At 49.6% G+C, this 275,264-nt stretch overlaps 16 protein-coding genes and 1 non-coding gene across 54 annotated transcripts in view; 6 read left to right on the top strand and 11 right to left on the bottom strand.

The window, feature by feature from the left end:
* Nucleotides 1-5,502, bottom strand: part of CNTROB (centrobin, centriole duplication and spindle assembly protein) — a 15,157-nt gene extending 9,655 nt beyond the window's left edge. For 3 of the 4 annotated variants that reach the window (XM_027974936.2, XM_027974937.2, XM_060395416.1), the window contains exons 1-7: nucleotides 4,244-5,502; nucleotides 3,381-3,465; nucleotides 3,046-3,127; nucleotides 2,412-2,568; nucleotides 1,406-1,522; nucleotides 1,073-1,189; nucleotides 662-760 (exon numbers count right to left, since the gene is read on the bottom strand). In XM_027974936.2, coding sequence (XP_027830737.1) covers nucleotides 662-760; nucleotides 1,073-1,189; nucleotides 1,406-1,522; nucleotides 2,412-2,568; nucleotides 3,046-3,127; nucleotides 3,381-3,465; nucleotides 4,244-4,516 — 930 coding nt within the window. In that variant the 5' untranslated portion in view covers nucleotides 4,517-5,502. Of the gene's footprint in view, nucleotides 1-661; nucleotides 761-1,072; nucleotides 1,190-1,405; nucleotides 1,523-2,411; nucleotides 2,569-3,045; nucleotides 3,128-3,376; nucleotides 3,466-4,243 lie in introns of those variants that run through there. The other variant, XM_027974938.2, reaches the window with a different exon arrangement.
* Nucleotides 5,503-5,594: 92 nt separating this feature from the next.
* Nucleotides 5,595-7,177, top strand: TRAPPC1 (trafficking protein particle complex subunit 1). The gene is made up of 5 exons (XM_004012677.5): nucleotides 5,595-5,639; nucleotides 5,750-5,848; nucleotides 6,000-6,070; nucleotides 6,382-6,520; nucleotides 6,773-7,177. Exons 2-5 carry the CDS (start codon nucleotides 5,750-5,752, stop codon nucleotides 6,899-6,901), a joined length of 438 nt encoding a protein of 145 aa, XP_004012726.1. The 5' UTR covers nucleotides 5,595-5,639; the 3' UTR covers nucleotides 6,902-7,177.
* An 809-nt stretch (nucleotides 7,178-7,986) lies between these two features.
* On the top strand, nucleotides 7,987-14,893 carry KCNAB3 (potassium voltage-gated channel subfamily A regulatory beta subunit 3). 3 transcript variants are annotated; one of them, XM_015098628.3, is made up of 14 exons: nucleotides 7,987-8,650; nucleotides 9,965-10,008; nucleotides 10,110-10,147; nucleotides 10,394-10,473; nucleotides 11,684-11,728; nucleotides 11,822-11,866; nucleotides 12,075-12,118; nucleotides 12,311-12,397; nucleotides 12,664-12,749; nucleotides 12,875-12,995; nucleotides 13,080-13,174; nucleotides 13,251-13,371; nucleotides 13,542-13,630; nucleotides 13,883-14,893. In XM_015098628.3, exons 1-14 carry the CDS (start codon nucleotides 8,409-8,411, stop codon nucleotides 13,958-13,960), a joined length of 1,215 nt encoding a protein of 404 aa, XP_014954114.3. In that variant the 5' UTR covers nucleotides 7,987-8,408; the 3' UTR covers nucleotides 13,961-14,893. The 3 variants fall into 3 exon arrangements, with proteins under 3 accessions (XP_014954114.3, XP_042112588.1, XP_042112589.1); XM_042256654.1 differs by having other exon boundaries at nucleotides 12,875-13,174; XM_042256655.1 differs by lacking the exon at nucleotides 11,822-11,866 and having other exon boundaries at nucleotides 12,875-13,174.
* Nucleotides 14,894-19,904: 5,011 nt separating this feature from the next.
* RNF227 (ring finger protein 227) lies at nucleotides 19,905-21,864 on the top strand. Its single transcript, XM_012185682.4, has 2 exons — nucleotides 19,905-20,471; nucleotides 20,570-21,864. Exons 1-2 carry the CDS (start codon nucleotides 19,976-19,978, stop codon nucleotides 20,623-20,625), a joined length of 552 nt encoding a protein of 183 aa, XP_012041072.1. The 5' UTR covers nucleotides 19,905-19,975; the 3' UTR covers nucleotides 20,626-21,864.
* Nucleotides 21,865-22,581: 717 nt separating this feature from the next.
* CHD3 (chromodomain helicase DNA binding protein 3) lies at nucleotides 22,582-47,709 on the bottom strand. Of its 9 annotated transcripts, none has more exons than XM_027974939.2 (40): nucleotides 47,422-47,709; nucleotides 42,725-42,837; nucleotides 42,066-42,236; nucleotides 41,684-41,808; nucleotides 40,035-40,318; nucleotides 39,673-39,803; nucleotides 39,365-39,515; nucleotides 39,004-39,197; nucleotides 38,452-38,685; nucleotides 38,052-38,255; nucleotides 37,307-37,518; nucleotides 36,457-36,588; nucleotides 36,001-36,100; nucleotides 35,418-35,609; nucleotides 35,063-35,263; nucleotides 34,556-34,693; nucleotides 34,176-34,297; nucleotides 33,845-34,018; nucleotides 33,570-33,711; nucleotides 33,209-33,340; nucleotides 32,483-32,600; nucleotides 31,846-31,970; nucleotides 31,434-31,665; nucleotides 30,980-31,146; nucleotides 30,333-30,510; nucleotides 29,827-29,892; nucleotides 29,291-29,376; nucleotides 29,029-29,162; nucleotides 28,331-28,475; nucleotides 28,033-28,195; nucleotides 27,797-27,918; nucleotides 27,563-27,698; nucleotides 27,349-27,450; nucleotides 27,042-27,173; nucleotides 26,725-26,833; nucleotides 26,399-26,531; nucleotides 25,897-26,138; nucleotides 24,678-24,841; nucleotides 24,333-24,459; nucleotides 22,582-23,849 (listed from the first exon to the last, which is right to left on the bottom strand). In XM_027974939.2, exons 1-40 carry the CDS (start codon nucleotides 47,696-47,698, stop codon nucleotides 23,609-23,611), a joined length of 6,351 nt encoding a protein of 2,116 aa, XP_027830740.1. In that variant the 5' UTR covers nucleotides 47,699-47,709; the 3' UTR covers nucleotides 22,582-23,608. The 9 variants fall into 9 exon arrangements, with proteins under 9 accessions (XP_027830740.1, XP_027830746.1, XP_027830741.1 ...); XM_027974945.2 differs by having other exon boundaries at nucleotides 25,943-26,138; XM_027974940.2 differs by having other exon boundaries at nucleotides 27,042-27,170.
* Nucleotides 28,760-28,899, bottom strand: LOC114117094 (small Cajal body-specific RNA 21). The gene has a single exon (XR_003590885.1). It is a non-coding gene; the product is annotated as a small Cajal body-specific RNA 21 (non-coding RNA).
* Nucleotides 47,710-65,539: 17,830 nt separating the features above from the next.
* Nucleotides 65,540-69,703, bottom strand: LOC101105010 (cytochrome b5 domain-containing protein 1). The gene is made up of 4 exons (XM_004012675.6): nucleotides 69,414-69,703; nucleotides 69,247-69,323; nucleotides 68,910-69,128; nucleotides 65,540-68,362 (listed from the first exon to the last, which is right to left on the bottom strand). The coding sequence occupies exons 1-4, from the start codon at nucleotides 69,571-69,573 to the stop codon at nucleotides 68,132-68,134; spliced, it is 687 nt and encodes a 228-aa protein (XP_004012724.1). The 5' UTR covers nucleotides 69,574-69,703; the 3' UTR covers nucleotides 65,540-68,131.
* A 368-nt stretch (nucleotides 69,704-70,071) lies between these two features.
* On the top strand, nucleotides 70,072-71,012 carry NAA38 (N-alpha-acetyltransferase 38, NatC auxiliary subunit). Of its 2 annotated transcripts, XM_004012674.5 has the most exons (3): nucleotides 70,072-70,287; nucleotides 70,472-70,658; nucleotides 70,849-71,012. In XM_004012674.5, exons 1-3 carry the CDS (start codon nucleotides 70,207-70,209, stop codon nucleotides 70,959-70,961), a joined length of 381 nt encoding a protein of 126 aa, XP_004012723.1. In that variant the 5' UTR covers nucleotides 70,072-70,206; the 3' UTR covers nucleotides 70,962-71,012. The 2 variants fall into 2 exon arrangements, with proteins under 2 accessions (XP_004012723.1, XP_012041069.1); XM_012185679.4 differs by having other exon boundaries at nucleotides 70,072-70,658.
* Nucleotides 71,013-71,618: 606 nt separating this feature from the next.
* On the bottom strand, nucleotides 71,619-72,598 carry TMEM88 (transmembrane protein 88). The gene is made up of 2 exons (XM_004023292.5): nucleotides 72,380-72,598; nucleotides 71,619-72,268 (listed from the first exon to the last, which is right to left on the bottom strand). The coding sequence occupies exons 1-2, from the start codon at nucleotides 72,587-72,589 to the stop codon at nucleotides 71,999-72,001; spliced, it is 480 nt and encodes a 159-aa protein (XP_004023341.4). The 5' UTR covers nucleotides 72,590-72,598; the 3' UTR covers nucleotides 71,619-71,998.
* Nucleotides 72,599-72,925: 327 nt separating this feature from the next.
* On the bottom strand, nucleotides 72,926-94,573 carry KDM6B (lysine demethylase 6B). 16 transcript variants are annotated; one of them, XM_027974949.3, is made up of 24 exons: nucleotides 94,439-94,573; nucleotides 87,587-87,703; nucleotides 82,611-82,734; nucleotides 82,231-82,373; nucleotides 81,997-82,138; nucleotides 81,670-81,768; nucleotides 81,358-81,577; nucleotides 81,157-81,249; nucleotides 80,911-81,072; nucleotides 80,625-80,828; nucleotides 80,196-80,537; nucleotides 77,911-80,114; nucleotides 77,666-77,792; nucleotides 77,432-77,537; nucleotides 76,392-76,597; nucleotides 76,203-76,267; nucleotides 76,050-76,121; nucleotides 75,805-75,953; nucleotides 75,566-75,680; nucleotides 75,273-75,460; nucleotides 74,990-75,131; nucleotides 74,595-74,721; nucleotides 74,338-74,508; nucleotides 72,926-74,223 (listed from the first exon to the last, which is right to left on the bottom strand). In XM_027974949.3, the coding sequence occupies exons 5-24, from the start codon at nucleotides 82,131-82,133 to the stop codon at nucleotides 74,200-74,202; spliced, it is 4,953 nt and encodes a 1,650-aa protein (XP_027830750.1). In that variant the 5' UTR covers nucleotides 82,134-82,138; nucleotides 82,231-82,373; nucleotides 82,611-82,734; nucleotides 87,587-87,703; nucleotides 94,439-94,573; the 3' UTR covers nucleotides 72,926-74,199. The 16 variants fall into 16 exon arrangements, with proteins under 16 accessions (XP_027830750.1, XP_042112585.1, XP_042112587.1 ...); XM_042256651.2 differs by having other exon boundaries at nucleotides 76,050-76,118; XM_042256653.2 differs by having other exon boundaries at nucleotides 80,625-80,708.
* Nucleotides 94,574-95,051: 478 nt separating this feature from the next.
* DNAH2 (dynein axonemal heavy chain 2) lies at nucleotides 95,052-199,387 on the bottom strand. The gene is made up of 88 exons (XM_060395415.1): nucleotides 199,340-199,387; nucleotides 197,574-197,744; nucleotides 192,511-192,572; nucleotides 189,020-189,190; nucleotides 181,219-181,447; nucleotides 180,558-180,668; nucleotides 180,145-180,383; nucleotides 178,210-178,401; nucleotides 177,404-177,561; nucleotides 176,684-176,771; nucleotides 173,666-173,871; nucleotides 173,109-173,238; nucleotides 172,641-172,823; nucleotides 171,430-171,644; nucleotides 159,536-159,682; nucleotides 158,593-158,749; nucleotides 158,103-158,342; nucleotides 157,620-157,808; nucleotides 157,276-157,423; nucleotides 156,445-156,637; nucleotides 153,569-153,769; nucleotides 153,304-153,460; nucleotides 152,822-152,996; nucleotides 152,273-152,436; nucleotides 150,813-150,974; nucleotides 150,608-150,711; nucleotides 149,463-149,619; nucleotides 149,240-149,322; nucleotides 148,970-149,150; nucleotides 148,180-148,318; nucleotides 145,417-145,634; nucleotides 145,098-145,199; nucleotides 144,647-144,772; nucleotides 144,233-144,343; nucleotides 143,744-143,932; nucleotides 143,170-143,273; nucleotides 142,881-143,070; nucleotides 142,167-142,347; nucleotides 141,083-141,210; nucleotides 140,589-140,741; nucleotides 139,834-139,959; nucleotides 131,925-132,143; nucleotides 131,601-131,718; nucleotides 131,254-131,390; nucleotides 130,594-130,731; nucleotides 130,345-130,503; nucleotides 128,200-128,352; nucleotides 127,933-128,024; nucleotides 127,460-127,658; nucleotides 127,083-127,307; nucleotides 125,889-125,993; nucleotides 125,029-125,217; nucleotides 124,746-124,831; nucleotides 124,480-124,610; nucleotides 124,176-124,325; nucleotides 123,659-123,826; nucleotides 123,311-123,471; nucleotides 122,924-123,063; nucleotides 121,532-121,664; nucleotides 121,283-121,422; nucleotides 118,595-118,805; nucleotides 118,258-118,374; nucleotides 117,948-118,089; nucleotides 116,997-117,166; nucleotides 116,766-116,882; nucleotides 110,310-110,474; nucleotides 109,300-109,425; nucleotides 109,013-109,161; nucleotides 108,873-108,939; nucleotides 108,578-108,728; nucleotides 108,209-108,357; nucleotides 107,891-108,024; nucleotides 107,588-107,732; nucleotides 107,311-107,510; nucleotides 105,733-105,859; nucleotides 104,190-104,376; nucleotides 103,842-103,990; nucleotides 103,536-103,719; nucleotides 103,114-103,304; nucleotides 97,962-98,153; nucleotides 97,622-97,806; nucleotides 97,208-97,436; nucleotides 96,979-97,130; nucleotides 96,737-96,851; nucleotides 96,079-96,255; nucleotides 95,899-95,973; nucleotides 95,564-95,714; nucleotides 95,052-95,431 (listed from the first exon to the last, which is right to left on the bottom strand). The coding sequence occupies exons 2-88, from the start codon at nucleotides 197,728-197,730 to the stop codon at nucleotides 95,277-95,279; spliced, it is 13,521 nt and encodes a 4,506-aa protein (XP_060251398.1). The 5' UTR covers nucleotides 197,731-197,744; nucleotides 199,340-199,387; the 3' UTR covers nucleotides 95,052-95,276.
* Nucleotides 199,388-205,358: 5,971 nt separating this feature from the next.
* On the bottom strand, nucleotides 205,359-211,416 carry EFNB3 (ephrin B3). The gene is made up of 5 exons (XM_004012672.6): nucleotides 210,928-211,416; nucleotides 208,483-208,775; nucleotides 208,226-208,318; nucleotides 208,011-208,115; nucleotides 205,359-207,578 (listed from the first exon to the last, which is right to left on the bottom strand). The coding sequence occupies exons 1-5, from the start codon at nucleotides 211,047-211,049 to the stop codon at nucleotides 207,169-207,171; spliced, it is 1,023 nt and encodes a 340-aa protein (XP_004012721.1). The 5' UTR covers nucleotides 211,050-211,416; the 3' UTR covers nucleotides 205,359-207,168.
* A 1,750-nt stretch (nucleotides 211,417-213,166) lies between these two features.
* Nucleotides 213,167-224,826, bottom strand: WRAP53 (WD repeat containing antisense to TP53). Of its 2 annotated transcripts, XM_004012671.6 has the most exons (10): nucleotides 224,237-224,826; nucleotides 223,987-224,085; nucleotides 223,657-223,768; nucleotides 215,623-215,711; nucleotides 215,331-215,421; nucleotides 215,091-215,223; nucleotides 214,121-214,329; nucleotides 213,820-213,923; nucleotides 213,541-213,675; nucleotides 213,167-213,428 (listed from the first exon to the last, which is right to left on the bottom strand). In XM_004012671.6, the coding sequence occupies exons 1-10, from the start codon at nucleotides 224,638-224,640 to the stop codon at nucleotides 213,182-213,184; spliced, it is 1,623 nt and encodes a 540-aa protein (XP_004012720.4). In that variant the 5' UTR covers nucleotides 224,641-224,826; the 3' UTR covers nucleotides 213,167-213,181. The 2 variants fall into 2 exon arrangements, with proteins under 2 accessions (XP_004012720.4, XP_042112568.1); XM_042256634.2 differs by lacking the exon at nucleotides 223,987-224,085.
* A 1,310-nt stretch (nucleotides 224,827-226,136) lies between these two features.
* TP53 (tumor protein p53) lies at nucleotides 226,137-243,578 on the top strand. 2 transcript variants are annotated; one of them, XM_042255225.2, is made up of 11 exons: nucleotides 226,137-226,248; nucleotides 234,341-234,442; nucleotides 234,578-234,599; nucleotides 234,684-234,926; nucleotides 235,363-235,549; nucleotides 235,630-235,742; nucleotides 235,965-236,074; nucleotides 236,401-236,537; nucleotides 236,622-236,695; nucleotides 237,420-237,526; nucleotides 242,331-243,578. In XM_042255225.2, exons 2-11 carry the CDS (start codon nucleotides 234,369-234,371, stop codon nucleotides 242,410-242,412), a joined length of 1,149 nt encoding a protein of 382 aa, XP_042111159.1. In that variant the 5' UTR covers nucleotides 226,137-226,248; nucleotides 234,341-234,368; the 3' UTR covers nucleotides 242,413-243,578.
* A 646-nt stretch (nucleotides 243,579-244,224) lies between these two features.
* On the bottom strand, nucleotides 244,225-250,910 carry ATP1B2 (ATPase Na+/K+ transporting subunit beta 2). The gene is made up of 7 exons (XM_004012670.4): nucleotides 250,201-250,910; nucleotides 248,257-248,385; nucleotides 247,805-247,909; nucleotides 247,498-247,703; nucleotides 247,210-247,266; nucleotides 246,315-246,413; nucleotides 244,225-246,207 (listed from the first exon to the last, which is right to left on the bottom strand). Exons 1-7 carry the CDS (start codon nucleotides 250,310-250,312, stop codon nucleotides 246,043-246,045), a joined length of 873 nt encoding a protein of 290 aa, XP_004012719.1. The 5' UTR covers nucleotides 250,313-250,910; the 3' UTR covers nucleotides 244,225-246,042.
* A 10,272-nt stretch (nucleotides 250,911-261,182) lies between these two features.
* On the bottom strand, nucleotides 261,183-269,021 carry SHBG (sex hormone binding globulin). 7 transcript variants are annotated; one of them, XM_060395407.1, is made up of 10 exons: nucleotides 268,257-268,745; nucleotides 268,069-268,154; nucleotides 267,693-267,897; nucleotides 267,440-267,531; nucleotides 266,455-266,644; nucleotides 265,829-265,990; nucleotides 265,432-265,591; nucleotides 265,179-265,315; nucleotides 264,592-264,799; nucleotides 261,183-264,332 (listed from the first exon to the last, which is right to left on the bottom strand). In XM_060395407.1, exons 3-10 carry the CDS (start codon nucleotides 267,870-267,872, stop codon nucleotides 264,184-264,186), a joined length of 1,278 nt encoding a protein of 425 aa, XP_060251390.1. In that variant the 5' UTR covers nucleotides 267,873-267,897; nucleotides 268,069-268,154; nucleotides 268,257-268,745; the 3' UTR covers nucleotides 261,183-264,183. The 7 variants fall into 7 exon arrangements, with proteins under 7 accessions (XP_060251390.1, XP_027830758.1, XP_042112564.1 ...); XM_027974957.3 differs by having other exon boundaries at nucleotides 268,069-268,229; nucleotides 268,578-268,745; XM_042256630.2 differs by having other exon boundaries at nucleotides 268,578-268,745.
* On the top strand, nucleotides 268,877-270,482 carry SAT2 (spermidine/spermine N1-acetyltransferase family member 2). Its single transcript, XM_004012669.5, has 6 exons — nucleotides 268,877-269,169; nucleotides 269,340-269,391; nucleotides 269,510-269,593; nucleotides 269,694-269,795; nucleotides 269,930-269,970; nucleotides 270,105-270,482. The coding sequence occupies exons 1-6, from the start codon at nucleotides 269,104-269,106 to the stop codon at nucleotides 270,270-270,272; spliced, it is 513 nt and encodes a 170-aa protein (XP_004012718.1). The 5' UTR covers nucleotides 268,877-269,103; the 3' UTR covers nucleotides 270,273-270,482.
* Nucleotides 270,483-275,264: the final 4,782 nt, after the last annotated feature.

Raw genomic sequence — 275,264 nt, 5'->3', positions numbered from 1 at the left:
ATTCCACAAAGACTAGAAAATTCAGCCTTACAAACATGTACTAGCCAACCAGCAGCTGCCACCAGCACTCTTGGACTGTTAGGAATGTCAGTACCAGCATGCATGTACCAAGCGTGCGTCATGCATGCAGGAAATTCTAAACCTGGCTACTAATTCATGTGGGTAATCATTTTACCATTTCAGCAGTGAGAAACCTAAGTCTCACCCCTACAACTTTCTGAAAATATTTAGGTTCCCCAACCCCTTATACATCAAAACCTCAGGGAAAGGACCCAAGAAATCTATATTTAAAAATAATTCCCAAATGATTCTAATGAGGATTCAATTTGCAGAGACTCTCAAACTGGCTTGATGGCAGAGCTCACTTTTTGTAGAGTACCTAGCAGAACTAGTGTTTTGAAGAACACACTTTGCTCTGGTGCAACTCAAATGGTGAACTCCCACAATCCACCAAAAGGCCGTATCCCCAGACTTCCCTGGCAGTCCAGTGGTTCAGGCTCCTTGCTCCCAACTTGGGGGGGAGGGGTGGTGTGCTGGGTTCAATCCCTGGTAGAGGAACTAAGATCTTGCGTGCCATGGGTGCAAACAAACTAAAAAATCCATATCCCTCTAGAAGTAATGACCAGCCTTTATTGGAATTAACCCAGGCGAGCATTCTCACCAGTGTCTCTTTTTCCCGTTGCTGCAGTCGGGCACCTTCCTGCTCACGACTCAGGGCCTCCATGGCCTCAGAAAGGCTTTGCTCCAGGCGGGTTACTGTCTTTCAGGGAGAGAACATAGGATGGAGGAACTGAGGAGAATCCCTGCATGCTACCCTTCGAAAATCATTAACAACATAAACTTTAAAAGCAAGGGTCAACTAAATGACTTGGGGGCCAGAGGGATGAGGAGAGCTGAGCAGACATCAAACATGCAAGTTTGGCAGCAGAAACACTGAAGGAAGAGGACACAGGAGAATAATTGTCAGGCTAGGTATGGCAAGCTGGAGGTCAACCTTCGAGAAGCCCTGGTTCCTCCCCCATCCAGCCATTGGTGACCCAGGTTCTAATGCTTCGTGATCCTGGTTGCCCACCTCCTGCTGCTTGCTTCTAGTGAGTTCCGCTGCCTGCCGTTCCTCCTGGAGTCCCCGAAGCACCTCTGTCCGCTCAGCTTCATGCCGGTTCCAGCCCTCCACCACGCGGGCCAGGGTCTCAGGAAAGGAAGGAGGTCACATAGAATTTAAAACAATTTTTCTTCCCTCTTTGTGTCCACAGGAGAAGGGGCAACAGCCACCTTCTTCCAGTGGTCAGCAGACCCAGCACTTACCCGCCCCCAACTCCTAATGTGAACAAACAAATGTTGGCCTCCCCCTGTATTCCTTGGTGCCCCCATAGAGAGACCCACCCACATTCTGCTCCCCTGGCACCTTGTCCAGTTGTTCAATCATGATATCTTTCTTTCGGTCAGCAGTCACGGCCACGGCTAACTGTTGCTGAAGCTCAAGGACACGGGTCTGCAGATTCTGAATATGGCGCTCACAATGCTGGGAAGAAGGGTGAAGGGGTCTGGGTGTTGCCACCCTTAGTTTGACCAAAGCTCCAAACTTTCCAGCTTCTCTATGGGGGAAATGGGCTGGAGACAGGGAGCGTGGGTTCCAAGAACAGAACAGGTTTGAAGAAGGAGAGTCAGGAATTCCGGAGCCTGAGGTCTCCAACGCCTTCCTCTACCACCTCAGGAGGCAGGGGTTTGGTTTCCAGCCTCTTCCCTCTCCTAGATCTCCTGAGAAAAATTTTCATGAACCTTTCGGCAGGGGTGCAGTAGTCCACGCTGCAAAGAGTGGGAAGTTACTCCTGCCTTAAGAAGCATACTGGACACGACTATTCAGTGTGGCAAGGGGAAAGCCTTTCATTCACGTCCAGGCAGTTTAAAATAGAGGAAGAGAAGGTTCCAAAAATGACAACACGACCAATAATTCCGACTTTTCCTCTGTTTCATCCTGCTCTCTGCCCTCTTCAGATAGGCTGAAGAGGGTTCCAGAAACAAAGCTCAATATATCACCAGTAGCTCTGCACAAGCCAAAAATGTGTTGTTCATTCACCAAACATGTACCAAGTGTTTGTGCTGGGTATGTTCTAGACTTTAGGAAGACACTGCTGAACAAGATAAGGTATGACCCATGTGCAGCTTAGGTTTTAAAGACGGGAAACAAACAAGACATACCAGACTTTGATAAACTATGTGAAGGAAATAACAGAATGATCTGAAGGAATGCCTGGAGGGGAGGTGTGCCATCCTAGACAGGATGATCAAAGAAGGCTTTCCTCACAGGAGAGCCATTTGAGTAAAATCCTAGCTTGCAGGACCGTAATCTTTTAGCACTTGGCCCTATTTCTAATCTTTGCTTCTGTCAAAAGGAAGCCTTTATATCTCACCTTGCGACGAGTATGCTCTGAATCCAGTGCATCTCTCAGTCCCTGAAAATCTGGGGGGTTGAGTGAGGGCCCTGGCCGAAGGCTGGTGTAGCGGGGGAACAACTCCTCAAAGGCCTGGGCTGAGCTGGATGGAGACAAGCCTTGCAGCGGTCGGGTGCTGAACATATCAGGAAGAGAACAGTAGGGATGGGAAAGCTTTAGAGACCCAGAGTCCCATTTCCAGACATTTTACAAATAAGGAAACTACAACTCAGGGCACGAGCCATGCCCAAAGTCACAAAGTTACATAGAGAAATGACAGAGCCCTAGAGAGCACATAGGCTTTTTGAGTCACTCTATAGTACTCCTTTCTCTACTCCATGCTTTCTGCAGCACGAGTCACTGCAGAAAAGAGCTAATTCTTCTGGAGGAGGAAGGACCTAGAAAGCCAGGTACTAAGCAGTGGATGCCTATGTTCCCAAAGGAGTAAGTAGCATAGAAGAAAGGCAAGAAAGGGTAAAAACTGAAAGCTAAGTGACAAGCATCTTAGGTCCTTAAGAGGTATAAAAGCAGCAAAGGGAGAACTAAGCGATAGAACACTTGGCTTTCCAAGAAAGAGGGGAAGGCAGCTAGGAGAACCCCAAGGAGAACTCACTTAAGCAAGGTGGCTGTGCTGTCACTGTCAAAGGAGTCCTCTTCCCGTCTCTCAGAGTCGGCACCTGGAATCGGGGGATCCCCTGCAGGCAGCCAGAGGGACCCACAGCCAGGGTCAGGTAAGGATGGGAACAGGGATCACTTGAAGGAGAAGAAAGGAGTGGTCCTTCCTTTCTACTTCACCCACTCCTCCTGCCTCTCTCCCTAAGAAAGGGAGCCTTTTCTCCTGAAATCTCTTATCTCTGAGTCTAGGTCTCCAGCCCATACATATTCTGCAACTTTCTCCACTTTTCCCACCCCTTAAATCTAGGTTCTCTTTTATAGAAAATCACTCACGATAAGCCGCATCACGTGAGGTTTGGAGCATGCTCTGGAGTTGACCCCGAACACTCTCCATCTCAAAGATATGCTTGGAACCATCCTAGAAAAAAGCAATGCAGAAATCAGATGCAATAATCCATACTGCATCCAGGGTAGATGGCATCGAGTGGCCTCTAAGGCCGAAGAATTTTTACTCTCACACCTTGGAAAGCAAGAAAAATAGAACTGACTCAATAAGAAACTCAATTGTCTATGGAAGCCAGAGAGGTAATGTAAATGAATTAACTGGGCATCTTAAGGTAAGAGTGGTGAGGATTCCTTCTAACTAGAGAGCAAATATCCTGTGTAAAGACTCTGCTGTCCACAGCTATCAGTTTTTCAAACTCTGGGAGGCCTAGCCAGTCTGCAGATCGTTTATGATATGTGTTCTATCTGACACTATCTTCTCTGTAACACGTATAAGTGATTAAACCATGTTTTAATGATTTACATGCCAAATTTTGAACCATACAATCAAAACAGTTTCAAGATTAAAGGGTCTTAGAATATTTTCCTTAAATCCCTAGTTTCCTCTTGGGATGAAGAACCCTTATTCTCATTTCCAGCACCCACATCCCAGTTAAAGCACAGCAACCTACCCCATGGGTGTCTCTGAAGAAAAAAAAAACAGTTAGGAAGTCTCACAATTTTCCAACTTATGAAGAGTGGCTCAGGACTCTCATCAACATTTGCTCACAGAACAAACATGGCTGACTGTGTAGTTAAAAGAAATTATGGAATCCAAGAACAGGAGCTCAAATCTCAGTAAAGCTCTTTTTTTTTTTTTAACCACCCCCAATCCCAAGACCCTAGAGGTGTCCAAGACAGACCTCCCTCACCTTTTTCTTCACGTTGTTCTCCAATCCCAGTGACAAGCTGTGACTCAGTTCTTGGGCCAAGCCATCCAACACCTCATGGGGAGGTGGGGAGGCGGCAGGTAAATACAGCTGGGCTCGGGCTGTGCTCTCTGCCTGACGACTCAGGTGCAAAGAAGTATACAGCTGGGAGGTCACCTCAGAGGACACTTGGTTCAGCCCAGGGGCTTCTGATGACTCACTCAGGAGGTCCTTGGCCCGTAGGGGTGAACTGGGGCTGGCAGCTGATGCTGCCATGAGTACAGGGAAGAGACAACTGGAGACAGCAGAGGTGGGAACTCCTGGTTCTGCTTTAGGAGAGCCCAGGGGAGTAAGAACCAGGAGAAGGAAGATTTGGGAGAAAAGAGGAAGACTCCGAGCGAGGGATTCTTGAATGAGGGTATGGAGCCTTTCTGGTTAAAGGAAAGGTTTCCAACAGTTCCAGAGGCCATGGGAGAGGACAAAAGGATTTCTTTCCACAGCTCCTGGGAACAGTGGAAAAGGCGGGTGCAGAGAGGAGAGGGTGGGGATGGAAGACCTACTGCGGGGCAGGCGCACCACTGCAGTTCCTCTGGAGAGCTGAAAGCTGCAGTTCAACTTCTGGGCCAAGCTCTCATAGTCCACTGAGCTCTTAAGTTCTCACACTCAGAATGTGCAAACTGAAACGGACCCAAATCCAATAGGGGCCTAATTTCCGCCCAGCTGTCTTATGTGCCCCTCAACTGGCTCCGGTCTCAGCGAGACAGGAACCTCACGCTCCCCACGTCTCCTCTTCGCCCATGCACCCGTTCCATCCAGGATCAACTCTCTAGTATGTCCCCTCCGATCCCTCCGGGCAAGAAAGCCATAGCACGGCTCCCTAGAATCCCTCCCTCCCTACTACCCAAAAGAACTTTTGTGAACACTCAAGTCACGCCCACTGATGGCCCTAAAAAATACGCTCAGGCGCTCCAGTCTAGCCTGAGATCCCCTACCTCGATCACCCCGTTCCGACTACTCCCTACACCTCTAGTCCTCAGCCCCGCAGTTTGCCAAGGTGGGAACTAGGGATTGCCCCCTCCCCCAGAGAGCCGGTAGGCCCACACCCAAAAGACCCCTCTTCTCGCGCCCTTCCCAACACTCAAAACCGTTGGCAGGCTCCCGCCCACCTTCAGCAGCTCCGCCTCGCTCGCTTCGATGACGTCACCAGCCCAGGATACAGCGCTTTCAGCTGCTCCTAGCTTCAGGAGCGGAGAGCCTTAGACGCGCATGCCCAGACCCGGCGCCACGGATTGGCTGAAGTAGATATGGGGCGGAGTTATTGCTGAGACGCTTTGACCCGATGGGGCGGGGCTCCGCGAAAACCGGAAGTGTCGAGTGACGGGCACGCAGAGCAGTTCCGGTGAGTCCGGGGGAGGGGTCCCCGTCTGGTTGGAGGGATCCGGGACTGAGAACTGGAGCCCGCGCAGTGTGGGCGGTCCCGGAGAGAGGCTCACATTCTCTGCCTTGCAGATGACTGTCCACAACCTGTACCTGTTTGACCGAAATGGAGTGTGTCTGCATTACAGCGAGTGGCACCGCAAGAAGCAAGCGGGGATCCCTAAGGAGGAGGTGACGAGAGGGCCCCGCGCCACTTGGGTGACCTCGCATCTCCAAATGCACATAGTCCCAGTCCAGCCCCTTTTCTCCAAACCCTGGCTCATTCCCACCCCTACCCCGTCTCCTTTACAACAGAAAGCTGATTCTGCCCCTCTCCCTCCAGGAGTACAAGCTGATGTACGGGATGCTCTTCTCTATCCGCTCTTTTGTCAGCAAGATGTCCCCGCTGGACATGTACGCGGAATCGGAGGGGTTGTTGAGGGAAGGAGGGAACAGATGGGGAGGGGGTACTTTCTGGAGTGGGAGGGGCTTTGGTCCCCAGAGAGGGTAAGGAGACAGAAAGAAAGGCTGAGTCAGGATCGAGAATGCAGGAGATGGCAGAAGCCGCGGTGGGGAAGAGAAGGTTAGAGAGGTTGGGCACGGGGACTACAGTGAAAGATGAAGCTGCGAGGTGTCTAAGAGGGAGTCTATCTAACGGGGATCAGAAGTATCTCTTTGGGAGAGATTCCGCTCCCATTCCTTAACATTCCTCCCCATCCTTGCAGGAAGGACGGCTTCCTGGCCTTCCAAACTAGCCGGTACAAACTCCATTACTACGAGACGCCCACTGGGATCAAGGTTGTCATGAATACAGACTTGGGCGTGGGGCCCATCCGAGATGTGCTGCATCACATCTACAGTGCGGTCAGTGCCAGTCCCTCAGACCCTGCTCCCAAAGCCTCAACAGCCATGGTCACTTAGAGCCCCAAGACTCCATCCCTGCCCTAATCCTACTGTACTGTACAGTACAGTAGACACCCTGGGTTTTCTCAGGAACTCCACGACCAGTTTCTCCTCAAAGAGTTTGCCTCCAGCCCTTGATCCCTGTGCATTCACACACCTGTGAGGTTGAAAAGAAGTGTTCAAAGCCTGGCTCTACACCCTCCCTCTTCACAGCTGTATGTGGAGCTGGTGGTGAAGAATCCCCTGTGCCCGCTTGGCCAGACTGTGCAAAGTGAGCTCTTCCGTTCCCGACTGGACTCCTACGTCCGCTCTCTGCCCTTCTTCTCCGCCCGGGCTGGCTGAAGGAAGCACTCTACCTCACCCCTCAGAAGAATCGCTGTCTGCCTGGGGCCCAACCTAACCTGTATCACCCGAGGGCTCCTGCTGCAAGCCCTACCACCCCAGTCCCCCAGCTTCATCAAGCCCCTTGGTAGCCCTCCTAGGGGAACAGCCTAAAGCCCTTCACAGGAAGGCAGCCTACTGGAGTTCCTACACCTCCAAACCAGGTCCTCTCTCCAGTTTGATCCCCTACCTGACTCTGTGAGAAGTACAGAATAAACTTTTTATCACCCTCTGGGACCTGAGCGTGTCAGTTTGAGTGGTTGATCGGCACCTGCCCCTCTCATGGAGGCGTGAACCAGGGTGTCTGCATCCTTTGAGCCAAAAAAGAGGCTTTGTCCATGGGTTTGTTAACAGCAACACGACTGATGTTTGGGGCTGGGTAATACCTTGATTGAGAGGAGGGTGGGAGGGCTGCCAGGTACTCTGTTCTGCCTGTGAAAGTGTTAGTCGCTCAGTCTTGTCTGACTCTTTGCAACACCATGGACTGTAGCCCACCAAGCTCCTCTGTCCATGGGATTTCCCAGGCAAGAATACCAGAGTGGATTGCCATTTCCTTCACTGCCACTCACTAAATGCTGGTAGCACGCCCGCGTCCAAGTCGTGACAGTCAGAAAATGTCTCCAGGCTTTGCCAAATGTCCCCCCAGGTCCTGACAGTCAAAAAATGTCTCCAGGGATTTCCCTGGTGGTCCAGTGGTTAAGACTACATGCTTCCGATGCAGGGGGTATGGGTTCAATCCCCGGTCAGGGAACTAAGATCCAACATGCATCAAGGCAAAAAAAAAAAAAAAAAGTCTCCAAACCTTGCCAAATGTCCCCCAGGGGACAAAATAGCTCCCGGATTGAAAACCACTGGGATGGTGGAAGACAGATCAGCCTCGGGGTCCAGCGAGTAGAACCACCCTCTGGGTGCTGCTCTCTGGTTGCTATGAGCCCACGAAACACTCAAGCTGCAGCGCTCCGGAAGGTGGGGCTTATGCAGATAAGCTGTAGGTTTGGGCTGGGAGGCGGGCGGCTTTATGCAGATAAGGGGGGCGGTGCCTGCATGTAGATTAGCTGGGCCGGCTGCCGACGCGGCTGGGAGCCTAGCGGGTCCCGCTGCGTTTTGGGCAGAGGTGGCGTCTTTCTTCCGCCCCCTCCTTGTCCCTAAGTTCCTACCCTCCGAGAATTGCCCTCGACCTTCACCCTCGTCCATTTCTCCCTCTCCTCTCCGCGCCAGTGCCCCCGAATCCTAACCGCTCCACTCGTGGCGCCCCCCGCGTTTCTCCTCTCCGCCGCAAACCCCGCGACCTCCAGCAGCCTGCCCGCGCGGGCCCGATCCTGCCTGGCGGCTCCCGCCGCAACCTCCTCAGCCTTCCCGCTCTCCCAGGGCTCGCGCCACTACACCCTCGGGTGTCTCCCCTCGAGCTTCCCGGTTCCCTCTTCCTCCCGCCCCCTAGGAGCCCCCTCCCCCGCCTTGGCCGGCCGGCATGCAGGTGTCTATCGCATGTACTGAGCAGAACCTTCGCAGCCGGAGCAGTGAGGACCGTCTGTGTGGACCCCGGCCGGGCCCCGGGGGCGGTAACGGCGGGCTGGTCGGCGTGGGGCATGGGAACCCTCCAGGGGGAGGAGGGTCGGGCCCCAAGGCCCGGGCCGCCGTGGTCCCCCGACCCCCGGGGCCCGCTGGGGCCCTCCGAGAGAGCACCGGCCGAGGCACTGGCATGAAATACAGGTATGGGGGTGGCCTGGCCGCCCGCCACATCTGCTTCCCTTTCCTGACCCTTGAGGCTTCCTAAGATGCTGCCAGGACCCCCCTCAAACTTCACTAAGAAGGTCCCGGCTCATTCCATCTCTTCTTCCCATCGCTGGCACTCCCTTACACGGTCCTTTTTTTTTTTTTCTCTCTGTCCATTCCCCTGCCTAGTAGAAAATCAAGTTTACTGAGGTTGACCAGGCCTGTCAGACCCAAGGGATGCTCCTCCTTACCCCCAGGAAGGCCAGGGAAACGCAGATCTCCAGGCTGCACACCACCCCACCCAGCTTGGATGGAGTGTCCTTGGGTCGTGTCCTGGGAAGAGGGGGGAAGGAAACGGCTTCTCACTCTGGCCTGCTCAGGGTGCCTGACCCAGATACCACCCCCACATGCCCCAAGGTCTCCTGCACCCTTTCTTGGTGGGGAGGGAAGTGGGGCCCTCCGAAGGATGCACCACATCTCTCAAGCTCATGCCGAGGGCCAGGAACCAGGTGGGGAAGGTGGAATGAAATGTAACCGACTTGATCTCTGAGCTCTCAGGACTACCAGTAGGGGAGAAGGGAGGGGCTCCTGCTCAGGAGTGAGCAAAGGTCACTGATCTGAAGTGGCTTTGTCACTTGAGGAATTTGATCCCTTGCATATGGCAGCCCTGATTGGGAAGCTGAGTGGAGTACCTGGATGGGGGGCAGGGAGGAGGGGGCTCTCTGGTTTGAAGACAGACTTCACAAGCCAACAGGAGCAGATCAAGTAGAAAGAAGGGGGAGAACTGGTCTTTCCTCTCAAAGTCCCCACCCAGGTGTCCTACCTGCCTTTGTTGGAGGCCCGTCTGCCTAGCCTATTCAAGGACTGAATGCCTGAACTTGACTTGGTTTACCCTCTTCTACCCCAGTGTCTGCCCTTTAGCACAGCACTCTCTTGAGAATCTGTTTTCACAAACTCATCACCATTAGCCAGTCCCATTCCACCCAGCCACCCTCTACCCCAACTCCACACATCCTAGAGATGACTCAAATGAACCCAGGACACACCAGAAGCAGCGTTAAGCAGGCAGCACATCTTCAGTGTGATAGGAGGGAACAGAGGCACAGGACCATGGCTCCAGAGGAACACTTATTATTTGTTCACTTATTCTATGGCCGTGGCACTGCCCGATTCAGTGGGCCCACTGAGTCTAGTTTCTTTGGACTGAGACACCCTGAGGGCATCTCAGTCTGAAATGAGAGGAGCTGGAGGCTGATAATCTAAGTCCCTAATGGAGGCTCCACCCCTTCCTGCTGCTTCTGTGTCCTGCAGGAACCTAGGAAAGTCTGGTCTTCGGGTATCCTGCCTTGGCCTAGGTGAGTTAGAAAGAAGAGGAATTAAGGGAAGGGGCAGGCATTCTTTCATGGCTACCCCCTCCCTTGGCCCTGGTCTCATTTGCGTGGCTTCTCTCTTGCAGGTACCTGGGTCACATTTGGTTCTCAGATCTCAGATGAGGTATTGATATAAGTGATGGGACGTAGAAGCAGGGGGAGGGGGTATGAGGGAACCTAAAAGGGGGGAAAATGGACTTGGCTAGGGGGTTAGACAACAAGCATGGAGAATGGTGCACTTGAGGCTGGAGAGTGGGGAAAGGGAAGTGAATGTGGTAACCAAGGTTGAGGTGTGATGGGTTAGAGTGCAGTGAGGAAGGTGACCGAGAGGCTGGTGGTTGATCTTCGACTCTTTCTCTTACCATCCTAGACAGCAGAGGATGTGCTGACAGTAGCCTATGAGCACGGTGTAAACCTGTTTGATACCGCCGAAGTGTATGCAGCAGGAAAGTAAGGACTGGGGTGAAAGAGCTAAGTTATACTTGGAAGTCTGAGAGAACATCAGGGCTTTTCCGTTTTCCCCCTAAAGAACTCTGGGAATTAAAGCATCACTAAGTTCCAGCCTTTCAGCCAATGGGCCCCCAAAGCATGTTGGGAACTATAGTCCCAACATCTGTCTTCCAGCCTTTCAGCCAATGGGCCCCCAAAGCATGTTGGGAGCTATAGTCCCAACATCTCTCTCTCTAGTTTTGAGGGCAACAGGGCATACTGTGCAGTCAAAATAAAACCAAATATTTCTTGGACATCAGTTATGTGCAACTATGTGAGGATGACAAAGCTAAATTTTCAAACCACAACCGCAGCACATATGGCTTCACACTGGGAATAATAAAAACTTTGGATGACCTACCCCTCTCTCTTCTTCTGGCAAACTCTTCTGCTTATCATTAAGACCTGTCCCAGATGTCAGCTTTCCCAAGAACCCTTTGCCCAACTCCCCAAAGTTGGTCACCACCCTCCTCAGCTCCCAAAGCACTTTACACTGCCCTCTGACACACAGTTCATCAATCACTGGTTTACAAGGCCATATCTGCTGCTCAACGGAGAGGGTCCTCCCTCCATAGAACTTGTCTTGTTCTTTCCCATGTCACCTAAGTACCTACACGGGCTTCCATGGTAGCTCAGCTGGTAAAGAATCTAGCTGCAATGCAAGAGACCCCGATTTGATTCCTGGGTCGGGAAGATCCCCTGGAGAAGGGATAGGCTACCTACTCCAGTATTCTTGGGCTTCCCTGGTGGTTCAGTTGGTGAAGGATCCACCTGCAATGCGGGAGAAGACCTGGGTGGGACTTTGCAGAGACTAAAAGAAGGGAGAAGGCAACACAGATGGTTGGAAACAGATGAGACAGTATCCTCCCCAGCATCACTGTAGTTGGTCCCTCTTCTCTCATCCTTTTCTATCCCTTCAGCACCCAGAACAGAGCTTGGTTCACTGTTGCACAACTGGTATTTGTTCAATGAATGAATGAAAACGTACGACTGTAACCCTACTTCCAGGAGCCCCTTTTATTTAGTTTAGAATGGGACTGATGGCCCAATGGGCTTCTCATTTATGTTCCATTTTACAAGGGAGAAATCAGTTGAAGGGAAAGGTGGGAGGAGGGAAAGAAACTGATCCATCTTGGAGGAGTCAGTGCTTCTTGCCTTGTTTTCCTTCCAGGGCTGAAAGAACCCTAGGGAACATCCTCAAGAGCAAAGGTTGGAGGTAAGACATGTTTGGGGGTGTGGGGAGTTTCTGGGGACACGATCATCCCCACATCCTTTTCTGGCTGGGTCTCCCATTTCTCTTTTTCTCTAGGAGATCAAGCTATGTCATCACCACCAAGATTTTTGGGGGAGGACAGTAAGTGGCTGCCTCACTATAGTTAGGGAGATCTGCAGACTGTGTGAAGGTGCATGGGATGGGCTGGGGAACGCAGACCAGGCACCTGCTCCCCCAGGTCTGCCTCCTGCCTGTGAGGACCCCTACCACCTCGGTTTCTCATGACTCCAGGCCAGCCCTGGTCCCTTATCTTTGACGCACCTCATCTTTGACTTATCTTTTCCTACAGGGCAGAAACCGAGCGAGGCTTGAGCCGCAAACACATCATTGAAGGTGAGAGGGACTGGGAACCTGAGCTGGCTGAGGACGGAAGCTAGAGAAGTTGGGAATATTCTCTGAAGCTCCAAGTCTGAAGCTCTGAATAGGGAAGCTGGGATTTAGGTGTCCTTGGCAGAGGGGTAAGGTCTGAATTCTTAGGCAGCTAAAGCTGGAGAGCTTACCTTCCTCTCCCTGTGCTTACCCCAGGCTTGCGAGGATCCCTGGAACGCCTCCAGTTGGGATATGTGGACATCGTCTTTGCCAATCGTTCGGATCCCAACAGTCCCATGGAGGGTAAAGCAGCACCTCAACCCTGACAGCCCTTCAAAACTGAGCACTTCTTAAACCTTCAGCAGAAGCCAGGCCCTGCTCAGGAGGTCTCCCAAGTTCCACAGTGGAGGCTCAGACCCCAGGACTTGGACAGGGAGGGAAGTGAAGAGCAGATGCCAACCTCTCACAGGGATGAGTGGGGTCTTGGTGGGGCAGGTGGAGGTCTGTAGATCCGGAACCCAGGATGCCAGGGGTCTGAGAGTGAAGCTTTCCTTCTCCTATGTGCCTAGAGATTGTGCGAGCCATGACCTACGTCATCAACCAGGGCCTGGCCCTATACTGGGGGACATCCCGATGGGGGGCTGCAGAAATCATGGTGAGTGTGCCACCTACTGCCCCCGGCTCACAACTTGTTACCCAACCCCACTCTGCTGGAGGAGGGGGGAGTGGAAGACAATGGAAGGAGTACTCTGACACCCATCTTTCCCCGCCCCAACCCAGGAGGCCTACTCCATGGCCAGACAGTTCAATCTGATCCCTCCAGTGTGTGAACAAGCTGAGCACCATCTGTTTCAGAGAGAGAAGGTGGAGATGCAGCTCCCAGAGCTCTACCACAAGATTGGTTCGCAGTCCCCTCATCCCTGCCTTTCCCTCGGCCTCACCATCACTGAGATCCCCTTCCCACATCCCGTCCTCTCCGTCTTAGGTGTTGGTTCAGTCACCTGGTCCCCTCTGGCCTGTGGCCTCATCACTAGCAAGTATGATGGGCGAGTCCCAGATACCTGCAGGGTCACCATCAAGGTGAGATCTGGGGCTTGGGATGGCAGGAGTGGACTGAGTGAAAAATGGTCTTTTGAGGAATCTCCTTGGCCTCCAGGGCTACCAGTGGCACAAAGACAAAGTGCAAAGTGAGGATGGCAAGAAACAACAAGCCAAAGTCATGGACCTTCTCCCCATCGCTCACCAGCTGGGCTGCACTGTGGCACAGCTTGCTATTGGTGAGACACTGCCAGCCCTGGACCCTGCAGGGTCCTTGTCTCTGCCTAAGAGCTACCACACCACAGACTGGTTTGCTCCTGGGGCGGTCCTTCTTCCTCAGAGACCCCTCTGAAGTCTGGGTGTTCATTGTTTCCCACCAGTTCTCTCTCTTTTTCCTTCTCGGGCCCAGCGTGGTGTCTCCGCAGTGAGGGGGTCAGCTCGGTCTTGCTGGGGGTGTCCAGTGCGGAGCAGCTGGTGGAGCACCTGGGCGCCCTGCAGGTGAGCGAGGGAGTCAGAGCCAGAGCTCATCTCTGTCCCCTTCCCCAGCAGTCAAGACCTTGATGGCCAACCCAGAATGGGCCTAAGGTGAGGCACTTCACTTTGCAAATGAGCGGTCCCAGGGTTAGAAGGTAAAGCAGAAGCACAGCTGTGAGTTCACCTCGCTGTGAGGCTCCCCGGGTCCTCGAACCTCCTGCCCTCTTTCAAGGACCCTGCATGTACCATTCTCTCCATCACCCCATTCAATTCCAGGTGCTGAATCAGCTGACCCCGCAGACGGTGATGGAGATAGACGGGCTCCTGGGCAACAAGCCGCATCCCAAGAAATAGTCCACCGGGGACGCAGGAACCCGAATCCGGAGCCGCTGCAACCCCCCAGAAACGCGTCCCCGCCTCTGCCTCCCTCCCGCTCCGGATCCCTCCACGCAGCGGCTGAGACAGGGCGACCCCGCCCACTAACGAGTTCCAGCTTCGAGTAGCGATAGCATGAACAAAGCCATATCCTCCCGCAGTGGGGCTTGAGAGGGAAAGTAGTCCGCCGCCCCCTGCTACGTCCACCTAGGCCTTCCTGCTAATCCTGGGCATGAGCTACTGGGCCGTCCCCTCTCTGCCACTTGGTCTCGCTCCTTCTCTCTTCCCCTAATCGCCGAGGTCCAGAGAAAAACAAAAAGGCATATACAAGACCCACGCAGAGTACCTCGAAAGTGGCCCTTGAAATGTCATCAAGGAGTTGTGAGTTCTAATAAGAAGTGAGTTGTGGTGTCACCTGGAAAAAAGGAAATGGGACTCTTAAAATCGTTACAAAGGAAGCCAGGCTGGTCCTGGCAGGAAGTAAATGATGACTTTTGGGAAACCGGGGACCCTGCCTCAGCCAGGAGGTGGAGAAAGGCATAAAACTAGAATTCGTATTGATGCTTTGTTCTTGTGGAGAGGGGTAGAGTGGGGAGTGCAGTAGCAAAGCACCGGTGAGGGAAATTTGATGGCCAGTGTATAGAGTGTCCTGGTGGAAGTGGCCAGGGAAGACCTTGGAAAGCACACTGGGCCTCACTTTGCAGAAAACAGTGACAGCCTTTAGGTCAAAGCAGGGAAATGGGGCTAACATAAAAGATCTGGGGATAAACCTTTGAGCCTTGAGCAGGACTTCCTACCTGGCAGGGGAGGACTGTGGTCTTCCTCCTGGCAATAATCTTAAAGCAATAATGATGGCCTCTCTTGTGCAAGACTTCCCAGGGAACTGTAAATAAAATCTCAGCTTGATCATTACTTACTGCGCCTGAAGTTGCTGGGGGTTGAGCGTTAGGCTCTCAGTCTTACCTGTTTGACTCCCTAGCCCCCTGCCAGTAGAAAACTCCAGGACTCTTCCTCTCCACTGCTCATGTACCTTAGTGACCCAGGCATCTTGCGCCTAGTCACTGATCTCATCAAAGACCAGGTTTTCCTCTTTCAGTCACCACATGCCTTGGAACCCAGAGGTCTGGCTTCATAGCTGTGTTTCTCCTCCCTCTGACACTCTTACTCTTGTTTTGTTTTGAAAAGTTACATTAGCCATGGGTCTTATTTTCCTCTTTCCTGATACCCAGTGCATGCCAAGTTGCTTCAGCCATGGTTGACTCTTTGGAACCCTCTGGATCATAGCCTGCCAGGCTCCTCTGTCCATGGGGTTCTCAAGGCAAAATAATGAAGTGGATTGCCATTTCCTCCTCCAGGGGTTCTTCCTGACCCAGGGATCGAACCTGTGTTTCTAACATCTCCTACACTGGCAGGCAGGTTCTTTACCACTGGTGCCACCTGGGAAGCCTTATACCCACACTATCCAAAAAACTGTCTGGGTGGTTTTCTTGTGGCTGAGTGGGAGGCACTATTCTCAGATGGAGGACTTGGGGAAGGAGAGGTAAAATGAAAACTGGTCTATGGTTAAAATGGTGCAGGGAGAGAGAAGAGAGCTGTTATAAAAAGAAAACAAGTGAAAGATCAGGTGTGAGAGTGGCAGAAAAGCAGAATCAAATGGGATTATGTCAGATACTTACCCTTATTCTTCCCTAAAGAACTCTGATTTCCCTGGGACAGAAGGTGGGTGGAAAGTTACAACCTTTAAGGATCACAAGGCAGGGGAGGATGAGCTCTGCCTTCCTTAAAATATAACCTTACCATCTCCCTTCTTCCCATCCTCACCCTTCCTTGATCCTGAAGCTCGAAGAGCAGAGTAAAACCAATTTCCAAAGGAGAGAAGTCAGCAGCATGCCATTTACTGGATTAGCAACCAACCGGATCAACTAATGAACACTTACATCCACTCCTATCATCTCCCACTCATTTGGGAAGACTGTGGAGGAAACAAAGAGGTAAAACGTATGACTAAACTAAGCTTAGTTATTCTGTAACAAACATAGGAGAATTTATAAATTTAAAATGGTACTCTCCTTAAATAGTTACCTTGGAGGGTCATGAACCTCCTTCATTTAATGCCTCCTTCATTGCTCAAAACATTTTTTAAAAGTCCTCTTAAAATTACCTTCAGAGGCAGTTAGAAACCCCTTATAAGAAACCTTCCTTTATTGTCACACCTTGTTAAATATATAGGCCATGCTGCTCCTCTTGTTCCAGTACTCTTGCCTGGAAACTCCCATGGACGGAGGAGCCTGGTGGGCTGCAGTCCATGGGGTCGCTAAGAGTCAAACTCGACTGAGCGACTTCACTTTCACTTTTCACTTTCATGCATTGGGGAAGGAAATGGCAACCCACTCCAGTGTTCTTACCTGGAGAATTCCAGGGACAGCGGAGCCCAGTGGGCTGCTGTCTGTGGGGTCGCACAGAGTTGGACACGACTGAAGTGACTTAGCAGCAGCAGCTCCTCTTGTGGGATTTTAGTTCCCTGAGCGGGGCCCCCCTGGGCAGAGAAAGCACCTAGTCCTAGCCACTGGACCACTGGCAAATTCCCTCACATACCGTATTTATCATTCACTTCATTCATTAATTGAATGAGAACTTATCTATCGGGTCCTACTATGGTACAGCACAGGGACACAGTGGTGAACAAAACCTGGCTCAGCAACCTTTGTGGAGTTTACAGATGGGGAAGGCAAAGTAACCCCCAAACACACACACAAACTTAGTCCAGAGGAAAGCACTGGTGTTACCAGACTGTACATTGAGTATCTGACATGGTGAGGCTGCAAAGAGAGCTGAAGGATGAGTGGGTGTTGCTAATGTGAAAGCAAGATCAGGGGAACAGCACACGGGAAAACCTTGTGGGGGAAATAGACAAGTCAGAGGTCTCCAAAGGCTGAATGTCTAAAGAAGAGAGGCAAGCAGAATGTGAGACTTGGTGGTTTCAGAGCATGTTTGGCCTTGTAGGGCACTTCAGCATATTATCTTTATCCTAAGGACAGCAGGGAACCCTCAAAATCCATTATCTTGATACACAACAGATCATCCCCCAAATTTAGTGGCTAAAAGAAACATTTTAAAACTATTTTCACTCCATGATTCTGTGGATTGGCTGGGAGTGTCTTCTGCTGTTTTCACCTGGGCTCGTTCATGTGGCTGCATTCAGCTCACAGAGCAGCTGAACAGGAAAATCCAGTGACCTCACTGGTACACCTGGCCGTTAGTGCTGGCTGTTGACTGGGGCTCCTCCCTTCTCCAGGTGGCTTCATCCACCAGCAAACTTCCTTACATGGTGGTCTCAGGGCAGTGTTCCAAAGGCAGAAGCCATAAGGTCTCTGAAGGAATGAGGCTCCAGAACTCACACATCATCATTCCTGCCACATTTTATTAGTCAAAGCAAGTCATGAGGTGAGCCCAGGTTCAAGGGAGAGGGAACAGATCCCAATTCTTGATGGGAGAAGCAGCAAAGTCATATATCTTAGGAATTTGGGGGTATTAAACCATGACTGCTTTAAAAGTCTGTTGTTTAAAAAATGTTTATATATTTATTTCGCTGCACCAGGTCTTAGTTGAGGCATGCATGAACTTTAGTTGCACAAAGATCTTTCTTTAGTTATGGCATGTGGGGTCTAATTCCCTGACCAGGGATTGAACCCAGGCCCTCTGCACTGGGAGCTCAGAGTCATAGCCACTGGACCACCTGCTGTAAAAGTTTTTGTTTTTAACAGGAATGCAAGGGAAATGTCGTGGTGGTGGTTTAGTTGCTAAGTCGTGTCTGACTCTTATGACCCCATGAACTATAGCCTGCCAGGCTCTTCTGTCCATGGGATTCTCCCATGGGAGGCAAGAATAATGGAGGGGGTTGCCATTTCCTTCTCCAGGGATCTTCCCGACCCAGGAATCGAAGCCGGGTCTCCTGCATTGCAGGCAGATTTTAACAGGAATGGAAGGGATATACGGTAGGACATAATTAGGCTTGAATTTTGGAAAGATTACTGTAAGCAATGTGGAGAGAAGTCTGCAGAAGGCCAGAATAACTGTGGACAGACTGGTGAAGAGGCTTCTGTTTACAGAAGAGATGATGGCAGCTTGAACCAGGGTGGTATACCGGAGGTAGAGAAAAGCAGATGAATTAGTTTTAGGAGGCAAAATGTACCAGGCCTAGTGATAAGGGAGGTAAAGGAATGTGAACTCAAGGAAGGGATCTAGGTTTGACTCCTAGGTTTCTGGTGTTGGGTAAAGAGATAAGAAAATTGGAAGTGATGCTGCTTTAGATGGGGAGATCATCATTTTGGATTCTTGATAAACAAGAAAGGAAGCTGAGCAGGTGACTGGATAGCCCAGGTCTAGAGCTAGAAGGCTTTGGCTGTCTACCACTTTAGGAGCATTTATATAGTCAACTTTACCTTAAAAGACTTAATCACCAACCGAAGATATTAAAAGATGTGAGATCTCTAAGCACTATTACAAAGAGAAGTTCCCCCCCAAATGTGAGATGACATCATCATTGGAATAGCTTCCTTTGGAGGAAGGTTACCTGGGTAACCGTAAGACAATAAAACTTAGTTCTGAAAAGATATAAAATAATCAAAAATAATGATATATCTTCTCACAAAAGATTACCCTCTAAGGTTTAAAGAATCTAGTTTTTAAAAACCAGCTTTACATTGCCTGTTACCAGTAAATGCCATGAGTGTGGAGAATCCCATCTTGTGTTCACCAAAAGAAATAGGGGTTGAGAATATTGTGCCTGGACTGTCAGTGGTTAAGCCATGCACTTCCACTGAATGGGGTGAGGATTCGATCCCTGGTTGGGGACTGTAAAATCCTGAATGCCCCCACGGTTATGCCAAAAAAAAGGAAAAGAAAAGAATATGTTGGGTGCCATGAAGTTAAAGTGAACACAATATAGGAGAGGGCGTAAAATAATAATAGCAGCTAATATGTGTTTACTGTGTGCCAGGCTTCATTCTAATCACCTTACATATGTAAGCTGATTCAATCCTATTATCATCCATATTTTATAGATGAGAAAGCCAAGGCCCAGCGGAGTTAGGTAACTTGCTCAAAGTGTCACAACTGGTAAACTGGGTCTAGGCTCTGTCCTATGAACCTCCACAACAGTGCCTAGACTGTAGGTCCAGGAGAGGCGGGTGAGGAGAGAGCTGGGGGTGGGTGCGGCACCAAGAGGGAACGTGGGCTGTGAATACTATGTCCTGTTTACCCGTGGCGGAAGTCGGACCCCTGAGTCACAGCTTAGGCTGGGCTGCTTTGCTGGAGCCATCATGGTTCGTGGGTGTCCAGGCCTGGCTATTCAGGAAGAAGATTCCCAGCATTCCTGGGCCTGGTATCTAGGGCCCTCCTTAGGTTGAGATGTCGGCTGGGAATTCAACAGTTTGAGGAGAATAAAATTTGGGAAGCCAGCCTTACAGGAACAGAGGGAGGTTTAATATGATAAGGGCAATGGAGCGCAGCGTCTGCTAAAACGCCCGGGGGCCTTCTAAAGAGTGGGCAGAACGGGCAGTGTCACTGGCTTAAGAAGTATGTTGTGAAAGAGCCTGAGAAACCCGTGTCAGTGATTGAGGGCTCAGGCTCAGTAACTAGGGGTTGGCACACAGTACAGTTAAGGAGCGCTGGCGCTGCGTGGGGGCATTAAGGAAGGCGAGCCTGGTGTTGGAGGTGCCGCACCTCTCCGTCCCCAGTCCAAGCACCACCTGGGCGGCCTCCCCGCCCCCCGCCCCAGCTTCGCCGAGGCAGGCATACCAGACCTCGCACCTCCGCCACCCCCACTCGTGCCACCGCGGGGAGGAGCCTGACTGCGACGTGACGTCGCGAAGGGGCGGGGTCTCGTTATTTAAAAGAGGCCAGAGGCCGCGGGGCGGGCCCCAGCACGGGCCCGCTAGGTCGGTCCACGGAGCTGGTCTCGTGAGTGACGCCCTCGAGTCCGCGGCGGGCAAGATGCAGCTCCTGGTGAGGATACCGTCTCTTCCAGAGCGCGGAGAGCTGGACTGTAACATCTGCTACCGGCCTTTCAACCTCGGGGACCGCGCGCCCCGCCGCCTGCCCGGGACGGCGCGCACCCGCTGCGGCCACACACTCTGTACCGCGTGCCTGCGCGAGCTGGCGGCGCGCGGCGACGGTGGCGGGGCGGCGGCGCGCGTGGTGCGCCTGCGCCGCCTCGTCACGTGCCCCTTCTGTCGCGCGCCCACCCCGCTGCCGCGCGGCGGGGTCGTGGCGATCTCTGTCGACTCGGACTTATGGTCGCGTTTGGAGGCGAAAGTCAGGCGCGAATCCTATGAGGCGGGTGGCGACGCGAACCGAGAGGCCGATGACGAGGAAAAGGAGAGCGAGAAAGGGGCGGGGCCTAGGAGCGCAGGGTGGCGCGCGCTCCGGCGGCTCTGGGCCCGGGTGCTGGTGCCCGCGCGCGGGTGGCGGCGCCCGCTGCCTAGCAACGGTGAGGGGCCACCCGAGAGGCCGTGGAGGGAGAGCAGCGGGGAACGCCGGGTTCGGCTGCGTCTTTCCACTGACCTTAACCCTCCTCCTTTCCCCCAGTGTTGTACTGTCCAGAGGTCAAGGACTTGGCCCACATGACCCGCTGCACGCAGTAACCGGGGAACTCTGAAGCTATGGCAGAAGAAAGGTGGGAGCTGTGTTCTCGGGGGCGCGCTGTAGTACAGTGGTCTGATGCCAAGACTACCACCCGTCACATCCTGGATTGGCATGGATGAGGGAGGTGAGCCAAGGGCAGGAGGGAACACCCTGGGAGGTGTTAATACTGCGCTGCAGAGGCTTCCAGGCGAATCGCCCCCGTCTACTGACTGTGCCAGCCTTGCGTATTCAGGATGGAGTGGCTTAGGGATGATGGAAACAGTCTCCGTTCTCGGGGGAAGAAGACAGACTGTTTCCCTAGCTGTGACTTTGGCTTTTCTCCAGGGCAGCTCTGGTGTGTGGGAGCAACAGGTCCCATTTTAGCAATTCTGTGTCAATGATTTTAAAGATGGAACAGGAGAGAAGAGGCCGATTTTCATGTCGTGTTAATCTCACTTCTCTAGCACTTAAGAGAAGTGAGAAAAATACACTGTACCCACCCTACCCTCCTCCACTGGTATGCCTACTGTTTCCCCATCCCCAGTACTGTTTCTAAAATTATCAAGATGCATCCCTACCTATGAGGTTAGGAGCCTTGCTTCATTTCAGAATCTCCCTTTAACCAGTTAGGTCAGGCATGAGAAGGTCCAAAGGGCATTTATCTGAGTCAGCTCATAAGTGCTTATCAAGGAGAGGCTCGAGTGCCATCTGGCAAAGGCATTGAATAGTAAACCTTTGATACTATCTGTGTTATCTTTACAGTCCCAAGGAAAGAGTCACTACTGAAAAAAGATGCTCATAATACAGTTTTAAACTTGTGTCCCATAATTGGACTTAACCAAATTTTAGGGTGTGAGTTTTAGTTAAAAATCCTGTTAATCTCTCATGACAGTATAGTTAGAGTCAAGGACCAACAGCATCAGCATCACTGGGAGCTTGTGGGAAGTACCGAATCTCAGGATTTCAGTTTAGACTGACTGACTCGGACTCTGCATTTTACCAGGAATCCCAGGTGATCCATTTAAATAAAAATTTAAGAAGCACTGGTCCAGGTTCTAGACTATCTAGGATATCACCATCTGTGGTTGGAATATTTAAAACCCAACTGATATAAATGATATAGTTTTATTCAAGGTTCCTAAAGTGACACTCTTATTAACTGAAGAAATTTAAATTTTGTGTGCATAGTTTACTGTGTTGACTTTTCCTCAGTTTTAAGAATGTGAACTTATTAATAAACCTCAATTATTCTAATCCTATTTTTGCCTTTTTCCTGTCCTTAAGTCTGCTGTCTCAGTTTAAATTTTCCCTCTTTGGGGAGCCCTTTCTCAGCCTTCAGCCTGCTGTTTTCTGATTGCTTGTTAGAATTACAGTTTTTAATCTAATAGCCTCAAAAATTTAAGTGTCTGGTCTCAGCTTCTAAGAAGCTCTGGTAGTGAACAACACATGTCAAGGTGCAGTGTCTAGCAGTTCACATCTCTCGCAAGCTATGCAGGTCTGACCACACCCCCCCCCCCCCCCAATTCCTTTAAAATAAATAAGTGTGCTTCTGCAAACTGGGAACTGAACCTGTGAAGCTGTAGTGACCTCTACTGACTCTCGGCAGAACTAAACAACCTGAAGGTGGAAAGGATGCTCCAAAGGATGACTGAAGGCAGCCGTGGACCTTGTCAGGCACCCCTCCCATTCCTCTTCTGTCCAGTGAACCCTGCCTCGCTGGTCCCACCCTGGGGCCTGTGAGCTATACTGCTGTCAACCTCCACACTGAGCTCATCACCTCAGGGTTAGGGTTGGAAAAGGGTCCTTGGAATTTTAGTTGATGATCCAAGAAATAAAAACAAGAAAAGGGAAAGTCAACAAGATTTTTAAAGAGAGAAATGAATAGAAAATGGCAGAAATCAACACCCTTTCTTTTCCTATCCCTCCCCCTCTCCACAACGAAAGAACTCCCCCACTCAAAAATAACAGAGCACACAGAAAGGAAAGTATAATTTATATGTACAACCAATAAACCTGATACAGAAGAGGGGACTGGGACAGGCCCGGAGTGGGTGTGAAGAGACTGGGAGAGGGGCAGCCAGAAAGTGAAGGGGAGCAAAGAGGAAGTGGGGGGTTCGCCATGCAAACTGCCACTCTCCCCAGCCCCTCCTGGGGAGGAGGGTGTGCCCATGTCTCCCCAGCCTGCCCTCTGCTATTCTGCTCTGGTCTTGAAGGCAAGGTAGTTTCCTGACTAAGCCCCCTGCCTGACCCACTCTAGTCCACATCCAGGTCTTCAGGAGGGAAGGTAGAAATCCTCTAAGAACCTGAGCCCCAAAACTGGGGGCTCCCCCCATGTCTGGCCCATTGTGTTCTCTGCCACCCTTTCTAGGTTACTTGGGTCCCTAGAACAGATTGGGGAGCTCCTCTTTGGCTTAAGGGAGTATCACCCAAATGTTACTCTTTGCAGAGGTGGTCACTGGTCCCTAGGGAGGGGGGAAGATTGCCAACACAAGATGCCGGTACGCAGGAGGTAACTGAGCCAGTGAACGGCGCCTTTATTCTGAGGCTGAACAGCAATGGACTCCCTCCCTGGTAACTGCTCCACCCTCCATCTGCAGGGAGGGAGGGGAAGGAAACATGGATCCGCCCCTCCTCTTCTCTTCCACCTTCCCAGGGCTCATTGTCACCCCCCTCTAAAGTCACCTGCCTCTCTTCAAAGCTCTTCCCCACCAAAGTTCCTACAGGCTAGGCAAAGCTAACCCCCCACTTCTGCAAGAGATGGAGTTGATGTTGCAGGAGTAAAACCCGGGGAGGCTCCACCTCTCTCCTCCCCACAACCATTTTATTGGGAAGCTGTGTATGTTTGGCAGTGGGGGATAAAGGTACTCGGAAGACCCTGCTCACCACCTTCCACCCAGACCCCTTCTCACCAGCAGTCTTCAAAGTGTGGTGGGAAAGGTGCATGGGGTGGAGAATAACAAGGGCCCTTCTTGAAGAGAACTGTAGAGAGGGGCAGAGGGGCTCCTAGCCCAGTGGTGGCCCAAGGGGAGGGGAAGGTGGAGGATTGGCAGCAGGCCCCGGAGCCTGAGCTGGGGGTCGACCTCGAGGCCGGGACCTGGGTGAAGGGCAGGCCTGGGATCCGGTCAGTCGTCTATACAGATCACCTCCCCGGTTCGGGGCTCCTTCCGATCCAGCCCGTCTGCCACCAGTGCCCCCACCATTTCCTTCTCCTTCTTCACCAGCACTGGAGGGCCGTTGGTGGCGGCTGTTTGGGAAGGGGGTAAGGAAGGGTCAATCCCTACTTCTCTACCCGTCGTCCACTGCTTCCTGACCACAGTTATGTTCTTCAAGGTCACCTCACGCCAGGTCCAATTTTCTAGGGTGTGCAGGGAAGAGCAGGGCAGACCCCTCTCCTGAGACGTCCCACTGTGTATGTGATGGGACCCGCGCTCCAGCTTTCACTATAACCCCCTTCTAATTTCACACTCTTTCTCTGAAGTAACCCAGGAGGAGGCGGCTCAAGTACTAGTCCACAGAACCAGTGAAGCCCTGGATGAGGTTTCTGACGATGGGGATGGAAGAGAAGTTAGGGATGGGAAAAATAAAGTCTAGAAGCACTCCATTCCATGAAACCCTGGGCACATCCAAGGAAGTGAGATGGGCTGGACAAGTAAAGGGCAGCTGAGCAGGGGTGAAGCTTGGGAAAGGAAGAGGGTAACGAGGAGGAGGCGGGAAGTCAGCAGCTGACCTGTGATGAAGGACCCTGCTGGCATCTGGCTGTAATTGGCGCCTGCGGCGGCCAGGGCCCCGACGGGTGCGGCGCTGAAGGCCGCCCCGTACCCCGGAGGTGTAGCGTATGGACCCGGGGGGAAGGCCTGGAAGAGAGAGCGAGCCCAAGTTAGAGGGGCCACAGCCTGAGAGGGAGAAGCTGTAGGGGAGAAATCCAGAGCTACTGGGGGGTATGGCAGAGGCAGGAGGACTCCACACTGAGGAGTGTCTGCGGGCGTTTTCCACACTGTATAGGATTCTGAAGGAAGTGTCTGTCTGTGTGCAGGAGTACCAACAGGGAAAGTGGAGTCGGGGGAAGGGTTACCGGTGTGGGGTGAGGCTCCGTGCCCTTGCTGGCCAGCCGGCTGAGGATGCTGCGCTCGGACATCTGAAGGCGGGCTGCGATGGGGGGTATTCGGGACAGCGTGGCTGGCAGGCGGGTCACGTCCGCCTTCATGTCGCTCAGCAACTCCTCCAGCTGGTTCAGAACTGGGGCCCGGGCCACGGAGAAAGAAGGGCGAGAGAAAGACAGGGAAAGAGAGAGATGGAGCCAGGAAAAGAGATGTGGAGTCAGGCGGACAGATATAGCCAGAGAAAGAGAGAGAGAAGACACAGATGCCGAAGAATCAGAGACCAAGAAAATGACAGAAGTAGACAGAAAAAGAGAGCAGCTCGGGGAAAAAGAAGTGTCAGGTAAAGAAGCAGAGAGACCAGATCACCACAAAGGACAGATGGAGAGAGAGAAGGAAGGAAAAGGGAATATGGAGAAAAGGGAGACAGGGAGGACATTGGAAAACATGGGGCGGGGAGTTGTCAGAACATCCCATATTGGAAGAGGGAAGTTTGGGGGTTGGGGATGATGGGGAGGAAATAGTCAGGAGGCGTGGGAGGTGGTAAATGGTGTCAAAGACTTAAGGAATCAAGGTTTTAATATGTCGGGCGGGGGTGGGGGAAGTTAGAGGGTCAGCATTACAAGTTCAAGGAATTAGAACAGGAGTCTAAGGGGCCAGGAGTCAGTCAGGATTAGATGGTTAGAGGGCTTTGGAACTTAATCTACTATTATCAAGGCATGAGGGTTTGGGAGGAAGGGTTGAAGATCAAAGGGAAATTTCATGGGGTAGGGTCAGAGGGTGGGATGGTAGTGGTTTCCGCCTCATGGGGTGAACGAGATGTGAGGAATGGGATTTGTGGGACCCCCCACAAAGAACTTTTGTGGACTATATACAAGCCAAGGCCCCAGACAGGGTGCTATGAGCAGTATGGCAGGTGTGTGGGTCAGTGAAGAAGTTCCGCCCCATGGAGGGAATGTGGCACAGTCTCATGGAGATGGGGGAGGTCAAGGGGTTGGGGGATCCCACTCTTGGGCACTGATGTGAACTCTATTAGGCATGGATAAGGGCTGGCCGCACAATGTCTAGAGGCTAAAAACCGAGGGGGTAACCAGGTGGGTCGGGGTGGGGTTAGAGGTCAGAGGGGGGGTGGTTCAGAGGGTAAAGGGGTCGGAGGGGTGGGGAGATATTGAGGGGTGCGGGGTGAAGACTTACGCAGCGCTGTGGGCCCTCCCCCGCGCGGGGCCGCCGCGGCCCTTACCCTTGTGCAGGACGGCGTTGGCCGGCTTGTTCCCCGCCAGCGACTCCTTGGAGAGGTGCTGGTGGCTCTCGGCCAGGCACTCGGCCTCGGCGAAGCGGGCGTGGAGGGCCATGGCGGGGTGCGCCGGCTCCTGTGATAGGTTCAGGTAGGCCGCCCGCCGCAGCTGCTCCTCAATCACCAGCGCCTGCTCCAGGAGCTGAGGCCCAAGCAGGGGCTGAGTACTGGGGGCAGAGACCCACACTGCCCCCCCTCCCGCCCCCTCGCTGGTCCAGAGCAACCCCAGCTCCACCCTGATCCAGACCATGGGCCCAAACACAAGGCGACACTCGGGTGTCTTGGCCTCAAGCATTGTCTCGGCTCTCAAAGGGTCAACCTTGCCTACATTCCAACCAGATCTGGTCCTACCTCTGACTCAAACCCCTCTTCAACACTGTTCCTTTCCTCCCTCATCCTCACCTTGAATCTCCGGGCCAGGAATTTATTTTTCATCTCCAGAAAGTTCCCCTTATTGGCTTCAGTTTTAAATGGCTCATTGATAATGGCAAACTGAGCATCATTCTGGATGTCCTGCCACCGTGCATATCCATGGCTGCCGACGAAGGAAGGGGACCATCAAGGAACTTAACAGGGCTGGTGGGGCTATGCACACACCTTCCGTTTGGCCTGACTGCCCCGAAGTGTGGCATGAGGCCCCCCTCCCCAGAGATGGACTCCTCTTCTCTGTAGTTCTTCTTGCTCCAGGGAGAAAACATCTCTTTCCTTGTATCTGTATCAAAGGATACAGGACAATCCCAGCCAGGAGCCAATAGTCGTGTCTTCGGTGCCAGATCTCGTTGAGTTTCCCGGAGGAAATAGCCGCCCGCTCCTCATTCTGCCACAGCGTGTGAAGCTCTGCAGAGAGGAGAGCAGACAGACATGGCATCAGGGGTTTGAGAACCATGCCCAGCCCCACAGACAGGTACAGAGGAGGGACAGGTGACAGGTGAACAGGTGACAGGACCACTGGCTCTTCAAGAGGAAGGTTAAGAGAGGGGTCAGGAACAAAATTAATTACAAACAAGGTTCAAGTCAGGATTGGGAGACAATGAGAGCCCCTCACCTGTGAAGCCACCATCTGCAATGTTGAACATGAACCGCGGTTTCTCTGCCTTCTCCTCACGTCGCCCATTGGACCGTGGCTCATCTCGAGGAGGCCCAGACCGAAGCTCCCGCTCCCCTTTCACATCTTCTGCTGTGGCAGACGGGGCAGAGCTCACATCTCGGGGGACAGTCTCCACCCGGGTCCCAGGACTCCTCTCTGTACTGTACGGGCCCTTGAAGAGCTACCCACCCAGGCGTTTGGTTCCCCAGATTCCACCTCCCCTGATCCCTCAAGGACCCAGGGGTCCCATTCTTCCACCCATTACCTCTCTTGCCCAAATCCCCTGTCTCCCCCTCCGGCCTCTCCCTGTGTTCCTGTCCATCCATCGGCTTCTCCTCCCCCCTCTCTCCTGGCGTCGACTCTGTGGCTGTGGGAGGGGGCAGGGGACAGGAAGGAAGGATGTCACCCTCATCCCCTGACCCCAGAAGAGGGAGCCCCCAAATTCTAAGCCCCAATCACACTTAAGGCCATGCACCCACCTGACTTCTCTCTGTCCCCCCGGTACCCAGGTTCAGGCTCCATCTCTCCAGGTACCCCTGGCACCTCATCCTCTAGAGGCATCTTCCTTGGCTCTAGCCGCTCTCCCAGGGATGGGGATGGGCTGGGGGTATCAGCCTGGAAGAAGACAGTGGAGTCAGGATGACCTGGAGGGCTCTAGGCTCCCACCTCCAAGGCACTGCCACTGCCTCCAAAGCAGCCAGGCAGCCACACACCTCTGTCTCCATCTTCTCCCCAATCCTGCTATTCTTTTCTGGCTTCTCCTCCTGGTTTTCTGCTTCATCCTTCTCCAGAGGTGTCCTTATGCCATCTCCTTTCTCACTGGGAGCTGGAGTAGCTGCAGGGGTAAGGCAGAGTGAAGAAGGCAGGAACTCCCCACCCCAGTTCCACGCCCTCTGCATCTGATGGAAACTGGCCCCGTCGGTCTCTCCTGTCATCCTGAGCTGATTACCAGGTTTCGAGGTGCAAGGGCTGTTTGCAGCCGAGGCCTCAGGAGTGGTAGGAGATGTTTTGGTAGGAGAGGAGGCTCTGGAGGAGCGCTTGGAGTCAGCACTGGGGTCAGGCATCAGCTCTGGCATAGACCAGCGCCCATTGATGTGCTCGAACTCCTGTACCTACAGGGTGCAGGGGGTTGCAGAACAGGGATCAGTTCCAGTCTGGCTCCCGGAGCCAGGGATAGAAGGCTGAGGACGCATGGGGCCTAGGCAGCCCCTCTGACCTGACTCTTTGGGTGAGGGGAAGACCAATACCTTTTTCTTGACGAGAGACATGACTCCAATGCGGGTCAACACTTGCTGGCGACTCAGCCCCTCCCGAGGGACTCCGTCAGCAAAGGTTTCAGAGCCGTCTGCCCCAGGCTCACAGAGATGGCGCATGAACAAAGACACATAGGCCCTAAGGAGCATGCGGGGGAGGTGGGTCAGGAGAACCTTAGGAGGGGAAAGGACAGTGAAGGGGGTACAGGGATGACTGAACCCTGAACCTGAGCTCCCCAGTACCTCCAGGGCTCGTCTCTGGGTCTTTCAATTTCACCATCATGGGCTCCCCCAAATCCTAACTCCCCCGCCTGCCCCCCCCCACATTTCCATGGCCCCCGGCCCTGGTCCTTCACTCTTAGGCCCCATCAGTCTGCTTTTCATCCTTCCCACCAGCTCCCCTGCTGGGTTATCGTGGCCAAAGCATGTGAGGCAAGGACAGTCCAGGAGAGGCTCCTGTCTCACTTGCCTCTCCCACAGCAGGGATTGCCTGGCCTCTCTGCTCTAGGCTCAGCTGAGGGGAGGTGGCAGAGGCTGAGCCCACCCCCTAGGAAACCGAGCCAGGCAACATCTGGCAGGGAGCATGGTGATCAGGTGAGTAAGGTCACATCATATGGCGGCCGAAAGGAAGAAAATAACACCCAAAGCTCCTGCCCTTCCCCCCAGCTCAGCCCCAGGTCACCCACACTCACTTGAACTCTTTCTCAGTCTTGCCTCTGAGGTCCCGCACCAGCCACTGGGTGGTGAAGGCGTCCTGCGGGGGCATGCCCCAGCGCATCACCGCATTGAGGAAGGCCTTCCGCTGACGGGTGTTGAATCCCAGTACCTGAGGATGGGGGCAAGGAGGGAGTGGATGATGAATGTCCAGGGCCTCATTTCTTGGTCTGTTCTGCCCTCAGTGACTCAGCCTCAACTCCCCTCATTCTCTCCGCTGGGGCCTAGGCCAGCTCTCACCTCGATGTTGCCCCCAACTCGAGCCAGCAGTGGAGGCAGTGGCTTATCCTTTTCATTCCGAAGCTGCCTCTTTGACTGTCGACGCCCTGGTGGGGAGATGGTGACCCTCGTTAGTAGACCAGCATGTCCTCCACCCCTCAGTCTTTCCTAGCTCTCCATGTCCATAGGACATGCAACACAAGGAATGCCTGTCATGTCTGAGGCACTTCTAATTTTCTTCCCAGAACTACCAACCCCATAGGTCCAAAAGAATCAAGTCATTCTAAACAATCAGTAGCAACTATTTGATGCAAGCCAAGATTACTGCTGGAGTGTAAAATGATGTAACCTTTCTTGATCTCTCATCTAGGTGTCAAAGCCTACAAGGTAATATATTTCAAATTTTAGCAGTAACGAAATTATAGATATTTTCTCCTCTCTGCTTATCTGCAATCTTTACTTTTCCTACAAGTGAGCACTCTATAAAAACAGTAGGCTTCAAAGACAATGGGAAGTGAAATGGGAAGAGGTGTGGGAAAAAGGAAAACAGATGCCACCTTCAGGACGCTCATCAAAGTCTTCATCCTCCTCTTCTGATCCCACTGAGTATTCTGACTGATTATCTGTGAGGAGAAAGGCTCAGTGGTCAGTGATGGCTCCCTGGATAAGCCCACATGGGGCCCTTTCTGCTTGGACACCTCCCCTCAGAGACTTTTGCACCTTCACTCCAGCTTTGGCCCTCCTAGAGATGCTGGAGGGCTGCCCACAATCTGGGCTACATAGCAGGTCCACTCACCCCCACTGCCTGACACCTGCATAACCCACTCTAAACAAAGGCCCTTGGGTGTCCATCAATGCCCTCTGCGACTGCAAGAGCGTTCAAGTCACCTCAAATCCACCTGGCCTCCAGGGAGCCCCTGGTGACCCCTCCTAGGGTCTTAATCTCTTTCCCCTAAGAAGGGAAGGCCCTGACTGCTCAGCCACTCATTTCCTCTCAATGCCCCCAGCCTCCAAGCCCCTTCTCAGCACGCTCCCCTTCTCCCCTGTCGGGCACAGTCCTCACCTTGGTCCTCCTGAGCAGCGTCATTGTAGTTGACCTGCTTGCGGACCCGCTTGCCCTTGCCGAGGTTCCGCGCCAGGTCTTCCTGCTGTTGCTCATAGTGGTGCCGCAGCAGCTTCTCCCAGTAGTCGGGGTCGACGTTCTCTTCCTGCTTGATGATCTCTCGTTCAATTTCCTCAATCTGAAGGGCAGCAGGACCCACACTGAAGACCTTGCCCCTTTACCCAGCCCCACCACCACCACGAACCCGCTTTCCTTCTGCAGCCCAGCCCCAGACCTCGTCACTCTAGACACATAAATCCTCCAGACGCGGCACGCTATCCTCACCTCTTACCTACAACTTGCTTCTCCTCCCATTACTTCTCTTTTCTAAGCCTCTCCTCCAGTTTTCTATGCCTCCCTCCTACTCTACTCAGAAGGCAGCCTTCCAAATTGATCACTACATTCTGTGCCTATGTTTTCTCCAGTGTCCAGTCTCATCCTTCAGACCAAGTTGTCTGAGGTCCCACAACTGGCTGCTCTTTGCTAGACACTGGAGTGAGAGATCAGATAAAAAAACAAGAGCAAAGGGGGATCCTCCTACTTGGACACTGGCTACCACCCTTCAGAGATGGACCTGGGTGGCCAGTGTCTGGCCCCAAGCCACTCACCTTGTCTTCTTCCCGCACCACATACTGGGCCACCTTGAAGGAGCTGAGATACTCGTTCATGTTCTGTACGTCAGTGTCCTCAGTTGCATCCTGGTTCCGGTCCAAGAGCCGAGCAATGGCCTCGTTGTCATAGTGAATCACACTGCTGTCCTCCTCCTTGTTCTCACCTGGTGGAATCAGGGAACCAGAGTGGACTCTGAGCTCCAACCAGAACCTCAGGAGGAACTTTACAAAGCTCAGGGAAAGCCATTCCCTCTGCCTCCTTCCCATGGAGCTCTGGAGGAGGACCCTTCCCTGGGCATCCACAGAGATGTGTGTTATGTCAACCTTAAAGGTAAGGAAAGGAGCCAGCCATCCTCCAAGGATGCAGAGGAGAGGTTTTGTTTGGGAGGTTTCAGCAGTGCTCACAGATAGCAGAGACCTGCTTTCAGGGAGCTGCAGAAAAGGCTCTCACCCTCATTTTCATCCTTAAATAGCTCCTCAGTACCAAATTTGAGGATGTCGTCCAGCTCCTGCTTGGACATGGAGCCCGCCTTGGAGCCCAGCCCGGGCCGCACCACCAGATGTGTCAGCATCATCTTTCTCTTGGCCACCTGTGTGATTCGCTCTTCCACAGAGGCACGAGTCACAAACCGGTAAATCATCACTTTGTTGGCCTGGCCGATCCGATGAGCGCGGCTGAAGGCCTACAGGGGCCGAAAAGTAGGGATGGGCCAGGGGAGGGGTTGGGGAGAGCCCCACTACATGCTCTGGAAAAGAGGCTGACAAGAAAGGGCCTTCTCCCCCGCTCAAGAGGTTTATTTCTGACCCCAGCACAGACACCCATGTCTCCTTGCTCCAAGGGGCTCCAGAAGGGGAGTTCTCACCTGGATATCATTATGGGGGTTCCAGTCTGAATCGAAGATGATGACAGTGTCAGCAGTGGCCAGATTGATGCCCAGGCCCCCGGCCCGGGTGGACAGGAGGAAACAGAATTGTTGGGCCCCAGGAGCTGGGAGGCAAGAATTAGATCAGGCCTTTCTTGTATCCAGCAGTTCTGGCTACCTGCTCCCAGATATTCCCTGACTACAAACAACAATGCCTTCAACTCACAAGCCCAGATGAGGGCTTCCCTGGTGGCTCAGTGGTAAAAAATCTGCCTGCCAATGCTAGAGACACAGGTTCAATCCCTGGTCTGGGAAGACCCCCAACTACTGAGCCTATGCTCTAGGGCCCTAGAGTCGCAACTACTGAGCCCCCATGCTGCAGCTACTGAAGCCTGAGTGCCTCTAGCCTGTGCTCCACAACAAAAGAAGCCACCGCAATGGGAAGCCTGAGCACTGCAACCAGAGTAGCCCCCACTCGCCACAGCTAGAGAAAAAGCCAGCAGAGCAATGAAGACTCAGCACGGCCATAAAATAAATACTTTTAAAAAAGAAAAAGCCCAGGTAACTGACATCCTCCAGGGACCCAGGCACAGGTCTCTCAGGCTGTATACACCAAGCAGGACCAAGGCCCCCTCACCATTGAAGCGGTCAATGGCCTCCTGCCTCAGGGCACCAGTGATGCCGCCATCGATGCGCTCATACTTGTAGCCTTCATAGTCTAAGAAGTCCTCCAGTAAGTCTAACATTTTGGTCATCTAGAGAAAGAGAAGAGGCAGGAGTCTAGAACAATGAGGTGGTGGGGTGCACTCTGTTTGTCCTGGGTCTTTACTCTCCCTCAACCCCAGTCCTTACACCTGTACCCCTGCCCTGTCATATGTACCCTTAGCTCCTCCTGGAATAGCCTGTCATTTTCTCTCAATTTCAGACCATTTCTCCTACAGCAGAGGTTCTCCTCTGACACCCATGTCAAGGTTGCAGAAGAAATCTATGAACCCCCTGAAAATCTATACAAGATTGTCTCATCATGTGTGCAGTTTTCTGGAGAGCAGACCCACAGCTTTCATCAGATTTCCAAAAGGTCTGCACTCTCTTCCTTCCCTAGGAAGATTAAGAAATAGTCCCAGCCCCAGAAACTCCCTTAGGAGGCAGATGGCTCACCCTTCCCCTTCTCCCCATTTGGCTTTAAAGAAACGACTACAGCTTCCAATGGCTTGAATTAAGAACACGCATCAGAGGCCAAGATGAACAGAGCTGTTCCAGAAACCCTTAAGGGTGTGGCTGCCTAACCTCTCATCCCGGGGCAACCACAGGAACGAGGGAAGGGAGTATCTGATGGTGAGGAGGAACTACCGGCATGGGTCACCTGCGAGAAGATGAGCACTCTGTGTCCTTGCTCCTTCAGCTTTCGCAGCATCTTCTGCAGCAGCATGAGCTTCCCAGATGCCTTAATAAGTGCCCCACCCTCATAAGCCCCACTGGGAAGTTTGGGGGACTCCTGAAAAACAGGCAGGGAAAAAGGAGCAGGAGAGGATCAGGAAACACACCCCCATATTCTGATGACATCTAGAAAGCTGGAAGCCCAAATCCAGGCTCCACACCTCTGCAATTACTACTCCTCTCAGAAACCTAGTCTCTGGCCTCCCAGCTTAGCTCAAGCCCTGCACTCTTGGCTGCTCCTGTTTCCAGACAACCAGGCATTTCACCATCCCAGCTCCCGTATCTACCATAGCAGCCACAGGAAAGAGGTACGGATGGTTGCAGCACTTCTTAAGATCCATCATGATGTTCAGCAGCGACACCTGGTTCCCACCACCTCGTGAATTCAAGGCCTCAAAATTTCGGGTCAGGATGTATTTGTAGTATTTCCTAAAGCCCAGGGTAGGTGCACAGAAGAGACACAATAATGGAAGCAATTGTGAGGTTACATTTGGTCACCAACCCTTGCAAAGTTGTTACCACATCTTCAACCCTGGTTCAGGGAACCCGCTTGGCATCTCACTTCTGCATGGGGCTCAGCTCCACGCGAACGATGAGCTCTGTTTTGGCTGGCATGTTCTTAAAGACATCTGCCTTGAGCCTCCGCAGCATGTGTGGCCCCAGCAAGTCATGAAGTTTCTTAATTTGGTCTTCTTTGGATATGTCAGCAAACTCCTCCAGGAAGCCCTCCAGGTTGCTAGTAGCCAGAAGGAAATTAAACCACGAACGGGCATTAGGTTCTTTGCCCCTGACCTCAGGCTCTAGTCTTCACTTAAGATGACTCCTCACCCACTCCTTTTCTCAGCTCCTCCACCTCTCCTCTCTGCAGACCACCCTCCTGAGCCACCACTTACTTAAACCTCTCTGGGGTGAGGAAGTTCAGTAGATGGAAGAGCTCCTCCAGATTATTCTGCAATGGAGTCCCTGTCAGCAGCAACTTATGATCTATCTTGTAGCCATTGAGGACCCTGAAAAACTAGAAAATGGGGCAAGGAAAAGCAGGAGAAAGGGTCCATCAGTGGCAAGCAGCTGGCCCTTGGCTCTTCCTGCCTCCAGCTCCTACTTCCTTCAGGATCAGAGGCCCTCAGACCCCTAATTCTGTCCTGCTTCCAAGCTGGACTTCTCCCTGCACTGCCTCCGGGGCTGCTCAAAGTCCCCCAAGCTTTGTCTTTTAGGATGGGGGCAAGTAGAAGTCCAGAGCCTCAAGTTTCTGAGGCCTGGGTACCTCACTCACCTTGGACTGGTTGTTCTTGAGCCGATGGGCCTCATCCACCACGAGACAGGCCCAGCGGATGGAGCCGAGAGCTGCCTGATCAATGGTGATCAGCTCATATGATGTCAGGAGAACATGGAACTTCACCTGTGCCTCCCTCTGTTGACACAACCATGGTCCCTGTGGCTGCCAGCCTGCACCCGAGCATCTAGACCCCCACCCCTGTTCTCTACCCAGACACCCTGTCCTGAGACTCCCAAAGGCAGTTGGTAGTCCAGGCCTCCAACCTTGACTCCATTCAGGGACTACAGGATGTGGCCCTCAAGCTTCCCCCACCTGTCCAGTTTGAAGAGATCCATGAGTGCCCCAGGGAATAACCTGCTACATCTCCAGTACTGGAGAGCAGAGGCATGAGGGAAGGTGGGGGAAGGAGGGAGAAAGCTGAATGGGGAATATAAGAAAGTTCTGGTTGGGCCAATGAAATGACAGATCTGAGGACTTCAGAGGGCATGAGGTGGGGAGTCTGACCTTCATCTTAAAAGCTTTCTTGCCACCTTTGATGGCGTTGTCTTCAAAGGAAAACTCATTCTCACGAATGATGGCTCGGCTGTCCTTGTCACCCGTGTATGTTACTACATAGAACTTGGGTGCCCACATCTGGAACTCCCGCTCCCAGTTGATGATGGTGGACAGCGGGGCACTCACCAGGAAGGGACCCTTTGTGTGGCCCTGGGAGTGGGAGGTGGGGAGAGGGAGCCCCATTAGTTGAGGCTTGCAGTTGTACACCCCACTCCACTGCCTGCCATGCCCCTCCCCTAGTCCTCTGCCCTCACCCTCCACTCCCACCTTCCCCAGTCCAGGCTAGGGCCCTAGGAGCCAGCACCTCCTTATAGAGTGAGTAGAGGAAGACGATGGTTTGTATGGTCTTGCCCAGCCCCATTTCATCAGCCAGAATGGTATCAGTGCCCTGGGCCCATGAGAAGCGTAGCCAGTTCAATCCCTCCAGCTGATACATGTGTAGTGTGCCTCCTGTGGCTGTGATGAAGCGTGGCTGAGTCTCATATTTCACTGTAGGCTGTAGAATCAAATCAGAAAGCTCAGGGGAACCAGCAGCCACTCATCTGGTCCTGGTCTCCTCCCCGTCCCTGGCATTGGTATCAAGTGGGATTGTGAGTCCCTCTCCTCTGGCCTGAGCTTATGAAAGTTCTAGTCTGCAGTGCCTCCCCCTCATTCTTTGAATCAAGACCTGGGAGTACTGCAGGGAAGGAAATGGCAAAAGAGGCCTGTGTACAGCTGTCTCTGGAGACTCTCATTCCTGTGCGCAAGTCCCCAGTAAACCTAGGGCAAAGCTAACTGAAGGAAGAGCTCAAAGAAGCTGTGGAATCTCTGGGATCTGTCAGAAGCTCCCAGGAAGTTTTCAACCCTGAGGCTCCAGAAATGACAGATAGGCCAAGTGGAGGACTTACATCGTTAGTAGGAGAACTGGGAGGCCCATCACCCTGCAGCTCCTTCTTCTTCTTCTTATACTTGCGGGGCTGAGCAGGATCCTCCCCCATAATTAGTTCTCTGGGAAAAGAGTGGGTCTGAGTGAGACTGATGCCTTGGGACCCCTGTCTTCTGAAGCAATTCCAGACCTACTTCCCACTTTCCATAATCTGGATTTTCATACATTTCCTTGCTCCCAGGTTCTTTAGCCTCACCCTTGGATTTCAGCTCTAGAGACCATCCTCCCCACTCCTCAGCATCCTCTTCCCCATGAGTCAGGCTAGATCTTATCTCTGTTCCTCACACTGCCTCTTTATGGACCCCACTGCAAACAACCCAGCCCCAGATCCCATTACTCTAAATTCTAGACTGAGTCTGCACCTCATTTAATGCCCCCACCGTCAGACGCCCTCTAACTCACGATCTGCTTCACTCACCGGTGTCTCCAGTAGCTCTGCTTGTGGTCTTCATATTCAGGGATGTTCATTTCATCTTCCTCCCATGTGGACTGGTCATAGGGTAAGTCCCTCCATTTCACTAGATAGTGGTAATTCCCCTTTTTATCCACACTGTGAAGAGGGAAGCCAGAAGAGGAGGCAGGAGGAGAAAAATAATATGTGTCACAAGTAGAAAAGAGTCATAACAAACACAATTATCAGTTAACACACAGAATTTGTCACCTAATCCTCAATGGTGGGCCTCTGAAAGCGAGTTTAGAAGGCTGAAGGACTACCCTAACTTTTTCCAGATGACTTCCTAAAAATCAACTATCACAAAACATCCCCAACTTTAACGTCATTTGTTCATCCAATCAATATTTACTAAGCATCTACTACATGCCAGGCATGGTTCCAGGCATAGGTGATTCAGCAGAACTAGGCAGACAAATGACTGATTTCCATGGAGCTCACATGCTACCAGAGAAGACCATGATGAAACAGAAAAATAAAAAGACAGTAAAACATTGGTAATGATAAGTACTATGAAGACAGAAGTACTAGAAACATTGGTCTGTATAAGTCATGTTTTGCTTTTATCACATCCAAATCCCCAGATTCCTGTGTCATTTCTTAAGCTGTTCGAGATTAGAGGAAGCAAGGACAAAGGTGTCCGTGCTGGGCTGGACTTTTCTCCTGGTTTCTCCCACCTCCATAGAGGAAACAAAGCCAGAGAGGCTGGGGCTGTGGTGGGAATTACCCAGTTAGATCAATTATCTAACGTGGGGCCATCATGCAACAAGAACAGTGACAAAACCCAGGTCGGCCTTCCCGTGGACCAAGGGCTCACCTGTGGTTGATGATCCGGTGGACGGTCATCCACTCTGGCTTGATGCCAAAACGATAGTACTTCTCCTCCATCTCGGCATAGTGCGGGTCCTTCACCTTGCGCTTGTCACTCTTGCCGTCGTCCTCACCAGAGCCATAGTCCAGGGGTGGGGGCTCATCCATGTCATTCTTCCGTTGGTAGTTTCGGTACATCACCAAGTGGAAGATTTCCAGCTGGCGGGGCACAGAGGAGGGAAGAGATAGTCCCGACATTCTGAGGGGACACAAGGAGCCGGGGCAGTGGCCGGCAGGGGTAATGGTATGGGAAAATGAGCCATGGGAGCGGTGGGATGAAGGACACAGAGAGTTAAAGTCAAAGCAAGAAAATGAGTAACATGCAAGAGAACGGAGTCCGAGACAGGACCTGAGTGGGGAGGTAATAAGTAAAATGAGGAAGGAACAGGTTATTAAGACTGGGGATGTCGGTAAAACATGGTTAAGATAGATAAAGGGAAGAGATGGGAATTAAGGCAGGCTAAGGAAGGCTCCATTACGCCTCAGGGGAGGAATCTAACAGAGACTGAGGGAATGACAACTGGAGACCAGGAGACCCAAGTACGGAAGCTAAGAGAGCTGGTAGGGTCTTGGGGCCAGAGACCTAATATGAGGGAAAGCAAAGGGGACAGAAGACAGGAGAAGAGGTGCTTGAGAGAGGGAGAGCAGCAGTGAACGGGGCCACAGGAGACGGGACAGAGACACCCTTGTACCTGCAGCTCCTTGGCCCAGGAGCAGTGCCAGTAGGACAGGCCCACCCATTTGACAAAGAACTCTCGCTCGGATCTGCCTTGAAGAGGTCGTGGAGGTGGGGCATCCGGATTCCCGTCTGCCTGCTGGGGGGCTGGCACGGCCACGGGTGGCTCCCCCCACCGCCAGTGCAGGATCTTCTGCACACGGCCTTTCAGCACAGGACACTTCGGGGTGGATACAAACAGGAAAGAAAGAGGCAGAAAGAGCCCCTCGTTAGCGTAGGAGGGTGGGGGAGTCACCCAAGAGAATCAAAGGTCTGGTGGTGGGGAGAGAAGAGAAAGAAAGAGCCGGACGTTTGGGCCCCAGAGATGGAGGAGGAGTTGGGGCTGAGAAGACACCCTGAGAGACAGGTCCACTCACGGTGCATCGGGGACACAGCCATTCGCCGTTGGGGATGTCGGGCAGCGGGGGGTTCAGACAGTGGATGTGGTAGGAGGAGATGCAGGCGTCGCAGCACAGCAGCTCCCCGCCATCCTTGCACACGCGGCAATACTCCATGTGGTCATCTTCTTCCTCCTTCTCCCCTTCCTCCTCCCCGTCCTCTTCATAGTCTTCCTCCTCCTCCTTGGCTTCCCACTGGACCCCCTCCTTCTCCTGGGAAGCCAAGGACAGACACAGACACAAAAAAGAAGAAGTAAGAATGGAAGACAGAGACCAACCAGGAGACCTAGATCCTAGAAGTACAGAGAAGATTGGTGGGAACGAACAAACAGGACACCTCAGTTTTCAAAAATGCTGATTTGGCGGGGCCGAGGGGATGAGGGAGAGGAACACACGAGGATCCTGGACCCTTAAACATTTGTTGCTGAGAGGCCCAGGCAGCTGGGGGTAGGAAGATGACAAGTGATATCACAGATGAAAGAGATGGGGGAGGCGGTTGCTGAGGGACGAAGAGGTGGCTCCAGTACTCACACAGTGAGGGCAGCTCCACTTGCCCTCAGGAGCCCGGTCAAGCTCAGGATCAAGGCAGACGAGGTGGTAGGCACGAGGGCAGGTGTCACACAGAATGATCTCCCCACCCTGCTGGCACACCTCACAGTAATCCTGGTGATCTGTCTCGTAGCCGTCAATCTCCTCCTCCCCAGCCACAGCGGGACAGCCCAGAACTGTCATACACCCGAGTGGAGGCCAAGGGAGCCAAGAGAAATGAATGGGGGAGGGGAGAGAAAGAGAAAAGGGTTGAGTAAAGAAGTCACAACTGAAAATAAGGAGGACAGCAAAGGAACCAGAGGAAGGCTGACTGTCAGAGCCACACACAGCTGACGCCCCTCACCCTTCTTCTTCTTCCTTCCTGGCCGGCCTCGTTTTAGTTTCTTGGTGCGGATGGGGCCATCAGGGCGGCCTGAGGCACTGTGGACACTGCCGCTGTCCAGGTCTGATTCCTCGGCCTCCGGTTCGGGGCCCTCGTCACTCTGCAAAACATACTGCCCATAGCCCCGTGGCTGTCAGGGGAGCCGGCTGGATTCCACTCCCCTCCCCAGGCCTTGGGTTCCCGTTCCAGCTGTCCTCACAGACCCGTGTGTCTGGACCCCAGGTCCCTGACCAACCCCAGGAGTTTAACAAACGGGAGGGGCCTCTCACCGAGCCGCCCTTCTTTCTCTTGCCACCCAGCAGCCCTAGCTTGATTTTGAGTGGTGCCATCTTCTTTCCCCTAAGCTTCTTGCGTCCGTCAGGCACTCGGGGGCTCTTACTCCGCCGCTTGTGGCCTGGACCTGAGTGAGGAACACAGATGAGGGAGAAAAGCCCAAGGTCACCATATCCTGGAATAAGGGAGGCCATGAAGGTCTCTGGGCCTCTTAATGGGCTATGGTCTTACTGAGACCCTTCCTGGGAAGCACTTTTCCAACCATCAGGGCCAAGGAGACAAGCATTCTGGACTACAATTTGAGAACATGCAGTCTGGAGGGTGGGGTGACAGCTGTTCGACCTAGAAGGTTTCTTACCTTTGCCCTCTTTGGTTTTGGCTCTTCGGATGGGTGGGGGCTGGATATCAGCAGCAGGGGGTGGTGGAAGGGCAGGGGGTCCGGAAGGTGCTATGGGGGTGGCCGAGGAGACAGCGGCTGACACCTGCTCAGCTACAGCTGCCGCCGCGGCTGCCGCTGCTGCTGCCACAGCAGCCGCCGACCCCTTGAAGGGGTTGTTGGCGCTGAACTCTCTCCACTTGGCCCCGAGAATGGTCATCATCTTAGACATTGGGATCTTAGGATTCTTCTTAGCAATCAGGGGCCTGTAAATACAGAGGCAGGAGACTCGGACCCTTCACAGATGGTCAGGGAATACTGCCATTTCCCTCAGCAATAAAGTCAATGTACGAGCTAGGGTTCCTGGGTAGTGTGAACATGTTCTCTCATGAGTAACATCAATTTTAAAGTAAACAAATAATAAGTTTTTAAAAGTTTAACAAAACAAGAAAAACGTACGAAAGAACAAAAAAGAAATAGGCAAAATAAAATTTAAATGCAGATTAAATAGTATGAAACCAAAAGATACAAGATTACCAAAAATGCCATACTTCTGACAACTACTTTACAGTTCCTAAAACGCTTTCACACACGATATCTTATTCCATCCTTACAATACTACTCGGAGCTGTTACGGAGAATGTGTTTTTCTCATGAGTTCCACAGGCCCTGGTAGAACCTAATGAGGGGTCCCACTAGGTGGAGCCTGAGGGGCCATACTGGTTCTGCTCTGAGGTGGGTATTAAGCTGTTGTGAGGACACAGGTGACTGTGGTGCTGAAAGAAGCACTGTCTTTAGTAGAGAAGCAGTGAGACACCAGGACTAATGACCGCTACCAGGGACTGAACTCTGCCTGGCCCCACAATATGGAATGGGCTGAGCTTTCCATCTACCACCCCATCAAAACCCAACCAAAGTACATACTTAGTCACCTCAGTCATGTCTTAACTCTTTGTGACCCCTTGGACTATAGCCCCCCAGGCTCCTCTGTCCACGGGATTCTCCAGGAAAGAATACTGGAGTGGGTTGCCAGTCCCTCCTCAAGGTACCTACTATTTGCCTATTTCACAGATGCAGAAACTGAAGATCAAAGTGAGCTGCCCAAGAAGCACCAGGACCTGAATTTTAGCAGGCTGTCTCCAGAGGGCTGAAGGGCTCTGCTAAAGTGCCTGCTTCCCCCAAAGGCATCTCTATTGTTCTCTCCTCTACTTTAGAAGCTATTGACTTGCAGGTGCCACTCTCAGCCTGCACTACTACTGCTGTCTAAGGGAAGGGCAGAAGACTCGATAACCGAGCAAAGGAAACTGGGAAACACTGATGCCACCTCTCCACTCCAGTCTGATGAAAAGTCAGGCAGGGTAAACTGGAACTGTTAAGAGCAGAGAGGGCCATCGGTCACCAGAGTTTTCTAACCTAGCCGTGGAACTCTGATCCCCAGTGAAAAGTTCCTGACTAGAGTGCTTGGATCCTGGAATCCAGGAATTCTCTGATATTACATGGGAGTTAGGTGTGTCTGTGCTGTGAATTTCTCTGGACAGCCATTTTTTAGCTTTCATCAGATTCCAGAGAGGTCCAGGGCCTCCCTCAAATTAAAAGCATCGGCTAGTGAGGGTTCCCCAGCCCTACCGTACCTCATGAATTGGCTGAAGGCTTTGTAGTTGGTGAGTGTGTGGTAATCTTCCTCGGAGAACACATGTTCCACGTCCTCCAGGCCCCAGGTCAGAAGTAGGGTTGCTGATGACTTCTGTTCCACTTGCTAGGATACCAGGCTTCTGTTAGCCAGGTGCTCTCCTAACTCCAGTCCTGGGCTCCCCCCACCCCCTGACATGCCTCCCTGCCCACTCACCAGCTTCTCTGGGCTTCCAGTTTTCTGTTCCATTCCCAGCCCAATCCCACTCCTCATAAACCACAGCCTCTCCATTTGTCACCCTGCTTGCCCAGGGCTCTCCCTCCCCTACTCTTCAGGCTTGTCATTGATACAGATTTCTTCCCTCACTCCCCAAATCTACTCACCTTTTGCCCCCCCTCTCCCTCCCCTTTTTTCCGCCGCTTTGTCTTCTTCTCCTTTTTTTCTCGGTGCTTCCGTCTCCGTTTCCGACCTGGTCCGGTTCCATATTCACTGCCTCCACTCTCTGACTTCTCCCGGTACTCATCTCGCTCAGAGCCAAATTCCTCCTCGCTGTCCTAAGGAAGAGAAATAAAAACACTATTTTTTGAGCCCTAGCGTGTGCCAGGAACTCCTCTTAGCACAAAATATCATCGTCTCTTTTAAACTTCACAACAATCCTATGAGACAGCAACTAATCTATTTTTATCCATTTTTTTTTTTTTGTAGAGGAAACTGAGGCACGGAGAGCTAAGTAAGCTGCCCAAGAAGATAGAGGACTGCTGGGCTGTGAATTCATGCAGTCTACCTGCAGTGCTTCCAACAGCTTCTCTGTGTTGCAGGGCAAGTAAAGTCGACAAAAGGGCTCTTCACTAGGATGTAGTGAGTAAGGTTAGGGTCCCAGACCTGGGAGATACAGGCTAGCAGGAGTGGGGCTAGGGGCAGGCAGAGGGAGTCAGGTCTCCCTGACTTCAGGGTCCCCATGGCAATCAGGCCCAGAGAAATCATAGGTCTCTGGGATGGGTCTCCAAGCCTCACTGTAGAGACAGGCATGCGTAACACTTACAAGCTTCTTGCGTTTCCGGGGCTTTCCTGGCTTGTTCTCCTTCTGTTTCTTAGGTCCTCGCTTCCTCTTCTTCACGCCCAATGTTGAAGGCAGCAGTCGAATGTCATCCTTATCTTTGGAGCAGACAGCACCGGAAAACCTAAGCCTCTAGGCTCCCAGCCTCTGCAGCCCTTTTCCTCCCTCACCTCCTTGGTTCCTGCTCTCTAGGAAATCCAGCATTAACTCTTCCAAACCTTGCCTCCCTTTGCTGGACGCAAACAGAGAGTGTTTCGAGTACTCTGGGATGCCTGGGTTGTGAATGGGAGGTCAGGGGTCAGAAGAGGAGAGCAGCCAAACCACTCCTGTCTCTCCCCTCCTACTAACAAGGGACCAGGCTCTAGGCCATGGGCTCTGACTGTGGCAGGTCCTTTTAGTCGCCGCCAGGGCTCCTCCTGCCTTCCCCCTCACTTAGCCAGCTGGCATCCTGCCCAGGAACTGGGGAAGCCATGCCCAGCTGCTGGCCTGGCCTGACCCCAGCACTTGGAGTGGGGAGACACAAGCTGGCAGCTCCCTAAGCCAGATGCTGAGAAGGCAGAGCCAAAGGTGGACACCTGGGCTCTCACACTAACACCCTGGGGCCCTGACATCCTTTCTGTGAGGAGTGAGGCCTCTATTTACACTTCCTCAGATAATCACCCAGACTCCTGTCACCCCAGCATAGCCCTGGAGGAAAAGAAACCCTCAGTCAGCCATGTTCACTTCTGGCCCACAGGATCTTGGTGTCTGGCTCCTTTGTCACTCCCTAGCCCCACAGGAGAAGGTCTCCACAATTACCTATACATTCTTCCTCCTCCTCCCAAGCAGCCTCAATTGTGCCTTCAAATCTACATCCACATCCCTGTTCCCTTTGAGAACTCAGGCGCCCTACCCGTTGTCCCTGGTCTCACCCCTTGCCTCCAAATGTAGTCTCAAGCATTCTAACCCATTCATATCTAAGCAGTATGGGAGACCCACACAAAGACACTGGACAGGCATAGACACACCCCTCAAATGCATTCTCAAATGCACAAGCATCACATACTCATGAGCACAAACCCAGAGGACAATTTGTACATGCTTTTAGCAGGGCTAGGTCCCTGGCTTTCTCTCCAGATGTCCCTGTCAGACAATCTGGGGCTGGTTCTTCCCAGATGTCCCCCTCTCCCCATTCTCCATGACCCCTGCCACACTGTGGAGGCTTAGGGTTCAGAGAATAACTACTTCAGGAGGAAGACACAGCCGATGCCACACAGAAGTGAGGCCCCGGTGTGAGGCCTCCCTCCCCCAGCAAGCACTAGACTAACCAGCCAGACCTGTCCTGCTCAGGTAGAGGCAGCAGCGCTGGAGGGAAAAGCCTGGGCCGGCCCAGCCCCTTGCTCTAGGACACACAATCCTTCTCCCCACAACAGCCAAGGGAAAATTAGCCACAATTTACACCGGAGGCCTCGGGTTTCCAGCGCCTCAGAATCGCGGCGCCTCCTTCCTTCAGTGCTACTTCTCACAGCTCCGGCATCCTGTGCCCTCTCGCGCGGGACGGCACTCTAAAATTGGGGGGCTGTGGCGCGGGGGGGGGGGGGGGGGGGAAGTGCCTGCAGGCAGCCCGGGGTGTGAAAACAGAGTGGGTACCGTAATAGGAAGTCAGTAAGACGCCGTGCCCCGCAGCCAGCGCTCTCTCACCCCAGGGACTCCGCTAATACGAACATGGAAACGGAGGCTGCCGGGGCAGTAGCAAGGGCAGGCCAACTGGCTGAGGATCAGGGAAATGGCCTCGGTCTCCGCCAGCTGGGGGTGGGGTGGTGGGGGGACACCAGCCCTGGGACCTCGCAGCCAGTTAACTCCACTCTCCACCCCAGCGGGAGGTTCCCCAACTTGGGAAGACGGCGGTAGTGCGGGGACGCAAAGTAGACGGCTAGGAAAGGAGAGGGAGGGCAGGAAAGCAAATCTAAGTCCCAACCTCTGCCTCACCAGCCACTCAATGCTGGCCGCGCGCCCAGACTCTCCCACATCCCGGCTCAGATCTCGGAAGACGGCGAGGGAGGAGCGCGGCGAGGGGGCCGGGCGGGGCCTGGCGAACCGGAGAGAGGGAGGGGCCTCGCCGAGAGCCTCGCCTCCCGCCCCTCTCTTCTTCTAATCTCACCATCAATCTCTCACACATATATTTATTTTTTCTCAAATTCCCCTCCCTCCCCCACAACGAACCACCATAATAGGTCTGCTGCACATGCGTATTGCATGCAGGGGGTGGGTTTGTATTTTCAGACCTTTTGCAAAGAAACTACCAGAATTTTCCGCACCACCCACAATCATTCCCCACCCCCACCCCTAAGGAATCACATCTATATATTATGTTATATTATTTCTCTAGACTTGCCAGAAGAGGGAGGGCGAAGAAATGAGTTTTGGGCTTCCTGCTCCCTTCCCCCATCAGCACGAGTGCTATTATTTTAAACGTTTAACAATGTAAGGAGACTGGAGAGGGGGGAAGGGAAAAAATTGGTCTTGGGTAAGAATGTAAAACAAAATGGTGAGAATCAAAGACGTCAGAATGAAAAACAATAGGAACCTCTAACGCCTATCAGTTCATCTTACAGAGAAAGAGGTGGGGGGCAGCCCAAACAAATTGCCTCAGAGGAGGATTATTTTGCCCACACTTATGTAGACAGAAATAATGGGCAGACTAAAAATATTTTGCCAAAGTTTTACCTCAGAAAGTCATTTGAGGGGGTGTATCTGGGTCACTCCTTTGACTTGGAGGACTAACAGGGAGATAAAACTGCCCTGCCAGAGAGAGGAGGTGGGTTATCATTTCAGATATACAATTTTTAAAACATTTGACGATGCTGAGAAAGCATAGGGAAAAGGGGAGGGAGTACTGACACAAAGACCCATCTCGACCTCAGATTCTTTCATGCACTCCCCTTTACAGACCCAAATCCGGGATCAAAAGCCCCCAAATACCCCATTCTAAGTTCGGAATACACATATGGGAGAACTGTTCCTGCCCTAACTTAACCTGACATCCTTGCTTTCTCTTTAGCACCTCTGCTGTCTTCCAGCTAACCCCCTCCCCGCAGTTCTTTATTCCTTTTCCCTTCTGCAAAATCAGTGGGCTCTCTCGGCATAACTTTTTAAAAACTTTTGCCGTTTTCGGACAAGCCCGGGAGGGGGGAAGTGGACTTTATCCTGTTTCCATTAGACACCCCTCCCCCCCTCCGCCCCAAGAAAGTCGCCCCCCCCCCCCGCCGCCCCGCGCTTCAGTCCCTCAAAGGCTGTCTCCAATAGACAGGAACATTTCCCACAGAAGCCACACAGATCAATATGACAGTTTTACAAAGTATGATGTTAGACGTTTTGAAGTTTGGTGCATTTGTGCTGCAAGGCATCCAGAGGCCTGGGGGTGTGACCACCTGAAAGATGCTCTATCCTGAAAAACACTAGCAGAACACGCTAGAGGATGGCCAGAGGGGGGCCACTATTGGGCCTCCGACCCGAGGCAGTGGTCAGGCCCGTTCACCGCGGGGCAGAACTGCCTAGACAGTGCGGATGACTGGTCATCCCCGGGGAGGGGTGCTGAGTGACGGTCAAGCTGCAGAACAGCTGGGTGGGCAGTTCACGCCCCCCAACGTTGTCAGGGTGTGGGTGGTTTCAGCGGCAGAGTGAGTGACAGTGAATGGCAGCCACGTGAGAGTTACAGCTGGGCAGCTCGGCCACCCCAGACTGACGGGGTCATGGTGGGGGGCGGGGGGTAGCGCACTTGACACAAAAGAGCCCAGAGCAGAAGAGAGATAAAGGGGGTGGGGGTGGGGGCATCTGGTGTCCCACTCTCTCGCTCCCCAATTTCCAGTGGCTGCGCTCCCTAGTACGAGCAGGGGAGAGGGGGCCGGGGCCAGCCTCATTCCAGGAAGTGGTCTGCATGGAGTGTGGCCACCACCTGCCCCTAGTCGTCAGCCGCCCTCAAACATTCACACGACCCCTCCCCCACGTGCCACCGCACGCTCCAGAGTTGGCGGGCATCGAAGTCCCCGCAGGTGGGGGGGTCCGATGGACACCCGCCACCGCCCCCCCAGCCTTCCCAACTCCTGACGGGGGGTGGTGAGGGCTGTGGTCCGTTCTTCGCAGGCAAACCCCACTTCCCCACGGTCCAACCCCACCGGGGCCAGAGCCCCAGGGGCGCCCGCGCGGCCGCCCCTCCCCCACGCGCCCCTCCCCCACGCCGCCGTCCGGCCGCCAGGGTCTCCGCGGTCCCTCGCGCGGCCAGGGAGGGGGCCCTGGCTTCGCCTCGGCCGTTTCCTGCCTACCCCCTCCCCGCCGAGGGTAAAAAAAAAAAAAATCTCCTCCTCCTCCTCCCCCGAAAGCCGCGACCGAGTGGCCCGGTCCGCGCGCGCAGCTCGCGCCCAGCGCTCTCCAGCCCGGGCGGCGGCAGCAGCGGCGGCGGCGGCGGCTACGGCGGCGGGGGAGGGGTGCGGCGGGGGAGGGGAGGAGGCCTGGCCGGGCGGCCGCTGCCGCCCGCCCGGACCGCTCGGACCGCCCGGACCGCCGCGGGGCGACGGGCCCGAGACGGCGCCCCGCGCCCCGGATTCGTCTCGGCTCGGCCGCGCGGTGGGTGCCTCGCCCCCGCCCGGGCCTCGCGCGCCCGCGGCTCCGGCTCGGGCTGGGGGAGGGAGTCGGCGGCCGCTTACCTGGCGGCGGGGGCGGCGGCGGCGGGGGCAGTGGCGGCGGCGGCGGCGGCGGCGGCGGCGGGAAGAGGTGGCAGCCGGGGGGGCTGTGGCGGTCGCGGCCCCGGTCGTGGCCCGGCCCGCGCCCGAGTACTCCCTCGTCGTCGTCCTCCTCGTAGTCCTCGTCGGCCGCCTCCACCTCCTCCTCCTCCTCGTCGCCCTCTTCTTCCTCCTCGTCTTCCTCCTCCGACACCACCATCTCCTCCTCCTCCTCCTCCTCGTCCCTCAGAGGGGAAGCCATCCTGTGGCTCTGGCCCCCCCCCCCCCCCCCCACCCACCGCCCGCCCGCCTCCCCCACCGCTACCACCTCCTCCTCCTCCTCCTCCTCCTCGGCGGCGGCGTCCTCGTCCTCCTCCTCACCGCCTCCCCCAGCCCCCCAAACCCCCGGGCCACCCCCCTCCGAAACCCCCCCTCGGGGCCGCCGTCTGACGAGGGGGGCCAAACCACCCTAAAAATTTTTCTTGGAAAAAAATTGAGGACTTTTTTTTTTCCTTCTCTCTTCCTCCCGAGAGAACAAGAGAGCGGGATTAAAAATATATATATATATAAAAGTTTTCGACTTCTCTCTACCCCCCTCTTCGTGGCTTTAAATATATTTAAATTCTGAGGGGGGCGCTCAGAAATATTTCTCAGAGCTGAGGCACTAAGATGGCCGCCTGGAAATTATTTTTAAAACAACCCCCCCTCCAGCACCGCCACCCCCTCCATGAAGAAAGGGAGAGGGGGGAAAAATCCCCTTTTAAAACAAAATGGCTGGCTTAATATTTCATTTTTCACCCCCCCCATTCTCCTCCCTGTTATACCCCCATCTCCAAGCCTCTACCCAGAAACCCACAAATTTCTCCCTTTTTTCATAACTGATTAGTGCACAGATTAATAGAGATATTTTCCTTGTGTACTGAGTGTGTGTGAGTGAGTGAGTGTGTGTGCGTGTTGGGGGGGGCATGAAGGATTTCTGCATAAAACAAAAATGGCTGCTGTGACTAACTCCCCCCTTATAAAAAAATATTTGAGGGGGGGGCATTAATCAGTACTCATGCTCAGTCTGACATCAGCATAAATTGTTAAAGGTTAACTAGTTAGATACTAGTCCAACTAGATTTAATTTTTTTCTTTTCTTTACTAGTCTCTTCCTCCCCACCTCCCTTCTCTTAAAGAAAAGCTTTTTTTTTTTTTTTCTGAATACTTCAGAAGGGAGTGGTTTGATGTGAAGGTTTTTTTCCCCTTCAGGCATTGAAAAGGAAAAAGATGAAATATATGTTTATATATAACTCTGTTTCTACATACCTCATTAAAGTCAAAACGCATTTAATTGTGTAGGTATCTTTTAAGTGAGAAGCGGTACTGGATTTTGTTTTTTTTCTTTCTTTGAAAAAGTGATAGAAATCCTAGTGACTTTTGGGGGAGAGATATGAATAGATACGATGATTGAGTTTTTTTCAAAGGAGTCCATGTTTGATTCTCCCCTTTGCCCAGGCTTTTCAGTGATTTATAATTGTAAATTTTATCCTCACTCTTTTCTCCTTTACCTCGTCCTGCCCTCCCCCAATTACTTGAATATAAAATTCATCGGACTTGGGAAATTAATTTAGGAGTAAATAGAACAGATTTTTAGAATAAAGGAGAAAGAGTTAAGTCTGAAGGTTGTGAAATTATTTTCTCTTTTCTCCCATTTCAGTATATTTCCCTTCCTCCATGATCTCCAACACTGATAAAGTGGAAGAAACTGAGGTACCAAGAAACAGAAAAGTAACTGGGACTGAAAAAAAGAAAGAGGTAGGGGATTACATTGACATTTTTCATTTGACTTTCTGACCTACGGTTTCCCACTATACGCCAATGTTTATCTTTAAAATGATACCAGGAATCAAATGGAAGATTGAAAAGGAGTCCAAAAGTAGCTTTCTCATCCAGAGATTTGGTCATAGTAGTCATGAAATAAACGTTGCCAGTTGAACAGTGCTTGCAAAGGAGGGCAGATAGCTCAGTTCAATGCTGTTTCATTCTTGTCATCCTTTTTCTTACTACTCCAGTTTCCTCCCATATTTTTGATCTCACTTTGACCTTTCCCTTGCTTCCCAATATGTGCCTGTGGAATCATTTCTCTCCTGGGTTGTTTCTCTATCTCTTGAGTATAGCTGCCAGCCACTCAGCAGCCCCTGCAGGGTTTGGAAACACCTTAAGAGGAAGGGGTGGGTAGGCAGCAACCAGAAAATAATAGTGACAGGCATATTTTTACTTATGAGGCTTAAATATTCTTTATTGATGTGCCGGTCTTCAGTCCCAGCTAATGCACTTTATTGAGCACTGATTTCCACCTTCTTAACCTGAACTTTGGAATTCTCCTACCTCAGCTCCCACATTATTCCTGTACTGAGTGTAACTCTCTATTTTCTCTTCCATTTGATTTCATTAAGTCTCCTTTCTCAGATCCTCTGTACTAGTCCATCTGGGTATTCCCTCCTTTCTGTATATGGGCGTCCGTGTATGTGTGTCTTTCTTTTCACCGAGACTTTCTCATCTCTTGACGCTCAGGCCCTGTCACCTCTTAGTGACTTTCCATCTCTGTCTTCTTCCTGTTTATGTCTGTCTTCCTGGCTCTTGACTGCATATGCCTCTTCCTCATGTGTGCCTGACTCCCCCTCTTTCTGGCCCCTCTGCATGTGTCTGGGAAGAGTGTCCCCACGTGCATGTGGGCAGCCCTGCACATCATGGTGCGCCGCAGTCTCTCCGCCTGTGCGCCCTCTCCCTCTGTGCTGAGCGCCTCTGCCTGCCTGCCACATGAACCATGAGCTGCAGGTGTGGGTGGCTAAAGGTGGCCATGTGCATCCCTGTACACACATTCATCATTCTCTTGAGTGTGCTTTGCATATGGATCTGTTCATTTGCCTGATTCTCCCTCTTGTCCAACTCCTCCTCTGCCTGCCTGCATCTCCTGTTCTCTTTTCTCTCCCTACTGACCCTGTGATTTTTCTTTTCTCTCCTTGTTTCCCCCTGCCTCCCTACCTGCTTGCTCCTATTATGGTGTCTGCCTGCCTGCCTGTCTGCTCCTCCCTGACTGGCTGGCAGCCTCTTTCTCTCTCTGGTTGTCTGTCTGCTTCTCTGGCTGTTTGCCCACCACTCTCTCTCTAGCCATCTGTCTCTCCGCCTGCCTGTCTCTATCACTTTTTTAGTCTCCGTCTCTTGGTTTGTCTACCTTCCAGGCCCTACCATGGTTCCTTGTCTTGGTTTGCCTCTTATCTTGCCCTTCTACTTGTTCCTTCTCTTCTTTATGCCTATTTAGTTCACGCTTTCTCCTTGCCTCCCTTCATGTCTGTCTGCTTGCTTGTCTACCCCACTTGTTTGCTGCTCTCCCACTGTTTAATGCTTTTATCTTTTCAGTATGTCTATCAGCTTTTTCTCCCTAGGCTTCCCCTATCCCAACATCCCATCAATGTTTATGGTCTCACTACCACAGACCTATCAGTGACCCCCTTGCCCCCAAACTTGCCTTCTTGCCATATTCCTTACCCTGCCTTCTTTCACTGCTTGCTTCTGTTTCCGTTCTTTCTTTTTCTTTTTATATTTCTGGTTCCTCACATAGTCTGCCTGCCTCAATCTTTTTGCCATTTTCCCAGTATCTCCTTGTCTTTTTGTTTTTCTGTTTTCTATCTACTTAGCTGGCTCTCGTTGTCCACATCTCTGCTTGCTTTTTTTCCTTCTTTTTTTTTTCTACCAACTTTTAAATAGTGCATACAATAGGGCGTCCCAAGTGAAGCAGTGGTAAAGAATCGGCCTGCCGATGCGGGAGGTACAGGAGACCCGGGTTCGATCCCTGGGTGGGAAAGAGCCCCTGGAGTAGGTAATGGCAACCGACTCCAATATTCTTGCCTGGAAAATTCCATGAACAGAGGAACCTGGTGGGCTACAGTCTCTGGGGTCGCAAAGAGTCAGACACGACTGAGCACATGCGTGTACACATATGCACACACAGTACAAATTTTTTATAGAACTAAAAGTATTCTGTGTAACAGTAAGCATAAGCCTCCTTCCTATCCCCTTCTTCCTCTCCTCAGAGATAGTCAGTGTGCATTCCTTGGATCTTGTTTGAGAGAGGAATCTATACATATATGTCTGCTTGCTTTTTGCTGTACTCCTTCCTTATTCTCTCCCAGTTTTGCTGGTTGCTTCTTCCTGTCAGTCTGTCAGTACTACCTCCTACCTCACTGGGTTTGTCATTCTTTGCTTCTTATCTTTTTGATTCTGTTTTATGGCACTTGTCTTTTTGATTGACTGCTTGCTAGTTACATGCTTTTACTACCAAAACCTGAGGTGTGCTTAGGAAGGGCCTGCTGTTTCCTAATATCCTATTCTGCTCTACGTCGTGAGTTATCCTGATGACTGCACAGCATTGCTGGTGAAACCATTGGTGGTACTGAAAAATACCTTATAAATATAGGAACAGTTAAGAAGTACAGATGGTTTGTAAGCTGAGCTCACATGCACATGGAGTAGACAGGGTCCCATTCTCCTTTGCCCAAGCCTATATGAATTCTTTAAAGGAAGATAAGTCTAGATCCTTTTAGGCTCAGCAGCACTGTTAGGCTGTTGATCTAGACCTGTTCAAGAAGTTTGTCTTCCTCCTAGTCTAAAAGATTTTGCTTCTTGTTAAAACTTTCTCCCTTTTTCATCCTTGCTTCTGACTCCTCTCACATGTCACCTTAGAGGTGTTATAACTCCTTGGGGTAAGCAGAGACAACAGCCTGTATCCAGGTCTCTTAAGAAAAATGATGCTAAAACTTTTACACACAGTGCACTATTCTTTCATTTCTGCTTTTTCACTGCCTGTATTCCTGAATTTAACTGTTTCAGCCTCTGTTTCTCTCCTCTTTTTCCCTCTTTCTCTCTTACTTCTCTTTTGTTGGTTCTTTCCTCTTAACTGTCTTGGTCTCCATTCTAGCCTCTTTCTGATTGGCCACCTCCCTCTCTTCTGTCTGATTGGCTTGTATCCTTCCATCACCCCATCTGTCTGCTGGATTCTCCCTGTCTGCTTGCAGTAATGTATGTGATAGCACATTATAAAGCAATATGTAGTATAAAATGCTATTATCACTTTATCTCTTTTTTGTACTTACTGTTTTTCTTTCTCAGCCTATTTTCCTTCTTTCTCTCTCCCCCTTTATGTTTGTCTGTCTGCATCCCTCTTGGTGATTTTGCCTGCCTGTGTCAGTAATCCTTTCTCTCCTTGCCAGCCTGTCTGTTTTTTTTTTTTTTTTTTTTGGCCATCCTTCTCTGTCTGTTTGGTTCTTATATCTCTTCTGTGTTTACAGGTTCCTCTTCATTGTCTTTCAGCTGTCCATTCTGTCTGTCCTTAGTCCTTTTGTTTGTGCCTGTGTGTCTTGCTGTCTCTAGCTACTTGTCCCCCTGCCTGTCAGTTCCAGAGTGGGCACCACCTTCTGCCTTTTTCTATCTTTCTGTACTTAAAAAAATAAAAAGAAAATAAAAAATTAAAATACCATATGACTAATTGGTAGGACAGTTGTTTGTTTTTGTTTTTTTTTTTTTTTTTAATGAAAAGACCATTAAGGTGAGAATAAGAAACTTAGGAGTGCAGTTGTCAAATGCAAACCAGAAATTACATGCCCACCATTGGTGCAAAAAAAAGAAAGAACAAGAAAAAAATTGTAAGGGACTCTGAAGCCAATAATAAGATTAAAGCAAAAGCTAGAAACAGCCAGAGCTATAGTTGCTAACCTTTTTTATATCATAGAAAGTTATAAACCCTTTCCCCAGAAAAACAGTGTCTAGACAAAATACCACATATATGATCCTGAAACCTATGGAGCCCAGTTACAACTCTGATGTAGGAAACCAGTGAGAATGATTGATAGAGCAGAGGCATGAACTCACGCAGCAAGCAGATCAAAGGACTGAAAAAGCACTTTGCAGTCTTATGATTTTTCTACCAAACAAGATGTTAAAGCAATTCCTAGTTGTCTTTTGAAATATAAAAGTTAGTGATAATAATGAAAGGCATGTAAATGCTGAGGATTTTCTAGGCTTAACCATGGAATTGATAGAAGGTCATCCAAACCAGTGTTTCCCAAATGGCTGAGTAAGATTGCCACTGGTCCTTTCCTGGGAAGCCCTGTCCTTTGTTCTGCAATTATATATTTATTATATTTATATAAAATAGGTAATATGCTATATTTATATGTGACATCTATAATATATGTGTATATGTGTATACATTCTAATGTATTTAACTATATTTATTTAAAATGTCTTTTCTAAAAATGAGGTAGATCTGTGTGGAAGGATGTCCATGATAGATTTTACAGAGAGAGAAGAAGAGAAAGGAAATGAATTTTTATGCTTCCGTACAACTTGAAAATTTTTCAACATACAGGTACTGCTTTTATAGTTACAAAAGATTTTTAATATCTTTCTGTGAGATAATGGTGATGGATATATATGGATGGATAATGGTTTGGGTTTTGTTGCTCTTAATGTCATTATTTAGCGTAATAAAAAACAATTCCATGTTGATCACTAACTTTTTTTTTAATGTTTTACTGGTCACTGTAATCTAAAAGTCTGGGATCTACTGCTTTAATCTAACTTCTTGATTTTGTGAAGAAAGAAATCTCATTCCTTCATACATCACAGTCATGACTTGCCGTATTTACATGCTATCTATACTGTTATGTGCATACTGTTTTTCTTTAAGTCAATTCACTTTTCTTTAACTTAAATGGTCTTTGAAAAGTAAATTTTATATTAATAAATAATCCCATAAATCCTTGATTTGATGGGTTATTATAATTTTCTCAACTTATTTTAAAATATAAATAATCATTAAAAAGTCCATAAAAATAAAGGCAACCTGCATGCTACCAGTGGTATAAGTACTGTGTTTTACGAAACATCACTTGAATTTTGTAGGTACAGAAATGGGCCCAGGAAAGGATTGCCCAAGATCAAATTAGTTGTTAGGGACAGAAGCTGAACTTGAAGCTGTATCTTAAAATTTCTAGTCTGCTGTTCTTTTTTCTGTCTACTAAATGACTTCTAAGTCAATGGATATTTTAGGGTTTTTTTAAAGAAGTAATATGTAGAATTAATGGTCACAATTATTACCTTATTATCTGTTTAACAGCTCTACTACAGAACTGGCAATGGTCAGTTTAATTGTAAGTACATTACTAAACTTACATGTTTTCTGATACAGAGTTCCACCTCTTATCATCTAGAGAAGCAACCCTAGAGAAACAACCATTATTACACTTGTGCATGAGGTGAAATGTACAAAGATGTTCATTACAACACTGTTTGTAATAGCAAACAATTAGAAACACTCTAAATCTCCAACAGTAATGAATAACTACACAGCAATCAAGAAAAATGAGTTACATCTACATAGTAAGATTCCTTACTGTATTGTTGAATGGAAAACATGCTGTAAAACAATATAAACATTATGATATCATTTAATTTATATTCAGAGAAACTAAAAGCAATACTATATGTTTCAAGAGATACATTAACATGTATATAAATTCCTTTAAAAAATTCTGGACATGTACATACAAAATTGGTCTCAGTGGTTACTTTTAGGAAATAATAGTCAAGATATTTAGCTTTATTGATAATTTTGAATTTCTACAATGAGAACGTATCATTTGTTACTTGTGTAAACAAATTTATGTAGCCTAATGGGAACACACTCCAGTATTCTTGCCTGGAGAATTCTGTGGTAAAGGAGCTTGGTGGGCTACAGTCCATGGGATTGCAGAATCCTACATGACTAAGAGACTAACACTTTCACTTTCAGTGATTAACAAATGAAGCCAAATGGGACAGAAAGTAGTGTGATTTCTCTAAAGAAATCATTTCCCACTCATCTCTTTAAAGAGAAAAGTGTGGAAACAAATATAATCAGTGTGTAACGTAGTTAGACTTTTGAGAACAACAGTGAGGTTCTAGTTTAAAAACTAACTAAAATATTAAGGGTAGAAAAGAAAGTTATAGAAGAGCATATATAATATGGTACCATTGACGAAAAGGAAAAAAATGTGAATTTTCATAGAATATTCCTAGAGGAATACACAAGAAACTGTAGTCATTACCCCTGGGAAGGGAAACATTTTCTCATTGTGCATCTTTTAAAGCAACTTGAAAAATTTTAGTGACCAAGGGATTAGTAAGGAGGATGGAAGAGAAACATTTGAGGTCAGACATAAACACACAAAAACGTTAATTAAGGATATGTGGTAGTAAAAATAAAGTTCAGAGAAAAGAGCTCTTAGGGAGGGAAGGATTTTCAGATGTAGTTGTACTTGAAGTAGGCCCCAAAAGATAACTAAGATTTATATGGCAGAGAGGAGGAAGAGCAGTTTTAAGTTGAGTATGAAAGTATTTAGCAAGTAGTATGTGGACCTCATCTATCTAGAGTAGTAAGTTCATGATAGGTTTTTAATTTTAAAAATATATGTATTACTGAGAACTATTTCACAGGTTCAAAAGAGTATGTATCACATATATCAGCCACAGGGAATGTTAAAATGAACACATGTATCCAGTATTAGTTTAATAAATATAGCATTAGTAATGTCTTTATTTTTAAAATATTTGTGTATTTATTTATTTGGCTGTGTCAGGTCTTAGTTGTAGCATGTGGGATCTTTCACTGGGGAATGTGCTCAGTAGTTGAGGCTTACAGGTTTAGTTGCCCCACAGCATGTGCAGTTCTAAGTTCCCTGATCAAACCCAGGTCTCCTGCATTGGAAGGTGGATTTTTAACCACCAAAGCACCAGGGAAGTCCACGTTAGAAATATCTTCAGAGCCTCATAGCAGTCTTCCTTTCCTACCCTACCCTACCTACCAGGGTCCTGAATTTTATGTTATCATTCACTTGCTTTTTCTCTATGATTAGTTCCATTCCCAACTGTAACTTTTTTCTTATTAATTTAAGTATAGTTGATTTACAATGTTTCAGGTATACAGTAAGAACTTTGCTGGCAGTCCAGTAGTTAAGACTCCAAGTTTTCAATGTTGGGGGCTCCAGTTTGATCCTTGGATGGGGAACTAAGATCCCACAAAATATATAAACAAAAAGCCTAATACATTCAGGTGTACAGCAAAGTGATTCAGTTATAAATATATATATATTCTTTTTCAGATTATTTTCCATTATAGGTTATTATTATAAGACGTTGAATATAGTTCCCTGTGCTATATACAGTAGGTCCTTGTTGTTAATCTGTTTTATATATAGTACTGTGTATCTGTTAATCCCAAATTCCTAATTTATCCCTTCTCCCACCTGTAACTTCTTTTTTTTTTTAATTTTTTTAGTTTTTTATTTTTTAAATTTTAAAATCTTTAATTCACCTGTAACTTCTTAATTTTGAAAAACTTCAAACCAACAGAAAAGTTGGAGTACAATGAATATCCACTTACTTTTCACTAAGATTTACTAATTTTTAACCTTTTGCCACAATGACAGGATTACATGAGCAAATGCTTATGATCTAATGTTAATTGCATAAAACAATATAAAGTCATATATGTAGTATAGTCATGACTATGTAGGAAAATATTGGAAGGAAGTGGTTAAGATGTCAGTACTCGTTTCTGGTGAGTGATAGGAATAAGTGATTTTTGTTTTATATCTTTATGTTCGTCTACCTGGAATTTTCTGTAAACAACACATATTCTATATGCATTACAGAAAAAAAATTTTTAATTTGTTTTAAAATTTAATTTTAAAAATACATGGAAAGAGAATAGGAGATAGTATCAAACATTCGTTCATAAAGTTTGGTAGTCCTAAAAAGTTAGTTTAAAACACAGTAATATGGAAAATAAACCTGGGTTCAGAGGTTGTACATCACTGACTCAATGGACATGAGTTTGAGCAAACTCTAGGAGATAGTGAAGGACAGGGAAGCCTGGCTGCTGCAATCCTTGGGGTCACAGAGAGTTTGTCATGACTTAAGTGACTGAACAGCAACATAGATCTTGTATCTGAAGGAATCTAATTCTTTCTCTCCAAGGTTGTTTCCAGATTCACCCATCTTTTGTGCAAAGCCCCTATTTCTTTAAGGCTCCAGTAGTCTGACTGTTAGACCCCTCCACTTCTCTCCCTGGCTGTTATCTGCTTTCCTCTTTTATTGAAGACTGACCCCTGGCTCCATCCTGCCCTTGATATCCTATCTAGAGATCCTTCTTGCCATTCCACTTTTCTCTCCCACCTCTAGAAACTAGTAAATTCTTACCCCTTCTGAAAAAAATAGTACTTCTTCTGAAATATTAAATTCAAGCCTCTTACTTTGGCTGCAGCTTTCTATCCTTCCAGCTGTCTCTTCTATTCACTATTCTGGGACCCATGAGACCCTGTAACACCTGAATTCTTCCATTTTGTCCTAATCAGCTCCACCATATCCTCATATACTTCTGGGAGACAGATCATCAGATGAGAACTCCCTTGAAATACTGACACTAAAACTACTATTTAACTGTATTCATATTCGTCCTTTCCTCCTTCCTGTTCTGTCCAAAGCTAACACCTACACTTGGGCTCCCAGCCTTGCCGCCTTCCCAGCTGTAATGATTAACAGTGATCCCCTAACTCTCCTTTGTCTCCCATTCTACTTGCTCCTTGCCAACCATATTTATTTTCTTTCTCTTAACAATATAGGTTTTTAAAATATTTATTTATTTGGCCGCGCTGGGTCTCAGTTGTGGCATGTGGGATCTAGTTATCTGACCAGGGATTAAACCCAGCCCCCTGCATTGGGCATATGGAGGCTGGGCCACTGGGCCACCACAGAAGTTCCCCCCAACTACATTTAAATGTATTCAAGTCTCAACTAACTTTAAAAGAGACACTCTGGACCCTTTAGCTGCCACCCTACCTCACTACTATGCCCACTCATAGCCACACTTCCTGAAAGAATTCTCTACACTCAAATGGTCTACCTTACTTGCCTGCTCATTTTCCAATCCTCTGCCCAGCCGCTCTTTGAAAACTTGCTTTCATAAGATAACCAACAACCCAAATTAAGAGGAAAATTCTGAGTTCTTAACTTGAACACCTGCTTCTTGAAAGAGCTTTTGTGATCTGTGTGAGTCTGGAATCCCACATCTGCTCATCCTTCTATTGCTGCCTTTTACCTAAAACGTTTTCTTTGCTCTTCATTAAGCAACAGGGATACCTTGGAAGAAAAGGAAAGGACTTTCCTGGCAGTCCAGCGGTTGGGACTCTGCACTCCTGGCAGGAAAAAAAAAAAAAGGAAGATTTATCTCCAAACTTTTATGTTTGTCCTCTTCTGCCAGTTTCTGACCTTGCTGTGCCACTTGCAGGATCTTAGTCCCTCAAGGGATCAAACCTGCTCCCTTGGCAGTGAAAGCGCAGAGTTCCAACCACTGGACAGCTAGGGAATTCCCTTCCATTTTCTTTTAGACCTGCTTTGATTGATCACTCTGATGGAAACTGAATATAACAATTCTACACAAAATAGCAAAAACTAAACATCTTTTCCCCTTTGACAATGCTTTTTTAACAATTTCTTGATAGCTTCTTATTGACTGGCCAGCGAGGATGCCTCACTTTCCATCCGTTGTTAAGCCCTGGCTGTTTGAGCAGAACCGCCCTGACACCTTTCCTGCAGAGCCCCAAGCTGTCCTCCTGCTCCTTTGCCTGCTCATAGGCCCTTTCACCACCTAGCTCTCTGGATAGGAAGAGTAATTTTAATTTCAGAGTAAACTGGATGTGATTAATAAAATTAAATTTTTTAAAAATGCCATGTTCCAAAACCGTACAACTCCTAATAGGTGTTCCATAGCCAAGTAAGGAAGAGTTTGAGCTCTGGGTTCAGGTAGCATCTGAAATTAAATTCTGCCACTTACTAACAGTGACCCTGGGGAAGCAGCTTATCCCACCTGTCTCAGCTCCCTTATCTGTCAAGCAGGGATGTAAGTGCTTGCTTCACTGGGCTGCAGCGGAGATCAGTGAGTTAACTTACATAAGGCACTGGCTGTAAGGCACTTGGTAATAGGTAGCTAGTGTTCTAAACAATCACATGTACTATTAGCCATTTCTCACTTCAGAGAGATCCACTTAAGATGCTTGTAAGGTGTGAGGTTTCACGACCTGGGTTATGAGCAGCACCTTAAATTGAAGGAGCAAAGGGCTGACTTTAATTATTCCTGTTCCCAACAGTTGGCTCCATTTCCTCACTTTTCCTCTGCTTTATTTAAATAAGCTCAGTTCTGGTGTCATGTGAAACAAACCACATTTTACTATGCTCAGTTCTCCTCAGAGAAGGCAGTGGCACCCCACTCCAGTACTCTAGCGTGGAAAATCCCATGGACGGAGGAGCCTGGTAGGCTGCAGTCCATGGGGTCGCTAAGAGTCAGACACGACTGAGCGACTTCACTTTGACTTTTCACTTTCATGCATTGGAGAAGGAAATGGCAACCCACTCCAGTGTTCTTGCCTGGAGAATCCCAGGGACGGGGGAGCCTGGTGGGCTGCCGTCTATGGGGTCACACAGAGTCAGACACAACTGAAGCGACTTAGCAGCAGCAGCAGTTCTCCTAATGGAGGCACAAACACTGTTGTTAGGTTGGAAACCAGTTAGTCACAGACATGGTCTACTAATTTTCCAATCATGACAGATGTTACCTGGATGCTAAATAATGTCCAATCTCAGGAAATCCCAAGGAAAGCATTCATCAGTAAATAAGGAATGGATCACATAAGGAAAGGGAAAGAAAACGAAGAATCTTGAGTGTCCTTTTATAAAGGACCTTTTATACTGCTAGGCATTTCCCCATACCTTATCATATTTAATCTTCTCAACAACAGTATAAGGTAACTTCTTTTTAAGTGATTATAACCTGGTTTATGCCTGTTGTCCTTAGTGCATCTCTACTTCTTTTGTTCATGTTTTGTGATTGAAGAAATGGAACCTAAATGAAGGATATTGTGTGTAGTTAAGAAGCCGGAAAGCTCCTTCCTCTACAGCTGGAATTCTGTGAAGACCTCATTGATGCCTCATCCATCTATCATCTTCTCTAAGGCACCACTGTTTCGCTGTTGCTGAATCTGTGGACGCTCAAGTCCTCATCTTACTTGACTGTGTGACGTTTCACACTGTTGAGTGTTCTCTCTTCTCAAATACTCTCTTTGGCTTCACCAGCACCATTTTCCAGGGTCTCTTTTAACCACTTCGGCTCATCCTTCTGAGTTTCTTCTCGTCCTTGCCCTTAGATACTGTTTCTCCCAAGCCTTCCATGTAGATCACACTTTATTCTTTAAGTGATTTCATCTTTGACTTCGGTAATAGTTACTGCTGATAATTTAACTCTATTCAGGATCTCATACCACATACCTGGTAAGATCTGGATATCTGTTATTTCCATGCTCCAGAGTTACTTCAGACAGCTAACTAAAAACGCACCATCTTCCTTCCCATGAAACTCTCCTTCCAGTCATTTCCCTCATCTGTCATTGGACTCATATCCTTTTGGTCACCCAGGCCAGAAACTTGGGTGTCATCCTTGACTCCTCCCCCTGCCTCAGACCCCTCCCCATAAAATACTGGGTTGTGCAATTCTCTCGAGTTCATCTTCTCTGACCTCCACGGCCACGAACTTCATGCCAGCCACCTTCCCTCTCTTCCCTGGACTGCTGTAACAGCACTGTCTCCCTGTCTCCACTTTGTTCTTTTTCTCCCCTCCCATCCATTCTCCCTTGACATTGTAGTCAAGTCACCTTTTCAAAAATGCAATTCTGATCATGACAGTCTCCTTATAAAACCCTTAACTCCAACTTGTATGCTTGAAAGGGTGAATTTTATAGTATGTGAACCATATCTCAAGAAAAACAAAAACAAAGAATCTGGTTTACAGAGTCTCACAGGACCTGTTCTGTCTCAGTGCCTCTTCTTGCCCACCCTCTTGAGGCCTCCCGTCTCTTGTCGGTCTCCTCTTGGTTTACCATTCTGCACTTCCTTCTGCCTCTGAGCTCTCCACACAACCTCACCTCTAAACGACGCACTCTCTGCTGTCTATTCTTCCACCCTCTCACCTCTTCACTTGGCTACCTCCTCCTTGTCCTTCCAGTCTCAGCTGGAGATGATGCTTCTCCGAAAAGCCTTCCGTGATCTCCCCAGACTGGGATTAGATACTCCTAAAGCATTTCATACTTAGCCCTTTTGTAGTATTTGTAACATTATATGTGTTCACTTTATGAATGTTGGGTAACTGCTCTGGGTTGAGCATGGGGCTGGGTGCTGGATATTGATCATGTCTCTGTTTCCCTGGAGCTTATACTCTAAAAAGGGAGGAATATGGACATTAAAGAACAAATTACACTAAATACTTTTATTGTAATTATGATGTAATTACGATGTTTTATGGCAACCTGAGAGGGTGTGATGAAAGAGTTGATATAATTGAAGGGACCAGGGAAGACTTCTCTGAAAAAGTGACATTTAAGCAAAGACTTTAAAGGCAGCTGTTGGCCAAGTGATGAGTGGAGGGTGGTGTTCATGCAGAGAAACAGCATGTTAGAAGGCCCTGGCAGAAAGGAGCTTGGAGTGTCAGAAACTGATAGAGGAACCTGGGGGAGGTGGGGCAGGGGAGGGATGCAGATTAGCAGATGCAAACTATAATATATAGGATGGACAAAGAACAATGTCCTACTGTATAGTGCAGGGAACTATGTTCAGTATCCTGTAATAAACCATAATGGAAAAAAACGAAAAAGAATATACACACACATATATAGATATGTATATGGGGCTTCCCAAGTGGCACTAGTGGTAAAGAACCTGCTTGCCAGTGCAGGAGACATAAGAGACGTGGGTTCAGATCTTCAGGAAGATCTCCTGGAGGAGAGTATGGCAACCCACTCCAGTATTCTTGCCTAGAGAATCTCATGGACAGAGGAACCTGGGGGGCTACAGGCCATACGATCTCTGTGTGTATATAACTGAATCACTTGCTGTGTAGTAGAAATTAACACAATGTTGTAAATCAAGTATACTTCAATAAGATAGATGTAAAATTAAGAAGAGTCTGGAAGAGCCAGATCATGCAGGGCCTTGAGGACAACAGTAAGGGTGTCTGTCCTATATTTAAAGCCTTTGAAGACTTTAAACAGGGGAACTTTAAAAGCTTCCCCCTAAGGACCTACTGTGTAGCACAGGGAACTCTACTCAATATTCTGTAATGACCTCTATGGGAAAAGAATGTAAAGAGTGGATATATGTATATGTGTAACTCATCCACTTGGCTGTACACCTGAAACTGACACACATTTTATTCAGTTCAGTCACTCAGTTGTGTCTGACTCTTTGCGACCCCATGGACTGCAGTATGCAAGGCCTCCCTGTCCATCACCAACTCCCAGAGTTTACTCAAACTCGTGCCCATTGAGTCAGTGATGCCATCAACCATCTCATCCTCTGTTGTCCCCTTCTCCTCCCGCCTTCAATCTTTCCCAGCATCAGGGTCTTTTCAAATGAGTCAGCTCTTCACATATGGTGGCCAGAGTATTGGAGTTTCAGCTTCAACATCAGTCCTTCCAATGAATATTTAGAACTGATTTCCTTTAGGATGGACTGGTTGGATCTCCTTGCAGTCCAAGGGACTCTCAAGAGTCTTCTCCAACACCACAGTTCAAAAGCATCAATTATATGCCAGTAAAAAACAAACACAAACAAAATACTTCCCTTGGCTGCTTTGTACAAGTGGAAGCAAGATGACCGGTTAAGAGGTTCACAAACATCTATGAATCTCCCACTATCCTGTAAGCTCCTTGAGGGCAGAAGTTACGTCTTACTATTTAGTGTATTCACAGAGTCCAGTATTGTGCCTGATATTTTAGCAGATGTTCAGTATTGGGTTAATGGCAGCCCACTCCAGTACTCTTGCCTGGAAAATCCCATGGACTGAGGAGCCTGGTAGGCTGCAGTCCATGGGGTTGCTAAGAGTCGAACACGACTGAGTGACTTCACTTTGACTTTTCACTTTCATGCACTGGAGAAGGAAATGGCAACCCACTCCAGTATTCTTGCCTGGAGAATCCCAGGGATGGGGGAGCCTGGTGGGCTGCCATCTTTGGGGTCGCACAGAGTCGGACACGACTGAAGCGACTTAGCAGCAGCAGCAGCAGCAGCAGAAGTGGATGTTGGAACCAGGATTCCAACTTTGGTTTCAGAAAGACTCAACACCCCACTGCTACCCAAGACTGACTGGATGTCCCTCCTTTTGCCTCCAGGGCATCTGTGGTCAATTGTATTTTCCCAAAATGGTCACAATAATAACTCACATCCAACATGTTTTTACTACAGTGTGACTTTGACACGTCCCACTGAGAAGTGAGGCCTAGTTCCTTCCCCTTGAATTTGAGGTGAGGTTATAAAAAGTGCTTGAGCTTCCTCCTGGTTCTCTTGGGAGACTTGCTCTTGGAACTGAGCTACCAGGCCTTGAGGAAGCCCACCCAAGCTGAGAAGGGGCCCTCACGGAGAAGAGCCCATAGATAGCATCAACTTTCCAGCTGTTTGCAGGTGAGCCATTTTCAAAGTGAATTATCCAGCTTCCAGTAATCTACCCAGTTGACACCTTACGGAGTGAAAATGAGCTGTCCCCACTGAACCCTCCCCAAGTTACAGACTCAGCAAAATAAATGATGGTGGTTGTTTGAAGCCACTTAAGTTTGGGGATGGTTTTAAGCAACAGTAGGTGACTGGAACTGCGGCCTATGTTTGTCATGCAGGAAGGTGATGCCACTCAGCGTGGCCTATTACTATCTTATTTCAAAGACTGTCTTGTATCAGGTTGAAGTAGACCATTGAGGCAGGTGACAGGAATCCTGGGACCACATTGTATTGTCACCGTCAATATTTTACTTTTGGGGTCTTTATGATTGTGCTTATGTGTGTACTATTTCAGGGTCAGGGGCTGGGTCATTTTGAGACTCAGATGGAAATTACAACACTTTTCTCCAAAATAATACACATCCCCATCTCTGCGCATGCAGACATAAACACACACAATATTTAGAAATCATTTCTGTAGGCCCAGGCTAATGGTGATTTGCCATAATTTTGTCCTTTACCATTCATTTATCTTTTCATGTGTGCATGTTGTAGCCCACTGAGTGAGCAAACTTCCTGCAAAGGATATGTGCATCTAGTGATTGAGGCTTGTGGGAAATATTCACCAGGTGAATTCTTTGAAGGTGCAGTGATCTACTTAGGATAGGAAACTGTTCTTTCAGTATACCACCCCCACCCCACCTCCCTCCAAAACGAGAGACACCCCCCCCCCCACCCCACAGAAGGACCTGAAGCCTACATTCATGTTCTATTTAGAATCTAGGTTTTAGGAACAGGCATTATTTACATACTCTTCATGCAAATATCCAGTCTTGGATATCTAGAGAACCAAGGTAGTACCCAGTAGAAAGCTTTATACAAACAAAACAAAACCCACTAAGAATAAAAGAACATACTCTATTATCTGAAAAATTTGTGATCTTTATCCCTTCCATAGTTCTGTGTCTCACCCTGTACACACCCACTCCTGTAATCAGACCCCCTTCATGGCTTATCCCATGAGTTTTATTTCTCAAACTACACTCCTTTTCTGGCATGTGCTTATGAAAAAAATTAAAAGCAGGAACAAACCTAATGCTAACAGAATAGTGGCCATGTTGTTTTCTCTTTTTTTCTGATCCTTTCCTCCCACCTATGCATTTCCACGGGTCACCTTTAATCCTAACCTGTTCAGAAGTTGGAAGTGTTTTTCCTCATCCAGGCCCCTTCTCCCTTCACTCTATAGGTGACTACAGCCACCTGGTGGCCATATAGAGAAAAGACAGGTAGATTGCCCCCAAAAATCTCTGTGATGGGAAGAACTTCTATGGAGTAACTTTTGGTCTTGGATCTATGGCGAGCAAGGAAAGAAACCAGTGGATAGAGATTACAGTTCAGGACCCAGACATCCTATTTCTTGGTCCCATCTTGCCCCCCAGGACACAGCATCCATCCACTAGCTATTACAGGCAGAGGAAATCACTTAACATTTAAGTTCATTCATCAAAATTTATTGCGCAGAAACTGTGTGCCCAACACTAGGAATACAGCAGTGAACAAGACGGACGTGCTATCTGCCCTTGTGAGCTTACAATCTAGCAGCCAGCCAGCCAATTATGTCCTAATGTTAACATTACTATTGTAATAAGCACTCTGAAATAGGCCTGGTGCTAAGAGAAGATTTAACAGAAAGTCTTGACCTACATGGAGAAATCAGACAAGGTCACTGTGAGGAAGAAACACTTAGCAAGGTGGGAAATAGAAGAGTGTTGCAAGCAGGGAGAACAGCCTGTGTGCTGGCTCTGAGGCAGAAAGGTGTATAGTGAACAGAAAGCCAGCCAGTGTGACTGGGAGGTAGGGAATGAAGATGGGATGATGCCAGGTAGAGGCTGATTTATGCAAGGTCTTTGGATTTAGGATTTTATTCCAGAAGCAACTGGAAGCCCCTGAGATATCTGCAGGAGGAAAGTTAGATGTTTAGGTTTGTTTTTCAGAGCTCACTCTGCTCTGTGTGGAGGCTGTTGTTTAGTCATTAAGTCGTGTCTGACTCTTTGCGACCCCATGGACTGCAGCCTGTCAGGCTCCTCTGTCCATGGGATTCTCCAGGCAAGAATACTGGAGTGGGATGCTATTTTCTTCTTCAGAGGATCTTCCCAATCCAGGAATCGATCTGCGTCTCCTGCACTGGCAGGTGGATTCTTTACCACTGAGCCACCAGGGAGGACAGAAATGCATATGGGAGGACTGGTTAGGAAGCATTCCAGACCAGAAGTAATGACAGCTTTGAGAAAAGCAGATGGATCCCAGGGATATTCAGGTGATGTAATCTGCTTGGAGAGTGACTGTGTGTGAGGACGGGGATGTGTGTCTGGCAAAAGGTACTGAAGTAGGAAATTTGGGCAGAGGGGTAAGTTTGGGCAGATCCATAGGCACAGGCCCTAAGGCCGAGGCTAGAGCAACAGCATAGTTTTGGTTCTCAAATAGTTCGGGATTTAACAGAGCAAACAAGATATACATGAACAGCTGCAGAGCTGATGAAACGTCAAAATGATTCAGATAATTCATGGATTCTGTCATTACATGGGACTGAATGGAAGCTGTCTCACAGTGAATTCAGACACTGCTGAAGCCAAAGGGGGACACAGACAACCCCACCTCTATCCATGCCGTTCCTAATCAGCCCCTCAGCATGCTCCTGTGCAGCCCACCCACTCACTCCTAGGGGGCCACCTTCCAGGAAGATGCACTAACATCTCCCTGCTTCTTTTTTTGCCTGAAACTGTCAAGAAATTCACCTGTTATTCTCATTTCCCCTTCCCTGCTTAGGTCATAGGGGACTAAATCTGGCCACTGCCCTTCATGGTTGTTCTCTTTTGAGAACTTAGTTAGCTTAGTTGACTTAGTTAGCTTCTCTCTTTGCATCACCCCTGTCAAGCCCCTTCTTGCAGAGTCACCATCTGGCAAGGCCAACCCCGTCTTCCTCACCTTCCTGTCAGAGTCACAGGCCCTTCATGAATATACATGCTGATGCTTCCTTTTTGTACCCCATCCGAAGTGGCCTATCCAGTGGCCCTTTCCCACTCTCGTTTTTTGGAGTCAGTGTATACCCACCTCTGTGCCTCAGAAAAGTCAGAGGAAAGGTTTGCTGTGGGTTTAACCATGAAGTAGCCTCAACAGCTGTTATTTAGCTGACACTTAGCCTTCCCTGTGTCCTCTCTGCCACAGAAGAACTCTGCTAACTCCCTTCCAGAGGCAATAACTCCAACAAACAAAACCACACCATGGCTGACTACACAATAGGCCTATAGGTTCCCATTATGCAGTAAGCTGGGACATTGACATATTCTCTTCATACTGAAAAGAACACGGACTTTGGAATTGGGAAGACCTGCATTTACATTCTGGTTGCGAACTAGTGTACCTTCTGTGCAATTAAGCTTCTTGCTAAGCTTCAGAAGATTTATCTGTAGAATAGTGGGAATGATATGTGTTTTATGGGTAGTTATATTAAATGAGCATATATAGCATAATATTTGGCCTGAATTACCTGATGACCATTCACTTCCCCTCTTCCTCTTCAGTTTCAGCTGCCAAATACTATTCAGAAGAAAGACTAACCAGTTTTGTGTGGCCAGTGGCAGACATCTCCTCTTCCTGTCTTTGTAAATCCCATCTTCCTGCAGCCATGCCATTTCCATCATTGCCAGAAAAGTTCTTCTATCCCTGATCCCTATGTAGAACTTTTCTTTCTCTTACTATGGAAAAATTCTGCCTGAGCTCTATTTGACTATCCTCTTCTACATCTCCCTGATCTAAGATATTTTATTTTCTTGTATCATTCCTAAAAATGAATCCACTTCTAGCATTCTCCCTAGCTTTCTCAGAGTAAATGCTAATGAACCTGAGGAACAGGATGTTTACACTTCAGTAGGGCATGGGAACTTCATGCCAGCTCCCAGAGTGGAAAGAAGGTCTAGGTCCAAGCATCGCCCCTCCCCATCCCCACCTCTTTTCCTCCAGGGTACAGAAAGTGCTAAACTCCAAATGGGTCTTGAGTCTACAGGAGCATACACATCCCGTCCTATAGTTCTGTGAGGTCATCATTGAAGTACAGCAGTACTGCAGGTGTGTAAAGTGTACTGTCCATATTGAGATAATCAAATTCTTCCTGCTGATCCTGGATCCCATTCTCCTCCAGAGTATAATCCATGTTCAGGTTCTTGCCGTCATATTTCCACGTATAGCTGGCAGCATGTGCATTATAGGGGAGATAGCGGTGTAGTATTTCCCACATCGATTCCAGGGCCCCCACCTGGAGAACACAAAAGCACCCCACCCCAGAGTTCTGGGTGGAACACACACATACACACACACACGAAGCAAAGGCCAGAAGCCCAAAAGGCGACAGAGCCCGGGTTAGAGTGCTTCCCTTGGCAGATACAGCAGCTTAAGGCACTCCAGGGTCCCAGAAATAAACTTGAAACTCCAGCATGCAATGAATGGCCCCCAAGTCCTATCTGCCTTTGTGGCAGCCACTTCAAATAAACAGATGGCCCAAACGTCACTGCCCTGACCTCATCCCCACAATAAAGCAGACTAATAAAGAGTACACTTGCAACTGCTGTACAAAAACACAGCACGAAAGAGCTTCTGAGGACCACCATTACTAAGATGCACAAACTGTCGCCCTGGGCGCAAATTCCCAACCCCCAGGACCCAAGTAACCTTTCTTCGGTTTCCCCTAAAAGGGAAGAAAACAGCTTCCATTGGCTGTGGAGAGCTGCTGGCCTGCAGAGCTGTTTGGAGTTTTGCTGGGGTTCTTAGTTCCCTCTATCCTGCCCTCAGGCACCGGTTCTCACCTCCAGTGTGTGCTCTTGCGACGTGAGCGTGTTAATGATGCGGATATTCCGGGTCTTGGAGGACAGCCGCCCCACCTCATAACGCGACCCTTGCCACCAAGGTTTCCCGAAATCATTGGCCCAGTCCGAACGGGGTAGCTGAGGCGGCACGTGCAGAAAGCGGCCCCGGGGGGTGCGGTATCTCAGGGAACCGGTCAGCGGATCTATGTGCTTGCGAATCTTTAAAGCAGGGGAGGAGGGTGGGAGCAGTCACTATTTCGGGCTCTGGTTGGCCTCTATTTTTCCTCTTCAACCCTCCAGCGCCGCCTCCCCTCAACCCGTTTCCAGAATAACTCACGTCTCTGGTTTTCGGATCAAACCAGTGGCTGATATCCTGGCCCGCCACTTCCACGATGGGTTTCAACAGCAAGTCTCCTGGGAAGGAGCAGCCGCCGTCAGTGCTAGCCATCCAAGAACCAAACACCCCCACACACCCCCGACGCTGGCCCAAAGTGTGGCCCTTACCCTTGTACTCCTGTGCCAACGGGGTTAGGTTGTACACGTTTCCCAGGTAAGACACCCAGAGGTCTTCCGGCTGGTTATGTTGGGCCACCTCGGCCGGCGTGAAATAGCGACGTTGAAAATACTCAAAGTTTGGCCCGGCCACTAGGCCCCGGCTTGGCATAGCTCTTGCTCTACTGCTCACTGACTTTAGTTGCTTCCTCGCTTTTCAGCACGCACTCACTACTGCATCCTCCCTCGTCCGGTAGCTAAGGCAAGCGCGTTTATCCGCTGACATGGAAACCATTATTCCTTTCCGGCCACCGTCCACTGAGATTAAACGCGGTGCAGGCAAAGAGGGGCGTGGGCTGCGGGTACTCATGGGAAACGTAGTCCGATTCCGGCGTTCAAGTAATTGTGTCAAGACGTCCGAGGGAAAGAGAACACTCCGTTTTAATTCATTCAGTGGTCTGGGCTACAGGGACTCTAGGACAGACTATCTCGCGAGGCAAAAAAAAAAAAAAGAAGGGGAGGAGTGTCATTTTGAAATTGTCGCTAAATTCCAGTGAGACCTGTAAGAATCTAGAGAGTTGAAAAATTCTCGCGATATCTTAATACGTCTGGCGTAATTGGCCTCCTTGAGCTGCAGCATTGGTGTAGGAGAAGCTCGCGAGATCTCTGCAGTTGCCGAAGAGACGAAGAACTGGCGAGGTGATCTCGCGAAAGAAAATAGGTCGGGAGCACTCGCGAGATCTCAGACCACTGGACTCAAAAGGTTCTTAGGAAGTTGAAGGGCTTGGAGGAGGCCCGGGAACAAATGGCCGGAGCTGGACCAACGATGCTGCTACGAGAGGAAAATGGCTGTTGCAGCCGGCGTCAAAGCAGCTCCAGCGCCGGGGTTAGCTCGGGTTCTGGGATTGAGGGGCTGTCGGGGAGCAAGATGGGGGAACGGAAGGGGAACTGCAGGTCCCGGCAGCCTCTGGGCTTCGTGTGAGCGCCCCGCAGGCTGTCGGGAACTGTGGTTCCGCAGGCGGGCTGCAGCCGGGCAGCGCGGTCTGAGCGCATGTTCCGCCCCCGCACAGGACTCTGACGGGGAGCGTGAGGAGGACTCGCCGGCTGCGCGCGCTAGGCAGCAGCTGGAGGCGCTGCTCAACAAGACTATGCGCATTCGCATGACAGATGGACGGACCCTGGTCGGTTGCTTCCTTTGCACCGACCGTGACTGCAACGTTATCCTGGGCTCGGCGCAGGAGTTCCTCAAGCCATCGGGTTAGTGCTCAGGGAATGCACACCCACTCCGCCGCATTCCACTCAGGGAATGCGGCGGAGCTTCACGCAAGGCATTTCCCCTAAAGTGCCTGGCCGCACACCCTATTTTCTGGGGCTAGAAGTTGTGGCTCAGAGGGAGCGTGGCCGACCCTGTCCTGCCTCCCTAATGCTCTCTGACTCTTCTTTCCAGATTCCTTCTCTGCCGGGGAACCCCGTGTCTTGGGTCTGGCCATGGTACCTGGACACCACATCGTTTCTATTGAGGTGCAAAGAGAGAGCCTGGGGGGGCCTCCCTATCTCTGAGCCCTGTCGCACATGCCTTTCAGTCCTCATTAAACTTCTAACTGACCGTAACCTGTGTCTGTGTGTAGCCGGGATGCTGGGGCAGGGATTGCACATCTCATTTCTAGAGCAAGCTTATATGAGATCGGGAGCACTCAGCCCTCCTTTCACAACCTGAATGTCCAGAATTGCCAAAGGTTCTCTCACATTCGAGGTCAGGATGGGGGACAGGCTGAACTTCAGATCCACAGGCCCTAGGATGGGCCCCTCCGTCTTCCCTCCCACGCAGCTGCTCCAAAATTGTGGAAGGGAGGGGGGGTGTCATCCTGCTCCGGAAAGCCCATTGTTTCCCTCTCCGGCCTGGCAACACCGAGTTCCTCTTAAACTGGGGTCAGAGAAAAGACTTGGGTCCCCAAGGGGAGCAGGGCAGGCGACAGAGGCCGAGCCCCCTTCACTCTATTGGTGAGAAGGTGCCTTTGGGGTCAAGGACAGAGCTCTGGGGTCTGGCCAGGAAGAGCGGGCTAATGAGATAAGGGAAGGCCAGGAGACGAGGATGCTCTGGCCTGCGAACTAGAGCTACCCCCGCCCCCCACCCGTTTGCTGTTTCCTGCTCCGGGGCACGTTTCAGGAATGATAGTGTTTGTGCCGTCCCTCTGTTCACAGGATCCCAGGACTGCATTCAGTTCATTAATTCTTTATTGATGTGTGATGACTCCTTCCCCTCCAACCTCGCCACCCCTCCCCGCGACCCCCAGTCCGTAAATACTAGGAGCAGCACCGGAAAAGGAGAGCACCAGCGCACCAGCGAGGTCTATTCACAGGGGGCTGGGGGGATGCAGGGTCCAGCCCAGATGTTCAGGATTCAGATATGGGTAGTGAGACGAAAGTGGGTTTTCAGGGTGTGGTAAATTTTCACCAGAATTGGGTCCACAGTTGTTCAGTTCCCTAAGGGGATGCTGGACCCGGTTTAGGCACGAGTGAGGGCAGGGTAAGCTTCAAGTCCTTGGGCCGACCTGGAGGGAGGGCAGTCGTCAGGGTTGTTCTTGACTTGAGGGTCCTCAGACCCAGACCTTTCCTGAGGTTGGAGCAACCTGGGGCCCTGGAGAGGACCGGGCTGGCCGCGGCTGCGTGTTGCTCCGGCGCCGGTAGAGGGCTCGGCTGTAAGGCACGAGGCAATCGGCCAGGCGGAGGCGCAGGCAAAGGCGGCGGTAGCTGGCCAGGGCAAGCACGAGCAGCGGCACGAGGAGCAGGAATCCGGTGACCAGCAGGGCTGTGAAGCCCGGGTCCCGCAGGTGCGCGGTGCAAGGGGGTGCCTGGGAGCGAAGAAACTGTGGGAGGAGAAGCAGCATGAGGCCCAAGCCAAACAGCCCGGGCCCGGCGAGGTTGCAGCCCACAGACCCCACCGCCACCCTTCCCCGACAACGCGGGCTCATGCTCACCTGGGAGTGGCAGAGGAAGCCAAAGCCTAGCATGGTGACAGCAGGCAGCAGGATGGTCCCCAGCACCAGCGCCAACAGGAGAAGGTTGAAGGCGGCCACCAGGAGATTCTGGGCCGTGACCAGCACAGCGCAGGCCCAGCAGTCCAGGGGGTCCCGGGGCTCTGGGCCGCCGCCGGGAACCGGTCGCTGCGCCCCGGGGACATCCGCCATGGCCTGCCTGGCTCCCTCCCGCCTGGGCCGCGGCCCTTATAGCCCTCTTTCCTGCCCCTCCCCCGGCCCAGCCTCTCCCCACCCCACCCCCCCTTATCCTGGAATGCGACTCCAGGATTAGGCACCCCCCCCATGCCAAGGAGAGACCGGCGCTCTGGACATTCCACAGGCGCCTCCGGGGAGGGGCTCCCCTAGCCGGGGTCTGCGCAGTCCCTCCCCATCAATCACGGTTTCGCTGCCCTCCTCCCAGGGCTCTCCCTGCTACCACTAGCACGTTACCGAAACAGGATTTTTTTTTCTGATTTTATTTTTAATATTAATATTCTCACACAAAAATCACCGAAAATAAGGGTAGGGTTGGGAAGACCCCTCTGCCCCTGGGGCAGAAAGACAGTGCAGTGCGAGGGGGCGGGACTGTAAATCCCCCACCCCTCCGCAGCCCCAGCGTGGAGGAGAGAAAACAAAAAACAACCGACAAAACGAAAATAAAGCCCCAGAGAAACTCATCCCGGGGTGTCCCTGCCCCAGTGAGGCCCTGGCCTGGGCTGTTTCACGCTTAAAAAGAAAACAGGGGAGGATGGGGTGGTGAGGGGAAGGTCCATGTTTTTAAAATTGGCCGGGGCTGGGAAGGACGGGGTTCCTTTTCCTCATAGTTCTTTCTTTAAAACTTTAAAATTTTTTTCTTTTTTTTTTCTTTTTTTTGTACAAAATACCATTTCAGTTCCCACTTCTTCCCCTACAGTACAGGAGTCGCTCACCCTCAGGCGTGGTTAGGGTCGGGTCGGGAGTGGGGGACTGGTCCGAGAAAGTGCAGGACGCAGGGGGAGGGGAGCGGGTTTGAGCACCATGAGAACCCGGCTGGAGCCGCGAGCGGGCGGGCGGACGGGCGGAGACGGTCGGGCCGGGCCCGGACACACACTAGGGCCCAGGGAGAGCCCGGCAGCGGGCTGTCCCTGGAGGGGCTGGCGGGATGGCTTGGGGTGCGGGAGGTCGGGTTTTCCCAAAAATGAATAAATAGAGGTGAGTGGGACTGTTATAAATTAAAAACCAAAAAACAAAAACAAACAAAAAAACCCAGAAAATACAAATCATAACCAAGTGAATAAACAAGAGACACGTACAGGGGTCACAGCTAGCATTGGAAGTAAAAAAGGAGGTTCTGGGGGAAGGGTAAAGCCCATAGAAAGAATCTCATTAAAAACCTCGGCTGCCGTAACGTCTATGTACATACGCGAGCCGCGTGCGTCTGCGCCGGGCGGGCGGGCGGGCGGCTGGCAGGCGTGAGGGAACCCGTATGTGACCCCCGCCGCCGCCGGAGCCTGGTCCTTGTGTCTGTTGCTAGAAAGGCCAAAGTCGGTGAGGGGAGGCGCTGGTGGGCGAGGGGCTGCCAGCCCCCTCCCCCGTCTCCCATTTTTTTTCCTTTTTTTCCTCATATTTGTTTAAAAAAAATTATTTTTTCTTAATAAATTAAGTGAGGGGAGCTGCCAATGGGGTGGAAGGGCTAGGCCCGACCCCCTTCCCGGCCAGAGGCGGGACCTAGGTCCAGCCCAGGCGTGTGCTGGTGGCCCCGCGGCGCCCTGCGGGCGGGAGGGCGGGCGGGGCGTCCGGCCTCATCGCGACGTGCTGGCGGGGGCCTGCGGGAGAGAGCGGGCGGGGCTCAGGGGTGCGGTCGCCCACCCCCAGCCCGCCCTGGCGCCCCCCGCGGCCCCCGCCTGCCCGCCCTCCCGCCCGCAGCGCCGGGCCCTCACCAGCGTGAAGGCGTCATAGGCCTGCGCCAGCTCTTCGGTGCGGTACTGCTCCAGCACCACCACGCCCTGCAGGCCCGCGCTGCGGCGCCGCGCGCACGCCTCGCAGTGCACCAGGTACGTGTTGCGGCTGCCGTTCTCGCTCGTCACGAACAGGATGTTGAACACCTCCACCTGCGGCGGGGAGGGGGCGGCGGTCACAGGGATGCAGGCCCAAGGACAGCGCTGGCCCTCAGGGAAGCGGGGACGGGGGCACTCACGTCGCACTCGTTGCAGTAGTAGGCGGGCTCGTCCTTGACCCGGCCCTGGTAGGCAATTTTCTTCCCGGCCCGCACCAGGCTCTCCCGCTGCACCTGGCAGTGCTTCATGGACTGGAGGAGGCAGAACCTGCGGGCGGGGCGAGGGGATGGTGGGGCGGGCCGGGCCTCCCCGGTCACCGCCCGACACATCCCTGTCTCAAGAGAAAGTTCACGTACTCAGACTGCGAGAGAACAAAGCTTCTGGGGCAGGGGCCTTGTCAGCCGACCCAGCACAGCAGCCCCGCAAGACTGACCCAGCGGAGAGGTGGCTGGAGGAAGGGGGGTGGAACCAGGAATTGTTCTGCGGGCCAGGTCGGATGGGGATGGGCTCCCTCCCAAACAGGGCCCTCCCTTACTTGATCATCTTGAACAAGTCGGGGTCGCTGATTTTGACCGTGCGAGCCACGTTCCAGGACACGTGAATCATGGGCACAATGGATTTGACATTCTTCACCTCATTCCACTCATATCGTTCCAGGGCCAGCTGGTACTGATAGGCTGCAGGCCAGAGAGTATCACGACAGGTGACCACTTGGGCCGCAGCCCTGGCACCCTCCAAGCCCACCCCTCTACAGGGCTCACTCCCCAGGGACCCAGCCCCTCACCGCTGAGTGGCTCACCCTGGCCCCACTCTCTCACCGGTGAGGGGCCCCACGTTCCAGGCGATGTTGTTGCACCAGCCGGTGGCCTGCACCCAGTGCACGGTGCCCGCGTTAATCCACACCAGGTCTCCGGGGCGCTGCACGAAGCGGTACACAGGGATGTTGGAAGCATAGAGGTCATCCAGGATTGGCCACCAGGAACCCGTCAGGTAGTCCACGCCGTGCCTGGAGGAGAACCACAGGGTCAGATGGAAATATGGGGATCCAAGGACGGGACGTGGGGGCTTATCTAGTTGGGGAGAGGGGAGAAGGGCCGAAGGCGGCGCGCACCGATCGCAGAAGGCGCTGATGGTCTCCCAGTAGTGCTCGTGCACCGCGAACCACTCGCAGTCTCCTGGGCCAATGTTGATGTTGACCGAGCAGAAGTTGTTGTTCTCTTGATGGCCTGCAGGGGGCGACAGAGAACTGCACGGTCAGTGGGAGCCGAGCCTGCGCTGCGCGACGACCCCGCCCTTGGGCGCTCATTGGTTGACAGAGGAGCGCCGGCGGCAGCACTGCTAGGAGCGCACCTGGCGTTCGGCTGCCAGGCACCTTCATGTACAGCTGCACCGTGTTCATGCCCAGGATGGTGTGGCCCACGTGGCTCAGCATATTCCCCGTGGAGGTGACCCGCATGAAGGCGGGCAGCTTCAGCAGCTCCTGCAGCTGGGGCTTCCACCTGCAGGGGCGAGGGGGCAGCCAGGTGAGCAACTACCTGGACTTTGCCAACCCGTTGGCATTCCCGCCCCAGCTCCCTGGCCTCAGCCCCACTGACCGCTTAGCATCGGACAGGTCGATATTGGTGCCAAACTTGATGATGTGATGGTTCTTCGGGTCTGGTGCACTGCTGCAGGAGTGAAGCGCAAAGGTTGGTGGGGAAGTGAGGGGAAGGGAAGGAGTCATGAACACCAGGGCCAAAGCGTCCTACCTAGGAGGGGTTCCTGTGGTGCTGTCCGGCTCCTCTGACTCCTCGTCCTCACTCTCCTTCTCCTCCTGCTCGGCCACAGGGGTAGGCAGGCCTGGGTCAGCCACCTTCCTGAGGTCTGCCCACCACAACCAGGGCTCCAAGTCCCCTGCTCCCACACCCCCTGCCTCTGCCTGCATGGGCAGCTCTCACCTGCAGAGATTCCTGGAAGGATGAGGCCTGGTACTGCGCGTACTTGGCGATGGTGGTGTGAGAACGGGAGCTCTCGCAGGGCCAGATCTGCCGTGTGCCCGTCAGATCCCAGTTCTCATCCGAGGGCTGCTGCACCTGGGTGCGCACCTCCACTGTGTGCTCCCCGCTAGCCTCCACCAGAGTCTTGGTGGAGAAGAGGCCCAAGTCTGCAAGGGAGGGCCAAGCAAGGAGTGAGGCCCCAACTCACCCTGTCCCTCCTTGCTCCTTACACCTCTGACGGGGTGGACACAGGCTTCCCAGAGCTCGACCCAGCAAGCACAGGAGAAAACCCCAGCCCCTCATGAAGCTGGGAGGCCCTCCCTGACCTGGCCTTTACCTGGATCAGAGCCAACCCCCTTTCTCCCTCTGCTGCTCGAGTCCCAGCCCCTCCCCCAGAGTCCTCATGTATACATGAGGCCGCACATGCAGAACACTTGACGCACTATATGCTCAATGAAGAAGAGTTTCTTTACATTATCACAGGATCCAATGAAAGGTTTCTTTCTGTCAAGTGAAAGCCTAGAATGCGCTTCAAGTAAAAGTGAAGGAAGGGGAGGATATGTGGGTAACAGAAAGCTACAAGTACAGAAGAAACAAAACTGATTTTATAATTCTATATGGTTTCCCTTTGCGTTTGTTATCTGTTTGAAATTGTGCACAATAAAAAGCTGAAAAAGAAAGCCCTAAACCATGAGGCTTCTCAGGTTTTGCACCACCTGTATTCTTCACATCGTTCATCACCAAGAAAACCAGAAATGACTCTTAACCAGATCCTGAGATACATCCCCTTTCCACCTGCCTACTGCTGGGTTCCAACAGATGGAAGGGAAGCCTGAGGTCAGCTAACGCCCCGCTCAGAGCACTCGTCCAATACGGCTTACACATGACTAAGGAAAGCCCACTATAGCTGTGGTCCGGTCTTCCAGAGGAGGGACTCTCAGAGGTCCCCAAAGTCCCAAATCCTTGCAGCCCTCCCCACACCTTTCTGCCCACACACTCACTGAGCCGCAGGGAGCCTGCCAGGCCCCGGATCACGGTGATGGGATTTCGAGGGTCTGTACAGAACTGTAACAACACCGGCGAGAAGGCATCCCGTTTGCTTTCCAGCTGAGGGACAGCCAAGGAGACAGGGCTGGGATCAGAGCCCCGTCCTAGGCTCAGGGCACCCCAACAGCCCCAACCCTGTCCTAAAATCCACAGGCGGGGGCGGTTCTAAGCATACAGGGCACACATACATAGATGCTAGGTGTGGGTGGGTTGAGTTTTTCCCGTGGCAGCTTTTCCTCAGTGTTGATCTTCGGTTTCACAGACTGGGCAGGGGATAGGTAGGACTCACGAAACTTCCCTTTCACCTTGGCATTCCTGTGGAAAGACAGTGAAATGATTAAAACAGAAATATCAGTAGGCTGGGTAAGGGGCCCTCCTGCTGGGCCAGGCCAGGCCAGGCCAACAGCCTCCCAGGTGACAGCCCGCAACTCACTTGCTGGCACGCACAACGTCAGCGGCGCAGTGGCTTATGGTGAGGTCCGCCATCCGCAGCCTCCGCTCTTCCACCTCAGAGGCGATGAAGGTCTCCTTGTCACCGCTCTCTACCTTGATGAGCCGGATCTTCAGCTCCTTGGGGGGCCCTTCGCTGAGCGAGCGCAGCTTCAGCATGTCAGCCCGGCTGACCCCTGGTGGCCCTGGAGCTTCCTCTCGAGCCTTCTTCCCAGGGGCAGGGGCTGCCGGCGGTATGGGCTGGGCAGAGGGGGCAGGAGCCGGTGGAGGGCCTGGAGCTGTGGGTGGCTTGGCCTTGGAGGCCCCACCAAGATCCGGCCGGGCTTTCTCACGACCCTGGATCTCCTCGCTCTGCAGGTCCAGGTTCCCCAGCACCCTGCGGCTCTTTTCTTTGGGGGCCTTGGCCTTGGTCTTGGCCCTGCCCTCACGGGGCCGCCGCCCCACACTGTCCTTGCAGGCCCGCCTGTGGCGCCGGTGCTCTTTCTGGTGCTCCTTCTGCCGCCGCTTGCTGCTCCCCGGTCCTGCCGCAGCTGCCACCCCAACGCTCTCCTCCTTGGCTGGAGCTGGAGGCAGCAATCGCTCAACTCCACTGTCCGCTGCATCTGCTGTGTCCACTAGGTCTGCCGGGTCTGTGGTGCTCCGGCCTACCCGCTCCACAAGGGTCTCACAAGCCCGACTGATCTCTTCTAGCACCTCAGACTCAGAGCGAGCAGGGGGCAGAGGCAGGGGTGGGGGCGGCGGGGCGGGGGCCATGGGGCCTGGGGCTGGCTCTTCGTTGGCCCTGCGCTCCCGGGCCCAGGGCCCGCCTGAGGTAGAGAACTGAGATGACGAGGAAGCAGAGGGCTGCGGGGAGCCCTGGGCGCTCAGGGCCGCTGAGGTGGGTGGTGGGGCGGTAGCACCTGATGAGGGACCAGGGGAATACTGAGTGGCGGGCAAGGACCCAGGCCGGGTGGGAACAGCGGCTCCAGTCCCTCGGTAACAGTACTTTTGTCCCTCCAGCACGGAGGCCAAGGACTTGAGCAGGCTGGCCGGGCTGGCTGGTGGGGGGAGCGGGGGTGGCGGCTGCTGTGGCTGGGGTGGGGGGGGGAACTTGGCTAGAGGCGGTGGCGGCGGCAGGGCTGGTGGCTTCTTCTCCTCTTCCTGGGTGGCCGTGGTGGTGGTGGTGGTGGTGGTGGTGGTGGTGGTGGTGGTGGCGGCGGCGGCGGCAGCGGCAGCAGTGGTGGCTGGGGCTGTGTCAGTGGAGAACGGAGGCTGCAGAGATGCAAAGGGCTCCTTCAGAGGAGGCGGGGGGACGGGGACCGCGCCTGCCTCCTGTTGTTGCTGCTCCTCCTCCTTGCGAATGGATTCATCCAGCATCTTCATGATATTAGCCAGCCCATCAGGTAGGATCTTGAATTCAGCTGGCTCCTCAAACTGGTCCTCCAGAGGGGTAGGAGGGAAATCAAAAAGTCGAGGGCCTCGGGCAGGCAGCTCCCCCACCCTGGGCGGCACAGGCTGGGGGGTTTTATTCAGGGGGCCTGGGGATGGCCCCGGCCCCACCTCGGGGGTCTTTGGGAAGGAGACCCTGGGCCGAGGGCTCTCCGGGCGCCTGAAGCTTCCTGAGGTATTTTGGTGGCAAGAGGAGGGAGGGGCTGAAGGCAGGGCAAGAGTCAGGGGTGCAAGGGGTGGGTCCTGGGGGCTCAGTGTCGGGGTGGGGGGCCGGGGAAGGGGGTCCATACTTCTGGCCAGATAAGGAGGTGGGGGAAAGGACACAGGCCCAGTAGGGCTGCTGCTGTGGCTGCCATTGTTGCTGCTGCTGCTGCTGGTGGTTGGGGGAGTGGGAGGGGTGTGCGAATCCTGAGTGCCCACAGAAAAGCGGGGGGCCTGAGGCCCCAAGAAGCCCTCGCGGTGGGGAAGTGGGGGAGGGGGAGGACGGGGGCGTCCCTCAGCCCCGAAGAAGAGCTCCTCTAAGATCTCTCCATCTTCACGAGCTGCCCGGCAGGCTGGGCCCTTCAGCCAGGCAGGGGGTGGTGGGGGGCGTAAGAGGCGGGGACAAGAGGGTGGAGGAGGTGAGGGTGGCAGGGACAGGTGAGGAGTGGGAGCGGGAGCCGCCAGGAAGGGTTTCCGACTACTGTGTGCCGAGGGCCCCAGGCGGCCTTGGTGAGAGGAGACCTCCAGCGCAGGCGTTTGGTAATGGTCAGCGCCGGGCTGCAAGAGGAGCAGGGCCGTGGTCAGAGGGCTGCTCCAGGCACAACGCTCTGCCCCCCGCCACCTGCGGCTGTCACTCACAATGCCTGGGCTCGGCTCCACGCCACGGGGACCAGTGTTGCTGCTGCTGCTGCTGCTGCTGGTGGTGCTAGGGAGGCCGGGGGGCCGGGAAGGGGCGTAAGGCACGCAGGCGGTGGTTGCTGCTGGTGAAACGCTGGAGTCCATCCGCGACCTCTGAACTCTGCTCTCTCTAAGGTCACTTCCGGGGGGACGGGTGGCAGGCGGGCAGCCATGGCTCTCTGCTCCTGGGGGGCGGGGGCCGGGGCCTGGGGGAGCAGCCGGGACCAGCCGGTGGCCAGGGGGGTGAGCAGGGTAAGCTGGAGCCGGGTATGGATATGGGTGAGGCAGTGAGTGCCGCTGCTCCTGTCAGTGAGAAATGAGGATACAGCGTGAGAAATGGAGGACACAGGGACCGAGCTGAGAGGCAAGCGGCCACAGAGGGGAGCTCACCTGGCGCTCTGGGGGTGCTAAACCCTTGCGCTCGGGGCCCCAGGCATCTCCATGAAGGGTACTCCACAGCCCTGGCTTGGTCAGCTGAAATGGAGGGCTGGTGGCTAGGCCAGGCAGAGGTGGGGGAGGGGGTGGTGGTGGGGGCGGTGGTGGAGGTGGTGGCAATGGTGGTGGAGGCAGTGGCAGCCCTGGGGGAAGGCCCGTCTGGAAGAAAAGAGAGTGTGAGAGTCCCACTCCTCACCCCAGCTCTGCCTGCTCACTGCTGACCACCCAGGTGCCATCATACCTGCTCAGAGCTGCAGCCTCTCCTGCGCTTGCCGCCAGGGCTGAGCCCCTCCTCCCCTGAGGGGCCTGAGAGTGCTGCGGGAGGCACAGGCTGCACCACTGGGGGTTCAGCGGCTCGTTTCACTGGGGGACCCCCCCGCTTGGCCCCGTAGTTCCGTTTGTGCTAAGGACAGAAAGGAAAGAGAGAATGACACAGGTGCAGACCTGGCCAGGCCCCCGGCCCTAGCCCACCCAGCCCCAGCCTCACCTCAAGGTGCAGCAAGTTCCACACTTGCTCCAATGGGGGCAGGACCTTGGGTCGGTGCTGGCAGGACCCAGCGTGAAAGTTCCAGAGCTGGGCCTGAGAAGATGGGGGGACAGTGCAGAGGACAGGGCAGAAGCAGATGGAAGATGAGAACACTGAGTCAGAACTCACAACCCCAGGTCCCTGTGTCCTGCCTCATCCCACCTGCTGGAGTCGGCCGACCCGGGGGCCCAGCTCAGCCAAGCTTCCTCCGTATCGAAGGGCGCTGTGGTAGCAGCGAATAGCCTCCTCACTGTCATGCTCTGACTCGTACAGCTGCCCAAGCTGCTCCCACAACCCTGGCTGGGCTGGCTCCCGGAGCAATGCCTGCACACAGCCATGCAGGGACTCCAGCTTCCCATGGAGGGGTCTTGGGGTGGGTGTCCTACAGAGCAGAAAGGGAGGGGAGGTGGTAAGGCTTAAGGAACAAGACCCAGCGTTACTTCCCATCCCCAGCACCTTTCAATCCTCACTCACCCTGGAGCATAATATGGTTTGTTGGGGTGCCCAGAGCTACTGCCGTGTGAAGGGGGTAGGGGAGCAGAGAGTGGGGGCTGCCCGAGGCTGGCAGAGCACCTGGAGAGAGAAGGACTCTGTTAATCTATAGCAAGGTGAAACAGCCCTGTCTCTCTCTACCTAAGGAAGAGGAAATCTGTGAGGAAAACAGAGAAAGCAGCTGAGGGCTACACTGAGGCCCACCAGATGGACAGCAGAAGAGAGGGATGGCACCAGGTGGATGACGAGGCTGAGGAGCAGAGTATGGGAAAAAGAGTGCCTGGAGGCAGAGACTGAACAAGTTCTCACCTGCCTCCAGGCAGCCATGCGCTCCGAGGAGGGGGATGGGGCGGGCAGGAGCTCCAGGCCCCAGCACAGCTCAAGCCCCCAAGGGCAAAGGCTTCCCGTGCAGCGCGGGCCCCTGGAGGGTCCACTGCCCGATGCATCCAGCCTAAATCAAAGAGGAGAGATGATGATCCTACAGGGGACAAAGACTGAGCAGGCTGGGTACACACAGCCGACCCGGGCCCAGTCTTCCCTTACCAGGTCAGCAGTGGCCCCAGGAGCCCTGGAGATCGGGCACGGCCCCCTGCCCCAGCTCCCTGGGGTGATGGTCCCTCTCCAGCCGCTCTGACAGGAGTGCCCACTGCTCCCAGAGAGTCGCCCAGGGCCTTTCACAGCCAATTCTACGGAGAGGAGTGGAAAAGGAGTGATGTGAGCAGGCCAGCACACAGTCCCCTACAGGTCTCTGATCTGCGCAGAGATGACTATCCCCGAGGAGTGGTCCACCTGGCCTAAGGAACCCTCGGAGGCCCAGAAGAGTGGAGCACGCGGGAGGGCAAGCCGGGGTGAAGGGGTGGCTGCGCTGCCAGATTTCCAGGCGGGAGCCCGGGGGGCCGAGCTGCACCGCAGCGGCCGCTTACCCGGCCTCCGTGGGAGCGTCCTCTCCCGGCGTCGGCGAGCTCCGGAGACCTGACCAATCACAGGATTTCCTCTCTCCCCAGAAAGCCAATCATCACCCGTGTCTCCGCCTCAGTAACAGCCTGGCTGGGACCAATAGGAGCAAGGTTAGCCCGGCCGCTGCCGGGGGAGGAGGGGCGGCGGAGCCGGTCAGACGGGCTCTGCCCGGGATGACCCCGACGTGACCCCGGGGCTCCCACCTAGGGTCTCCATCTCCAAGCTGACACTCGATCGGGCAAGGCAAGCGGAGCCTGCGACCCATGCGAAGGCGGCGGGTCGCACACTCGGGCCAGCCTGGAGCATGGAGCTACCCGCAAGTCCCACGCGCCCACAGAGCCGCCAGTGGTCCGCGCTAGACCGCCCAAAACCGCCCCTGTCCCGCCGCCTAAGACGAAAGGTTGGCACACGGATGCACAATGCTGACATAGCCGTCGCTGCCCCTCCTCACTTCATCTCGCCCAGCCTCTGACCTCCCCACCCTCTAGGAACTGCTTAGGGCTGGCCACTCAGGGCAACTTCTATGGCACACAAACCCGCCCGCGCCGCGATCTGAGCGCTCCACCCCCCACCCCTGACCCCCATCCCAAAACATGGTCAGTCCCCAGCTTCATACCCAGTTCCTCCAGCTCCACTTCCCCTGGCTCTGTAGGTCTTCAATACCAACCGACCCCCAAAACCAAAACCCCCCTCTAATCCCCCAACTTCTGAGAAGTCGCGCACTGCAGTCCCGAGTGGCCCCTCTCGCGTGGCTCCCGTATCCTCTATGCCCTTACCCGCCAGGGCCACGCGGTTCCCCACGGCCCACGTGGCCCCCGCCCCCCAAGGGAGGGGGGATTTCGGGGGTTGCCCGTGACGTGGCTACTTGCGCAGCGGAAGCGGCGTGTGTAAGAGTAGCGGGGGGGGGGGGGGGGCCTTCGGGAGGGAGGAAGGCGGGGCCCGCCAGGCGGTGACATCACCCTTGTCCCACTCTCACCGCCCACTCCCTTAAAGAACCCAGAACCCGTTTCACTTCCTCTTTCACCCCGCCCCCCAACCCTTTCCCGTCGGTGCTGGCTAGACCCACGAAGGGAGCAGCGCTCCCATTCCTGGGCACTTTCCCTTTAGCCCCAGTTCTTCCTTCTCGCTTCTCCGAGCCCAGGATCACGGTCCCTTCGCCGCCTCCTCGCCTACCCGGCGTCCCGGCAGGTAGGAAGCCGGCTCCGCTCCAGGATCGGTCCATTGAGAGTCTAGAGTACAAAGAGCTGCGAGAGGCGAGTGTAGAGTACAAAGCGGCGGGGGCGGGGCCAGCGCTCCAGCTGGAGCTAGCGCCGGGCAGGAAGCCGGGGGAGAACGCGCGACAAGGGGCTGGGGGCGGCTGGAAAGTTCGCCTTCGCCGAGAGAAGTCTGCCCTGTGGGGAAATTTCCACCCAACCCACAAGGGCAGGCAGGTTTCTGGTGAAAACAGTCCACCCTCCGCAGGGCAAGGTCATCTGTTTGCACGCAAGCGCTTGGACCCCACAGGTCCCCGGCGAGCCCTGGTAGGCGCCGGGGCTCTGCGGACCCTTCCCGCGATTCACGCGGAGTTTCGGTCAGAACTATCTCCTCACCAAACAGTCTGTCAGTTACCAAGCCCTGAGCTTAACTGCGGTCTAGCATAGCCCTGGCCAGTTGCCCTGACCTAAGTCCTGGGATTCATGGACCAGACAAGGGAAAACGGGGAACTGAGGGTCCGGACATCTGAGGAACAGACCCTCGACTGGGAAGTGGTGCCGAGGGGCGCTGCCAGTTACCAGGAAATGCAACTTCCCCTTCTGCGATGATGACACTTCCCCTCTACCACTTCCCCTTTCCCACGGGGAACTGACTCAGCTTTCCCTAAAACAGCCAGTCCCGTCCTCCAGCTCCTTTCCACCTCTGTCCACAAACCCCTACGCCGGTACTCAGAATACAGCAGCCCTCTCTCTAGAGAACAAAAACTTCCTGTACACTAAACACACACTCACTCTTGTCGACCACCTCGGGTCCTTGTCCCCACCCGGGACCCAGGCGCCTGACTTCCCATCCGCCTCCTGTACAAAGCCCTCCCTCGCGGTGTGATTCAGGCTTGGTGTGGGGGAGCGTGAGTCACCCAGAAAACCTTCCCCTTATTCCCACTGACTCAGCCCCCGCCTCCCTGAACACACACAGACACACACACAGTCAGAGGCAGACACAACTCAGCCCACACACCGCTCCCCACCGGTCCCGCGGAATTTCCCCTCTCGTATTCCCCCACGACGGCCCCTCCCCGCGCTGTGCAGCCCCGACGCCGCGCTCACACCTGTTCCCCAGCTGCCGGCAGCCCGCGCACGGTCCACTCTCACCTCCACTCTCGCTTTGGGTCAGGAATAGCCCGCCCCAACTCCCGGTGTCCGTACTAACCCAGGGGAGGGGACAATCACCGGCAGGCAAAGACACCCACAGGCTCTTCAAACACAGATGAGAGGCAGACGCACGCAGCCAAAGCCAGGCTGGGAGGACAGTACACTTCTGGACAGGCATTCCAGCCTCTACCGTCGGACCCAGAGTCCTGGGAGTCAGCCGCTCCGAAGGGGTTAATTCTTCTCCAGCCGAAGCCACGCCCTCTCCATCCGGGCACTCCCGGCTAAGCCCAGCTCCGCCCCCTCCATCCGGGCTCTGGACTCGGGGACTTTAACCGGCCCCCCTCCCCCTAGAGCCCCAAGAGAGACCCACTCTATCAATCACACCCACTTAACTCTCTCTGGGCGCGAGGCCGGAGGAGCCGCACACCGCTCCTACCGTGCGGGATGAGGGGCCAGACATGAGCACGCAGATTCACGTGCCGGCCAAAGACAAGACCCCCGCAGATACGGTATTACCGAGCAGGCCGTCAGCAGGCACGCGGCACGCGCGGAGGTGGAGCCGGCCCGGGAACCCTGCCACGTCCCGCTCGCTGTCAAGCCCCGTTCTGCCTGGTGGCAGCGAGGGGTTACAGCTCGCTTCTTACCTGAGGGAGGGGGAGGCGAGGGGAGGGCCGCCGGCTGGGGCTCCGCTGTGACTCAGCCACCCCGGGCAGGCAGCCCGTTCGGGATTCCCTTCCCCAGCCTTCCCCCGCTGCCGGCCCCTCCCCGCCCCTCACCGAGAAGTGACAGTGCCGGCCCCGGCCCGCTGTGTGTCACTGCGAGCCTTGTGTCTGCCTCTGACTGGACCGCTGTGTTCACCAGTCTGTCTGACAAGGTCGGCAGTGTGTGGGTCCCGGTGTCTGTCTCCGTGCGCACCTGCGTATCTGCTCATCTTGTCTCCTTCAGTGCCTTGTCTGACGTGTTCCTGTCATTACGCCTGTCTACACGGTCTGTGTGTCTGCCTGGCTCCTGTCTCGGTCTTTTGTCTGGGACTGCCTCTGCATCACTTGCGTGATCACGTGTGTCTCTCTGCACATGCCCTTCTGTGTTTGCCTTCATGTTCCTGAACAGAGTCAGGGAGACACCGGAGCAGGCTGACCCTGCTAACTCCTCGCCCCACTCCCCCACATCCTGATCCCCCGCATCCTGCTGGATCAGTGAGCCTTCTGTTTGAGTCAAGTATTTAGAGGTTTGCCTGCCTTCATTTGTGGAGCATCTCAGGTGGCTCAATGGTAAAGAGTCTGCCCGCCAGTGCAGGAGATGTGGGTTCGATCCCTGGGTGGGGAAGATCCCTTGGAGGAGGCAATGGCAACCCACTCCATAGGCTACAGCCCCTGGGGTTGCAAAGAGTCAGACATGACTGAGGGCTCAGGCACTGCCTTCATTTATGTCCTATTCTTCAACAACCTTGCTTATCCTCACAGCTCCCTGTGGCTCCCAGTGTGATGGTTAATTGCTAGCATTTAGTGAATACTTACTACATACCAGGTACAGTGTTAAGCACTTTATAGACATTTTCAAAAACTCCTCTCTAGAACTTGACGTCGTACTACCCCATTTTACAGATGAGGAAACAGGCTCAGCAAGGTTATATAACTTGGTCAAGCCCTTGAGTAAGAGCTAGGCTTCTTTCCAGAGCCGCCTTCTCACCACTCTTCTATAATGCCTCTGTACTATCCCTGTTGGTTTTATCCTCACAGGACATTTCCAGGGTCAGTCTGTTCCTCAGCTTTCCCCCATGTTACCATCCCAAATGTCTCATGTCCTCTAGAGAAGATGTAGGTAGGAAGCTGTGCAGCATTTCTCAGAAGCGGTCAGTTTCTTGGCCATGAAGCTCACTCAGTTAACACATTCAATGCAATTCTGCTGAGGCACCCCAATGTGCCAACCATCTTGCCAAATAATGAGAGATACATAGAAGAAAACTCTCTAAGTTCCACTCAAAATACCATTACTGAGTAGTGGAGATGAACAACACGCACTTAAGAGAATTTAGGTCTCTAGCTTAGGTATAATTTCTTCTGTAGAATGGGGGAGAGGATGGAGCAGGGCCTTAGGCAGAGAACTGGCAGGAGGAGACAGGGAAGCAGAAGAGGCAGGTTTTCGTGACAGTGGCCTCCAGTATCTCTCTAATTCAGTTTCCAATCACCCTTCATAAGCCAAGCTGTTCAACAACTCTTACAGGGCAAAGCCCTCCTCATTCCAAAACGAGAAAAAAAAAAACAAAACCCTCCAGCTATCTTTATCTTCTGGCCTGCAAACCCCAGGTTAATTCAATAAGTAACTGAGCTGAGGCACTTGGGGAGGGGGGTAGATTTTTTGGTGGTAGTTAAGAGGCTGGTGAAGTACAGGGATGAACCATTCATATACAACAGAGGGGAGCACCATAAATGAGGAAGACTGAACCACTCAATCACCACATGGTGGGGGGATGCTCAGCGTTGGACTGGACCATTCTGAGGAGTGGGCATGATCTAGATCATACCAATCTTTCTTGCATGAGATGCAGAGTTGGGACTGCTGGGGGGAGGTACTGCATTGCTCAGAGCAGGACTTACCAGGTGGAGTTTGGTGTGCCCTGTCTCATTGGAACCAGTGTCCCAGCAGTAGGGTGCAGCAGACCGCAGTGGGTGAGGTGGGTGGTACTACGGGGCTGGCATGGTGCCTGGGGGAACCTAAAAGAGAAAAGCCAGTTAGAGGTGGGTCCTCCCAGGCTGGAGAATTTTCCTGTGCCCCTTCTATCCCCTTACTGAGGAGAAACCTGGTTCTGGTGGTCAGATGGGATAGGAGAATGGAATGTTTCCATAGCAACCAGAAAAAGCCAATCCAAGAGCCTTCCCCTTTAGGAAGCAGTCTGGACCAGGGAGTGAGGGCACATGCCACAGCACTGGTGTTAGGTCCACAGTGGACATCCAGCCCATGATGCCTCTTCTGACTAGACCTTCCTGCTGAGAGTCCCTGGTCCCAAAGAAGTCCCAACCACCTCTGACATCTCACCCAAGTCAGCTTCAGTCCTGACCTTGGACTTGCAGAAACTCTTCCTTCAGCGCTGCCTCCTCCCTAACCTTATCAAGACACCAGTCAACCCCACCCTCTGTACTCTGCCCCCTTGCCTTCCCCCAGGCAGGTGCAGGCAGGTCACGGTGAGCAGTACAGGTGGCCAGACTAGATGAACGGGCCAAGCAGGGAGGAAGCCTTCCTCCTCATCAAGGACTGTGACTCTAGGCCTGAGTCTGGAAGTGGCCTCTGCTGCAAGCCTCCCTTCCATCCACCCATCAAGGCCATATCCTGTTTCCCCATCACCTCCTTCCTCTCTGTGGCCCAAGAAGGCGATAGGGGCCCACTCCCTCCCCTCCTAACTCTCAGAGACAAGAAGGTAGGTGTCTAGGACCAGGGCCAAGAATCAGGTATCCATCTAGGGGTCACACCTGTCTGCCCTCACCTCAAACTCACTCCTCAGGGACCTGTTTTCTGCCCTCTTAGCCACAGTTCTTTGCCCTTAAGGACCCAGACACTTGGGCTCAGCATTTAGCCTCTCCACTCTCAGGCCTTCCAGCCCCTATCCTTCCCCCTGCCCCAGAGACTCAGGCCACCAGCACCTAGCCCCCAGCCCCCAGCCTCCATGATGCAATGTGCTGCAAGCTGCTTCAGCTGCTGATGACACTGCCCCCAGGGAGGTGCTATTTCTGACCCATGCAAGGCCCCTCACCTGGCCAGGGTAGTGGTCAGCTGCAGGCTAGGGAGGCCAGGCAGGCAAGGTCCTTCTGCTGGGGAAGGAAGCTTGAGGCTGGAACCCTCCAGGACAGGGACTCTCAGAATGTGAGACCAGAGAGTAACTGTGTGTTTATGTGTGTGCAGTCTGTAGCATTTGTATATAGGGTTATGTTGGGGGAGAAGGGAATACTAGGGAGAGTCCAGCCTATAAAATGGGGAGCAGCAGGCCTTAGGACAGAGCAAGAGGAGAAGTGAGGGGCGTCCAAGGGGGTCAGGAAGGGTGTGTATAGGGTGTCTGGACACTAGAGTGGGGGAGGGGCCAACAGCCATTTAAAGGGCCAGCCCCAGAGCTTTAATCCCTCACCAGTCCTGGCCCCAAGCCGGAGGCTGTAATTCATCTGTCCAACAGCTGGGGTGGGTGTGTGTGTGTGTGGTGGGGGGGGGGGCGGGGGCATGTGGACGGGAAGGGGGAGCTGGGGGAGGGGCTGGAGCTTTCTTGTGCACAGAGCCAAACAACAAAAGGGGGAGCTGAAGGGCCAGCTCCAGTGTGCCTGGCCGGCGCTCACCTGCAGACCTGCCAGTGGCCCCCACCTGGTGGCTGACAGGCTCGGTAGTTTAGACTCAAGGATTCTTGGCCAAGGAGTCCCTGAACCCAAAGGTGGGGCCCTGGAGAAGGCCCAGGTTAAGTGGCCCCCAGGCAAGCTGTCACCCTCCATGCAGGTCCCAGCTGAAGCACTGTCCCAGACCTGGCAGGCCCTGAGACAGATTCAGCCTCAAATGCCCTGCTCGCCAGCCAAGCCTCCCCAGACGAGGCCTGCCGGCTCCCCCTCCAGCTGGCCAAGGGTGGCATCGGCCACACCAAAGCTGTCCCTTTAAATCATTACCACCCCTGATTGTGTGGATGAACAGAGGGCCCTGCCCCCCAGGCAGGCGGCTGGCCACCTCCCCCCTACAAGTCCCCAGAAATGTGAGGGCCATTTAAAGGGACAACAGACAGGCAGCCGGGTCTCTAACCGCCCCCGCCCCCACCCCAACACACTCACAGCCCCTTTCGCCCACAGACATACAGCCCCTTGCCCCTCCAGAGGGCCCCCCAAATTCCGGTTCTCTCCCCACCCCCTAGAGACTGCTAGAAGGAGAAAGGGGGCCAGAGTTGGGGGGCGGGGAACTGGGAGAGCGAGAAAAGGACAGGGACTCCCTCCTGCCTCAGAGCCCCAGGGGATAGATAGGTCGGAAGGAAAGCAAAGCCTGGAGAAGCGGCCAGACAGAGCCCCGAAAGGTGCCGCGGGCAGACCTGGGGTGCACAAGCTGTCGGTCGAGGGGAAGGGAGTCAGGCTGCACGAGACAGCGGCGCGGCCAGCGGGTGACTACCCCAAGTGGGGAGATGGAACACCGAGGGCCACGGGGAAAGAGGCAAGCCAGGGGAAATGGGGAGACGGAACCGGGGAAAGGGGTCACAGGGAGGGTGTGGAGGAAAACCCGAGAGGAGAGGGCGAGCCAGGCCGGGGTTACCTGCTGGGTGTCTGTCCCCCGGCGGTGCCCCCGGAGTCCGGGTAGGGAGGGGGGGAGCAGCAGGGGGGGGAGTGGGGGCTGGGGGGGTGGGGGAGACGGTCCCTCCTCTGCCTCCTGGGCCTGCCCCGGCGCTTGCAGCCTCGGCCTCCCTCCCTCCTCCTCCCCGTCCCTGAGTCCCGGAGTCAAACAAAGAACTGTAGCAGGCTCTCCCCAACCCCCTCCCTCCTCCTCCTCCTCCTCCTCCTCCTCCACCTCCTCCTCCCCTCCCTCCCTCCCCAACAGCAGGCTCCCTCCTCCTCCCTTCCGGTCTCTTCCTTTAACTACTCGCCCCCCCCCACCCCCCTGCACTAGTCTCTCTGCCCACCCACCCGAACCTTTTACACACCCCTCAGCCAGCCCTGTCCCCGCAAAGGAAACTGTAGAGTCCCTTGGCAAAATTGAAAGGCTCCAGAGAACATGGGAGGGGACTGGGGTCTTGCTCAAAAATCAAGAACCACAATACAATTATTTTATTTTCACAGCCAGAGGAATAGTCTTAGCTGTTTCTTCTCCAAGAAGAGGGAGAAAAATAATCCCAAAGAAAGCAATACAAATCTGAGGAAAGCCCTCATCAAATAAAATGCACAATGCAGGGGAAGCTAATCCCCAGCCCCCTTCCCCCCACCGACCACATTGGCACACATTCTCCACTCCTCCCTGACCTACTCCTAAGGTCTTGGCCAGTTTGAAGCAGGCCTAACAACCAGAATAATAAAAATAATAACTAACAGCATTTAAAAATAATAAGCATTTCATGACAAGCATTCAGTGTTCATTCTGTGCCAGGCACTGTGCTAGGTGCTTTGCATAAACTACCTACAAGATAAGTATTGATATTTAAATTTTCCAGACTAAGAACAGGAGGCTCAGAGAGGTTGTGACCTTTCCAAATTCCTGTAGCCACTAAGTGGCAGAGCTGAGAATGGAATCCAGGTCTGATCTGACAATCCAAGCCCTAAAGGTACAGGAAAAGAGAAACCAATTTTTTCCAATACCATTAGCAACCCCAGGACTTAACTCAACAGAGAAGGGCCGCAGTAGCTATCAACTGAGTCCCCTTCCTTCAAGAGAGAGATCCACACACTTACACAGAATAAAGACCCTGACTTTTCAGTCTCATATAGTTTCTTGACCCCTTTCCTCACTGGTGGGGGTGGGGTGCCACTGATTAAGGTCAGGGCTGAGCTGGCGTCCAGATGTATACCACACAGCCAGGGGGCTGGCAACCACTCCCACTTCAACTCAATATGGGGGTGGGGGCCATGAGCCTCTTGGCAATGCAGCAGGTGGGAAAGTAAAAAGACTGCTGGGAGGCTCTTTCCAGGGGGTACAGGGGGCTTGGAGGGAAAGCTCTTCTGTGTCAATCTAGGGAAAAGTGACCCAAGCTTCGCTTAGCCCAGCAAACGGGCAAAGTCCACCACACCACACCCCTGCCCCTCCCCCTCAAAAACTCCAGGCCAGGGTTTCCCACCTGCAGGACGCTAAGGCCAAGGGAACGGAGGAGGGGGAAAGATGGCACGGGGCTGCAGCTGGACTCGGGGCGGAGGTTGTGGTGGGGGGAGGGGCTGGGATGGAAAGGGGTGGAGGCCTCATCGCCTGGCAACTATCCCAGGGCACGTGCACGGGTGACATCATCCCAGGCCACCTTTAACACAGACCTTTGACCCCGAGGGGCGGAGAGGAGCCGCGGGCTAAGCTTCCTGGGAAATAGCCTCAGGAATTCTGGGAACCCAAAAAGGAGAGGAAGGAAGGAACCCAGGCGTCCCGCCCTTATCTTTTGCCCCCTACGCGGCTCCAATCCCAGGGACTCGGGCCTCTCGGCTCCTCCTCTCCGCCTCCAGCCCTGACCTCCCAACCCACATTTCTGACGGAGTCCCGACACGCCTCTGAGATACTGTGCCTTCTCTCTCCTGAGCGAGATCTCGCGTAGGGGGGGGCAGGAGGTGGGGGGCGGGGGCACCAGGTCCCGCGGGGCTCCGTCTCCCATCAGCGGGATCCCCTGTGCCCAGCCGGCCGCCAGCCGGAATCTGTCTGGGTCCCAACACTCCTGCCCCTCCCCGCGCTGTTCCAGGGCGGAGTCTGTGGAGTTGAAATCAGGACACGGCGAGAGGAAGAGTTATATAACTGAGAGAAGCCGAGAAGGACAAGTGAGGACCGGGAGAGACAGCCCGAAAGGAGCCGAGGGAGGTGCAAAGAGCACCAGGGCGAGTGGTGAAGAAACGTTAAGGATGGGAAAGATCTCGGTGCACACCAAGGGGAGGAATTCACGCGAAGACGGGTTGTGATGGTGCGGGAAGAATCACCTGGGGCGTCCGGGGCTTCCCCGCAGAGCCCTTCCCTGCTGCCAACAGCAGCCGGGCCCGAGCGCGTGAAGCCTCGGGAAGGGGCGCTGATACCCGTTCGGTTCCTCTTGGGGAGGCAACTTTAGCCAGAGCCCGGGACGGCAGCGGCGAAGCATATGGGGCCGGAAACCACAGCTCCGCCCAGCCCACCTGGGAGAGTGGGGCGCCAGCTGGGGTGGGGAACAGGTAGCTGGCTCCTCCCACGCCAGGCTGGGCATTAACTGCTCGAGACCCCTAGGAAGAAGGCTAGCGGACCCAGACGTCTGGGTCCCCAGAGGCTGAGAAGCGCAGCCCGGTACTCTTTTGCGAATCGAGTCTCTAGAAAGGAGAAACGGGGGCGCGCGGTGAGCGCTGACTGGCCGCGCAAGCGCAGGGTGGGGTACTCGGGCGCGTGCGGCGGAGGGAGGGGGGTGGGCGCGAGCGTGTGGGAGTGCACGTGCGGGCCCCGGGCAGCTCCCCCCTCCCCGCCTCCACCCCTCCCCTCCCCTGTCTCTCTTCCTTTCGCTCTAAGATGCCTCCTCCACATTGGCTGCCAAGGTCCTGATGTCAGGGGCAGCCGCTGGAGCCGATTGGGCGGACGCGCGAGTTCGGGAATCTGGCCCCGGAGTCTAGCTCTCCAGTTACTCTGGCAACAGGGCAAGCAACCCCCAAGAGGGAAGGGGAGCGGAGCTCATCACTGCTCCTGGGTCCCGCCTCCCTCCGGACTCACGCCGAGTCCGTTTCTGTGGCAGCGCAGCTCGCTGCTCCCCGGCTTCCTCCTAGGGCTCTCTGTGTCTCGAGAACCTGGCGACCTGCCCTCGACCTTCGCCGCGGTCTCCCAGCCCCCCACCCTGCCAACTCCCATCCTAAGTCAGCCACAAGCCGCAGCCGACAGGAAGCGAATTTCCGTTGCTTAGTAACCTGCCCGCGTGCCCCCTCCCCACTATTTATCGCAGATAGGGGAGGCGGAGAATGAGCCCTGAGCCCCTCTCCCGCCCCTGCCCTTCGCCCTCCCGCCCTCAGTTTCCTGTGAGGGGGCCGAGATGACAGGAAGTCAAACAAGCACTTCAGCCCACCTTTCCCTCTGGCCGAGCAGGGAGCTTCGGCTGTTTTCAAGGCCACATCCCCCACCCCAGAACCCGGAGTCGCGCTGTGCGCGTCTCGCTCTCGCCATCTCGCGGCTACGTCGCGAAGGTTCAGTGGAGAAGGGCCCGAGCTGGGTGAGCTCGTAACCCGAGGTGGCAGAATGGGGGCAGGACCGGGGATGGGGGACTAGCGCGGTGAGGCTGAGTGCAGCGGGGTGAGGTGCCGCGGAAGGGATGGGGCGAAAGCTACCGCTGCGAGGCCGTCGGGGCTGCCGGTGTGAGAGTCACAGCTGAGGCTACACACCTCATCCGTGGGAAGAACCAAAGGGAGGCTTAACGCGGCCCCAGGACCTGAGACACATCCCTTTCTGACCACACCCGCCCTCAAGAGTCCAACTGCAAACCCTGACCTTTAGTCCTGCCCTTCAGAGAGGGACCGCAGCGCTGCGCCCCCGCCCTAGTGTCGGGAAGGGGAATCCCAGCCCAATAGGGACAGGGAGTCCTTTCAGGGCCCCCTCAACATCCGGAACCCAAGACATCTGCCGCCCAGTTCTTCCCTCACGCCGCCCTAACCTCTTCTAGAGGATCCAGACGTCCTGCACCCAGTCTTCTTCCCAGTGCCTCTCCAGAGACCCGAACGTCCATCCTCATCTCTACCCATCCTGCGCCTCAGGCGTCCCGCCCCCCCTGCGCCGAGACGGTTTCCCTCTTTCCAGACACCCTCGCGGCTCCCCGTTACCTGGTTCTGGGGTGTCCCAGGTGTTCAGGTTCCCCAAGGTCGCCCAGGGGGTCGAGCGGCCCCCCCTTCTCCCAGGTCGGGGCTGGGGGGGCCGCTCCGCCCCGTGGCGCAGTTGGATTTTCCAACACAAACACCGCCCCCCCCCCCCCCGCGCCCCAGCCCCGCCCCTTCTCATGGTCCCGCCCCTTCTCGCGCCGGGAGTCCCTTTCCCGGGCTCCGCCCCGCTTTCTGCCGGCCCCGCTCGCCTCTGCACACGTGCCGAATATGATGCCGAATGCGGGGTGCAGGGTTCAAGATGCAAGGTAGGGGTCCAGCACGGACCCCTGCCTGACAAACCCCTATTCCATTCGGATCACGCGCCCTTCCAAAGTAAGCCCCGCCCCACCCGCTCGAGTCCTGCCCAGAGATTTAGCCACACCTTCTTTAGGCCCCACTGCCCTGCCCATTCGCCGAGGCCACGCCTCCTCTCCCTCTCCAGACCTCCCACTTCCCTTGCTGCTTTCCCTATCCGGCAGCAGCCCACAGGAGCGCTCATCCTTTGTAGGCCTTGGGCTTCCTCCCGACTACCCCCCCACCCCCCAAACCCCAGCCATCCCATTGAGAGACTTGGGGCTTGTGGTCGGGGGTGTTTTACTGAGCTGAGCTCCGAGAAAATTCTTAACGATCAACACGACTAGGTATTACCAGGGCCTCATCACGTGACAAATTCAACCGAGGTAAAGGCCTGAGTGAAGCCTAGTCTCTGTCCGAGGTACATTATCAGCCTTGGCTCCTGAAGTCCTCGACCCTCACCAACCCCCCCCACCCCCACCCCAAACGAAAAGAAGAGGAGGCCCTCTCAGTTATCCAGGCTCATGAGTAGAGCAGTGCCCCTCTTGATCCAGTGATCAGAGGTCATGGTCCCAGAGCGGAGGTCGATGCCAATAACGAAGGATGCGCGGTCTGAGCTGCCTGCCCGGTTGGGATAGTAATAGCAGGGACAGGAGTACATGCCTGCAGGAAAGGAGAGGAGAATGAGTCAGACCCTGGGGCCACTGGGAAAGCAAGGCAGGAGCAGGTGGGAGGGGAGGGGTGGAGCAGAGGCTGGGTTAGGATGCAAACTAGGGAGGGGGCAAACTGTCCCACCCTTGGCACTCTTCTTGCGGCTCTCAGTAGGCCGGAAGTGGATGGTGGGCATGAGGCAGACAAGCTGCATGGGCTCTGCCTCCACCAAGCAGGAGTTCTTCCGGTCCCAGCCAGCACCCTCCAGGTATAGACCCCGAACCCAGACACCGTCCTGGAGAGACATGGGGACAGGTTGGGGGTAAATACAGACCCTCAGTTGCCAATGCCCCCACCCCTGTCCTGCCACCTCTTTCCTCCCCTCCCTCTCAACCAGTCGTTTCCCACCTTTGCTGCCAGCCCCTCCTCCTCCACCAGACTCCCCTCTGCTCAGAGCCCTAAGAACATGTGGCACCCACCTTGGGTGGATACACTAGGTTGCTGTCGTCCACAGTGGAAACAATAAACTCCCAAGAGAGGCTGTCCACTGAAATCTGGAGATTGAAGGTGAGAATAAGGGAGGATCCTCCCACACATACAGAGGAGAGCAAATACATATCATCAGTATCCATTCCCATCACACTGTCCATGTGGCTCACATTGTTTTGGCGAGCTGACGACTGCAGCACGGCAGTGAGGAAGCCAGTGGGAAAGGTGAAGCCAGACAGCCAGAAGATCACAGGAGGCCGTGCCCGGCTGGCCCACATCTCAAACTGCTCCACACGCATGGCCAAGTCTCGGGTCCATGAAGCCAATGGCTTCTGTGAGGGGTAGGCCTGGAGCAGGAGATAGTGTGTGTTTATTCATTCACTTATTCATGCATTCAAATTCTTACTGTGAACACTTGAAGCAGATAGAAGAATATATGGTGTCAGCCCCTGTTCCCCAAACCATAGTTCGGCAAAGCTCTCCAAAAGCCAGTTTCCAGGAAAGAAGCATAAAATGACAACTGTTAACAATAGCACCAGCAATGCTAACCAATTACCATTAATGAAGCGCCTTTTAAGGTGCACAGTACCAGGAATCCTTGAAACATCCTTGGAGAAACTTAGAAACTTGCCCTGGCTAAGTTGCTATGTTAATAACTTTGCAAAGTCAGTCAGTGAAGGGCAGAGTCAGATTTCAACCTTGAACCTGTCTGACTCCAAAGCCCAGGCTCACTGCTTTCTGCTATAGGCTTCCCTAGGACCAGGAGGCTGCGGGTCCCGGAGTAAAAGGAGAGTTCATTGTTGGAGAAGGATCAACAGATAATCTTACCTTTCCCCAGAGCGGAGGGACATGGGCATCAAAAATGCAATTGAAAATCTCTTCCAGGCTGGTAGACATGACGATGAGGCCCTGGATGCCTTTTTCTAGGTCTGTCAGTGAGAAGCTGGATGGGGAAAGGTGGAGGGTTATGGATGGGATGGGCCTGGGAGAGCCATCCTAGGCAGGCCGTGAAGGCCTTTCCTCTTGCCCCCTCCCTGCGTTCCACAGAGCCCCGCCTCCCCCCATCTCACAGGATGGTCTCCATCAGCTTGTTGTATCTCTGAATCTCCTGCAAAAGGACCACATTGAGTGGGGAGGGGTCCATAGCCAGTAGTTTTCGGGTCCCCTCATAGTCGATCATTTCCGGGATCTTCTGTTTCACATCGGCAGCCAACTCAAGGACCTGCCGAGGCAGGAGCGTTGAGTGTAGACCTCTCTTCCGCCTTGCTTTCCCTCCCCCAGGTGACTGTCTGTCCTTACCTTCTCCTCCCGACTCTGGCCTCCAGCCCTGGTGGGTGTAATCTGGGGTTGCAGGGAAAGCAGAGTCTCAAAGAGAGTGCGTGCCTCTGTGATCTGGGAGGCCACGTCGGCATTGGGGTGCTGGCCAAAAGCCTCTGGGGGGTCCATGCCGGGCAACATGCTAATGTACTCTTTGTACGAGGCCAGGCTCCCATCCTTGGGGATAAAATAGGTCTCCAACACTGACAACCTGGGGAGTCAGTGCAGAATTATCACTGTACTGTGGGGACTTGGGGCTCCCATGCCAGGCCAAGGCCCTATCCATCCAACTCTCTGCTCTTACTTTGCCCCCCAAGTCAATCTCCCATTCACTCCTCAAACACTGCCCCTACCCCCAATCCTGCCACCTGGCACCCCATTCAGTGCCCCCCTCACCGGTAGGAGGGGGTCGAGAGAGCCTGGTCACAGAAATAGTCATTGATGTAGGTGGTCAGCAGGCGCCGATCCCAGTCATCCGTGACGTGTCCACCATAGTTGACCCCGGAGATGAGGTACTTGAGTGCATCCCAGGGCGTCTCCTCATACTCGTCCAGGTAGAGGCTCAGCAAGTTCTCTGACACCTGTGCGTGGCCCCAGCCCACACCCCCAGCCCCACACAGAGTTATGGCAGGAATTCTTCCAGGGGCTTCCAGTCAGTGATGATTCCTGCAGGGCAGCCTTGGGGCAGACAGTGTAAGGAGGGAGGGTGGGGTGAGGGACCCTGGTCAGCACAAACCTCAAAGTCAGAGTCATTGAAGCCGTAGATGATGTTCCAGCCAAGCTGCAGGAACTTTTTGCGTTCAAGTAACACAGAGTGGAAGAAGCACAGTGCGAACAGCAGCTTCTTATACTTGGTGGGTTTGGAGCAGTGGGAAAACTGTGGCTCTGTCATCAGTTGGTAAAGACGGGTCATGTTGGCCTTTAGGCCCTGGGGACAAGGAAGTACAGAGATGGGATGACATGCGTCTTGCATGGCCCCAACACTAGCATCACCGTGTTCAGTTGTGAAGGTTGCTCACTGCATAAGGGCACTCATTGGCTAAAGAAATGAGTGAAGGTTGAAATCCAGCCCTTGAGCTGCATGCCAAGACATGCACTCATCCACAGGGCTTGCTGTCCTCCTCTTCACATGCAGGCGCTGTATGGACTCATGGCAGCCCTGCCTTCTCGTCTCCACCCCCTCTCCTTGATCCCCCTCAACTGCGATGTTCTCAGTGGTGGGTAGGCCAACTCAATTTGTGAGTGCCAAAAAATATGAACAAAAACACAAACATGGGAACTTCCTTCGTGGTCCGTTGGTTGAGAATCTGTCTTGCAATGCAGGGGATGTGGGTGTGATCCCAGTGAGAGAACTAAGATCCCACATGCCGCCAAGCAACTAAGCCCTTGCAGCGCAACTACTGAATCCACATGCCACAATGTAAGATCTTGTGTGACACAACTAAGACCTGACGTGGCAGAATTAATAAGAAATGTACATAATTTTGTGCAAAGGGTTAGTATATAGTGACATATCATTAAACAGGAATGAGCTACATGCTTGGATTTATCAGGCTTCATAAGCAGGTTGGGGTTTGGCTAAGTCTTACAAATAGGAAGGATGTAACGAGGCTGAGAGGAGGGCCTTGGCTGCCCAGAGATGGGAAGAACTGGAGGAATAAAGGCACGAAGGGAAGATAAAGTGAGAAGAGGATCTAACCGAAATCAAGTGAAGCACTCAGATAGGGTAAGAAGGACCGGGAGTAGATGGCGATACAGTAAGAAGGGCAGTTTGAGCCGACTGGACTCGATACACCAGGAACCCTGGAGCCATTTCTGTCTTGAATAGGACAGTGATACATTGAAACAGTGTTCTAAGGAGATTCATCATGATGGACAAAAGGGAGCAGGGAGAAAACAGACGTAAGAACATTGGTTAGACCGAGAACAAAATGAAAATCTGATTTTTAAAACTATCATTTATAACATCATCAAGTCATGTAAAGCACCAAGGAATAAATCTAATATAAATGTATATATCTTTAGAAACTTTACAAAATTTTATTAAAAGAAAGAATAAATGGAGAGACCTACTATACTCATTGATTGAGAAGCTCAATATGCTAAAGATGTTGATTTCCCCCAAATTGATCAATAGGACTTTTTTGGTGAAACTTGACAAGCTAATTCCAAAATTTATGTTAGAGAATAAAAGATCAGGAATAGCCTAGAGAAGAATAAGGTAGCAGGATTTGCCTTCCCCAGCCATCAAGAATTATTATAGAACTAGAGAGTAATTAATACAGTGTATATTGACCCCAGGATAAACAACTTGATCAATGAACAGCATAAAGGGCCTAGAAACCCATCTGTATATGTATATGATAACTGCAACACTTAACAAAATTGGAACACATAATACATTTAGATTAAAATAGTGTATCAATTTATTGAAATCAGCAACCGTGTTGCAGTTATATAAGAGAACACCCTGATTCTTAGGAGTGAGTCCTTTCCACTGAAATACACTACAGTATGTGGCAGTAAAGGGCCAGGATATACAATTTACTCTCAAATGTTTCAGAAGTATGAGTGGAGAGAGAGAAAAACAGAGATCAAATGATAAACCAAGTGGGACAAAATGTTAACTACAGATGGATTTGGGTAACGTATAGGGGGTTCTCTGTACTATTATTCTTACAACTTTTCTGTAAACTTAAAGTTATTTTCAAAAAAATTTTTTTAAATATTGGCCTCTTTGTCAGCTTCTAAAAGGAATTCAGTTGCACCAAGCACACCTGAATGTCCTTTCTCAGAAGGTTTGGTGAATTGCAGGAAGGTTCTGCATCACCAGCAGGCAGCCCTTCATGGACAGCTCTCCCGGGCTGACCTCCAACAGGACTCTCTCCCCTGGTGACCCACCCACTGCAAAGCCATCCTGTCTGGTTCCTCTTTCCTCATGGAATTTGCTCCCATTCATTGTCTCCATGCTTACTGCTTATTAAACCGACCTAAACAGCACCTACCTCAGGGCCAACACACCTCTACCCATCACAGAGGGTGCGGTTCAGCCAACAGAGGGCCCTCTGGCTACAAGGCACATGCCTCTCTTAGAAGGCAATAAGAAAGGCTCTTAACGAATTAAAAAAGAAGGGTTGCATCTCTTTGACAATTCATATCTGAACTGTTTGACATTTTTTTAACAGGAAGACAGACTACTTCTGTTGACAGAAGAAAATAAAGGTAAATAAAAATCAACTTTAAACACAGATTTTTAAAAATTAGTGGTGCCATTAACAACATGGAACAACAGACTGGTTCCAAATTGGGAAAGGAGTACATCAAGGCTGTATATTGTCACCCTGCTTATTTAACTTATATGCAGAGTACATCATGCGAAATGCCGGGCTCGATGAAGCACAAGCTGGAATCAAGATTGCTGGGAGAAAGATCAATAACCTCAGATACACAGATGACACCACCCTTATGGCAGAAAGCGAAGAAAAAAAACTAAAGAGCCTCTTGATGAAAGTGAAAGAGGAGAGTGAAAAAGTTGGCTTAAAACTCAACATGCAGAAAACTAAGATCATGACATCTAGTCCCATCACTTCATGGCAAATAGATGGGGAAACAATGGAAACAGTGAGAGATTTTATTTTGGAGGCTCCAAAATCACTGCAGATGGTGACTGCAGCCATGAAATTAAAAGATGCTTGCTCCTTGGAAGAAAAGCTATGACAAACCTAGACGGTATATTAAAAAGCAGAGACATTACTTTGTCTACAAAGGTCCGTCTAGTCAAGGCTATGGTTTTCCAGTAGTCATGTATGGATATGAGTTGGACTATAAAGGAAGCTGAGCACTGAAGAACTGATGCTTTTGAACTGTGGTGTTGGAGAAGACTCTTGAGAGTCCCTTGGACTACAAGGAGATCCAACCAGTCCATCCTAAAGGAGATCAGTCCTGGGTGTTCATTGGTAGGACTGATGTTGAAGCTGAAGAAACTCCAATACTTTGGATACCTGATGCGAAGAACCAATTCATTGGAAAAGACCCTGATGCTGGGAAAGATTGAGGGCAGGAGGATAGGGGATGACAGAGGATGAGATGGTTGGATGGCATCACTGACACAATGGACATGAGTCTGAGTAGGTTCCAGGAGTTGGTGATGGACAGGGAAGCCTGGCGTGGTGCAGTCCATGGGGTCACAAAGAGTCAGACATGACTGAGCAACTGAACTGGCTGATTAACAAAAATGGGCCAAGGAGATAATCTGCGTGCAGGAGCTGAAGACTTGTTTTGAGAGCTAGTAGTTTATGGTGCTGGAGTGCCAAAAAATACTTTGTAACCAGATGGAATTCATACTTGGCACTGAATTCAGTAATGGAGCCAGAGAAGGGGATTGGGGTTGAAATCAGGAAGAGGACAGTTTCTCCATCAACTTGTGAAGGGAGGAAATGTAGAATGAGGACAGGACAGGAGGAGAAAGAAACGCAGAAGTAATCGATGATGTTGCAAAAAACAGAAGGGGGACCAGGAGTGTGTCAGGGAAATTGGGGGGACAGTCAACTGTGCCAGCTTCCCCAAGGTGGCCAAAGAAGGATTTAATGATGAAAGACATCCGCGTGCCTGTACATCTGATCAGTTCTCGTTTATTGAGCACCTACTACAAACAGGTCCCTGCTTTAGTCACAGGATGAGCAAAATGGTGAGGGAGACGAAAAAGACACGGTCTCTGCCCTCTTGAGCTTACAGTCTAGAAGAGAAGTCATGTATTAACCAGAATCATACTAATAGGTGTAAAGTTCTTGTAGCGGAAGGTCGGAGGGAACAGTGAAGAGGATTCCTGAGAAAGTGCTGGTGGGACTGAGACCTGAACAGGCAAAGAAGCGGGTGGGGAGGAAAATAGGGAGGACAGTGTATGAAAAAGCAGCAGGCTGGAGAACACAGTCTGTCGAGGAAGAATAGCGAAACAATTTTAAAAGTTGATGGTATAGGTAAAGAAAGCAAAGGGGAAAGTTGCGACAGACAAAGCAGGAGAGGTGCTCGCAGCGGCACACAGGCCATGTGAACAGGGTTGTGAACTTGATTAAAAGCAACGAGAAGCTACTAAAATAGTTTGGTGCTGCTAAGTCGCTTCAGTCGTATCCAACTCTGTGCAGCCCCATAGACGGCAGCCCACCAGGCTCCTCTGTCCCTGGGATTCTCCAGGCAAGAACACTGGAGTGGGTTGCCATTTCCTTCTCCAATGCATGAAAGTGAAATGTGCAAGTGAAGACGCTCAGTCCAACTCTTAGCGACCCCGTGGACTGCAGCCTACCAGGCTCCTCTGTCCATGGGATTTTCCAGGCAAGAGTACTGAAGTGGGATGCCACTGCCTTCTCCAAAAATAGTTTAAGCAGAGGTAAATGGGCAGGATGTAGTGACATGATCAGATTCTAAAAGATTGGTTTGATTGCATTCCAAGGTGACCTCGTAGTACTGGAGATAAAAATTTCAGTAGAGCTGGAGGGAAGGAGAAAGGCCAGGAAGTGACAGTAGGGAGAGAATGTAAGGAAGTGTCCAGAGGAGGAAGGGGCTGACAGGTCCACACACTAGTTATATACTCTTCCTTTGCCTCAGTTTCCTACCTGTAAAATGGGGCTGATAGTACTTACGTGATAGGCGTGTATGTTAAATGAATTAATAAATGTAAGCATTTAGAACAATGCCTGGCATGTAATAACACTCAAAAAAAGTTAGCTATTACTACTATGTTCTAAGAGTTTGGCATGCAGAGGTGGAATTTCTTAGAGGACAAAAGAATCAAACAAGCAGCCTTGCAGCTAAGGTTACAGCCTCTCTCTGAGGCCAGGAGGACAGATAGGCCCACTAGCGTGGGCACTGCTGCTGCCTACACTTGCCCATACCTTTGGTGGCTCTGTGGTCATCTTGATGCTGGCCTGCAAGATGGAGATGGGGAAGTCTGGGTGGGGGCTGGAGCTGAGCCAGAGGCGGAAGGAAGGGTGCGGATCCTCCACCTGCAGCTGCTCCACCAGTTTATCCAAGTTCGGCATCCAGGACAGAGACAGGTGGCAGTTGGCGAGGAAGACCCAGTGTCCTGGAAGGAGGTGCTGGTGTGGTGGGAACCACTCCCCATGCCCCCTCTGTCCCCCCACTGTTCCTCTGGTTGAGGGGCTAGTTTAGGGGGAGGGTCCAAGTGCTCAGGTGCCAACCCCCAAGGCCTTCTGGAGGAGCAGGAGCTGCAGTGACAGCAGGGTGACAGGTGGGAGCTGGTGGACAGTTGGGCCAGGGCCATGGTTGGGGGCAGAAGAACTGGGTAGACACTGACCCTGAATCACACCCTCTCGGAGGAGCCGAGCTGCGATGGGGGCCTGGCCCTGGCCCAGAGACAGGGCATGGAAGCGCTGGGCCATGCCTGTATGCTCAGCCAGCTGGAGCAAGGCACTGGTGGGGTCCACGCCGGGGGACAGGATGAACACCAGTGGGGTCCGTGGGGCCGAGTCCTCCATCACCTGCCAGCAGCACAGGGTGTCACCTTAGGCAGAAGGCCAGGTGAGGTCTCGGGAAAGACCGAGGAAGCGCGGGCGGCAGACTGGGACAGAGAAGCAGGTGGGAAGGCGAAAGAGCCACTGACCAACTTCATGTTTAGCACAGGAGGCTCAACGAAGCGGGAGCCAAGGTTGGAGACGATGAAAGAGGTTACACAGAAGGCCACACGGTCCTGGCGCAGGGAGCGAACAATCAGCATTCGTTGCATTTCATTGCAGGCGTTTTCCCACTCACCTGGGGACAAGATTAAGGGTGGGGTTAGAGCCCGACAGACGGGCAGGGAATCTGAACAAAGAGGCGCCTGCAGGGACGCTGGGCCAGGGGGCAGATGCGCTGAGGAAACTTGGGAGAGACACGGGAGGAATTAGAGCAAAGAGCAGGTGTGCAGCTGAAGGAGGGAAAAGAAAGGAGAAGGAGGCCTGGCACCAGGCACCTGGCAGCATGGCCTTCTCGGGGGTGGCGCTGGTGTACCACAAGTTCCAGTCCCGAGGATACTGCTCAAAGGAGCTCATAAGCCCATGGAAGTTGGTCAGTTTGTCCAGCTCTGTGATGTTATCCCAGTAGGCGTCTGCGAGCCAGGTGGTACAAGGGTTATCCATTTGGCCCTCACGATCCAAGACCTGGGGCGGGGGGACGAGAGAGGAGAAAAGCATTGACCAGACTCTCCCAAAAGAAGAGGTTTTTTTTTTTTTCAAGGTGAAAAAGCCAAGATGAGTATTTCATGAAACAAAATGAAGAAATGAATGCAGGAATCTGAGATGGATTGGAATCCACCTTTATTGGGGAAATAAATGGAAGGAAAGGGGGACCCTGTGTCCCTGAGCCACCATGTGGGTGAAGGCACAGTCCAAAGTTAGGAAGCAGGCGCCCTCTGGTGGTTTCCTGGCAATACTGCCTTCTACCTGAATGATGGCAGTTGCAGCTGCACCCTTAAGAGAAGCACAACCTGTTTACTGTCACTTATTAATTTAACAAATATTTATTGTTCACCAACTATGTTTTATGGAGAAGGCAATGGCAACCCACTCCAGTACTCTTGCCCGGAAAATCCCATGGACGGAGGAGCCTGGCAGGCTGCAGTCCATGGGGTCGCTAAGAGTCGGGCATGACTGAGCGAATTCACTTTCACTTTTCACTTTCATGCATTGGAGAAGGAAATGGCAACCCACTCCAGTGTTCTTGCCTGGAGAATCCCAGGGACGGAGGAGCCTGGTGGGCTGCCGTCTATGGGGTCGCACAGAGTCGGACACGACTGAAGCGACTTAGCAGCAACTATGTTTTAAGCACTCGAGACACACCACTGAACAGAACAGACAAATACCTCTGAGGAGCTTATTTTCCCCCATGGGACGGCAGATAATGAACCAAAAACACAGCAAATAATTATCTAGTAGGTTAAAGATGGCAGTGCCATTGAAAAAGAGAACAAGTTGAGGAAGATTAAGGGAGACTGGAAGTGCTTAAGGGTAGCTGGAAATATTAAGACAGTCAAGGAAATCTCAGTGAGGTGAGATTTGAATCAAGCCTTAAAGGAGGAGAGGGAGGGGCACAGTGTACACCTGCGGGAACAATTTTCTGGCAGAAGGAACAGCTGGTGTGAAGGCCCTGGGGTGGGACATGCCTGCTACAGTGAGAAGCCTGTGCAGCTGGAGTGGGGAGGAGGCAAAGAGGCTGAGGGTGTTTGGAAAGGAGAGAGTGTAACAGTGACCACGGAATTCAGGACGGCGAAGGAGTGGCCTGAGAAACAGTGAAAGAGTGGCCGGGTCATGCCAATCAGTGGGCCACAGGGAAGGGGCTCAAAGCCCCACCTGTAATGCAGGCAAGCCACTCCCCACGGCCCCTGCGAGCTTGTCATACACCTGCTCCTGCCAGCTTTCCTCCGCTCACTTGCTGGATCCTGGGCTTACCCTCTGCATCTGGGGTCCACTCCCGACCTTGTCCACCCCACACTCAGATATACTCTCTACCCAACTCACCACGCCCCCGCGTAGAAAGAAGTTGTATTCATCCATGTTGAGTTTCCCAGAAGTCTCCAGGATTTTGGCACACATCTGAAAACTGAATAGCAGCTTGTGGCGCTCGAAAAGCGTGCGGCAGGTGTACCTGGGAGGGGACAGGAGGTGGGGGTATGGGAGGCAGGATACTCAGCATCGAGGCTTCCTGAGTGTAGCCCCGACAATCACAGAGCCCTGCCTATAGGGAGGACCTTCATCAGTCTCTAATCCAAGCCTCCTGTAAACAGCCTAGCCTTCAGGGCTCTAGAGAGGGGATGTGATTCTCCCAGAATTTCCTCAACACTGACTGGACCCCAGCTATGTGCCAGGTACACTGCCAGGTCCTGAAGACACAAAGGTGAATGAATACAGTCTCTGTCCTGCTGTCCTGGAGGAAGTCAGGCAGAGTGGGGAGGACAAGTGAGAGACCATATGAGAGGACACAGGAGGTTACTGTGTGACAAGATGAATCCTATACAAGAGTGGCAGCACTCCCCTGCCTGGAGCGGAGCCAGAAGTGCAGCAGAGTTACTGTGATGTGGCAGAGAGGAGAGGGGAGGATGCCAGGGAGAGCTCAGATACAGGCCAAGGAGGCGGTGGTGATGAGAAAACCATGGTGTGCAGGGCATCAGCGATGCTCAGGGTCCAGAGTAAGGAGGGGGAAGGTGAGGCTGGGGGGCAGGTGGCAGCCAAGGTATGGAGGACTTTATGGCTATTGGACACAAAGCAACCACCACAGAATGGAAGCCGGGGCTGGGGTGGCATGGCCAGATTTGTGTTTGAAAGGCTCTCGTTGCTGACGGCAGGACAGATTGGAGAGGGACAGAGCTGGAGGCAGAAGGACCTGTTGGGAACCCGTGGGGGAACTCAGAAAGAAATATCACGGCAGCCTCAACCGAAGTGAGTCATGGCAGTGGAGAGATCTGGGTGGGATGGGGGGACAGTGTGCAGGAAGAATCATGAGCAAAACCTATGGACTGATCTGAGAGGTGAAGGACAGTGAAGAGCCAGGAATCTCTCCTAGTTTGGGTGCTTGGGAGGTGGCTGTTGGTGCCACTCAGGGGTGCAGCCCCTGAAGAAAGAGGAGAGACAAAGAGTTGGACGTGAAACAGGTTGACCTTGAGGGGTCTGTGGGATATCCAGGCGAAGGGGTCAGGAACCTCACTACTCAAAGCGGAAGCACAGACCAGGGGCAGCAGCTTCACTTGGGAGCTTGTTAGAAATGCAGGCTCCCAGGTCCCAGCCCAGACCTACTGAGTCGGAGTCTATATTAATCTGCGTCGTGGACACGTTAACCTTTGGAGAAGTGCTGGCACAGGGGTAGGTCCTCCACACAAGGCTAATGCTCAAGGGAAACACTGGGGCTGGGACTGGTCAGCCCATGGGTGATGGTCACCCAGAGGGTAGACACTGTCCAGGGGAGGTGTGTGGTGAGAAGAGCAGGGGACCAGGGGCGGTGGCAGGGGCAGCTCCAAAGCACAAGTAACCAGAGGGGTTGGTGGGCACAGAGCCACTGGGCCTCACACCGGACGCGCGCGGGGCGCGGTGAGGCGCCGAGACCTGTAGACAGCGTAGGTGTGGTACTCGTTCAGGTAGTCGATGCGGTCCTCCAGCTTGTTGCTGCGATGGCTCTTGTCGATGCTGAGGATAAAGAGGCTGATGTAGGCGTCCAGGGAGAACTGGTACATCGGGTCGATGCGGCCCATATCGTTGAGCACGAAGAACAGCACAGAGGCCCTCTGGGCGCACGGGCGGTAAGCCTGTAGAGGGGGCGGAGTCAGGGTCGGAGGGGCGGGGGCTCGGAGAGGGGGCGGGGCCGGAGGTCGCTGTGGTTCACCTCTCGGGCCAGGTCGATGTTGATCTCCGTGGTTTCGCTGGTCTCCAGCTGTTCCGTCACCTCGGTGGCGGTTATCTTGGAGGTCCGCAGGGTGTTCACCAGCTGCACGTCGTCTAGCAGGGAGCCCGTGGCCTCGTTCAGCAGCCTGGAGAAAAGCCAAGAGGTGCGTGGATAAAGGGGCTTCAGCGGGGGCTGCGGCTGGCCGGGAGCAAGGGAGGGGCGACCCCTCATCAGCCCCCCGGGACTGTAGTCAAGCCTGCGAGCAGACCCGCGGGCTGTGGGCTGGGGGAGGCAGGGTCTCACCGAAGGATCTCGTCCTCCAGCTCCTTGAGCTTCCTCTTGCCAGCGGCGATATTGATAACCAATGAGTCCTTCTGCTCCTCCAGCTCCGGCCGCTCCTTCCGGACAACAATGCCCAGCAGCTGGGCCTCCAGGCCCTGAGATGGCCAGGACCCGTGGTGAGAACCCCACTCTGGTGACCTTTACCCTTTACATCCCTTTACACCTCTCAAGCCCCACATCCCCAGCTGCCCGACACAAGCTCAGCCTTTTATCAGTCCTGGCCGACTCTACAGCCCTCTGGATTCACCCTGGTTCAGTCTAGGCTCGGTCGCCACCCACCTGTTCTTTGACAGCGAAGTTGACAATAGTGGTCTTGGCTGAGGTCTCTGGGCTGTAGTGGGGGTTGGAGAGCTTGGTGGTGATGTAGAAACGGAAGTTGGGATTGTATTCCACCTCCTTATCTCCAATGCGCATCAGCAACCGACCACCTGCACTGACAAGAGGGTCAAGGGCAGGGACTCCACATGACCAAGTGTGGGCTGACCCATTGCTCCCCAACTGGAATCCAGTAGCAGGGACTCAGCCTGCCTACGGCCCCAACCCAGGTGTGTTTGAATACAGGGACAGGGTAGTAGGAGACACAGCCAAAGACCCAGCGCTTTCCTGCCATGGTCTCAGCCCAACCCCACCATAAGCCTGGATCCTGACCAATTCGAGCTACAGATTTGTTGAGCACAGGGTTGAGTGTGGGATCCAGATATTCCTGCACGTTCTGGAGCAGAACTGGATATCCAAACTGGATGGCGTTTTCTAGGATTCGGAGGTAATCGTTCATCTGCAGGTCGATGATCTGTAGGCCCTGGAAAGTAAGGAAAACTATGGAAGAAATGCTGAGGGATACAAGATCGGTAATAGCCAAAGGGTAGGACCTCAGAAAGAATCACGCTTGGGAAGAGAATCTAAGGGGACAAATCAGCCCTCCCCCATCCCTAGCCCTGATTACCTGACTTCCTTCCATGTTCTTGATCCATTTCAGGGCCTGGGCCTGTGGATCAATCATCAGTGCCCACCTGAAGGAGGAAGCGTGAGTCAGAAGATAGGCTCAGCCTTCACTCGGCCCTGTGCTCCCAGCAGCATCCTCACCTGTTGCCACGGGTGACAATGATGCCGTTCTCAGTGGAGAAGGCATCCGAGGGCAGCCCTTGAATGTTCCAGTCCCGAACTTTGGTAGGATTGGACAGGAAGTTGTCGAACGTGAAGCGGGGTGAGCAAGGAACCTGCAGCCCTGAAATCTGGGTGGAAGGAGCCCAGAGCTTCAGCCTGGGTATCAGAGCCCAGCACCTCTGCCCCTTTCCAACATCTCTGTTACTCCCAGAGGCTGTGATCTTAGAGCCCAGGAACTCATGCATCACACCTGAGCCCTGCCTTACCTTCCTGATCCAGATTTGGTTGACAATCTCATCCCGATAGTTGGTCAGGAAGGGCCCCATATAGGACAGGAAGGCAGCTGCCAGGAGACAGTCTCCCACCAGGTAGCCCAGATCCTCCTCCAGGCCCTGGAGGACAGCAGGGGAGGTAGGTGTAGGTCTTCCTGGGCCCGTACTGGAGGCACATGGACAGATCTGAAGGAACTCTCCCCTCTGGACATTATCCAGATCAGAGCGAGTCTTTCCCTCTCCTAAATCCTTGTGCCCCAAGAACTCAACCCTACTCTCATGACTTTTGAGTTCCCCATGTTTTATTTTTTTCATATTTTGGCTGTGCCATGTGACTTGCAGTATCTCAGTTCAGTGACAGCGCCAAACCCTAACCACCTGACCATGAGGGGACTCCCTTGGGTTCCCCAATCTTAACAGCAATGTTTTTTCCTTCTCTCTTTTTTTGGTTGTGCCACATGGCTTGTGGGATCTTAGATCCCAGGCCCTCGGCAGTGAGAGCATGTAGTCTTAATCACTGGACCACCTGGGAATTCAGCAGTGTTAGTCACTTGTGATGCCTGGAGAATCCCAGGGATGGGGGAGCCTGGTGGGCTGCTGTCTGTGGGGTCGCACAGAGTCGGACACGACTGAAGTGACTTAGCAGCAGCAGCAGCAGTCACTTGTGATAAGGCCTAACCCTCTTGTGAAGCCAGGAGCTCACTGAGATCAGAGATGAGATGCCCCAGGTTGGCTTCAGTCAGGCCAGTGGGCTCTATCGGGGTCCTCGTGAGTGTTTTCCAGCCGCACCTACACAAGGAGGCAGATCCCTCCTGGCACAAAAGCCTCTCCTCCTACTATTCTCACCAAATGGGAGAGGAAGAAAGCCCACTCCCCATTCTTGGGTGTCCCTACACCCAAGCATTGCCATCATTTCCCCTCCTGTCCCTCCACCTAAATGGGCAAGGAGCTGGTGGCAGTGGTGGGCAACAGCGAGGAGAGCCAGGGGGCTCAGCTGGCCTCACCTTTACTGTCTCCTCCCATCGGGCCTTCTCTCCAGCCAGCCCGGACACCAGCATCCCAGCACGCTCCAGCTTTATCTCCATCTCCTCGGACCTCTTGCGAAGCTCCTCCTTCTGTGCCAGCTTCTCATCATACTGTTTCTTCAGCATCTCCAGTTTCTCAGCCACCTGAGAGGGATCAGAGTATAGGGATCTAACACAGACTGGAGGCCAGATGATTCTGGCTTCGGATTACCGGATTACCCATCTGCCATGTTGTGGCTCTATGAGCTCTGCGAAAAATGATCTCTTGGAGCCTCAGTTTCCTCTGGTACAAAAAATTAACACCTACCCTGCAGGGTTGTTGTGAAGGAAAAAACAAGGTCAAATATATGTGATCAGGTGAGTTTTCTTTCCTGAGCCTCTACCACTCCACCACTCCTTCCTTGAGCCTGGAAACTACTTGGTCATGAACTCAAGGCTGAGGGAGAGACGGGCCTCTCTTAGCACAAGGATAAACCACACAGGATGTTCTGACAAGAGAGGACCAGATAGCACAAAAATAACTGCCATTTCATGTTGTTGAGAGAGTGACTCCTGAGTTCTCATCACAAGGAAATTTTCGTTTTTTCCCAACTATTGAGGTTGACTTCCAATAACTTGGGAATGAGATAAGTAGCTCTCCAAGGAATTATTATTATTATTATTTTTGCCTGTGCCAGGAGGCATGTAAAGTCTTAGTTCCCCAACTGGGAATTGAACCCATGGCCCTACAGTGGAAGCGTGGAGCCCTAATTATTGGATCAGAGAATTCCCTCCAGGGAACATTTTTTAAAGCAAAGTGGAGATTCAAAATGTCACCCTTGAGTGACTTGAGCATCTAAAGAAAGAAGGTGTCACTCAGGGATCAGATGGGCCACTCAGAGGCTAGGGGCCCACAGGAAAAGGGTGCTCTGGCCCTCACACACATGTGCTGGGTTATCTGGTAGACTCTACTGCGTGACACTTGTCATCAGGCTCACACAAGCACCTCCATGCATTGAGCAACACTCTGATTATAATTTGGCTTCCTGTGGAGACTGGGCTCTGGGGAGGCAGCCAACCTGTGTGATAGACCTATATTTCATTATTTATTTTGCATGTTTTCACTGTTTTGATTTTCTACACAAGAAATATATGCACAGGGTTAAAAACCTAAATAATAAAATAAAAGAGGTTATAAGGAAAAGCAACGGTCCTCTAGCCCACTTTGCTACTTAGTTCCATTCTTCAATAGCAAATTATTTTTTAACCATGTCTCTTTTTATTTCTTCAAGTCATTACCTCCCTATCTCTGACTGTTACGCTTATGCAGCTACTGGATGTATGTGTGTGTGTGTGTATATATATATATATATATGTATATACAGCTTTAAATTTTTGCAGTTTTAATCTTTTTAATTGGAAATAATTATGAAAAATTTCAAACCTAAGAAAAAGACTAATATAAGCAATACCTACACACCCAGCACCCAGATTTAACAGTTGTTAACATTTTGCTGTATTTACGCCATCTACTTGTTTTTCATCAAAGTATTTTAAAGACTGTTACAAACTCATGACATTTCAACTTCAAATACCTCATAATGCATCTCTTTTTAGAAAAGGACCTAGTCATAACACCATTATCACACCTAACATCTTTAACTTTTTCTGAAAATAACTTGTCCCATTTGTTTTGTTTTGTTTGTTTTTTTTTTTGAATGGTGAATATGTTTCACACAAATCAACATTCCAAAGGAGGAAAAGTGTGCCGGGGTTTGTCTTCCTCCCACTCCCGACCCCAGCTCCCAGCCCCAACCTGAGAGGGAACCACTGTCATCAGTTTCTAGTGTAACTTTCCAGACTGAGTCCATCAATAGTAAAGAAAACATAAGCATTGTGAGGGGAGCTCCACATTCGCCACTGAATCAGACCCAGGTAGTGCCCAGCACTCATATTTCTTGAATGGATGATTTTTTTCAAAAAGATAAACGGTAACATTCAATATCACTGTTTTATACTTTACTATTTTTCACCTGTCTTCAAATCCATTCTTGTCAAGCTGTCTCATTCTTTTTAACAGCTGCAAATTTTGTGTATGATGGAACCACAATTTATATGACAAGTTTCCTACTGATGGACATTTGTGTCTTCCCAACGTTTTCTATAATTAACGAAGCTGTAATGAGTATCCTTGTCCTTGCATAAGCACATCTTGATGCTGCTAGTCCTTTCCTATTATAATTGTGTTTACTTTGTGAATAGGTAACTTAAAAATTCAAGAGGCATGAAAGCATGAAAAATCTTCCTCCCAACACTTCTCCATCTACCCAGCTTCCTTCTTGAGGTAGCCAATGTGACCTGTTTCTAGTTCATCCTCTACAGATACTGCAAGTATATTTTATACAGCTGTTTCCTGCTTTATCAATGTTAGACTATTTCTATGGACTTAATGCTATGATAGATGAAGATCTGATTCCCTTATACCAACACACCTCCTCCCTTTCTCTCTACATCTAGTAGTTTTTTCTTTTTTTCCTCAAGTATCACAATGTTTATTGATAGATACAAGTTATAAAATCAGGACATGAACATGATTGGATAAATTAAGTGGACTTCATTTCAATACTATAATAAGAGGGACCAATTAAAATTCTCACCATTTGCTTCACACCCACAAAGACCACTTCAAGGGCATTTAGACTCTCTCAAGGGCTTCCCAGGTGGCACTAGTGGTAAGAACCCACCTGCCAGTGCAGGAGACAAAGAAGCAGGTTCGATTCCTGGGTTGGGAAGATTCCCTGGGGGAGGCCACGGCAACTCACTCCAATATTCTTGCCTGGAAAATCCCATGGACAGAGAAGCCTGGGCGGCTACAGTTCATAGGGTTGCAGAGTCAGACACGACTGAAGCTAGTTAGCAAGCATACACAATCTCTCCAAATTTCCTAATAGTTCCTAATCTCTCCTACTGGCTCCCTTTATATAATGTTAAATAACATTCTAGTGTTATAAGTAATAAATTTCAATTTTTTTTGTTTGTTGCCACTGTGCAGGCATGTGGGATCTCAGTGTTCCAACCAAGGATCAGGGATTGAACCTGTGCCCCTGCAGTGGAAGTGCAGAATTTTAACAACTGGAAAGTCCCAACACACTAAAACTGTGTTCTATTTTATCTGCTGCAAAAGCACTGCCCTGTCGTTCCCAGCTATGTCCACTTCCCCAATTTTTAGGCGGTACTTTTATTTTTATATTGTTGAGGTTGACAGTCAAGAGAGGCCACACTGGGTCTTCTGTGCTCCATCTCTAGACTGATTATAATGGTCAAATGCTAACAAACAGTCAATGTCATCATGATCCGGGTTGGTGCCCAGTGTCAACCAGGCTGGGCTGCTCGTGTTGAGACCCACTCAGACAGGTCACTGTGTGGGCCGAACTGGTTGTTAAATACTTTTTCTATTATCCCTGATGTGTTTTTTCTTCCAGAAATTCTTATGGGTTGGCTGTGTCTCCTCTCTCTCTTCTGTTTTCTGTCTCTGGTTTTGATTTTTTTATTATGTTCTGTGATGCTGTCCTCCCACCCTTCTACCGAATGTCACACTTTGATCATTTTTAAATTTCCCAGAGTTCTTTCTTTTCGTTTGGCCTTTCATCATCCTGTTTTTGTTCTGTGGATGTCACTTCTTTCTTAATCACTCTCTCTGATGATACTAATTAGATGAGGTCTGCTTTTTTCAAGTTTTCTCCATAACTTGAATTTTCTCTGGGTTTATTTTTTCCTTCGGGGTCATGGCTTATGATTTTTTTTGTCTTGGTCGTTCCCTTGTGTGTTGGAAGACTTCCTCCAGGATTTTTTCTCACCCTTCTCCAGGGGAGGTGGTGACTGATCTGACTGGTAAAATTGGAAAGAGTAAACTGGGAATGCTCAACTGAGTTCATATCCTTTCTTTTTAGGGGTGAGCACAAGTCTCACTCTGCCCCCCCCCCAACAACACCCAAGACCAGGTAAGTCTGTCTGAGGATGGGGGTCCCCACTAGGAGGGCCACTTGCTCACAGACATCTTCCACATCCTCCAGCCTAGCCTTTATAGGTGATATTTTGGCCAAATGCCTTTTATTTCTCAATTTGCTTAGAACTCGGGCATAGAATAAGACTACTAGTTCTCAGATAGATCCCTTCAAGAGTATACCTTTTGGACTTTCCTGGCCATCCAGTTGTTAAGACACCATGCTTCCAATGCAGACTGTGTGGGTTTGATCCCTGGTTGGGGAACTAAGATCCCACAACCCACATGGCATGGCCAAAAAATGAAAAAATGGAAAAAAAGAGAAAATGAAAAAAACAATGGCACAGGTTTAAAAAAAAGACAGAGTATACATATATGCAGACCAGAAAACCCCCCAAGACATTTTTTACAGTGCTGGGGGTTTCCTGATCAGACTGCAGCGTGTGAACAGGTGTTCTGAGTAAGGTGAGTAAGGTGAGTAAGGCTCATGTTAGGCCCAGTGGGTTTTTACACTTGTGTGGTTGACTTTTAACTTCTGTGACTTCAGTGAAAGTCTTTAGGCCAACCCTGTGTTATTTTGACCTTGGCAGATGGCTGTAGCTTTGTCTATGAATGAGTGGCTTTCTCTATAGAGACAGGATGTTTGAAGCAAGACAATTTCTAGGAAATGGGGCTTGGGCAGGGGAGAGATGTAGTCTGCAAGGGTGGCCTTAAGAGTTTTGTGGTGGATGAAGAGTCTGTTCTGGGACTTCCTTGGTGGTCCAGAGGTTAAGAATGTGCCTTCCAATGCCCAAGATTAAGTGGGATTAAGTGACTTGCTGGTTACTGCCAGCGCTGGGGCTAGAACCCCACCTCCTGATTTCAATCCCCCACTACCTCGGTTCATCATTACCTCTCAACCTCTCTTGAAATCTTCACTCTTTTACTCTTTTTTTCAAGCCTAAACACTCACAGGTATGGCCATCCATTAGGAAAGGTTTCTCACCTCTGGATGAATCATATCCTGGGCCAAATAATTAGGGGTTGTCCCCTTCACATGTGGGGAAAAAATGGGCCTGTAGGATCAGCTGCCAACAGCATCATTCTCGGGAGAAGCATTTGTAGGGCACCTCATGTTAGGTCTCTGGTGGGGGATCTCACACCACATCTTGAGGACTTCTAGTTGGTAACAGTAAGCAAACAGGGAACTGAAATTTCTCCTTTGTTACTGAAAGTGTAAGATGCAAATTCAGCTTTCAGTAGAACTTCAGAATCAGGCATGCTGAGCCACCTGCTTGCAGCTAGCACTGTGCTGACCCTGGGCTCCTGCCAGTCCAACTAAGTAAGAATCTCTGAGGGAGCCTGGAAATCAGCTGTTTGAAGTCTTCTTTCCCGTCAGAGTTGCTCAGAGATGGGAAACCCTGAACACAGCTCTAGAGGTCTGGGAAGGGGCCCAGAGTCCAGCTATATTACATTTCAATCCAAATCTTGAGTAAATAATTTTAATCATTACTCATTTGCTTGGATCCCTGAAAATATGTATTTTCCCTAGGTCCGATTCTGACACACAGCAAAGGTTAGGGACCCCTGGTTTGGAAACTGCCGTAGAAGCCCCAGAAATGGGTCAGAATGGAATCTTCTTTGTGTGTATGTGTGTGTGCACGCTGGATCTTGGTTGCAGCACATGGGCTTAGCTACCCCGAGGCATGTGGGATTTTAGTTCCCTGATCTGGGATCAAACTGGTGTCCCCTGCATTGGAAGGCAGAAGTTACTTTCAAGGGAGGGGAGCTGGTGATTAGAGAGCAGAAGTTGAAAGGGAGAATTCTTACTGGATACATTTTCGTCCTTTTGAATTTCAAACCACGTGGATATATTTATACTACCTATTAAATCAATGATAGAAAATTAAATGATAGACTGGAAGAGTTTTGAACTCTTGATAATAGCATTTATATTCTGCCTGATAGGAGAGTTACTTGTGCATGTATCTGGAAGGCGAACACCTTCTGGATTATCTAGCCCTCTCACAGGAAATAACCCTCTCTACCTCCAGATGACAACCCCAGGTTCCAAAACTCTCGTATTCCTCCAGGTCCAAGCAGCAGTGTGACATCCTTGCCCCATCCGCTGAGCAAAAACCCATTTGCCACACAGATTTCATCAGTTACTGTCTCAAGGGCCTTCTCTAAAGGGCCCCAACAAAGGATGGCGAACACTGCTAGCTACAGGTCAGTTGTGGGAAGAGCTCCCCGGAGACAGCGCCCCTGTGCCTTTGTAACCGTCTCAACTGACTTAGCTTTCTGAGCCAGAGGCAGCCGTCTAAACAAGGCACAGAGTGGGAGGCAGACAGGACTATAAGGAGGAGGGGGTAGAACTAGACAGGGAGAAATCAACACAAAGGAAGCATCCTAGAAATCGGGAATCTGGGAGAGCTACCACCTCGGAAAATGGAAAACATAGGTACGAGGCTCACCTCGCGCAGCTTCTCCTGAGCCTCAGCCAGGGCGGCTTGCTTCTCCTGAAGCTGGGCCAATGCAGCGTTCATGCGGATCCGCTTGGGCTCCACCACCCGATATAGCCGCCCGTAGAGCTGCGGAGAGACAGCAGGCACCCTCTCACTCGCCACCCACTCACCTGCCATGAGCCTTCCATGCCCCTCCTCCCACCCGGCCTCACTGCTCCCACCCCGCCTGTCACTGCCTACCTCCATGGCCCGAACCCACATGCAGAGGGACTTGGCGGCCAGTGACACGCGGCCAATGATGTCAGGCTGGAAGTCGGGCTGGGCGCAGTAGGCTCCAATCTTCTTCAGGACCTTGTCTGAGATATTGTCTTTATCGAAGTGGATCAGTGATTTGATGAAGTTCTGTTCCCCTGGGGGATGAAGATTGGGGGCCTCACCTCCACTGCTCAGGCACAGCCACATGATTCCTGGCCTCAGTTCCCAAGGCCTGACCTCATCCCACAGTCCCTCCACTGGCCGTGCTCCCTCATCTAGACCCTTGAGGCTCCCAGAGCCTCCACAACCTCCCCAGCCTCTCCTCCCATCACGTACCTTCCACCCTCTCAGCCCGACCACTCATCCCACACACCATTCTGTCTATATACTTTGCACTTTCTTCTAGGGCAGGAGTCACCAAACTATAGCTTACAGGCTATATTCCACCAACAGAATGCAGAGCAGGAAAAATATCACAAGAGTAAGACAGACCTTTGTTTTCCCTTTTCTGATTCTTGTCCTTTTCAGGGGTGGGGAGCAAAGGCACTCCTGTCCTTAGATTCTGTTATATATTCCAATATCCTTACAACAGCTTCTCCCTTTGTGTGTGTGTGTGTGTGCAGCTGAGTCATGGGGCATGTGGGCTCTTCTGATGAAGGATTGAACCTGTTCCCCTTCACTGGAAGTGCAGTCCTAATCACTGGACCACCAGGGAAATCCCTCTTTCTTTTTTCTTTCATTTGCGTAAATGAAGATGAGCTACCTACAACCGAAGACCTTAACTGATGGTTATGCCTCGTCTTCCCCACCAGGCTCTGTGCTTTGAGAGTGGGCACAGTGCATCCTTCATCTCTCTCTGAGCGCCTGATGCCCAGCAGATGATCAGAGGAATGCTGGGTGGGCTGGCATAAATTACCTTCCAGTTTCCTGGCTCACCTAGCTGCCTCTTGGCCTCTGCCCAGGTGGGATCATTGCCTCGAAGGATCATGACTGCCTGCAACACCATCTCCACCTGGGCCGGGGGCCGTCCGTATGACTTGATCTCTCCTATGTCCTTCTTGTTCAGAGATTCCAGAGCCTGAGAAAAGGGATGAACTTGAGGACCAGAGTCAACTCAGGTGGCAAGACAGGTCCTTTATGGAGACAGGACTTAGCTGAAGTTCCCCTCTTCTCCTCCCTTCCAAGGGGACTTTGAGAACAAGGAAGGCCAGCCCAGTCTCCTTCCTGTGCCTTCCCGTCCTGATACCCGCATGGCCTCTTCCAGGGCTGGTAATGCCTCTTCCAGATCCTTCTGGGCATTGTCAGCCAGTGCCTGGCACTTGACTTCCTCAATTGCAATCTTCTCACTATTGGCTGTGACAGCCTAGGGATGAAGAGAAGACGAGGGTTTTGTTTTCACCTTGAGCAGAAGTGGGGGTGATGTTGCTAGTGGTAATGATGCAAGAGAAAGCTAAAGAAGACTTGAGGAGTGGAACTGGCACCCCCTGCCCTATAACTGATGGAGGCTGGGAAGCCCCTCTGCTCGGTGGGCACAGGGAATAGGGGACGTGAGGGGCAGGGGCAATCTGGGGGGGCGGGGGCACCTTCTGCTGCTCATCTGCTTCCCGCTTCTGCTGCACGATGATGACCAGGTACTCCTCGCACTGCTTCTGGAACTCAGCCACCTTTTTCTTGGCATCCTCCAGCTCCAAGGACATCACTTCCACCTTTTCCCTAGTTTCATCTATCTTAAACAGCCCTGTCCGCAACTTATTGGCCTGGTCCAGCAGCTCCTGCCGCTTCTCAGCCAGCAACCTAGGGGACAGAGTAGGATCAGGAACCCCAGGAGTCTGGGTCCTCAGAAAGGAGAGGCCCATGTAGCCTCCCTTCCCAGCATGGCTCTGGTCCCTGACTTTCTGCTTGTTGCCACCACCACCACCCTAGTCAGATCTGTATCATTTCCTTGCCTGGATCATTGCCAACAGCCTCCCAACTGGTCTTCCTGTTTCTGGACTCTCGTCCCTCTCATTTACTCTACACACCGTTGTCAGAGTTGGCATGCTGGCTACTGTTTTCACTGTACCGCTTCCCTACCTGAGGCCTTTCCACTGTGCAGCGATCCCCCACTGTGCAGCAGGCAGTGGGGCTGCAGTGAACCAGAAAATACAAGTTTCTCTCAAGGGGGTGGCCATCCCTGGGCTTCAGTTCAATTCAGTTCAGTCGTGTCCAACTCTCTGTGACCCCATGAACCGCAGCACCGCAGGCCTCCCTATCCAACACCAACTGCCAGAGTCTACCCAAACCCATGTCCATTGAGTCGGTGATGCCATCCAGCCATCTCATCCTCTGTCGTCCCCTTCTCCTCCTGCCCTCAATCTTTCCCAGCATCAGGGTCTTTTCAAATGAGTCAGGTCTTCACATCAGGTGGCCATAGTATTGGAGTTTCAGCTTCAACATCAGTCCTTCCAATGAACACCCAGGACTGATCTCCTTTAGGATGGACTAGTTGGATCTTCTTGCAGTCCAAGGGATTCTCAAGAGTCTTCTCCAACACCACGGTTCAAAAGCATCAATTCTTCAGCACTCAGCTTTCTCTATAGTCCAACTCTCACATCCATACATGACTACTGGAAAACCATAGCCTTGACTAGACGGACCTTTCTGGACAAAGCCCTGGGCTTCAGCTTGGTTTTTTCCATTTGAGAGTGAATGTGGAATTGTATTGCCACAATTTCTGACGTTTTAAGACAGACTGGAAATCTGGAGTTTTCCAAGGCTTCAAGTTTTAAATGTTGGCAACTCATTCACAAAGTTTTAATGTTGTGCAGTCCCCCCAAAAAAGTCTAAGAAAGATTGTTTTCTGAATTAAATACTAAATATGGGCTTCCCAGGTGGTGCAGTGGTAAAGAATCCTCCTGCTAGTGCAGGACACACAAGAGATGAGGGTTTGATCCCTGGGTTGGGAAGATATGCTTGAGTAGGAAATGGTAATCCATTCCAGTATTTTTGCCTGGAAAATTCCATGGACAAAGGAGCCTTGGCAGGCTACAGTCCATGGGGTCGGAGTCAGATATGACTGAGTAACTGAGCACGTAGGCACATGCATGTAAATTGCTTAACACAGTTGACTGGGAAATCATAAACAGGATGTGAATCTATGGATCCAGGGAAGGCAAGGACTTGATTTTGTTAACTGGCATATATGTTCAGTTCAGTTCAGTCGCTCAGTTGTGTCCGACTCTTTGCGACCCCATGAGTCGCAGCACGCCAGGCCTCCCTGTCCATCACCATCTCCCGGAGTTCACTCAGACTCACGTCCATCGAGTCAGTGATGCCATCCAGCCATCTCATCCTCGGTCGTCCCCTTCTCCTCCTGCCCCCAATCCCTCCCAGCATCAGAGTCTTTTCCAATGAATTAACTCTTCGCATGAGGTGGCCAAAGTACTGGAGCTTCAGCTTCAGCATCATTCCTTCCAAAGAAATCCCAGGGTTGATCTTCAGAATGGACTGGTTGGATCTCCTTGCATATATATTATAAGTATCTAAGATAGTGCCTGGCACAGAGTACATGCTCAGAATACTTGTTAAATGAATGAATTAATGTTGGCTATCATTATTATTACAAATGGCTTTTTCTTCACCTTGATTGAAATACTAAATCCAATAAACATGAGGGGTTTTTTTTAACCTTTTTCTTATAACCTTCAAAGCAAATTATTGTGTTGTGCACGTAAAAAGACAGTCAATACAACTTAATGAATGAATCTATAACTTGGGAATGGTGGAAAGTCTAGAAGATATTAAAGGCAGAGAGAAGAGGATATATATTGCCAAATATACCCATGATATAATGTCACAGTTTCAATGTGATTGGGATCAGGGACATCATTATTCCAGGAGACAAGGACACAGAGGTATATAAAGGGGTCACTGCCAGAGGGCCCCTGAGATGGCCACGTCCCCTGGAACCCCTCTCTTGGTTTAACTTCCTGGACAGAAACAAGCCCCCCGCCTCTCTGCCATTCAGTTCCCAGTCCTCGAGTCAGTCCCCTTGGCCAGCTCCTGGATATTTTCCAAGACATTGTTTCACCAATACCCCTCAAAAGACACCAAGCTCCTGGGAATTCCCCAGTGGTTCAGTGGTTAGGACTCTGTGCTTTCACTGTAGAGAGCACGGGTTCCATTCCCAGTCAAAGACCTAAGATCCCACATGCCACAAGGTGCGGCCAAAACAAAACCAAAAAATCCACCAAGTTCCCAGGCCCTCTGTGCCCCTTACTCTTCCATCATACTTTTTATATCCAGACACAAGTTCCAGGTAGTTAGTGGGTGTGACATAGTTGTGTCTTCGAAGTTCCAACAGCATCTTCTGGGAATATGTGGCCACTGACCAGTGCATGGTGACGAAGATCTGGGCCACTTTCTTGTGGATCTGAGATCAATGCATAGAAGTTATGAGACAGAGCAGGAGTAGAGGCAAACGGAGAACGGAAATGGGTGGGAGTGCAGGGGTTGAGGAGAGATGGGGAGGAGGGCCTCACGTTCTCCTGGGTCCCCAGATCGGCTCCCATCAGGTACTTCTCAGCCACCTCCAGCAGGGCCTCGCGTGGCCACTCTGAGAACCAGTTAATGGTTGTGCAGTTCACCAGGGCTGGGTATTGGCGGATCCAGTTCCTGGCAGGGGTTGTGAGAAGCGGTTAAGTCCATTCGCAGACTCGGCCTTCAGCGACGGTCTTTGCCACAAGTTCACTCATTCCCTAGGAACCCCAAAGCCCCATTCTTGTGCTCCTGTGTCGCCTTGTCCAGATTCTGCTCCCCTCAAAGCTGGTTTGGTGCATGATTTAGAAACAGCTTCTGGGGTCAGAAAGAGCCAGTTTCACACCAACCAAATATGGATCTTGGGCAAGTGGCGTAACCTTTTGAACATCAGTTTCCTCACCTCGAATAAGGAATAACAAAGCATACTAACTAGAGTTGTTAGGGGATTCAATGGGGTGACACACACAGGATGCTTAGCCCAGAGCTTGGTACACGGGGAACACACCACAAGCCAAAAATATTCAAAGATAAACAAATTGGTGACCTCAACTGCCTCTCTGCATAAGTTCTCTGTCCTTCCCCTCCTTTCTGATGCCCTTGAAAATACAGAGTATGGATCTCATGTGATGGAGACACACAGGGAATATTATTCAGCCTTAAAGGGGAAGGGGATTCTGATGCTGGCTACCTGGATAAACTTTGAAGACATTATGCTAAGTGAAATAAACCAGTCACAAAATGACAAATACTGCATGATTCCACATCTATAAGGTATCTAGGGGTGGTCACTCACAGAAAGTAGAAGGGTGGCTACCAAGGCCTGGGGGTGGTGGGAGAAGTAGGCAGTTCCCACTGGGTATCGAGTTACAGTCTCAGACAAGAATGCTCTGAGGATCTGCTGCATAGCAGTGTGAATGTACTTAAAAACAGTTAAAATGGTAAAATTTAAGTTTTTTTTTAAACCACAATTTAAAACTTGAAAACGAAAGAAAAAGAAAAAACAGCCTTCACCTTCCAGAAAAATAAACAAAACTGATCTACCAAAAAGGAGAGGATGAGTCCCATGTAAGTAACAGGAAGTTGCTGAAAGCAGGCACAGGCTGGGACTTGGTGGTCCAGTGGCTAAGACTCTGTGCCTCCAACGCAGGGGGTCCAGGTTTGCTCCCTAGTGAGGGGACCAGATCCCACATGGCACAACTAAAGATCCGGCAGGCTGAACCACGCCCTGGTGCAGGCTGCGACAATAAGACGCGGAGACACGTGGGCGCAGCGGGACAGGCTGGCACTACTCCGGAGTCTTGGGGGCAGAAGGCAGGGAGACCAGGAGCGGGGAGGAGTGGCCCCCCAAACACACACCAACTCCCGAGGGAGAAGAAGGCCGACACGGGAGTCACCTGAAGGGGTCGCCCACGGGGCTGAGGCAGAGGACGATGTGCAGGTTGTTCCGCACGCGCTCGATGAGGTAGGTGAAGAGGCTGTCCGAGGACTCTGGCACCTGCTCAGCGCGCGCCTGGTCTATGATGAGCGTCTGGATCTGGTGAACGCCGCCACAATCAGAGGGTGGAGGTTTCCAGGACAGCACCCAGGGCGGGAGGGAACAGCGGGGCACACGGGGTGTGGGTTTTAAGGCCGCTCTGCCCACCAGGGTCCGGGGAGGGAAGAAGGCCCAAGAGGAACAGTTCTTCCACCTAATGGAGGAGCTGGAGAGGGGGCGCGACAGCGGCATCCTCTGGACCTAGGAAAGCCAGAAGCAACTGGTAGTGGGTGTAGAAGCATCGCACCTCTTCGAATTCATCCGCCTTATAGAGATTGGGGACTTCGCCCGAGCTAAGGATGTTGTTGATGTCCTCTAGGAATGATTCGTCAGCAATCTGGGTGTCCACAAAAAGGAACGACGTGGCCTTGAGCTCCACCCCAGCCTGGCGATACAGACGCTTGATATCTGGGCCAGGGGAGACAGAGACCTTTCAGATTCACCCTTCTGTCTGTCTTTCCTCTTCTATTGATTAGAAAGCTGTCCCCCAGCCAGGGACACATACAGGACACCATCTTCCCTACCTGGCTTCCCTCCCTCCTGCTATTTCACTCTCAGTCCCAAACCCACTTCCGTGTCAGAAACCCAGCCTTACCTTCTCGGAATTCCTGCCTCCGGTAATGTTTGGTGACCTCAATCTGGAAGGTGATGTACTCGCAGATGGATGAGGCCAGGCGGGCCAGACTCTGCCGCCCGCTGCCCCCAATGCCCACCAAAAGCATGTTGCCCCGAGGCTGTCCAATGACCCGCACAATCCGTGTGACTGGAGGGAAAGAGGGAGGATAATGAGTTGGCTGAGCAAGCTCAGGGGACCTCCAGGCCCTAGGCTGGGGGCTGGGACACCTGACGCTGCAGTAGAGGGACCCACCAGTGTGGGAAGAGGTTAGTGCCTGAAGCTTGGGTAGCAATTCACCATTCAACCTTCACCATGTCTGTTAAATACCATCATCAAAGAAAAAATGTCCACCCATGGACACAAGCGCATCTGGGGTCAGGGAGGAGGGAAACTTCTGGGGCTCAGTTTGAGAAAGATCTGGGAAGAGATCCCCATTTCCTTGGAGTTACCCTGTCACTGGGATGCTGGAGAAGGCCCGGGAACAGGAAGTGCTTACTGTGCTCGATGGCCTCTCGGAAGAGCACCAGCTGCATTGGCACGACAGCGGGTGACAGGTTGTACTCATTGAGTGCTGTCTCCATGGCTGTCTTCAGGACTGTCAGATCCGTCAGGTCCTCATACACCTTGGGCTCCCGCAGGAAGTCCCCTGGGCCATGGCAAGAGGGGACAGATTCCAAATACCTGGTCCTCCCCAGGCTTCCCCAGAGGGCCCTTCCTCCCTGGGCCCCAGTGCCCCGCCTCTTCTTCTAACCCGTCTCCTAAGACTCTCCAGCCTACAGGGGCCACAGCTCCTGGCTCACCAAAGATGGGAGAACGTTTGTTGGGACAAAGGTTATGAAACGTCAGGTCAAAGAAGGAGCCGAGTTTGTCACTTAGGATGCTCACGAAGGCTTCCATGTCTGCGGCGTCAACCAGTCGGTCAGAAAAGACTCTATTGGGAGGGAGCTGGAGTTAGATCTGGGATTGAAGAGGAAAGTGGCCCTGGGGAGGAGAGCGGGGGATGGGGATGAGGAGTGGAGGCTTGGGCTTGGGGAGGCCTGGGTCTGGTGGGCCACAGCACCCTCACCGGAAGCATTCGTGGATCCAAAGTCGGGTGATGCTGGACTTGGTATCATGGAAATCTTTGTTGGCCCTCAGCATGCCCTGGAACACCTGGGAGAGGGGCGTGGCCAGTGGGATGGAGGGAGGGAAGAGGGTCCCTCCAGAAGTTCTAGCGGAAGTGGCATTCCAGGATGGGGTGATTTGGGGTGTGTGGGATGCTCCCACACTCCGGGGCTCACTTTGAGGAGGGGAGAATACCTCCAAGGAGGCTGTGCTTGGCCCAGGGGCAGGGTCAGATGGAGTTTCACCTTGGAGATGTCTCGAAGGTTGAAGAGGTAGTGGATCTTGGCTGGTGTGGGCAGGAAGCGTTGCACCACAGTGTTGTACACGTCCAGGGTGGCCTCAGTCACCACATTCCCAATGGGCTTCACCTCTTCCTCAAAGTCCTGGAGCTTCTGGTTGATCATGGTGCCAAATATCCGGATGATCTGGGACTCCTAGAAACAGGCCCTCAGACTCAATCTCGCAGCTCCTGGCCTTTTAGCCAAGGCGGGGACTCGGGTCAGTGGAGTAAAGTACTTGGGAGCAGAGTGGGGAGGGGCACAAAACACCCCTCAGAAATCAAGAGAAGTCATACTTTAGTGTATTTAAAAATCAGAATTAATGCAAACTGTCCACAATGAACAAATGCGAATGTTTTAAATAAAGACAGGATCTGTACTGTTGGTTTTTCTTTTTGCCTCGGGCTCTCATGTAGCTCAGCATGGCGCTATACTGATCTTGTGTTTGTTTAAAATGTTGGTGTTTTGTTCATCCTGAATTTTGGTACTGATTTTTTTTAATATTGCATTATTATTTGTCTGGATTTCTGAGGTTTGGGGACACCCCTGGGTTCTTCCCTTGCCTCCCCTAGCTGCTCTAGTCTCCTCTTTGGAGGGTGTGCCTTCCCTTCATCTGCTTGGGCCCCACTCTCTGCCCACTGGGACTGTCAAGCTTCACACACCAGAGCCAGCTCAGCAGAAGCAAAGATGCCTGCAGAGAGCAGAGAGTCTCCCCTCCAAGTATCAGAGCTCCCTGAATGCAGCTTGTGATCTGTGCCCTCGTTCTCTAGGACACGGGTGGTTTTTGCCTTCTATGGCCCCTCCCCCAGCCCCCAGGAAGCCCTCACCGTGGGGAAGGTCATGTTGATGATGTTAAATCGACTCTGCAGCCTTGGGGAGATGACAGTCCGTCCACCCCCAGGAGGGCCCATGGCGGCCATCAGGAACATGTCCTAGACATCAAAGACCAGATGGGTCAGGTGGGGTTGGGGGAGACATGCAGGAGGAGGGGAAAAGGAGGGGCAAAGAAATAGGGAGGATGTAAGAGGAGCCAGGAGGAAGAGAGGGAATGGAGGGACAAACGGGAAGAGGGAAGAGCAGGAAGAAACATGGAGTAATGGGGATGAAAAGGTGAGGGAAAGGAAGGGGTTTGGGACACTTTTAATGTCCACAGAGTTACTGAGGTAACTAATTTGTTCTTATTTCTTTCTCTTTTTTTGGCCATGCCATTCAGCATGTGAGATCTTAGTTCCTTGACCAGGGATTGAACCTAGGTCCTTGGCAGTGGGAGTGCTGAGTCCTAAACAATGGACTGTCAGGGAATTCCCTATTTGTTCTTATTTCATTATTATAATCCATGTTCCCAACTTGGAAAATAGAGGTAAGTTAAAAAAAACAAACCACACACAATATTTGATAACATCTTCTGGACATTTTCTTCTATTTTAATATACACATATATTAATATATACTTGTATCTGTGTATGTATGTTCTTTCTCTGAAACATATGAATCTATTATTAGTTGAGTTTTGGACCCTGTCAGATAGATGAGTGCCCCAGAAATCAGGCTGAAATGACTGCCCACTGATTCAGGAAAAATAAACAAGATGCTCAGGATCCCATGGGAGAACAGCCAGGACTGACAGGAGATTCCTGGATCCTGGATGGGGAGTGGAGAATTGGTACCAGGGAGGTGGTTCCTGAAACAATGGGAGGCGGAGAAGCCTGGAGAGGGGTGTTGTGGGCGGCTCTGGTTGGCATCAGCGTTGCCATGGAAGCGAGGTGTAAGAGGCCTGGGAAAGGAGTAGAAGTTGGAGGACAGGCTCCCTTGGTCACAAAGCACAGGGCAGTCAATGAAGAGAGTTACTGGCAGGAATTGACAAAGGAGCCAGATGTCTGGGTCCTAAGAAAGGCAGGACCCTCCTCTGTGGGGAGGAACACAGGCTTACAGGACTTTATCCTGGGGTCCCAGTGGAGTAGGGACAGAACCCATCACGGGAAGGAACAGAGACTCGAAGAACAGATTCTCTGGATGCTTACTCGAATGTACTTGATGGTCTGCTTCGTTCGATCATACCAGAAGCCGTAGTCAATCCAGAGGCGAATCAGCTCCAGCGGGGGCTGGGACCCAAACGTGTCCTTGGCTGGCATATTGAGGTCATCCATGAAGGTGATCATGCATTTGCCTCCGAAAGGCACATAGACACCCTTGGTTCGCTTCTCCACCCTGCTCTCAATGATGCTCTGCACATTATTGGATGTGGTCTGGTGGGAAAGGTACAGAATGAACGCTTGGGTCTCAAGAGAGAAATTCGAGGTTAGAGAGGCATGTCCAGCGGGCACTGGGCTCCCAAAGGGGAGCAGAGACAGGGAGAGAGCAGGGGCTGGCAACCTGGCCCGGGGGTCCTGCCACACACCTGCGCAGACATGTTGACTGTGAGCACTGACCACTGGCTGGAGGGCAAGGACTGCAGGACACTCTGGGCGATGGAGGTCTTTCCAGTCCCCACAGGACCCACCAGCAGGACAGGGTTCTGGCTGGCCACCATGGTGCTCACCAGGTAGTTGTAGCGGACAGTGTCGACGGTGGGCACCATGATCTTATAGAAGGGGGAGCTGGGGGTGGGGAAAGGGACTGTGTCTCAAGATCATGGCCCACTCTTTTCTAACTCCTGCTTCCTTCTGCTCCCCACTCTTCCTCTAGCATCACTGCTCTCTGATCACCCACCCTGCCTCCTGTGGGGCCTGGGGATCAGGCATTCTCCTCAGGGACCCTGTCCCATTTCCTCTAGCTTCTGCTTCCTGTCCTGGAAAGTCATCTCAACTCTCTTGCCAAATCTCCCCCCACCGCAATCCCAAGCCTGACCCACCCCCCAGGCCCGGCTCTGACTTTGGAGGGTAGCGCCAACTCTTAGGGAGCTTATCCTCAAACGATGTCCAGCTCCGCATCTTTGGGTCCACGAAATACTCGTACACTGTGTCCTGAGGACGGAATGTGTGTCAGATTACCAAAGCCTGCCTTTGGCTTTCCCTGCCCAGAAAAAGCACTCATAGATAATGGGGAAGAAGAAAGAGAGCTGGGTGGCAGGCTGAGGCTCAAGATGTCTGAGGACCAGGGTTATAGAAAAATAGGACAGCTGAGCTGGAAGGCGCTGACCTTGTTGGGAAAAGTGCCCTCGATCTCTCGGAGGTAACTGTCGATCTTCTTGCGGCCCTCCTCATCCACAGAGGCACACACCGACCAGATCATGCTGAACACAAATGTCAGCTCTACCATGGAGGCAAAGTTCTCACTGTCAGCTGGGTTCACCTGCATGGAAAAGGAGAAGAGGAAATATCCTAAATCTATTAACTGAAGAGATGGAGACCATAATTTGAAGAGATACATGCACCACAGTGTTCATTGCAGCACTATTCACAATAGTGAGGATGTGGAAACAACCTAGATGTCCATCAACAAAGGACTAGATAAAGCAGATGTGTACAGATATACAATGGAGTATCACTCAGCCTTTAAAAAGAATGAAATAATCCCATTTGCAGCAACATGGTTGGACCTGGAGATTATCATACTAAGTGAAGTAAGTCTGACAAAGAAAAACAAATATCACTTATGTGAATAATCTAAAAAATAATGATACAAATGAACTTATTTATAAAACACAAACAGACTCACAGAAAACAAACATATGGTTACCAAAGGGACTAGGTTGGGGAGAGGGACAAATTGGGAAGTTGGAATTAACATATACACATGACTATATATAAAATAGCTAAGCAACAAGGCTCTACTCTATAGCACAGGATCTCTCTTCTCAATACTCTGTAATGGTCTATATGGGGAAAGAATCAAGAAAGAATAGAAGTATGTATTTGTATAACAGATTCATTTTGCCATACACCTGAAACTAATGCAACATTGTAAATCAATTATACCTCAATGAAAAAAAACTTTTTAAGCAACATAAAGGTGAATAGAAAAGAGAGAGAGAGACTTCCCTGGTGGTCCAGTGGTTAAGAATCTGCTCTGCAATGTAGGGGACTTGGGTTCGATCCCTGGTTAGGAAACTAAGATCCCATATGCTGTGGGGTAACTAAGCCTGAGTGCCACAACTAGAGAGCCCACGTGACTCAACACAGCCAAATAAATACATGTTTTTTAAAAAGAGAGATGGAGGGGTCTATTTTGGCAACTCATCACAAAGAATTAAAATTTCCCTCCCTTCCTGGTTCTGTTTGGAAAACCATGTAGTTGTAGAGAAACCTAAATCAAAACATTTACATAAACCTACTAAGCTACAAAAGCACCACGGGAAGTTGTGCTGAGACTCTGGTGTCTGCTGTATTGAATCCAGAGTCCTTATTCTGTCCTTCCAGCTCACACTCGTACACATCTCACCATCCTCTTCTCAGGGTCTCTGCTACAGCTAAGAGGCACCACACACCGACACCACCCATCAGCCCACCCTGCCCAGCGGGGGGCTGGCTCTCCTATCTGTGTTTCTGCAAAAGTCATCCTGTTGGCATAGACTGCCCTCCTCTCTTTGTTCTGTTCATCAGCCTTCTTCCCCCAGCAGTTCTCCTCAGCAGTTGAGTGCCATTGATACTACCTTACTATCATTTTCCTACATGTCAGCTTGCAAGTTCACCTACATAGTTTTAATTTATATTGATCATATCAGGAATGACACATACTGTTATAGATCCTAATTGTTATATAACTATATATTAATAGTTGAATGAGCTGGTAATGCCCTTAAAAACAATATGAACCATTTCTAGGCAGTGATTTAATCTCAGCAGAAAAATATCTAATTTTGGTCCTTACATCATAATTCTAAGCTAAACAAAAATGTTCTTCAATATCAGTTAATCTGGAAATTTCTAAAGCCCCTCATCAGACTAATTGGGGAGCTCCTCCCAGCAAAAACAGTATCCCAAGGGCTCACAGATTCCAAGATTTAATACTTAATTTCAGAAGAATGGAGAAATGAGGAACCAAATGAACTATCCTCAGCTCTTAAATACAGGCAGGAAATTATAGTGAAGCCCATTGTGCTTTCTATCTGATTTGGATATAAATATATAGTTTGGCCTTGCAGCACATGTGCCCACGTGGACACACGTGTGCACGCACACACACACCCTCATACACACCCTTGCTGCCTCCACAGTTGGTGAGGCCTCCTCTTGGAGTCTCTGCTCCACTCAAGCCTCATGTTCCAATTGTGTCTCAGACACATCGTTTCCCAGACATTTTCCCGGGAGGTTGAGAGCCCTTTCTGCCCTGGCCCCCTCTCACCCCATTCTCCGGTGTGGCCAGGGCGGAGTACAGCTTGCAGAGGGAGATGATGCCACTATATTCTGGGAGGGGCACCAGCTCATTGCAGTTGTCCTTCTTGAAGGTCAGCATCTTGTTGATGAACTTTTCGAACATGTGCTGAAGGGGCTCAGCCTCCACCTGGCATTGAATGAGCAGGAGCTCTGAATTATTCTGTGCACCACCCCCAGACCCCACTGGTTACTTGCCGCTCCTCCATCTCCTTCATACCTTTGGCCTCTTGTCCAACCATGACTGAACATAGGGCTTCCAGCCTAGGTCTGTGTAGTCGGTGTACACCATCCCACAGCGAGACACGGTGGCCGGGGAGGCCACTGCCAAGTTCTCCACTTCGAACAGGAGAGACACCTACAGATACACTTGGTCAGAACCTTGTCTTTCTCTCAGTAGTAAAAACACCCAGAATTCTGATGCCTCAAGGTGTCTCTACTGAGTACCACATGTGGCAGGATGAATAAGGACCTAAGCTTTACAAATGATTTGCTTATTTAAAAAAATTAGGGCTTATTCAAGGTCATCCTTATGAGAAGTCTCTCTTCACCTCACATTGTTTGATTGGGTAGGAAAGGGTGGGCTCTTTACAAAAGCTCATAAATTACAGCCCAGGTGCATAAGGGCAGGTCATTCCCCCATATGTCAGTGGCAATGAGACTGCTTTAGTCTCTGCCACAGCGCATCCTGGTACATAGTTCTCTATATGATTGTCCTCAGCGTCCATGGCAGACAGGCATCTCTTCTTCAGTCTCACAGGCTGCCCTGAGTCCAGGTGTCCTCCTTCTCTTTCTTGTTCCTATAGAACTTCCTCTTTCCTCTTGGCCCTGCTCTTCCCCTTAGCCCTGCCCTGGGGCCCTCCAGTTTCCACCCCTCAACCTGCTCAGGCATTGCGATGCGCTCTCCGTTGATGAGGGTCAGCACTTTGTTATCATCCATGACGGAGTTCATGCTCTCAATCCATAGAGTGTCCACAGGGCCATCGAAAAGGATCCACTTCTCATCTGGTTTCTCGTCTTGGTAGGAGGTGGAGGAGAAGGAAACCACAGCTTTGTTACCTTGCCCTCCCTCCACGCTCATCTTCCTGGAGACGCAAGCAGTTGCTTCCTGGGATCTCTGCATTTCCAAGCATTTTTTCCCCAAAACTGAGTTTTCTATCCCCACACTGCCCACCCCCTCAGGAAATTCAGGAATCTGCTCTCCCCACCCCACGACCCCTTGGGTACCTGCACATGCCGTCCTCATGACACTGGACAGGACGCCATCCGTCCATTCATTTGTGTTGAGGTCATATTCCCCATACAGCTCCCCTAGGGACAGTGCCTTAGGGTTCAAAGGGAACTCCTAAAATAGACACAGGAAGGGAGTTTTGAGCTGCTGGCAGACACAAATCCCAGGCTGTCCCTTTATTTCCAGGTATTTGTATTCAGCCTCGGTCTCTCTCACCCCTCCCAGGCCGCCCTCCTGGTCTGTACTGCCCTCCCTACATCCTGGCGCCCCCGCCTGCTACTCAAGTCTTGGACAGCAGTCCCACTGCCCCAGCTCCGCACCCTGACAATGTTGAAGTTGGGCTCCCCCGCGCGGCACAGGGAGGACAAGGAGGACTGGAGAATCCGCCACGAGGCAGTCTTGCCGCTGCCTGTGCAGCCCACGATCATGGTGGAGTGGCGGGAATTCTTGGTTTCATACAACTGGATGACCTTGGTGAGGGTGAACGGGGTGGGCTGCAAGCCCATGTCCCGAATCTCCTGCTCAATGGTCTCCCGCAGCTGAGAGAAGGGGAAATACAGGAAGCAGAAAAAAACGGTGAGGCATATAGAGGGCTTTCAAAAGCTCCCCAGTGTCTGGGAGGATAATACTCAAATGGTTTTAAAAAATGGCACCAGGGCCCTTTGCACCCTGACAGTTGTTCTTTCCTTGGGAAGTTGGCCAATTGCAGAGTTAAGAGATTGGGCTCTGGTGTCAGCCAGTCTGGGTCGGTAGGTTTCAGCCATGTGAACCTGCGTGAGTGAACTTCTTTGAGACTCAGTTTCCTAATCTGTTAACTGGGAGTCATGATAGTACTTCACCCTTAGGCCTGTTGTATTCAATAAAATAGTCAACAGGAAACACAATGTCTGATACAAAGTTCTACAAATATCTTCTAATATCATTCAACAAATATTTATTAAACCTCTAAAGTAGGTGCCAGGCAGTGTGCTTGGTGCTGAGAACAAATTAGTGTTCATCCCATTTCAGGGTCCATAGTCTAGTGGGGGAGCCAGACATTAAACAACTCACCAACTAAGTTAAAAAGAAATGCTTACAAAAGACGAAAACTCTGATTCGAGAAGATACATGCATCCCAGTGTTCATAGCAGTGCTATTTACAATAGCCAAGACACAGAAGTAACCTAAATGCTCATCAACATGAATGAATAAAGAAGATGTGGTAGAAAATAATGAAATAATGCCATCTGCAACAACATGGATGAACCTAGATATTATCATATTAAGTAAGTCACACAGAGGATTAAGTAACTCGACAGAGGTTGAGATGGCAGGATGGCATTACTGACTCAGTGGACATGAGTCTGAGTAAGCTCTGGGAGTTGGTGATGAACAGGGAGGCCTGGCGTGCTACAGTCCATGGGGTCACAAAGAGTCAGACACGACTGAGCGAGTGAACTGAACTGAACTGAAGTCACAGAGAGAAAGACAAATATCATATGATATTACTTACATGGAATCTTAAAAATTATACAAATGAACTTATTTACAAAGCAGAAACAGAATCACAGACACAGAAGAAAAACTAATGGTTACCAGAAGGGGAAAGGGCAGGGATAAATTAAGAGTTTGAGATTAGCAGATACAGCTGCTATATATAAAATAAACAAGCACCTACTTTACAGCAAAATCACTGCAGATGGTGACTGTAGCCATGAAATTAAAAGATGCTTGCTTCTTGTAAGAAAGGCTATGACAAACTTAGATAGCATTTTAAAAAGCAGAGACATTACTTTGTCAACAAAGGTCCATATAGTCAGACCTTTGTTTTTCCAGTAGTTTTTCGTTTTTCCAGTAGTCATGTATGGATGTGAGAGTTGGACCATAAAGAAGGCTGAGAGCCAAAGAATTGATGCTTTTGAACTGTGGTGTTGGAGAAGACTCTTGAGAGTCCCTTGGACTGCAAGGAGATCCAACCAGTCAATCCTAAAGGAAATCAGTCCTGAATATTCATTGGAAGGAATAATGCTAAGTCTGAAGCTCCAATACTTTGGCCACCTGATGCAAACTGCTGACTCATTGGAAAAGACCCTGATGCTGGGACATATTGAAGGCAGGAGGAGAAAGGGACAACAGAGGAAGAGATGGTCGGATGGCATCACCAACTCAATGGACATGAGTTTGGGCAAGCTCTGGGAGATGGTGAAGAACAGGGAAGCCTGGAGTTTTGTAGTCCATGGGGTCTCGAAGAGTCGGACATGACTGAGCAACTGAACAATGTTACAGCACAAAGAACCATATAAAATATCTTGTCATAACCTATAATGGAAAAGAATCTGAAAAAGAATATACATATAAATATATATGTAATTATACATCATGTAAAATATGTATAATATATACACATATATATGTGGATTTACATATATATAAAACTGAATCAGTTTGCTGTACACCTGAAACTAACACAACACTGTAAGTCAACTAGGCATTAATAAAAATTTTGTGTGTTTTATTTTTAAATTTATTTTAATTGGAGGCTAATTACTTTACAATAATGTAGTGTTTTTTGCCATATATGGACATGAATCCACCATGGGTGTACATGTGTTCCCCATCCTGAACCCCCCTCCCACCTCCCTCCCCATCCCATCCCTCTGGGTCATCCCAGTGCCCCAGCCCTGAGCACCCTGTCTCATGCATCAAACCTGGACTGGCGATCTGTTCCACATATGATAACATACATGTTTCAATGCCATTCTCCCAAATCATCCCACCCTCGCCCTCTCCCACAGAGTCCAAAAGACTGTTCTGTACATTTGTGTCTCTTTTGCTGTCTTGCATATAGGGTTATCGTTACCATCTTTCTAAATTCCATATATATACATTAGTATACTGTACTGGTGTTTTTCTTTCTGACTTACTTCACTCTGTACAATAGGCTCCAGTTTCATCCACCTCATTAGAACTGATTCAAATGTATTCTTTTTAATGGCTGAGTAATATTCCATTGTGTATATGTATCACAGCTTTCTTATCCATTTGTCTGCTGATGGACATCTAGGTTGCTTCCATGTCCTGGCTATTATAAACAGTGCTGTGATGAACATTGGAGTACATGTGTCTCTTTCAATTCTAGTTTCCTCGGTGTGTATGCCCAGCAGTGGGATTGCTAGGTCATATGGCAGTTCTATTTCCAGTTTTTTTAAGGAATCTCCACACTGTTCTCCATAGTGGCTATACTAGTTTGCATTCCCACCAACAGTGTAAGAGGATTCCCTTTCTCCACACTCTCTCCAGCATTTATTGTTTGTAGACTTTTGGATAGCAGCCATTCTGACCAGCGTGAGATGGTACCTCACTGTGGTTCTGATTTGCATTTCTCTGACAATGAGTGATGTTGAGCATCTTTTCATGTTTGTTAGCCATCTGTATGTCTTCTTTGGAGAAATGTCTGTTTAGTTCTTTGGCCCATTTTTTGATTGGGTCATTTATTTTTCTGGAATTGAGCTGCAGGAGTTGCTTGTATATTTTTGAGATTCTTTGTCAGTTGCTTCATTTGCTATTATTTTCTCCCATTCTGAAGGCTGTCTCTTCACCTTGCTTATAGTTTCCTTCATTATGCAAAAGCTTTTAAGTTTAATTAGGTCCCATTTGTTTATTTTTGCTTTTATTTCCATTACTCTGGGAAGTGGGTCATAGAGGATCCTGCTGTGATTTATGTCTGATAGTGTTTTGCCTATGTTTTCCTCTAGGAGTTTTATAGTTTCTGGTCTTACATTTAGATCTTTAATCCATGTTGAGTTTATTTTTGTGTATGGTGTTAGAAAGTTTCATTTCATTCTTTTACAAGTGGTTGACCAGTTTTCCCAGCACCACTTGTTAAAGAGATTGTCTTTTCTCCATTGTATATTCTTGCCTCTTTTGTCAAAGATAAGGTGTCCATAGGTACATGGATTTATCTCTGGGCTTTCTATTTTGTTCCATTAATCTATGTTTCTGTCTTTGTGCCAGTACCATACTGTCTTGATGACTGTAGCTTTGTAGTATAGCCTGAAGTCAGGCAGGTTGATTCCTCTTGTTCCATTCTTCTTTCTCAAGATTGCTTTGGCTATTCAAGGTTTTCTTGTATTTCCATACAAACTGTGAAATTATTTGTTCTAGTTCTGTGAAAAATACCTTTAGTAGCTTGATAGGTATTGCACTGAATCTATAGATTGCTTTGGGTAGTATACTCATTTTCACTATATTGATTCTTCTGATCCATGAACATGGTATATTTCTCCACTTATTTGTATCCTCTTTGATTTCTTTCACCAGTGTTTTATAGTTTTCCATTTATAAATCTTTTGTTTCTTTAGGTAGATACATTTCTAAGTATTTTATTCTTTTTGTTGCAATGGTGAATGGAATTGTTTCCTTAATTTCTCTTTCTGTTTTCTCATTGTTATTGTATAGAAATGCAAGGGATTTCTGTGTGTTAATTTTATATCCTGCAACTTTACTATATTCATTGATTAGCTCTAGTAATTTTCTGGTTGAGTCTTTAGGGTTTTCTTTGTAGAGGATCATGTCATCTGCAAACAGTGAGAGTTTTACTTCTTCTTTTCCAATCTGGATTCCTTTTATTTCTTTTTCTGCTCTGATTGCTGTGGCCAAAACTTCCAAAACTATGTTGAATAGTAGAGGTGAGAGTGGGCACCCTTGTCTTGTTCCTGACTTTAGGGGAAATGCTTTCAATTTTTCACCACTGAGGATAATGTTTGCTGTGGGTTTGTCATATATAGCTTTTATTATATTGAGGTGGTGGTAGTCACACAGTCATGTCCGACTCTTTGTGACCCCAGGGACTGAAGCCTGCTATGCTCCTCTGTCCATGGGATTCTCCAGGCAAGAATATTGGAGTGGGTTGCCATTTCCTTCTCCTATGTTGAGGTATGTTCCTTCTATTCCTACTTTCTGGAGTGTTTTTTATCATAAATGGATGTTGAATTTTGTCAAAGGCTTTCTCTGCATCTATGAGATAATCATATGGTTTTTATCTTTCAATTTGTTAATGTGGTGTATTATATTGATTGAGTTGCAGATATTAAAGAATCCTTGCATCCCTGGGATAAAGCCCACTTGGTCATGGTGTATGATCTTTTTAATATGTTGTTGGATTCTATTTGCTAGAATTTTGTTAAGGATTTTTGCATCTATGTTCATCAGTGATATTGGCCTGCAGTTTTCTTTTTTTGTGACATCTTTGTCTGGTTTTGGTATTAGGGTGATGGTGGCCTCATGGGATGAGTTTGGAAGTTTACCTTCCTCTGCAATTTCTGGAAGAGTTTGAGTAAGATAGGTGTTAGCTCTTCTCTAAATTTCTGGTAGAATCCAGCTGTGAAGCTGTCTGGTCCTGGGCTTATATGTATATATGTATATAATTATTATATATAAATAAGTTATTATAATTACATATACACATATATATGTGGATTTACATATATATAAAACTGAATCACTTTGCTGTACACCTGAAACTAACACAACACTGCAAATCAACTAGGCTTCAATAAAATTTTTTTAAAAATAAAAAATAAATGAATGCTTATAGAGCCATGACACATGTGGGTCCCAGAAGAGTGTGACCTTTTAAAATACACAGCCAATGCAACCAAATAATTTCAAACATATGCAGGATTTTACTTGTATCTCTCAAATACACTAAGAGGCCTCACTTCTACTACGTCCTTCCACTGTCTGAGAATTAGTTGTATTATCATGTTTGTGTGTATTTATGTGTGTGTATGTATATTGAGCATCATGCCCCAAGTTTTTTTGTTTAATTAAAAAAATATTTATTTACTTGGCTGTGACAGGTCTTGTTGCAGCACACCAGCTCATTAGTTGTGGCATGTGGGATCTAGCTCCCTGACCAGGGATTGAACCCCAACCCCCTGCATTGGGAGTTCAGAGTCTTAGCCACTGGATCACCAGGAAAGTTTCTTTATCTCCATTTTTAACAAGGTTTTCTCCTTTCCTCAACTATATTTTGTGTCCCCCAAACCAGAGACCTACTATTTTTACCCTCTAGTCTTCTGCCAAAGTGGAAGAGGGACAGCCATCCAGGGACACAGAGAAGGGGAGACCTGCCCTGAGACAGTTTGCCTCCAATCCTTATTTTAGCTACATCCCCTTTACTCAGTGGGCTTCCCTGATAGCTCAGTTGGTAAAGAATCACCTGCAAAGAAGGAGACCCTGGTTCAATTCCTGGCTCAGGAAGATCCCCTTGGAGAAGGGACAGGCTACCCACTCCAGTATTCTTGGGCTTCCACAAGTCTAATTCCTTTAACTCAGTGGCTCAGTGGTAGAGTCTGCCTGCAATGCAGGAGACGTGTGTTCAATCCCTGGGCCAGGAAGATCCCCTGGAGGAAGGCATGGCAACCCACTCCAGTATTCTTGCCAGGGAAATCCCATGGACAGAAGGATAGGCTACCCACTCCAGTATTCTTGGGCTTCCCTTGTAGTTCAGTCCACAGGCGGGCTACAGTCCACAGTCCATAGGACTGCAGGGTCAGACATGACTAAGTGACTGAGGATTAGCACCCCCAACACCTACTTCCTACTTAACAATTCTCCCTACTTCCAGCCTCTCAGGTTTGCTGAGAGTCACAACACAAGTCACTACTTGATTCATTTATTTCCTATGTCTATACTTCTGTTGTTATCGCCTCTCTCATTCACTCCATCCTTCCTGGTATAGATGCCTTTTTAAAAAAACATCCCTTTAGAGTAGTTGCAGCAGGTTTTCAAAAGGAAACAAAATTGTTTTTAATCCACCTTTTTACCTAGAAGTCCTCTCTGAATATAATGAGGTTGTTGGGTTTTTCAAATTTCAATTATAATATATTTTTTCATTTGTAGCAATTCTATTGGTTCTTTTCAAGTCTACTCTGTTTAGAAGTATCTTGTTCCTGGATCACAGTTTCAAACTTCTCTCTTATTTCTTTAAACATATTAAATGTAGGTACTTTTAGAATTCTGTACTGATTATTGTCCATATCTGTAGTCTTCTGGGGTCTGATTGCGCTGTTTTGTTGTTCTCTGGTTTTCCTTCATGATATCTTATTTCCTTGTTTGTTTTGTGATTTTTGACCAGAAGTTGCTCATTTTCTTAGGCTTTTACGAGAATTCTTTGGGCTTTTAAGTTGAAGTTTCATTCTTCTGGAAATAATTTGCATTTGTTTCTGCCAGTCGCTTGGGGGAGACACTAACAACCTGGAAATACTTCAAATTAAATTCTAAATTTGAGATTTGGGGGGAGTACACAGTAAAATAAACGATGACCAGAAACCATGTGAGGCTGACTCAAGGTTAGGAAGTCTCAAAGGAGACTCTGCCCCTTCCCCTCACTGCCATCAGTCGTGACAAGCAACTTTCTTTACTGTATGGACCCTCCTCAGTGGTGGGTTTCTCACTTTCCCACTTACTGAAGGTGTTTTCCCTTGTGGGCCAAAGTCTATGCACGACTGGGTTTTCTGTTATACCTCAAAACCTGAGCTACTTTATCTCCTTTCCTCATGTCTTACGTTCAACAAAACCTTTCAGGGAGAAAGCCAGCTTGGCAATTCACTTGCCTCCCTGCTTTTACTTCCCCTCCTCATCCCAGAATTCTTTCTTTCTTGCCAGTTTAGCAATACATTTTAAAAGGTGTTTTTTTAATATTTTTATCCAGCATTTTAGTGGTTTCAATGGAAAGGATCACTCAGGATATCTAAACTGCCATATTGCCAGAGAAGAAAATTCCTACACATTCTAGAATTCTCCTCCCCTGGCCCTTTCCATCCCACTCTTCTCCCTTATCAAACAGCTCCTAGCAGTCTCTCCTCAAAAGGGAGGATGAGGAGAGAGGCAGAGACAGGAGAGGGCTGACGGGTATAAAGTAGAGAGGCCAGTGGACCAGAGATCTCCATAAAGTCAAGGAACTGATGAGTAGAAGTCCTTGAGCAGGTGAGTCGGGGCCTGGGGAGTTGAGGGGAGAATGTAGAGTGTTGGAATAAGTTTGCAGCATTCCCTAACCACCAGGGAGTCACACTTTATAGATAAAGTAGCCCAAAGAAAGGGTAACCATCTTGCTCAAAGTCATAGCTAGTTGAATGGATAGCCAGTGAAGGGCAGAACAAGGCCTGGAAGCCAGGTGTCTTGTTCCTAGGACACCACAGGATCCACATTCACACAAGAGGCCAGGGAGTCTTGGGGATCAAATACCTTGCCATAGTCAATGACCGGCAGCTCAATGCTGGGGAACAGATCTTGTACAATGGCATTGAAGAGGGGCACGTCGATGGAAGTCAGCTTGGCAATATTCATATCTCTCATTGAGAGCAGCAGAACCTGGAGGGGAAAGACAGAGACTCAGGCTGGAGGAGCCAGAGCCCAGCTCTTCATTAGGCCTTTCCTCTCTAGAGGGGTGAGAGGCAGGAGCTAAGAACAAGGGAGGACTTCCCTGGTGGTACAGTGAACCAGAGTCTGCCAGCCATTGCAGAGGACATGCATTTGATCCCTAGTCTGGGAAGATACCACAGGACGTGGAGCAACTAAGCCTATGGGCCACAACTACTGGAGCCCCCATTCTAGAGGCTGGGAGTCGTAACTACTGAATCCGAGGGCTGCAACTACTGAAGCCCAAGCATGTAAAGACCGTGCTCCACAACAAGAGAAGCCACCACAATGAGAAGCCCATGCATGGCAACAAAGAGTAGCTCCCACTCACCACAACTAGGGAAAGCTCGTATGCAGCAATGAAGAACCAGCACAGCCAAAAATAAATAAATAAGAAATAACAATGGATACACCCAAGCTAGTCTTGAGCAACAGGACAGGTAGAACTTGGGCAACACCAAGGAGGGCTGGAAGAGTGGGAAAACTGATTGAGGGAAAGTAAGGATGTGAAAAACTCCAGTGAAGGCACAGAGGACCAGTGGTGGTGGTGTTTAAGGGTCAAGACGACATCCTCAGTCTACCTCTTCATCAGACAGGTCGGGCTGCAGGCGGCGCTTTTTGCCAGCATAGCGCAGGAGGGAGGTGAGGGCACGCAGGCCGAAGTCATAGTGGTCCTGTCTGGAGAGCTGCTGCACAGCCAGAGAGTAGAGCGTGTACACCTTCTTGGCCAGAACCTGGAGGCCAAAACAGAGGAAGGAACCATCCATTTCCTCATAAATCCCTCTGCATCGTGTAGGGACAGTTACAGATATAAGAAGGTGGGTGCCCGGGCATGAAGCAGCTGGAGGACAAGGGATGGGAAGGTCTTGTGAATTGTGCCATCAAGGACCAGTGGCGTGGTAGAGGGAAGACCTCTCTCCTCTGGATTCTCCTGCCCCCATATCCTACTGAGAGTCAGGTACATTTCTTGTAGGATAAAATGACTGTGAGGATTTGGGGGGGGGGGGTTTCTTGGGCCCAGAGGGTAATCATGGATGAGAAATAAAGTATCGGAGACAAGAGATGATCAGAATACCTTGCAGTTGCCAAAGCCTTCCCCAAAAAGAATGATTTCTGCAATAAGTGTAGAGTCGGGCACCACCATGGCAATTGGCCGGAACATGGATTTAAGATTGTCAGGAAGCTCTGTGCGGCCAGCATAGCCTGGAAAACAGCACCACGTATTCAGAATCCATGAGAGTTTAAGCAAAAGTGTTGATTGCTCAGTCATGTCCAACTCTTTGAAACCCTATGAACTCTTTGAAACCCTCTCAGGCTCCTCTGTCCGTGGATTCTCAGGCAACAATAATGGAGTGGGTAGCCATTCCCTTCTCCAGGGGACACTGCTTCCCAAAGACCTACTTCCCCATCAATCCCATTCTCCCCATTCTCTGCTTCATCCTGAGCCCTCTCCCCAGCTCCATCTCCAAGATCTCTTCCTCTCTCATCTCAGCCCTGGCTTTTCCCACACCTCTCTGCTCTTCTTTCCTACCCCTGGCCCTTTCCTTACTTGCTGCAAGGCCCTGCTTCAGACTCAAATTACAGAGCTGCCTTGTTCCCATCTCTCCAAGTTTCATGGACTGGGTGGGCCAAAAATTTGTTCAGGTTTATTCATTAAGATGTTATGGGAAAACCTGAATGAACTTTGTGGCTGACCCAATATAACTCACTCGGTGCTAATAGAAATCGCAGCTGTTTCTCTGATTCTTTTAGTGCGGAAGCCCTTTCCTGTTTTCTCCTAGATCCTACCCACAGAGCTGTTCCTAGGCAACAGTGATGAGAGACCCTAGGCCCTGCACTTCAGGGAGGTTCTCTCATCTGACAAAAGGGATGGCAGATAGACCAGAACTCTAGGAGCTAGTTCAACAGAAGAAAAAAGCTAAGTACCTTGAAAGACTAGGATGAAATCTACGCACCCGAGCCAACACTAATCCCTTTAGGAAAGACCATAAGGTTGCTTCCCCTTCTCCTAGAAATGCATGTGTTCATCCTTTTCTCACACTTTGTTGCCTTTAGCAGCATTGCACTTGGCTAAATGCACTGGCCTGGGGTGGGAGAGAGGAAAGATGCACAGACATTTGCCCCCAGGAGCCCCATCTGCTCTACTCCCAGGCTCTTACCAGGGTTCATAGTGATGAAGATCCCACAGGACCACACCAGATTGATTTCAAAGCCCTCGAAATAGAAGCGGGTGAGGCCAGCAGCCAGGGCAGAAAGGATGGACAGGATCTGCTGGGCCACCACTGACAGCACCTCCACATTGATGCGGTTAAATTCATCAAAGCAGCCCCAGGCACCTGTCTGTAGTTGGGGGGAGGAGGGGCAGAGTTGCTGGGAGGAAGACAAGTGACCCTGGACTGGGAAAAACTAGAAACTGTGACTAACCTATCCTCCCCCTGAAGTGTTTGGCTAGAAACAGTGGCCTCTAAAATGTGTGCAAGTGTGCATGTGTGAGTGTGTGTGAGAAGGGGCTGTGGTAGTTTTGTAGTTTCTGGCCAGAACTTTCCATCAGACAGGAAGGATCTAGGAGAATGCCTGAGAGTTGTGGGTAGGAAAGAGAGCAGGGTAGGGAACTTGTGGGTGTTGAGCGCCCCCAGCATGCACGACTTTACACTAGTTCTCTTACTGAATCCTTACATAACTTTCTGATTATGCAAATAAGCAAAGTGAGCTCAGGGAAGCGCAGGGACTTCCCCAGTTGTAAGAACTAACTGAGGCGATGCAGTGTCATCAGTTACAGGGCACTGAACCAGATCTGGGTTTCAGCTGATTTTCTGAAACTAAAAGATATGGAGGGGTCAGGCTGGTCCTGGCCAGGCTGGCAGGATGCTGACCTGAGCCAGGCCTGAGTACATCCGGCCCATGGACTTATAGTCCAGGCCCTCGGAGCAGTTGACCACGATAACGTATATGCCGAGGGCCTTGCCCAGGTCCTTGACCGTCTCGGTCTTCCCTGTGCCCGCGGGACCTTTGGGGGATCCGCCTCGATGCAGGTGCAGGGCCGTGGTCAGTGTCATGTAACACCTGTGAGTGGAGGACAGGATTCAGGCCAGACTCGTAGAAGCCTGGGCTCAGCTTTCACTGCCCCCACCCCAAACACCCCATTCATTCCCCACGGCAGACCTGTCGGTTAGGGGGGTGATGACGAGCCGGCCAGAGTTACCCAGGTACTCATAACCATACTGGAACTGTGTGTTGGTCTGACGGATCATACAGTCGTCGAGATCCTGGGAAACAGGGCAGAATAAGAGAGAGGTGGGCATGGAGGGAGAGTCAGGGCTGTGGCTGAGAGGAGGGCTGGAAGCATCAGGGAGAAGACTGGGGGCTCTGTTTAGAGTTGGAAAGAGGGATGGGTTTACAGCTCAGATGGAAACTGGCAATTGCGCTGCACATGTTCAGCCCAATCCATGGCAGCAGCTGCTGATTAAGGGACACCTAGAGTGCCATCTATGGGGTCGCAGAGAGTCGGACACGACTGAAGTGACTTAGCAGCAGCAGCAGAGTGGGCACTCCCTGGAAACAGGCCTCTTCCCATTCCTGATGTGGCAGATCCAAGAGAGAGTTACCAGCTGGATTAGGGTGATGGGAGAGGACTGAGGGCTGGGCTGAGATATTACTCTTTTTAGAGAACATGAATTTCATCAAAGCATCAGTATCGGGTTTAGGGTACGAGAATGGGAAGCTCGCCCTTCTGCACCTTCTCCCAGTAGAATCGCAGTTGGCTGAGCCAGTCGAAGGAGTTGACATCCATGAGGCCACTCTTATAAAGCTTCTCCAGCACATCCCGGGCATGGACTTCTATCGTCACCAGGGCCACAATTTTAAGGCGCATGATCTTGGTCAGGTTCCCCCTGATGGCCTCAGAGTACTTATTCAGTATTGACACCTGTGGAATGAGGCAGGGGGAAGGTGGGCTGAGCCACCAAACCCTAATCGCTTTTGTCCCAGCCTCGTTCTTCTTCCAGCTTTGATGCTGACCCCACCCTCACTGCAGTTCCTGACCTTCAACATCAGCCCAGGGAGACATACTTCTGACCCACCTGACCTCTCCTCGCTGGACATCTCCCATAATGCACCCCATTCTGACCCCTTCCCACCAGTTCATCACTAATTCTCACTCCAATGGATCAGCCCCTCCTTCCAGCTCTGATGCCAGGCCCTTGTCATTCTAGTGGTGTTTCCCCACCTGCTTTTTCTTCATGACCTTGAGGATCTTCTTGTCTGCCCGCTCCTTAGCTGTCAGCAGGCACTTGGTGACATCGGCCGTCCACTGGATCTGACTGGCGGTGATCACCATCTGGGGCACGTGTGGAGGCTGTATTCCAAAGGCCCATCCCTGGCCACCCACACAGCCCGGCTCCCATATCCTGGCTCATTCGGGACCAGGTGCTTCTCCTCTCAATATGCTTGACCTCTTCTGGAGGGTGGGCACAGGCCTAAGTCAGGAGCTAAGAGTCCAGCATGTAGGCTTCTGGGTCACAGCCCAGGACAGGGGGCAGGACACCTGCCTTTTTGGTGACTCCAGACCCTGTCTTTACACTGGCTGCTCCCTTGTGGCTCCATCCTCCTTGTTCCCTCATTTCTACTGACCCCAGCTCACCTGGCCAGCCCACTCCTTCACCCACTTGTCCCTCTTGTTGAGAAACTTCTTGAGAGCCAGGCGACAGTTCCGGAGAAGGTCCCGGAGGGTCACCCTCATGGTCCGCTCCACATCGCCAAGCCAGGACTGGGGGTGAGGCGAGAACAGGATGGCTCGGCCTCAGGGCCAGAGTAAAGAGTGCCCAGAGCAAAGGTGATTGGGAAGGAGGACCCCGGGGCTCTGGGGCCCAAGAGAAAAGTGGGAGCTGGGCAGCAGCTGGCTCGAGTCCATGAGGGGGATGGAGACCAGTGTCAGACGGACTTTCAGGAAAGCATGGTGGAGGTTAGAGTTTTAGGCATGGCAGGTGGGAGGCACAAAGTGACTAAGGCCCCTTCACAGAGATGGTCTCTCCTCACAGAGCCAGCAAAGTTAGAAGAATGAGCTTGCTTCTTAGACCCTGGCCACAGCTCACCTCCACAGGCCCTTCCAGAAGCACTGGGTGGAGGAAATCGATGTATTCACCGTCACCCGAGAACATTCCCAAAGCTTCCCATTTGCTGCCGGGTCCCCCAACCTGCAGAAGCAGGAAGCTGTTGAGCCCTTTGGGGGTCATTTCTGCTCCTCCCACCTCCCCCCCTATATTACCAGTTCTAGAAAGTTCTGTCCCAGATACCCAGAATCATTACTATCCCCCTCCTCTTGGAGGGGGATGGTCTCCTCGGAGGCCGTGAACTCACTGATGTCACCATCCCTCCCCTACCCTCCTGTCCATCGTGGCCACCTCCACCGACCTTCTGCATTCTCAGCAGTTTGATGTTGTCAAAGCATTTTTTGAGGTGTGGCTGCACAGCCTCCGGGTTGCGGGACTGGCCCAGAATCTCCAGGAGGTCATCATTGGACAAGAAGTAGAAGCGGGGGAAAATATGGCGCTTGGTCTCTAAATACATATCCAGGGACTTCTGGATGTCTTCAAGGATTGTGTTCATTTCTATCAACGTGTCCAGGAGGCCTGGGGAGGAGAACAGTGAGTGACATTGGTCGTGGCCCTTTTACCATTGCCCTGAGTAGATCTGCAGCCTCCAACCATACCCACTCTGCCAGCTCACAGATGCTGGGGCGTAGACTGCCATATGGTTTCTGGAAGCAGAGAAGTGTCCCCTAATCACTCTTTTCCCATCCTCCTCATGAACTCATTATTAAGTGTTCATTATACACTATGGTATATATTATACATTATAATTAATTATGCATATGTGATTCCATTAATATAACTACATATCCCATCAGTCTCTTTCCACCAAAGAAGTAGGGGCTCTGCCAATCATCCCAAGAGCTTCTGAAAGTGAGAGACTGTTCTGCCCATAAATAATTCAGCAAGTTAAATCATTAGATTTAAATACACATCACATGTGCACAATGAAAAAGGTCCACCATCACTGGGACTGCCAGTGTTCCTCGTGATAGAGTGAAAAGAGTTCTAGAGGAAATTCCCTGGCAGTCCAGTGGTTAATACACTGAGCTTCCACTGCAGGGGGACATGGGTCTAATCCCTGGTCATGGAAGTAAGATCTGCAAGCTGCTGCTGCTGCTGCTGCTAAGTCTGCAAGCTACATGGTACAAAAAAAAAATGCACCTGACTGGGAGGCAGATGTGGGTCTTTCATTAATTAGCATGTTGGTTAACCTCAGGGAGGTTTTACCTCTTTGTAAAATAGTAATAAGATCCACCTCAAAGAATAATTCGCGCTATAAAATAAACCGTGTTCACATCTATAGGTTCTCAATAATGTTAGTTTCCTCCCAGAGTTAGATTTTGATTGGCTTATCCCCTGGTCTTCCCAGTCTCTAGCTTTATGAAGAAACTATGGATGCCCTAGAGTCTGAACTCCAAGGTGACCCTCAGGCCTTCAAGGACAGAGTCTACAAGCCATTAGAGCTTTTGAATGACCCCCTGATAGCCCCTGGAGACCACAAGGAGACCTGGTAGCCATAGACAACAGGGGTTTGTTCTGTGTGTTCAACCAAGAGAGAGTGTTGCTTTTATGGCTCTGCTTATACATTGACTTAGCAGTAGCAGTATACATTGTTCTAAAATGTAATTATGTCAATTATCTCAAATATTATTAATAAAAATTCAAGTTCTCACTCAATTTTGCACATCCTAATACTTATATATTATCAGAGTAATTGAAATAAAGTGTTGTTTTTTCTTTAATGTGTAGAGTTAAGGTTCTTGGGAAAATTTTTTCAATTGTTAGATTGGCCCAGGCAAATAAACAGGTCCTCCGTATCCCCTGCCAAAACTCTTCTCAGGCTATCTATCCGCCCATCCATTGCCCAACCTGACTTTCTGGTTCTTTACCCCTACTGACCACAAATAACCAGACCTCACCATTTATGCCCACATCTCCCCCTATCTCCTTACCCAATCTCCATGTCTATCAAATTGTGTACATTAAAGACTAGTTAATCTATTAATAATAAACCAATTAAAGTCAAGGTAATAACAATAGAGCCTAGTAACCAAAGATTTTCTCTGTGCCATTTAATGGGATAAGTGCTTTATCTGCATTATCTCATTTACCTACATCATCTGATTGAATGGACCACATAGAGAAGAGTGATTCCTTAATCAGAGTTTTTTGAGACACAGTGCTAATAACAGCACTATCTTTATGCTAGACACTGCACTGAGTGCTATACACTCCTTTATTATCCTCACAAAGACCCCAAGAAATAGCTATCATTAACCACTCACTGTGGGAATTCCCTGGCAGCCCAGTGCTTAAGACTCCATGCTCCCACTGTTGGGGCCATGGGTTTGATCCCTGGTTGGGGAACTAAAATCCTACATCTTGCCTCTGGCAGGGCCAAAAAAAAAAAAAAAAGGTAAGATAAAATATGCTCCCCGCTCCTGACACACATATACATATACTACAGGCAAGGAAGCTGCAGTATGGAGGAAACAAGCTGCCTGAAGGCATGCAATCCGGAAGGCAGGATTTTGAACTCAAGTCTGTCTGATTCCATATTCCATCCTCTTCACTGCTCTACTGTACTCTGCTCAAATATGTGTTGAGTTTAATCTACAGAACTACTATGTAATGCTTAGAAGAGTTTAATCTACAGAACTATGTAAGGCTTAGGACAGTTGGGTACAATGGTCAGTCTTTCAGTAAATGAAGCATGTGGGGCCTTCCCTGGTGGCTCAGTGGTAAAGAATCTCCACCTGCCAATGCAGGAGAGATGGGTTCGATCCCTGATCCAGTAAGATCCCACATGGCAAGGGGCAACTAAGCCCCCTCGCCACAACTGCTGAGCCTGTGCTCTAGAGCCAGGGAGCCACAGCTACTAAGCCCTCACGCCTAAAGCCTATGCTACACAACAAGAAGGTAGCCCCTCCTCTCCACACCTAGAGAAAAGCCATGGAATAACGAAGACCTAGCATAGCCGAAGATAAATACAATTCTTTTTAAAGCTTTAAAAAAACATGAACCACGTGGCCCTGACCTCACACGCACAGAGCACCCGCCGAGGCTGTGTCAGGGCTCAAACCTGGATAGTGGGTGCTCCGGAGAGCATTGGGGTCCTTGTTCACCCGGTCCATAATGGCCTTCCAGTTGCCATTGACTTGGTCGAATAAGCCTGATTCATTGGGCAGCTGCTTCCGGATGTCCTCTCCCAGGAAGATGTTCTGAAGGGCCAATAAGGGGTGTGAGAGGCTGTTTCCCACACCCTCTCCACTCTCTGCTCCCTTTGCTTAGACCAGGAGAGACAATGAAAGAGAAGACGCATCAGAACCAAAGGGTGAGGGGGTCCCTGGTGGTTCAGTGGTAAAGAATCCACCTGCCAACACAGGAGACACGAGTTCGGTCCCTGGTCTGGGAAGATCCCACATGCCACCAAGTGACTGAGCCGGGGAGCCATGACTATTGAGTCCAAGTGCCCTAGAGCCTGTGCTCTGCAAGAGAAGCTGCTGCAATGAGAAGCCTGAGCACCGCAACGAGAGAGGAGCCCATGCAGCAGTGACAACCCAGCACAGCCAAAAATAAATTAATCAGTAAAATTTAAAAAAAAAAAGACCCAAAGGGATGTCTAGGTTCTAGAACCAAACTTGGGATTGGGAGGCCAAGTATAAGGGTTCAAGAAGAAAAATGGAAGGAGAACAAAGGCTTTTCAAGGAGGAAGCTGAGGGTTCAGATGCTTAGGTCCTAGATGAAAAGTGGCTTTTGAGGTGGGACAATGGAGCTGAAACTAGGGCAACTATCTAGATCCTCTGCAAAGAAAGGAAATAGGATATCTCCTATCCAGGGGATATAGGGAGAGCTCAGGCGGTGATACTAACCTCGAGGTACATCCACTGACGCTGCACTGTGAGCACCATCTCAATCACTTCCAAGATGAGGGAGAGGCAGCGCTCCCAGTGGTCCACATCTTTCTCAAAGGCCTTGACAAAGCGAGATGCTTTCATGGTAGACAGAGCCACCTGGTTATCTTCCAGGGCCTGAAATACTTCTTCTGTCCCTCTGGGGTGAAACGTATCAGAATCATAGTCCATCCCCACCTGCCAAACCTGGTCCCTGCTCCGCAGCCCAGGTCCCACAGCCTTGTCTACCTGAGTCGGTGATGGCCCTTATCCTTATAGGGCACTATGTCAAGCTGAATCACATCCCAGGTCTTGGCAATGTTCTGTAATGCCTGTGGGGGACAGATCAATCAGATACTGAGTCCCCAAGGGTAACAGGAGCTGGGAGGGACCCTCAGATCATGAAAAGCTGGAAGCCTTTGCTCCAGAAAGCTGAGGAAACAGGGGAGTATAGGAGAGGACTCTGTCATACCAGTTCTATAGCCAGCTCTTTGGTAGCTGAGGCAGAGATCTCCCCAATTTTCTCTACATGCTGATCCATCCCAAGCTCCACGATCTGCTCCAAGGTGAAGCTTTCTGATTCCTGATCAAACTCACGTTGGACCTCATCCCTGACCTGATCCCAGTGCCTGTAGGTGGGGACAAAAGGTCAGATCAGCTGGGGACAAAAAGTCAGCAGGGCCTACCGGGAAGTGTGAGCATTGCTCCCTAACTTTCTTCCATTGGGATATTATGATTCCGTGCCTTTATTAATCCAAGATTCAACAGATATTTCCTAAATAGGCTCTAAGATCCCATTTTAGGCACTGTGGGGAATACAGAGATTGAGCTGCTGACTCTAGAAGAGGAGTTCAGATGGATGATCGCAGGTTTACTAGAGATGAGGTGCTGGGCCAAGTGCTCTACATGAGGCATTTCATTTTAATGGTCACTCTATAAATGTTATTCCATTTATAGGTGAAGAAATTGAGGCTTAGTGAGGTTAAATAACTTAAGTAAATAAAGTGGTTAGGTTATACTTAATCGTATAATGGATATTAGTGAAGCACTGCCAAAAACATCATGCTAGAGGCAATATAAAAGAACTAAAACTATTTACTCCTAAATGGATATACAATTATTAAAATACCACATATGAAATAGTCTATGCTAGCCTCAACAGTTTCAAAGTCCTCCTCTATAACATGATAAGTTCCAGATGCATTAAAAGAATTAAACTTGAGAAGCAAAATTATAAAGTATGCGAAGAGAGTACGGAGATACTGCATTGACAGCTCTGGGATTGGCAAGGGCCTCTTCAGGCACAAAAATAAAAACCTTAAAGGACAAATGTTAGACTTTGAACTACAAAATTCAGGCTTTTGTGGGACAGAAGACATAAAGTAGAGCTATGATAGACAACATAAATTGAGAGGAGACAGAAGGGAAGGAGCCAAGAAGGCCAGAGAACCCAGAACAGTGTGACAGACAGGGGAAGGCAATGGGCTCTTGGGAAGCCTCCTTCAGGGTGTGTGTTGGTGGACAGAGGAGCAGAACGAAGTGGGAACGCGATGGAGGGAACAACCGGGAGAACCAGGTGACCGCCAGGCTAGACCACAGTGTGAGGGGCAGCCTCACCGCTCTCGAAGGGCGGGGTTTCTCAGGTCCGAGATGAGCGGCATGGTCCTCTTGAACTGCTCTATTTTGGAGCGAGTGGTTTCAATAATTTCCCAGTTTCGGTCCTGAGCACAAGCAAGAGACGTCAGGAGACCTGCCCTCCTTTCCAGCACAGCCCGCCTTCCTCAGCCGCCTGCCCGCTGCCCTCCACCCTCGCCTCACACACCTTGTACTCTTTGGCCAGTCTAGTGAGGCGGCGAAACAGCCCGTGGGCCATGGTCTCCATGGCCTCTGTCTGCAGGGTCAGGAACCGGCCCATCTTCCACTGGCTCCAGTTTTCCTCCCAGTCTCGGGTGATCTCCCAGACTTGCTGCAGCGCGTCCAGCTCCTTTGGGGCCCAGACCAGACAGGTGACAGAGTCAGGTGACTCCCACCTTCCTTCTCCCTGACAAATGCCTCCTCTCATCCACAGGAGATTTTCCCTCCTGGCAACACAGAGCTGCCTCCCCATCAGTTCCACTGTTTTCTCCACTCTCTTGCTTTAAGAGCGCCTCAAGGAACAAGCACTTGAAAAGATCCTCAGTGCCATTAGTCAGTAGGGACATGCAAATCAAAACCACAGGGAGATATTTCACACCCACCAGAATGACTAGGGCCAAAAATAAAGGGAGAAGTGTTGACAAGGATGTGGAGAAATAGGAACCCTTGTACACTGCTGGGGGAGCGCAAAATGGTGCAGTTGCTGTGGAAAATAGCTTGGAGGTTCCTCAAAAAGTTAAACACAGAGTTACTATGAGATCAACAATTCCACTCCTATGTCTATACCCACAGGAATTGGAAATGGGAACTCAAACATATGAAAGTACAGGCATAGTCAGAGCAGCACTCCTTACAGTAGCTAAAAAGTGGAAACAACCCAAATGCCCGTTGACAGGTTAATGGATAAACAAATGTGGTATATCCATACAATGGAATATTATTCACCCATAAAAAGGAACGAGATACTGACACATGCTGCAGCATGGATGATCCTTGAAAATATTAGACAAATGTAAGAAGCCATACACAAAAGTCACATATTACATGCTTCCATTTATACGGAATATACAGAATAGGAAAAATCCATGTTCAGTTGACCATTAAAAACCATGAGGGTGAGGGACACCAACCCTCTATGCAGTGGAAAATCTGTGTATAACTTTTAGTCCACCCTCCATATCTGCAGTTTATCTATATCCAGTTTCCCATCTGTGGATTCAACCACACATTGTGTAGTATTATAGTATTTACTATTGTAAGATATCCATGTATAAGTGGACCTTACCAGTTCAAACCCAGTGTTGTTTAAGGGTCAACTGTACATAGAAAATAGATTAGTGGTCGACAGGGGCTGGGGGAGAGGGAACAGGGTGGGGTATGATTGCTGAAGCGTTTCTTTGGGGGGGTGATGAAATATTTTAGAATTACAAGTGATGGTTGTACAACATCGTGAATGTACTGAATGCCACTGAACTGTTCATTGTAAAATGGCTCTTTTGCTCCCCAAGTTTTACCTTTGTTTTTAAAAAAAGCTCCTCGTGCACCCATCTTCCTGGTCCCAGGTGTTTTTTGAGGCCCATGGGACCCCTTCTTCGGCCTACTACCCCCTCCCCTGGGTCGCCATGAGGGCCTTGCTAGGCACACCACCTTCTCCAGGTTCTGCAGGTCCTTGGAGGCTGGCTGCTCGATCTTGAAGATGCCCAGGTTGGCACGGAGGATGTTTTCTTCCTCCCGCATGGCGTTCAGCATGGCCCGCACGTGGGCGATCTGCTCCAGGGCTGCCTGGTGCCCCACATTGCTGGTGAAGGGGCCTGTGGAGTGTCCAAGGTGAGGTTCAGATTCTCACTCAAGGCCAAGGTCCTCTGAAAGGCCATTGTGGCTCGCCTACCTCTTTGTGTATAAATCTCACTTCTCTCTTCCCACAAGAGAAGGAAAACAAGAGGGGACCCATTGAAAAGAATGCATTGAAACTACTAACTGTGGCTGGAGAGTCAGTAATGAGATGAAAAGCTGGTGTAAGGAAACTGGAGATGTGAGCAGGGCTGCTGCCTTCCAGCCAAAACTCAGTGACAACAGGTGTATCACTGACAGCAGTGCCTGGCTCTTTCCCTTGTTTGGCACTTTCCTGGGACCCACACTTTGAAAGACTGGGTCAAGACAAGGGAAAAGCAGAAGGAAAGGTTGCGAGAAGGGTACCTTTGCCTTCAAATTCTTCCAGAAGATTGTGTGCTTTCTTCTTGAAGTCATCAGCTGAGTGAATGAGGCCTGTCTTGAACTTTTCCTTGTGTTTCTTCAGCATCTGTTCACTGTCCAGCAGTGTTTGCTGGAAGGCAACCCATTCCCCACCGAGACTGTCCAGCATTTCCAGCACCTGGGGACATCACAAAGGGGAGGGTGGCCCACAGAGCTCTTCCTGTCCCACCAACTCCCAGAAGAACTCGTTTCCAATCCTCTAGACCAGAGTCTGTGGCCAAGTTCCAAGCTCTTGGGCAACAAGGCCCAAACAGATCGAGCAGTTGCTGGGCCTGAAAGAAATCCTCCAGCTGACCCGAAAGAGCACACAAATGAACTTTGGCTCTCAGAGGCTCTGGGGCCTTGCACCTTCTCCACCACTCACTTCTCTGCTCTCCCTCCTGACAGCCAACGGCCTGGGGCTGGGATGGGCTGCTGGAACTCACATCGTCCTGGACTGGCACTTCGTACTTCTCAAGGATGGCAAATTGCTCGTGAATGGGAGGGATCTGTGTTTCCATGGTGGGCAGTTCGTGCTGCAGGGTCTCCATGAGTTGCAAACTGACCCCGAGCTCCTCCAGGGTCTGGGGAAGACGGCTGATTCTGCAGGCAGGGGAAGAGAGAGGGGGTGGGTGGGAAGGCCAGGCCTACTCTCCCCAACTGGTGGCCTGAGCCAGTGTGCCCCCGCCCACCGACGGCCTGTCCGCATACTTCTCCGAGTTCTCCTGCAGGTAGGTGTGCAGCTCCAGGAGCCGCCTGGCTGCCATCTCCTTGAGCAGGGTCGTGAACTTGTTCTGCCACTCGTTGCAGTGCTGCACCAGAGAGAACTTGAGGTGCGAGCAGTCCAGGAGCACAAACTGGATGTTCAGGACCGTCTCCTCCTTCTGCACATTATTAGCCACCTCTGTGTAGCTGAAAGGGCCCACACATCCCCGCTAGGACAGCTTTTCCTTGGCAGACGTGCCGGACGCCCTGACTGGGTGGTATTTTCCGCCCACCCAGCATCCTTCTGACCCCGGGTGTGCCCCACTTCAACCTGCCCGGGGCAAACGGGTGATGGTGTCATTTTCCCTTCACTGCTTCCAGACTCCTTGGTCTGATTTCAAGGCACAGAGATCCAGGCTGAGTTCACACAGTCCTGCTCACTAGCTCTGTGCCCTCAGGCAGGTTATTTAACGGCTCTGAGCCTTAGTCTCCTCATCTGTAACATGGCAATGAGAACAGAACCCACCCCGTGAGGCTGTGGAGAGGATGACGGTGGCTGCTGTACATAATGCCCTCTGCTGACTTCCTTTCTGGATGCTCACTATTTGGTGAACACGTTCTCCCTGGCCATCTCTGTCTGCTGGCATCCTATCCATTCTAAAGAGGCCAGCCCAAAAGGCACTCCTTTCAACCACATCCTTCCTCCTCTAACATCCCCAAGTTGGACATTCTCTCTCCTTCCACTGAACCGCCCAACACCTTGCATGCCTCACCCACAGTGCTGATCACAGGGAAGCTGATATAAGAGCAATGAGCATGTTGGCCCATGCAGGCTTCAAAGTTCACACAGTGCTTCCACATGTACTTAATAACCTCACAACCTTATGTGGTTGATAGTATAACACTGATTTCACAGAAGACTGAGGCCCAGAGAATGAGAGGAACCAACCTAAGATTATACGGCTGGTAAATGGTGGAGATGGGATTTCAACATTCCTCAAGACCCCATAGCCACTGCTCTGTCCGCAATATTTGTATCTTTCCCACTGCACTAGAGCCCTTGGGAGGAGAAAACTTGCTCTTTTTTGTTTTAATTCTTCATGACCCATAAGACAATGGTGGTTTTTGAACAAATGAATGAATGACTAGAGGACAAAGAGATGAGGGTTCAGATCAGAACATAAGAATCTTCTTCAGGGACTTCCCTGGTGGTCCAGTAGTTAAGAATCTGCCTTCCAATGCAGCAGACGTGGGTTCAATTCCTGGTCAGGGAACTAAGATCACATGTGCTGTGGAGCAACTAAGCCCATGTGACAAAACAAGAGAAAGCCCATGTGCCGAAATGAAGGTGAAGCCCAAAATAAGTAAATTACTTAAATAAATTTTTAAAAATAGAAGCTTCTTCAATTTAACTCCTGTCTGCACTTTTAAAATGAAACTGTTCACATTTCTTACCTTTCAGATCCTTAGCATCTCTCCTCTTCCAGCGGGATCCTATGGTACTCCCCACAAGAGCAACTTTTCCCTTAAATCTCTTTTATTTTTTGGCAAAAAGTCTTTTATTTTTGACAACTCTTTAGGGTTTTTAAAATTAATTTACTTATAATTGGAGGATAATTGCTTTATAGGGTTTTTAAGTTACTAACCACATGCATATTTTACTTTCTAAAAGCCATAAACTCTAATGATGCTCTCAAACATAATAAGTGAGAAATGGATTCCATATTAACTTTTTAAGACTCTAATTATATGAATGACAATGTGTGAATTTGTACAGGTGTACAGAGAGTTCTGGAATGACACATAGAAAGATTTTTAAGTATTTTTATAAAAAAAAAAAAACAAGTTTACTGTAAAGAGTCTCTTGATCAAAGTGAAAGAAGAGAGTGAAAAAGTTGGCTTAAAGCTCAACATTCAGAAAACAAAGATCATGGCATCCAGTCCCATCACTTCATGGCAAATAGATGGGGAAACAGTAACAGACTTTATTTTTGGGAGGCTCCAAAATCACTGCAGATGGTGACTGTAGCCATGAAATTAAAAGACACATTCCTTGGAAGGAAAGTTATGACCAACCTAGATAGCATATTAAAAAGCAGAGACATTACTTTGCCAACAAAGGTCTGTCTAGTCAAGGCTATGGTTTTTCCAGTAGTCATGTATGGATGTGACAGTTGGACTATAAAGAAAGCTGAGTGCTGAAGAATTGATGCTTTTGAACTGTGGTGTTGGAGAAGACTCTTGAGAGTCCAAGTCTTGCAGTCCAAGGGACTGCAAGATCCAATCAGTCAGTCCTAAAGGAGATCAGTCCTGAGTTTTCACTGGCAGGACTGATGCTGAAGCTGAAACTCTAATACTTTGGCCACCTGATGTGAAGAACTGACTCATTGGAAAAGACCCTGATGCTGGGAAAGATTGAGGGCAGGAGGAGAAGGGGACAACAGAGGATGAGATGGTTGGATGGCATCACCGACTCAGTGGACATGAGTTTGAGTAAACTCCAGGAGTTGGTGATGCACAGGGAGGCCTGGTGTGCTGTGGTCCATGGGGTCACAAAGAGTCGGACATGACTGAGCAACTGAACTGAACTGAACTGACTGTGACAGAATGTTCTAGACTCATTTATAAATTTTAAACATATAATAATAAATCATTATTACTATACTGTTTTGAGAAGACTGATGGAAACTCTAAATTGCTGATGTGGTGCTTCAGCAGAGAGATTGGTGGGAAAAAAATCTAATTGACGTTTCGTTTTTTCCCAGCTCTCACTGGATCCCTACCGCCTTAAGAAACAAAGGTCCAGTGCCTTTCTTCTAATTTTCTGCCCACTCCTCGGTCTCCAGGCCAGACCCCTTCCTATGGTCCTCACAGCTCCTTACCGGGCAATGTCAGCATCAAAGGAAGAGACAGGCGGGTTGAGGCGCTGGTATCGGCGGATGAAGGAGTCCTTGTTGATCTCCCAGATCTCTCGGTACATGTCCCAGGTCTTGAGGTAGTTCTGTAGCAGGCTTGCATTGTTGGTCATGCCACTGCTGATCTGGGCCTGGATCTTCTTGATGTCCTCATCCCGTTCTTCAAGACCCAGCAAGATGCTTCTCACTAACCTCCACCCCGACCCAAGCTCCAGCCCAGCCCCTGGCAACTGCCCCAGAGTCTCCCCTCCAACATCACTTTCCCAAAGAAACACACTCAGATGTGAGTAGTAGAAAATGAAGCAGGAAGCAGAACATAAAAGAATGACTCTGTTCTGGGGGATACAGATGTCTCACCTGTTGGTATCCAGGCCTCTTACATCCCAGCCCTGTTACCCAAACAATTCCCTCCGGGTCTCCTCACCCCAAACTCCAAATCCCTTGAGCATCAGTCACCTAATTTTGACCCCTGTCTGTGTCCTGTCTCCCTTCCACAATCCAGCCCCTTGACCTGGGTTTTCTACCATCCACGGAGACAACTGGCCAGGTATGTCCGGAAAGAGCCCTGGTCTCTTCTCCTAGCTCCACATGGTCCTAGGGTTTGGTTTTTTTTTTTTTCAATTAATTTTTTTATTTTGGTCACACCACGTGGCATGTGGGATCCTAGTTCCGCAACTAGGGATCAAACCCAAGCGTCCTGCACTGGAAGTGCGTGTGGAGTCTTAACCACTGGACTGCCAGGGAATTCCCTCATCTGGTCCTAGGCTTTTGATACCCCTGCACTGGATGCCTACTCACCCACGATGGTGTGGATGGGCTCACGCTGAAACTTGCGCTTGATGAGAATTTCAGGGAGGTGGCGGAAGACGGAGATGGTGGAGAAGAGGTGGCTGCCGATGTCATTGACCACACTAGCCAATGTCTGCAGAGTGGGAGAGAACTCCACCTGTGGGAGCACCATGGGGAGGGCTCAGCACAGGCCCTGGAGGAGGTGAGTTCAGCACTAGGCAGTCTGGACACCTCAGAACCAGGCCTGGAGGCTGTAGGACAAAGCCAACGCCTAGGGCCAAGTCTAAGGATTAACGGAAACTGACAAAGTATGATGGTTTCAGGATGTTTGGGGCAAAGTGGTTCCCACCCACCTGGGCCACACCTCCCTGAAGATCATTCTTCAAAATGACAAGCACTCGAAAGAGTGGGTTGGGGGTGGTCTTGCCATCCCCATTGATGGCCTTGGACAGTTCCAACAGAGACCACTTCACATTCAGCCTCAAGGCATCCTCCATCATGCGGTCCAGCCGAATTGTGTACAGCATCCACTGCTGCTGAATCTGTGGGAAGAGTGGGGAAGAGAATCCCTCAGGCAAAACAGAGCAGGTCCTGGGAAATGAGAACCAGCCAATAGGGAGGGAAATGAGTTTAATAGAGTTTAATAGAAAGGAAGACATGTAGGAAGAGGCTGAAAAGCTGAAGGTTGGGTGAATCCAAGGCTAGAGCGGGATGTTTGAGAGGCACACACAGAATCAGGGTGGGGAGGGAGGGGGATGACCAAGAGAAGGTTCTGATGGGGCTGCGGGGGGCTGGGGATCTGCTCACCCACAAAGCCCTGGCCACAGGACCCTTACCTCAGGACCGTCATTCTTGAAGACTTCATAGGAGTTGGTCATGATGGCCACCACATCCTGATGCAGGCTCATCAATTTCTGTTGTATGGCTGCCCTATGCTCTCTTTGGTCCTCTTCAAATTCCAGGTCCCTGTACACCCGTTTGCCGCTGATGCGCACCAGCAGTGTCTCTGATATCTCTTGGGCTCGCCAGCCGATGGTCAGAGTGGATGCCTTGAACTCATTCACAATCGTCTGCACCTGGAGTCAGACCCCACCCATGGGGGAGTTTGGGAACAGATCCTCTGGGCCTAATTCCATCCTCCCATCTATTCTCTAGCTAGAGTTACTGACAATAAAAAAAGAAAAGTCCTTCACTAAACACACTTCATTTCTTTCACACAATTCCCCTGGTCTCTCTGCCACTACCCGAGACTTGGGTATTAAGTACTCACATGTCAGCTTTTCAGTCAGCCTTGCAGACCTTTAGACTCTAATGACCATGACCTACCTTGCTGGCATGTATGCGGCACTCTGTGATGAAAAAAGCACTGGCCCCCTTCAAGGCCCAGTGCAGCTTCTTGAGCCCAGGGTGGATCTTCTTATCCAGGAACCGGATACGTTCTTTGAACAGGGCCTGCTCATCTGGGGACAGCATGGCAATGATCCTGCGAGCAAGAGAAGGCCAGTAGCTAAATGGGGACAAGCTCAGATAGACCTTACCTCCACACCAGGACGAAAAGTTCATGATTCTAGGCAAGGACTTTCCGATACAACTTTCTGTGATGATGGAAATGTTTTGCCATTTGTGCTGCCCAGTATGGCAGCCGCTAGCCACATGTGGCTGTGGGGCACTTGAAATGTGGCCTGTGCAAATGAGTAACTGAATTTTAAACTTTTATTTAATTTCGATTAACTTAAATAGAAAAAACCACATGCATCTAGTGGCTACTGTACTGGACAGGACAGTTCTAGACACCCAAACAAGACTGCTGGTCCCATCCCTTTGGACTCGAAATGGCCTGAGAAAGGTACCCAATTTCAGGCAAAGCCTCACTTAAGAGATGAGTGCCAATGGGATTAAGAGGAGTGCCAGCATGGCCTTGCTTGGTTCCACCAACCTTTTGTTGTTATGGGCCCATAAACCTAATGCTATCAACTTCCTTCACAGAGAAGTGACTCAGGCCAACAATATACATGGTCCAAGTGCCTGATGGGGTGGGAGGGGACCTGTTGTTTTGCTCTGTACTCTAAAGATAGAAGACAACACTGCAAGGGACAGGAATAATCGTAGGGCCACATGAGAGAGAATAGGAAACCTTTTTTTTTTTTTGAGATGGACAAAATATGAAGGATGTGTACTGTAGGAATGGACAATATCATGGGGCAGATAAAAGACAAAGAGAGGGTAGGAAGTGGCATGCGGGAGGGCTTCAGTGAGGAACGAGCCCTACCTGTTGTAGTCCCGAGCGACAAGCAGCAGATTTTCTTGAAGAACGCGCAGGTCCTCAGCACGTTCAGCCACATTCACCACGTAATGGGGTGTCTCAAACAGCAACCGCTCCCAGTAGTCAATCTCCACAAAGAGGATCGACAGGGTCCTTGGGGAGAAAGAAAGGCAGAGCCTCTGAGGTGGCTGTGCAAGGGCACAAGCCAGAACCAACACCAGTTCAAGAGGTATGGAGTTGGGGAGCACGGAGACATTTAAAAGTAAGAAGTGAAGCAGAGGGGCTTCCCTGGTGGTCCAGTGGCAAAGACTGCACTCCCCATGCAGGGGGCCTGGGTTCAATCCCTGGTCAGGGAACTGGATTCCACTTGCTGCAACTAAGACCCAGCACAGCCAAGTAAATAGATAAAATAAAATAAATGAAGCAGAACTTCTGGGTAAAGAAGGCAACTGGACCCACTGACTTTTGCTTCTCTCCCCAAACCACTAAAACAACAGTAAAGAATGTTTCATTTTGTTTAAGGCACAAGCCCACAAATACAAGGAGATAATGACTGAAAACATTTGAAACATGGAAGAGCAGATGGATAAGGAGCAGAAGAGTCCTCAGCTGGTGGTGGAGATGGCTAAGAACCCCCTTCAAAGGCTCGGGTCGGAGGGGGGGTGCGGTAACTCCAAGGATCTCAGGAAAGGCTTGATGGTGGGATTAAAACAAGCAGAATAGCTGAGAGTTTAGGAAGCAGCGCTACTCTGCAGAGTTAAGCAAGTTGCCTCTCCTTGCCCCAGCATAAGACTGAAGGCTTCTTGTCTGGGGAAGCAGTGCAGAGACAAACAGAGGGTCCCTGGACTGGGGACCCCAGGCCCAGTTGTAGGAGAGAGTAATGCACTGAAAGCAGAGGCAGTGAGTCACCATGTACACATGAATGTTAAGACCCCCACTTCCCTTTCCCACCCAGACACCAGTACTCTGGCACTGGGACCTATATCCTCCGGAACAGAGTTTGAGAGATGGTTTTCTGAGACCTCAGACCAGCCTAAATGGAAACGTGCCGAGGCTGATGACCTCTGGAGTCGCCAGGAAACAGCCCATTCAGACAGGCCTGCAGTTGAGAAGCCACCCTTCCTGCTCAGAGAGGTGCCAATCAGCTTTCCAGCCCCTGTCCCTGAAATACAATCAGACAACCAAGGGTCGCAGAACACTGCTCTCTGCCTCTCCTTGCACAAAAGGTGGGAGTCAGTTTAGTTCAGTCACTCAGTCGTGTCCGACTCTTTGCGACCCCATGGACTGCAGCACGCCAGGCCTCCCTGTCCATCACCAACTCCCGGAGTTCACTCAAACTCATGTCCACTGAGTTGGTGATGTCATCCAACCATCTCATCCTTTGTCATTCCCTTCTCCTCCCACCTTCAATCTTTCCCAGCATCAGGGTCTTTTCCAATGAGTCAGTTCTTCACATCAGGTGGCCAAAGTATTAAGAGTTTCAGCTTCAACATCAGTCCTGCCAATGAAAACTCAGGACTGATCTCCTTTAGGACTGACTGGTTGGATCTTGCAGTCCCTTGGACTGCAAGACTTGGACTCTCAAGAGTCTTCTCCAACACCACAGTTCAAAAGCATCAATTCTTCAGCACTCAGCTTTCTTTATAGTCCAACTCTCACATCCATACATGACTACTGGAAAACCATAGCCTTGACTAGATGGACCTTTGTTGGCAAAGTAATGCCTCTGCTTTTTAATAAGTTGTCTAGGTTTGTCATAACTTTTCTTCCAAGGAGTAAGCATCTTTTAATTTCATGGCTGCAGTCATCATTTTTGGGGCTCACCATTTTGGAGCCCCCCAAAATAAAGTCTGTCACTGTTTCCATTGTTTTCCCATCTATTTGCCATGAAGTGATGGGACCAGATGCCATGATCTTAGTTTTCTGAATGTTGAGTTTAAACCCAACTTTTTCACTCCCCTTCTTTCACTTTCATCAAGAGGTTCTTTAGTTCTTTTTTCGCTTTCTTCGATAAGGGTGATGTCATCTGCATATTTGAGTTGGTATTTCTCCCGGCAATCCTGATTCCAGCTTGTGCTTCATCCAGCCCAGCACTTCTCATGACTTCGTTGGCAAAGTAATGTCTCTGCTTTTTAATATGCTATCTGGTTGGTTATAACTTTCCTTCCAAGGAGTAAGGATCTTTTAATTTCATGGCTGCAATCACCATCTGCAGTGATTTTGGAGCCCCCCAAAATAAAGTCTGACACTGTTTCCACTGTTTCCCATCTATTTGTCATGAAGTGATGGGACCAGATGCCATGATCTTAGTTTTCTGAATGTTGAGCTTTAAGCCAACTTTTTCACTCTCCTCTTTCACTTTCATCAAGAGGCTTTTTAGATTCTCTTCACTTTCTGCCATAAGGGTGGTATCATCTGCATATCTGAGGTTATTGATATTTCTCCCAGCAATCTTGATTCCAGCTTGTGCTTCATCCAGCCCAACATATCTCATGATGTACTCTGCATATAAGTTAAATAAGCAGGGTGACAATATACAGCCTTGACGTACTCCTTTTCCTATTTGAAACCAGTCTGTTGTTTCATGTCCAGTTCTAACTGTTGCTTCCTGACCTGCATAGAGATTTCTCAAGAGGTCAGGTGGTATTCCCAACTCTTTAAGAATTTTCCACAGTTTGTTGTGATCCACACAGTCAAAGGCTTTGGCATAGTCAATAAAGCAGAAATAGATGTTTTTCTGGAACTCTCTTGCTTTATCTATGATCCAATGGATGTTGGCAATTTGATCTCTGGTTCCTCTGCCTTTTCTAAAACCAGCAAGTTCACGGCTCACGTACTGTTGAAGCCTGGCTTGAATTTTGAGCATTATTTTACTAGTGTGTGAGATGAGTGCAATGGTGCGGTAGTTTGAGCATTCTTTGGCATTGCCTTTCTTTGGGATTGGAATGAAAACTGACCTTTTCCAGCCCTATGGCCACTGCTGAGTTTTCCAAATTTGCTGGCATATTGAGTGCAGCACTTTCACAGAATCATCTTTTAGGATTTGAAATAGCTCAGCTGGAATTCCATCACCTCCACTAGCTTTGTTTGTAGTGGTGCTTCCTAAGTCTCACTTGACTTCTCATTCCAGGATGCCTGGCTCTAGGTGAGTGATCATACCATCATGATTATCTGGGTTGTAAAGAAGTTTTTTGTATAGTTCTTCTGTCTAGTCTTGTCACCTCTTCTTAATAGCTTCTGCTTCTGTTCGGTCCACATCACTTCTGTCCTTTACTGTGCCCATCTTTGCATGAAATGTTCCCTTGGTATTTCTAATTTTCTTGAAGAGATCGCTAGTCTTTCCCATTCTATTGTTTTTCTCTATTTCTTTGCATTGATCACTAAGGAAGCCTTTCTTATCTCTCCTTGCTATTCTTTGGAACTCCAAATTCAAATGGGTCTATCTTTCCTTAAACGGAAAAAAGCAACCAGAAGGGAAGGAGAGGGGATGGAGATGCAGAAAGGTGGCCCACCCCCGAAAGAAAAAACAAACAGAATTACAGCAAGCATCCTCAGAGAGAGATAAGAAACAAAGAGAGTCCGTGAGACAGAAACAAGATGCTATAAAAGAGACACGAAGAAAGCTCTTGGAAGTTACAAATAAAGCAGAAAAATTTTAAACCAAAAGAAAGATACAAGATAAATTTGACAGAGATCCCTCATAAAATAGAGAAACAGACATAAAGATGAAAGGCAAAGAGGATGTTGCATGAAAAAGAGAATCGAAAACTCTCTGTGAACAATTCTTTACATTGATTACATATTGGCAAGGTAATATCTGGGGAATACCGGGTTGAAAATTAAAATTCATTTAACTTGTTTCTTTCTCCTTTATTAAAAGTAATGCCAAAATTTTTTTAATTGTGTCTGTGGCCCTTGTCCTAAGTCCTTTGCCACCTCACACCCAGTGACCTGACCTCCTCCCCACTCAGCGGCCACGCCCTGGAACTCATGTCCTACCACCTCTAAGGTCAGTCTCCAAGCAGATGGTCCCTCCCCAGCTCAGCTTCCTCGCCCATCCCAGTACCTGCACTCAAGTCCTCCCAGTCGACCTTTGATCCCATGGGGACGTTCAGGTCACTGACCCCTGGCCTTTCTTCTTGCCTGTTTGTCCCCTTCCACCTCCATCCCCTCCTCCAAGGACCCTGCCCGCTTCCGCTGCTCTCTCACCAGTTCCTAGTCTTTCGCCTCCTTCTTTAGTCTAAGCCACCTGACCAAACCCCATCCCTGGCCCTGTCCACTCTCTTCTCCTCTAAGCCCACGTGAAGGTGGCCAAGCAAAGCTGGAGAAGATCACACGACTACACAGATCAGCAGGCTGCACGTTCAATGTCTCTGGTCCCAGCTGGCCTCTCAGGCTGCACCGCTGGGGTTTCCCCAATCTCCTGTCCCTCCTGTTCTCACAGGGACTGTTTGCAAATTCTCTGCTTTCTCAAACCTGGTCTGCTCCTCTCGCTCTCCGCAGAAAGCCCCACCTCTTCCCTCAAAGAAATACGAAAGCCACCAGGGGAGAACTCTACATGCTCCCTGCTCTAAAACTTATAAACGTAACTGACCCCATACCTATAATTTCTTCCGTTTACTACAGAAGAGGCCATCCTTGCATCCAAGGTCAAGTCCTTCCAATCCACCTTCCCTCTGCATCCTCAGACACCATCTTTTCCAGCTTGCTTACACTCCCACCCTACTCGTTCCTTCCCATCAACATTTAAATAAGCCAAGTTTCTATAATCTTAAAACAAAATCAAAACACCACCTACCCTCAACTCCACATCCTGGCACCACCTTGCTTGCCCCCTTCACAGCCTGCCTTCTGTGAAAAACTGGCCTCCTGAATTCCCTTCCTTTGTTTTCTTCTCGTTCCTCAGTCCCCTGAGAGCCACCTCCCACCTTCCCCTCTAAGTCTGCATTTTCAAAAGATGTTTAAAAATATTTATTTATTTGGCTGCATCAGGTCTTAGTTGTGGCACACAGGATCTTCAGTTGCCGCATGCAAGCTCTTAGTTGCAGCATGTGGCATCTAGTTCCCTGACCAGGGATTGAACCTGGGACCCCTGCATTGGGAGCATGGATGGAGTGTTAGCCACTGGACCATCAGGGAAGTCCCTAAATCTGCTCCCATCTAGCTTGCCCAGGATTCCTCATAAGACTTCTTGTAGCTACACTCTGAGAACCTCCTTGGCCTCACCCTCCCCTCTAAGCCTCCACATCCGGTGGCCTCCTCCCTGCCTTTCTCCCTGGCTTCTGAACCTCGGTGCTTCTCTTGTCAGCTCCACCTGTCAGGACAAGCAGCGTTTCTCTCCAGGGTCTCTTGGAAATCTCATCCAGCTGACTCTGGAGACTCAGCGAAGCATCCACCTCCCCCATAGCTCCCTGGCACGCCAGCCCCTCGAGGTCATGCACACCCAGCACACTAGCCCTGGGTGACCTCACCTACTGTGTGGCTGCAGCTGCTTCTCTCAGCTGAGGACACCTGCATCCATGCAGAGATGGCCCCACCCCACTGTCTGGACCAGAACACATGTCCTCCCTCGCCTTGACTTTCCAATATCCAACCAAGCACCAGCTCCTTTGGATTTCATCATCAAAAACAAAGTTCGGGAATTCCACTTACTCCAAGGCAAGCATAGCTCTAATGCAATGATAAACTGCAACTGAGTTTTGGCCTAAAGTTGGGCGAAAGAGCGAGAGGTCCATCCCCAAGAATCACTGCTCGAGGGTTCCAGGCATTTACTGCCAAATGGGATATGGGCTCAGTGTGATTTCAAGAGAGGCCAGAAAGTGAATTTTTATATAAAATCTCCTGAATTATAAATATTGACAGATAGTTCAACTGAAAAATATAAGTAGGAAGGCTTCTGGACTGCTGGCCACATTCTTTCCTTGACCTAGGTGACAGTAGCAAAGGTGTTTATTTTATACCTATAGATTACATTGAACATGAAGGTTTTAAGTAATTTTCTATATGTACAATATGATCTTTCACAATTAAAAAATGTTTTAAAAGGGAAAAACTGGACTTCCCTGGTAGCACAGTGGATAGGAATCCGTTTGCCAATGCAGGGGACATGGATTTGATCCCCGGCCTGGGAAGAGAAGCCCAGACAACACAACAAAGGGTAGCCCCTGCTTGCTTCAATTAGAGAAAGCAACGAAAGACCTAGTGCAGCCAAAAATAAAATTAATAAGCAAATTTTTAAAAAGGAAAAAACTATTTTAAACAAGGGAATTAGTTGTAAAAGGGACTGGGTAGAAAATTAACTTATTAAAATCAAAGTTTTCCAATATAAAAACTATAACCAGTTCAATATTATCATGGAGAAAAAGAGACCAATGGTAATTAAAACAACAGAAATAAAATACCAAAAATTAAGAGATCATCCAAAGATATTAATATATATTATCACATTTCTTGTTAGTCAGTTAACATGTATGAAAAATATCTTATGAACAAAAGAACAGGACTTAAATAAATTGAAAGGAAAAAAATGCTATTCTTGGATAGAAAAAACTCGATCTTAAAGATGTTCATTCTTCTTCAGTTCAGTTCAGTTCAGTCACTCAGTCATGTCTGACTCTTTGCGACCCCATGAATCACAGCACGCCAGGCCTCCCTGTCCATCATCATTCTTCTTAAGTTAACCTATAAATTTAACCCAATCTTGTTCCCCCCCAAAATATAGGACTAGAACTATTTGGGGAACTAAACAAAGAGATTCTAATGTACTTATGAGAAATAAATATTTAAAATATCCAAGAAAAAAATCTAAAAAGGAGAGTAATGAGGACAATAATAAAAACAATTTGGTCTCTACATATGAATAAACAGACCTATCAGAACAGGATAGTGAATCCCAAAACAGACATCCTTGGGAATTTGTTATACTATAAAGATAGCAGTTTAATAAATGAGATTGGGTCAACTGACTAGCCATCTGGGGATAGATTAAAAAAAACACAAAACCAACTCAAGTTGCATCTACACTTCTCTCCCTAAATCAAAATAAACTGAAAATTGGAGCCAAGAACCAAATATAAAGACAAAAATCACAAAATGCCAAGAGAAAATATGTAATATTTTAAACACTTTTACATCTTGAGTAAAAGTCATTTGACTTTGTAAATCTGTTTTCTTCTTTCTTTGAAAAAAAAAAAGAAATTACATTTTTTAATCACAGAGGATAAAAAGCCCCATAATCTCAAGATACTCTGATGAAGCTTTATATCCTGAATATCACCAAGATGTTATCTTAAAAGAACACTGAGGTGAAAATTTCAGAATATTTTGTGTCTGTTCTACTAAGCAAGCACTAAAGTAGCAATATAGGACATGACATCACAGTGCAAGTTTTCCACCTTTTGAGAGGACTCTACCAAGGAAGGAAATTATTATCAAGAGCTCATTTGTGATATGTGCTTTAAGAGACTGTGGACAAAGAAATGCTGTTTTTCACACCTTGACAATCTTCACTGAAGTATGTGTTATTTTTGAAACTGTGTCAAAAGTCTTCAAAGTGAAGAAGGCTCTCTCAAATAGGAATGAACAGCAGATTACTGGACAGTTAAGCAAAGCCTCCAGTGTAAAGGAGAGCCAAAATGAAGGAAAACTGCTTTCAATCTAGAATTCCACAAAGGACTAACAGGTGTCAGGCAGAAAACAGTTGTTTGTCAATCATGCAAGAATTCAAAAAGTTTACCTCCCATGTACCGTGGAAAGCTACTAAAGAATGTAGTAGCTCCAAAATAAGAACATCAACCAAGAAAGAGGAAGACAAAGGAAAGGGGGAATCAAACAATAAAAGAGGCTCAGGGAAGTCCCAGAGTGACACCTGGCCTCAAAACCAACCAGCTGGGCTGAAGGAAGAGGACAAGGGAATTCCAGGAGGGATAGTGCTAAGAACACAAAATTGATAACATACGTGATAAGTCAGATAGCAAAGGAAAATATTATCCAAAGGAATTTTATTGGTTGGTCTGGAAAAATTAATGATAGTGAATAATGTGCTAACAAAAATAGTGAGGTCATTGTTAATTCCAAAAAGAACAAGTGTCATACAAGCAAGGAGAGAATTGGAACAACTGAACATGATTTGGGTCCACAGTAAACAATACTAACAGAGTCATATTAAGAAAAACACTGAATATCAGTTTAACCACAAATTCTAGCATAGCTATACCAGGAGGGTGGAGGGGTGTAAATACGTACAGGAACACTACTAGTAAGAGAATCATATTCTCTTATGTTCTTCAAGCTGGAGGCCTTGAATTTGACCCTGTCAAATTCTTGGTAAGCCCACTTGGATACATACACTATCCAGTAGTGCACTAAATTTTTTCTTCATTTCCTCATCTTGACAAGACTTTTCTAAATAACTTTAAGCCAAATTATCAAATTTTAACTTGTCAGTCAATACGATGAATTTGAAAAACACCTTCCCGATGCTGAGTTGAAAACCCTATAAGGACCTTTTTTCACAGTGATGCTCAGGCTTATCCAGAAATTTGTCAAGACACTGTACTTCCAATGCAGGGGGCATGGGCTGGATCCCTGGTTGGGGAACTAAGATCCCACATGCCTCGTCATGGCATGGTCAAAAAAAATTAATTTTAAAAAATCAGTCTGGGGAATTTTTTTTAAAATATTTTGTTTCCTTGGACAAGTGCTCAGGCAATGGAGCCAGGGCAAGTAGGCTGACTGGGTTTGGTGCTGACAGCCCAGAATGAACTGACCTAATGGAGAAAGTGCTCTCAGACCAGAGAGAAAAGGAGGAAGAGGAAGTCCCAGTCGCAAAACACTGTCAGACGCCAGTGTCCCTTGTCTTTCCCTGGAGAAGTCCTGCTACACAGAGGAGTTGGCTACTTACACAGTGATAACACAGCTCTTTTCAGCCAGGGTACAGACGCCATCTGGAATATGTTTGTGTTAAGTGCAATCTGTAAGGCTGGTCTGGCTGTAAAATGTGGTACAAGCCAATTTGGACTTCAGAGTTCAAATATTTGGGATGGAAGGTGGGACAACAAAACCTTTTGTAAGATAAGATCGGTGCTATTAGGGACTGGAAGTCTCCCAGAACAGAGGGAGAGTCAGGTAATTCTGAGGACAATCAGGGCATTTGAAGAGCACGCCTATTTCAAGACCTTATCTAGATCATGAGCACAAAAAAGTAGACTTGATAAAGTTATCTGCCCCTCGTTGGAGGCATCATATTTAGAAAAGGTTTAGAAAAGCTGAAACTGTCTTGGATGTCTTTACTGGTTTAATGAGCCCAGACTTTTCAAAATCCTTCCCTGTGATCATGGTTTTTTGTTTTTCCCCCATACATTATTTACTGGATTGAGGTAGTTTTAGCTTAAAGCCACAAAAATGTAAAGCAGTTTATAACAGATCCCTCTAGACAACAACTGCCAAAGAACTGGGGTACCTCTTCTCTCTGGAAAAAGTGTTTTAGCCATTATTTGGGTTTCTGCTAAACCCAGGCCATAAATATTTGCCCCAAAATTGTCTTGTTAAGCTCTGCTATAAAGATTATGCAAACGGTATTTGAGATAAATATCCAATGTGTCTCTCGACAAGAGATGATCACGGCAGACAGAAAGCTGTCTCCTAAGCTTATTGGGGCTACATGGCCAGGTGCTAAGCTCAAACGTCAGGTGGATACACCGCGGTGGTGAGAAGGGAACAAGACTCAGGGAGTCCAGGTGAAAGCCCCCAGCACAGAATGTTCAGGACCCTCATGGAAACCATGCAACTTCTAGGTCCACCAGTAGTGGGTTGATGGATTAAATTATGGTACAGTCAAAGCATGGGAAGCTGTAAGCCATGAAAAGTAATTATGCAGTTCTGTACACACAGAATGGAAAATCTCCCACACATATTGTTAACCTCAAAAAAAGCAAGTTAAAAAATGTTGTTTATAATGAGATCCTGTTTTGTGTGTGCAGTGTGTATTTTTGATTACATGGTAATCACGGTTACCTCCAGGGAGTGGAGCTGTGTGCTGGATTTTCACTTTTTCCTTTATATTCTTCTATACATCAATCTCTCTCTCTTTTTTTTCTTTTACAGTGAGCATGCACTACTTCTGTTGTTTAAATTCTTTAATTTAAAAAGCAAAAAAAGATGGACTTCCCTGGTGGCCAAATGCCTAAGACTCCTCACTTCCAATACAGGGGGCCTGGGTTCCACCCCTGGTCAGGGAACTAGATCCCACATGCTGCAGCTAAAGACCCAGCGTTCCACAGCTAAGACCCTAAGACCGGGCACAGCCACATAAATACATTTTTAAGTTAAAAAGATTCTAAAAATTAAAGAAAAATAACCATATGAAGCATATGAAGTGGGGGGAACATGGAGTGATAAATATACATATATATATATGTATACACCAAATCTTTAAGAGTGGTTATCTTTGGGGGAATCTTGTTCTTCCTTCTACTTTTCTGCATTCTGCAAATTTTCTAAAAGGATCAAGAATTTTATAATAGAAAAAATCAAATAAATCATTTTGAGAACACTTCAGATGTATAGAATAGTGTGAACAGTATGCTACTATTCATATTAAAAGGTACTTAAGAGATTTCCCTGGCAATCCAGTAATTGAAACTTCATGCTCCCAATGCAGGAGGCTTGGGTTCAATCCCTGGTCAGGGAACTAAATCCCACAATTAAAGATCCCTACATGCTGCACACCACAACTAAGACCCAGTGCAACCAAATAAATAAATATTAAAAATAAATCTTATTGTTGATTTATAAGGCCATTTTATAGAATCCTCAAAAAAAAACCATGAGCCCTATCGAAGCAGATCTCAATACCCCTCTCTGGTCAAAGGCCTATCTCAAACCTCTTACCCTCTGGTCTTCACACCCTGCTTGTCACCTGCTTCCTGATCCATGTGGCTTCTCATCTCTCTGTCCTTCTCACTTCTGCCTTCCCCTCACCCCTCTGACCTGACACTAAGCACTGTCTCCCCGTCTTGGTTATTTTGCTTCAAACATCATGTGTCATCTCCCAGTTAGGTTGCTTTTGGCTCCCAGGACAGACACACTCAGTCTCTCTGTCCATCTCCACATAGGCCGTCTCTGGCAAAGCCCCTTCCACATTTCCCCCAACAAATAAGGACATTCCATGAGTTAAAGTCAGTTCTAGAAGCCTGGGAAGCCACTCTTACTATAGGGGCTTGATGATGATTAAGGAGCCCAAACCGATCAAGAAGAAAGTGACTTCCTTCCTATTAGGAAAACATTGTCATCAGAAGGGTCGTCATCTCTGTAGACAGCCGCCTTACTAAGTTCCTTCTTTATTCTCTCTTCTGCATCTTATCTGGGAAGGAGGCAGGGCTCCAGGGTATAACAGTTCACTTACAGAGCAACAGGGGGCAAGGACATCGTCACTGGACACACCTGTGCCTATCTTGGTTCTTAGCACATGGAAGGCACTCACTATGTATTTTTGAATGACTAATGAATAGACTGGTTAAACTGAAAACCTGGTGATATGAGACTGTCATGATTCTACAACTGTAGGAGAGGGTGTAACCTGAGAGCCCCACTGACTCTCGGGAAAGCTCCCTCGGTGGCTCTTGGTTGGGACGATTTCGCTGAGCCACCGTGGCCACCTAGTGGCAGGACACCTACATCACTGGTGTAGTAGGTGACAGTGGATCTTCTATTTTCAATCAGTTTTTTGTTTTTTTTTTTTTAAGACTAAGAAGTGGGAGGAAACATATTACGGGGTAAGAGAGAATCAGAGGAATGGAGAGGAGGAACCAGGAGATGGGAATTAAAACTCTCAGGAGGGTTGGGGAAGGGAAAGGCGCCATAGAAAGCAGAGCAGGAGAGGGGCAGGGAGGGTCTCCTACTTGTCAAAGTTCACGTCCAGCATGCCCGCCTTCTCCTGGCTGATTCGTAGCAATGGTGTGTCCAGCCGCCGAATGCAGTCCTTGTCCAGAGTGGCTGTCCAGTCTTGGAAGGTTTTTCGCACCAATTCATCAATGGCCTGAACCATCTGCTGGTAGGTGTGCACACTCTCCTCTCCAGTCCCGATGTGGGGCAGGAAATGAGCATTGGAAAGACACTATGGAGGAGAACCAGGGACGCTGGGATCCACCTGCCACGTTCCTCCGTGTTATCATCGCCCTGAGAGCCCTATTCCCCTCCCCAACACACACACCCCGATTATATGTGTAAGACAGGGACTACTCGGAGGGAAGGGGGAGCCAGAGAGAAAGGTGAGAGGAAGACACCAGGCTCAGCGAAAGAGGTAGTCAGAAAGAAGACAGGGAAGGGGAAAGTGCGAGAATTTGGAGAGGAGCACTGTCATATACGGGCTTCCCAGGTGGCTCAGTGGTAAAGAATTCACCTGCCAGTGCAGGAGACCAGGAGACATGGATTTGATTCCTGGGTGGGGAAGATCCCCTGGAGAAGGAAATGGCAACCCATTCAAGTATTCTTGCCTGCAAGATCCCATGGACAGAGGAGCCTGGGGGACTACAGTCCAGAGTCGCAGAGTCGGACACAACTAAGTGACTAAGCACACATCCACACATTGTCATACGTACACTACCGTGTGTAAAATAGATGGCTAGTGGGAATCTGCTGTGTAACACAGGGAGCTCAGCTCCGAGTGCTATGATGACCTAGCGGGGTAGAATGGGGGCCGGTGTGGAAGGGAGGTCCAAGAGGGAGGGGATATATGGATACACATAGCTGATTTACTTTGCTGTACAGTAGAAGCCAGCACAACACTGTGAAACAATCATACTCCAATAATAAAATATAAGAAGAAAGAGAAGCACAGACATTCAGCTTGAGAAAAAAAGTTGGAAAAAGAAAGTCAATTACAGGAGGTGAAGGATATAAGAGACACAGGGTCAAAAACAAGCATGAGCCCTTCCTCAGGATAGGCCAGTTCCTCTGACACGCCCCTCGCACCCACTTAGTCTCAGGTCAGGAAACCTCTCCAGGGAGATGCTCTGGACTGACCCGCAGGGCTCCCACCCACCAGCCTGGGGCTCAGCCTGCAAACTCTGTCGTGGCACCGAGAACAAGTTCCGGGAAAGGCCAGGCTTACGTTCATGACTCGGTCGATGCGACGCCGTAGGATGCGCACCCAGTGGGCCTGCCCTGAGTACTGGGCCATGTAGGGCTCCAGGTAGGGCCACTTCTTGTTCAGCTCACGGTTTACGAGTGCCAGCTCACTATTGAACAGCATGTAGAGGTCCACGGCCTTCTTGTCATATGTTCGCTTGATGGCCTGACGAAGAAGAGGAAGTAAATGACATGACCAGGGATATGGGGTCCCTGCAGCTCCCCATCCTGGAAGAAAGCTAACCCCCTGCCATGGTAGTCCTGCCCTCAAGCCCTCCAGACACAAGGGGAGGGGGTGGGCAGGGACAGAGGAAGAAAAGAAGCGCTGGCAGTTTAGGGCATGGGCGAGAGCACAGATGGAGGTTGGACAGCATCTGGAAGGACCAGGCAGACGTGAAGGAAAGCTCAAGTGAACCAGGGGTGGAGGAAGGAAGCTGGTGGGCAGTCCCACCTCTCGGGCCGAGAGCCGGTGGAAGGTGTCCAGCAGCAGCACCCCGTGCTCCACGTCACGGACTAACTCGAAGGCCGAGGTGATCAAGTTCTGAGTCATCACCTCCAGGTCCTTGACTCCAGCCCGGAACCTGCACCGTTAGAGGCGTGTCGAAGGGTGGGCGACGTCTCCTGGCCCCAAGAACCTCCCCTGAGTGCAATTCCGATGTTTTATGTACAAAGGGCATCCTCAGTGTCGGCACTGAGCGCTTCACACACAGGAATCCATTTAGTCCTCAGAACAACTCAGTGGGGTAGGCTGTATTGCTAACTGGATTTTATAGATGAGGAAACTGAGGCCCAGGCTGGTAGAGCAATCTGCCCAGAGTCATGTTAACTAGTCTGTGGCAGAACCGGGATCCAAGGCCAGAAAGGCTGGCTGTGGCACCCTGCGTCTGAGCAGCCCCGTGAGCTTCCCCTGCTCGCCCCCCGTTTCTGACCTGCTGCCCCCATACTCCGCTCTGCTCTCCCCTGCCCCCCTTCCCTGTCTATGGAGGGGGTGGTCTGTGACCCTCTCACCTATTGTAGTCTTCGTGCCAAGAGGTGTTCTTGACGTCCAGGATGCCCCCGCGGACGGCTCGCAGCACGTGCAGGTTTCTGTGAAAGATGTCCTCAATCTCCAGCAAGTTCCGTGTTATCTGGGGCCCCTGGGCACCGAAGAAGCAGGGGAGGGGACCTTGCTTTCCATCTTCCCAGCGGGCAAAATGGTACTGACAGTCACATACCTGCAAAGAAGTCAGCATGAGGCTTCCTGCCCTCCTGTCTGAGTCTTCCTGTCCCAAGTTCTTTGGTTTAGCTTGTGTTGTGGTTGTTCAGTTGCTAAGTCATGTCCCACTCTTTACAACTCCATGGACTGCAGCACACCAGGCTTCCCTGTCCCTCACTACTGGTTTCGCTTAAAATGGCTAAAAATCTAAGGAGAACCCACCAGATGCAACGGGCTTCTGGGGTGAATTTTAGCTGCACAATGAAATATGAAAAAAATTTGGCCTTGGAGTACAAAATGAAGCAGGGCATAGGCTAATAAGAGTTTTGCCAACAGAATGCACTGGTCATAGCAAACACTCTCTTCCAACAACACAAGAGATGACTCTACACATAGACATCACCAGATGGTCAATAACAAAATCAGATTGATTGTATTCTTTGCAGCTGAAGATGGAGAAGTTCTATCAGCAAAAACAAGACTGGGAGCTAACTGTGGCTCAGATTGTGATCTTCTTATTGCCAAATTCAGACTTAAACTGAAGAAAGCAGGGAAAACCACTAGACCATTCAGGTATGACCTAAATCAAATCCCTTATTATTATACAGTGGAAATGACAAATAGATTCAAGGGATTAGATCTGATAGACAGAGTGCCTGAAGAACTATGGACCGAGGTCCGTGACATTGTACAGGAGGCAGTGATCAAGACCATCCCCAAGAAAAAGAAATGCAAAAAGACAAAATGGTTGTCTGAGGAGGCCTTACAAATAGTTGAGAAAAGAAGAGAAGCTAAAGACAAAGGAGAAAAGGAAAAATATACCCCTGTGAATGCAGAGTTCCAAAGAATAGCAAGGAGAGATAAGAAAGCCTTCCTCAGGGATCAATGCAAAGCAATAGAGGAAAACAATACAATGGGAAAGACTAGAGATCTCGTCAAGAAAAATTAGAGATACCAAGGGAACATTTCATGTGAAGATGGGCGCAATAAAGAATAGAAATGGTATGGACCTAACAGAAGCAGAAGATATTAAGAAGAGGTGGCAAGAATACACAGAAAAACTATACAGAAAAGATCTTCATGACCCAGATAACCATGATGGTGTGATCACTCACCTAGAGCCAGGCATCCTGGAATGAGAAGTCAAGTGAACCTTAGGAAGAATCACTATGAACAAAGCTAGTGGATGTGATGGAATTCTAATTAAGCTATCTGAAATCCTAAAAGATGATGCTGTCAAAGTGCTACACTCAATATGCCAGCAAATTTGGAAAACTCAGCAGTGGCCACAGGACCGGAAAAGGTCAGTTTTCATTCCAATCCCAAAGAAAGGCAATGCCAAAGAACGCTCAAACTACCACACCATTGCACTCATCTCACTAGCAAAGTAATGCTCAAAATTCTCCAAGTCAAGCTCCAAAAGTACATGAACTGAGAACTTCCAGATATTCAAGCTGGATTTAGAAAAGGCAGGGGAACCAGAGATCAAATTGCCAACATCTACTGGCTCATCAAAAAAGCAAGAGAGTTCCAGGAAAACATCTACTTCTGCTTTATTAACTATGCCAAAGCAACAAACTGTGGAAAATTGTTAAAGAGATGGGAATACAAGATCACCTTACCTGCCTCCTGAGAAATCTGTATGCAGGTCAAGAAGCAACAGTTAGCACTGTACATGGAACAACAGACTGGTTCCAAATAGGGAAAGGAGTACATCACGGCTGTATATTGTCACCCCGCTTATTTAACTTACATGCAGGGTACATCATGTGAAATGCTGGGCTGGATGAGCACAAGCTGGAATCAAGATTGCCAGGAGAAATATCAATAACCTCAGATATATAGATAACACCACCCTTATGGCAGAAAAAGAACTAAAGAGCCTCTTGATGAAAATGAAAGAGAAGAGTGAAAAAACTGGCTTTAAACTCAACATTCAAAAAACGAAGATCATAGCATCTGGTCCCATCACTTCACGGCAAATAGATGGGGAAACAATGGAAACAATGAGAGACTTTATTTTCTTAGGCTCCAAAATCACTGCAGATGGTGAATGCAGCCATGAAATTAAAAGACATTTAAAAAAATAAAAAAAAATAAAAGACATTTGCTCCTTGGAATAAAAACTATGACCAACCTAGACAGCATATTAAAAAGCAGAGACATTACTTTGCTAACAAAGGTCCATCTAGTCAAAGCTGTGGTTTTTCCAGTAGTTGTGTATGGATGTGAGAGTTGGACCATAAAGACAGCTGAGCACCGAAGAACTGATGCTTTTGAACTGTGGTGCTGGAGAATACTCTTGGAGTCCCTTGGACTGCAAGGAGAACCAACCAGTCAATCCTAAAGGAAATCAGTCCTGAATGTTCATTGGAAGGACTGATGCTAAAGCTAAAACTCCAATACTTTGGCTACCTGATGCGAAGAACTGACTCATTGGCAAAGACCCTGATGCTGGAGAAGATTAAAGGCAAGAGGAGAGGGGACAACAGGAGGATGAGATGGTTGGATGGCATCACTGACTCGATGGATATGAGTTTGAGTAAACTCCAGGAGTTGGTGATGGACAGGGAAGCCTGGCGTGCTGCAGTCCATGGGGTTGCAAAGAGGCGGACATGACTGAGAGAATGAATTGAACTGAACTGAATGGAGGCAGTGATAACAGGCAAGAGTCTCTGAGCACAGGATGGTGGCTAGGTGCACAGCCATGTGATAAGAACCAAAGAGGCAAGTTTTGTGTGTAGCCTCACCCCCAGCCCCAGCTCCCTCGCCCCTGGGCCGGGATTCTGGAGCATCTGCTGTGGGCTCTGTCTCCCTGACAGTCTTCCTACCTCGATGAGGTCCTTGCAGCGTTGTACAAAGGCATCGACCTGGGCAAATATGCTGGTCTGGTCTAGGATCCAGCCCCGGGTGGAGAACCTGTTGTGAGAAAGACTGATCAGTTGGAAGCGGGAATACGAGGCATTTACCTCCCCAGGCCAGGCTAGAACCAGGAGTTCTGGTTCAAAGGGAGCCTGAGAAAATGAGACCCCTAGAAACAGTTTTTCTGAACGCCAAGTAAAGAAACACAAGGTGAGGAGAGCCAGAGAGAAAAAGAAAACATTTTGGTTCTAAGAAAAAGTTTGGTGGTGGTGGTGGTGGTGGTGGTTTAGTCTCTAAGTCGTGTCTGGCTCTTGCGACCACATGGACTGTAGCCCTCTAGGCTCCTCTGTCCATGGGATTTCCCAGGCCAGAATACTGGAGTGGGTTGCCATTTCCTCCTCCAGAAGAGAAAGTTTACACACAATTAAACTTTAGACTTTAGAGCCAAGGAAGGAGGAAAAGACCAGGAGGGATTCCTGGGTTGAGGGAGGGGAGGTTACTTAGAGTTCGGAGGACCCAGGACTGAGAGCTAGAATATCTGCATCCAAAGAGAAAACTCAGACCATGTAAAAACTCTAGAAAAAAAAAAAATTTAGTCCACAGGCTTAAAGTACAAGCAGAAGGGCTCGAAATCTCCCCGCTCCAGGAGTGACAAGCGGTAACACACAGGATGTCCAGGTAAGTCGTACTGGGTATGTGTCTGCACAGCCCGAAGGTAGTGGTCCTTCCAGGAGTGACAGCAAGAGATGCAGCCTTGTAGGTCCTCCTTGCTAGAGATGACGTAGCCCTCAAAGATGCGGTCCAGGGAGATGGCATGGCAGCACAGGCGAATGATCTCATTGCTCATCTGCGGGAGGAGTCCCGACAATCTCAGTTCGCAGCCTTAGTTGCACTGACCCTCTCTTGGAGCCCCTGAGACCATGCCTCTTGATACCCATGGCTCCTTTCATCCCTGGTCCTCCACTGCTCGCCTGGTAGCACCTCTGGGTTCCACCTTATTTGCCCGCCTCATTTCCAGCCAGTGCTCAGCTCAGTGCCCTTTCCCCACTCTTTGCCCCTCCCCCAATGAAATATGCCGGGTTCTGCTCCTCAAAAGCCAGTGTTCCTTCCTATATCTGCCTCTCGCTCACTGCAAGGTCCATCTTCGGCAATGAGAAAGAGCAGGTCTTTCCTTCCTGTACAACTCAGCCTGGGAGTCAGTCCTTCCTGGCCCCCTCCCTGTGCTCCATCAACACCTCTTCACAAAGACCCCCTCTTCCCATCTGGGCTTCATCCATCTGGAAGCAAAGTGTCCAGTCCAGGTCCCAACTCTGAGCCTCACTAAAGCAGATGATGCAGGCAAAGGGCCTGTGGTCTCTGTCCGACCTGAACGGCATTGCTCACTACCTTTTCACCATAGATCTGCCCAGTGAATTCCACCTTCTCCAGAAATCTGCGTGCTACCAACATGGCCACCCCCTCACCACCCTCTGTCCCACCCTCTGCAGACACACACCTTCCGGAAGAGGGAGGTCAGTCTCTCCCGAGTATTGTAGTGGGGAGAGTTGACCCAGATGATACGGATGAGGCTGATGAGCCTCGGGAGTTTACTAGAGATGTCCTTTGGCCGCATGAATGCCAGTTCCTGGTAAGGCTCCTTCAGGATCGACAAGAAAGTCAGGTTTGACTGTGCTTGACGAGAGCCATCCTGGTAGTAAAGAGAAATCAGGAGAAGACTTAGCTCCTGGAAAGCACAGGTTCAAAGCGAGTGCTTCTGGTCCTTCTCGAATTCCAACCGATCTGCCTTTCCCAGGAAGTGTTCCCAGTTAACGCTACATAGACCTCATCACCCCAGGTCTCTGCAACCCTTTGGGACCAGAGTGTGTGCATGCCTGCTTTTCCTCACTGACTAGTTTCTAACTCAGGTTACGTGTCAATTCCTCTAGCTTTTCCCCTTGAACTAAGAACTCTGCACCAAGGAGACGCTCAAGAGCTGTTGATCAACTGACCGGACATCACTTGCATTCATCCCACCTTATGGCTCCCACCATAGCCCCCTTTCACTACCTTGTTCTCAAAGAGAATTTTAGACTTCTCCCTCTAACTATAGCTCAATCCCCTTAAAGTGTGTTGGTGCATGCATAATCGTGTCCAATTCCATGCAACTCCATGGACTGTAACCCACAGATTCCTCTTTCCATGGAATTTTTCAGGCAAGAATACTGGAGTGGGTTGCCATTTCCTACCCCCAGGGGATGGTCCCCGACCCAGGGGTCGAACCCATATTTCTGGCAGCTCCTGCATTGGCTGGTGAATTCTTTATCACTAGCGCCACCTGGGAAGCCCCAAACTCCCTTCAGTTCAGTTCAGTCACTCAGTCATGTCCGACTCTTTGCAACCCCATGGACTGCAGCACACCAGGCCTCCATGAATATCAGTTTCAAATTCCTGCTAGGAAGAGATGGCTTCTCTCTCTGTATTTTACAGATATCTCTGATCTCTGTGTGTCACAACACTAACATAATCAGCTTGTCATATTATATAAAATTTAATTTTTTAAAAAATTTTGTTCTGACTATGCTGGATCTGTGTTGCTGCGCAGGCTTTTCTCTAAATTAGGCAAGCAGGGGCTACTCTCTAGTTGCGGCACACTGGTTCTCATCGCAGCGACTTTTGTTGTGGAGGACAGGCTCTAGGGTTTGGAGGCTTCAGGAGTTGCGGCTCCCAGGCTCTAGAGCACAGGCTCAACAGTTGTGATACAAGAAGTTAGTTGCTCCATGGCATGTAGGATCTTACTGGATCAGGGATCGAACTCACGTCTCCTGTATTGGCAAATGGATTCTTTATCGCTGAGCCACCAAGTGAAGTGAAAGTCACTCAGTCGTGTTCAACTCTTTGCGACCCCATGGACTATACAGTCCATGGAATTCTCCAGGCCAGAATACTGGAGTGGGTAGCCTTTTCCTTCTACAAGGGAGCTGCCCAACCCAGGGATCACACCCAGTTCTCCCACATTGCAGGCAGACTCTTTACCAGCTGAGCCATAAGGGAAGCCCCTAAGCCACCAAAGAAGCCCTCAAATATAAATTTTTAAAGTGTTTCTTTTGCAGCTCTCTTTGCTGAACTGGATGGGTTCGACTTTGACCCCAGGCCACACAGTCATCTCTCTTGTGTTAGCCTTCCTTCTCAGCTGGATTGTGGGGGTTGGGCTTCTAGAGGGCACTCAACGTAGTTCATTTATTAAGTAACTAGATGTCTCCCTAGTTAAACTATAAGCTCCTTGAGGCCTTGTGTTCTACTTTTATACTATCCCACAAGCCCAAGTGCAAGCACTGGGTGCTTCTATCTCTGCGTTTGATGAATATGTTGACTCTCTCTTCTTAGAGCCTTACATTATCCCCACCACTGGGCACTTTCTGCCAAGTCTGCATCCTTCGATCCACTCACAAACCTGGATCTGCTGGGCCAGCTTCATGAAGGGAGCCAGATAGGATGACTTGGCTAGACGCAGGATGGACTCGATGTGCTTCACTCCCGGCTTCACCAGCTGTTTGCTGATGCCAGACAGGTCCATGCATCGGTTGCGCCAAAACTCAATCTCCTCCAAAGGACCTAAGTTTTCTCCTGTCTCCACCGACTCCTGGGCACTGAGCACCTCCTTTATCTGCCGTGTCCAGTGGATCATGGAGGCTGCCGGGGAGAGGACAAAACCTCTTGCATTTCCTTGCAGCGCTCCCCACTTTCATCCTTCCCTCCACCCCCAGCAGAGCCCTCCTAACCCACCTCCTGTCCCAGCCTCTGGGCTGCCCCTCCCTACTCCTCCCCCTCAGAAGCCCCGACACAGGAGCAACGCCAGCCACTCACTCTCTAGTCGCTGCACCAGCTCTTTGTCTTTAACCACCACCTCAGGCTTCATGTTCATGGCCTCTGTGGGGATGTAGAGGACGGTGTGCCCCTCCAGCTTGTACCGAGTGTCTGAGGAAATGAAAGAACCAGGAGAGTTCACAGAGGTTGATGGGTTTATGCCACCCTAGTTCCTATCATGGCTGATGATCCGGGGCCCAGGAGCTATGTGCATCTCAGGAGAGCAGGCAGGAAAAACTAGGACTCATGCTTTTTTGACATCAGGAAAATGGCAGAAAGCAAGAGGGAAAACCTCGTTGAGATGTCATAAGAGACTGTCATAAAATGAGGTCTGAGAGCAATACAATGGCCTCAACACTCTCTTTCAGGACACATGCACTCCCCTGCCACCCCCACACTACCTCCAGCTTCCCTAACCCCACATGTACTCTTGGAAATTTCCAACTCTGAGCAAGTCTGGGCAACTGTTGGACCACAGAAAACTGTATCCAGATTAGAAGGCACACTGCGGACCCTGTGTCATTCATTCAGCAAACACATTCCAAGCACCTACTCTGTGCCAAACAACGCAGGTACTCAGGATCAATCTCTCACCTGCCTCACTTGCTCAACTATTGGTGGGGACTGGGGAGACAGCAGACACCCCAGCCATTCCGCTCACCTGTCAGGCAGGCCAAGAACCTGTGCAGGTGAGAAGCAAAATGATTTCGAATGCTCTCGGGCCAGGTTGTGTTTTTAAAGATCTGAGGGGCAAAGACGCCACTGAGCAGCCGAAGCAGGGCTGGGATGTAGGCACCCCGCACTGTCCCAAACTGCACCGTCTCCTCAAAGTTCTCTGGAGTGATGGGGACCGGGGCTTGGCGAATGAAGTAGACAATCTGGTTCTGGGTCTGCATTGAAGACAGTAGAGCAGAGTTCAGGGTCCATGCTATGCTATGGTCCATAGCAGCCATGCTACCCAAGGGAATCTGAAGCTTCAGTCATGAAACCCTGGTCGCATCCCCTTAGCATATCCTGATCCTTCTCCAAATATAAGAAACACGAGATGTTTCCTGTTCTTGTCAGGGACACAACAGTTTCTGTATCCAGAGGGTTGTGGAGGAAATACAGAGAGCACTCCTTGAGGGTAAAGACTGTGTATTCTCTCTAGAACCTAGCAGTGACTGGGACATACTAGATGCTCCATAAATGACAGATGGATGGCTAAATGGAATGAAAAGGATATAGGAAAAGCAGAAAGGAGATGGACTTCCAGGGAAGTCCCTCCCCTAATTTTTCATTTATCCTGCAGTTTTGTTTATGCTGAGTTTTTATTGTTGTTTACATTCAAAAATGTATAGCTTTCATGTTGTTAAAACTTCTTAGTTTCTGACTTCTACATGGTTAGAAAAGTCATTCCTACTCTAAGAACAATTTCACTGTTTTTTTCTTTAGTGCTTTTGTAACTACTCTTTATAATTTATTTAACTTTAAAAACTGAAAATAAAGTACAAAGAAGAAATTCATAATCATTCATCTTCCCATTACCCAGAATTAAATTTTGACATTTTGTATTTATTTTTAAAAGATTAACAACTATTATTTTTGTTAAAATTATGTTAATTATAAATATCTGAAACAATGCAGAAAAGTACACAGATAAAAATTTAAATGTCGTTAAAATTCCACCATGTAGACACTAATCATTATCATTAGAGAAAATATTATTCTAGACATTTCTTGTAGATATATATACAGAAAAATAAAAAATTATTTCAAAATAAGATCATGCTATTTTTAATTAAAAGTATTGAATTAAATGGAATAAAAAGACATTGATAAATTGTTGAGCTCCAAATAAATGTTTCTTTAGGTGTAAGAGAGATTTCTTCCTAAAAGACCCCTTTCTAAGGTTATAAGAAAGATTATGAAAAATATTAAGAGGTTAGTTTTCTCCAGGATTCCCTGGTGGTCCAGTGGTTAGAACTTAGCCCTGCCATTGCTGTTGGCCCAGGTTCAACCCCTGGTCAGGCAACTAAGGTCTCGCAAGCCAAGTAGCTAAAAAACAAAGGTTAGTTTTCTCATTACCTTTCCATTTTAACTTCAACTGACTCACCGCTTTGAAAGGTAGGAACATGGGCATGCAGCCTCATACTTTCTCTCATTTTCTTATCACTTCCCAATTTTTGTTATACTATTATTTGGACATCCTTTCATCTAGATCCACTAATTGTTAACATTTTGCCATATGTGTGCATGACTGCACTCTCTTCTCTCTCCATCTCTGTCTCTCATCCTCTATCGCTCTGCTGAGCCATTTCAGAGCTAGTAGCAGACGTTATAAAACTACACCCTTACATACTTCAGCATATGGCTCCTAAAAGTGAGGATATTCGCCAACACTCCCCAAACTAATTATCACACTCAGAAAATCGAACTTCATTTAATACTTTACATAATACACCGTTCACATTCAAATTTTCCCAGTGGTCCAAATAATGTCATTTACAGCTGCTTTCTTCCCACCCAGGATCCCATTCAGATCACACAAGGTTTCTTTCTTTCATGACAGTGATATTTCTAATACTCTGGGCCAGCTGATTTTCAAAATGTCCCTTAATTTTAATTTATCGGATTGTTTCCTCATTACAAGTTAAATATTCTTGGCAGGAATACCACATAGGTGATGTTTCCAAAGAATTAATTTCCCTGAATGTAAGCAGCTTAACTAAGACATGTGTTGACATTAAACATCATGTAACAAATTTTTGTGGAATAAAGTATGTCCTTTCAGTTCCCCCATTCAGTTCCTTCAGCAGTTCAGGGAAATTCTCTGTAATCTATTTTAAAATCTATATTTTGTTTAGTTAGCTGGCTCCCTATGTTAGATTACCTGTGTCTGTCTTTCACATCTATCAACTTCTAATTGTATTGTCATTGGTTTTTTATTTTCCCTACACTGTAATTATCTCAAGCCTCTGTTCTATGTCCATTCATATTTTCAGCAATAGTTATTCAGTCCCTTGCTGTTTCTAACCTACTAGTTTTAACATGTAAACATGCTGCTTTATTTATTTCAAAAATCTGCATTAAAAAAAAAATCTGCATTCACTCTTTTATTTCATTCTCACATTTTATTGTTTTGCTCAGCTTTTTAAAAAATTAAATTCTTATTAAGCCGTATTAAAACATGATACTGGTGTGAAAAACTGCCTTCTGTTCAGTTACATTTTCCTCATGTGCATGCTTTGTTCTGCTGTCTTTCTCCCCTGATGTAGTATGCTTGTAGTTGCCCTGCAATTCCTTTTCACTTGCCTCATGCTTGCTCCGCACTCTGAATTCATTCCTCCTGCTTTCAAGTACTGTGGGTGACTTCCTGACGTCCCACTGTGAAAGCCCACTTTGATTTCCCCCTTGAAGTTAAAGTGAAATGACTGGGTATTTTACGTTCCATTCACTTTTCTCTAGATTAAAATAATAGCGTGAGGGGATGAGTAGGTAGTTAAGACCAATTTAAAACAGTGTAAAATCTTTGTTAAAATGCATAGGCTCTTTCTCTCTTTTCAGATTTTGTTAAATACTCTGAGGTTCACTCCATTTCACTGCTGGTGGTGGTGAGGAGGGGTGTCCACTATTTCTGCAGGGAGAACGGTTTCCTTAAATCAGTGCATAGACCTTTCATTGGTGCCCACTTTCAAAGTTTATTAGATCAGATTTTGCTTCTTTCCTAGTTTGTTTACTCTTGGGTGCTTGTTTTTGTTTGTTTGTTTTTCTGGCTTTACTTTTTGCTATTGTTCCAAGTATTCAAAAGAAATAACTTCTTAAGGAAGTTTTTCAACTGTCCATCTTGACCTAGAATACAATTAAATCCGTGATCTATGTAGAATTTATTTCCTTTGGGCTGTGCTGGGTCTTCACTGCTGCGAGGGTTTTTCTCTACTTGTGGCGAGCAGGGGCCTCTCTCTAGTTGCGGTGCAGTGGCTTCTCACTGCTCTGACTTATCTTACTGTGCAGCACAGGCTCAGTAGTTGTGGCACCTTGGCTTAGTTGCTCCTTGGCATGTGGGATCTTCCTGGACCAGGGATCAAACTGTGTCTACTGCATTAGCAGGCAGATTCTTTACCACTGAGCCACTGGGGAAGCCCTAGAATATATGCTGGCATGGGAAAAAGGCTTTTTTCAGCTTTGTCAAACCATAATTGACAAATTAAAATTGTGTTTAAGGTGTACACATTGCTGTTTTGTGGCTTCCTGGTGGCTCAGCTGGTAAAGAATCTGCTTGCAATGTGGGAGACCTGGGTTCGATCCCTGGGTTAGGAAGATCCCCTGGAGGAGGGCATGGCAACCCACTCCAGTATTCTTGCCTGGAGAATCCCCATAGACAGAGGAGCCTGGTGGGCTACAGTCCATGGGGTTGCAAAGAGTCGGACATGACTGAGCCACTTTCATTTTCCTTGCTGTTTTGATATAAATGTGCATTGTGAAATGATCACTGCAATCAAGCTAATTAACATATCTATTATTCCATATGGTTACCATTCTCCTTTCTTTTTGTAATGAGAACACTTAAGATCTACCCTTTAGCAAATTATACAGTAATATTAACTACAGTTACCACACTGTATATTAGATCTCCAGAACTTATTAACCTTGCATAAATGAAATTCTGTATCATTTCCCCCCAGTCTTACTGAAATATAATTGACCCATAACATTGTATTAGTTTAAGGTAAACAATGTAATGCTTTGATATGTATATCTATTGCAAAAATGATTACCGCAATAAGTCCCAGCTAACATTTATCAGCTTACATAGTTACAATTTTTTTCTTATCAGAACTTTAAAAATCTATTCCCTTAGCAACTTTCAAATATATAATCCACTATTGTTAATTAGAATCACCATGCTATACTGTACATCACATCCCCAGAACTTATAACTGGAAGTTTGTACCTTCTGGCCAACTTCACCCATTTTCTGTACTCCCTCACCCCCAACTCTGGTAACCACCAATCAGTCCTCTTTTTCCCTCCTCTGGTTCTCAATCTGTGCCGTTCTTTGTTCCTATGAGGTGTTGGTTTTTATTTCCCAAATTTCACATATAAGTGTGATCATACAGTATTTGTCTTTCTCTGTATTATTGCACTAAGCATAATACCCTCCAAGGCCACCTGAAAGTGAAAGTGAAGTCACTCAGTCATGTCTGACTCTTTGCAACCCCATGGACTGTAGCCTACCAGGCTCCCCTGTCCATGGGATTTTCCAGGCAATAGTACTGGAGTGGATTGCCATTTCCTTCTCCGGGGGATCTTCCTGACCCTGGGATTGAACCCGGGTCTCCCGCATTGTAGACAGATGCTTTACCATCTGAGCCACCAGGGAACTCCAAGGCCACCTATGTTGTTGCAAATGGCAAGATATTTTTTCTTTCTCATTGCTGAATGATATTCCATTGTGTGTGTATGTATGGTATGTGTGTGTGTATATATATATACATATATACATTTTCTTTATCCACTTATCCAATGATGGACACTCAAGCTGATTCCATATCTTAGCTATTATAAATAGTACTATAATGTACATGGGGGTGCCAATATTTCTTTGAGAGTGATTTCATTTCCTCTGGATACATACTCAGAAGTGGAATTGCTAGATCATATGGTAGTTCAATGTTTTGTTTTTTTTTTTAGGAACCTCCATACTGTTTTCCACAACTGCACCAATTTACATTCCCAGTACACAAGGGTTCCCTTCTCTCCACACCTTCATCAATATTTGTTATCTCTCGTCTTTTTGACGACAGCCATTCTAACAGGCATGAGGTGATACCTCATTGTGGTTTTGATTTGAATTTCTCTGATTAGTGACACTGAGCACCTTTTCAGGTACCTGTTGGCCATTTGTACATCTTCTTTGGAAAAATGTCTTTTCAATTCTTCTGCAGATTTTTAAATCAGATTGTTTGTTTCTCGCTATTAAATTGTATGAGTTCTTTATGTATATTTTGGACATGTATTCATATCTTATCAGATACAGGATTTGCAAATATTTTCTCCCATTCATAGTCTGCCTTTTCATTTTGTTGATGATTTTCCTTTGCTGTGTAAGAAGCTTTTAGTTAGATATAGTCCCACTTGTTTATTTTTGCTTTTGTTGCCTTTATTGTAGTAACAGAAAATTTGTACCCTTTGATCAACAGCTCCCTATTTCCCTCTTGCCCAAGCTATCTACATTTTTAAAATGGAAAACCTTTGTTTTCCATGTTTCCCAATTCTATTCATGGAATAATCCATCTTTCCCCACAGATTTTAAATGCTACTTTTGTAGAAAATGCTTGCCTGTATGTTTCATTTATTTCTGCTTCTTTGCTGTTGCTTATATAATACATATTCCTGCCCTGGTCTATTTTCAGTTCACTTCAGTCGCTCAGTCGTGTCCGACTCTTTGCAGCTCCATGAACCACAGCATGCCAGGCCTGCCTATCCATCACCAACTGCCAGAGTCTACCCAAACCCATGTCCATTTAGTCAGTGATGGCATCCAACCATCTCATCCTCTTTCGTCCCCTTCTCCTCCTGCCCCCAATCCTTCCCAGCATCAGGGTCTTTTTTCTGATGAGTCAGCTCTTTGCATCAGGTGGCCAAAGTGTTGGAGTTTCAGCTTCAACGTCAGTCCTTCCAGTGAACACCCAGGACTGATCTTTAGGATTGACTGGTTGGATCTCCTTGCAGTCCAAGGGACTCTCAAGAGTCTTCTCCAACACCACAGTTTAAAAGCATCAGTTCTTCAGTGCTCAGCTTTCTTTATAGTCCAGCTCTCACATCCATACATGACTACTAGAAAAACCATAGGCTTGACTAGACGGACCTTTGTTTTGATTACTTATTTATTATTTTTGGCTGCACTAGGTCTTCATTGCTATACCCAGGCTTTCTCTAGTTGCAGTGAGTGGAGGATACTCTCCAGTTGCTCCGCGTTCGGGCTTCTTATTGCAGTGGCTTCTCTCATTGCAGATCACAGGCTCTAGGGTGCTCCCACTTCAGTAGTTGTAGTACATGGGCTCAGCAGTTACAGCTCACGGGCTCAGAATTTGCAGTTCCCAGGCTCTAGAACATGGGCTCAGTAGTTGTGACACACAGGCTTAGTTGCCCTAGGTATGTAGCATCTTCACAGACCAAGGATTGAATCCATGTCCCCTGCATTGGCAGGCAGATTCTTAACCAGTGGACAACCAGGCCAGTCCCAATTACTGTAATTTAATAAAAGATTTTCATTCACAGGTCTCCTTCATCACTTTCCTTCTTCATCATTTTATTTTTTTGCTATTTTATTTTTCAGGATATACTTTTAAAAATCCTTTACACTAGCAATCTAGGGACTGGGTACTTCAATTGGAGTTGTAATAAAATGGTACATTTATTTGGATGGAATGATCTTCATAATATTAAGATTCCCACTCAGAAACAGGATAGGGCTCATCATTTATTAAATTTTCTTTTGTGGCCTGCAAAAAAGTTGTTTTCCTTCATATACATCCTAAGTTTTGGGCATATTTTTGTTACTTTTCTGAATGAAATTTTTTTGTGTGATGCATTATAGCCAATTATTGCCAATATACAGGAAAAAGAGATAGCCTGTTTTGGGCTTTGCTTAATAAGGAAGCTTTACAAATTGCGTCATTGTGCAGGACCATGCTACTCTTCATTATCATTTCAATTTTTGTATGTGGACCAATAAAAGCCAAGCAATAGCCTTTTTCTTTTCCAAAATTTTATTTCCCCAAATTTCAAACATACAGAAACACTAAAAGAATTTTACAATAATAACCTGTACACCCACCACCCATATTCTACCACTAACTTTACTATACATCTGTCTTTTAACTGTTTTCCTACCTGTGGTTTACCTTACACTACTGTATCCTCCCCACTGTTGAATTAGTTACCTATCTAACCCATGAAAGCCTTTAATAGTTCCCTCTGGAATAAAGCCAAATTCTTTAGCATAACATTCAAGGCCCTTCAGAGGCAGACACCAACCCACCTTTTTAGTATCATTTCCCCAACTCCTCGTATCTTTGCACATAAAATGTTCTTTACCTGGATGCTCTTACTCAGCCTCAGTGAAATCCTACTTACCCTTCATCCCTGACTCAAGTATTTCCTCCATCACCAGGCCTTGCCAGCATTCCAGGGGCTACATTAGTTGCTCCCATAAGACTGTTATAAAGTTTCGTCCAGGCATCATAATATATTGTAAATATTTTTTATATGTCTGTCTTCCCCACTAGACCAAGAGATCATCAAAAGCAAAACCCTGCCTCATTTCTCTCTGTATTCTGCTGCCAAGCAGGGTGCCCAACACACTGTGAGGCTCAACAGACCTTGGGCATGAGAGATTAGATACAGATGACTGGGGTCTGCGGAACCCTCAGCCCCATGGGGAGAACACCTTGGGGTCTGGATGGTGGAGTACGCACCTGCACAGGCATTCCCAGGTCTAGCTTCAGCCCCATACAAGGGTCGATGAAGATGGTGAGGATGGGTTCTGAAGGGTCCTGGGCAAAGTGTTCCAGAACAGCGCTGTGCTCCTCTGTCCACGTGGCGTCCGCCAGTCCTGTCAGTACAGCTCGGGACAGGAAGAGGGGCTTCTGCAGAATGAGAGCAGGGGGCCAGAGCAGGCACAGCTGTCAGTGTAGGTCACTTCTCCCTTCCACTGCCATGTGTGGGAGTCATGGGGAGTGAGAGGAGGCAGGTAGGTTCGGAAGAAAAAGCTGAGGACCAACTGACTGATAGGTTTCAAGCTTTTGAAGAAACAAGACAATAAGATCCTCTTCCCTCTATGAGTAAAAATAGAATGGATCATAGAGGAAGACTAAGGGATAGTATCTTTCTGAGATATTTCATTTATGCCTGTGGTTGTAAAAATGTCTTATCAAGCAACCTTCAACCTCACAATAAAACTAAATTAAGGGAACATGTAGGATGTTAGCCTCAGTTAAGCAATTAGGGGCCAGAGGATTACAAGCTGGAAAAAGAATAAAGGTAGAAGAGCAATTTTTCCATGATGTGGCCTCCACAGACTACTGGAATACATTTACTACACTGGGCAAAAGTTAACTGGTCCAGCAGTAAGAAAAAAAGAAAAAGGGAGGGGAAAAGACAAAACTGGAAAACAACAAAGGACAAATCAATTGGATGGAAAATAGATCATAATTAGTGGCTAGAAAAAACATAGCATTATTTAGAACAGTATTAAATACATTAAGAAAGCTAGAGGATATGAAGACCTAGCTCAGGGAACTGGAGAAGTCACCCTGTCCTCCCCATACTTCTAGAAGATGAGAAGAAATCCCTTTTGCTTATAGTTTCCAGGTCAAGAAAATTTAACCACTGATCCAAAATCTTTCATATATAAAGACATACATAAAAGAACTTTCCTGATGGTCCAGTGACTAAGACTCTGTGATCTCAATGCAGCGGGCCAGATTTCAATCCCTAGTCAGGGAACTAGGCCCCACATGGCACAACTAAAGATTCCAAGTGCCACAACTAAGACCTGGCACAGCCAAATAAATAAATATATTTTTAAAAAATTTACAATAGCTAGGACATGGAAGCAACCTAGATGTCCTTTGGCAGATGAATGGATAAGAAAGCTATGGTACATATACACAATGGAATATTACTCAGCTATTAAAAGGAATGTATTTTAATCAGTTCTAATGAGGTGGATGAACCTGGAGCCTATTATACAGAGTGAAGTAAATCAGAAAGAAAAACACCGATATAGTATATTGACACATATATCTGGAATCTAGAAAGATGGTAACGATGACCCTTATGCAAGACAGCAAAAGAGACACAGATATAAAGAACAGACTTTTGGATTCTGGAGGAGAAGACGAGGGCGGGATGATTTGAGAGAATAGCATTGAAACATGTATATTACCATATGTGAAACAGATCACCAGTCCAAGTTTGATGCATGAAACAGGGCACTCAGAGCTGGTGCACTGGGACAACCCTGAGGGATGGGATGGGGAGGGAGATGGGAGGGGGGTTCAGGATGTCGGACACACATACACTCATGGCTGATTCATGTCAATATATGGAAAAAAACCACTACAATATTGTAAAGTAATTACCCTCCAACTAAAATTAATTAATTTTTTAAAAAGACATGTATGAAGACCCAGTGAGAAGAACACTAAGGATATGAACAAACATTTCATGCTATTAAAAAAAGAGAGAGAGAGGAAATGAAAATGTGGAAAAATATTCAATTTCACTTGAAATTAAAGAAATAAAAATAAACACAGCAGAAGTATATCATGTATTGCCTATAATTATTAAAAAAGAAAAAAACAAACCTGCTAAACTGCTAATACCCAGGCTTGGAAAGGGTTTGTTGCTAGTATGAGGGCAAAAACTGCATTTTGTTTGAACAATTGTTTGGCATTATGTATTAAAGGTGTTACAAATATTCTTTACTCTTTGATTCAGGAACTCCATATCCAGGAATCTAATTTTAGGAAATACTAAGTATTACAAAATATGTTAGTTTTATTTATAAAATTCATCACAGTACTATGAAAGCAAAAGAAAATCATAAATGGAAAAATGTCCAAGAGTAAGGATTTAACTACGGTACATATACCTTATCAAGCACTGTGTGAACATTTAAAATGGTGCTTACAGGGAATTCCCTGGCAATACAGTGGTTAGGGGGCTTCCCAGGTAGCATTAGTGGTAAAGAACCCACCTGCCAACGTGGGCTTGATCCTTGGGTGGGGAAGATCCTCTGGAGGAGGACAGGGTAACCTAATCCAGTATTCTTGCCTGGAGAATACCATGGACAAAGGAGCTTGGCACGTTACAGTGCATAGGGTCACAAAGAGTCGGACAGGACTGAAGTGACATAGCACACACGCCAGTGGTTAGGACTCCGCGTTTTCACTTCCCCAGGACCAGGTTCAATCTCAGGTTGAGAACTAAGATCCCATAAACCTCGAGGCACAGCCCCCAAAAAGAGGCGTCTTGTGATTTATGCATTTCTGATAAAAAATAACAGCATCCCAAATTTTTTTTAAGGTTCTTTTTTAAGGAGCTTAGTTCCCCTTACATTGGAAGCGCAGAGTCTTAACCACTGTAATTCCAGGGAAATCCCCTGTATATTTTTTTTTAAGAATGTAATAACATGAAGAATGATAAAATGTTTTGTGAAAAAGCCTAATTTAAAAAGTATAATGTGTAGTATAGTTAAGATTGTTAGAAAACAAAATAACTCTCAAATCTACAGAAAGAAAGGACATATACTCAATTATTAACATTGAATGTGTTTAGTCATAAATTTCATTTTCCCTTTCTTTGTTTTACTTTTCTGTCCCTTCCAGTTTTTTCTTTAATGAGTAGTTGTTACTTTGCTCTCCCTTTCTAGAAAGTTCAAGGTCACTATTCTTCTAACCCAGGTTAGAAGGTGTCCCCAAGCTCTGATGCAGCTTGAAAATAAAGGTGTAGGGGTCATGGAGTGTCAATTTCTGAAAGTATTTCAAGTGGCTTCTGTAAACTTTTCAGCCAAAGGAGAGCGCCAAAGGACAGGAAGAAAGAGGGTGTCTTAGAAATTAGGACAGTGTCCGCCAGCTTGTTCAACTTGTCCAGATGTTCACCCATTCGACAGATAAAGCTTGCCACATTTTGACCCAAGATGGAGAGCCGAGGAAGGGCCTGCTAAGAGTCCTGTTCCCTCCTGAAAGCTCTCTTCTTCTGGAGGAATAGGGGGCACGGATAACTCTGCCCTTTACTCAGTGTACTGGATTTGCAGTGAGCAGGCTACCAGTTTCTGCTGGTAGAAAGAAAAGGTATCAAGCGACAGACTGAAGAGAATTCCTCAAACACCATTCTGCAACTGATCCTTTGATTCACCAATTGCTGATGAGGAATACTTGTTTCAACAACAACGCAAACTTACCACATCTACCTCACGCTCCTCTAATTCTTCTTTCTGTATTTCAGGTTGCTCCAATACTGGCTCTGGGAAGAAAATTCAAAAATGAAAGCATTCCTTTAAAAATTAAATATAGAGTCACCATCAGTCAGTTCAGTTCAGTTCAGTCGCTCAGTAGTATCCGACTCTTTGCGACCATATGATCCAGTAATTCTAGGTATACCCAACAGAACTGGAAGCAGGGACTCAAACAGATATTTGTATGCCCATGTTCACAGCCATTCACAATGCCGGAGAAGGCAATGGCACCCCACTCCAGTACTCTTCCCTGGAAAATCCATGGACAGAGGAGTCTGGTAGGCTGCAGCCCATGGGTCGCTAAGAGTCAGGCAAGACTGAGCGACTTCACTTTCACTTTTCACTTTCATGCATTGGAGAAGGAAATGGCAACCCACTCCAGTGTTCTTGCCTGGAAAATCCCAGGGGCGGGGGAGCCTGGTGGGCTGACGTCTATGGGGTCGCACAGAGTCGGACACGAATGAAGCGACTTAGCAGCAGCAGCAGCAGAAGCAGCATGTTCACAGCACTGCTATTCACAACAGCCAAAAAGCAGAAACAACCCAAGTGTCCACCAAAGATGAATGGATAAACAAATTGCAGTGGAATATTAATCAGCCATGAAAAAGAATGAGAGTCTGCTACAATATGACAACGTGGATGAAAATGTAACATTAAGTGAAAGAAGCCAGTCACAAAAGACAGTATATTGTATGATTCCACTTATATAAAATGTCCACAACAGGCAAATTCAAAGACACAGAAAGTACCAGGTTAATGGTTACCAGGATCTGGGAGGAAAGGGGAATGGGGAGTGACTGTTAAGAGGCTAAGCTCTCATGAAACATAGAAGTAAAGATATAGTGGCCATCAGATGCCAGTTTCTCAAGGTACCTGAAGCGGCTTTTGGTGAAGGAGTTAAAATGCTCTAAAATTAGGGACTTCCCTGGTGGTCCACTGGTTAAAACTCCCAATACAGGGGGCCCCCATTGGATCCCTAGTTGGGGAAATAGATCCCATGTGCTATAACTAGAGTTCACACGCAGTAACCAAAGACCTCTAATGCTGAAACTAAGACTTGATGCAGACAAATAAATAATTTTTTTAATGTTCTAAAATTAGATAGTGGAGATGGTTGCATAGGCTGGTGAATACAGCAAAAATCACTGAATTATATACTTTAAAAGTATGAATTTTAAAAAAATATTGATTGATTGATTGATACATGTATTTAGTCTGCATTAGGTCTTAGTTGTGGCGCTTGCCTGGCAGCATATGGGATCTTAGCTCTCCAACCAGGGATCAAACCCATGTCCCCCGCATTGGAAGGTGGTCTCTTAACTACTGGACCACCAGCGAAGTCCCAAACACATGAACTTTATAGTAAGTGGATTATATCTTAATTTTCTTTAAAAAAAAAAAGCTGGCAGGGGTGCAGAGGGAGGCACGGGAATGAAGGCAGTCAGTATTAAGGTTATTCTAGCCACTCAGCTTCTGGCCTGCCATTCCTCCCCTAGCCTCTTCCCACATTGAGAAGCTGAGACCCTCAGAAATTGGCCCCTCTCCAAGCACCCCCACCCCGACTCTGGATGCCATAAAAGTCAAGGGGGTGTTTCTCTCCCTCATGATCTGTTGTTCGCACAGAAGACTGGGGCAGAACAGGTGGGTTTCCCATCTCCTGTGGGCTGAAAGGAGGAAGGAACAGATGAGATGGAACCACAAGACCTTGGGGAACAGGACACTCAGAGAACAGGACACTCAGACTTCCAGAAAGAAAACCTAAGAGGGGAGTAAAGCAAAGAAATTGAGGAAGGAAATCATGAGGAAGATGGAACAGCTGACTCTAGGAGCTCAGGAGTGAGAGGGATGTGTAGTCGAGACAGCCAAGGCCCTTCGAGAAAGCCAAGCGCGTCCAAGGTTGCAGACAGGAACGAGGCAGAGAGAGCGAGACTTAGACCATCTCAAGAGTAAATAGGTTTCGTCTTCTATAGTACGATTTATATAAAATCTAAACCATGCAATATGATACTAACATGTGATGGTCATAGATACATGCAGTAAAAATTTAAAAAAAACAAGCTTGAGAATGACAAACATCAACTCAGGATAGCAGTGACCTTTGGAGAAGGAGAGAAGGGCTTGAGGGGCAGGGGGACAGAGGGATTCATTTGTTGCTATCATGATTAATTTAGACATTGGGTAATGGATACATGGATGTTCATTATCTTTCTCTCTACACTTTTTCCTCTTTGCCTGAAATACAGGTCTACAATCCCTTGTCCAAAACTCTTCGGTTCAGTTCAGTTTAGTCGCTCAGTTGTGTCCAACTCTTTGCGACCCCATGAATCACAGCATGCCAGGCCTCCCTGTCTATCACCAACTCCCGGAGTTCACTCAAACTCACGTTCATCGAGTCGGTAATGCCATCCAGCCATCTCATCCAAAACTCTCAGGATCACATATATCTCAGCATTTAGACTTGTAATATAGTATGGTGTGTGAGACCCCCACCCACCTCCCAGGGGCTCTAGAGCAGCACTCCACTTTTCATGTTAGTATTCCTGCAGTAAAACATAGGAAAATTTATACTAAGTGGCTTAAATAGACTATAAATACCTCAAGTCAGTTTAGGTTATATTTTACCACCAAATAAGTTTGGATGCCAAACTCTGAGGGGAAAAAAACAAAACAAAACTTTTAGTTCTCATGGCTTTTTAAAATTACAGATATGAGATTATGAACCTGTACTCCTTCTTTTCTTAGTGGGAATGGCTATCAATTAGAACTTCAAATGGGTGTCTGCCCTTTAAGCCGCCATCCTTCACCCAGAAGTGTTTAGGCCTGGTCTTAGTCTGTTCCAGGCTACTATAACAAAATATCAGTTTGTTGTCACTGTTCAGTCACTAAGTCATGTCCAACTCTTTGGGACCCCAGGGACTGTAGCCCAAGAGGTACCTCTGTCCTCCTCTATCTCTGGGAATTTGCTCAAATTCATGTCCACTGAGTCGGTGACGCTATCTAACCATCTCATCCTCTGTCACCCCTTTTTCCTTTTGCCTTCAATCTTTCCCAGCATCAGGGTCTCTTCCAGTGAGTCAGCTCTTCGCATCAGGTAGCCAAAGTATTGGAGCTTCAGCTTCAGCATCAATCCTTCCAATGAATATTCAGGGTTGGTTTCCTTTTAGGATTGTCTGGTTTACAGTCTCCTTACAGTCCAAGGGACTCAAGAGCCTTTTCCAGCACCACAATTTAAAATCATCAATTCTTCCACACTCAGCCTTCTTTATGGCCCAACTCTCACATCCGTACATAACTACTGGAAAAACCATAGCTTTGACTATATGAACCTTTGTCAAAGTGATGTCTTCACTTTTTAATACACTGTCTAGGTTTGTCATAGCTTTTCTTCCAAGGAGCATCTTTTAATTTCATGGCTGCAGTCACTTTCTGCAGTGATTTTGGAGTGCAAGAAAACGAAGTTTGTCACTGCTTCCCCATTCCCCCCCCCCCCTTACTTCTAAGCAGCAGACATTTATTTCTCAAAGCTCTGGAGGCTGAGGTCCGAGTTCAGGGTGCCAGCAAGGCTGGCACCTCTGAGGTGTGAGGGCCCTCTTCTGGGTCGCAGACCTCTCTATGTATCCTCACACGGTGGAAGTGAACACGGATTCTCTCCAGGTCGCTTCTTATAAGGCATGAATCCCACTCGTGACAGTTCCCTCATGATTTAAGCACCACCCAAAGGCCCCACCTAGTAAGACCATCATATTGAGCATTAAAATTATAATATATGAATTTGGGCAGGGAGATACACAAACATTCAGACCATAGTAGGCCCCCTCTGGCTCCAGTAGGACAAGCTTCAACCTCCCAACTCCAAAGACTACAGGAATTAATATTCATTTCAGGGCTTCCTTGGAGACCCAAGTCTTCTCTGAACCTCTATCAAGTGTCAGCTAGAAAGCTGACATCAAACAATTAAAAGGCTTAGAGCTAAAGAGATCCTTGGTGTTTGGGGTTAATGCTTTCATTTAGAAGTTCTTCCATTCCCACCCCAGAGGATTCTCCAAATTGAACCTCACTGCCTTCCTTCTTTCCTCCTGCTGCTTCTGGTACCCAGCTTCTAGAAGCCAGTCCCGCTTTAAACAGCTTTTAAGAACTCAAAAGAAAAAAAAAAAAAAACTGTACGCTTCTAATGTCTAGATCCCAGGGCAAGGCTCTTTGTACCCTGGACCTTTCTCCCATGCCCAGGCCTAATCTCTCACCTTTTACTGTTAAAAGGAGATTCTATTTCTTTCCATCTTGACAGGCTGGTAAGAGTATGGGAAACCCCAGGTAGAAGGGCAGGGCTATCCGTAGCTGAGTCATAGCTACACTGGCCAGCCCTCTAAGGGACCGCCCAGCGACAGCACCTTTCAACCCTAATGGCCTCAGCTCACCCACCATGGAGGAATCCCCCCCAAATCAAAGCCACAAGAGGCAGACTCTTTAAACTCTTTTCTTCCTCAATCTAGATGTCAGGCTTCTTTTCCTGTGGCCTTGAACCGGAACACCCTTAGTCTACCAAGACCCTGCCAAACTGAGGGCGGAGACACAACAACCTTAAACAGATGGGAGAAAGATTCAGTCGGGCTTAGGATTCAAAGGATGGCAAAGCAGGCTGAGTCTCCATGGTGATGGGCTTAATGAGAGGAAACCACTATTTGTTTTGCCACCCAGGGTGAGAAAGGAAGAGATCAAACCCTCTTCACTGGTGTAGGAGCAACCAGGAACACTTGAAATAAGAAGGAAAAGGCTAGGATAGAAGATTTGTTGGTGAGCTCTGGGTGCACTGGGGAGAAATTTTAAGACTGAAAGAACAAGTATAAGGCTGGCCAGGAGGGAAAACCCCAAACAAGGGAATTAGCAGTGGCCTGAAATTCAACTAAACTCCCTTCTTCTTACCCAGAAGAAACAGAACCTGCTCCACGACCCTAAAACTCTCTTCAAATACAAACATTCTGCCTCCATGTCTCTCTCCAGCAGGTACCAACCAGGGTTCTCCTTGATGGTCTCGGGCTCCGCCTGGACCTCGCTGCTGGCCGGCAAGGTGATCTCCTCGACCTGTGCATCCAGAGTAGACTGGGGAGCTCGCCGGCGGGCGCTTCCCCGGCTAGTCACTTTCCGCTTTTTGTCAGCTTTGCTGGACATTGTGTAGGCAAAACCTGCAGATACACGGACACTGGGGGTCCACAACCAGCTCTACCCCCAAACCTCAGTCCTTTCCCTGGGATACCCCACTTTCTTCAGGGCCTTGGGTTAAAAATCAAAATCAGTCCCTGAAGACATTAGGAATAAATGGAAGCTAAAGATGAAGGCACAGGGAATTCCCTGGCATCCCAGTGGTTAGGACTCTGCATATCCACTGCAGGAGGCATGGGTTCCATCCCTAGTTGGGGAACTAAGATCCCGCCTGCCCCGAGGCATGGCCAAGAAATAAAAATAATAAAAATGATGGTATGGCAGACACCCACTAATGAGGATATAGGAACCCCTATCTCTGCCCAGAGGTGTGAGAACATAGATAATTAAGAAAAGATCTACCAGTTGAGGTGTGGCTGCACACACCCTCAATCACTCAGGGCCATGGTGAGTGAGCAAGGGCCCAGGGAAGCGAACACTGTCCTCAGGTTCCTTTTTTCCACACTCTCACTCACTGTGTCAAGTCACTAACCAACCAAGATGATTTTCCAATGTATCTCCTTTCCTCCCAAGTTCCCCACTGGAAGGAGGGGGGAAAATGTCCCTCCTACCCACACTAAAATCTGTGACCTCCTTAAACAAGGAAAAATCAGTAATTGCAATGTGTCTCTTTAGCTTTCCATTCCTGAGTGGTAGGAACCCTGTTCTGAGTGTACTGAAAGGTCTCTTAGCCTAGCTGGCTGTGTTTCTCTGTGCTGACCAATTAATGAAGACTAATATCATTCAATTTCAGATGCCTTGAAAACAGACTGGAAAAATGAAGGACAAAAGTCATCCAACACTGAACTTGGAATTGTGTCTGGGGGAGGAAGAAACGGGGTGATAAGAAGTCCCCAGGAATGTCTCTCTCAGAAGAGTGGGATGGTGGGAAGCAGGCCATCTCTGGCGGGCACCCAGGGCAATGTCTGACGGCTGGGTAGTCCCCCTTCACTCAGCTCCAGTCTGACAGACACCTGTGGCTTTTCTTCCTCCTCCCCACAGGCTGCCACAGGCATTGATCGTTATGAGTCTCAGACTTGAAGGATCTGTACTTTGCTCCAAGGAAAATCGTTCTATTAGGCCAACACATCAACAGAACCAACTACAGCGGTGCGGCTTCTGCCACCGGTCTCCAGAGAAGCGTCAGGCTGTGCTTCCCTGCCAGCGGCGGAAGCTTAGGAACATTCCGCCGGCCAGGCTGGGAGCCCCCTCCCCTAGGGGCTCACCCCCGGATCCCACACCGTGGCCCAAGGAGGCGCTTTCTACCAGACTCGCTCTATTTCTCAGGAAATAAGGCAAGGGGCCGGCCCCCTCCTCCAACCACCAGTGGCTACCAGTGGGCAAACCTCCCCTCAAAGGCGCTTCCTCCCACAACTGTCACAACTGTCCCCGCTTCCTCATCTCAACTCCAGTTGGCCCTTCTTCTGCTCCGCCAACTGCCCCTTCCTCTCCCCTCCCCCCAACTGCCCCTTCTTCCCCGTCCCCCCACAACTCCCCCTCGCACCCCCTCCCCACTGCCCCTTCTCCGCATAGCTTCGCACTCTTCCTCTCCCCGCTTCCCGCTGCCCCCAACACACACCTCACGATGCCGACCCTCTCCTCCCTAGACCGACCGACCGGTCACTCTAGCTAAGAAGTTGCCCCGCGTGACTTTCTCGGGCCAGCGCCTGCACGCGTCGCCTCGGCAACCCTGGGCGTGGGGCGGCGGGGGAGTGGCGGGGGCGCGAGCCTGCGGAGCCAGCCTCCTCTGCGCAGACGCAGAGAAACCCCGGTCCGCGGCTAACGGCCCGGCTTCGTCCGCGTCACCCAGGCGGGGACCCAGGGCAAGAAGGGTGGGAGGCAAGGGAAAGCCGCTAAATCTGGCAAGCTGGAGGGGCGTAGGGGGCCTGGTCTGGGAACGGGCTGGACGGACTGGAGCTGGAAACAACCCTTGGAAACAACTGAAAAGGCTGGGGGAACCCCAAGCTCCCGACCCCGCGCCCGGGTCTGCGGGCTCCATCCCGGGCGAGTCCAGCAGATGGCGCCCGAGGTCCCGCCTGCGAGATTCACACGCGCTCTAGAAGGAGCTCCAGGATTTCGAGGCAGCCGTGGCTGCAGCTGAGTCCGGGGGAAAAACCGGGGCTGGAGCACCCCTGCCCTCCCGCTAGATCCCCCTTCTTAGTTCGGACTGGGGTCTAGGATCGCCGGGCAGCGCGGGGCGGGGGAGGGAAGGAAGAACGGAACTGGAATTTTTGGAATCTGAGGATTGACTTTAGAAAGCGTCGCTCGTTTTGGGGGAGACAGGAGGCGGGGACTCTCTGGGGAAGGTGACCGGGCCGGGGAGGGGCTCGGCTCTCCATAAGAACAAAGGCTGAGTCCTGGGGAAGCTGGAGGAGAGGACTGTGAGAGGAGGGGCAGACCGCGGCCGATGCTAGGGGGCGCTGCAGGCCTGGACTGCCGGAAGAGGCGCCTGGAAGACTGAGCTGTACCTGGGGCGGTAGAAGCTTTAGGGAGGGCTGGGAGATGCAGGGAGGAAGCGAGTCAGGGGGATGGGAGGGCACCCTCCCTGCTTCCATCAATAGTGCCTAATTAAGACAAAGCCAGCAGCGAGCCCACTGATTACATTTCCATGAGGAGCTAAATTGATGACAATTTCTTTGCTGGATGAGGAGCGAAGCTGGCACCTCAGTTCCCCTTTTTCCTGGTTGATGTTCACACCTGACAGGTCTCATTATGCCAGTATTCTGGCAGGCGAGGAGTGGCAGTCCCTGGTACTCCTGAAGGGCCTGTGGATTAATCCACACCCGGACCCAGCTCTGACCTTACCATTCTACCTACCCCATTTTTATTTCCAGAATTGACAACCCCTACCCTTGGCATCCCCCGCCATTATCTTCAAAGTGGGTGTCTGGGCTCCCGCTCAGCCCACACTCATGTTGCTGAGGGCAGGGACTGAAGAAGAGGGGGGGTCCTGCCACACCCCACAACCAGCTGCACAGCAAGCAGGGCTACCCTGCTAACCAGTTAGGCAGTGGGTGGCAGAGAGGTGACGTGATTGGTCAGATCCCCCAGAGAGAAGTCCCAAAGGAGTGACGACTTGAGGGGAGGCATAACATGGGGAGACTTATAAGCAGGGTTCATGGCTCCCTCAGGGAAAGGTTGTGTTGACTCCATTTCTTTTCTGACACCCCCCCACACACACACAACCTTGGCTGTGCCTAGGGATCCCAGCCCCCTACATTATGCTAAACAGGTAATCAAACATCTCGCTTTGCTAATTACTGCTCAATCCGATTAAATGCTACTGAAGCTCATCAACAGAGGTGGAGGTAGGGGGAAGGGCTGAAGATGGGGCAACCACATCTGTGATGGGGGTCTTGTCCCCAGGGGCTCTAGGAGACAGCTGAGAAACAGCCAGGGTAGCAAGACTCAATACCTGGCAGAGGAAATGGGCAGAAGAGTTGTACCACAATGCTTCAGGGTTTCCCTCCTCCCAGAACCTTCGTTACCCTCAGAACCCAGGCATCTGGCCATTCCCACAGCTCCACACACGCACACCCCTGTCCCAGCTTTAATAAGTTCTGTTCTCTCACTGTCAATATTTGATTTCTCAGAGCCATCTCCACGGAGAGAGGGGGCTCTTCCCCTGCAGCCCCCCTACCTTGGCCCTTTTTTGCCCACCCCAGGCTCTTTGTGCCCCCAACCTTCTCTGAACTAGCTGATTTAATGAAATGATATTAAAGTCTTAAGCAACTCCAAAAGAATGGTTGTTATGGTGAACGGAGTGGGCAGGACGCCTGGGTCCCTGAGGGGAGCAAGGGCTGAGGAGGAGGGAGAGGGAGCCAGAGGCTAAGGTCTGGAGGCCCCAGTCCCCAAAGGGGAGCAGCAGATTTAGGGTAAGCTGGGGGCTGGCCCTCTGGATGATGGTAGGAAGCAGAGGATAAGTGCTGGGGGCTAGGACAAGGTGGGCAGTGGGAGGACATTTCTGGGGTCCACGTCTCAGCCTGCTGTCCAGGGCATCATCAGGGATGGAGAGGCCAGCTGGGAGCACAAAGCCTCTGTGCCAGCAGCCTCCCTGCTGACTACCCTGGGCAGGTCCCGTGAGAACCAGAACAAGATTCCTCTTCAGCCCTGGCTCATCCCTCCTCCCCTCCCCCATCCTGCCCCTCAACAGACCCCCACAGGTGATTTGTAGCTGATGCCCTCACGGTGGTAGGTGGTTGCAGCCAGGAGGGAGTCTGTTCCATGACAGAGGGAGCTGAGAGTTTCCAGGAGAAGAGAGAACAGAGGCCAAGAGATGGGGAGCCAAGCACCACCCCCATCTCCCCCCACCCATCCCATCTCACTCCCCTGGGGACCCTGGCCCAGCCCCAGTCCCCTTGGGGTGGTGGGAATGCAAGGACATTTGGCTGAGCTGATTGATGAGGGAGGAGGCAGCCACTGGGCACTGAGGCTGCTGTTTGCTGAGCACACAGCTTCCTCCCCACTCACCAGCTGCCGCTCCCCACCCCCCCAAGGCTGCTCAATCTACCCACCCCACCCCCCCCACCACCACCACCACCAGCCACTGGGATTGGAGGGAACCCATGCCTGAGTTTTTGATGGCAACTGAAGGAAGTGGGAGAGCCAGGCCACAAAGGACTTTGATCCTTCTGGGACCCAGGGACCTGGTCCCCTCAAAACTCCCTTCAGTATTCCACCTTCCCTGCTACCTTTTAAACATCTCTCCAGTGCTAAATTTTCCCTCCCATTTAGTCTGCATCCTTTTCTCTACCCTCACCCAGCTCCTTCAACCCATCTCAGCCAGCCCCCTGCCTCCAAACCAGCCTGCCACATTTCTCCCAGCCTGCCTACAGATCCTGAAAGGACTCTCTAGGGAAGGGAATGCCCCATGTTCATGATTCCCTTTAGAAAGCTCCGTTTTTCATTCTAACTAAATTTCCAGTTGTGGTGTCAATCATCCTCCATCAGAAATTCCCACTGCAACCCTTTGCTCTATTCTCCTTTTCTTAAAACCCTCAACACTGACCACATACACAGACATAAACACCTCAACTTAATTTATATCCTGCTTCTGTTTGGAAGGATAGAAAAATCTGAGCTTCCATCTGCAGCAGAGCCCCCAGGGCAGCCTCCATCCTATGCTGGGTGAGGGCTTTACCTTCTGTGGTCCCCAGCTCTCTCAGATCCTTTACTTCCACTCTGCCTGCCTGCTTTGAACTCTGTCCTAGCAGCCCAAAATCTCAGGGCATCATCCCTGCCCTCCCAGAGTATACAATTTAGTTGAGGAAAACACAACTCACATCTGCACAAGAAACAAAGGGGACAACATAGAAGACCAGGTTAGCTCAGCTTCCTAAATGTGGATTCTTCCTTAGTCATTTGCTGCCCTGCAGGCTGAGGCTGGGGAAGGACAGGACACAACTAGAACATGTGTGTGGCTGTGATGTATTCCTTGCTATTTCCAAGCCCGCCTAGATTTCCCCTCTGTGCTTTGCACTTCTGTTCCCTCTTTCTGCTCTGCCCTTCCCATAGTGTCTGCCTTCCTTATGTGCATGCTAAGTTGCTTCAGTTGTGTCAGACTCTTTGCGACACTATGGACTGTAGCCCACCAGTCTCCTCTGTCCATGGGATTCTCCAGGCATGAATACTGGACTGGGTTGCCATGCCCTCTTCCAGGGGATCTTCCTGAACCAGGGATCAAACCCATATCTCCTGCATTGGCAGGTGGGTTCTTTGCCACTAGCGCCACTTGGGAAGCCTGCCTGCCTTCCTTGCCTGCCTTCCTTACTCCTCATTATTCAAGGTCTTGAGCAAATGTCCCTCTTCAGAGAGACTTTCCTAACCTGAAGCGTCTCCCTGATACCCTCCACCCTCTGCATCCCCTTGCTGTTTTGTTTATATCACTTATCACTACCAGAAATTTTATTATGTTGTCCCACCAAAATGTGAACTTTATGAAAGCAGAGACTGCCTTATTCACCTCATACTATTAGTGCCTGATATAGTACCTGGAACCAAGTAGACATTTAATATGATGCTGAGCGAATGAATGAATAAATGAATGTTTTCCTGCCCCTCTTCTTTCTGTTATGGCTGTTATCCTGGGAGTGTGTTTGTGTATTTGTACCTAGAAAGCAAATAGGATGGCATGTGTTGTTCTGTATGGTCACCTGAGCTTTCAAATATCATAGCTCAAAACATACACGAGTCACCACACATGTGGAAGGCGGTAGGTCTTGTGTTGTCAGTGTTGCAGGAGGGAGAGTCCATAGATGCCGGTGCTCTGAGGGGGTGTATCCCAGGGTATTGCAGGGACTGCAGAATGCGCTGTTCCTCTCCCCAGCTGTGCATCTGTCCCCAGGTGTCTTCCTGTCTCTCAGCATGTTATGATGTCTCGGCTGCTTTGGTGAGATGTTTGTCTGTCACGAAGACTGTTTATCTCCACTGCTCTCCCTCTCTTCTCTCCACCTGTTTCTCTGGATATATGTGTAGGGGGAGTCTTCCTTGGCTCTCTTGCCCCCTCTCACACACAGCCCTGCCCCAGTCATGGACCCCTCCCTCGTTCACCGGGCCCTGTTGCTGGGCTCTGGGTTGCCATAGTGACGGTTGCCAAGTCCCTGAGGCTGATAGCCAGCGATGGGGCTGTCGGCTCCATCCACGCGGGAGGCTGAGGGGGGCTTCCCATTGTGTGGAGAAGGGGATGTTGCCATGACAACCAACCCCCACTAAGGGGCAGGGACCAGCCCTTCCACACCCGCCTCCAGCCTCCCCACCTCAGGCAAGCTCCAGTGCAGGCTTAGAAGGCAGGAGTAGATTCCAGACAGCCCAGCACCTGGCCTTCCAGTTTTCAACTCCCCTCCTATAGCACCTGCACCTCTTGGGACCCAGGCATCTTGCTCAGACAGGGGGAGGGGCAGGGGTCTCACCGGATAGAGGCGGGCCAGGAGGACCCCTTGACCTCCAGGCAGATGGGAGACAGTGGGAGGGGACCTAAAGTCAGGGAGGGGCGGGCAGGGCAGAGGTTGTGACCCCTGCCGACTGGCTCCAGCAATGCTCCTGACGGCTGCTTTTGTGACTGGAGAATGGGGCTGAGTCTAGGGGGCTGGGCACCCAAGTTTTATGGGGAGAAGAGCCTGGGTTATGGGTACACAGGAAGCCAGGGGATAGGCAGCTTGATGCCTGGGTCCCTGAGTCTTCTGGACATACAAGTGCCTTGGGTCAGGGTAGGAGAGTATAAACTGAACACGTGAACATGTTTTTTCCACTTTGTTTCTGAGACTTGCTTTGAGTCTGGTACTTTGGTTTAACAATAGAAACTTAGGCTTTCCCCCATGTGTGAATGTATATTCGGACATCCCCAATAGGATATATTGGCAACTCCCATTCCCACCTGGGTTTTTCTCTCCCTCCATTGGAAGTGGCTGCCTTCCTCAGCCATCTCACTCACCTCCTTACCCATCCCATCCCCTTCCCCCAGCACATCATGCATTATCCACCTCAGTGATCCCACCAAACCCTCTCCCTACTCCTTGGTTTCATGCAATCCAACCCTCAGCTGGAAAGTCATTCTAACCACCAGTTCCCCATCCCAATTCATGTCCAAACATTTTCCAGCCTTCTTGTCAACTTTTCAAGTTTTTTATTCTTTTTTTTTTTTTTTTGGTTTTTGTTGTTCAAATTTCCCTTTTACAGTAAAACTATTGAGGTGATGGCCATATACCGCCACCTCCCCCATGGCAATATCAACTTCCTGTTCTCTGGAAGGAGTGATTAGAAAAATCAGGAAGGAGCTGGGAACTACAGCACCAGAGAGATGACTTCTGGTGGACAAAGCAACCATTTGGCTGGTGAGTGAGGTGGCTGATGTGGTGCCCAAGGGCAGCTCTGATCTAATGGAAATGAGCTGGGAGGAAACTGAGGCAACATCCAATTAATTGTGCGCTAGAGGGCTGGAAGAGGTATCAGCTGGTCACTATGAAAAGAGTGGCTGTTGCTAAGGACCACCATCAGCTAAACCAGTCAGTAGGCCACCATTTTGGTCACTAAGAAGGGAGCTGTGTTGAGTTTGAAGGCAGTAGGATATGGAGGATATGATAAACAAGACAGCCATCTGGGTTACTGGGGACAACACATGGGTTCTTGGGGTCACCCTGTTGGGTAACAGGGACTATATTGGGATATGGAAAGGAAAAAACAAGACAAATTGAGCCTGCCACAGCAGATGGCAGTAACCTTAGCTGTCCTAAAAGCAGCACAGAGAACAGGGGAAGAGGGATCCTGGCACGAGCCACTGAATACTAGGAAGACCCTCCTCAGTCCACTTGATCTTTAGAGTTAAGTTCCAGCTTCCTCCTGAAATGGGAAGTTCTTCCTGCCCCCCCTCCCTTCTCCACAGAGTATGAACCATCCACATCCCCCCACCCCCCAGACTAAGCCACTTCCGGTTCCAGCCAGATCACTTCCTATTTCAGAAGTGCTACTTCCTGTCCTGGATGAAGGCACTTCCAGTTCCTGCTGCACTGCTTCTGCCACTTCCCAGGCCACTTCTGTCCAGGCCTGGTCACTTCTTGTCTGGAGCAAGTCACTTCCTGTCCCAAGTGGCCCATTCAGCATCAGACCAAGTCCATTAAGTGTCCCGACTGATTCATAGCTTGCTATTGGCCACTGGACAAAACAGCATATTTCTTCTCATGGTGGCTGTCTTGACCCAACCACCCCAAATGGCTGGAGTACGTATGTAGAGGCCTGGGGCAGGGCAGAGGAGGAGTCCTGCTGCCCATGCCCTGAGCTGGGGTGGAATGCCAGAGCCTTCCCCATAAGGCCCCCATTTTTGGCAGACTAAGGGGAGCGGTTGGTAAGAGAAGTCAGAAGAGGGAGCTGAGAGGAGAAATGCCTTGATGCCCCAACCCTGGAGATGGGAGGGGCACAGGATAAGAAGCCAAGAGGGTAAGTAAAAGGAGATACAGGGAGGAGGATGCTAGGGAAGAGGAACAGACCTAGAGACAGAGGAGAGAGAAAGAAAATAAAAGAGAGGGAGAAGAGAAAAACAGTGAGAGGCAGAAAGAGGAGAAGTACCAACCAAAAGACAGACTGTTCCCACCCCAAGCTCTCAGTGGGTGAGGGGAACAAGGATCTCTGGGTCATGATTAGAGGAGGAGGCTGAATCTCTGGCCCCTCCCCAGGGGAATAGGACCCAGAAACACAGAGACAGAAGGGTACACACAGCCAACCAGAGGGCAGGCGATAGTTGGGTGGATGTCTCAGGGAATCCTAAAAGTGGAGGAGAGGCAAGAGCCAGGAGGAGCAGAGGAGCTGATGGGGTAAAGGGGGCCAAGGAGATGCTAGAGGTGTCCCTCAAACCATGAATTAAATTGGAGGAGCACCCCACAAAGGGCTGGATCCAGGAGAGCCAGGTCGGAGGAGCCCTCATACCTTGTAGTAGATGTTTGGGGGGCTCTGGGGGGGCCCATCCTGCACGATGTACACAGGATGCCCATAGTCACCACTCACCTTCTCATAGTGGGGACAGAAGGGGGGGTCTGCAGCCCCACCACCCCGCAGAGCTATGCCTAGCTCCCCAGGCTCAGTCTCTCTAGGTCCCATCCCGCCTCCACCCCCCAGGCCCAGGGACCCTCCCCTCCCGAAGGAGCCAGGACCAGGGTGGCGACTCTCCGAAGGCTTGGCCCGCCGTCTCCGCCAACACATGGCACCCCCAGCCCCTGCCACGCCCAGCAAGAGCAGCGCCAGCCCCCCTGCTGCCCCGGCCACTGCGGGCATGCTGGGAGGGGGCAGGGGGCCTTCAGCACCCCGGGAGGTTGCATTGCTGGTGGGGTCACCTGGCAGGGAAGGGGTGAAGGAGGAAAGAGGGGGAGGGGCTGAAGGAGCCACCTGGGCATCTGGACACCCAGCCTTGGGGGTTCCCATGGGCTTCCCCAGTAGTGCTCAGGCCCTTTGGGGACCCCAAGCCCTTCCCCTCCCCGCCAAGCCCCATTCCGAATCCAGGTGTGTCCAGCCCTTCAACCCGTGCCAGGCAGTCCTCCCCCCTTCTCTGACAGTGCTGATTGAAGCACTGACTTGGCTAATTAGTTCTAATTGAGTCTTTTCCTCATTTGGCTTCCATTCCCATCCCACCCTCCCATCCTCTCTTCTCCTCTTTCCTGTATCATTGCCCCCAAAACTGCAGAGGGAGGGAGAAGGTGGCAGCAGGGCAGCTAGGGTCCGAGAGCAGAGGACGAGGGAAGGCAGGAGGCTGGACCCGTGGTTCCTACCTGCAGTGCTCTCTTTCCCAGGCTCCAGGCTGTGGGCTGCCCCTCGGTCTCTTTCCATGGGCATTTCAGACACAGGTTTTCGGGGGGCAGCCCCTCCTCGGGGACCTGGAGATGGGGAAGACCTGAGAGAGGGGCTGAGACAGCAGCCCCCTGACCATGAAGATACTGCCCCAGCCTCCTCCAGCCCTTAGCAGGTGTGCCCCAGCCCCGCTTACTTTGTCCCACTCGGAGAAGCACCTTCATGCCTCTGGTGAGGCACACACCTCCCTGCAAGCTCTCCAGGCCTTCCCGGGTTCCATCCGACGTGGCTGGAAGAGAACCAGAGGGAGAAGTTGGCACTCAGAGCTATCCCTATTCCATCTCCGCTCCTGGCCCCAACACCATCCGAGGTGGCTCCAAGGGTCCCTTCCCTTATCTGCCCTCAATCCCAGGGGTACCTTCCCACTAGACCCTGCCCTCTGCCCAGCAGTACCAATTATGTAGTAATCGTGGTGTGAGCGGAACTCGTGGCCCCAGAGGTTAGGGCTATACTCCTGGAACTTGATGGTGAAGCGGAGATCCAGATCTGGCCGGTCACAAGTGAGGAGGAGGTTTGGGGCAGGGGGTGCCTCGCAGCGCCGGCCCTGGGCACCCCCTACCAGGTACAGCTTGTAGAACTCGTAATTAGGAGAGGAGTGGGGACCCGGAGGGCGGGCCCGGGGGCAGAGCAGATCTAGCCGGTCCCCGATCTGAGGGTAGAGAACGTAACCACCCTCTGCCTGGAACCTGTGGGGAGGAGGGTGAGGTGAACAAGGATGAGAGGTGTCAGAGGTCTGGTCCCCAAGCTTTGCCTTTCTCACCCCTCACCCCTGCAGGACAGCCTTTGTCTGAGTGGGGAGTCTGTTCTGACAGTGCGGGCACTAAGGGCTCTGGAAGCTCACGTGGGGAAGCAGCAGGAGGCCCGGCTCAGAGGTCTCCTGCCCCTTGGTGTGCCCAAATGCACTCTTCAGCCCGCCCTCACCACATGCACACTGCCATCTCTCGCTCCATCACCAGTCCTGTTGCCATGGCAACAGGATGCCAGTTACCAAGGAGCTGGCCTCTCTGGAACCACACAGCCCACCCTCCCAGGTGATTTCACTATTCCATGGCAGTCAACGATGGGGGCAGAGCCTCCCCTCCCCCAGGCCACCACTGAATTTCAGGGATTTCAGGGCAGAGGGGGCAGGATGGGAGAAGAGTGTGGAGGGTGATCCAGTGACCCAAGTTGGCCAGGCAATGTGACAGGAGGCAAACCTGGCAATGGCCCTAAATGGGGCTAACGGGAACCAGGGTCTGTGGGCCAGCTGCCCCAGACTTTACCCTGCTCAGCACCCATCTTCCCCCAGATCCCGCACTTCCTAGGGAAAGTGACCTATTGCTTTGGAATGGAAAGAGCTGACTATTCTACCCACAGTTGACACAAGCCCATGTCTCCCTTGGCCCCAGTGGCCACTAGCCTAACCTGCCAACAACTGCGGCCCCTCCCTGTGCATGAACGGCAGAGAGGGTCTCTGAACTTGGTCACAGGGGACTGCTGCTGGTATCTTCCCAGACTCCCTCCCATCCAACATCCCAAAGAGCCCCCAGAACACTCTAACTCCCTTTTCTCAACTCTATCAGAATAAGCCTAACATATCCTCACACTGCAGTTGATATTTCAGCTGCATGTGGGAGCTGATGGGTAGGAGACTGAGAGAGGAAAAGATATTTGAGATTAGACCCCAAGAGAAAGGCGAGGGAGGTGGCCAGGCCAGGGAAATGTGACAGAGGCCAAAGAACAATGACCCTTGTTCTTCTTCAATGAGCTTATAATGTGTTCAAATACCTTACCTCTAATCTTCATAAAGGCTGTAAGGACTGAGGATACAAACTTGGAAAGGTTAAGTGACTTGCCCAAGGCCACACGGCCAAAGCCACAGTGCTAGGATTAAGACTTAGAAGGTTTTGAGCTCCAAAGCATGACCTCTTCCCACGGCCTCATACAGCCTCCCCAGGTAAGTAGGAAGTTTTCAAGACCAAGAATTCTTTTGTTCATGGGGAATGGGATCTGCATGGAGTCAAGGGATCTGGAGGACCTCCCAAGGGTTCTGTCCTACTCTGTGTGGCTTGAAGTTTCATCTGACCCCTGGCCTTTCTTCAGAGCAAAGGAAGTATGCCATGGGACAGAGGTCTGATGGAAGAGGTTGCAGCAGAGATGGGGGAAGGGGCAACCAAGTCCCTAAGACTCCAGATGTAAGAGAGAACATGGGGGCTTTAAGGGGCTCCAGACTTCTTCCAGTGAGAAATCCCCAAGCCAGGAAGGGAGTAAAATCTTCTGCTTGGGAGATTGTTCCACCAGGGGCTCACTGACCCTCTGTGGGCATGAGTGGGGAGACGGATGAGTGAAGAAGAGTCAAACAGGCATGGGCGAGTTGTCCCTGAAACCCCAACCTGAGCCCCTCCCCTCGCATCTCCACCACTGAGTCCCTTCTGGGGAAGGAGGCACCCCCCTTTCCTCTCAGCGCCTCAGCAGCACCTACTCAGCTGCTCTCCTGAGAGCTGACATTAACCAGGCTCCCTCTAAGCCCAGCCCCTGACACCACTCAAGTCTCCCACAAACCCAAATAACCGCTCCCCGGCCCCCCGGGTTACCCAGGAACTTCCAAATCCTTGCCCCTTGGGGGTCTCTCAAACTCTTGACACATGGCTATCACCACCCACATCCAGCTCTGTGTGCCACTCGCGATTCTGGCTCCCAAGATCACCTCTGTCTGGTTACCCATCAGCTCACATGCACACACCAGCACCCTTCCTCCAGCCTCCTCCCAGCTCAGAGAACCCAGCCCCTCAAAGTCCCCAAAGCTTCCAAGCTTCCTGCCCAGGAGGTGTGGGGTCTCCCCAGCCCGGCGCCGCTCACCTCTTGTTTGCCGAATTCCAGTAGACAGGCTCCAGGCTGAGCCCAGACACCAGCCCCAAAACCCCGAGCAGCAGCAGAGCCCCGACTCGCACGCCCCCCGGCCCAGAATGGGGGGCCCCCATGACCCCGCCAAGGCCCGGGGGGCGGGGCACCAACTCCCCCAAAGTCGCTCACCCCCGGGGGGTGACTGCCTTGGCCGCCCGGGCTATTCTGCCCCGCCGCCCGGGTGGCCGATGCCCCCAGCTCCCACGCGGACCCGCTTCCTGCTCCGCCTGTGACCCCGCTCCGGAGCGCTCAGCCCACAGGAGCCCTTCCAGGGGCGGTCTGCAGGCGCCCTATGCCCCCGGCCCACGCGCCGGCACCCCGGGATCGGCGAGCGGGCCTAAGTAGGGGACTGGGGGAGCCGGGGGCCGGGCGGGGGCGGCATGGGGCGCCAGGGGAGGGAGCGGGAATGGGGCGCCGAGCCGGAGCCCCAGCCTCGCTGGGATTGAGGGCAGCGGGCTAAGGGAGGAAACCAGTCCCGAGCCCAGGAGGGGGGAGTTAAAGGAGAGGCGGGGAGGGGGAAAGGATGGCGGAGGGAAAAACCGGAGCTGGAGCCCGAGTCGGAGCGGGCGGCAGGATCGCAGCCCACGTCCCCCACCCCCCTCACCTCGCGCACCTCCCGCCCGCCCAGCTGTCTCACCCTGCGCCCCGCCTTGCTCCCCTGCGCGGTCTCTCACGCCCCCTTTGTCTCTGCCACTCTCGGCCTCTGGCTTAGTTTCTGTCCACCTCCCCTCCTGCCCTGGGATCGACCGGACGGCTGGAATCTTCCGCTCTCTCAAATCCAGAAAGGCTCTCTCGCCCTCTACATCCCGAGGAACCCAGCCCCTTTCCCTCCCGCAGCCTCCTCCTCCCCCATCCCAAAACATCGCCGCTGCTCTTGGGAGGTCTGGAGAGCATAATAATAACCTTGAAGGCTCCGCACTTTACGGGAGCGAGCAGAGTGGTTCGTCTAGACTACCTGTGTGAGGTGGGAGGGGCAGAGCTGAAGGATCCCCATTGCAGTGATGAAGAAACTGAGGCTCGGGGAGGCCCTGTGACTTGCCCAAGGTCACACCGAGAATCTGGGATGAAGCTGAAACCAAACCCAGGCTGCCGAACTCCCAGTCCCGGGGTCCCTTGTCACAGTCTCCCCGACCCATTACGGCTACCTGGGCGTTGATGAAAGGCAAGAGATTAGGGGGGAAACGCGGGCCCTTCCTAGATGGTTGTGGGGAGAAACGGGTCTGGAGAGGAAAGGCAAAACCTACAACCCCAAACCCGCGTTCAGCCGGAAGGGCTGTTTCCAATTATCCTGGGGGAAGGGAGGAGGCTTTGCCTTTTTGGGTGTAAGAGCCCCGGCTTTCAGCACCTCTGGGCAGAGGTGACATTCCTCACTCCTCTCCAGTCGTCACAGGCGTCCCGTTCTCCCCTCAGACTGGGAGTCCACAATCAAACCCTCTGCTGACAGTCTCTCTTCAGAGACCCCTTCTCGGTGTCTGGTAAGGTGTGTGTGGAGGGGAAGCGGGGAGCCACTGCTTGAAATAACAACCACCACCCCAACCAAAGACAGAGCAGATAAATGGAGAAACCAGACGAGTGACAGCTGCTGAAAGACTCGCCCTTGCCCTGCGTCAAACGGGAATACAGAATGTGACGTCTGTGGTTTTCGGCACCTTTACTCCTTCATGTGTGCCCTTGACTCCGGCTACTCAGTCACCTGCCTCTCGGGGAGTCCAGGGGAGGGGAGGCGGTCCTCTGGCTCTCCTTCCCCCAGAGCTGACTAACGGTCCCTCTGCTGCCGAATGATGGTAAATAGAGACGAGCGGGAGAGAGCGGGTGACTCGTCTGTCACCGTCTGCACAGTCTAACACAGTCACACCCAACAGTCTGACACACAGCTCCTGCCACTCCTGCTCAGCCACACTCACCCTGACCCCTGCCGCCCCCACCTTGGGAGTGAGATTTCAAACAGGTTTCCCCTCTTCAGTTTACCAAGTTGCCTAGCAACCCGCCAGTCAATGGCATGAGGCCCCACCCCCCACTGGCTTGACTTCACACCAAGCTTCGCAGCCCCATTGGTTCCCGCCTAGTCCCACCTCTCAACCCTGGTTTCAGGAATATTATGCCAGTCCCCGCTGCTGGACTCCGGAGCCCACTGGTACCCCTCCCTGCCTCATCTCCATCATCTGCCTCCCCAAAGAGACACAAAGACTTAGTATCATATAAAATCTTTTTATGTAAACTCACCCCCACCCCCCTCTGTCCCTCCCTGTCCCATCTCCTCCTGGTGGGCATCTGAGATGCTGGTGTCTGGGCCTCCCCCACACCACCAGAGCTGAAGCTGACATTCCAGGTGCACGTGGCGCATCGAGAGGAGAGGAAGGTCCACTTCCTCCTCCCCCTCATCCTCACTCTCCGTGGGCTCCGGAAACACACGCTGCCCGGAGGCAGTGGCCAGCAGAGGCAGGCTAGGGTGCAGGCTATAGGGAGAGATGGGTGGCACTGGTCACCTCCCTGAGCCAGGATGCCCACTCGCTCAGGTTTACCTCCCTCCCAAACCGAGCCCCCAAATGTGCAAAATTGACTCGTGACCTCACGCCATTGGTGCAGTCCTTCTGGGGCTGGAAAGTCAGCACTGGCTCCAGCTTGCTCTCAAGCCCCACCCTGCCGGTGTCCCACACAGAGACAGCCCCGTTAGTGTTGCCGCTCACGAGGAACTGCCCGGTCCTGGAGGAGAGAGGAGAGGCCTGCCGACATGGAGTCATCACCCAGGGCAGGAACCCTTCACCGTCAAGGGCTGGGATCCCGCAGTTGGGCTCTGGCATCCCAGGGGCATCAAGGCCCCAGCAGAGAGGAGTGCCAGTCACTCACGGGTCCAGATCAAAGTAGATACGCTGATTGGTGGTCACCTCGCGGCTCAGGGACCACAGTGGGTGCCCAAGCTGCCGAAGATCCCAGCACAGAAGCTCAGCATCCTGAGAACAAAAAACAGGAGCCTAGAATCCACCCTCCACTCCTGCCTCCAAGACACATCTGCTTCCCTCCAGGGTTATAAGCACTCCTTTAGCTGGGTTGACTTTTTTCCCCCATGCCCATCTCCCAACACAGCAGACTACATCCCCACTCCTGCCTTCTACCCACTTGTTTTGGAACCTCAGAATATGATCCCCACCTTGCGGGCTCCGGAGAAGAAGCGATTGCCATCGGGGTGAAAGCAGAGGTGCGTGATGCCCCCTTGGTGTCCTCCCAACAAGGCAAGAGGGGAGCCATCTTCCCAGGTGTACAGGCCCAGGGAGCGGCCATAGGAGCCACAGGCGTAGAGGGGCTGGGTTGGGCTGAAGGCTATGCAGGAAATGATGCCACTCTGGCCCTGCCTTTTTGCTAGAAGGGGAAGGAACAACGTGGGGGAGAGGGCAAGAGTACCCAGCATTAACCAGGCTAATCAGAGGTGTACCTCTGTCTCCTGTCCCAGAGCCCAGGTGCTGGATTCAGTGTCCCCTACACCCCATTCGTTTTCAGCAGGATGAAAACTTCTGATGCTCCCTAAATCCTTCTATCCCCTTTAAAGGACCGAAAGATGCAAGCCCCACTTTCTTCCCTCTCAAATCTCAATTTTTCTTTTTTAAAAAAAATTCCATCTTATTTGTTTCCCCACCCCAATACCTAATAAGCATTCAATTACTGCTTTTGTATTTTCCTTTGACTGCACCACAAGACATGCAGGATCTTAGTTCCCTGACTGGGATCAAACCTGTGCCCCCTGCAGTGGAAGTGCAGTCTTAACCCCTGGACTGCCAGGGAAGTCCCCTCAATTTTTCCTTGGAAGGGTCAGAAAGCTAAGACTTATAGGCAAACGGAATCAGCTTCTCCAGTTTCTTGGAAAAACTAAAACTTTGGGAACCAAGAGGTAAAGTACCAGCAGGGGAGGGGCTCAGGAGTGAACCAACTCTTGACTAGAGTTTGATCTTGGGAAAGTTTTATGCCCTCCGTGAGTCTGCTTTCTCCTCTATCTACTGGGTACAACCTCCCAGGGCTGTGAGGGTAACAACCCCTCAACCCCCTACCTCCGCACATGACCACAGGGCCCCTCTGCTCTTGGCTGGGCCCCTTTCTCTCCTCCCTTGGAGGTGTAGACTGCTTACCAAACGTGGTTCGGACCTCGCAGTCTCGGCCGGGCCGGGATGTGGAGAAGACACGCACAGTCCGGTTAAAGCCACAGAAGAGCTGGGAGCCATCCGGGGAGAAGCAGAGCGAGTGGGCTGCTGTCAGCTCATCCTGGGGGAAGGGAAGGGCTGGAAACAGGCCTGGCGCACAGCCTCTTCCTTCTCCAGGAAGGAGAGCTAGGCCAGGGCAAGCCCTGGGGCTAGGCAGAGAGTCCCTACCAGGTGATTGTAGGAGCGAAAGGAAGCCCGGAGCTCTCCGGTGAAGGCGTCCCAGATGTGAATTGGGTTCTCCCTGCTGCTGCTGGCCACGCTGAGAGAGACATGGACACCGAGGCCCCGGTGCTGTCAAAGGAAGGGGAGGAAGCCAACTGACCAGCCCTCTCAGCTCACATCTGAAGGTCAAAGCAAGCTTCCCTCCTCCTGAGACCCCCACAGCCCCTGGCTGTCTCTCAGCAGAGGGTCCCCTTAAAATGGGGGTGGGGAGGGAAAGCAGGCAAAAGACATCACTTACTAGGAGGTGTCTGGCTGAGCTGAAGACATCAGGGAATACCAGCAGTAGTCATAGATGGTGTCGCCTTCCACCATTCGAAGGACAGGGGCCTAGACAGAGATGAGGAGATGCCTGGGTCACTGGTAGGACAAGGAGGCCCACTCGGACCTGGAGCAGGTTTATGGCAGCGGGAGACGCTCTGTGGGCACTTAACCAGGCAGGGGAAGGCACATCAGGCAAATACAAGAACAAGATCTTGATCTTCCAATTCAAGGCTAGCTCAGACTTTCACATCAGACTTGGGCCACTAAATGCCATACAGATTTATCCTTTTGCTTTGTCAACACTTAGAGAAACAAATAATACCCCAACCCAGAGACAAAGAACCAGCCAATGATGCAAATACCCACCAAGCCACCTACCAGGTGCCATTGGATCCTTTACAAAAGTTATCGACCAGTTCAAACAAGCAAAGAAGTATTAAAACAAAGCCAAACCAAACCCTGTGAGGCCTCCACTCAGCTTAAGAAACAAAATGTTTTACCAAACAGTTAAAAACCTCTTCCCAATGAAATCCTCCTTTAGAGGGAAACACTATCCTTAATTTATCATTCTTGTATATTTCTTTAGGAATATATTCATAGAGGAAAGACAATATATAGCATGGTCTTGCTTGCCTTTAAACTTAATATGAATGGTACCACGCTACATGCGTCCCATCGTGATTATGAGATTTATGGTGACAAACTTAGCTTGAATTCACGCATTTTCCCTGCTTCACAGCACTCCATTCACGCATCGTTCTCTATTGACAGTCACTGATGTTTTTCCAGTTTCTGGCAAGTGCACTTTAACAATCTGGTACACATGTGGGAGGGATTCTCTGCAGTTTCTGCTACTGAGGGAAACCACTGGGCTCCATAGTATGTGCTCTGCCAACTCTACGAGATCGTGTCACTTTTTTTTTCCAAAAGTGCTCATCCCAATTTATTCTCCCCGCAGCGGCATGTAGGAGCACCCATTGCTCTGCCTCCTCTTGCTGTTGCCAGACTCCCATATTTTTCTCAATTTGAAGGCTGTGAAATGGTATTTCATTACAATATAAACTGGCATCTCTCATTACCAGTAAAGGCACTTTTCCTTCTAAGGGCACCTTCTCATAGTTTTTGCTCAGTTTTCTCCTTGGTTGTTGTCTTCGACTTACTGACTTAAAGGAAATCTTCACATCAGCAGGATACGAGTCCTTTGTCCCTTACTTGCTGGCCCTTGGGGTGATGTCACCCAGCTGTGACTGCAGGTCCACATCTCCACTCTTAACCCTTGCATCTGACTGCCTGGAGGAAAGTTCCATTAGGGCATCGCACAGGCTCCTCAACTCAGTTTAGCCGGGACAGACCCAGCCTCTGCTGCCTCTGAATCTGCTGCTCCTCCTGGGCTCTGCACCCGGTTCTCAAGGCTGAAGTCTGAGCACCCTGACTACTACTCTCTTCATGCCCTTTCCTCTCCTGGTCCAATCCAAGGCCAGAGCTTGCCAATTCCACCTCCTAGGTTCACTTGAACATGTCTCCTTACCTCTGATTCCACGTGTAGCCACTACCTTCTTGCCAGCCCTGGCCTCCCTCCTCCCCATACTCTAACCTGCCACTCAATTTTCCATTCTTCAGCCACACTGAGGCCCTGGACTCATGTACCGCATCATTCTCCTGCTCAAAGCATTGCAATGCTTCTCCATAACCCTCAGTATAAAACCCAATCTTCTAGGAAGACTTCCCTTACCAGGCATCTACCCCACACCCACCTCTCCAGGCTCATCCCTCACCCCTGCCTTCTTTCCTGTAACATCTCCACACTCCACCATCCTGATTCCCAGCTCTGAGAAGATGCCAACTCACTGCATTCCTGGGCTGCAGGCTTTCACACACACTAGACTCCAAGTCTGGAACAGCCTTCCCTCATTTCCCCCAACAACTCTTCCTGGTCAAATCCTAGCCATCCTTTGGGTCTCTCAGATACTTGTCCCCATGGGAAGCCTCCTCCTGAACCACGTTCCAAATGCCTTCTGTGTCTCCACTCTGCAAAAGGCAGGAATCATGTCTGTCTTACTTACCACTGCTTCCCCAACACCTACTGAGGAATCAGCACAATCAGCAGTCAAATGTTTTAATGGGCAAATGGAAACAGAAGACTGTCCCAATAACATAAGGCCCAAAATAATAGCACCTTGAATTAAAACAGAGTGAACTGGATAAATTAGAAAGATCAGGCGGACTTGATGGGATTTGGTAATTAATTGGATGTGGGGGTTAGGAGAGGGGGATTAAAGGATGAGACCCTGCTTTCTCGTTTGGATACCTAAGGTCACCAAGATGGTACAAAGACATGGCATGCAGAAGAGAGCTGAGGTGCCAAGGTACTCAGCAAGTCAGGGAGAATCAGACAGCCTAAGCCACAAAGGAACAGTTTTTACAAAGCAGAAAAGCAATTGTCTGGATATAGCATTTGAGAATGAGGACACCCCCTCCCCAACCCGAGATATGTAGGACACAGAGGTTGCACAGTCTCCCCTAGAGAAGGTACAGGAAAGGGAAGGCCTCAGGCAAGAGCCACAGGGTAGGCAGAGTATTCAGGGAAGAGGGGGGGACATAGAAATAGGAGTTCCAGAAAGCTCTGTGAAAAGGTAGAAAAAGGAGGAGAGGAGTTGGGAAACTGTGTTGAGAAGAAGCAGTACACAGATGCACAAAAATACCCCCAAACCGTCCCCCACTTTCCCCACCTAAATAAATGTTATCCATTTCCATACCAAACTTTCAGACGTTAAAAATGAAAATACCATGCCTCAAGGCCAAAACACCAAAACATGAAACAGAAACAATAATGCCACAAATGAAATACAGACTTAAAAAAGAAAATAGCTAATAAGTGAGGTTGTGATAGAACTGGTATACTCATACTGCCAACACCAGTAATAATAATAAAAAGAATAAACAGCATAAAAAGCTTTTGAAAACAAATTGATTATTGGTATTACAAGACATAAAAAAAATACTGATACTCTCCGACCTAGGGTATTTCTTATAAAACTTCTCTGTTTCTCTGAAGAATCTCCATCAAAACACATGGAGATGTTCACTGAAAAATAATTCATGATATAAAAAATCCTGAAAACAATCCAAAAGTCCAAAACAGAGGAAGAGTTAAGAAAACTATCATTGGAGAAGGAAATGGCAACCCACTCCAGTATTCTTGCCTGGAGAATCCCATAGACAGAGGAGCCTGGCAGGCTACAGTCCATGGGGTTGCAAGAGTCAGACACGACTTAGTGCACTATCTCACCCCAGAGATCCTGCCACATATACCACAAAAACCAAACATCCCCCAGTGACCGTGGCCCCACCGTTCCAATCACTCCCAGGTAGGAATTCAGGCACATGTCCATAGAGGTCACAGACAACATACATACGGTTCTGTTATGTCCCATATATTACCCTTTCATGTCCCAAGGAAGACATTTTCTTTTAGAGATTTTCATTTAGTGTATCTTTAAAAAATCTTGTGTTAAACTTGTCTCCATCTTTTTCTTGGGTAAGGACAACACAGAAATGGCCCTTTTGTGTCTGTGATATTGCCATTCACAGCTTTTCTTGATAGGCCTAGTACAATCTTGAGAACAGGGTTGCTGTATGCTGAATGTCAGATGGTAGCTCTTAGCTTTGCCTATCTTAGGTAGTTATGCTGTGCATTTTTTATTGGTGTACCATGTTTGATTTGCCCCTAATACCTTTGAAGTTTTTCTGAGAAATGAAATAACACAACATGAACTTATTAAAATACATTTTAAGCCTTTAAAAAAAAAAGAAAACTATCGTAAGCATTCAATGCAATATCATAAACCATTAAGCATGATAACCACAAAGACTGGAGGACCACAAAAAACATTTATGATATGACTGTTAAAAGTAATAGTGTACAAAACCATCTACCATAGTATTACAACCACATAGAAGGCTTCAGTATTTGGACAGAGCTTAGGAAGAATGACAATGACAGAAAACCAAAGACAAACCCAGACAGTGTATTAAAAACCAGAGACATTACTTTGCCTACAAAGATTTCTGTAGTCAAAGCTATGGTTTTTCCAGTAGTTATGTATGGATGCAGAAGCTAGACAATAAAAAAGGCTGAGCACCAAAGAACTAAGGCCTTCGAACTGTGCTGTTGAAGAAGACTCTTGAGAGTCCCTTGAACAGTCAGGAGATCAAACAAGTCAATCCTAAGGGAAATCAACCCTAAATATTTATTGGAAGGACTGATGCTGAAGCTGAAGCTCTTAATATGGTGGCCACCTGATACAAAGAGCTGACTCACTGGAAAAGACCCTGATGCTGGGAAAGATTGAGGGCAGGAGGAAAAGGGGACAACAGAGGATGAGATGGTTGGATGGCATCACCAACTCAATAGACATGAGTTTGAGCAAATTCCAGGAGATGGTGAAGGACAGGGAAGCCTGGCGTGCTGCAGTCCATGGGATTGAAAAGAGTTGGACATTGACTGAGCGACTGAACAATAACAACTAGAAAGAATGTATAAAAACATAAAGGGCTGAATTTTGTACAGTGGTAGAAAACAATGACTTTTCCCCCTTTGTACCATTTTCATTCCTCTAAAACAAGTGTGTGCAATCAATGTTCGATCTCTCACATTTCCAGCCTCCTCTAACTATCCCTGCTCCTGAACTCTTTCAGGCTGTACCATGTCCATCTGGTCCTGGTTTCTGGACACCATTGGTTTCTGTTCCAGGAACCAGGGTGAGGTGTGCCTTACAGCTTGCACAAAGAACCCCCATGTCTGCAGTCTCCGAGCTCACAGAGATGCAAGATAGGTAAGCGTTCAGGACCATCCCTGGAACAGGGCACCTTTCTTTCACAAGACCTGTACTCCCACTGACCTACAGGCATGGCATGTAGACTGTGCTCAATGAATATTTGTTGAATGAATCAGTCAATGAAAGAATGAATAAAAATGCCCAACATCCTGGCCTCTGCCATTCCTTGACTTCCTCAGCACCCACGGCCACCACTTCCACTCTGGACCAGCTGCCCACACCCACAACTGAGTCATCACCACAATCTCTGGCCATCATCTCCAACCCATCCAGGGACACCCCACCAGTCTAGTAGTTAGGACTCCATGCTTTCACTGCCAAGGGAGGGCCTGGGTTGGGGAAAAAAAAAAAAAGACCATCCAACCCATTCGGCTCCCTGAATTTCTACCGCAATAACTGTTCAGCTTCATCAGAAACCCATTTACAACCCTTTTCCTTATCCACCTTACATGCTGGTCAACCATGACAGGGGTACCCCAGCAGACACTCTCGAAACACCCCTGGTCTTTCTCTCCTGGCAAACCCCAGCCAGATCTCCTATTCCTCCTAGACCATGCTTGCACTCAACTAACACCAAGGACTACTAGTGTGTACTGAACACTGACTACATGCCAGGCACTATTTTAAGCACTTTACCCTAATTCTTTTACTTCTCACCACAGCTCTATGAAGTGGGTGCTATTATTACCATTCTCATTTTACCAAGAGAGAAACTATAGTCAACTTACTGAGGAAAGATGCGCAACCATGCTAACTGGTCTCACTTTCAATGAAGGATAACAAATTTCTAGCGGGGACTGAGCAAAGAAGAATAGTGCTGGGCTTCCCTTGTGGCTCAGCTGGTAAAGTATCCGCCTGCAATGCAGGAGACCTGGGTTCGATCCCTGGGTTCGGACGATCCCCTGGAGAAGGGAAAGGCTACCCACTCCAGTATTCTGGCCTGGAGAATTCCATGGACTGTATAGTCTATGGGGTCCCAAAGACTGAGTAGACACAACTGAGTGGGGAAAAAAAAAAAAAGAAAAGAGCAACGCTACTCTACACCAAGCATTCCTTGGTGGTTTTGATTTTCTACTCCCCGGGGAATGATCATTTCACACCTTCTGCTGTCTCCCCACAGCCCCCTCCCTTCAGCTGATAGCCTCCCGTTATGCTTCCCTGAGAAGCCAAGAGACTGAGACACCCAAATCTTCCCATGACCTAACAACTGCCTCTGAACACACCCTTTGCCTTTCTTCCCACGGCGAGCAAGGATGCTGCGCCTGTCAAAGTCTAGCCCTTCAGTGTGCTCTGGATCCTGTCTTCTCCCAGTCACGCACAGACTCTGTCACACACAGCCTTCTCTTACAGTAGCGATTCCTCCCTCTCTACTGGCTATTCCTGACCTCACAGAAGCATCTTGTTAACCTTTCTTTAACCCCACATTCCCTCTGGTCACCATTCCATTTCTCAGTTCCCTTTCACAGGGCAACACTTTCAAAGAATTTTCTCTTCCATCCCCCCACGATCGGCTTCTGCCTCCAACATTTCTCTGAAAGTGCTTTTCTTAAAGTCATTAACGTTTTCTACGGTCCTTTTCTAAATCTGCCCTCACTCTCAACAGGGCTAGACATGATCAGAATCATTAGACGTGATTTTGGCCTCCACTTTTGTAACTTCTCCTGTACCCATCTCCATGCGCCGTAGCGCTCCATCTGCTTGAGCCTTCTTCTCCATCTCCACTCTCTCTTGAGATTGACTCCATCCTCAATTCCAAGATACCATCGACATGCTCTCCCACTTTCAACGTATATCCCCAGCACCCTTCTCCAAGTCCCTCCTTAGATTTACATTTCACATTTAAAGTATCTAAAAATCCTTACCTCTGTCTCAACACTTCTTCATATCCTCTGAGTAAACTGTATCCCTATCCACCCAATTGACTTCCAAGTCCTAAGAAATATACTTCAAAACCACCCACCTCTATCTCTCCTGACACCACACCAGCACAAGCCAACATCATTTTTTACCTGGACTGTGGGATACACATCCAGATGAATTTCCACTCTTGCCCACTTACAATCCATTCTCTAGATTTCAGCCATCATTTCACTCCTCTCTTTTAATCTCTCCCACAGCTTCCTCAAAACACTCCAAATGCCCTACTCACAAGATGTGGCTGCCAGACACCTTGCCATCTTCACCACGCTTTCCCCCTCACTGGCCTTGGTCCAAGCGTACTGGCTTGCTTTCTGTTGCTTGAACACACAAGGCTCTTTCCCACTCTAGGTCTTTGTATAATAGCATTTTTGCCTTTTCTTGGAAAACTTCACATGACTGATCTCGTCATCCTTCAGATATCAGCTCAAATGCCCCTTCTTCAGAGAGCCCCTCCCCTGACCTTTTTTTTAATCTAAAGCAGCATCCTCGGGACTTCCCCAGTGGTCCAGTGGCTAAAACTCTGAGCTCCCAATGCAGGGGGCCTGGGTTCAATCCCTGGTCAGGAAACTAGATCCAACACGCCACATTTAAAAGACCCTGCGTGCCACAACTAAGATCTGGCACAGCCAAATAAATAAAGTTTAAATAAATAGGTAAATAAAATGGATCGAACCTGGGTCTCCCGCATTGTAGGCAGATGCTTTACCATCTGAGCCACCAGGGAAGTCCTAAATAAAATGACACTATTCAAAAATACAAATAGGTAGAAATAAAGCGGCATCCTCTAGTTAGTCTCTCTTTGTTGTTTATTTCCTTCATAGCATTTATTTATTTCCTTCACAGACTTATTATTATCTATAAAGAACTTCATTATTTATTGGTTTACACATTTGTTGTCTGTCTCCCACACAAAAAAGCAAACCAGCTCTTTGCCTCATTCATCACTTTACCCCAATACCAAACACAGTAAGTGACTACTGGTGGTCATTCAACACAACTCTGTAAGTCAATTAAAAACCACAGTGAGAAAGCCACTACTCTTACAGGAAACACATATTCCTAACTAAAGGACAAACATCTTTTTAAGTGACTTCAGAATTCAGGGTAGAAATATTACTTGTGGAAACTCATGGCGAAGAAGTGTCCTGCCTGAGAACAGGAAACATGTGGACTGTTCTTTCTCCATCTACAGGAAGGCCTTGAATGTGCAATGTCTGATGAAGCGGCACTTAACTCTTAGCCCCTGCCCTTACCATTTCTGCATATTCCAGTTGCTCCCCTTCATTGTACAGCTCTGGGGGCAGGTTATAAATCCGCAGAATATTATCAGCACTATTGGTCAAGATGCAGGAACCATCAGGGGCCCTAGGAGGATGAAAGAGTTAGAAAGCTGGACAGACCTAGATTTTCCAAGTGCAGGGCTAGGGCTGAGCTGACCTCTAGGATAGGTAAACACCCCTAGGACTTTGAGGAGAGAAGACACACAACCCTAAACGCAACTGAAGATCCTTCTCACACCATGGTAGATCCTTCTCCCAGATAACTGGGCGTGGTTTTCTCGCTGCCCTATAATCCTTACTTACCACTTACAGCCTTTCAAGAAGTTTTCAGGTTGGGTGATGAACTCTGACCAAGAACCACTGAGAAACCGAGGTACCTGGGAGAAGTTGTAGTTCCAAATGCTGTAAGGAAGATGGGGGGTAGACAACAAACCTGGGTCGCCAAAGCGAAGTGGAAATGAGCCCGGAGAAATGGGGCTGAGGACTGGCCTATGAGATTACCTCACTCTCCCAATCTCCTCAGACTCCTGAGCCAACTGCTAGCACCACTTACGTGTATCCCTCATCCTCTGGACTGAGTTCTTCAGACACACCTTCCACGTCTTCTCCGGGCCCCAACTCTGGCCTGTTTGTTTCTTCTGCAGGAAGGCTCACATTTTCAGAAAGTTCTTTCTCCTCGACTCGACTGCTCAACTCACTAGGAGGACCAAACCCTGTTTCCAGGGGAGTGGAGAGAGAAGCTGGGACCCCTTCCTCCAGCTCCTGGGACAGAGCTAAGCCAGCCATGGGATCTGAGGACACCTGGGGCAGATCATCCCCATCGCGTAGCGGCGGCATCAGTTCAGGGTCCGTATTTTTATCCATCGGGGAAGCCTGATGAGAGAGACAGGCTGGAGCTGGGGCCTGGTCTGAAGGAAGGCAGTCTGGAGCTAATGGTGGAGCCTCCGGCGTCTTCATACTGCAGAGGAAGCGCGGCAGACATCAGCCGCGGCCAGGCAGCCCTCTTCCCGTCGACTACCAGGGGCTGGGCCCGCGGAGCAGCCGAGACCGCTTCAAAGTTCGCAGGGATTGGGATGCAGAACCGGAAAAATGCTCCAGTGTATTCCTCCTCCCTGGAGGGGGCACAAGGCCCAGCGAATAAACAGCGTTCCTAAGCCTAGTCGGTAGCTACGTGCCACCAGTTCTCGCGAGATTTGGGTCCACCTTTCCATTGGACATCCGCATCCCTGATCAGACTTCGCGCGCAACCCAAGGGAGGGGAGGGGTAGGAATGTAACAGGTCACGGGTTCCCGTCAAGCCCTGGGGCCCTGGGAAGTTTGAAGTGGCTGCTGGGAGCTGTAGTCCGAAAGCTTCCTCCTCGACGGGAAGTGCTTGAGCTCCCCCTGCGGTCTTCGGCGATCGTTCTTAAAGCATCTACTCTCCTTTCCAACCGGCAGAGGGCGCCAGCGCTATTAGATGTTACAGGTTTTGCATCTTATTAGCTAAATTTTTCAGACCTCAGTCTCTTTTCATTCATTCAATAAATATTTATTATTGAACTCTTACTTGCTACCCAGTACTGTAATAGGTACTGGGAAACAACAATCAATAAGATTGTAGACAAGGTCTCTGCCCTTCTAAGTCTTAGGTTGCTATGTATTGAAGGCAAGGAACAAATCACTTCAGAAAGTGATGCTGCTGCTGCTAAATCGCTTCAGTCGTGTCCGACTCTGTGCGACCCCATAGACGGAAGCCCACCAGGCTCCCCCGTCCCCGGGATTCTCCGGGCAAGAACACTGGAATGGGTTGCCATTTCCTTCTCCAATGCATGAAAATGAAAAGTGAAAGGGAAGTCGCTCAGTCGTGTTCGATTCTTAGCGACCCCATGGACTGCAGCCTACCAGGCTCCTCCATCCATGGGATTTTCCAGGAAAGAGTACTGGAGTGGGGTGCCATTGCCTTCTCGGTCAGAAAGTGATAGGGGTGTGAAAATAATTAAGATGGTGTAATATAGCGCATATGGAGGTATACGTTAGATAGGGACATTATGGAAGGCCTTTCTAAAAGTTGACAGTTTAGTTGATGCGTAAAAACTATCCAGCTATCTAGGAGAGGAGTGTTCCAGTCAGAGAATGCAAGTGCAAAGGCTTTCTTCCTTTCACCATATATGAAACAATGGCAGAAACCTTCCAAAATGGTTTCCACCAATTCGGCCGTTATGGTTTTCGCTTGTCGAACTTCCCCTATCCAAACGGTCACTAGCTACACTACCAATATGGCGAGAATCCTGACTTTCCCCGCACTCTCCTCTCCTACTCTCCTTTCCCCTCGCCTCCGCCCGCAGGGGAATTGCTTGCCCTTACTTGTCATGGCGACTATCCAGCTTTGTGCCAGGAGCCTCGCGAGGGTTGCTGGGATTGGGATTTTCCCCTCCCACGTGCTCCGGACTGGCGCTAAAAGTTTTGAGCTCTTCAAAAGTCCAGAGCCACCATCCTGGCCGCAGTGGCCGCTGGTCTCCGGGGTCATCTAGCGTCCGACCTCGGAGCGTGCATCCCAGGACGGTGACACCCTCCCCTGAGCTTCGGGTAAGCTCTTGACTGAGACTGATGAGTCCTCTATGAGTCACGGGCTCTTGGCTCCTTGTATTTTCAGTTCGGGGGGATAAAGGGCTGGGGGGCGGTAACTGGGGGGTTAACGATTAGCGGCAGGGAGGGCGGGGGTCTTGGCTAGCGGCACCAACAGGAATGCAATGTTAGGAGGCCCGAGTGTAGATGATTGGGATGTTAAGACCAGCCGAACTCGAAGGTGAACACTTGGGCGGGGGAGTGGGGCTTTGGGGAACCTTGAGCCGGCCTAAGGGGTTCTTCCCCACCACCAATAACTCCATCCCAGGGTGTGTGAAATAAGATGCACAAAGCATCAGGGTCGACTTTCCGATCTCGAAACTTCGGGGATTCATGGCTCAGGATTTTAGAACGTGCAGCATCCCAGTGGAACCTCGGGCTCAGTTCCGAAGTGGTTCTGGGTGATCCGGAAAGTCCAAGCTGCTAAGGTCCCATAACTTCCGGACCTTTGTCCTTCCTGGAGTAATCTTTCCCACTGGCTCTCAGCTCCGCTAGATGGAGAAAATCCGGTTAAAGGCTGTCAGTCGTGGAAGGGGGCGCTTGCTAAACCAGAGTTTTGCCCGCGAAGCCCTGCAGAACTAGCCCGGCCTCAGAGGCCCTGTTATTGTTTGGCTCTACATTTACATTTCTACCACTGCCGGAGCATTTCCGGTTTCTTTTTTTCGGAGCAGCCCACTATTCACCCGACGTGAGGGAAGTAGAAAGAGAAAAGGTCTTTTATACTGGTCCTCATTACTTGTGAAAGGAGGCTGCTAACCCCTCTACTTTTTCCCTCCCCCCTCCTAGCCTGGTTAGCTACCGCTTTTGGAAAGGAAGAGGTATTTTTGATGCAAACCTCAATCCCTCCCCCTCTTTGAATGGTGTGCTCCATCCCGATCGACCGCTACCCAGGCGGACGCTACCATTGCGTGGACGGTTTGGGGTTTTTTTGTTTTTGTTTTTTTTAGTGTCAGAGGGCAGACCCTGGGTATTTCGAGAATGGATACATTTGAGAATTAAACGATAGAAGACTAACGATGGGTCGTTTTCTGCGGCGGAGAAACAACTTCTGTATCTAGCTTTGGGCTGAACCATTCCTTTCTCGGACGCAGAGTGAACGTCGTGAAGCGGAAGGGGCGGGGCTTGGAGGGGGCGGGGCCGAGGTCGTCGAAGCTGTCTTTCGGTCTCGACTGGTTCTGCCCGTGGGAGGCGGCGGACCGGGCCTAGGATTTCTGCCCATACCAATTTTCCCGGCATCTTCATTATTTAGGGCGCGGTCACCTACCACGCACCTGCTATGAACATGACACTGCGCGGTACTTACGTGCTTTTTTCTGTGTTAGGAGTAGCATTTACAGCCACCGCCTTTGATTTGTGTTACCGTGGATTTATTTTGCCTGTTGGAGAACTTATAAATGGAATCATACAGTGTGTGCTCCTTTGTGTCAGGCTTCTTTCCGTCTGTGAAATTCACCCATTTTATTGCATGTATCAGCGTATCAATACTTTGTTTCTTTATATTTTAGTATATTCCACTGAATAAATAAACCATTGATTGGCTTATCCATTCTCCTTTTGATGGCCTTTGAGTGGCTTCCCATTTAAGACTATTTTGAATAAAGCTGCTATTAACATTCTTAAAATTATTTTTGTAGTCATGTTTTTATGTTTTTGGATACTTAGGAATGGAATTGCTTGGTCATAGAGTGAGGTGTTTATTTGTATTTTTTAATTACATTAAAAAGTTCTTGTTATTCAAAGTGGTTGTACTGTTTTATATTCCCACCAGCAAGATAGATCCTGTCTCAGGATTTGGTTTGTCAGGCTTTCTAATGTGCCATATCAATGTGGGTTTTACTTTGCAATTAAGTATGTTCCAACAGTTTGCATGTGCTTACTGGCCATTTCTGTGTCAGATATTAAGAGACTGTTCAAGTGTTTTCCCCATTTTAAAAATTGGTTCATTTGCTTTTTTGTGTCTTTGAGGTGTTGGAGTCATTTATATTCTGGATAGCGATAATGTGTATCCTTTGTCAGATAGGTGTGTTTTCTCCTGACCTCTTGCTTGTCTAACAACTCTTACAAGGAACAGAAGATTGATTTTTCTTTTCAGTGATTGCTTTGACCTGTTTAGGAGATCGTACCCCAAGGTCATGAAGATATTTTCTTACAGTTGCTCATATATTTTCTTTGAGAATCTTTGTAGTTTTAGATTTAACACAAGTCTGTGAGCCATAATTTATTAGTCAAGGAATAATTTTTTTCATGTTGTGAGTTCAAGGTTCTGTTTTATTTTTTCTTATGGATAGCTAGTTGTTCTAGCTCCACTTATTGAAATAGCCTTCCTTCCCCCACTGAACTGCTTTAATTGGACTGTTTGGTCTATTTACATTTAATGCAGTTATTGTTAGCATTTGGGTCTGAGTGCTATTTCCTATCTGTCTCCTTTGTTCTTCAATTCAAAAAGTTGAGAAAGAAACAATACCAATCTCACATAAACTCTTTCAGAATGGAGAGGCAGTAACGTTGCCCAACTCATTTTATAAGGCCAGCCTAATGCTGTTAATATATACATAACCGTTGGAAAAGAAGAAATAAAATGGCTTTATTCACAGATGGTATGACTGTATACCAAAAGTCCTAATAGAAAATTCATTATTCATTTTCACACAATGAGAACAAGTGAAAGCTAAAACTAAAGCCAAGTTACAACTTTCAAAGGCAATATGCATACATTGTATTTTTATATAATAGCAACCTTGAATCTAAACTCAAAAACCTGACATGTGTTAAGTCATGTCTGAGTCTTTGCAACCCCTTGGACTGTAGCCCACCAGGCTCCTCTGTCCATGGGTTTTTCCAAGCAAGGATACTGCAGTGGGTTGCCATTTCCTTTTCCAAAGGATCTTCCTGACCCAGGGATCAAACCTGTGTCTCTTGCATTGGCAGGCGGATTCTTTACCACTGAGCCACCTGGGAAGCCATGGTGAAAAACATGTCATACTCAGGGATAAATTAAACAAAAAATGGACAAAAGCTCTATATAGAAAACTACAAAATACTGCTGAGAGAATTTAAGGAAATTTTAGCATATTCATGGATTGGAACACTCAATGGTGTTTAGGTGTCAGTACTCTTCAGCAAGATTTAACTCAATGATTTTTTTAAAAATGTAGAAACTGACAAGCTGATTCTGAAACAAAACATTGGTACAAGTTGGAGGCCTTAAAATACCTGATTTCAAGATTACTGTAAAGTTAAGTAGGACTTGGTTGTACAACAGAAACTAACACAACATTGTAAAGCAATTATACTCCAATATATGTATGGTCAGTTGTGTCCCAACTCTTTGTGACTCTATGGACTGGAGCCTCCCAGGCTCCTCTGTCCACATTTTCCAGGCAAGACTCAAGTGGGTTGCCATTTCCTCCTCCAAGGGATCTTCCCAACCCATGGATTGAACCCACATTTCTTGTGTCTCCTGCACTGGCAGATTTTTTACCCCTGGTGTCACCTGGGAAGCCCCAGTACTCCAATAATAAAACTTAAAAAAATAATAAAGTTACAGTAGAACAACAATCAATGGATAGAGTCTGGGAAAAGACACATAAATGTAGTCAAATGATTTTCTGTGAAGGTACCAGAGTGAATCAGTGGGGAGAGGAAAGTCTCAACAAATGGTGCTGAAACAACTGGAGCAGAAAAATGGATTTTGGCCCCCACCTCTCACCATGCACAACAGTAAATTTGACATGGTTAATAAACCTACACATAAAACTTTCAGAAGAGAACACAGTATCTTTGTCTTGGTATGGGTAGATTACAGAGCTGTATCAAAGTTTGTCAAATTTTGTGATCAAAATAGTATGATGCAATTTCAACCTATGTAAGTTTCACCTCAAAAACATTTGTGGGGTTGTGGGGAGTGACTAGAGGTACAGGTGAGATGCTTGATTATTCTTGAAGCTAAGTGATGGGTACTTGGGAGGACATTATTCTGTTTACCTTTTTTAATCTGATTCAAATATCCATAATTTCTTTTTTTTTTCCCTTGATATTTTTATTTTGGAAAAGTACAGAGTACAAGAGTAACCACACATTCCCACCAAATAATTTTTAACAACATTTTGTCTTATTTTTGTCTCTATGTTATTTTAATTACACAAGCAATGTATAGATACCACCTTTAAAATTTTTTTGTTAATAAAGCTAAAACCGTGAATTCCCTGACTATTTCACTTCCAGGGCCCAGGTTCAGTCCCAGGTTGGGTAACTAAGATCCCACAAGCTTCAAGGCACAGCCAAAGGGGGAAGAAAAACTAAAACCCCTTGACTCTACTACCCCCAATACCCTAAGCATACATCCCCTCTCCCTGAGAATATCATCACTATTAAAGATTTTGTGAATTTGTAGTCTTCTTGCCTTTCATGCTTTTATACATATATTTATAAGCAATAAATAATCATTTTATGTGTTTGATTTCCATAGACTAAATTACTGTGTTTTGTTTTTTCTTGCAAATCGTATTTTCACCCAGTATGTTTCTGAACTGTAACAGGTTACTCTTGGGGGAAAGGACCAGGGTTTTATACACATAAAATTCATTTCCCTAAACCACTGTAATGAATGCACCACATTTCATTTACCTATTCCTTATTGATGGATACCAAGGTTGTTTCTTGTCACCGGCCGCTAGGAAAAACAATGTCATGAACATTTTTATGCAAGACTTCTATTGCCCCCTTGCAATCATTTTTCTAGGCTGTCCACCAAGAAACGGTTTTGCTAAGTAGTAAGAGGTATGGTTTTCAGTTTTACCAGATGCTCCCTTATTTCTTCCGAGAATCAGTTTTTTTCAATTACACAGCTTCCAGCCAACAAAAAGTTTTTTGTTTTTGTTTTTGTTTTTTTCCAAACATCAGGCCCTGGGAGAACCCAGAGCATAATTATGTAGAGCTTGAGTGTGGCTTCAGACAGCCTGTGTTCAAATCCCCCTGGCCCTGACCCTGGAGAGCTTTCTGAGCCTGGGTAATTCCTTTAACTTTGTTCTCTCCTCTGATGATAGTACCTACCTTACTTGCTTTTTGAGAGGATTACTGAGATAAGCCACTGAAAGCAGTGGATCCGGTAAGGTCTATATAAACAGCAGCCATTGTTAGGATAGTGATCGGCCTGCCTCTCTAAGTCCCAGCTGAGTTTACTGCCTTCCCAGGGGGCTGCTTTGGAAAGGCTCCACCTCCCCAGCCATCCGGAGGGTCTGGTTCAGCCTCTGACAGTTTAGTATTATGAACCCCTGGTGTTCACACCCATGGGAAGTACGTGCTCTGAAGAGGTTTCCTAGAGAAAGAAAATGAGAATTCAGTTGCTACCAAGGACAGAGAGGGAGACCTCCTAGGTCCACAGGGCTGTCCCTCTCCCTGTGGGACTGAGACCTTGGCCCACCCTCCCAGAACAGCCCCTCCCAACCTGTTTACTGAACACAGTTGCCTGAAGGGGATGAACTAGCTTGAATATCCCAGCAGGACCATTAAAGCCCCACCCGCTCCCAGTCCCTCCAGCAATAATATAGAACAAGTAAAATTGGGATAACCATATAAAGAGAAGCATTTATTGAGCTCTTATATTTCCCATAATCAGTGGGATACTATTTTATAGCAAAGGACTGGGAAGCACAGAGAGGATTAGCAACCTCCCAAACTTAAACAGTTATTAGACGGTGGCTCGGGATACAGGCCTAGCCTGTCTGCCCCCAGAGCCCATGCTCTGCCATATTTGCCCTGGGAGATTTAAGATGAGTGCAGTCATGCAGCAAATTTAACTGATGATACAGCATCAAATCCAGGGCTTTTGACTTCTGCGCCCCATCTCTACATAAACAGCTTCCCTTCCATAAAAGTCTCTAAAGTTATTTTGATCATCGATCTGGGGGAAACCCTGGTCCTTTTCCCCAAGGCAAATGTTTGGCATCCCACTGCTGTTCCCTCTTGCCTTCCTCCAGGCACATTCAGAGTCCATCCCCCATCAGCTTTGGGAGCTATGATAAGTGGCCCTTTGCTAGCCTCTCAGTTGACGGACTTTCATCAGCGAAAATCTTCTCCTCTAGACTTAACTGATTACGAAAGACAGCTCTGCAGGGTAGTCTATAATGAAGTAAGCATCTTAATCCTAGACCTCCAAACAGTCATTTTTCATAAAAGCTCGTTCACTCACCTATATGTATTGTGGGCAGATCACTTAACCTCTCTAAGACATTCTCACCTGTCAAGAGGCAGGTGTGGTTATCCAGACAAGTAAGATAACCCCACTCCAGGAGATAATAAAGGACAGGGAAACCTGGTGTGCAGCAGTTCATGAAGTCTCAAAGAATCAGACACAACTGAACAACCACAAGATACCCCACGTGAAGCGATTTTGCACACTCTATATAAGTATGCAGACCCTATATCAACAGAAAGGTGCAGGTGAACCTTTGTGGTGTGTGTGCTTAGTCGCTCAGTCATATCTGACTCATTGCGACCCCATGGACTATAACCCGTCAGGTTCCTCTGTCCATGGGGATTCTCCTGGCAAGAATACTGGAGTGGGTTGCCATGTCCTCCTCCAAGGGATCTTCCCAACCCAGGGATTGAACCCAGGTCTCCCACTTTGTAGGCAGATTCTTTACCATCTGAGCCACCAGAGAAGCCCACAAGAGCTGCTTGCTTGGAAGGGGTTGTCATTACCATGGACACAGAGGAAAAGTGTAGTGAACATGGACTCTGATCAGTGGCATGGTTCTGAGCAAAGCTGATGACAAATTTGGCATCAAGAAAGATGGCATGTTGAAACTATTTGAAAGCTAGCCTGGGAGATGAGATGGTGGTGACAGGGCCCTGGCCCAGGCTGCAGCCACCCCCTGTCCCTTTTGCTCCTTTGACTGCTCATAATCAGATTACAGCCTGGGTATGAGGATTCGCTTATTCACCACAGTTATTGAGCCCGACCAGGTGCAAGCCATTATGCTAGTAACTGGTGAGCAAGACAACTTCCCTACCCTGAAGACATTTATATTCCAATAGGGGAAACAGGCAAAATGAGCAGGGAAAGGTAACATAGTGTAATTACCACAAGAATTAAAATAGAGTGACCTGAATTAAAATAAGGTGACAGGGTTTGGCTGGCTGGCTGTGATGGAGAAGTCCAGGAAAACATCCCTGCTAAGGTGTGACATTCATGATGAGGTCGGTGAGAAGGAGGTTACCCTGTAGGGATGCAGGGCCCAGGGTCCCCAGTTCAGTGAACTGGGAGTATCTGATAAGCATCAGAAAAGGAAAGTGAAGTCACTCAGTTGTGTCCGACTCTTCGCGACCCCATGGACTGTAACCTACCAGGCTCTTCTGTCCATGGGGTTTTCCAGGCAAGAATGCTGGAGTGGGTTGCCATTTCCTTCTCCAGGGGATCTTCCCCACCGAGCAATCGAACCCGGGTCTCCCGCATTGCAGGCAGATGCTTTACCATCTGAGCCACCAGGGAAGCCAGAAAAGGAAGAGGGTGCTAAGAGGTGAGGTCAGAGAGGTGGGCAGGGGTTGGGCCCTGAGGGATTTGTAAGCCAGGGTGAGGAACCATCCCAGGGGAGCAGGTAGAGGGATGGGGGCAGAGGAAATGAGTCGAGAGTTACTTCATCCTTATTACTGCAAAGTGAAGTGAAATCGCTCAGTCGTGTCCGACTCTTTGCACCCCGTGGTCTGTAGCACACCAAGCTCCTCCATCCATGGGATTCTCTAGGCAAGAATACTGGAGTGGATTGCCATTTCCTTCTCCATATTACTGCAAAGGAGGGCAGAAATACATATACACTGAGGAAGGCTTGTGGATTCAGTGGTGAAAAGGTTGGAAGTCCCTCTCTGGTTGTCTTTATCCCTCGAGGAAGTGTGTGATAAGACTGCTGAGGGGTGGGGCAGGCGCCTCCCCTACCCCCCAGCAGATCCTCAGCTTCCAGGTGTGCTGTGGGCAGAGGGGGTCCCTCCTGGCTCTGGGCTGGGTGACCCAGGGTTGGGTGTGTCTCAGGCTGGATCCTCACTTTTCTCCCTCCAGCGGCCACACAACCTTCCAGGGAGCTACAATGGAAGAATCGCAGGCAGAACTCGGTGTGGAGCCCCCTCTGAGTCAGGAGACATTTTCCGACTTGTGGAACCTGTGAGTGGAGGTCTGGAGGGAGGGCAGGTTTACTGCTCAGACTCCAATAACCTTGCCCCACCACGGTCCCCAGCCCCCTAGTAGAGGCCTGGGAGAAACAAAAGCCAGTCCTGACTTTCTGCTTCTTTCTTTCAGACTTCCTGAAAACAACCTTCTGGTAAGGCCTGGGGCACAGGGGGCCTGGGGCTGCGGGTCCAGAGGGTGGGAACCGGGCCTTCTGATGCACTCCTCCCGTCTGTAGTCCTCCGAGCTCTCCGCACCTGTGGATGACCTGCTCCCGTACTCAGAAGATGTTGTCACCTGGCTGGATGAGTGTCCGAATGAAGCGCCCCAAATGCCAGAGCCTCCTGCCCAAGCTGCCCTGGCACCAGCCACCTCCTGGCCCCTGTCGTCCTTTGTCCCCTCCCAGAAGACCTACCCTGGCAACTACGGTTTCCGTCTCGGGTTCCTGCATTCCGGAACAGCCAAGTCTGTGACCTGCACGGTCAGTGGCCCTGGGGAGCCGGCTTCCCTATCAGTGCCTGGCCATACAGCCTAGGGGTTTTCTGTTCAGAAGTCTGGGGTTCCACTTCAGCCTTTGCCTTTTTGTCAGTCTTTTTAGATCTTAACCTAGTTAGTTTGTGACCTTTGACTCCATCCCAAGGTTGCATTTTTCCCCTTAGCCCTTGGGTTTTCATCCTTTCCGTCACATTCTCAGTATCTGTCATGAGGCCATTTCTTTTTTCCTTTTTTCTTCACTCTCATTCATTCTGTAGCTATTAGAAGTACACTTCTGGGATGTGGACCTCCCCACCCCCGATCCTGCCATCTCTAGCTACCCTCCCCTCACAGGACCCGGCTTCCAGTCGGTACTCGGTGCTTGTACATTCGACCCTTGGGTACTTGTCCCCTGACCCCTCCATTCATTCTTCCTCCTCCAGTATTCCCCTTCCCTCAACAAGCTGTTCTGCCAGCTGGCCAAGACCTGCCCAGTGCAGCTATGGGTCGACTCGCCGCCCCCGCCCGGCACCCGCGTCCGCGCCATGGCCATCTACAAGAAGCTGGAGCACATGACGGAGGTTGTGAGGCGCTGTCCCCACCATGAGCGCTCCTCTGACTATAGCGATGGTGAGCGGTGGGGGCTGTGGATGGGACCGGCCTGGCACCCAGAGCCCCCAATCCCCTAATCTCTTCCTGATTGCTCTCAGGTCTGGCCCCGCCTCAGCACCTTATCCGGGTGGAAGGGAATTTACGCGCGGAGTATTTCGACGACCGGAACACCTTTAGACACAGTGTGGTGGTGCCCTATGAGTCCCCCGAGGTCCGGTTTGGCAACTGAGGTCTCCAGGGGGAGGGGGTTTGTCTGTGACCACCCTAGGTGGGAGGGAGGGGGCTTTCTCCTTCTTACTTGACCTCCCACGGCCTGTGGGGTGCGCAGAGCAGATGGGTTATCACCATTCCACAGTTGAGGAAACAGGCTCGTGGAGGCTGAGAGCCTCTGCGGGGCTGGGTAGCCTCACGCCGGGCCTGTGCTCTCTCCCAGATCGAGTCTGAGTGCACCACCATCCACTACAACTTCATGTGTAACAGCTCCTGCATGGGGGGCATGAACCGGCGGCCCATCCTCACCATCATCACACTGGAAGACTCTCGGTAGGGACCACACACCACCCTCCACGCTAGCTTCCCTCACCTCCGCCTGCCTGTCCCCGCGGCCCCGCCCCTCATCACATTCTCTCACGCTACCAGCCATCGTTCCCTCTCGCTGCATTCCCTTTGTGGACTTCTCTGCTGCTCTCTTCCTCCTTTCTCCGGCTTTGGGACCTCTCTTGCTGGGGTCTTCTCAATCTGGAGCTGGAGCTCAGGCTCCCCTTGGGATGGAGGTGGTTGGGAGTAGGTGGGACCTGGTTCACAGGAGAACACAGAGACAGGGTCCCCCTTCCTGATTGCCTCCTGCTTCCCTCTTCCTACCCTGGTAGTGGTAACCTGCTGGGACGGAGCAGCTTTGAGGTGCGTGTTTGTGCCTGTCCTGGGAGAGACCGCCGCACTGAGGAAGAAAATTTTCGCAAGAAGGGGCAGTCTTGCCCCGAGCCACCCCCTGGGAGCACTAAGCGAGGTGAGCAGGAGGTAGAAGAGGCAGCGAGGGTGCAGTTCTGCCCCCAATTCACTCTTTTCTCACCTTTCCTTGCCTCTTTCCCAGCACTGCCCAGCAGCACCAGCTCCTCTCCACAGCAAAAGAAGAAACCACTGGATGGAGAATATTTCACTCTTCAGGTACCAAGTCTGGTGGGGAGAGAGAGGTGCAGTCTCTCACCCCCACTCCTTGGGGTTGGGTAAGGGAAGAAAAAAATATAAATGTAGCAGATGTGAGGTTGCTGCTGCTGCTGCTAAGTCACTTCAGTCGTGTCCGACTCTGTGTGACCCCATAGACGGCAGCCCACCACGCTCCCCCGTCCCTGGGATTCTCCAGACAAGAACACTGGAGTGAGTTGCCATTTCCTTCTCCAATGCATGAAAGTGAAAAGTGAAAGGGAAGTCGCTCAGTCGTGTCCGACTCTTCGAGATCCCATGGACCTCAGCCTACCAGGCTCCTCTGTCCATGGGATTTTCCAGGCAAGAGTACTGGAGTGGGGTGCCATCGCCTTCTCCAGATGTGAGGTTAAGCCTGTTTTTTTCTAGTCATCCTTTCCTCTGTCCATGGCCATGATTCATTGGCGGTGGTGATGGTGGCTGTGGTGTTAAGTCATTCAGTCGTGTCCGACTTTTGCAACCCCATGGACTGTAGCCCACCAGGCTCCTCATCCATGGGATTTCCTAGGCAAGAATACTGGAATGGGTTGCCATTCCCTTCTCTAGGGGATCTTCCCCACCCAGAGATTGAACCCATGTCTCCTGTATTGGCAGGTGGAATCCTTAACACTGAGCTACTGGAGAAGCCCCTTGGTTCTTGTAGCAACTTTGCCTAATATTTCTTTGTTCCCTTCTTTCCTTGTCACAGATCCGTGGGCGTAAACGCTTTGAGATGTTCCGAGAGCTGAATGAGGCCTTGGAGCTGATGGATGCTCAGGCTGGAAGGGAACCAGGGGAAAGCAGGGCTCATTCTAGGTGAGTGATGCAGGTCTTCCCCAGTGCCTGGGTGCACACACACACACGTATCTGCTGCTTTCCTGTGTTAGAAAGCCATGGTATTCCATTCTGGTCCTGCCTTCAAGGTAAAAGGCAGCTGATACACTGCCGCTGGGTCCCAACCCTACCCAGACATTCTTTAGGCTTCCTCCACTTTCCTGCCTCCGGGGGTCCGGGGCATGGATGTTTCTTTGCCTATTCTAGCAAACCCTAGACTCTCAGAGCTAGGGTCTCAAATAGAGACCTGATAACTATGGGATATCAGGCCTTGGAGTCAGATGCTCAGCCTTCCAAAGTACTAGAGTCATGTTGGCCTTGTTACTTCCCTTCCCAGGCTCAGTTTCCTCATGTGTCAACTGGGGTAAGGGAAGATTAAGAGACTTATACCCACAAGTACCCCAAGGTACTCAGTCAGCATGTCTGCCCTTGGCTGTGACCATTTTAACATAAGTTCACCTTGCTCCTGCCTCAGGCCCTTCGAAGCTTAGGTCCGGGAAGAGGGGCCCAGAGCTTCTCACTCAGATGATGTCATCTCCTCCCCTCCCCTTTCTTCTCACAGCCACCTGAAGTCTAAGAAGGGGCCTTCTCCCTCCTGCCATAAAAAACCAATGCTCAAGAGAGAAGGGCCTGACTCAGACTGATGTCTTCTGCTTCCTGTCACTGGTTGACATCCCCACCCTCACCCCCCGCCCCTTCCCTGGCATTTTTTGAGACTCAGGTGCTTAGACCTCTGCTTGGTGCAGGTGCGCCTTAGAAACCCCCTGGGATTCTTCGTCTGCTCAGCCTGCGGCTCTGCCAAAGAGGCAGACCTGTGCTCATGGTTTTCTGGGGATTTGGGGGGTGCTGGTGCTTTCCAGCTTAGCTTTCAAGGTTTTTACTGTGAGCAGCGTTCGGGAGAGGTCAGAAGCTGTTCCTACATGTGAGGAACATCTTATAACCAGCCATACACTGGGTTGGAAAACTCAGTCCTCTGCCATACTAGCCAGGGAAGCTATCTTAAGTTGTTCGATTTTCTCCTGACTTCATTGTTCACATCTATAAAAAACTGATAATCATAACCTACCTCACGGGGGGTTTGTTGTGAGGGTTAATGAAATAATGTATGTCTGGCCCCAAAACCATCATTTGATTCTATAATGTCTGGGACTTAGTGCCTTTTATGGGTGCTGGTCCTTTGTCCCCCTGGGTGGATGATTTGACAGTTTCTGACTGGATGGCTGGTTAAAGGGAAGAAGTCTCCAAGTCCCTTCTCTCCTGGCCCTGCCAGATCATAACCCCCTTGGTGAACCTCAGTGCCAAAGGGGAAAGCTCACCTTATCCTGGATCCCAGTGGCTTCCGTCCCTGCTGTATCTGCCAGTACCTGTTTTCATTTCCCCCAAATGCTTCCGCAGATTCCTTCTGTGCTCTGCAGGGCACATCTGCATATGTCACTCACACCCCTCCTCTTCCCTTTTTATATCCCATTTTTTATATCAATTTCTTATTTTACAATAAAACTTTGCTACCACCTGTGTGTCTTGAGAGATTGGGGCCAGTGCAGGGGTGAATTAAGGGAGTGAGTTTGGGAAGCAGCCACCTGAGTCTTCAGGGAGCACTTTTTTTTGGCGGGAGGGCTGCGGCAGGCAGCGCCAGTGCCTGGTTTCCTGGAGGAGAACAAAGCCTGGAGACTGGGTCAGTCTGCAGGCTGCATGACAATAAGGGAAGGGGTGCCTCCATTCATAACTTGGGAACCAACTGTCCCCCCTCCCCTCCTGCCAGGGCTGGCACAAGGTCTCTGCTCCTGCTTCTAGGATTGGGCTGCTGCCCCCTCTCAGCCTCACCAAGGATTACAGGATTTAAATGTCTGATTTAGTAAGCCTGAGCCTCCGGGGTGGCCATCTGCTCCCAGGAAAGGGGCAGGATACCTGGGCTCTCAAAGGGAAGGACAGTGGGTGCTATGGTGAGGAGAGAGAAGGCCTACCAACCAGGGTCCCCAGGAAGTGGGGGCGGCTAAGGTGAGGGCTGGGACATGGGACTGGGGCCTTCCCGGCGTCCCCTCACCCGGGCCTCATGCCAGCCAGCGGAATGAATGGAAGCTTTAAACTCTGCCAGGAAAACCTTTCAAAGGGCTTCTTGGGGTAGGGAGGAAAGTCGAGCCTGGGGAGCCCTGCACCCCCCTCCACCCCTTCTGTTCCTTAGGGCTGCCAGCTCCCAGGGAGGGGGGCTGAGGGCAGGCTCTCCTCATCACCCCACACCCACCACTGCTGCCTGAGCCAGCATTAGAAGGATGGCCAGACTGGGGACACAGCTCATCCTGCCTCCTCCCTGGGGGCAGAGAGAGCAGAGTAAGGTCCAGAAGGGCTTCTGGGACCACTGTTCCCTCAACCTGGCTTAAAGTCCCTGAGGGAATCCCCAGGCTTACCCTAAGGATCCCAGACAGCTGTGAAGCCACCAGCCCCCTGGCCTCAAAATCACACTTTTTCTTCCTTTCTGGAGAATGCCAAACACTCCCCAGGATACCCAGAACCACTTCTTGTAGAGATCTTTAACTTTGCCATCTCTCCCCAGAAGCCAGGCCCTTGGTAAATCAGAGCACTTGAAACTCATTTCCTTGCCTCACTCCTGTAGTCAGGTCACCTTGAGCCTCTTTCTGACCAGTGTCCTGCACCCCCCTACACCCTACATTTCTCTAGAGTGTGTCCTTAGCTCTTTTTGTTTCTGCTCTACTCCTTCACAAAGCAGAGCCGTTCTTGCTCTGCCAATCCCTTTGTGTTCTGATAGGTTACTGGTCTGAGAATTATTAGTCCTGGGTTTTCAGGCCAGTTCTACTAAGCTGTGTGACTTCTAATGAGTCCCTGACCTCTCTGGTCCTGTTTGCTCACTTCCTTCCCTCTGGCTGTATTCCCTCCTGACAATCTAGCCAGCAGATATTCATTGACTGATGCTTTACTGTGTGCTCAGGATTGTTCTATGTTGTGGGGACCCGTGGCAGACTTGGCCATGCCCTCACATTCAAAGAGCCCAAGTCCTGTTCCGCTAAGTTTTAGAATAATTTTTAAAACTTATCTCCTTGATTTCAGGAACACAGGGGCTCCCAAATCTATAACACTCAGCAGAAGCTGTACAATGAGGAAAATGTAAAGCCATAGATGTTTTCTTTATTTAGAAAAAGAAAAAGGAAGCTAGCACGCATCCTAAAAATTAAAGATATAACTTATTGAAAGAGAAAGCCAAGTTGGTTGAAAGAATAAATTCAAAAGCAGGACTCAAGGGGGGAAAAAAAGATACACTTTAAACAAAGAGAAAAACTCAAGAGTTTGACTGAAAAAAAAATAGGAAGAATAAGAGCAAATTAATCCAATGTTTAAATAAACTGTTCCAGACCATAGGAAAAGTGGAATCTCCAATTCATGTAAATTTTTTGTGATTTCATTAATATTAAAACAATCAAGATACTAGAAAATTAAAAGCAAACTAATTTATAGAGATGCAAAATCTCTAAATAGTATCAAAAAATATATATTGGTGAATCAAAAGAATATTAACATTATAACCAAGTAGGGTTTATTCCAGGAGCATAAAATTGGTTTAATAGAGAGTCTGTCAACATAATTCATTGTATTAATAAATTAAGGAATAAAAATATGATCATATCAACAGATGCTGAAAGGAATTTGATTAAATTTCAGCAGCCACTCCTTAAAAAATAAAAATAGTAATGGAGGAACTTTCTAGTGGTCCAGTGGTTAAGACTGTGCTTCCACTGCAGGGGGTTTGGGTTTGATCCCTGGTCAGGGAATTAAGATCCCACATTCCACCTGGCCAAAAAAAAAATAGTAATGGAATACTGGTATTATCCTAAAGGTTAAACCCTAAGGTCATTTCAATTTAAATTAGAACTATACTATAAGACTTGCTTTCACTGCAAGAATGCCCACTAACATCAGTTTTAGAGCACTCAACAGGATTTTTAAAATGAAGAAAACAAAACATTGGTTAAAACATAAATATTTTTGCTTTTTGGATCATATGATTATGTTTATGTACCTAAAAACTGACCTCTTAGTTAATAATAGATGATGGAATTAAGCTAATTTAATAAGGTAGATGGATAGTAGATGGCAATAAAATAATTAAGGATAAGTTTCACAAGAATCACACACAAAAATGAAAGAATGGCACAGACTCAATATGGAGAAAATTATAAAACCTTATTTAAGGACATAAACCAAGCTCCAAACAAAAGGAAAAGATAACCTGTTCTTACATGGGAAAACTTACTATCTGATAAAAAAGACCAGTTCTCCTGAAATAAAGATACAATGCAATTACAATTAGAATCTCAACAAGTCTTGATGGCTTTTGTTTTTGAGAACTGGATATATTTGTCATAAATTTATAGAGAAGAATAAGTGCCCCCAAATAACCAATAGTTGTTTTTAAAAAGGAATGGGCAAGAGGGCTTGCTTGCCTTGCTAGATATCAGAAAACAGACTATAAAGTCAACTGGAATCAGATCAATATGGCTTGGTAAATGGAGTGAGAGACAAGCCAGCAATGAATCCAGAAGAGGAGCTCAGATATAGTAAAATGTATTATACAGCCAAAGTTGGTATTTCAGTTCAATGTGTTTAGTTGCTCAGTCGTGTGACTCTTCGCGAACCCCTGGACTATAGCCCACCAGGCTCCTCTGTCCATGGGGATTCTCCCAGCAAGAATACTGGAGTGGGTTGCCATGCCCTCCAACCCACTCCAGGGGATCTTCCCAACCCAGGGATTGAACCCAGGTCTCTTTCATTGCAGGCAGATTCTTTACCATCTGAGCTACCAGGGAAGCCCAAGAATACTGGAGTGGGTAGCCCATCCCATCTCCAGATCTTCCTGACCCAAGAATCAATGGGAGTAAGTAAATTAAGAATTTTAATGAAGCTGACACACTAATAAAATAATACCAGACTCTTCATTTGTACCACACACAAAAAGAAATCAAAATAGACCAAGTGTGGGAATTCCTTGGCAGTCTAGTGGTTAGGACTCCAAGCTTCCAATGTAGGAAGCCAGGGTTTAATCTCTGGTCGTGGATGATCCCTCAAGCTGAGAAGTGAAGCCAAAAATAAATAAATTAATTAAAATTTTAGTTGTATTGTTTTTTTAAAAAAAAATAGGCAAAGGAATTAAGGCATATGTAAAAATTAAAATGAGATAAAATCCTGCCCAAAATATTTTTACAAAATATGAGTATAGCCTCTGGAAATTCCCTGGCAGTCCAGTTATGAAGACTCCGTGCTTTCACTACTGAGGGGTAGGTTCTATCCCTGGTCCCTAGTCTGGGAACTAAGATCCCACAAGCCACGCAGTGTGGCCAAAAAAAAAAAGAAACCACTTTTTAACAGTAAAGAAGCCACCACAAACTCAAGAGACAAACAATTGATTGGGGGAAATCTACAATGTAGAAAACAGTTTATATCTACAACTGTCAAGAAGCTCTAAGAAATTAACAAGAACAACCCAATAGAAAAAAAATATTATGCAGCCATTTAAAAAACTGAATTAGAACTCTACCAGGCCAGGTGAAATTGAATGAACAAGTGTAATGCACAAAATTGCCTATAATATCTAATATAATATGTATGGGTTTCCCTGGTGGCTCAGACGATAAAGCATCTGCCTGCAATGCAGGTAGACCCAGGTTCGATCCCTGGGTCTGGAAGATCCCCTGGAAAAGGGAATGGCTACCCACTCCAGTATCCACTCCAGAGAAGCCTGGCGGGCTACAATCCATGGAATCACAAAGAGTTTAACACAATTGAGTGACTAACACACACACACACATAATATGTATAATGTGCATTATATGACCAAAACCCAGCAATCCATGTGTGTGTACTATGCACTCAAGATAAAACTATATATATGTGTATGCAGAAGTAATAAAGCTATTTTTTCAAGGCAAACACCCAGGCCAACTCATTGCAAACAAAAATAAGCCCCAAGAAAATAAAAATTAAACCCATCCCAAAATACCACAATAAATATTGTTGTACAGACTCATCCATCCTTTTTCTATGCTTGTGTGCTTTTTTTATACACAAAATTGGAATCCTATGGTTCATTCTATTTTGAGATCTGTTTCTTCCAGTCAATTGTCCTCGTCTGTCTCTGGGCATTTGCTGATGCTAGCCTCTCCCCAAAGCCACCCCATCCTTTAAGCCTCTAAGAAACTTTCCCTATGAACCACCCCACCCACCCCCCAGAGAGTGGTTGACCACTCTGAATTTTGTCCTCACCAGCTTTCTCTCCTTCCTGGAAATACGTTTAGGTCTACCTGGTTTGAGAGTTTCTCGTGTGCTCCTCCCCTCTCCTGTTATACTGGGGAGCTCCTTGGGGGCAGGAACTCTGCCTCTTTCATAAGTGTATCTTCACGATGCCTAGAATGCACATAGTAGGCACTTTATGAGTATAGCTGTAGAAAAGGACATAGGCTTCTTGCCTGTCTTGTATTGAGTGATTGATCTAAAGACAGTATGGGTGATGGAGCAATCTAGGAGGTAGTTGCTTGGACACTGGACAGAAGAGATCAAAGCAGGGAAGTGGTCCTCCCAAGGGCTGGGTATCCCTCAGATCACCCCAATCCACCCCTCACCCCCTTCCCAGGGCTCCTCCAAAAGCTCAGAAAGGAACAACCTGCACTCAGGGCTCCATGTATGATATATATATTTATATATATATATATATAATTGCTCTCATTTTATTGTACTTTATCCTCTTTTTACAGTAGATCAGACACAGGCATTAAATAACTGCAGAGAGAGACCACTTGGGTGAGGGGAGTGCAGGAAAACAATGGGATCCAAAGGGAAGAGCCTCAGATCCAGCCAGAGAAAAACAGGGAAAGGTCCACCCATGGGTGGGGTATGGAAGCTGCAGCATCAAAAAAGAACGGGGAAATTACAGGTGGGGAAGTGAAGGGTGTGGGAGAGGAAAGAGTTAAAATGCCTCTATAACTCAAGAACACAGGAGGTCCCTCATTTAACATTCTATGGGCACTATGGGGTCGTTTAAGAAGGCAAAGGGGTCTGAAGGAGATGGAGCCAAGAAATTCAGAGTCTTAAAAGGAGGAGGTATCTGCAATTTTCAGGCTGGCATGCAGAAGAAAGGGGAGGAGTTAATGATTAGTTGATAACTTGCTAAGAGAACCCACAGAGAGGATGGGGGTGGGGGAGCAGATCTGGGCGGAGGGGAAGGAGATGGAATAGTCCCATAACCAGCTGACGTTTCCAAGGTGGCCACTGGGGACCCAGCCAAAGTGGCTGCCCCTCCCCCAGGGCGCCTGGGAAGTAGAACTTGCAGGATATTCTGGGAAAGGGAACAGAGGGGAGGGAGCCATCGGCAAAAACAAAGTGGATATTCAGCTTAGGTCAACCCCGCCCCTCTGAGGAGTGATAGGAGACTGGGAAGAGAATTTTCAAGAACCAACAGGGATTTCTCTTTTGGACCCTCATTCCCAGCTCACGTATTCAATGTGGAGTGAGAACCCAGCTGTGCCAGGAAAGAAGGAAAAGGCCACAGAGCCACCATGTCTTCAGTTAGAAGTGGTCCCGCTTTCAGTGGAGGGAATGGGGATGGAGAAGTGAGGAAAGACTGACCAGAGGAGTCACACAAGTCAAAAGCCACCGCGACAGCGACTGTGGTAGACAAGGCAGAAGGTGTGGGAGACGGGAGGGGGACAGCGGCTGGGCTGGCATGGGAGGATAGAGGGTCACACCGGTGACCACTCTGTAGCCTACAGAGATATTAAATCATTAAGCTGTGCACCTGGAACTAACAGCAGTGTTGTAAGTTAATTATACTTCAGTTATTTAAAAAAAAAGAATACAGTGCCACATTCTGTCTGGAGATAAGCATGAAGAGATTGCCGTTTGTGGGTGGGTGGGTGAAAAGAAAGTGAAAGTCACTCAGTCGTGTCCAGCTCTTTGTGATCCCCATGGACTATACAGTCCAAGGAATTCTCCAGACCAGAATACTGGAGTGGGTAGCTTTTCCTTTCTCCAGGGGATCTTCCCAACCTAGGAATCAAACCGGGGTCTCCCGCATTGCAGGCGGATTCTTCATCAACTGAGCTATGAGGGAAGCCCAAGGTGGGCGGGTGGGCATTTTCTATAGTTCTGGAAGGGTGGGACAGGAGGGCAGGATGGGTGGGGAGCTGTGAGGACACCCCTCTCACAGCTACACCAGGACTAGAAAGACTCCGAACTCTATGACGTCTTGGGGGTTCCATCTCCCTGTCTCTGACAGAGCTTGGGCAGGAAGAAGATGGTGGAAAGTGTGCGCAACCAGAGAATCACGACAGATGTCAGGCCGGGTTCAGAAGGAAAGGAAAAGGGCGCGAGGCTCAGACAAGCCATAGCTCTGTTATAAAAAATACCTTTGGGGTGGGTGAGGGAGGGATCAGGCGGGGTCAGGGGTATTCCAGAAGCATCCGTAGGAAAGAGGTGGGGGCGGGAGGAAGGGGGCCTCAGGTTTTGTTGATGCGGAGTTTGAAGGCCACACGCCCCGCGAACTTGTCACGCTCATCGTCAGTGGCGATGTTGGCAGCGTTGATGCGGCACTCCACGTTCACCTCCACGTTGGGGGTCACGTTCAGGAACTTGATGGCCACCAGGGGTTGCGTGTAGTTCACCTGGGCCAGAGGAGGAGAGCGAGGCTCCAGGCCTGAGGCAGCTGGGCCTCCAACCCCGCACCCTGCTCCCCTGGAGGAGCCAGCACCCGGCCTCCCGCAGGACTTACGTGAAACTTCTTGCCGTAGTAGGGAAAGTACATGAGGTCGATGTTGCCGTTTGCAGGGAACATAACGAAGTTGCCGAGATTCTCGGCATCTTCATCTCGCTGTGGGGGACGCAGGAGGGTGGAGGAGAGCATGTTAGGGATGGTGGGAACTCAGCCGCTGGCCAGACTTCCCTTTGTTCCTCCTTCATCCCGATTGTGCTTTCTCAAATCCGTATCCCTTGTGCTGTTGAGTCTGGTATATTTGCGCGCGTGCACAGGAGGGGGTGTCCTGTCTCCTCCATCAGCCTGGGAAGTTCTCCAGGGTGCTAAGAAGCCCGAAGCCTTCTACTGCCCTCCCACCCCAAATTCTTACCCCATCCTCAGGAATCGGTTTCTGGAGCGGAGCCAAGAGAGAACAGATCAATGAGTAAGAGCTCAGTAGGAAGCAAGGAGGGGGATGAAGCAAGAGGAGCAGGAAGCTCCTAGAGGGACAGAGGTGGGGGGAGCAGGGCTCCAAGGACAACTTAGTGGTGGCAGGTGGTGCTCACAGACCAGCAGCTACCAGATACCTAAAAAGAACTGAGGGCAGAAGAGACATGAGACTGAGGGCAGAAGACATGGTCAGGGAACAGAGAAGATGGAAGGATCAGGGAGAGAAGCCAGCGGCAGGGGCTCAGGTGGAGTCAGGGAGAGGGTGTCTATCATATAAAAGGGCAGACTTCTGCATCCTAGACAGAAGCATGAGGGGTGGCAGCACCTTGGAGTTTGAGCCATATTGAAGCCCATGCTTACCCCCTTGTCCCTAGAGTTATGGGGCCTCTGGAGTAAAGAAGATAGGGAGAGATGAGTGAATGACATGGAAACCATAAGGACAAACAGATGGGGCAAACAGATGGACAAGGCCCAACAAACTCACCTTCCCCACGCAGGTAACATTCATGCTCTGGTTTGCTCCTGCATAGAAGTTGATGACCTGGAGTGAGGAGAGACAGTGGTGAGGGTTAGGAAAAGAAGTTATCAAAAACAGAAATATCCAGCCCCCCAGCCATGATCTCAGCCTCCAGCAGTCACATCTCTCTTGTTCTCTCAGCCACTCAAACATCTAAAAGTTTCCCGAAGCCCAAGTGCCCCAGTAAAAGAAAGCAACTGCCAGCAGATGGTAACTCCCTCCTCCACTCTCCCTGGGGACTAAGGATATGAGTACCCGGTTCATCTTGATGAAGACACAGGGCTGTCCAGTGCTGTAACCATAGTGGGTGGGGTCCCCAATACCAGAGCAGTCGCCCAGCTGGGTCCGGTTGAACTGGCAAGCACGTTTTGGGTAGTTTAGAACTCCATTATCTGGTTGTTCATAATAGCGACCAGGGCGGCAGACATCATTCTTCTGGGCTTGGATGGAGTCATTGTAAGCTAAGGAGGTGGGCGAGAGAGAGTCACAGACCTCATGTTCTGCTCCCAGGGTCCCCAACCCCCTGCCCAAAGTCCTGCATAGCCATCGACCCCGTACTCACGCTCCAAGAACTTGTTGAGTTTCTGAACATGCTGGTCCCAGCTTTCAGTGTCACTGACATTGACAATGACATCGAGGTTCTCAGTCTTAGGGCGAATCATCAACCCTAGTGAGCAGAGGCAAGAACAAGGGGGTATACGTAAGACGAAGGACCCCACAAAGAGGGAAGAAGATGGACATGGGGAACACCAGGGTGAGGGACGACAGGAAGATCTGAGATCGCCTTCTGGGGAGGGCGATCTCCTGTGACCCTCTGCCACCTCCCCAGATCACATAGCTCTCAGCTGTGGGGAGTGTGAAGGTGGCCTTCAAAAAGAACTGCCCAGCACGTGGTGACTGGCTCATCAGAACCAAACCTCTAAGAGCTGACAGTTCTCAACCTGCGAGTTCCTTTGGGAGACTTGGGGGCACCAGAGTAGTGAGCCTGGCTGGTGGGGGAGTCTCATCACTCACCTGGTGTGGCCAATCGGTCCTGGTACTTGGGGGTGTGGTCGGAGACCGTCTGCAGCATCACCCACATGGTGAGGGTGAACATGGCGGTGAGGAAGCCATAGAAGACGAGGTAGAAGAGGAGGATAAAGGCTAAAGAGGAGGAAACAGGGTCAGCAGGTGCCAGGTCTCCATCCATGACCTGTCCTGTTGCCACGTGCCCCTCCCCGACTCAGAGGTTCTGCCCAGGAAAGGATGCCAGAGCCCCAGGGAGCCTTCCCCTGGGAGCAAAAGGAGACAAGCTGGAAAAAGGCAGTGTGTCTGGCTTCCAGCCATGGCTCCCAGCCCTTTCTGGTCCTACAGCACAGTGAAGTCCAGTTTTGTGGAGGACACAAGAAACCTAAACTCTTGTTGCTTGGACAACCCCTAGTATAGGCCAGTCATTTTGCCACAAATTACATTCTCAACTTGTCAACCTTCATGGCCCTGAAAAGGCACACCATCTGTTACTGTTGTATGGGTACTCATGCTTGAAGTTGTCCAGCACGATGACTTTTCAAGCTGGCACTGGCCCCAATTCACCACCAAACTCTCAAACCCTTTGAGTGTGAGGGTGTGGACCCCTCACACTCAAACAGCAAAATCTTCTCTCTCTGAGCCCTACAAGAGATGAACCTTGAATGGGGCTCCGGCCAAAGCTACAAAATCTCTCAGAGACAGCTGTCCCGAGCCTTCAACAGTCACCCCACACCCAGCTCACACTCAGCACTCAGGGCAGAGGCAGGTGTAAAGGAAGACCTTCCGCAGCCTTCCAGGCAGAGAGCCTGGTGGACTCTTGGTGGACGTGACAAGTCACTGTCACTCCTCAGCCTAGTGTGAGTACCTGCTGTTTCCATTCCCCCAGATCTCGAGTCCTTCCATCTCAGGAGACACTTCCCCAAGCCTCCCCAGATTTTCCCAAGGACTCAAGGACCCCTCCAATCCCACGGACTGGACTTCACGTTTCCTGCATACGGACTGCATCAGACCCACTTCAAGGGCCCCTTGACGGTGTGGGCTAATGGGAACAGCATTCAGTCAGTGTGGATGAACTGTAAATTGTGTCACACACAATATCTCCTGTGCTTCAACTTCCCAGCTTGAAAATCCATTTTGGAAGAAATCCACCCTTCACTGGCATCTATGCCCAGTACTGGACCCTCAACCAGACACAAGTCTCTCCACATCTCCTGAATATGTGGTCCCACACACCACCTCCAAGGTATGGGTGGGGAAGGTGCCAGGCCATCCAAGCCCTGAGACACAGGGCCCAGATGATGTACACATCTCACCACCAGTGACCACTCCCTCCGCTTGTGACATTTGAGCCCAACACCCAGCCCCGAACACCTCCCAGTGGCACCCCGGCCCCACAGCCCCCCACCCACGAAGCAGTCACAGAAGGCTCCAAAACACGAGGCAGTGGGATCCAGACAACTTCCGCTGTGAAGAACCCTCTCCAACACACACCCCACCTCTCCAAGACCCGCCCCCTAATGAATGTTCCCAGGGTCCAAGGGGTGGGCACGAGCTAAAAATAGAAGGGCCTGGCCAGCTAGTGAGAATCAGAGGGAGGGAAAGGGTGCTCTTCTGGAGAAGGGGGGCGACCGTGTAGAGCTGACCGGCCCCCGATAGGGAGCGCAAGCGCCGCGGCGAGCACACGCGCGCAGAGCCCGCGACCCCCCGCGCGAGGGGGCTCCGCGGGGGGCGGGAAGGCGGCAGTGACCTACTTTCTACGCCTCCGCAGCGGCCAGCCAGGGAGATTAGACCGGCGACTCGGCCCCCTCCCAGCCCGGAGCCCGGCAGGGGGGCCGGACGCCGGGAACCCGGGAAGGGAGCTGGGGCTGCGCCGGCGGGACCTGGTCCTCCCCGGGCGTCGCCAGGCGGATCCCCCCGCCTCCCGCCCCTCGCACGGCCGGCCCCGCATACCCCAGCTGGTCCCTGTGCGGCCCATGAACTGGTGCGTCCTCGGGTTCCACACGAACTCCTTCCACTCCTCAACCACCTGCCCGCAGCTCTTCTTCTCTTTCTGGATGACCATCTTGACGGCGGGGGGCAAGTCCCGCGCGGGGCGGGGGACTATGGAGAAGCCGGGGTGCGGCGCGCTGAAGCCCCCTCACGCACCGGAACGCGCGAGGAGCAAAGGCAGCGGGGCCAAGGGAGACCCCCCTCAGATACGCAGCCGCTGCCAATTCCGGGGCGCAAGGCCACACGCTGCGGGGTGCTGGCGGCGCGGCGTAAGATGAACAGATCCTAAGCCCCCCCACTGCAATGAAAAGGGGGGTTGTCCGAGCAGGGGAGGATAAAAAGGCGAAGGGGTGCGAGCGCAGCTTCACCCCCTAGACCTCCCAGAAGCAAAACGAAAAGGGACGCAAAAATAGACGGCTGCAAAACCCGAGCGAAGCGCAGAAAAATCGGGGTGCAAAGAGGCAGGGAGAGGTGGGGGAGGGGGCCGCCCCGAAATCCGAGATGCAAAGAGGCTGTGGAGAGGAGTCGGGTGACTGTTCAAGGCTCTTCTGACGAGTGGAGACAGCCACACCAAAGGTGGCTCGGCCACGGGGGTGGGGTGGGGACGCGCAGTTGTGGGGACAGGCAGGGATAGGGGTCCCCCGGGCGGAGGCTCCGCTCTTCAGCAGTGCGGGGCTAGCAGCAGCGGCGCGCGGTCTTTATACTCGGCGGCTCCTAGGGTGCCCGCCCCCTTCCCCGCCCCCAGAAGCCCCGCCTCCTCCCTCTGGCCTGGGCGACCTCATGCATATGCAAATTTGGAGAAAGGGCTTGGGCCCGCCTCCTGACGCCTTCTCAGGACCAAGTCTCTCCCCTGCTCCCACCGCAGGTACTGGACGTGATCTGGATGGGTGGAGAGGATAGAAGGCGTGTCTGGGCAAAATGGAAAGATAACCCCGGAGGGACACGGCAGACAGAGAGGAAAGCAGATATATGCTGTGATAGGGGCCCCAGGCAGAGAGTTAGAAAGAAACTAAGATCCTGGAGACAGGGCAGAATGTGAGACTAACAGAGAAGGAGCCAGAGATCAAGAAAAATAGATCGAAGAGACTAGCCAGGATATTACACTAGCAGGGCTGGAGGTTAGAACACGCCACCAGGAGACCCATAGAGGCCACCACAGGACGGAAATTCCCCTCGAGGGAGATGCTGCCAACGTCCCCAACACCTCCTTCTCCAGTCTCACAGCCTCTTCTCCCAACACCTGGTTCTCACCAAGGCTGGGGGCTTCCCTGCCTTCCCACACCCCTCTGAAGCCCCTTCAACACCACTTTCCCAGCCCCCAGCCCTGCCTTGAGAACCCAGCCCTGGAGCCCCATATGCTTGGGTGTTTTGTCTCCTCCCACCACCCACCCCCTGCCCCCGCTTTCTGCACTCCCCTCCTCATTTGCCCATTTGTCAACAAACATTTACTGAGTACCTGCTAAAGACCTTGTGCAACCCAGCCCTAGAGAGGTAAAGTTGAGGTTCTCAACGGGGCTTCTACAATCTGATAGGGAAGTGCAAGGGCCTCCAAAGACCTCCTGTTAAGATTCATTGTCTTTTCATGTCTCTTCCAATCTTGTCACTTTTCCTTGGAGACATTTTTCTTCTTTCAACTCTTACCTTACACTCTTGGCTCTATTCCCCAACAATTCCTGTTCTAGCATCCTCCCCTTCAAACTTTCCCCATGCAGGTCAGGGCAGGTTTCATGGACTCAGGATCTGCTCAGTCAAACAATGTGAAGCCATGTAACTCGGACTGTCTTAATTAGAATGACTCACCTTGTGTCTGGACTTAGTGAGGATCAAGATCTTTGTGTTTCAGTGCAGAAAGAATTTGGTGAGAAATAAAGTGATAGATAAGAAATGGATTTATTTAAAAAGAAATACACTCCACAGAGTGTGGGCCATTTCAGAGGTGAGAGGCCCCAAAATATGGGGTGGCTACGTTTTACGGCATTGCCTTTCTTTGGGATTGGAATGAAAACTGACCTTTTCCAGTCCTGTGGCCACTGCTGAGTTTCCAAATTTGCTGGCATATTGAGTGCAGCACTTTCACAGCATCATCTTTTAGGATTTGAAATAGCTCAGTTAGAATTCCATCACCTCCACTAGCTTTGTTCATGGTGATGCTTCAAGGCCCACTTGACTTCACATTCCAGGATGTCTGGCTCTACGTGAGTGATCAAACCATCCTGGTTATCTGAGTCATGAAGATCCTTCTTGTATAGTTGTTCTGTGTATTCTTGCCGCCTTTTCTTAATATCTCCTGCTTCTGTTAAGTACATACCATTTCTGTCCTTTATTGTGGTCATCTTTGCATGAAATGTTCCCTTGGTATCTCTAATTTTCTTGAAGAGATATCTAGTCTTTCCCATTCTATTGTTTTCCTCCATTTCTTTGCATTGATCAATGAGGAAGGCCAGAGGAACCAGAGATCAAATTGCCAACATCTGTTGGATCATTGAAAAAGCAAGAGAGTTCCAGAAAAAAACATCTGCTTCTGCTTTATTAACTATGCAAAAGCCTTTGACTGTGTGGATCACAACAAACTAGAAAATTCTTAAACAGATGGGAATATCAGACCATCTGACCTGCCTCCTGAGAAATCTGTATGCAGGTCAAGAAGCAACAGTTAGAACTGGACATCAAACAACAGACTGGTTCCAAAATGGGAGAGAAGTACGTCAAGGCTATATATTGTCACCCTGCTCATTTAACATCATGCGAAATGTCAGGCTGGATGAAGCACAATCTGGAATCAAGATTGCCAGGAGAAATATCAGTAACTTCAGATATGCAGATGACACCACCCTTATGGCAGAAAGTGAAGAACTAAAGAGCCTATTGATGAAAGTGAAAGAGGAGAGTGAAAAAGTTGGTTTAAAACTCAGCATTCAGAAAACTAAGATCATAGCATCCGGTCCCATCAGCTCAGTTCAGTTCAGTTCAATCACTCAGTCGTGTCCGACTCTTTGAGACCCCATGGACCGCAGCACACCAGGCTTCCATGTCCATCATCAACTCCCAGAGTTTACTCAGACTCATGTCCATCGAGTCAGTGATGCCATCCAACCATCTCATCCTCTGTCATCCCCTTCTCCTCCTGCCCTCAATCTTTCCCAGCATCAGGGTCTTTTCAAATTAATCAGCTGTTCATATCAGGTGGCCAAAGTATTGGAGTTTCAGCTTCAGCATCAGTCCTTCCAATGAACACTCAGGACTGATCTCCTTTAGGATTGACAGGTTGGATCTCCTTGCAGTCCAAGGGACTCTCAAGAGTCTTATCCAACATCACAGTTCAAAAGCATCAATTCTTCAGTGCTCAGCTTTCTTTATAGTCCAACTCTCACATCCATACATGACTACTGGAAAAACCATAGCCTTGACTAGATGAACCTCTGTTGGCAAAGTAATGTCTGCTTTTTAATATGCTATCTAGGTTGGTCATAACTTTCCTCCCAAGGAGCAAGTGTCTTTTAATTTCATGGCTGCACTCATTATCTGCAGTGATTTTGGAGCCCCCAAAAATAAAGTCTCTCACTGTTTCCACTGTTTCCCCATCTATTTGTCATGAAGTGATGGGACCAGATGCCATGATCTTCATTTTCTGAAGCTTTAAGCCAACTTTTTCACTCTCCTCTTTCACATTCATCAAGAGGCTCTTTAGTTCTTCACTTTCTGCCATAAGGGTGGTGTCATCTGCATATCTGAGGTTATTGATTATTTCTCCCAGCAATCTTGATTCCAGCTTGTGGTTCTTCCAGCCTGGCGTTTCTCATGATGTGCTCTGTATATAAGTTAAATAAGCAGGATGACAATATACAGCCTTCACTTATTTCTTTCCCAATTTGGAACCAGTCTGTTGTTCCATGTCCAGTTCTAACTGTAGCTTCCTGACCTGCATACAGGTCTCAGGAGGCAGGTCAGGTGGTCTGGTATTCCCATCTCTTTCAGAATTTTCCACAGTTTATTGTGATCCACACAGTCAAAGGCTTTGGCATAGTCAATAAAGCAGAAATAGATGTTTTCTGGAACTCTCTTGCTTTTTTGATGATCCAGCGATGTTCACAATTTGATCTCTGGTTCTTCTGCCTTTTGTAAAACCAGCTTGAACATCTGGAAGTTCACGGTTCACGTATTGCTGAAGCCTGGCTTGGAGAATTTTGAGCATTACTTTACTAGCGTGTGAAATGAGTGCAATTGTGCGGTAGTTTGAGCATTCTTTGGTATTGCCTTTCTTTGGGATTGGAATGAAAACTGACCTTTTCCAGTCCTGTGGCCACTGCTGAGTTTTCCAAATTTGCTGGCATATTGAGTGCAGCACTTTCGCAGCATCATCTTTCAGGATTTGAAATAGCTCAACTGGAATTCCATCACCTCTACTAGCTTTGTTCATAGTGATGCTTTCTAAGGCCCACTTGACTTCACATTCCAGGATGTCTGGTTCTAGGTGAGTGTTCACACCATCATGATTATCTGCATCATGAAGATTTTTTTGTACAGTTCTGTGTATTCTTGCCACCTCTTCTTAATATCTTCTGCTTCTGTTAGGTCCATATCATTTCTGTCCTTTATTGTGGTCATCTTTGCATGAAATGTTCCCTGGGTATCTCTAATTTTCTTGAAGAGATCTCTATTTCATGGCAAATAGATGGGGAAACAATGGAAACAGTGAGAGACTTTATTTTGGGGGGCTCCAAAATCACTGCAGATGGTGAGTATAGCCATGAAATTAAAAGACGCTTGCTCCTTGAAAGAAAAGTTATGACCAACCTAGACAGCATATTAAAAAGCAGAGACATTACTTTGCCAACAAAGGTCTGTCTAGTCGAGGATATGGTTTTTCCAATAGTCACATGTGGATGTTGGGCTATAAGGAGCTGAGCACTGAAGAATTGATGCTTTTTTTTTTTTTTTGAATTGATGCTTTTGAACTGTGGTGTTGGATAAGACTCTTGAGAGTCCCTTGGACTGCAAGGAGATCCAACCAGTCCATCCTAAAGGAAATCAGTCTTGAGTGTTCATTGGGAGGACTGATGCTGAAGCTGAAACTCCAATACTTTGGCCATCTGATATGAAGAACTGATCATTTGAAAAGACCTGGAGGCTGGAAAAGATTGAAGGCAGGAGGAGAAGGGGATGACAGAGGATGAGATGGTTGGATGGCATCACTGACTCAATGGACGTGAGTGAGTCTGAGTAAACTCCGGGAGTTGGTGATGGACATGGAAGCCTGGCATGCTGCAGTCCATGGGGTCACAAAGTGTTAGACATGACTGAGCGACTGAACTGAACTGACTGATGTTTTGTGGGCTGGGCAATTTCATAGGCTAATTAGTGGGAAGTGAAGTCGTTCAGTCGTGCCCAACTCTTTGCGACCCCATGGATAGTAGCCTGCACCAAGCTCCTCCGTCCATGCGATTTTCAAGGCAAGAGTACTGGAGTGGGTCACCATTTCCTTCTCCAGGGAATCTTCCCAACCCAGGGATCGAACCCAGGTCTCTCATGTTGTACACAGATGCTTTACCATCTGAGCCACCAGGGAAGTCAATGAGTGGGAGGATTATTCTATTTCAGGGGAAGGGGTGGGGATTTCCAGGAACTGGGCCACTGCCCACTTTTTAATCTTTGATTGTTATCCTCAGAAAGGTCATGGCACTGGTGGGTGTGTCACTTACCTTGCAGATGTGTTACAGTGAGCATATACTGAGGCTCTTTGCTGGTAGTTCAACAGTAAAGAATCCTCCTGCAGTGCAGGAGGCCCAGGTTTGATCCCTGCGTTGGGACAATCCCTTGAGGAAGGAAATGGCTACCCACTCCAGTATTCTTGCCTAGTGAATTCCATGGACATTACAGCCTGGAGGACTATGTCCATGGGATCACAAAGAGTTGGACACGACTGAGAGACTAACACTTTCATTCTGAGGCTCAAGGTCTAGTGGAAGTCAGCCATCTTGGACTTATTTTGTTCTAATTAGTTATGTCATGTCCTTGGGCTATGTCCTTCTTTAAAGTGTGTGTCCTGCCCTCTTCCCTCCTGTTTCAAAGGCCCAGGCTCAGAATTGCCTTGTGCTTGGTCTTGTGCTTTGTGGCCACCATCTTGGATTTCTTAATAATTTTACCTTTGAACTTGTGCTTTGTCCAATGGGACAATAGCCCATATGTGTGAGTAGAGGAGATAAGCCTAATATGCCATTTGGGATGCTCCATGAGCACAGAGGGCTTCCCTTGTGGCTCAGCTGCTAAAGAATTTGCCTGCAATGAGGGAGACCTGGGTTCAATCCCTGGTTTGGGAAGATCCCCTGGTGAAGGGGAAGGCTACCCACTCCAGTATTCTGGCCTGGAGAATTCCATGGACTATATAGTCCATGGGATCACAAAGAGTCGGCACAGAACTCTGATGGACCCACCATACATGGGAGTTCAGTGAGACTCAAAGTGAGTACAAGATAAGCATGTCATGCCTACACCTGAATAAGTGTAGGGGATGACAGGTGAGAGGCTACCGTTCCATTTGAAACAGAACTTGCTTTGAATCCAGAAAGAAGATAGTGGTCTTCTAGGAGACATGGATGATGGCAGGCATCCTACCATATCCATTCCCAGTCACATTAATTCGCTGCTTTAGCCAACCACTTCTTCTGGCAATGATGACAGACAGGTAAAATTGGGGCAACCCACAATTCTGTTTTCATTTCAGTCATCAGTAAGCTGAAGGTTAAAAAATGCTATTTTCTTTATTTAAAATAACATTAAATAAATTAAAAACACCATGAAAAGTCATGAGAAGAATCGTGGAAGAAAGGAAAGCATTTTATATTTTAGTACCTTGTGAAAAGAGAAAGTGTTAGTGGCTCAGTCATGTCTGACTCTTTGCAACCCCATGGACTATAGCCTGCCAAGCTCCTCTGTCTATGGAATTCTCCAGTTTACTAAACGGAAGACCAGTTTTTTCCAGCCTTTTTTCAAAAATATTTATTTATTTGACTGTGCCAGGTCTCAGTTGTGGCACTTGGGATTCTTATCAGGAGGTCCTTGGAGGCGGCATGTAGGACCTATATTTGCAGCATGTGGGATCTGATTCCCTGACAAGGGATGGAACCCAGGCCCCCTGCACAGTGAGTGCAGTGTCTTAGCCACTGGACCACCAGGGAAGTCCTTTCCCCTTTTTGAATAAGGGATTCCACATTTTCATTTTGCACTGGGTCCTACAAATTAGGCAGCTGGTCTTACTTCAGTCCCTTCTGCAGCAGACTCTGGATTAATTTTCTCAAAAGACAGTTTTAATTAGGCCACCCCTCAGCTCAAAGGGCTTCAAATGGCTTCTTGTGATCTTGCAGGATGCAGTTCTGATTCCTAGTCTAACTTTCAGGGAGCTTCACAATCTAGACCCAGTCTGTGTCCCCAACTTCTTTTGCCTCTAGGCTCCAACTAGCCCTCCGCTGAAGCTGAGCGGGCCATTCCTGGGACAGGCTGTGCTTACTCCTGACATTATTATACCTTTGTCCATTTTCTTTCCGAGTCCTGGAAGACTGCCCACTCTTCATAGTCCAGCCCCAACTTCCATTCATTCATTCAATGCGTACCTAATGAGAATTTGTTTAGAGCCAGGCGCTGTTCTTGTCCCTATGCTCCTGGGGCTCCCATTCTAATAAACAGTAAAAACAAACAAATTAAATGTTGGAGGGAGGAGGGAAAAACTGAGAGACTGGGATTGACATGTACACACTACTATATATAGAATAGATAGCTAATAAGGACCTACTGTAAAGCACAGGGAACTCTACTCAGTATTCTGTAATGACCTATATGGGAAAAGATTCTAAAAAAGAGTGTAACTGATTCACTTTGTTGTACAGCAGAAACTAACGCAGCATGGTAAATCAACTATACTCCAGTAAAAATTCATTAAAAAAAAATCAGCAGTGGGGCAATCCCTAAAAGATGTTCACCCATTTAGAGCAGGAATAAAATAAGTATTTTCAATAAAAATTTAAACAGGGCTTCCCTGGTGGTTCAGGGGTAAAGAATCCGCCTGCCACTGCAGAAGACATGGGTTTGATCCCTGGTCTTGGAAGATCCCACATGCCAAGGAGCAACTCAGCCCATGTGCCACAACTATCGTGCCTGTGCTCCAGAGCCTGAGAGCCACAATGACTGTGCCTATGTACTGCAACTACTGAAGCTCGCATGCCCTAGAGCCCTACTCCACAAGAGAAGCTACCACAATGAGAAGCCTGCATATTGCGACAAAGAGTAACTCCTGCTCACCACAACTAGAGAAAAGCCCGCACAGCAGCGAAGACCCAGCACAGCCAAGAATAAAGAAATACATTAAGTTAAATTTCAAAATTAATAACATTAATATTATGCAGGAAAAAAAGTAAGACGTGTAAAAGTAAAACTATGATGTGCCAGAGAATGCCTGAGTGTTCAGGGAAAGTCTTACTGAAAAGGTAAGTTTTAATGATCCGAAGTAATGCAAAGGAGCCATGGGGAACTGTAGGGGAAGAGCATTCTAGGAGCAGGAAGGGGTGAGTGCAAAGGCTGCGCTCCTGTGAGGGAAAAAGTCAAGACTGGGACAGCAAGAGATCTGAGAGGTAGGCAGAGGCCAAATCGTAAGGGTCCTTGTAAGCCAAAGGGAGCAGTTTGGATTTTAATCCAACCATCACAGAAACAATTCTAGGATTTTAAGCAGGGAATGGACTCAGTTAAATGTAACGAAAATCACCATGGCCACTGTGTGAGAGCTCACCATGGGAAGCAAGGAGACCAGGGAGCAAGGCTTTGTAGCGGTCCAGGTGGGAAATATGGATGGCCTGGCCCAAGGCAGCAGCTTTACAGGTGGAGACAGAAGTTCAGGATCTGTCATGAGCAATGGAGGTGACAGAGAGAGGAATCATGGCTAGTTGCCTAGATTTTTGTCTTCAGCAACTGTGCTGAAAACTCATCTATTTTATCTTTGCAACCAGGCTGTAAGTTCTTTCAAAACAGGCCTTTGCTTTAGACCTTGTTTTTGTTTTATTTCAATATTTGGCTGCACCGGGTCTGAGTTGCAGCATGCAGTATCTGTTTAGTTGCCGCATCTGGGATCCTGAGTTGGGGCCTGTGAACTCTTAGTTGCAGCCTGTGGGATCCAGTTCCCTGAGCAGGGACCAAACCCAGGCCCTCTGCACTGGGAGCATGAAGTCTTAGCTGTTGGATCACCAGGAAAGTCCCTGTCTTACATTTTGTATATAGCCCCCATATCCAAGCAACCCACAGAGCTACCCGCGATAAAGCCTGGTTGCTGCCCCGCCCTTCATGAATGCTTAGTCATATTTGACTCTTTTTGACCCCATGGACTGTAGCCCACCAGGCTCCTGTGTCCATGGGATTCTCCAGGCAAGAATACCAGAGTGGGTTGCCATTTCCTCCTCCGAGGTATTTTCCCGACTCAGCAATTGAACCCGGGTTTGCTGCATTGCAACAAGATGCTTTACCACTGAGCCACCAGGGAAGCCCCTTGGTTGCTGAACTGGGCTTAAACATGGAATAGCTCTTTCTACGTGAAACCCTAGTGAAGCAACTTGCCTTTTCCTTCATCAGACAGTACTGAAAGTGTTATTCGCTCAGTCATGGCCGACTCTTTGCGACCCCATGGACTGTAGCTCGCCAGGCTCCTCTGTCCATGGAATTCTCCAGGCAAGAATACTGGAGTAGGTTGCCATTCCTTTCTTGAGGGGATCTTCCGGACCCAAGGATCAAACCTGGGTCTCCAGCATTGCAGGCAGATTCGTTATCTTCTGATCAACAGGGAAGCCCCATTCATCAGATAAGGAGCAGAGTAATGGGCCAGCCTCAGTCTAGAGAGATGAGCCTGGATCTTACCCTCAACACACACAGCTTGGCAAACACAGGCCCAGGGGTGGCTTCAAGACTGTTGCTTCAGTCTCTGCCCTGCCTGAACCCCAACGTCACTTGAAAAAGAAAGAACGGGTGTCTTCTATACGTTTAGATAATGTTGCTCCCTTCCACACCTTCTCATCAAGGTGAGGGTCAGCATGAGGAGGGTTGGGATTTGAGGGGGGAGAACCCTCGACTCCAAGCAGCACTAGTGCTCACAGAGCAACAAGCTGAGGAAGGGTGTGGGGCAAAGAGCCATTACAACCTCCAACCTCTCCCTGGAACTCAGGCCTCCCTCCAGCATCTCCAGAAAGGAGGAAGGGATTAAGAGCTCCCATCTCCCCTCACTCATACCCAGAGCCTGTCCTGAGGTCTGTGCCCAGTAATTCCCTTCCCCCTCCCAATGAAATCCCAGGGACTCAGCTGTTTGGGTTCCCAACAAGATGGGTCTTTGTAGAGACAAGAACAAGGAAAGAAGGGGGAGGGGAGCAAGAGGAGTTATTATTTACTGGGTACAGAGTTTTGGTTTTACAAGAAGAGTTCTGGAGCTGGATGGTTCCACAACACTGTGAAGTCTATTGTCACTAAACAGGACACTTAGACATGGTTAAGATGGGGGCTTCCCTGGTGGCCCAGTGGTTAAGAGTCTGCCTGCTAATACAGGGGACATGGGTTCAATCCCTACTCCAGGAAGATCCTACATGCTCTGGGGCAACTAAGCCCCTGCATGGAAACTACTGAAGCCCATACAAATAGAGCCCGAACTCTGAAACAAGAGAAGCCAGCACGATGAGAAGCCTGTGCATTGGAACCAAGGAGTAGATCCTGCTTGCTAGAAGTAGAGAAAGCCTTGCATTATACTGAAGACTCAGTACGACCCAAAATAAATAAATAATAAATCTTAAAAAAAAAAAATGGTTAGGATGGGAGACTTCCATGGTGGTTCAATGGTTAAGACAGGTTTGATCTCTGATCAGGGAACTAACGTTCTGCAAGCTATGTGGTGAGGCGAGAAAAAAAACATTTAAGATGGTAAATTTTGTTATGTGTATTTTATCACAATCAAACAAACAGGAAGGAAAGACAGAAGTTCCTCTGCTAACCATATCAAGCTCCAACTCCCCAGGAGGACATACAAGGCCTCTCCCTCCACGGCACAAGGAGCCTCCCCAGTCTGCCCTCATTCCATCTCACCCTGCCCCCAGTTCAATCACATCACACACTCTTCCTTATATTCCGTACCCAGAAGGCTGAGACTTCTATTTCAAGAATTACACACAAGGCTAATGACATCAACAAAAGCAACATCTCTGGTACGTGGAGCACTTTCTATATGCCACACATCCAACCTATGTGATTCCATCAAACCCTCCCAGCAACCCTGAGTAGAATAACCTGCCCATTTTCCAGATGGGGAAACTGAAAAGTAAAGAGGACTAGTCATTTGTTCGAGTTCCTCGCACTTCCTAGGAGATCGCTATGAAAGCATTTTACATGTCTGTTTCTCTCCCCAGACCACTACTCTCTGGGCCAGGACCAAGTCTTATTTATTTTTGGAGTCCCTGTAGACTGCCTAACTCAGTATTTGGCATACTGTTGTGTGTGTGTGTTGGTGTGTAGTCGCTAAGTCGTGTCCAACTCTCTTGTGACACCATGGACTGTAGCCCGTCAGGCTCCTCTGTCCATGGGATTTCCCAGGCAAGAATACTGGAGTGGGTATTTCCTTCTCCAGGTAATCTTCCAAACCCAGGAATTGAACCCAAGTCTCTTGCATTGCAGGCAGATTCTTTACTGCTGAGCCACCAGGGAAGCCCCTTGGCATACTGTCAGGGGCCAATAAATGTTAGTTGAAAGAAAGAGAGAGAGAAGGAAAGAGAGAAGGTGAGAGAGAGGTAACACACATGGTGGCGTGAGTGGATGGCATAGGTCTGGAGGCTACACCATATGCTGCCAAGCTCCAGAAAGGTTTCTAAGGGTATGAGAGAGGCAGGGACACTGGACTGGCACTGTAGGTGCACTTGGTGGGAGCCTGGCAGAGTCTGTGTCAAAGCAGAATCAGTCTTAATGAAAGAGTGTAGACAGCTCTGGATGGTAATCAGGAATCTTGGAATCTAGGGCAGGCTGAAGAAAGAGAGGTTGGGGGCACAGTGTCCTGGACAGGATGGGATGGAGGGAGGAGAGAAAAGACAACCCTCAGGAGATTCCTCAGGGACCCGGGGCCAAGAAGTTGCCACTCAGAATAACCCCTTTGGTGGGGACCCAGGCGTGTTCAGGTCCTTTAGCCTCTCACTCCCACTGGCTTGCTCATACCTGAGGCACCCCACAGGACTGGTTTCATTATTCAGGTCTCTGCTGAAGTGACACTGCCTCAGAAAGACCTTCCCTGACCACTCGGCTAATGCTGCCTCTCCCCTACCACCTCTGATTGACTACAGGATTTTAATCTCTTTATTGAGATAATCACTACCTGAAATGACCTTGCTTATTTGTTTCGGTTTATGGGTTGTCTGACCATCCCCTCTCTCTCTCTTCTTTTTTTTCGGGTCTCATTTGCAGCATGCAGGATCTCCAGTCTTCATCAAGGCATGCGGGATCTTCCTCACAGTGCACAGGATCTCCAGCTGCGGTATGTGGGCTCTAGTTCTCTGACTAGGGATTGAACCCATGCCCTCTGCTTTGGGAGCACAGAGTTTTAACTGGACCATCAGGGAGGTCCCCATGTCTACCCTTTTCATCAAGGCATTCTCAGGGTCTAGAACAGTGCCTGGTATTCAACAGATGCTCTATAAATATCAGTTAGGGTGACCCTGAACATTGCCCAGGGACAGAGTTGAATCTGGACTCCCTGGCATGCTGAGTACCTTCCTGTAAAACACTCCAACTGGACAGAGACAGTGTAGACCTTGCAAACTTGAGACCGTAAGGGTTCAAGGAGGGACCTAGGATGTGTCTTCCAACCCAGAGACTCTCTGGAAGCTTTCTTACACTGGGGTCACTCAGGTCCTGGCTAATCCTTGTAGAAGAGGAACAGCAGGTCCAATGAGTGACTCACCCTGTTGCCTGGGTTACTGGTAGGCAGATCCTCGTAACCTAGGAAGCTGGGACACTGGGATCCCCATGGGATCTGGAGATGGGAGATGGGAATGAAGTTTCCCAGGAAGCCGGGGACTGAGGCAGGAGAGTACCCCAAGGAGGAGACGGGGCACCAGGAATCTCCAGGGGTCTGGGGGCTGAGGGCTAGGTCTCCATATATTCTTTGAAGGCAGAGATACTCCTGAATCTGTCTGTTCTTTCCAGGTGGGACCAGCACAAGCCAGTTCTTGTTTAATGGAGTAAAGACAAATTCTTCTGGGAACGAAGCTAGTGGGCCAAGACGAGGAGAGATAGAGGCATCTTTCTTCCTCTGCTCGCCACCCCCCCCAACCCCCACTTTTTCTTTCTCCCTGCTGCCTCCAACCCTTGTCCCAGAAGGCCACCATCTCTCTGTGACCCACTCACACCCCCTGCTGCTCCTGTCTGGGACAGCAGTGGCCTGACTAAAGGGACAAGAAAGATCCCATGTCTTCCCTTCCCTCCTGATTTCCGGGAACCAGCCTCAGAGCAACAAAGCTCAAGTTCCAAGGCAGCTGCTGCTAGAAAGGGAGGTGGGCTCCTGGCTCCCAGAAGGTGACTGGTATTTGGGTGTGTGTCTGTGGTGCTGTTACTGAGGTCTCAGCCTAGGAAGTCATCATTTCCTCAGGAAGCCCTCCTTGATCCCCAATGTAGGTCAAGGCCACTGGCCCTTGAGCTTTCTCAGTTCTCTGACTGCCCCTTTATGGTACTTATCAGAGTTTCCAATTATCTACTCACTTGTTAGTCTTTGATGGATGCCTGCCTCCCCCAGGGGACCACAGCACCGAAAGGACAGGAAGCAGGGTTAGTTTTGCTCCTCGGTATGACTCAGTGTTCAGCACAGTGCCTGGCACATTGCAGACACACCATAAACATTTGCTGAATAAATGAAGGAGTAACATTCAAAGGAGGTTCTTAGGTGGGGATTTAATGGGTGGTGTCACTGCCATTGCCTGGATTCTGGGGACAGCTGTGAGTCCAGATGTTCAGGCTTCTGCTCTGGGCCCGGTCCATGTCCAGACTCTGGCCTTGTGCCCAAAGGCCATCCAAGCAAAAGGAGGCAGAAGCAGTGTCTCCTAGAGGGAGGGAGCATGGAGGGGACATTGGGGATAGGGGGACCTGGATCCAGAAGCTCCTCCCCACTTTTTCAGTTCTCCATCTTAAATATTTGAAAGCACTTCCTCCCACCACCCCCTTATCCTCTCTCTTTTCCTCTTCCCTCCCAGAGGTTTCCTTCCCCTAAACATGTGCCCCTTCCCGCTTCCTCCCCTGCCCTTAGCTGTTTCCCATGGTGTGCTGAGAATCTTCAACATCACTCCGCTCGCTCGTTCTTACCTGGCAAAGCCCCTAGGAAGAGACGCCCCTGCGGCTGGACCCAGAGATCAAGGAGGGAGCCAGGGCCCGTGGGAGGCAGAGCAAGGATCTCCTTCTTTGCCCCCTGGCTCAAAACCACCCCGGACACAGTCAACTTCAGCTGAAGAGGGAGCCCCAAGACGAGGGGCAGATCCAGCCCTGGCCCCGACCCAGAAGACAACACCACTTTCTGCAGAGTGTGTGGGAAGGGACATAAGTGGGGGAGGGAAGAACGAACGGCACCCACTCCTTGTAGCCCTATCCCTGGCTGCCTGGATTCTTCCTCTCAGCCACACTATCTATGTCTATCCAGTCTATCTATCTCTGGCCATTCCCACCACCTCAGTCCTGCCTCAGCTCTCTTGTCTTGGCCTTCTATAAAACCATATCCACCCCCAAGAAAATATATAATCTAAGTAAAGGTCATTTGCTTGCTGTGGGCAGCTTTAATATGTGTCTCTGCACTGCCCCCCACCTCCCAGAGCCTTCATACTGTTGACATTTTGGAATTCCCTTTCCTCTCATTGCTCCTAGGCTCCACTGAGTATAGGCAGCATGCCCCGCCTTACTTGATCTTGGAGATGGATGCTGAGCCAAGAAGGGTTTTCTGGCGTCCCAAGAGCAAGGAGGCGGCCTGAACCTGCTGCCAGCTGGAGCGCCAGGTCCAAGGAGAAGGCCCAGGGCTCTGCATGAGGCTGGGGAATTTCTAGGGGGAGAAATGATCCTTCTGAGGTCTTAAGGCTAGGGATTCATGGAGAGAAGGGGCTAGTGGTGGAGGGAGATGGACACAGAGCTGGTCATGGAGGGAAAAATAGCCTTTACCTTGGAGACCAAATTCTGCACCAGTCCCTGGAGGGAAGAATATTCCAGGTTGAGACTCTACAGCACAGCTTCTGACACTAGTGGGGACAGATGCCGAGGTCTGGGCCTGTTGGTCCAGCCAGTCATCCTGGCGCAGGCAGGCATCCAGGGCAGGGACCAGCTGGAGCCCATGGTGGGAGGGAAGATGCAGAGGATGTTGGAATCAGGATATCTGAGCCCCAGTCTCAGCCTCCCTACCCTGTTTATTCCCCTCTAAGACCCAAGCATTTGCCCTCCCCCATGCATCTCTCACCCCATCCCCTCTCCTTAAAATATGTCGATGCAGATCCCTATGGCCACCCAGTCAGCAATGCTTTATCAGCTTTGGTCACCATTCCTGACCCTGGGATGCAGTTACCGGCAACCGGAGGTCGGAGGCAGGGAACAGCAGTCCTCCCAGTGCAATCCTCATGATGAGCTGGGAATTGTTGGCCAGTTGTCCAAAGACCTGTCTCAGACGCAGCACCTCCACCCCATCCACCCTGAGTAGCAAGGAATCCCCATGGATCTTCACTTCCATCTGCGAGAAGAAAAAGAGAAGAGGAATCAGAGGTCCCTGGAGCCTGCCTCTACCGCTTTATTCAGAGGTGATCTAGACTATGCCACACTGAAGATGGCAGAGTGGAAGGACTCGAGCTCACCTATCACGATAATCCCAAGTCACAACTAACTGCTGAACAACCATCAATCAAAACCAAACCAAACCAAACCTGGAACCTAAGAGAGGCAGTCTAGTCTGACAGAAAAAATATGTACTTGAAAGGTGAGCTGGTACCCCCAGCTCACTCTGGACCTGTCACTTACAAACTGACTAAGCCTCGGAACTCCCTTCTGAAAAAAATGCGGACAAGAATAGCAGCTTCAGAGGGCCTCTGTGTGGCTTCAATGTGGTGACAACAGTATAGGGATGCCTAATGACTTGGTTCCGTCCCATGCCTCAGACCAGCTCAAGATACGCTTCCCTCAGGACCAAATCTGACTTACCTGGTGCCACCTCCCATCGTCCAGCCGGGGTCCAGCACTCACTGTAAGCTGAGCCCAGTGATTATGAAGCTGGATTTCAGGCCTGCCATCCCGAAGCCCCAGCATAAACCAGTCATTCTTTGGGTTGGTATCACCATAAAAAATGACTCCCTCTGGATCCCAAGTCCGAAACTCAAAAGAGGAGGAGATTCTGGAAGGACATGAAAGGAAGGACTGTGTAGGGGGCGTGCGCTTTGAGCATAGACTTGAGGTTGAGGGAGGAGGAGTTCAGGTAGAGAGAAGGACAGAGAGACAGGGAAAAGAGAGGGACTGATGCACTGTTTACAATAGCCAGGACTTGGAAGCAACCTAAAGGTCCATCAACAGAGGAATGGATAAAGAAGACATGGTGTATATATATATACATGCACACACATACATATATATATGCATGGTATACACACACACACACACAATGGAATATTATTCAGCCATAAAAAGAATGAAACAATGCAACCTGGACAGACCTAGAGATTATCATACTAAATGAAGTAAATCAGACAGAGAAAGAAAAACACCATATGCTATCACTTACATGTGGAATTTAAAAACTGATACAAATGAACTTATTTGCAAAACCAAGTCGCAGTCATAGAAAACAAATTCACAGCTACCAAAGAGCAAAAGGTGGGGGGATAAATTGGAAGTGTGGGATTAACAGGTACAAGCTATTATATATAAAATAGATAGTTGACATACTGTATAACACAGGAAACTATATTCAATATCTTGTAATAAGCCATAATACAAAAGAACCTAAAAAAGAATATATATATATATATATAACATGTTTTATAAATATATATAATTGAATCACTTTGCTGTACCCCAGAAATGCAACACTGTAAATCAACTATACTTCAATTAAATAAAGCAAAAAAAGAGGAGCTGATGGAGAGAGGGTGATGTCAGGAGACTAGGTCAAAGAATTGGGTCAATCTCATACTTTGTGATTTTGGTGAGGTTAAAGGTCATAATGGTAACGGGTTCTTGTCCAGGGCCATTGCTGAGGTGCAGAGCAGGAGAGTCTTCAGTTGTCTGTTGAAGAGAAAAGTAAGCCAAAATAAGGACATGCCAGAGACAGATGGAGGGGGAGGCATTGCTACCAGGCCAGAGGAGGAAAGCAAAGAAGAGGGCAAAGCCCCAGCGTAGCTCACTGAAACACATGCAGGGCATAGCACCCTGTCCCACTCCTGCACCTGGCTGGGGAGAGGAGGTCTCAGGGCCGGTCCTCCGTGGCTGGGAAGTGGTAGCAACAGCAACAGCAGCAGCCCGTGCCAAATGGCCAGTGGACCTCTGCTCACCATAATCAGCTGCGGTCCTCTTTTAGCCTCCAATGACTCTGGGGCAAATGCGTAGGGGAAGGCAGCCTTCCACATGGTTGTTGGAGGGTTAAAGGTTGCCCTGGGGGAAGAAGGGGGGCAGGAGACAGGGCCACTGACCCTCTGGCCCCTCTGAGGACAAATGGAGTGAGGGACAGAGTCTCTCCACTACCCTCCCCCACTGTTGGGCAAGTTTATGAGCTGAGAGAGGACAGCTCACTTGCACTCTCCTTCCTGGGTCCTCCAAGCCTACCTGCAGAGGCTGCCTTGATGACAAACACGAGATCTAGAAACACTCCTGCCGGGCTACCCAAGTAGCATCTTCTATAAGGTCTAGAGCTGAGACATGGAATCCCAAACACCAGCTGGTTGGCTGTGGGTGAGTCACCCCACCAGTGTGCTCTAGTGTCCTGTCTGCAAAATGTGAAAAATAATACCTACTTTCTGGGGTCAATGTGAAGGAGGATGAATGGAGATAATGCAGATTCAAAGCCTGGTATCTGCTCTGAGCTCCTCCCTCGGTGTTTTCCCAGGCCTCTGAGGCTTGCCTCCTAAGGAGGGATTGTCTCCGAGTGTGATTCAGTGGATACTAGGAGTTCTGCCTCCCACCCCCAGTTAGCTTCTTATCCGTTTATCACAACGCCGAACCATTTACCAATAGAAATTCATCCCTCTCTCCCTCATCCATTTTAAAATATAAATGCCCCCAGAAGAAGTCACACTTTGAGCCAGTAGGAAAGAGCTGGAGGTCTTGGGGCTCACCCCGAGTCTGGAGTCTGGGTGGGCTGGAATGGGTGAGTTTGAGCGAAGGGAAGAGCAGATAATCACTGCACTCTTCAGTTAAAGAAAGAGGTAATTTTGGAGCCGTGGGGTTTCTCCACTGGAGGCTGGAACACCCAGATAACTCAGACGAGAAAGCCTCTGCAGTACAGCCTTGACCCCTGCCCACGGGCGCGGTCACGAGACTCGGCCACTGTGGGGCAGAGTCGGGGTGGGGGCGGGGTGGGGAACATATCCGTTCTGCAAGCTGATTGGCTGGCAGGTGCGCGCTGGCGGGGGCTGAAATTAGGGGCGCCCAGACAGTGAGGACCCCTTAGTCCTACCTCTCTCTCCGCAGTAGCCAGAATCGAGCTTCAGTTTCCCAGCCCTTGGAGCCCCCACCGCCTCGCTCCCCGCCATTCCCGCGGCTTTCGGGAATCCGAATTTGTAGGCCCCTTAAAGGGTCCGAGTTGCTCGTCTCCCCTTCCTGCAGAACGGAAGACTTCGGTCCCTGACGTTGGGGAACAGGATGGCTTTCGTGATGATCCGAGAAGCCAAGGAGGGAGATTGTGGAAATATCCTGAGGCTGATTCGGGTGAGGGCTGCCGGCTCGAAACCAGGGTCCCAAGAAGGGGTCAGAGTGGCTGGGGTGGGGAGCGTGGAGGAGAAGGAAGTGGGAGTAGAGGGAGGAGCGCGCCCTGAGGTCTTGCTGAGGGAGCAGCGAGGCCCTCCTGCCTTCATCTAGCCTCTGCCCCCGCGCTGTAGGAACTCGCTGAGTACGAGAAACTCTCAGACCAGGTGAAGATCAGTGAAGAAGGTAGGGACCCAAATCCTGAGTCCTGACGGAGGCTGGGACTCCCCAGGCAATAACTGCAGGCTGGGCACACACCCAATCCTTCTTTCTCTTCTCTTTATCCCAAACCCGATCTCTGCAGCCCTAAGAGCAGATGGCTTTGGAGAGACTCCTTTCTATCACTGTTTGGTGGCAGAGATTCTTTCTGCACCGGGGGAGCCACAGGGTAAGAATACCCCAACTTTAGAGGTGCCCTCTCCAGTCAGCCTCAAAGGTATTTCCCCCAGGTGCCCAGAGGCCTGATCCTTCTTTTTTTTCTCTTGCAGGGCCCTGTGTGGTGGGCTATGGGCTATATTACTTCAGCTACAGCACATGGAACGGACGAAATATTTATCTAGAAGACATCTATGTGAAGCCAGAATATCGAGGTACTGGGAAGAGGCCAGGATGGGAGAAAAGCAACCCATGAAGGGACCACCATCCCTTGTCTCTCAATCCTAGCTTATGACCTTTGCTGGTCCTCTTCAATTCAGACAATCCTTCTTTTTTCTCCCCACATCAGGTCAAGGGATTGGTTCCAAAATAATCAAAAAAGTGGCTGAGGTGAGGAGAGGGATGGCACTAGGAGTTGGGCCCTGGCAAAGCCGAGCTGTATGGGAGGCACCTGGGTTGAATAGAGGGTGAGAAAGTCTTTTCCTTTTTGACTCCAGAAAAGTGAGCAGTGTCTTCTCTCATAGGTGGCTTTGGATAAGGGCTGCTCCCAGTTACGCCTGGCAGTCCTGGACTGGAACAAGAGGGCTATGGACTTGTACAAGGCCCTCGGAGCCCAAGATCTGACGGAAGCTGAGGGCTGGCACTGCTTTCGCTTTGAAGGAGAGGCGATGAGGGAGTTGGCAGGAAAGTGATGCCACCCCTGGGGGATTGCTGTTTCAGCTTCTCCATCCCCACAAACTGAACACTCCTTAGAGACTGTCTCCACTGACCAAAGCCTCCCTGAAGGAAGGGAAGGAGGGTCGGAGGCGAATATTCCCAGATAGAAAGAGCAGAAGTGAGGAAGAGGCAGGCCTTCCCACCTCCTTGTTAAGCGTGAAAAATAAATGAGAATTCCTTCTGTATGTTGATGTGGTGTTGAGTAGAAGAACTGAGGATTCCATAAGCTTCAGCTCCCCTCCCTCAGCATTCTGGTCAGTGGATGTTGCTCCTGGGGGTAAAACTGGGCCTAAGATGATATCTGGTCTTCCCTGATGGCTCAGTGGTAAAGAACTTGCCTGCCAATGCAGGAGAGCATGTTCAATCCCTGGGTGGGGAAGATCCCCTGGAGGAGGAAGTGGCCACCCACTCCAGCATTCTTACCTGGGAAATCTCACGGACAGAGGAGCCTAGCTGTCTACAGTCCATTGGTTCACAAAAGAGTCGGACACAACTCAGTGACTAAACAACATGACTTTTACCCTCAATGGACTGAGTACTGACTCTGGCCTGTGGTATATAGAAAAAGAAGGGAAGGGATCAGCTTGCGCATCAAGCTTGTTGGTCAGGTTTGGGATCTGGACAAAGGCCTGCCACATCTGGCCTGGGCTTATGGAATTTAAGACTGAGCCAGGCCCACCAACTCAATAGATGGAGCAGGCTGCCACCTGGTGGCCGCATTTCAGGGACACTAGGAAGGATCACTCGCCCCAACTTAAAAAAAAATCCACGCAGCTAGGGAGTGCTTTTTCTTTTTCAAAAGTCACAAAGTCTTTATTTTCAGTTTAGTAGAACTAAAATAAACCTTTAGGACCCATGGAGACAAGAAGGCAAACAGACTCATTTCCCACTTTCATACTATTTTATTACAAGTTATGCAGGTTTGTTGTAGAGAAGTTTGAAGGGACATATAAAAATAGAGAAGCAAAAGACAAAGGAGAAAAGGAAAGATATACCCATTTGAATGCAGAGTTCCAAAGAATAGCAAGAAGAGATAAGAAAGCCTTCCTCAGTGATCAATGCAAAGCAATAGACGAAAACCATAGACTGGGAAAGACTAGAGATCTCTTCAAGAAAATTAGAAATACCAAGGGAACTTTTCATGCAAAGATGGGCACAAAAAAGGACAGAAATGGTACGGACTGAATACACAGAAGAACTATACAAAAAAAATATAGTTTTGTATACTTACTTTTTTGTAAGTAAGTACGCATAATAATGGTGTGATCACTCATCTAGAGCTAGACATCCTGGAATGCAAAGTCAAGTGGGCCTTGGGAAGCATCACTACGAACAAAGCTAGTGGAGGTGATGGAATTCCAGTTGAGCTATTTCAAATCCTAAAAGACGATGCTGTGAAAGTGCTGCACTCAATATGCCAGAAAATTTGGAAAACTCAGCAGTGCTGAGAAAAGGTCAGGAATAGGGCTGGAAAAGGTCAGTTTTCATTCCAATCCCAAAGAAAGGCAATGCCAAAGAATGTTCAAACTACTGCACAATTGCACTCATCTCACATGCTAGCAAAGGAATGCTCAAAATTCTCCAAGCCACGCTTCAACAGTACATGAACCGTGAACTTCCAGATATTCAAGCTGGTTTTAGAAAAGGCAGAGGAACCAGAGATCAAATTGCCAACATCCACTGGATCATCGAAAAAGGAAGACAATTCCAAGAAAACATCTATTTCTGCTTTATCGACTATGCCAAAGCCTTTGACTGTGTGGATCACAATAAACTGTGGAAAATTCTGAAAGAGATGGGAATACCAGACCACCTGACCTGCCTCTTAAGAAACCTATATGCAGGTCAAGAAGCAACAGTTAGAACTGGACATGGAACAACAGACTGGTTTCAAATCGGGAAAGGAGCATGTCAAGGCTGCATATTGTCACCCTGCTTATTTAACTTATATGCAGAATACATCATGAGAAATGCTGGGCTGGATGAAGCACAAGCTGGAATCAAGATTGCCAGGAGAAATATCAATATCAGATATGAAGATGACACCACCCTTATGGCAGAAAGTGAAGAAGAACTAAAGAGCCTTTTGATGAAAGTGAAAGAGGAGAGTGAAAAATTTGTCTTAAAACTCAACATTCAGGAAACTAAGGTCATGGCATCTGGTCCCATCACTTCATGGCAAATAGATGGGGAAACAGTGGAAACAGTGAGAGACTTTATCTTTTGGGGCTCCAAAATCACTGCAGATGGTGAGTATAGCCATGAAATTAAAAGACGCTTGCCCCTTGGAAGAAAAGTTATGACCAACCTAGACAGCATATGAAAAAGCAGAAACTACTTTGCCAACAAAGGTCCGTCTAGTCAAAGCAATGGTTTTTCCAGTAATCATGTATGGATGTGAGAGTTGAACCATAAAGAATGCTGAGCACCTAAGAATTGATGCTTTTGAACTGTGGTGTTGGAGAAGACTCTTGAGAGTCCCTTGGACTGCAAGAGGATCCAACCAGTCCATCCTGAAGGAAGTCAGTCCTGACTATTCATTGAAAGGACTGATGCTGAAGCTGAAACTCCAATATTTTGGCCACCTGATATGAAGAACTAACACATTTGAAAAGACCCTGATGCTGGGAAAGATTAAAGGCGGGAAGAGAGGGGATGACAGAAGATGAGATGGTTGGATGGCATCACTGACTTAATGGACATGAGTTGAGTAAACTCCGGGAGTTGGTAATGGACAGAGAGGCCTGGCTTGCTGCAGTCCATGGAATCGCAAAGAGTTGAGCACGACTGAGTGACTGAACTGAACTGATAAAAATAGAATCCATAGCCTTACTTACATCACTACTCTTAACCCTTTGGTATCAATTCCCTAGACTTTTTTCAATGTATATGTATACATATAAACATACATATAATTAGTTAAGTGTGTGTGGTTTTACTGGATCATACTCTTTTGCAAACATTTTTCATTTAACAATAAACCAGAAACATCTTCCCATGCTATTAAACACATCGTCATTTTCAATGGTGACTTATTATTCCTTTTGTGGAATAACCATTGGTTAAATGGTCATGATTTAGATACTGGACAAGGACGAGCAGGTGACATAAATGTGTAAATTGTAAGAAACATGATGTATGCCGTCTAGAGAGTTGAAGTGCTGTGCTGCGCTAAGTCACTTCAGTTGTGTCCGATTCTTTTTGACACTATGGACTGTAGCCCACCAGGCTCCTCTGTCCATGGCATTCTCCAAGCAAGGATACTGGAGTGGGTTGCCACTTCCTTCTCCAGGGAATCTTCCCAACCAAGGGATCAAACTCAAGTCTCCTGCATTAGCAGGTAGATTCTTTACCACTGAGCCACCAGGGAAGCTCCATATGTAACACACAGTAGTGTTAATTATATTTATCATGGCATATATTACATGCCTCCTATTGAGTTTTTATTTTTGCTTTTATGTTTTTAATTTCTAAGAGCTCTCTTTTGTTCTCTGCATTTTAAGAATGTTCTGTTTTTGTTTCATGGATAAATGTTCTTTTCTTGTCTGAGAATATTCATAGGTTTTTAAAATAGTGTTTTCCTTCTTGGATAGTCTTTATTTCCTCTATGCTTTTTTTTTCTTTCTCTATTTGTTTAGTCTTTGTCTTTTGTTTAAAGACTTTCCTCAAATGTCTGGTAATCCTCAGCTGTCTGCTTATATTTAAGATCTGTACACTGAGGTACTGATCGGCAACTGTGATTGTGTCTGTATAGGAGGTAGAGAGGCATGTAGACTGCAAACTTTTACTATAGGGTGATTCATGAGGCTGTTTCCTCGAGGAACCCCTAATGTCAGAACCCTTAGGTCTTTTTCCTTGTTTGATCAGATTTCCCAGAAGAGATGCTTCCAAACTTCTGCCTGGAGGGTATAAATCTGGTTGTACACAGAGCTGGGTGAAGAGGGAGTCTGGGGCAAGTCTGAACATTCAATCTGTAAACTTTCATTTAATCCTCATTTTTCGTATCTCTTTAGCTTTTAGCTATCTATCAATCTATCCATCTTTCTATCTTCCTCCCAAACTCTCTAAGTATTTAGAACTCCTAATGCAGGTCTTCCCTGACAGTCCAGTGGTTAAGACTCCATGCTTCCACTGCAGGGGCACTGGGTTCAATTCCTGGCTAGGAACTAAGATCCCATTTACTACATGGTGTAGCAAAAAAAAAAAAAAAAAAAATCCTAAGACAGGCTGTGGCATTCTGTTGACACGTTTTGCACATCTTGTATAGTCCAGCTAAAATAATATCACCTAAAGGCAAGTCTGCTGAAAATCCAGTCACAGTTCCCACTGCTCTCAACACAAAGTCCAAACCTCTTGCCAGTCCATCCAGGCTGTGGCCCAAACTTCCATCATCTGAAACATTATTCCAGCCTTGTGTTCTCTTTAAGTCAGTTCTGTCCATATTAGACTCCTTCCAGTCCCTCAGATGCACTGTACTCTCCCCTCTGGACCTTCTGCACATGCCATTCCCCCTTCTGAAATGCTGTCCCCTGTTTTTCCACTCTCATCCTTGGCCATTCTGGACAAAGACAGGAGCAGATGAAAAAGTACAAGTCAAATCTGAGAGGACTGATGCTGCCAGATGCTTGGAAGTTATGATGGTGCCATTTCCAAAACAAAATTCTGCCACTCCTGTGACTTCAGGATCCAAAACCAAACTTTTTGGTTTGACAGCTAGCCCTCCTGATAATCTGTCCCACTTAATTTCTCTCTCCCTCTCTATTCCTCATTTCTCTCTCCCTCTCTATTCCTCTATAACTCAACCATGTCCGAATCTTTGCAACCTAGGAACCGTAGCAGACCAGGCTCCTCTGTCCTGGCAAGAATACTGGAGTGGGTTGCCATTTCCTCCTCCAGGGGATCTTCCCAACCCAGGGATCTAACCTGCGTCTCTAAAGTCTCCTGCATTGGCAGGCAGGCTTTTTACC

This window comes from Ovis aries, chromosome 11 (assembly GCF_016772045.2).
Source record: "Ovis aries strain OAR_USU_Benz2616 breed Rambouillet chromosome 11, ARS-UI_Ramb_v3.0, whole genome shotgun sequence".
NCBI lineage: Eukaryota > Metazoa > Chordata > Mammalia > Artiodactyla > Bovidae > Ovis > Ovis aries.
The sequence above is the reverse complement of the archived record's forward strand: the minus strand, read 5'-3'. Positions and strand labels throughout refer to the sequence as shown.

What these genes read in the sequence shown, in the direction of transcription:
- TRAPPC1 (XM_004012677.5), top strand. Translation starts at nt 5,750, where the DNA reads ATGACTGTCCACAACCTGTACCTGTTTGACCGAAATGGAGTGTGTCTG. An exon ending in CGGGGATCCCTAAGGAGGAG is followed by an intron (nt 5,849 to 5,999) that starts GTGACGAGAGGG and finishes CTCTCCCTCCAG; the next exon opens with GAGTACAAGCTGATGTACGG. An exon ending in AAGATGTCCCCGCTGGACAT is followed by an intron (nt 6,071 to 6,381) that starts GTACGCGGAATC and finishes CCATCCTTGCAG; the next exon opens with GAAGGACGGCTTCCTGGCCT.
- KCNAB3 (XM_042256654.1), top strand. Translation starts at nt 8,409, where the DNA reads ATGCAGGTGTCTATCGCATGTACTGAGCAGAACCTTCGCAGCCGGAGC. An exon ending in GGCACTGGCATGAAATACAG is followed by an intron (nt 8,651 to 9,964) that starts GTATGGGGGTGG and finishes TGTGTCCTGCAG; the next exon opens with GAACCTAGGAAAGTCTGGTC. An exon ending in GGTATCCTGCCTTGGCCTAG is followed by an intron (nt 10,009 to 10,109) that starts GTGAGTTAGAAA and finishes TCTCTCTTGCAG; the next exon opens with GTACCTGGGTCACATTTGGT.
- RNF227 (XM_012185682.4), top strand. Translation starts at nt 19,976, where the DNA reads ATGCAGCTCCTGGTGAGGATACCGTCTCTTCCAGAGCGCGGAGAGCTG. An exon ending in GCGCCCGCTGCCTAGCAACG is followed by an intron (nt 20,472 to 20,569) that starts GTGAGGGGCCAC and finishes CCTTTCCCCCAG; the next exon opens with TGTTGTACTGTCCAGAGGTC.
- CHD3 (XM_027974939.2), bottom strand. Translation starts at nt 47,698, where the DNA reads ATGGCTTCCCCTCTGAGGGACGAGGAGGAGGAGGAGGAGGAGATGGTG. An exon ending in CCCGGAAACGCAAGAAGCTT is followed by an intron (nt 42,237 to 42,724) that starts GTAAGTGTTACG and finishes TCTCTTCCTTAG; the next exon opens with GACAGCGAGGAGGAATTTGG. An exon ending in GGGAGAAGATGGAGACAGAG is followed by an intron (nt 27,699 to 27,796) that starts GTGTGTGGCTGC and finishes GTCTTCTTCCAG; the next exon opens with GCTGATACCCCCAGCCCATC.
- LOC101105010 (XM_004012675.6), bottom strand. Translation starts at nt 69,573, where the DNA reads ATGCCAAGCCGGGGCCTAGTGGCCGGGCCAAACTTTGAGTATTTTCAA. An exon ending in GTTGGCACAGGAGTACAAGG is followed by an intron (nt 69,324 to 69,413) that starts GTAAGGGCCACA and finishes GCTCCTTCCCAG; the next exon opens with GAGACTTGCTGTTGAAACCC. An exon ending in CGCAAGAGCACACACTGGAG is followed by an intron (nt 68,363 to 68,909) that starts GTGAGAACCGGT and finishes TGTGTTCTCCAG; the next exon opens with GTGGGGGCCCTGGAATCGAT.
- NAA38 (XM_012185679.4), top strand. Translation starts at nt 70,247, where the DNA reads ATGGCTGTTGCAGCCGGCGTCAAAGCAGCTCCAGCGCCGGGGTTAGCT. An exon ending in GGAGTTCCTCAAGCCATCGG is followed by an intron (nt 70,659 to 70,848) that starts GTTAGTGCTCAG and finishes TCTTCTTTCCAG; the next exon opens with ATTCCTTCTCTGCCGGGGAA.
- TMEM88 (XM_004023292.5), bottom strand. Translation starts at nt 72,589, where the DNA reads ATGGCGGATGTCCCCGGGGCGCAGCGACCGGTTCCCGGCGGCGGCCCA. An exon ending in GCTTCCTCTGCCACTCCCAG is followed by an intron (nt 72,269 to 72,379) that starts GTGAGCATGAGC and finishes CTCCTCCCACAG; the next exon opens with TTTCTTCGCTCCCAGGCACC.
- KDM6B (XM_027974949.3), bottom strand. Translation starts at nt 82,133, where the DNA reads ATGCATCGGGCAGTGGACCCTCCAGGGGCCCGCGCTGCACGGGAAGCC. An exon ending in GGAACTTGCTGCACCTTGAG is followed by an intron (nt 81,073 to 81,156) that starts GTGAGGCTGGGG and finishes TTCTGTCCTTAG; the next exon opens with CACAAACGGAACTACGGGGC. An exon ending in GCCTGGCAGCCGAACGCCAG is followed by an intron (nt 75,681 to 75,804) that starts GTGCGCTCCTAG and finishes CGCCCCCTGCAG; the next exon opens with GCCATCAAGAGAACAACAAC.
- DNAH2 (XM_060395415.1), bottom strand. Translation starts at nt 197,730, where the DNA reads ATGTCCAGCAAAGCTGACAAAAAGCGGAAAGTGACTAGCCGGGGAAGC. An exon ending in GCTGCAAGGACCTCATCGAG is followed by an intron (nt 173,872 to 176,683) that starts GTAGGAAGACTG and finishes ACTTCTTTGCAG; the next exon opens with GTATGTGACTGTCAGTACCA. An exon ending in GAGGCAGGAATTCCGAGAAG is followed by an intron (nt 123,472 to 123,658) that starts GTAAGGCTGGGT and finishes CCCCTGGCCCAG; the next exon opens with ATATCAAGCGTCTGTATCGC.
- EFNB3 (XM_004012672.6), bottom strand. Translation starts at nt 211,049, where the DNA reads ATGGGGGCCCCCCATTCTGGGCCGGGGGGCGTGCGAGTCGGGGCTCTG. An exon ending in TGGAATTCGGCAAACAAGAG is followed by an intron (nt 208,776 to 210,927) that starts GTGAGCGGCGCC and finishes TCCTCCCCACAG; the next exon opens with GTTCCAGGCAGAGGGTGGTT. An exon ending in GCTTCTCCGAGTGGGACAAA is followed by an intron (nt 208,116 to 208,225) that starts GTAAGCGGGGCT and finishes CCCCATCTCCAG; the next exon opens with GTCCCCGAGGAGGGGCTGCC.
- WRAP53 (XM_004012671.6), bottom strand. Translation starts at nt 224,640, where the DNA reads ATGAAGACGCCGGAGGCTCCACCATTAGCTCCAGACTGCCTTCCTTCA. An exon ending in CCAGAGGATGAGGGATACAC is followed by an intron (nt 224,086 to 224,236) that starts GTAAGTGGTGCT and finishes TCTTCCTTACAG; the next exon opens with CATTTGGAACTACAACTTCT. An exon ending in TCTTCTCCGGAGCCCGCAAG is followed by an intron (nt 213,924 to 214,120) that starts GTGGGGATCATA and finishes TTTTGTTCTCAG; the next exon opens with GATGCTGAGCTTCTGTGCTG.
- TP53 (XM_042255225.2), top strand. Translation starts at nt 234,369, where the DNA reads ATGGAAGAATCGCAGGCAGAACTCGGTGTGGAGCCCCCTCTGAGTCAG. An exon ending in ATCACACTGGAAGACTCTCG is followed by an intron (nt 236,075 to 236,400) that starts GTAGGGACCACA and finishes CTACCCTGGTAG; the next exon opens with TGGTAACCTGCTGGGACGGA. An exon ending in GAGAATATTTCACTCTTCAG is followed by an intron (nt 236,696 to 237,419) that starts GTACCAAGTCTG and finishes TCCTTGTCACAG; the next exon opens with ATCCGTGGGCGTAAACGCTT.
- ATP1B2 (XM_004012670.4), bottom strand. Translation starts at nt 250,312, where the DNA reads ATGGTCATCCAGAAAGAGAAGAAGAGCTGCGGGCAGGTGGTTGAGGAG. An exon ending in CCGCACAGGGACCAGCTGGG is followed by an intron (nt 248,386 to 250,200) that starts GTATGCGGGGCC and finishes CCTCCTCTTTAG; the next exon opens with CCTTTATCCTCCTCTTCTAC. An exon ending in TCTTCATCAAGATGAACCGG is followed by an intron (nt 247,267 to 247,497) that starts GTACTCATATCC and finishes TCCTCACTCCAG; the next exon opens with GTCATCAACTTCTATGCAGG.
- SHBG (XM_060395407.1), bottom strand. Translation starts at nt 267,872, where the DNA reads ATGTGGAAGGCTGCCTTCCCCTACGCATTTGCCCCAGAGTCATTGGAG. An exon ending in CCTCCGACCTCCGGTTGCCG is followed by an intron (nt 265,592 to 265,828) that starts GTAACTGCATCC and finishes CATGGGCTCCAG; the next exon opens with CTGGTCCCTGCCCTGGATGC. An exon ending in GCATCCATCTCCAAGATCAA is followed by an intron (nt 264,800 to 265,178) that starts GTAAGGCGGGGC and finishes CACACTCTGCAG; the next exon opens with AAAGTGGTGTTGTCTTCTGG.
- SAT2 (XM_004012669.5), top strand. Translation starts at nt 269,104, where the DNA reads ATGGCTTTCGTGATGATCCGAGAAGCCAAGGAGGGAGATTGTGGAAAT. An exon ending in TGCACCGGGGGAGCCACAGG is followed by an intron (nt 269,594 to 269,693) that starts GTAAGAATACCC and finishes TTTCTCTTGCAG; the next exon opens with GGCCCTGTGTGGTGGGCTAT. An exon ending in TGTGAAGCCAGAATATCGAG is followed by an intron (nt 269,796 to 269,929) that starts GTACTGGGAAGA and finishes TCCCCACATCAG; the next exon opens with GTCAAGGGATTGGTTCCAAA.